We start from the raw sequence: 252,487 nt of genomic DNA, 5'->3' as shown, positions 1-252,487 counted from the left end.
AACGTGCTTATTTATTGAACGCCAACCATCCTCCAGGCTCTATATTGTGTTCTGAGGAAACACTTTGGAGTGGTTAATATTTAGCTTTGCGACATTCAGCAAGTTATTTAACTGACTGGAGTCAGAGCAGGAACCCTAGTCAGGACATGAAGCTAAAACCTTGAAAGAATGCGGCTTCTGGACCTTCTCTTCTGCTTATGCCCACCTTCTTGCACAACACAAGCACATCTGCCCAGGAATGATGCCCACCTCCGGTGACCTGAGCCCTCCACACCAGTCCATTTCAAAATCCAATTTCTCACAGACCAGGCAATTGTTCGACTGAGGTTTCCTCTTCTCAGATGACCGACCCTAGGTTGTGTAAATTTGACAAAAACAACCAAAACAACTATTCTAGTAAATACTGTGTGATGATTCACTTCTTTTTCTCAATTCCTCTTGGTAGTGTGAAATCCCTCCAGGTGGAAGAGTTTACATCTTTGAAATCAGCAAACACCACAAATCAGGGGGTTGAAGAGGCCCGTTGATAAGCATTAACGGCATACCTCTTCATTAGTTAATGTATGAAAAGTGCTAAGGTGAGTGCTTAAAGATTAGCTATAATAATTAATTATACAGGAGATTTTGGAACCATGAAGAAAACAGAACAGTGCATCAATAGTATAACTGTGATTAACAAAAATTAGAGCATACAGGCTTTTGACTGTTCCTAAGTAATGTCTGAAGTCATATGCCAGTTAACATATATGATTATTATACATTGTATACATGTATTGGATTATCCTGCTGTATCTCATAAATATGTAAACTGTTTCTATTAAAGATTATAAAACAATTTTAAAGACAAAGTGCACGAGAATAATCATGGGAGAAGGGATGGTGGTAACATGACAAGCTGGTCAGGGAAGACTGGGAGAAGCTGACACTGGGTGGGTCCTACAGGAAGAGAAACTAATCAAAGCTAGCACAGGGAACAGACTCAGAGTCAGGAAACAACAAATCGATATGAGCATCAAAAAAGGGGGCTGGAGCGATGGCTCAGCCATTAGAGGCAGAGACCTCTTGGCTGTAGTTAACAAGCTGGGGTTATTCAAATACAAACTATGTGCCAATGAAAAGTTTTATTTACTTTTTTTTTTTTTCAGTTATTTTGGTTTTCAGGGACTGGGACTTGGATAGCCCAAGAAGGCCTTGAATTTACTGTGTATCTGAAGATGTCCTTGAACATCTGATTCTCCTGTCTTTGACTCTCGACTGCTGAAATTATAGGCTTGGCCACTGCCCCTGCCTTTTTAAAAATTATTTATTTTTATTTTATTTTATTTGCATGGTGTTTTGTGTGCATGTATGTCTGTGTGAGGGTGCCAAGATCTTGGAGTTACAGTTGTGAGCTGCCATGTGTGAGCTGGGACTTGAACCTGGATCCTCTGGAAGATCAGTCAGTGCTCTCAACCACTAAGCCTGTCTCCCCAGCCCTTTCTGGCCTTTTTTATATTTTTGTGTTTTGAGATGGGGTCTTGCCGTACTCCCTGGCTGGCCTGGCAATCTTATATGATTTAAAGTGGCCTCAAATTCATGGCAATCCTTGTTTTAAAGATTTTTATTTTATTTTTGTTGGGAAGGCTTCATAGGGAAGGCTATGAAGTATCTGTGGTCAGAGGCCTTCTACCTCTACCTCCCAGGGGCTGGGACCAGAGCATAACCCCACTACACCCAAAGCATGCTCCATTATGCCCAGCTTCCACAGGAGAACTTTAAATAGAGTGGTACCAAATGTATTTGTGGACCTTTTGAGGGATCGGGGGAGGTATTTCCTTTGATGCTAGGGATAAAACTCAAGGCCCTGGTGCATGCTGAATACTTACATTGCAACTCACTATCCAGGTGTACATTCCTAAAAGATCACTATGTTCCCAAGCCTATTTGTGTGTTAGAGAATAATGGGATGACAAAAAGTATACCCTCTACCTTTATGGGACTGGAAGAGTTGGTTGAGGAGATATAAAGCTTGGGAATGACATAAGTCAGGCTGGAGAGTTGACTCAGTAGTTAAGAGCACATTCCACTCTTCCAGAAGATCTGAGTTCAACTCCCAACACCAAGTGGCTCACACTATCTGAACTCCAGCTCTCCAGGGGATCTGATGCCCTCTGTGTACATACCCACACAGAGATTATTAACACAAACCAATCATTAAAAATTTAAAAATAAAACAAATCTCATTTTGTTTTTACAAGACAGGATTTCTCTCTGTAATCCTAGCTATCCTGGAATTAGCTCTGTAGCCCAGGCTGGCCTCAAATTCAGAGAGGTCTCCCTGCCTCTGCCTCCTGAGTGCTGGAATTAAAGGCATGCTCCACCAGCTCTGGCAAAACAAATCTTTCAAAAACTAACATGAAGTCATAAACAATGATTGGAGGGAGATCAGGATGTCAGGAGCATGTAAAAATCAGCTCCAGGGGTCATATCTAGGAAGCAGGGGATAATGAGGTCACAAAGGAACAGAAGAGGACACTCATCTTTGGGGTCAAGCACTATAGCATACTCTTTATATGAGTTTATTTAGTCTGTACATTTTTCTTCCTGAAAATATAGATATTGGTATATACATACTGCATTATGAAAACTGGAAGTGAAGTAGCATCAACTGCATAGGGAAGACTGAAAAGACTATGCACAGTAAAATGCTTAGCCCATATGTATCTCCAGTGTCTGACACACACCAGACACCTTTTGTGTTAGTTACACCCTTTTAAAAAATATTTTAAATTTGTATTATTTCACACATATGGGCATCTTGTCTGTGCATCATGTATATGTAGAACCTGCAGAGGGCATAACATAGTATTGGATCCCTTGGAAATGGAGTTACTCAAAGTTATGAATGGCCATGTGGATACTGGGAATTGAACCTGGGTCCCCTGGAAGAGCAGCTAGTGCTCATAACTGCTGAGACATCTCTAAGGTTCCTAGTTACACCGTTGTAAAAGATAAAAGTTCTTGCTGGACTTTGGTGGCCCACGCCGTTATTCCCAGAATTTGGGAGTCAGAGGCAGGTGGATCTCTGTGAGTTCGAGGCTAGCCTGGTCTAGAATTCCAGGACAGGCTCCAAAGCAATACAGAGAAACCCTGTCTCAAAAAATAAACAAACAAAAAAGTCTCCGGGGAGAATTATAACTATAATGAATGGAAGTGAGATCCAAACCAATAGTTCTGAAGCATGGTTATCTCAATATGTCCCTTTGTGAAGGTGTGCAAGACTAAAACTCAGAAGGAAACCACCTATAGTTAAACAATGGTTTCTTTACTATATCACTAGATACATGGGCAACAAAATAAGAAATAATTTGGCTCTTGCATTAACTTTTCGTGGGGAGATGAGAACAAATGTCTATTTACCCATGAAAGGGCACCTACGATGACAGAACAAAGGGCACCTACGACGATGAACCAGTGAGTTTAAAGGCATATGTGTGACCCCAAACAGCTGAATCACTGTAGAGCCTCACTCAGCATAGGTACCGACTTCCCAAGAGCTGCATAGTTAGAGTGCTCCCTTCAGTTAATCTTTCAACGTCTATATGATGGGGGATGTACTTCTGTATATATGTTTCTCTTATTGGTTGATGAATAAAACACTGATTGCCAATAGGCAGGCAGAGAGTATAGGGGGTAGGTGAGGCTACAAGAAAAATGAGAGAGAGAGGAAAGCCAAGAGAAGACGCCACATAGAGACTGGGGAAAATCAGACACACCAGGTGTTTTCTGGTAAGATAAGACCATGTAGAAATACATAGATTAGTAGTTAAGGGATAATAAGAGAGAGCTAGCCAGTAAGAGGCCCTAGCCATCAGCCAACAGTTTATAAATTAATATAAGTCTTTGTGTGTTTATTTGGAGCTAATTGGCTGCGGAACCAGGCTGGAAAAGAAACTCCAGCTACACCTATGTCGGTTAGCACCTACTGAAATGAGTATGCATACAGCTGGGAGAGTGGGCAGGGGAAGCAAGCGACTAGAATCTCAGGTGAGAGTCTTTATGAGGGATGCCCACACATGTGATCTTGAGCGAATAACACTGCTGCTCAGATTAACAGCTAGCTTATGCTCTGTGAACATCATCAAAACTAAAAACTTTTTCTTAATCTGCCCCAATAGACACCAACAAAAAATAAAGATAGCCTACAGAAGGTAAAAATATCTGCAAATCATGCCTCAAATTTATCAAAAATAAAAAGTAAAACGTATTTTGTTTTTATTTTTTATTTGTGTGAATGTGTTTGTGTGAATGAAGCTACATATGAGTGCAGAACCTACAGAAGCAAGAAGATGGCATCGAATCACCTGGAACTAGAGTGACAGGCAATTGTGAGCTGAACAATATAGGTGCTAGGAACTGAATTTGGGTTCTTAGGAAGAGTAGCAAGTGCTATAAACTGATGAACCATTTCTCCAGCCCCTTAATTTGTCCTTACACTTATTTTTATTTATCTAGGGGAGGGTCAGTCATACACCACAAATTTATATAGAGGTCAATGGAATTGTGGGAGTCAGTTCTCCTCTCCCACCAATGTGAACTCTAGGGATTGAATCCAGGAGCCTCCTTGCATGGCAGTAGACGCCTTTACCTGCTGAGCCGTCTCATTGGCCTGAGAATATATAAAGAGCTCTTAAAGCTCAATTATAAAAATGCATCAGACAAATACTTAAATGAACCAAGGATTTCAACAGACACAGCAGCAAAGAAGATACACCGTGGCCAATGACCCTCTGAAAAGATACTCAGCCTCACTAGTCAGTAGGAGAAGGCAAATCAAAGTCACTTCACACTCAATGGAATGGCTGAAAGAAAAAACAAACAAAATAACACATTCTGCCAAAACAAATGCCTGTATGTATTGCAAGTGGGAACATAAAATGTAGCCACTTTGGAAAACAGTTTGGCAATTCTACAAAATGTTAAGAATGGGCTGGGCATGTACCCCAATGGTAAAGCTCTTGCTATGTATCTGGGAAAAGTGAAAACATATGTCCTCACAGTGTGGACAGCTTATTCATAAAGGCAAAACAGAAATACTCAGAAATGGGTCAGACATGATTGCTCATGCCTTTAATCTCAGCACTTAGGAGGCAGAGGCAGGCAGATCTCTGTGAGTTGGAGGCCAGTTTGGTCATAACGCAAGTTCCACTACAGCCAAGGTTGTTGTCATACAGAGAGCCCTGTCTCAAAAAGCCAAAAAAGATTAAGTACTTAGAAATGGATAAACAAAAAGGTTCTGTATCTATAAAATAGAACATAGGTAGGCAATAAGAAATAATGAAGTATTGATATATGCCACAACATGCAAGAGCCTTGAAAATATTATGCTAAGTGAAATAAACTAGATTACAAAATTTGTTATTTATTTATTTGTTTGGTTTTGCGAGACAGGGTTTCTCTGTATTGTTTTTGGAGCTTGTCTGGGAACTGGCTCTGTAGACCAAGCTGGCCTCGATCTCACAGAGATTCACCTGCCTACCGAGTGCTGGGATTAAAGGCATGCACCACCAACACCCAGCAAAACTTGTTATTTAATTCCATTTATATGAAATGTTCTGAATAGGCAAGTGTACAGAAGAAAGACTTAAGACTTGGGGTGGCTAAGAGAGTAAGAAAAGGTGCAATTTCTTCTGCTTCTTTTCCTTTTGTGGGATTAAACCTACAGCATTTCCTTTCTCATGCTGAGCAAGCACTCTGCCACTAAGCTGTCTGCCAGCATTATTTTTTCTTCTCTTTTCCCTCTTCTTGTTCTCCTCCCTCTCCTCCCACCCCTTTCTTTTCCTCCCTTCACTCTTCCTTCTTTTAGGCTGCTTTGGCCTCAAACATCACTATTTAGCCAAAGACAGCCTTGAACGTTGAATCCTTCTGCCTACACAACCTAAGTGCTGGAAGTATGGGTGTGAGCTACTGTGCCCAATTTATGTTGTGCTGTCCTCAGACCCAGGACTTCAGCATGCTAAACACAGTCTATCAACTGATCTACATTCCTAGTCTCCTTGCCTTCTTTGACATGGAGAGAGAGAGAGAGAGAGAGAGAGAGAGAGAGAGAGAGAGAGAGAGAGAGAGAAACAGCATTTTGCTTTGTGCCCCTGATGACTGGGTACTCACTACTATGTAGTCTGGACTAGCCTAGAATTTGCAACAATCCTGCTTCAGCCTCCTGAGTGTAAGAATGTAACCATGTGCCACCATGACAGCTACTTTTTATTTTAATACACGTCTCTCAGGTTGGCCTTGAACTTTCAATTATCCTGTCTCAGTCTTTCCAGGAGCTGGGATTACAGACCTATACTACCAGGTAAGGTGGTAACACAGTTTCTTTGTGAAGTAATCAAATGTTCTAAAACTATATTGTAGTGATGGTTATACTAGTCTGTGAATATACTAAAAACCACTCCACGGAATCTGTTCTCTCCCTCTACTGTGTGGGCCAGGGATTGATCTCAGGTGGTCAGGCATGGCATCAGGCCCATACCTTTTGAACCATCTCACTGGCCCAAGAATGTGCTTTTTAAAATGTAAACTCCACCAGTCTGCCATTAAAACTGTGATGCACCATGGTAAACTGCATTCCTTATTACTTCAGGAAATTCTGATATTGCTGACTCAGACTCTATACCTTGAAAAACGGCATACACGCCCAGTAGCCTTGTGTAACAAAAGGATAAAAAGAGGAATGAGTTAGCAAATAGTGCTTACGATGGGCCATGGACTATAAGTGTTCCATATGTATATACACTACTATAGCTGCTGTGGTGTCCCCATCACTATCTGAGGAAACTGAGGCATAAAGGGACTTAGTCATTTGCCCAAAGTCATAGGGCAGATGGGACAACCAGGATGTTTATGTAAGCTCTAAATATTGTGGCTAGTTGCTCTGCCTGAGAAAATGAGAGGAATTTGGTTTGGGTTGGGTTGAGGTGGGTTGGGTTGTTTTGTAGCTGTAGCTGAATAGGAAGGGTATTTAACAGAAAAGGAAGTTGTAAACAAGATGATTCCTTGTGGGTGGGGTTTTTTGTCCCACCAGCCTGCTCCCAAATTAACCACACAGAGACTTATTAATTATAAAAGCTCAGGCAATATAGAGGGATACTCCCTCAGTTTAGAGACATGAGGGAGGGTCTGGGCCCTGCTCCAATTGATATGACAGACTTTGAAGACTCCCCATGGAAGGCCTCACCCTCTCTGGGGAGCAGAAAGGGGGTAGGATGGGAGTTGGTGGGGGGAACAGGGGAGGACGGGAGTATGTGGGAACTGGGATTGACTTGTAAAACAAGCTTGTTTCAAATTAAAAAAAAAAAAAAAAAAAAAAAGCTCGGGCAATAGCTTAGTCTTGTTACTATGAGTTTGCAAGGAGGGAGGCTGATGGGTGATGGGAGCAAGAAGAGGAATTGGGGAAGCAGATAAGAGTCAGATAGCCTTTGGGGACCATGATGTTAAGTTGAATTCTTACTCTAAAAAGAACGGGAAATCCGCTGAAGAGGAAGAGTTTCCAGTTAGAACACCATCATAAATAAGGTTTTTTGGGAGAGGGGGTGAGCAGGTTCTCATGCAGTCATGGGTGCCTTAAACTCAATATGCAGCTGAGGGTTACAGGCAAAGCACTAGGGTTACAGACAAAGCACTAGGGTTACAGACAAAGGTATCTCATGCCTTGTTTACACAGTGCTGGGGACCTAGCTCAGTGCTTCTTGCATGATAAGAAAGCACACTACCCAAATTTAAGGGGGTTTGTTTGTTTGTTTGTTTGAGATGGGGTTTCTCCCTGTGTAGAGCCATGGCTGTCCTGGAACTCACTCTACAGACCAGACTGGCCTCGGAATTACAGAAATCAGCCTGCCTCTGCCTCCTGAATGCTGGGATTAAAGGCATGTGTCATCACCACTTAGCCTCAAATTTAGATTTTTTTTTAAACATTTAGATTTTTAAAAAACATTCTTCTGCTACCTTCATCCTCTCTAATCCATGGAGACCCTTTAATTCTAGGCTCAGGAGGAAGAGGTAGGTATATCTCTTTGAGTTCCAGGCCAACTGAGAGTACCCATTGAGACTCTGTCTTAAAAAACAAAACAACAAAGCCAGGTGGTGGTGGCTCACACCTTTAATCCCAGCACTCAGAAGCAGCAGAAATGAATCTTTGAGTTTGAGGCTAGCATGTTCTATAGAGTGAGTCTCAGGTCAGCCAGGGCTACACAGAGAAACCCTGTCTCAAAAAATCAAAAATAAACAAATCATTAAATTAAAATTTTAAAGGTGGAGGTCAATTAAGAAAGAAACCTGGTGTTCACCTTTGCACTTCACACAGTTACACACACACACTGAGACAAGGTAAATCAGAGAAACAATTTCAAATTGAGTGCATTTTAAAAAGTGTGTGTGTGCTGCCTGCATGTATGTTTGTGCACCAGGGTGTGCCTGGTGCCCTTGGAGGCCAGAAGAATGTATCAGATATGCTGGGACTGGAGTTACAGAGATTTGTGAGCTGATGCTAGGAATCAAGCCTGGGTCCACTGGAATAACAGCCAGGGCTCTTAAAAAGAGCCATCACTCCAGTCCCTATATGAAAATTTTAAGCACAACTAGAAACTTCTGTGGAGCAACCTTTATATGATGTAAATGTGTATTATTCTCACTAGTTAATAAGGCGCTGACTAGTCTATAGCTGGGCAAGAAGTGATTGGGCAGGGAAACCAGAGTCGGAGAATGCTGGAAAGAAGGGGGTGGGGGCTGGTGAAAGATGCAGAAGATGCAGAGAGAAGCAAGATGGACATGCTGTACTGAGAAAAGGTGCCAAGCCACAAGGCAAAGCATGAATAAAAAATACGGGTTAATTGTTAGCTAGAAACAAGCCTGAGCTATTGGCTGAACATTTATAATAAATATCAAGCCTCTGTGTGGTTACTTGGGAGCAGCTTGTGGAACAGAAACCTCTGCCTACAAGAAACTATTTTTTCCAACTACCTGGTAACCAGCCACCATTATAAATGGCAGCATAACAGCTAGGAGAGGATGTTCATGACATTCCAACCATTGACAATTTTACTAGGAAAACAAGATCAAGATGTAAATGAAGTCTAAAATCCACATATTACACACATACCCTTGGAAAGCAATAGTACCTAGCCAGAAGTTTCATAAAGGTAAATCAAAATTTACAAGAACACGTCATATTTGAAGACCACTTTACTAAGCACAAAAGAAACTTTAACAAATTAACTTGCAAGGTGGCAAATGCCTGTAATCCCAGCATTTGGGAGGTAGAGGCAGATGAATTTAGAGCCATCCTGAACCACATATAGATCCTGTCTCAAACAGAAAATTAACAACTCCTTGAATTTATGCAAAGAAATCAACCCAAACATAGACTGTCCAGATACACCTGAATGGAAAAGAAAGAGCTCAAAAAAAAAAAAAAATCACCAAAAGAAACACTAATCACAAGCTATCGACCCAGGTACTCTGGAGGCTAAGGCAGGAGGAATGCTAGAGGCTGTAGATAGATTTTTCTTTGGGCCACCAGCTCACAATAAACAACATGGATGCTTGATTATTAATTGTGAAAGCATAGTACTGGCAGCTGGCTCCAACCAGCAGGTAACAGCTGGTAGCCACACATCTATATAGCACCCAGCACCAGCCCACCTGAGAGACTGCAGGACTAGGAAGCTACATCTGGCTTCTTCTCGTCCATATGTAGACAGATTTTTAATTAGGCCAACATTCACAAAACACAACCCATTTCCATCACTCTAAGTTCTGCCTCGTGGCTTTTACCTCTCTTCCATCTTTCACCTCCTGTCTCCTCTCTGCTCTGGCATCTCTCCCTTGCCTAGATTCCTCTCCTCACCTCTCTGCCCAAAGTCCCGCCCAACATTTTCCTGCTCAGCTATCGCCTATTCAGCTCTTTATTAAGCCAATGAGAAGGCACCTTGGCAAAGACACATCTTCACAGTGTACAAAAAGATTATTCCACAAGAGGCCAGATAGGCAACATGAGGTCAAGCACATCATGACGGAAGTTAGGCTTGCTATGAAGGAAGCCGTGGCTTGACCTATGGTGACCATGATGTTTTACCAGGAAGCAATGAACTACAACAACTTGAAAATAAACAGAACAAACAATAGCAACAGTGGGAGAAGGGAACTGGAAAGTAGCACTGTGTGGAGAAGACAATCAAAGGGACCCTGGAGATGGAATAAAGAGGAAGGGCCTGACCTAGTCCTATGCATGGATTAGAAAACTGGAGCGCAGAGAGAGGCAGTGCCAAGTGCGGGAACACAGAGCCAATCAGCGGCGGCACCAGACCCAGACCCCAGAGTCTCACCACCAACCTCCTATAATACAGCCGCCTGTTCCTGGGTCCGGGTCTCTGTGGGGCTTACTAGAACACACACAACTAGTTCCTCCTCAATCCTCCACCCAAATGTTGTAAGCCCCCCTTCTCCCCCCTCCACACCCCCAAAAAGAACAGAGGATCTGGACTTACAGCCTTATGTAATTCTTCAGGGCAGATTTCAGAGATCCAGTGTCCATAGCTCTACCAATTTCCTTCCTGTGTTGTACCCACAAATGCCACAATTACAAAAGTCATCCTGTTAGGAAAACAATACCAAGATATCACTATGACTAAAACCCAAAGCTGTGGCTTCACTCCTTTACCCCTAGCCTCCTCTATTGGAACTTCTGTCCTCTTCCTAGGAGGCTATGAATTCAGGCTGTTTGTGTCCTTGCCCCAAACACACACACACACACCTTCTCTGCTCTGGGAAAGGAGGTACATATTCATTGACTTTGTTGTGCGATGATATCTATCCTCCCTCTCTCCTCCCTCTCTCCCTCCTCTCTCCCTAGCAAGACCTTGAATTCCTCAGCCCTTATTCCAGGAAAAGTATTACATGATTTAAACTAAGAGATGCATGCTTGTTATGGAACAATCTTTGTACACTGTAAATATGTATTATTCTCATCGGTTAATAAAGAGCTGATTGGCCTATAGCTGGGCAGGAAGAGACTGGATGGGAGAGCCAGATTAGGAGGGTGCTGGGAAGAAGGGAGGAGCCTGAGGAGTAAAGAGCCAGGTGTGTAGAAAATTATATAACAAGTAGAAATATGTGCTAATTTAAGTTGTAAGAGCTAGTTAGTAATGAGCCTAAGGTATCAGCTGATCATTTATAATTAATATAAAGTCTCTGTGGGGTTATTGGGGAGATGGCTGGTGGTCCAGACCAAAAATTCCACCTATATATGCTAATCATCATATCACTGCATCATTGTGACTGGCTGAAGGATGAGTATGTAACTCAGTTCTGAGATTTTTGATGAGCCATTTGGGAAAATGAATTTACTTTTTTCCTTTGGGTTTAAGTTTAGATGGAACCTACCCCTAAAGAGCAACTAGCAACTTCTTGCCAATCTTATCCATGCATAGAAGACAAGGCCAAAGCCTGAATGGTTTTACTAAGAAATAGTGAGGAATCGTCTATTTAAACAACTTGTGATTTGCACAGACAACAAGAACATGGCAAGTCCTTACAATCCTGTTCTACACACCCAAAAGGATGACACTGACACACAGTTAAATAATTGCACTGTGAGTTAGGGGGTGGGTACTCTGTTACTAGGAGCCAATTCCACATGGCAGCTAAGTTACATATTCTCAGCTGCATCCTGAAAAGATGGGTAGAAACCGCTACTGCCTGAGGCTAGAAAGATGAAACCAGCTATGAACACTCTCTGCTCTTCCAGAGGACTTGACTTTGGTTCCAAGCACCTGTCAGGCAGCTCACAACTGCAACTCTGACTTCAGGGGATCTAACACTAACACACACACACACACACACACACACACACACACACACACACATTTTAAAAGGAAAATCTAAAAAAAGAAAATCCTATACCACATCAGATTCTAGGAAGCCACAGAAGGGCCTCCTGTTGGCCTCCCAGGAGAGACAAGGGCCCAGGGGAGAAGGATTTTCCTGTCTGACAAGCCTCCTCATGCTCTGGGACAGCCACAAGGCATTCTGCCAAAAGCCAGATGAACTATTCATGCCTTGGGCCTTCAAACTTACCAGATTTATCTGGGGTTCTAGCCAACGTTCAACTTTTCTTAAGTTCAATTGCCTGTTAAAAGCCCAAGTTGTTTGTTAAGGGGTCAGTTGTGTGTCCAAAAGAATATTTGGTTTTTGTTCCCAGCATTTCCGTGTGTTATGTAGCAAGGAGTTCCAGATATTGTCTGTAGAGGAAGTCTAGCTCGATGCTGAGTAAACTCTGTATCATCACTGTCTGTTTACTTTTTCTCCGTGAGTATCAAGCACTGGGAGAGCAGGGACTCAGCTGACTCATCTCTGAGGACACCAGCCCAAGACCTGGGACAGGGTAAATATTGATACTAAACTTCCACTTGGATACCTCTAGTGATGGGAGCTCATGGTCAATGAGGGACAGCTTGCCCCTCACCCATATGCATTTTCTCCTACTCAAGTAAGTGTCTGCCCTGATTCTGCAGAAGGGACAGGAGTCAAGTAACAACTGAGTATTGGCTGAGAAGGAAGTTCACAGGCAGGGTCTGGATGTAAACCCAACTCATCACTGGCAGCAGTCTAAAATGGCATGCCTTTAATTCCAACACTTGGAGGCAGAGGCAGGCAGATCTCTAAGTGCAAGGATAGCCTGGTATAGAGAGGGACTTCCAGGACAGTCTGGATTATAGAAACCCTGTCTTGAAAAACAACAAAATACTAAAAATTGTTGAAATATGTATATCAGTCAATCTTATATATCTGAAGACGTGTCTCTGAATCTTTTTTGTTTGTTTGTTTTGTTTTTTGAGACAGGGTTTCTCTGCATTGCTTTGGAGCCTATCCTGGAACTAGCTCTGTAGACCAGGCTGGCCTCAAACTCACAGAAATCTGCCTGCCTCTGCCTCCTGAGTACTGGGATTAAAGATGTGCACCACCACCATCTGACAGAATTCCAGTGTTTTTAATAAACTATTGAGAACCACCTTCCTTTCCATTGAAAACTATTTGTAGTACATTGATATAATTGGATATTACACATGTGTGAAATAAAATGAAACTTCCTTGCACACAGTCAATGAACAGTCTTCAAGATACAGTATAAAGGCTGGAGAGATGGCTCAGAGGTTAAGAGCACTGACTGCTCTTCCAGAGGTCCTGAGTTCAATTCCCACCAACCCCATGATGGCTCACAACCATCTGTAATGAGGTCTTCTAGTGGTCAGGCACACATGCTAGAAGAACACTGGATACATAATAAAATCTTTAAAAAAAAGATACAGAATAAATAACAAAGAGGACATAAGGCAGTTTTATTTGTATGAAAACCACACACATGCATGAGGACTTAGGGATGCCTACAATGCATAACACCCTGGGTGGGATCCTCAGCACTGAATAAAATGACTGTGGTGTCAGAGGCCTCTAATCCCAGCTCTCAAGAAGGGGAAACAAGAACAGAAATGTAAGGTCATCCTTGCTACACAGCTGAAGATCAGGGCTGGAGAGATGGTGCGCTGATTAAGAGTATTCATTGCTCTGGTGGTTGCCAGTATCCACATCTGGCAGCTCACAATTGCTTGTTGCAGCCTGACTTTCTTTGTTGGGACTGTCAGTTCCCCAATAATGACATGAAGACTTATTATTAGTTATGAAAACTTAGCCAATAGCTTAGGTTTATTTCTAACTAGTTCTTACACTCAAATCAATTCGTTTCTATTAATCTACATCCTGCCATGTGGCTCTTGGCTGCTGCCTCTCCTCTAGCACCTCCTGCTTCCTCAACATCTGGCTGGTGACTCTTCTTCCTAGTGTTCCTCTGCCCCAAAATCTTGCCTAGCTATTGGCTGTTCCGATCTCAGTGACACATCTTCACAGTGTACTGCAACATTATTCCACAACAGCCTGTAACTTCAACTCCAGGGGAATCCAGCGCCCTCTACTGGTCTCCTTGTGCACCTTCACTGATGTGCACAGACACATAGACACATAATTAAAAATAAAATTAAAACCAGGCGGTGGTGGAAAACACCTTTGATCCCAGCGCTCAGGAGGCAGAGGCAGGCGGATCTGTGTGAGCTCGAGACCAGCAAGGTCTACAAGAGCTAGTTCCAGGATAGCCTCCGAAGCCACAGAGAAACTCTGTCTCGAAAATCCAAAAAAATAAAATTAAATTTAAAAAGGTTAAAGTAAAAAATCTCTAAAAAGCAAAAAAGTAACCTTGACTCTTAGCTGAATTTACATTTATACTTTAAAATTATACACTACTTTATATATAATATTAAACTGTTGCATTGTTTAAGATCTATTTTAATCAATAATACCGATGTCAGGTGGCAACAGAGTGAAGCCAACTCTCCTTCACAGGAAGGGTTAATGTTTCACTTAGCTCCTCCAGCCCTCCCAAGGACACTGGGTTTAGAGATAGGCACCTGGCTATAGGACATCATTCCCAGCAGTTTCTCCTATCACCTCTCACCCACTTGGCTTCCTGTTACCACTCAGCTGAAGACCAGAGCCAACTGATTATAGGGGTTGTATTGCCAGAGGTCCTGTCAATAAAAGGAAGGCTGAGGGAGCCAATGCAGGAAAAATGTGTCTGACTTCTTTTTCTCCCAGCCACCACCTCCAATGTATGTTTCTGTCTGAGTCCTTTCAGTGGAGGCATCTGAAAACCCCATTGGGCTAGATATGAAGGGAGTAGCATTCCACTGTTCCAACTAGTATTGTAGGAGGCATCTAAAAGGGGCAATGGTTTACTAAGGGAACTACAACAACACTGGACTTCGTTGTGTTAAGAAGTAAAAAAGACTTTACTTTTATCCTGGAGTCAGATTAATAGGTAACAATGAATAATGCTTAAGATAGAGCTAGATGGGTAGAGTCATTCATCCCCCACCCAGTCTGTCACTCAGCAGCTGCCAAACCTTAGACAAACCTTGTGCCTCAGTTTCCCAGTTTGTAAGGTAGAGATAAAAGTAGCTTCAACATAGGGTTATTGTGAAGCTATACTGGAATGTTACATCAAGTGTTTGTGTCTGTGTAGGTGTATATATATGAGTGGCTGTACCTGTGTGTGGGTACACATGCACATGTGTGGACATGTGTATGTATCACTATGTGTGGTCCTCACCTCCTTTTGTAATCACCCTACATTCTGTCAGTGTATATGACTTTTGTCTGTTCTATAATTTTGTATACATGCAGTTGTACAATATGTCATTTTTCATGTTCTTTTTAGATTCATCTTGATTTGTGGCAAGCATTAGAAGGCTCTTCTTTTTTCCTGATGAGCAGGGGTCTAATGCACAAACACATCACAGTTATGGCTAGATATTGAGAGCATAAAAGTTGATGGAGTGTAAATTCTAGGGAGAGTTGGTAGAAAGGCACAAACTGAAGGTTGAACCCCCCATTCCTGCTTCCCTCTCCTTTCCTGTACATAAGGGACCAGAAGACTTCTAAATAACTTTCTCATGCATTCTCAGTGTTTTAGGCTTCTCTTCTAAACGAAGGCTCACAGGATAGGGCTGGAGAGGTGGTTCAGCAGTCAGGAGCACTGGCTGCTCTTATAGAATGTCTCATATTCAGTCCCCAGCATCCACATAGTGTTCACAGCCTGTATGTAAATCTTGTCAACTCCACAGGCACCAGGCACACACATGGTGCATAGACATTCAAGCAAAATACTCATAGACATAAATAAAACTTAAAAAAATAATTTAGCAGGGTGGTGGTGGCGCATGCCTTTAATCCCAGCCCTTGGGAAGCAGAGGCAGGTGGATCTCTGTAAGTTCAAGGCCAGCCTGGTCTATAGAGCAAGTTCCAGGACAGCCATGACTACACAGAGAAACCCTGTGAAGGAAATTTAAAGGCTCACAGGTCAAAGCCAGCCTCTATGAATTTAGAATAGACTAGGTTCCTCTAGTGGGAAGAAATGACAGAATTCAGAGAACCAGACAAGCTGGAAGACAATAAGCAAGGTCCAGGGTGGATTGGTCAATATTTGCACAGTATTCAGAACCTGTGTCCCTGACTTTTCTCCCCAAAGTTCTGGTGGTTGATTCTCAGCTGGAATCAGACCAGGAGGATTATAGTGGATTAGAGGGGTTCCAAGAGCTTCAGAAAGCAGGCTGTGGTGAAAGGCTAAAGCTGGACTCAGATAAAGATGACTGCAAACAGAGGGGGTATGAATTAAATGGACCTAGAAAGTCTCGAAAAGTACCACTGAAATACTCACTCAACCCAAATGAATTCCATAATGGGCATTATGACTTACACCTGTAACTCCAGCACTCAGAAGGCACAAGTGTTCAAGGCCAACCTCAAACTAGAACTAACAGAACAGATGTGGTGATGCGTACCTTTAATCCTGGCAGAGGTGGAGGGAGGTGGGTCTCTGTGAGTTCAAGGTCAGTCTGGTATACTTAGCAAATTCCAGGATAGCATGGCACTACATAACAGAGAAAGACCCTGTCTTTGAAACAAAACAAAATGATAAATAGCCTAGGTCTTCATACAGAGATCTGTCTAGTCACAGTCAAGAACTGCTGTCTACAGGACAAGTTGCTGAGAACAAACTAAATGTTTACCTGCAGGGGCAGATGGAAAAGCATTAATCTATGTCCACCAGGACACAATGAAATGCAATGAAACTGTTAAAGAACAAAGCAGAAGAACTGTATGTATAATTAGTTACTTGTCTCATTATTAAACTTGTTTATGTGTATGGGTGTTTTGCCTGCACATGTGTCTTTGCATCACATGTGTGCCTGGTGCCTGCCCACAGAGGCCAGAAGAGGGCGTTGGAGTCCCTGAAACTGGAGTTTCAGTCGTGAGCCACCATGTAGGTGCTGAAAATCGAACCCAGGTCCTCATGAGGAGCATTCAGTGTTCTTAACCACTGAGCTATAGCTCCAGGCCCCTTACTGAGTTAAAAAAAGGTCAAGGCATACCTGGTGGTGTCCTGTGCAATATTCCTTTATACTATGAAGACGTGTCACTGTGATTGGATTACTTAAGAGCTGAATGGCCATTATCTAGGCAGGAAAAGATTGCAGGACTTCTAGGGACAGAGAGGTCTCAGAGAGGAAGGCAGGCAGACATGGCGGAAGCAGGGTGAGCAATAACCAAGCCACGTAAAAGAACATAAATTTAAGAACATAGGTTAATTTAGGTTATAAAAACTAGTTAGGAACAAGCCTCTACACTAAGGCCAAGCTTTTATAATTAATCAGTCTCTGAGTTATTATTTGTGAGCTGGTGGTCCCAACAAGACAACTTGTCTATAGTGGGACAAGACTGTGATCCTAGCTACTCAGGAAACTGAGGCAAAAGGCATGAAAGTTCAAGACCAGCCTAGGCAACTTAGAAACACTGTCTTCTAAAAATAAAAATTCATGGGGCTGGAGAGATGGCTGAGCAGCTAAGTTCTTCCAGAGGACCTGAGTTCAATTCTCACCATCTATCTACATCAGATGGTTTACAACTGCCTGTAACTCCAGCTCCAAGGGATCCAACAGGCCTCCATGAACATCAGGCATGCATGTGGCATATATTTACACACACACACACACACACACACACACACACATGAACCTTAAAAACTACATTTCAAAATGTGTAGTACACTACCACTTGTGTTTAAAGGGAAGTGATAATCTTTCTTTTTTTCTTTTTTATCTTTCTTTTTTTTTTGGAGACAGTTTCCCTGTGTATCTCTGGCTGTCCTGGAACTCACTTTGTAGACCAGGCTGGCCTCAAACTCACAGATCCGCCTGCCTCTGCCTCCTGAGTGCTGGGATTAAAGGCATGCACCACCACCTCACATCATTTACACATGTACATGTTTTCATATGAGGAGGATATTTTTTTACGTGGTCTCACCAGGGACTGGTAAGGGCAGTCTCTGATGAGTGGGAGTACATTGTAAAGCAGGTGGTAGAGGGAAATAACCCTATCCCTTTTGTTCTTTGACCCTTTGAATCACTGGTAGCCTATTTGTTTATTTTAGAGGCAGTGTCTCATAGAGCCCAGGCTGACCTCAAACACATGTAGCTGAGGATAACCTTAAATTACAGATCCTTCTGCCAGACCCATCTCCCAAATGCTGGAAACACGTCTGAGCCACCACAGCCTGTCTCAAAACCATTTTTGTTCAACTCAAGGAGTGAACATTCTCTGAATATAAGGATAGTGCTCACTGTCCCACCCTGTTATCTAACACTTCATTTCTGTCACCTCCGAAGCACTGGCTTTTTGGGGTTGGGAGATAGGTTCTTGGGTAACCCAGAATGCAAACATCCTACCACTGTGCAAGCGGAGGAATGTGCAAGCGGAGGAAGCCATGGGGAGCAAGCCAGTAAGCAGCACTCCTCCACGGCCTCTGCAGCAGCTCCTGCCTCCCTGTTCCTGCTTGAATTCCTGTCCTGACTCACTTTAGTGATGAACAGCCATGCTGAAGTGTAAGCTGAATAAACTCCTTCCTCCCCAGCTTGCTTTGGAGACATTTGCTTGTTTGTTTGTTGTTTTGGTCACAGTGTTTTTGGTCATGTTGCAGCAATGGAAATTCAAACAGACCCTCTCTGAAACCCTTCCATCTAGAAGTTGTATTAGTTTGCCGGGCATTGGTGGTGCACGCCTTTAGTCCCAACATTCAGGACGCAGAGGCAGGCAGATCTCTGTGAATTTGAGGCCAGCCTGGTCTACAAGAATTAGTTCCAGGACAGGCTCCAAAGCAATGCAGAGAAATCCTGTCTCAAAATACCAAAAATAAATAAATAAATAAAAGTTGTTTTGATTCATGGGGTTTTATCAAAAGGACAAAAAGATGTTTTCTTTTTTTCTTTTTTTTCTTTCTTTTTTTTTTTTTTTTGGCTTTTGACTTTTGGTTTTTTGAGACAGGGTTTCTCTGTGGCTTTGGAGGCTGTCCTGGAACTAGCTCTTGTAGACCAGGCTGGCCTCAAATTCACAGAGATCTGCCTGCCTCTGCCTCCCGAGTATTGGAATCAAAGGTGTATGCCACCACAGCCTGGAAAAAAAGGTGCTTTTCACACTTAGGCTTGGTAATCCTGAGTTTTATCTCTAAAACACACTTAAAAGTGGAAGGACAGGAGCTAGAGAGATGGCTCAGAGGTTAAGAGCACTGGCTATTCTTCCAGAGGTCCTGAGTTCAATTCCCACCATCCACATGATGTCTCATAACCATCTATAATGAGTCCTGGATCCCTGTTCTGGAATTCAGAGAGCACTGTAATGAATATTTTTTTTTTTAAAAGTGGAAGGACAGAACCAACTCTGCAACTCTGTCCTGTGACCTTTACACATGTATCATGGCACACATATCCCCATAAGTAAATACAGAAACCCTCATGTTCTGAGTCTCTCCCTAAAGGATAAGTGTTTACTGCTCAAAGTTGATGTTGATAAAGCCTCAGTGGCTAGATTTAGGAAAAGATTTCCTCCCTCTCAGTCTTAGTTTCTTGAACAGTAAAAATAGAACAACTATATTATTTGCCAGGTCCATGGCATAATCATGTAATATCAGCAGCTTGGTAGGCTGAGGCAGGATGATTGTACACTCAAGGCCTGCTTGGGCTAGAGAATGAGTTCAAGCCCACCCTGGGCAGCTTTGGAAGCTGCTGTCTCAAAAGAAAAGCGGGGTGGGGAGAGGATGTGACTCAGAGGTAAAGTGCTGCCTAGCATGCACGAGGCCCTGGATTCTATCCCCCCATATTGCCAACAAAATAAAAAAGAATCTGTCTCTACACTTGAGGGTTTCCTCTATCTGCCTCAGTCTCTATCTTAAGCAAGCATTAGGGAGAAAGAAGTGGGGAGTGGCCAGCATGCTGTCACCACAGACTGGCTCATACCTGCTGTGCACATTCAAGGTCCAAGGAGGGACACACCCAGGCTGATACATCTCAGCCCTTTAAAGTTGAAGCCCAAGCTAGTCCCAAGTTCTCAGGGCATGGTAAGTACAAGCCCAAGGCCTAGACACAAACACAAGGGTGGCCTCTTGACCTCCAATCTTAGTGCCCATAAAATGAGGCAGATGCTCATACTTGGGAATGAGTGGGAATGAGTTAGATAGGTTAGATGGGCATGGGAAGCTGTAGTCCCATGGGTGTGAACTCATATACACATGTGTGTTTGTACATAGATATCATGTACACACATGGATGTCCATAGGAATGGTACTTTGATTGGGTGTAAAACATCAGGGCGGACTCCAGCATTATAGTTGCTATTTTTTTCTTTAGAGAGACATTTTACAAGTATAGGTGTTTTATCTGCGTGTATACCTGTATACCACATGCATGCCTGGTGCCCACAGCAGTCAGAAGAGGGCATCATATACCCTGGAACTAGAGTTGCAGATGGTTGTGAAGCACTGTTCTGGTGCTGGGAGTCAAACCTGGGTCCTCTGGAAAGGCAATAGTACTTTGAAGCACTGAGCCATCTCTCCTGCTCCATTTTGTTTACATGTTTATTTTGGCAGTACTGGGGATTGAAACTAGGGCATCAAGCATAGGGGCAACCACTCTCCCACTAAACCACAGCCACAGCCCCCTTCTGATAGTTGCCAGGCCCAGGCTAGAGTCCCAAATAGACTGGAATTTGGCCTAGTAGTTTGAACACTGGGTACAGCCAATATTGGGAACAGAATCCAGGTCAATTAGGGTACCAGAGTGTATGCCAAGAGCTGTATTCTCTAGACTTGGGGAACCAGAACTTCATGCTCCTACCAAGGTAGAGGGTCCATGGAGAGACTCCTATGCCAGACACTGAGGGCTTCAGGTTACAGCTACTAAGCCTTTGATTAGAACCTCTATACATCAGATCTGTCATATAGGTTGACTGGGAAAATATATGGACAAGACTCTTTCCTTGGGATGTCAATCTTATGCTTGCTTAGACACATACACACAGGCATCAATACTTGCTTGTTAGTTTTTAAAAAATATTTAAGATGGATGTTTTACCATGTTTACAATGCCACAGGAGGCTAGAAGAGGGTGTTGCATCCTCTGAAAATAGTTAACAGACACTTGTGAGCTGCCATGTAGGTACTAGGAATCAAACTCAGTCCTCTGGAAGAGCATCCAGTGCTCTTAACCACTGAGCTGTCTCTCCAGGCCAACTTGTTATTTAATTAATAGAGAACTAGAGAAATGGTTCAGTGATGAAGAGACTTTGCAGATCTTTTAAAAATATTTTTAATTTTGTGTGTATGTGTGTTTTTCTTGCATGCCCAGCTGTGTACCACATGCATGCCTGGTGCCCAGAGAAGTCAAAAAGGTCATCAGATCCCCTGGAACTGGAGTTAAGATGGTTGTGAACTGTCATGTGGGTTCTGGGAGTCAAATATGGGTCTACCAGAAGACCAGTTATTGCTCTCAACTGCTGAGCCAGATCTCCAGCCAGATTAAAAAACAAACAAACAAACATGTATTTAATGTATATGGGTACTTTGCGTGCCTGTCTGCAAACCAGAGGAGTGTATTATAGATCACCATGGGATTGCTGGGAATTGTACTCAGGACCCCTAAAAGAGCAGCCAGTACTCTTAAATCTCTGAGCCATCTCTCCAGCCCACCCAGCCAGAATTATTTTTAATTCAGTTTCTCTGAGTATGGTTACACATGTCTTTAATCTTATGGGGCAGAGGCAGGTGGATATCTGTAAGACCAGGCCAGACTGATCCACACAGTGAGTTCCAGGCCAGCCAGAGTTACATGGTGAGACCCTGTCCTCAAAATACTGAGAGAGAGAGAGAGAGAGAGAGAGAGAGAGAGAGAGAGAGAGAGAGAGAGCATTGTATACTGACTCACACTGTCACCCAGGCTGCCCCTAGGCACCGAGTAGATAGAGCCACAGGTGCAAGCTGTACACTCAGCTACTTACCATTTACTGAGCAAACACATGACTGTCCATCTAAGCAATCTCCGACACATGAATAGGGCAAGAGTGGATTCCTCTGAGAAGCCATGGAAGCATTTTGAATACAGGAAATAATTTTAGAAAGGCATGAAAGAGGCAACCCAAGAAGAGGGGAGCACTTAACCATGGAGGTGAGAGAGTTTTGAAAATACAAAGGCGTTTTACTAGTACATGGTACACTGAGGAGGAGGAAGACAGTGCTGGAGAGAACACTGTCTGGGCTATGAAGAGCTGCTATGAATGCTGTTGGGATTGGGGAGCTTTGTGAGAATATGAGGTTTCAGTGCAAACAAGTGGTGTGACAGGAAGGCCATGTCAGGGATTAGTTTGTCAGCAAGGAGGTCAAGGGAGGGTGTGGGTTAGTGGCAAGTGGCTATGCTAGGCAGAGGCTCAGGTTTGCACAAATGAGGGCATGTTGGAAACCCTGGTGTAAGGGACACAGTGCCTATTGCCTCCCCTTGAGCCTCTGGGTATTGTTTTCTGGCTGTCCTCTGCCAGGCAGGGCTCAGTCCTCTTTTAGAGCTTTCTGGCCAGGCTGGGGCAGGGTTCTTGAACTCATCAGAGCATGGAGCTCTGAACTAGCTCCTGCTGGCCAAATGGGCAACTCTCAGAGCCTCATCTACCAGATCTGTTCTACTTAGAGATTCAGAAGCTCTAGCCTGGAAATCCCCAGAACCGGTGTTTGCAGTTTCTTCCCAAGTGTCTCGCAGGCCATTGCAAGAACTTGGGCCCCAGAATTTTGGGGATGAAGAGTCTGAAGAACTCTCTCTAGTGGCCCTAAGTTTGAATACGTGTGTGTGTGTGTGTGTGTGTGTGTGTGTGTGTGTGTGTATCAGCAGGACAGACAGACTCACGGCCCAGAGTGGTAAGGATTTACTTGGCATCACACAGTTGGGACACAGAACTGGAGAGACTTCGGAATCCTGGAGTTCAGACCCTCTGGTGCAGATGGAGTGATCCTGCTAGTTAAACTCCTGCCTCTGCCATTGACTACAGCTTAATTATTTTGGGAAGTTACTTAGAATCCCCTGGTCTGCTTCTTCAACTGTAAGAGGATACTACCTACCTCTTTAACGTGAAGATTAGAAAGCAGCAGAGTGCTTGGCATATGGTAAGTGTTCATTGTCTCCCCTCCCCGTTTCCTGAGTCTCCTGCAGTAGGCCAGGCTGCCTTTCATCTCTTGAACCACAAGTCTACCTACCAATCGCTGGGATTACAAGCGTGTGCCTGCCTGTATTGTTTTTCCATATGTAAATCAGGACCAACAATCCCTGTTGTCACTCCTCTGTCCCGTTCCGGTAGCAACGTGGACTAAATAAGGTGTGTAAACGTCCAAGGGCCAAGCTGTCTCCAGGCCAATGTTTATTCAGCTTAGAGCAATTTCTTTCCAAGGCCCACTCTGATCAAATTTCCCGTCAGCCCCATCAACTCCCCCACACTCGCAGGTGCTCCTTTGTAACTGCGGAAGGGGAAAGGTCCGCTCAAGCCCAGGGGGAAAAAAAGGAGATCTGGGAAAATAGAAAACGTGTGGGGATGAGACGAGACAGAGGAGGGATAGCAGACAAGAAGGGCAGTGTGAGGAAGACCCGTAAAGGACAGATGGAGTGTAGTGGGGGTGGAGGGGTCCTCCCGTACTAAGATGCAGATTAGTAAGGGATGTGCGGAGCACTGGGGCAAGTGAAAGATCAAGGTTATGTGCAAAAAGAGCAGCGAGATCGAATCCTTGCAGAATGAGGGGGTCGGCATCAGTGCGAGGTGACTGGGGGGCAGGGAATCTGGGCCGTCACCTCCACTCAGTCGGAGGTTCGGAGCGCAGATCGCGGACTGCAGCCACCGGCTGGCGAACCGCGGAGGGGCGGGGAAAGACCATTCGACGCCCGCGATTGGCCCCCGCTCCGACGGCCGCTGACGCGAGCGGGCGGGCCCCTTTGTGACGTCACAATCAGCTGTTGGAGCGTTCGGATTTGTGCCGTGAGCCCCGGCGCAGCGGCCGCAGCAGCTCCGGGCGTCCGATTGCGAGCCCCGCTGTCTCCCGGCCAGTCCCCGGTATGCGGCCCCGGCTGTGAGCACCGACGCCCCGGGGACGCCCGGCCGCACAACTACCTCAGCGCACCGGTTGCCGCAGCCGCCCCAGGTGAGTCCCGACTGCGGGGCTGGGGGCTCAGGGCGCCCCAGGACACGCCCTGCGCCCCCCTCTCCGGTTCTTTGTCTGTCTCCGCCGGCGGCCGCTGGAGCTGCATTCTCGGCTCTCTATTGGCTGCCCCAAGCCGGTGGGCCATGACGTCGCCTATTTGCATATGACATTGAGACGTCACCAAGGCCAGCCCCGCCTTCCAGGCTTGCTTGGGTGCTTGTCCTCTGGTGACCCGGTGGGCGCTGTGTCGAGTCCGGCCCAGGGTTGAGAGGCGTTGAAAGGCGAGCGGGACCCGAGAGGACTCGGCGGTTTCCCGGACTGATCTAGAGACTGGGGTCGGGCCTCTCATCTGCTTTTTCCTTGAGACCTGAGGAAGGGTCAGACGTCACAGCTCGATCTAAGTTGAGAGGGTGGTCGGTGGATAAAAAGGCTTCAGTCTCCGGGTCCCTGAGACAACACCAGATGGCAGCGGATGCCCAGTCTTCAGGCTCCGCCTCCCCAACATAATAACATCCTTCTAATCCCTGACATGTGTGCAAAGATTTAGTTGATGTCATTTTCAGCCTACAAATATTGAGGGTCTTAAACCCCATTTTATGGAAAGGGAAACTGAGACCCAGAGAGACAGCTTACTGGAGGTCTCAGCCAATTAGAGTCACACTTAATGAGTGACAGGTTCCTTAGCTGTGGGCAAATGCATAGTACAAGCCCAGTTCAATTAACCAGCTATATTATCTATCTACTGGGGGGGACCCTACCTTGTGCTTAGCACCACCCCAGTTTGTTATGGTTTTTCAGTCTTGCCTATTCTGGCATTTTTCCAGGAGGTCTCTGAAGATTGGGTCTGTTTCAAGGCGACCTTCTCTGCCTTCTCTCTTAGAACCCAATAAATTGCTGTCTCCCAGCTGTTTTGACCACAGAAAGGTGAGTCACTAGTTGCCAGCCTCCGGTGTCTCCAGGGCAGATGTTATTGAGAATGAGTTGGGAGTTCCCTTTATTGGCCTCTCATCACCTTGTCAGATCCCAAGCTGTCAGCTGGAGGAACCAGACCTTCCCTAGCTGTCTAGAGAGTCTGCTTCCAGAGGAGCAGAATGTTTTGTTCTTTCCAAGTGAGTAGATATGGAGGCTGGACCTGGATCCTCTTCCCAGGCTGGGGTTTGTTCTAGAATGGCCTGGGTTAGGGGTGGCTTAGGGCTCAAGTGCTATTCTGGGCACAGCTGCTGTAGTATTAAGGGAAGGTTCTTCTTGGAGTGGAGCCAGGAAACTGAGAACCAGGAAGCCAGCAGGCTAAGGAAGAAAACCCAGGAGGCTCTCCTTGTGGTCAAGGGGGAGAAGAGTGGGCTGTCATAGCTGGCTGGTTGTTGCCATCTCTCCTGGCTGTCACTGACTCTTGTATGATCTCCACCAGAGTTTCTCTGCGGAGCCTCTTACCTCCCTCAACATGTCACTAGTTGAGGTTCCTTACAGGGTCTGATACAGTAGGAACCCTAGGAAATACACATTAAATCTTGACACCAGGATCTCCACATCTTTCTGTGGATAGGCAGAAGGGTGATGCCTGGATCAAGGCACTAGTCAGATCTCCCTGATCTCCTGCACACCCTTATATTCTTGGACATTATCTCTAAGGCTTTTCTGATTGTGTACGCTCTGCACTGCCCCACCACTACTAAGCTGTAGCTTTTTGGATAGTTATTGCTTTGAGGTCTCCATTCCTAGAACAGGGTGCTTCTTCCTTGTCTTGGTCCAGGGAAGGACTGTCTGAAGGCTTGGGTCTTGGTCCAACCCTTGTGTTTGTCCTTAATGGCTCTTTGGATCTGATTGCTTCCTTCTTCCATCATCCTCTGCCACTGACACATTGTTTTCCTAAGGTCAGGCAACCCAATATTCTTTGTCTTAGCCAGAGATGCTGTCCTTGAACAAGAGTCTGGGGAAAGGGGCTTAGAGTGTGGTGGACCTGTGGGCATAGGATCTTACACTTCATCTGGAAGACACATCTAAGGGTTGTCCAATTCCATGGCAAGATTGTAGCAAGAACCATGAGGTTTCTATTAGCTAGCACTTTTCAAGCCACACAAGGTCCTATGACTATTCTTTATCTCTGGGTCAAAGATTGCCTGTCAGAAAACCTTCATGAAATCCAATATCTTTTCCCCCCTAGAAACACACCTAGACGGCCATAGTTACCAAGCTAAAAATGTCTAGATAGATACCCAGAAAAGACAGGAGTAGACTCTAGGGATTATGGAGCCACTAGTTACCTGGATTCAAATCTACCTGTATCTTTTACTAGCTGTGAGACTTTGGACTAGTTGCCTCACCCTTTGAGCCTTGTTTTATTTCTCTTTTTACCAGAAAAAAGAGTAGTTATTCTCTGTCCCTTTCTGATCCTTTTGGCAGGAACTCATATAGCCAAGAACTGTTTTTTTTTTTTTTTGTTTGTTTGTTTTTGTTTTTTAGGTAGGGTCCATGCAGCTCAGACTGGCCTTAAACACACTATGTTGCCTAAGCAGGACTTGAACTACTGATCCTCTTGCCTCCACCTTACTAGAATGACCGATGTGGTTTATCATGTCTGACTTTAAACTTTTTGATCCTCTTGTCTCTATCTCCCAAGTACAAAGATTACAGGCTTGCACTTCATACCTTGCTCTGTTTTGTTGTGATGACTGTATAAGGTGAACTAAGTTGCTTGGGATGGTACCTGACATATGAATGTTAATTTTATGATGATGATAGTAGGGGCAGTTTCTTTCCTCAATGGAAATTTCCTATTTACTTTTCAGAGCTGTTTCATCCTCCAGAGACCTTCCATGGCAAAGCCTGGTCATATATATCACCTCTTCCGAATTCCCAAAGCAACTTGTAGCAATAGCAGATTTATTAGCTTATTGGACACTTCCTGTGTGCTCAGGCACTGTTTTAAACATAAGTGTTTAGCTCATTTGATTCTTATTAGGGTGTTATTATTGTTGTTTGACAAATAAAACAAAGACACAACAGTTTCCTAAATTCACACAGGAAAGCCTACTGACTGCAGAAAAGCACACACAAGGGGCTGCCCATGCATTATTTCTACTGAGAGTGCCGGAACCCTCTGTCCCCGAGCCACCATCAATGGTAGACTTCAGCCTGTGGTTCTAATGGCTTTCTATGCTTCCCAGGGTTTTGCACTGCCATAGGGCGCCCCCTTGAGGTCGCTTCACCCGCTGACCATGTTCCAGCGCTTTACCAGCCTTTTCTTCAGCACTCCTTCGCCTCCTGAAGACTCCAACTGTCCCGGGGCCTTCGTCTCAGAGGAGGATGAAGTGGATGGCTGGCTCATCATTGACCTGCAGGGTGAGGTCTGAGTCAGGGGGCCAGCATTCTGATTCCCGAGCCTATGAAGGCATCATACGGACAGGGAGGCATAGAAGGGGAAGGTGGCTATTTGGGAATTAGAGCCCCCCCCCCCCCAGGCCTACTGGGCAAAGTGAAGTTGAGGCAGTGAGCTTAGATGTGAGGTTACACAGACCCTTCTCCTGAAAGCCCTGTTTGTCTCCTGGTTTGTTGGGGGCATATACCTGGGACCCCCCAGGGCGGCAGGGTAAAGACCCTGGCCCTCAGGTGCTCTCTGGGCACGATGCACAGGGGCTGTAGGTCTGACTAACGATGACCTTTCTCTCCCCATCCCCTGTGTCCGGTGTGTGTGTGTGTGTGTGTGTGTCCCACCAACCCCCCCCCCCTTCTCCACTTGGCTCCCCACTCCCACATCCTATAGACAGCTACACAGCTCCCCCAGATCCTGGGGCCTCTCCTGCTCCCGCAGGCCGCCCTCCACCCGCGCCTTCCTTGATGGACGAGAGCTGGTTTGTTACCCCTCCCGCCTGTTTTACTGCAGAGGGGCCCGGTCTTGGGCCCGCACGCCTCCAGAGCAACCCCCTGGAGGACCTCCTCATTGAGCATCCCAGCATGTCTGTTTATGTCACCGGCAGCACCATAGTGCTGGAGACTGGGCCACCTTCCCCTCACCCTGATGCTGCCTTGCCTGATCAGGACCTCAGTGATGGGTGAGTGGGCAGGCTAGGGCCTAGGAGCCTAGCAGGGGGAGTGCCCTTGAAACAAAGGGCGGGCCAAGTGGGTAGTCAAAAGGGATCGCTGATGGAAGAGAGGCGTGGTCTTGTGGCTAAGATGGGGCTTGGGAGAGTCTTGGCTCAGAGGACTGGGACCAACCTGCTTGAATTGATAAGCCAGAGCACAGATTGGGGCTTATATTAATTGGGGGGGGGGATAGGAGTGGAGCCCCCTCCCTATCCAGTCTAGTTCAGTGCCTCAGGGGTAGACTCTAAGAAACATCTGTAACTGAGACTGAGGTAAGAGTTGGTACCCTTCAGTTAGGGCATCATGTGCTCTGTCAGGAAGTGACAGGGTAGGAGACTCAGTCCCCAGTCTCACTCTGACATTTGTACTCTGTCCCTGCAGAGAGTTGGCGCCTGCCCGCCGGGAGCCTAGGGCCCTGCACCACGCAGCTGCTGCTGCTATGCCTGCACGAGCTGTGCTGCTGGAGAAGGCCGGCCAGGTGCGGAGGCTCCAGAGGGCCCGGCAGCGGGCAGAGCGCCACGCCTCGAGTGCTAAAGTGCTGCAACGGCAGAATCGCACCCGGGAAAGTCGTTCGCGTCGGCCCAAGCACCAGGGCAGCTTCATTTACCAGCCGTGCCAGCGCCAGTCCAACTACTGAGCGCCCTTGCTGCACCTTGAATCCCGCGCAGTCTCCTGGTCCCATCTGCCTCCTCTGCAGCAGCCAGTGTGCTGCTCGAGGGGCATCTAGGGTCTGCCTGCTTCCATCTGGACACCACAGCCTCCCTCCTTCCTAAGTGTTTGAGGTGGGATGATGGCCCTCTACTCCCCTGTTTTCTCAGTTCCTGGACTTCTAATTCATCTGCTAACCTCTTTCACCCAGGGTCATCCTCCTCATCTCTGTTTCTGATTCCTCACCATCACACTCCCCACTTCTACTCTCCCATGCTCCCTTTTCAGACCCCTATTCTAGTCTCCTGCTTTTTCACGTTTGTCCTTCTAGCCCATCAATTTCTAAGACCCTCCTCTCCCACCATGACCTGGCACACTCTCCACTTTGGGCTCTTACTCTTTTCCGTTAGGTATTGCTCCCGCCCCTGTTCCCTTTTTCATTCCTGGCAATTCCCTCCCAATCCTGACCAGGTACAACCTGCCAGGCCTGGGCCATTGTTTTTACCCTGTAGGTAGGTGTCAGGCTCAGTGTTTTGATTTTAGTTGTCCCCTCTCCACCTGCCCTGGGGGCTGAGCTCCTTAGAGCTGCTTAGGCCTGGAAAGTTTAAGTATGTGGAGGACAGTGAGATGTAAGTTAGATAAGATGAAGGGAATGGAGGGAAAACAGGCAGCCTATTGGGAGACGCAGACAGTGACAGATGGGTTGAGAAACAGTAGGGAGCAGGGCATCGTGGGAGCTGGCACTGTGCTGGATCAGAGGAGCTAAGCCCTGGTCTTAGGCCTGAGCCTGGAGTCTGCCCCCATTTCCTTTCCCTATAATCCTGCCTTCCAGGATTTCCTGGAATCTGTCCCCCTTCAGGAGTACCACCCCCTTCCTGGTGAGTCTTGAGGTAGAAGGGCTTGAACCTTGCCACCTCCTTGACATGCCACCCCAGGAGTAGAAGCTGGGTAAGGCCCCATCATCCTGGCCATCTTTGTCCATATGCCCAAGGTGCTAGAATTAGCTTAGGAGAGATGCAGGCCAGAGGGCTTCCATGCAGGGAAAAGGGTTCATACTCTAAGGCAAGAATGCAGAGGGTTGATGCTAAGGAGGATACCTTTGGGGTAAAGTGTCCCCAGACTGACAGCTCTGTCTTCATCTTGCCTCTGGCCTTGTATTTCATATTTTGCTCAATGGCTGGTTAATAAATACTCCTGGGTAGGAGGCCAGGAGTTTCACTGTTCCAATTCCCAAATTTTTCTTACAGAAGTCCAGGACCTTCAAGGGGCTTCTTAATGTTTTCTCACACACTCTTCCGGAGTTCCCTGTGGTCTTTCCTCCCTTTCTAGTCAAATAGCTGGAGTAAGGGATTCTTGGGTAGAGCACAGGAATGGGGTAGCCAGCTTCTTCCTTCTTGTGGTGGGGCTCAGACACCAGCAACAGCCTCTTGGGATGCCCCGAGTCCTTTCATATTCTTTGTAGCTGTCCTTTTTTTAAGTGTGTGCTCTTCCTTCCTCAAAACTGTTAGATTTCCTGTTACATAGTAATACACGTCTTCCCTTTCATTTCAACTCCAGGGTTTCCAGGCCTCAGAGCCAAGCCAGGGTTGGAGAAAACTGCATTCCTCTGAGGGTAACAGTAACCACTCTCTCTGATCCTTTCTCACCAGGCTTCATGTGGGGGTGGGAGAAGGGAGTTCCCAGGATGGGAACAGAGGAAGCCCTGCTAGGGTCCCCTAGCCCAAGGATAAGCCAAACTATACGCAGATCAAAACCTCATACCAGCTTATTAGGGCCCTAGTAGTTGATACCCTTGTTCCTGTCCCAAGTTCTTCAGTGACAACCTAGTACACTTACTCTTCCTGCTATCCTAAGGTCACTTCCCAGCCAGCTTAGGATCTTTAGCACTTCCAAGAGCTAAAACTCCCTCCAGCACTTCTTGTCTATTCCTCACTGCCAGATGGGGCCTAGGCTCAGTCCTGGGCAAGTGCCCATGATCCTGCTGCTGTGGGAAATTTGATAGGGCATTTGGCTCAAATTTCAAAAGACCTCGCTCCTGACCTGTATTTCTAGAAGCTCCTGTTGTTCTAGAACCCTCCAATCTCTCATCTGACTGGTTGCAAGGCTTATTTTTCTTTTGTACTTTCCTATAGATTCTGTAGCATTTGAGTGTGGCAATATTTTAATTGTGTATAGATTTCTTAAGAACCAACACTACTAAGTCTCCTGCTAGCCTGCCTCCTGAAGCATCAGACCTTGTCATACTGTATTGACTGTGTATGTGCCTTTCACCTTGAGCGTGCTTCAGGATTTTTTTTTTCCTTAAACCACAGAACTTGAATACACAAGGGAACCAGAATTCACAAAGTCCTATGCAACCTAGACAGGAGGAGGTTAGAGAGTCTGTCTTGACTGATTTCAGAGACCCTAGAGAAATTTGTACCAGTTTGTATTAATGTCAATATTACCAGCACTTTGCCAAAACTAAGGATGTCAGAGGGACCTGTTTTTAGAGTGAGTCCCAATTACATCAAAGGGCAACTTCCAGCTTTCTCCAATAAGTCTGAGTGGTTCTCTTGAGCTGGTGTTACTTTCTAACCTTTGCCAGTCTAGCCCCAGCAGGGCACTATGTGTGTATGAGTGCTGTTTGGTGCTGTATTGGAGTATGTCTGCTCCCCAGCCTGGAACCCTCTGATCAACTTGCTGTGACCTATAATGTCTTAGGTGCAACAAGGACCCTACCAGAGCTCCTGGGTGGCTTTCAAGATCCATGTAGCTTTGTGTGAGGGGACTGAATGCAGACAAACCACAGCCTGCTCTAATACCTTCTTACCCTACCACCTAGTTCCAAATGGAACCAACAAGTTGAGTGCAAATCTGTTGGGTGTTTTGTGTTGAGACTGGCTGAAATGAAAAAATCTTTGACCGACCATGTTGTGATGTGTCGACAGACTCAAGGACACAACCACCTCGACCTGGTCATGTGGCATGCCTGTGTATGTGTGTAACAGGATTCTGAATGTTAGATTGTAATGCTATTCCTGTATGGGAGAAAAAAATAATATAAACAAATAAAAATCTATTTAAAGCACATTATGCTTTCTGCCTGAGTTGAGCTAAAGTCTGAGAAACACTATAATCTCAAGTATATTCAAGACAGAGGGTGTTATTATTAGGTTGGCTTTGGCTCCAGTTTGTCATACAAGAGAGGAAGAGGGTAAGTTCGTTCTCTGGAGAGAGACAATATAGGGTTTGACTCATAAAATATTTTTAGAAAATCCTTGTAAGACCTATGAAGACACCTGAGGTACAGGCATGGAAATGGAGACATTGGCCATTCCTTTAGTTCCAAGCACTGGATTAGGTGACAAGTGCCATCTGTGTTGCTGATGGTGTCTTGCCCCTAAAAATCCTGGGTGCCTTTGATGCAGGGCTGGTTCTACTTTCTGAGACCATGTCTTAGGTAGCCCAACTTGGTCTCAAACTCTCTATGTAGCTGAAGATGATGACCTTGAACTTATGATTCTTTTTGGTTCTCAATTTATAGACCAGGCTGGCCTCAAACTCAAATCTGCCTGCCTCCACCTTCCGAATGCTGGGATTTACAGCATGTGATACACTGCTTGGTTAACTTGTGATTCTTATACCTCTGATTCCCAAGCACTGTGATTACTAGTGTGTGCCACCATACCTGGTGATTATTTGCAAACAAATGAAATCAGACACACACACACACACACACAAACATACACATAGACACACACCTTCAGTATGTTGCTAGTTTTGGTTTGTTCAAAGCCAAAAATGACTTGGGTGAGCAAATGGATACATTTTCTTCATCTTGCTGGGTGGGCATTTCAGGTGGCAAGTGTCTTAAGTTACAAAGAAGGCTGTATCTATTCAATTATGATTTAAAAAAAAAAAAAAGAAAAAAGGTTTGCTTGCCCCTTTCCAATAACATACTTTAAAGTTCTATGACAAAGACATTTATTTAACACGTTCAATATTTCACATTGTACAAACCCTTAGATTCTCTTTATTCACTGGTCCATTTCTACAACAAATACATCCGAAACACTATATAATAAAATTATTTACAACATTTCCAAATGACAAGATTGCTTTTTGCCCCACTACGGCTATTCACACACAGTACTTCCACAGCACAATACATCATTAGAAGATCTACAAATGCTCACCCTGTACTCTAGGCTGCTTAAGAAATTTGAAACTAATAACATTTATAATGGCATTAGCTCCTTTCAATACATGGCAACATTTTAGAAGCCTTGAACTTCATTTTGCAACACCCAAAGGGCTGCTCCCCGTTACACTTTATGAGACAACAGGTTTCAGGGACTAGGAAAAGGATGGTTATTAAAATGACTAACTGTACAGAAATAGATTAAAAAGTCACAGCTGAAAATTGCTCTTTGTAAAATTCACACACATTTACAAGTATCAAGTCATCTTCCAGCTTGCTCACTTGGATTTTCTTCGCTTGGATTGCACTGCACCGGTTATATCTGTTGGAGAAAAGCAAGGGTATGTTCAGCGAAGGTAGCGGTGCCCTTTACATGTCCACAATGTCTAGAACTGACACAGTGGAGCCCTATTAGGCTCCAAATCAGTTTAAGGGACACATGATTTGAAAACAGCCACAGGCTTTGCCTGCTGACTTATGTGTATATCAGGACCTGCCAATCGGGGAAAAGGGATGAAGACCAGGGAGGTAGTTCAGTGGGTAAAAGCATTTGCTACCAAACCCAAATTCAATCTCTGGGTCCCACATGGTAGGAAGAGAACCAATTGTGTGCGTCTCTCTCTCTCTCTCTCTCTCTCTCTCTCTCTCTCTCTCTCTCTCTCTCTCTCTCTCTCTCTCTCTCTCTCTCTCACACACACACACACACACACACACACACACACTGTGAGATGTACTTGGCCAGAAAAATTGGCAGTGTTGGGGTAGGGAAAGCCTTTGTTTATGTGTATATGCCTAGGCATGTGGAGGTCAGAGAACAACTTGGGAATCAGTTCTTTTCTCCTGCTGGTTCAAGGGTTCTGTGGCAAGCACTGCCCCCCCCCCCCCAACAGGGTTTCTTTGTGTAGCTTTGGAGTCTTTCCTGGAACTTGCTCCATAGATCAGGCTGGCCTTGAACTCACAGAGATCCATCTGCCTCCCAAGTGCTGGGATTAAAGGCATGTGCCACCACCCAGGATGGCAAGCACCTTTACCTGCTTTATCTCTACCCCACCCCCACCAACATGATCCCTTACAAGCTGTACAATCAACAGTCTCCCTCACCAATTCCCATCACTCAATGAAGTTACAGTCACACAAACAGTGCTTTTGGTGAGAGGCTAGAGTGAATTGCCCCAGAAACTAGCCTTTGCCTGTCTTTTGAGGCCAACCCATTACTCTGCAGTAAGGAAAATTTCTGGTATGCCACAGTTAAGTCTCTAAACTACACCACGGATCTCAGACAGGGTCTTCTGTGGCCCACAGTAACAGTGACATAAAAGGGGAAGACTGCTTTGATTCCTTTAACTTCCCTTATACATATCAATGTCTCAAGTCAAGCTACTCTTATCTCAGATTTAAACGTTTATTTAAAACTTTTTCAGTCTTCTATGGCAGAGTACAGTAGTACCCTGAGGCTCTGCAGATGTAAACATTTCTTTAGAATCTAACTGTGGCACATACCTTGTATATTACACCTGTCATCTCAGCACCTGGAGTCATCTTTGGTATATACAGGGTCTTGAGGACAGCCTTGGGGCTATGTGACATGTTACAAATAATAAAAGCAAACTCCAAACATAATGTTTTAAGTACCTCTCACCGAGGTAAAACAATTACTTCTCATACATTAATTCAAAAGATGGATCAGATTTAACTATTTTGGATGGGATGAATTTTCTGTCTGATGCTACATTACCAGATTCTGTATTCTAAGCAAAACTACGCTCTTAAAAAAATTTTTTTATCATAATATTTTGAGAACCCATGTCACCAGAAACAGATGAGAAAAGCTGAAATGTTACTGCTGTTAACTCTGGTTAACACAGGCCTATGTGATTTTCTAAGAGGGAATGCAATAATCCCAGGCTTCTGTTAGTGACAACTCCAGTATGTTTTCTATTGGGTGGTCATATTGCTTGTGCCATGTGGGAGAGTATATTCAAATATTTATAGCTAGGAAGGACATTAATAATGGTGTTCTTTATTTTAATTTATAAAAACCGAGTTTTACCCAGTACACACAACTTCCCATAATCAACTATTTATAATTTATACAAGGTCACTCTGCAGTTCAAGCTGCCTGGAACTCTCTACTAGTGCAGGCTAGCCTCAAAACTTGTGGTTAATTCTCTTCCCTCAGCCCCTTACATGCTGGGATTGATTATAGGCATGGCTCACCATCCTGTCCCTATTCTCAAGTTTGATTTTCACTGCAGCAAATTTACTTAAGTGAAAATATACAGGGTTTTATCTTGACAGTGTTATTCCTGAGAGAACTGTAAGGGCTGAGAAGATGGCTCACTTGGTGAAGTGCTGGCTGGGCAAACATGGGAAGCTGAGTTTGGATCCCCAGCACCCACATAAAAAGCCAGGGTATCAGTGCATGCTTGTAATCCCAGTGCTTGGAAAGAAATACCAGGCAGCTCCCTGGAGCTTGCTGGCCAGCTAGCCTGGAGCAATTAGCAAGGTCAGTTCATTGCTAGATCACTGTCTCAAAGGGGGGAAAAAAAAAATTGGAGGTTCTGGAGAGATGATTCAGTGGTTAAGAGCAGCTGTTCTTCTAGAGGACACTGGTTCAATCCCCAGCACCCACATACCTGTAACTCCAGTTTCAGGGGATCCAGCACTTTCAGACAGACATACACAAATGTGCATGAAATAAAAATAAATTATTAAAAAATAAGGTGGAGAGTGGCTGATACCCATATTCACATTTGGCTTCCATGTGTAGCTACATATCTGAAAGAATGTATGTATGTATGTATGTATGTATGTATGTATGTGCATATACATATATATATGTGTGTGTGTGTGCGTGTATGAGAAAATGTGAGAAAATGAAAAAAATTAAAAAGCTATCAGGTTAACTATAGAAACATCTCCCTTGTGTGTGAAGAGAGTCAAATAATTGATGGGTGAGGCAGTGCACACCTTTAATCCCAGCACTGAAGAAGCAAAGGCAGGAGGATTTCTTTGAGTTTGAGGGCTCTATGGTTTATGTAGAAAATTACAGAAAAGCCAGGACTATATAGAAAGACCGTTTAAAAAAAAAAAAAAAAAAAAAAAAAAACCAACTGGTGTATCTGAGACTTGGACAGATGCGGCTGGGAAATGAGGTGGGGAGAGAAGGATGAACAATGTCAGGCTCTGCCTACTTTTATTCCCAAGTCAATGAATTGGAATATTGCTTTTGCACAGTCAACATATAAGACCCTCAGTAAAGGTGGTGATATATATATATATATATATATATATATATATATTTTATATAAAAATGTCTTTTAACCCTTCACAAAGACTGAACTCTTGGCAGACCTTACAGCAAAATTAATAATACCCCTTGAAGTCATTTAAGACACTCAGGCAAGACCATTTATTTAACTTGGTAACTTACTGTGTACTCTGTAAATTTAACTTGCCTTTAAGAAAACAATGTAACCAGCCAGTCAGTGGTGGTACATGCCTTTAATTCAGCACTGAGGAGACAGAGGCTGATGGATCTCTTAGTTCCAGGCCAGCCTGGTCTACAGAGCAACAGAGCAAGTAAGTTTCAGGACAGGTAGGGCTGCACAGAGAAACTCTGTCTTGGAAAAGCAAATGAAAAAAGAAAGAAAACAAAACAAAAACAAAAAAGGAGAAAAAGAAAACAATGTAACCAACTTTACTATGCCTTGGATTTCCCATGCAATCAGCTTTTACAACCTAAAATAAATGCATAGCTTTAAACTATGTTCTCTTCTGTGCCCCTGGCACAGATATGTGTGTATGTTCACGGTGTGATAATCATTGGCTGAAAACAACCTTAAAACAAATACCCATTATAAACACTGCAAACGTGGCTATCAGTTGGTAATGTCTGCATGCTGTGTGGAGAGCTATGTAGTCAAGTGTGATCAGAAAGTGATTTCTTCTCTGGTGAAACCCTGTGAAATATTTCTGTAAAGAATCCCCTTGTTCCTTTCCCATGCCATGTTTCCTGTAGTAGTCAATAAATGCAGAGCAAAGTCCTTTGTCAGAGACAAGGACAACTACTTGAGGCACAGATGCAGACTCCCACAACAGACTGATTACAGACACGCCAGAGACTACAGACAAAAGACCCAGGGAGAGAGAGGAAAATTCAAAATTGGGTTCACTCTTGATCAAATTAATTCAAGAGGAATGGGCTTCATTTTCATACTATAATAAGACACTAACACATTCTAGTGTTCTTTGAGGGTTATCTTTAATGCAATAACTGTGCGAGTAAACAAGTGACTTGGGTTAGAAACTGAAAGCAAAAATTTTTTGAAGACTGATGGGAATGGTAAATGGTATATTTTATACTATTACAAGACAGAAAATGTTTGTTTTTGGAAACAGGGTCTTTCTACGTAGTCCAGTTTGACCTGGAATGTGCCCTATAATCCAGTCAGGCCTTGAATGTATGATCTTTCTACCTCAGTCTTCTAAATGTTGGGATTACAAGCATGTACCAAAATGCCTGGCTAAAATTTTCTTTTTCTTCCTGGTGTTGTGACAAATGCCTTTAATCCTAGCACTTGGGAGGCAGAGGGAGGTGAGTAGATCTCTGTGAGTTTGTCTATCTTGGTCTATATAGCAAGTTTCAGGCCACCTAGAGATAGATACATAGTGAGGCTCTGTCTCAAACAACAAACAAAAAAACCCAAATATAAAATTTCCCTTTTCTTTCACCAGATTTTGATGTCTCTATCACCTCCCCTGGAGGGGTTGGGGAACAACTACTCTGAACCATGAAGAAAAGTCATTTTCCATGTTTTTAAATGTGTCTGAAAAGATCAGGTCATTTTTATCTTTCGTGATTCAATTTGTACTTGTTACAGAGCTGAAATGTTGATGCTGGGAATCAAACCTGGGTCCTCTGGAAGTCTTAACTGCTGAACCATTTCTCCAGGTCCCCATTCAAAACTTCTAAGACACATTGATTCTGCAGTAAGATATTTCTGTGATTCAGGTACCAACATTATACATGCCTCCATGGCAACTGGTGTTACCTTTAGGGCCTCTGTCTTATCTATATACGACTGGCAGGCCCGTAGCTTACTTCTAAGGGCGTCTTTGTGAGGCATTATGACATTCCTTACCAACAATCAATGTCCTCCTGCCAGTGTCTGATGTCAGTGCACCACAATCTGCTGTTCCACTGGGATGGTTTTTGTTTGTTTTTTGAGAAAGAGTGTCTGTAGCCCAGACTGGTCTCAAGCTTGCTATGTAGATGAGGATGAACTTAAACTACTGATCATCTTGCCCCTGCCTCCTAAGAGCTGGGATTATAGACATGTGCCACTACACCTACCTTTCAAGACTGAAATGCAAGACCAGTATCTATGAAAACTAAGGAGTTGCCAGAGAGGAATCAGAAAATGACTTAAGAGTTCTGGATCACAGAAGTCAAGTACAACTAACTAAAAAAAAAAAAAAAAAAAAAAAAAAGGTAGGGTTGGGGGATTTAGCTGAGTTGACAGAGAACTTGCCTTGATCCATTAGGCCATGGATTCAGTCCCCAACATAGGGGGGAAAAAAAGAAAGAAAGGAAAAGAGAAAGAAAGAAAGAAAGAAAGAAAGAAAGAAAGAAAGAAAGGAAGGAAGGAAGAAAGAAAGGAAGAAAGAAAGAAAGAACAGTAGCTTAGACAGGTTCATGCCCAGAATCTCAGGACCTGGGAGGCTAAGGTAGGATTGCTACAAATTCATGGACAACCTAGGCTACAGAGTGAGGTTCTGTCTCAAAACAATCTCCCCTTTCCAAACTAAAGACAGTTTTCTTTCTTTTTTAAAGATTTATTATATATATAGTGCTCTGCCTACATGTATGCCTGTAGGCCAGAGGAGAGCATCAGATCTAATTATAGATGGTTGTGAGCCACCACCTGGTTGTTGGGAATTGAACTCAGGACCCTTGTAAGAGCAGTCAGTGCTCTGAACATCTGAGCCATGTCTCCAGCCCCAATAGAGACAGTGTTAAACAAAGAACCCTGGCAATGTAAAGCTGAGGTCCTAAAAGAAATCACTGGAGGCACAGATGGAGGCGCTAGGCTTTCGGTTGAAGATGGACACTCCTGTCATAGCAGTCTACTTAGATTAAGATCTTGGCAGTGTCAATGGAGAGTTCTAAATTTTCTATGAAGATGTGAGAGCCCCTACCAAGATAGAGCATAGAATGTTGGGTAGAGGTTTAATGAGTATGGAGAGGTCAAGTCTAATGGTGAATGCCTCTAACCCCAGCACTCAAGAGGCTGAGGCACAGGTTTGAGAGTTGAGGGCAACATGGATACATAAGAAGATCTTGTTACAAAAAGGGGATAAAGGAGTATACAATATGTAGAAAAAGGTACTTGACTTTAGAAAAGAAGCTGGGCCATATTCAGGATTTAATTGGAGTGATTATGAGCTTTCTAGAGTGTGGATGTATATTTTTGACACAGGTCCTCATGTAACTACCTTGAACTCCCTATGTAGCTAAGGACCCTTAAACTCTTCCCTCTAGCTCTCTAGTGCTGCCACATTTAGGTGAAAGGTGAATTTAGAATGAGAACACCCTAAGTTCTTTACTCTTGTAGCAGTGTTTATTGGTCTTGTGCACACAAACAGAAAACACATACACTAATGAACTGACAATAAACAAAGCACAAAACCAGGGAGAGAAAGCAAAATGACCCCAAAAGAAGTGATGGAGGGTGAAGTCCTCTGCGGCTGTGACAAGGACCCTTTTACTCTACCCTCCACCCTCCACCCCACCCCACCCCACCCCAAAGCATCCAAGGCCCACTGCTAACCTTTAGTAGAGCTGGAGGCTGAAGCAGGCCGAGAGGATCGTTTTCGATGTCCGTTTTCTACGCTCTCAGAAGCCACAGTTGGCTCCTCAGTTCGAGAGTTTCTTCGGCTCGGGGTTTTGGACTTCTCAACTATCTCTTTTGGCTCACTGCTGACAGAGGGAAATACCAAGTTTCCAAGAAGGTTAAGGGCATCAAGACAAACAAAAAGGGACTCTTGAAAGTATAGTTTCATCTATAAAGTAGAAGATAATTAGCAGCTAGTCGGCCAGGAATACAGCCCAGTCTATTTAGCATGTACAAGTCCTGGGTTTAATCCCCAGCACTGAAAACAACAAAAATAAAACAAATCAAGTCATTATAGAGAGAAATGGGACAATGTTATTGAGATCTTAAAAGTGAGTCTAGCTTGTTACATTAGAAAAATAAAATAGGCTGGATGGTGGTGGCGCACGCCTTTAATCCCAGCACTGGGGAGGCAGAGGCAGGCAGATCTCTGTGAGTTGGAGACCAGTCTGGTCTACATAGTGAGTTCCAGGACATACAAGACTCAGCTACACAGAGAAACCTTGTCTCCCAAAACAAAAACAACATCAGCAAGCACAGTGCTGGAGGGACTATGGAAAAGTAGGTGTATCTAAAATCTAGGTACAGCAGTGCACACCTTTAATTCCAATATTTGAGGGGTAGAGGCAGGCTGATATCTGTGAGTTTGAGGCCAGTCTGACCTACATAGTGAGTTCTAGTCCAGCCAGAGCTACATAGAGAGACCCTGTCTCAAAAGAAATTATTATTGGGGGGTTACTAGGAAAATCTGAGCATATACTGGTATTAGATAATGGCATAGTACATTATCTAAGTAATAGGAATACATTCATCATCCACTGCAGATCCACTCCAACTCCAACCCTGGCTTTTTAGCAGGCAAATATTAAAACTTGGTAATACTGTTGTTAAAGACACAGGGACAAAAACATTTTCATATATTTCTGATGAAGTATAAATTGTGGGCTGGAGAGATGGCTTTAGTGGTTAAGAGCACTGACTATTCTTCTAGAGGACTTGGGTTCCATTCCCAGCACCCATATGGCAGCTTACAATTGTCTATAACTCCAGTTCCAGGGGATCTGGCATCTACATATATGCAGACAAAACACCAATGCTCATAAAACAAAAATAAAGTTAAAAAAAGACACATGGACAAGTTTACAGAAGACATAAAGATGCCTAATAATAATAACAATTAGTTACTTAACTTTGGCACATCTATACAAGTCAAAGATATTTTATGAAAGATTACTCTGACAAATTATTCATGCTACATGAGTGAATGAGTTTGACATGCACACACATATCTGGAACAGCACCTCTCTATATATTCCGTAAAGATTACAAGATGACTGCAATTTTCTGATGTTTCCTTTCTTTCCTTTCTTAAGGGCAAGGAAATCAGGAAAAATTAGTAAAGTGGTTCAAAGCCCTTACAATTCTGTACAAAAGGCAGAATTGTATGCCGTTCTCATGGTACTTATGGATTTTACAGAACCCCTCAATATAGTTACTGACTCTCAATACACAGAGAGAGTCGCCTTACACATTGAGACTGCAGAATTTATTCCTGACAATACAGAATTAACTTCATTGTTTATACAGTTACAATATACTATCAGAAAGAGGACTCATCATATATATATATATATATATATATATATATATATATATATATATATATCTCACACATCAGATCCCTTACGGGTCTGCCAGGTCCCCTAGCACAAGGCAATGATGAAATTGATCGGTTATTGATAGGAAGTGTGCTAGAAGCCTCAGAGTTTCATAAGAAACACCACATGAACAGCAAAGATTTAAAAAAGGATTTTTTTTTTATCACTTGGCAACAAGCCAAGGAAATAGCAAAGAAATGTCCCACTTGCTCATTCTATAACCAAACTCCTTTACCACCAGGCAGTAACCCTAAAGGTATAAATAGGAATGAAATATGGCAAATGGATGTGCTTCATTTTGCAGAATCTGGAAAATTAATATATGTACATCATACTATAGATACATTTTCAGGGTTTCAATGGGCCACTGCTCTGAGCTCTGAAAAGGCTGATTCTGTTATCACACACCTATTAGAGGTAATGGATATAGGTAGATTAGCTTATCTTCTTGTGAATTATTTAGTAAGAGTGAGACATTAGTATTAGAGCTTACATTGTTATATATTATTATTTGTGGTAACCTAAGTAAAATTAAGTTTATATTCCCTTCCCGGAAGAATTGTATATTATATTTTGTCATATTGTGTGAAATCTTTCCATTTATGATGTTTTATGCACATTATTCTTACCATATTCTATGTATGTATACTTTTACTTATGTTCAAGACATTTTGTATATTGATACAATTTATGCACATTATCCTTACTGTATTCTATGTATGTATACTTTTGGTTGTGTTCAAGACATTTTGTATATTGATAAAATTTGGGATATTTACCATGCTGCCCTTTATAGTTCTACCTCTTGTCTAGACATTTTTACACTACCTCTATTTTAGGGATTTGTGTGTGTGTGTGTGTGTGTGTGTGTGTGTGTGTGTGTGTGTGTGTGTGTGTGTGTGTGTATAGTTTAGGTATTTATCCCTGCTTTACTCAAGGAAGTTTTAATCAGTTTTTTTTTTTTAAAGCTAAGTTCCTGAGTATTACAGATTATCTTCACCCATGTTTCCTTTACCTATGAGATTAGTCAGACATAGATGCTTAATCTTCAATCACTTCATAGACCTGCAGAACATGGCATTTAAATGTTTTAATATTAGTATTCTGTTGACATGAGATACTGTTGCTCCTGACTGGACGGTGCACTTTCCTGAAAATATGTTGGACACTGTTGTTGCTCCTTCTGGAGTTCATCCCCGCTTCAGCTAATGGCCTCTTGGGCAAAGAACTGCCCCCACCTTGACCACTGATTTGGACATGCGGTTGTTGTGGTCTGTCAAGTACTCTTGGCCTTAGCCAAAATTGGGTGTACCAACATTGCTGTGAGACCCTGGGTGACTGTCCAGGTAGCCTGCTGTTTCTGTCCTGGCTGCACCTTTTGGAAGTTGCCCATCCACATTTCCTGTCTACCCTAGTATCGTTATTTTCCTTCTCAGGTCTTGATGAGATTGAAGATTAAACTATCACAACTATTATTCTCTCTTCCTAGTTAGATATATTAGGTACTAGACTTAAGTTTTCCAGCTTAGGACAACTCTATTGTAAACTCCGTATGCCTTCACCCTAGGACTAGATATGTAGGTCGTTTTGTTCTCGATTTTCCTTTTCTTAGAGCACACTTGTTATTCACTGTTTTGTATATAGTTTTGTATATCAAGCCTAAATCTTTTCTTTAGACTAAAAGGGGAATTGTAGTGGGATATTCACTTTGTCTCCTTCTGTGGCACTGACCACGCCCACTGAGGGTGGAGCCAGGGGCTGAAGTGACCTGTGGAAGGAGGCCTGAGGAGGAGCTGGGGAACACCGCTCTCTTGCTCTTGCTGGCGGGACGCAGAGAGAAGAGCATCTGGTGGAACCTGCTGGTGTTCACCTGTATAGGTTCTAAGTTAATTCTCTCTGAATAAACATCTATTCAGCCTATCTGTTTATCCTGATCCTTATTAAACCGCAATATAGACTAGCTTCAAACTTACTACATAGCTGAGGATAACCTTGAACTCTTGATTCTCTGGCCTGCACCTCCGAAGTGCATGTGCTACCTGGATTTAATTCTGATGAATCTGAAAATTTATTTAACAAACTTTTTACTATAGCCACAGTTCAAAAATGCTTATTAATATCATTTTAAAAACTTATTAAATTTGATTGCAAGGCACAGAACTGAAATGTAATACAATAGAACAAGTAGACACCTACTTCTTCTGAGAAGATTTCCATGTCCCTCTCTCCCTGTGGACTTCGCCTTTTCTTCTCTTAGGTTCACAGTCTCTATATACAACCTTCTAAAGGCATCCACTGGGTGTTCTATTATGTGGGGTTTTTAAGGATTTATTTATTTATGTGTACGGGTATTTTGCCTGTCTTTGCACATGTGTGTGCATTGATCTTGGAGGCCAGAATAGGATGTTACTTACAGACAGTTGTGAGTCACCATATGGCTGCTGGGAATTGAACCTAGATCCTCTGGAAGAGCAGGCAGTTAGTGACCTTAGCTACTGAGCCATCTCTCCAGCTCTGGATGAGCTATTTTAATGTCTTGTGCCTTTCATGAGACTGTTTGCTCCTTGAAGGTACAAGTCATGGTGACTTGTCAATTATCCCTACCTCAGTGTTCGCTCCTGCCAGAGGACTCTGCCAGCAATGCTATGGTTGGGAACTGAGCTGTAATTGTTCATTCATTACCTTAGCTTTATATAAAACAGTTACCTCACATCACACCAAAAAACTAAGCAAAGCCAGAGAGGCCAAACTGGAGCTAGGGTGGAATTACAAGTAAAGAGGTTTACATCTCCTTCTAGAGGTTCTAAGGTTTTCTGTCTGAGCCCAGAAAATAGTGCAATTTTCTGAGGATAATCCCTAACATGGAACCCCTTTCTCTTAGCAAAACAAAACACCACTAGTAAAGAAGCTAGCACATATATACAGAACACTTATTTCTTCACTTATGTTTAGTGCCAAAAATGTTTTCAGTTTTGAAAACAATCAGAAGACAAAAACTTAGCCATTGAGTTTTATTAAGTGAAATGTTACTCTGAAGGAGGGAGGACTCACAGAAGCTCTTTCTGTGAACAGTAGAAACAGGAGAAGGACAAGGTGAGGAGACAGTTAAAGACAGAAGAAGCTCATGCCATGATCATGCTAAGTCTGCAGATATGGTCATCTTTCTTACCTTTGTCCAGAGACGATGGCCGCATTTGCCTCAAGTTCTGTAAAAATAAAAAGGAGAGAATGAGACATGGAAGCTGTTGTTATATATGTCCACAGGGAGTTTCTAGGAGTCTACCGAATGCTGTATTTAGACTAGCAAGTCTCCACATCCTGCAGGAGTCTCAGACACCCTATGTGGTATGGAGACAAAGTTGGCACTGACCCAACTTGGTTTGTTGGCAAAGTAAGATACTACTTGGTCTATTTTTATTTCTAGTTCACACTGTGAAATAATCCTGTTGGAATCAACAGAACTAAATTCACACTGCCTGGTTCATATTTCATCCAGCTAAAACTGGTTTAGTAAAAGAAGCCTCTTCCTTTCATGTTGAAGAGACTGTTTTCATTCTTAAAATATCACCACCTTTCTGCATTTTTCTTTCCAAAGGCAATTATCTTTAAATATAATAGTGTCTTTAAATATTCATTTTTTCCCCTCCTGAACAACATTCTTACTCAATTTTAGAGGTCAGAGAGCTGTGCTTTGAGATATTACCCAAAGACTATATTTGTTCCTCAGACATTTCATAGACTTCATCAGCTGCCAAGTGATGTCCTAGAATCAACTAAAGCAGCCTGTCTGGGAGGGCTGCATCCGTGAGCATTCTAGACACTTCTTTTCAGCACCAGCAACAAAACAAAACAAATCTCCCACTTCGATTATGTGTCTCTAGGTAGCAGCTCCATCTTGTACGAAGGCCTTTCCCTAATATACCAAACAGCCATGTCTCCTGCCACTGGCCTCCCCTTGGCCTTGTGCCTGTTTTCCCACGTAGAGAAACCAGTGCCTCATGCTCAGTATCTAAGCTGCCTGGGGAGTACATGTTAATCTCTCTGAAGGCAGAGTACCTAGATTAAATTTTTACGTCAGCTTTTTCTTTCTTTCTTCCTTCTTTTCTTCCCTTTCTCATTTTGTAGCCCACCCTGCTCTGGCCTAAAACACAAGGCAACCCTCCTGCCTTAGACTAAGTGCTGGGATTACAGGGAATGAGCTGCCATACCCATCATATGTCCCTTTTTATTATCCATGTGTTTATGTGCACATTCTTTGCCTTCTCAAGACTCAATGCCTCATAAGAAGCACAGTTGACTACATTATCTGCTTTAATGTTAAGATTAAATTGAAATAATACATGAGTTTTAGTATAATACCTGTTACTTAGTAGTGACTCAATATTAATTGTTGTTATTTGGTTACTTTGTACTTTTCCTGCCCAGGCAGGACTTTACTGTCTTCAACACAAAATTCTGGCAGGGGGAATCCTTGCTTCCTGTCTTTTGCTCAGCTCCCAGAATGTTTCCATAAGACCTGAAGTACTGCCTCAAGAAACAGACATTAACTCCTTCATGGGTCTCCATTTCCTTGATGGGTCAGCTGGAACACACAAATTCACCTAATATATGTTCAATAATAAAAATGGTTCAAACAAAAAGATGTGCTAACCTTAAAGAATTGCCACCCCCAAGCTGCCTGGAGCTTCATATGTAGCCTACTTTGGCTTCATATTAGTAATCCTTCTGCCCCAGGTCCTGAGTGCTGGGATTTTCTTTCTGTATGTGCTACATCTGGCTACTCTGCTTTTTTGTTTTGGTTTTTGGAGCCTGTCCTAGAACTAGCTCTTGTAGACCAGCTGGCCTCCAACTCACAGAGATCTGCCTGCCTCTGCCCAGAGTGATGGGCTCAAAGGTCTGCACCACCACTGCCTGGCTGGCTAGTCTGCTTTTTAAGTCTTAGTTTTTAATTAATTAATTCTGGTTTTTTTTTTGGGGGGGGGGCAAAGACTCTATATGTATCTGTGGCTGTTCTGGAACTTAATATTTGAGGATAGCCTCAAGCTCATAGAGATCTGCCTGCCTTATGAGCATGTGTGACCAGCTCAGCTCCTGTGCTCTTTTGAAAGACAACAAAGAAGTTGATCTTGAGAACTTTTAAACTAACTGATGTAAGTGGAAGGTTCAGAGGGTGTTACATTTTTATGTTTTTGAGGCAGAGTTCCATGAAGCCCAGGAGGCATCAACCTTATTTTGCAGCTAAGGATAATGTTTGAATTCCCAATCCTCCTATCTCTGCCTCTTGAGTGCTGGGATCAGAAGTGCATGCTACCATACTTGGCTTAAAGAGATTAATATACCTTAAACTTTAAAAAGGAACAGGGTTCCCCTAGCCAATTATTCTGATAAGAAAGAAAAACAGTAATAGCCCATTTTCTGGAGTAAAGAGCCTAGGCAGCATCAATATTACAGACATGGATTGGGGAGGGGGTCATGAGGCTCTACCTCTATCAGATTATGGCTACTGGTAGGGTGTGAGGGTCATGCTCCAATAACCACACACACATGCTCATAGCAAGCAACCCAAATTAAACCTAGTGGGTCATTAAAACAAATGCACAGGAGAGTAGGAAGAGGACCTGTTGGAAGAGGGAAGTGGGAGGAGATAAGGGAAGGTGATGGGAGGGTGTAAGTATGATCACAATACATTATAAATGTATATGAAGCTGTTAAAGGATAAATCTTAAAAAACATTTGTATCAGGAAATGGAATTCCTTTCCCATTTCTAGTTGGTCTTTTTGTTATGAAAAGAAAAAGAATATTAGTATAGCACCCCTTTTCTTAACAATTTCTCTGTTCCAAAGTGTGCAGCACAATGTTAGTTATCATGCAGGCAGTTAGAAGCAAGGGAAAATGTGATGGCTGATGTGTTTCTGCACATCCATTCTTTCCACAGTGTTCTGAAGCAAGTTTTAAAATACAAGTTATACCTTATTTTCATTGACTTGCATTCACAAAATCATTTTTTTTTTCTTAAAAATTTGGTCATGTGCATACTTTCAATAAAAGGTTTTGTGTGTGTGTGTGTGTGTGTGTGTGTGTGTGTGTGTGTGTGTGTATGTGTGTGTGCATGCTTTTGACATTTGCAATGTGCATGAGGGTGTCCAAAAAGGACATCAAGAAGACCCCAGATCCCTTGGAGCTGCAGTTGCAGGCATTTATGAACCACCAGATGTGGGTTCTGGGAACTGAACTCTGGTCTTCTGAAAGAGCATTAAGTGCTCACTTACTGAGCCATCAGTTCAAGTTTATATGTCAATGATATTTCAATTTCCTTTGGGAACCAGTCTCTTTCTTTTTTGTATTCTTCAACAACATTCTGTGAACCAAGAACCAAGTAAAATTAAATGTGTTCATGATACTCACCTGCTCTGGGTCTAATTGGCAAAGACAGAAGTGTTCCTACTGACATCAAATCACTTGTGTGTTCAGAGCTGACCCAGCATCTCACACCAGCTTTTAGATCACATACATTTGACTCCCCCTTCAAGAAACAACACCCCTAGTTCTATATACTAGGGATATTTACAATATCTTGGTTACAGGGAGCACCTTAAAGTCATCCAGAGATGACTGGGATGATTCCTTGTAAGCAGAGGGGCTCCAATATACGTCTACATCTGCTATGATGATCCAACTATATCTTAGTGCATTCATGCTTGACACACCAGTAACCAACCATATACCAGCCACGGGCAGCAGGGTCATGGAACAGGGGAAACAACTCAGAGTAGGATGGCAGATAGATAATGAACAAAGAGATGCCCTTCTTGAGCTTTCTGGCTAACACAACAAATGAGAAAATGGACAATCTGGTTGGGAAAAGCACTACACAAGTTCTCCCACCCAATTCAAACTGACTTGGAAATGAGTAGGTAAGACAGTCCCAAGTACTCACTGGCATGAGGACATGTGACACTGAGGACAGCACAGATTCCTTCACATGTAACCCACCCTACTCAAAGAAGATGCTCTACATAGTGCCTTACCTGGTCTGGCAACAGGCCCCTGCAGTGCTGTGGCTGGAGTCTCCTTTGGGACTAAAGTCTGTGAAGGGGCTGAGGCAAGAAACAAACAAGTAAGTCTTTTACTTTGTTTCCTAACCAAACCAGAAAGCATTAACAAAGTTACTAAGTCCCTGCTGAGCCATGTGTTCTGAAACGGCAGCACCTGAAGTTGACCTTCAATGTCCTTAAAGCCAAGGACTACCACTCCAGGGTTTGTTCCTCCTTTGTGCAGATATGGGAAGGGATGGCATGGCAACAATAGTAATCATGATTTTAGGGCCAATTTCAGGTCAGGACTCCTTTTTGTTTGTTTGTTTGTTTGGTTGGTTTTCAGACAGGGTTTTACTGAGTTTCCTCAGTCTGGTCTTAAACTCTTGATCCTTCTGTATCGACCTCCACAGTGCTGGGATTACAAGCTTGTGCCACCACACTAGGACTGACTGATATTTTCTTTAAAAAATTAAAAACTTTTAGTAAGCAACCTAGCCATGGGGTTCCAAAGCAAAAAAAAAAAAAAAAAAAAAAAAAATGTCCTAGGCTGAAAATGTAAAGGAACATTAAAGATAGAAATTACTCTTTGAAAGACAGAAAGAATTTAAGATCCCCGAGAGCTAGAATATACAATACACAACACACTGTAGAACAGAACCTTCCTGGATCACTCGGTAAAGATTTAAGACTCAGGTTTGCCAGAGCTGTCAAAGGTGTAGCCTCCCATTTTAACAATTCAGCCTAAAACTCATGACAAACTACAAGAATAAGTTTTACCCTTTGGTGGAAACTGAATTTTGTAGATTTCTCTCTTTGCTTAGTAGTCAAAATTTATTTTGGATGCTCCTCTGATGAGGCTTAAAACTATACCTTAACATCCATTTAACTTAAGGTTGGTTTCTCACATTGTCAAGATAAAAGCACAGAAGTCCCTGGGAAAAGGATAGAACTATAAACAAAGTAGGTGGTCTTAATTAAAACTAAACCCTTTCTATTTTCTAAGTCATCTCCCTAAAGGTTACATGTTTATTATTATTTGTGATCCAAATAAAAATATTTTCTAATTACTTCATCATTATTCTCTTAATATCAGAGGGACAAGTTTCCTGAAAGGTGACAGAAATGGAAATATTTAGTAGCAGAGAATATACTGATGCCACACTAATTTCTTCTGGTCTAGACAAGGTGTCGTGTAGCTTCGCTTAGCCTCAAACTCAGTGTGCAGCTGAGGGCCCTGCTGGTGATCTTCTAGTGCTATGATCATTTATGTGCACCACCATGCCCAGCTTTCTTTTAAATTCTTATCAACAAAATTCAAACCAGAAACACAGAGCCCTGCCCAGCAAAGTCCCTCTCTCCTGTAAGGACAATGAACTCTTTGCAGACCTTCACTCCTCCCTGTATTTCTAACACTGAGGTAAGCAGGAGAAAGAAGGCAAGGGACTCTTGCAGAGCTGTCGGAGGCAGTATGCTGGCACTTGACAGTCAAGTCTCCACTGAGGTAGAATTACAATTTCCACTTTACAGGTGAAGTACACGGAACTCACTAGGTTGTAACTGGCAACCAATGGTGCTAAAATTTGAACTCTGATCATAACCTCTATTTCTGTTCCTCCTCATAATTGGTAGGCACTCAAAGTATTTTAGCTGCATAAATAGAAGAGGTGTTAATAGCTGGCTTAGATACTACAGGGGCTCCCCAGCTATGGGCACCATTAAGACTGACTTTAAGAATGTGGAACTTCTGCATTATTTCAGCCTCAAAGAAGAAAAGAGCTGCAAGGACACCTGTGCTTCCAGAATTAACTCCCTCTGCAGGACACAAGAAATAACCTGAACTAGATGTCCATTAATGGTATTTACAAAGAGATCATGTCCAAAGGAAATGGGAGATAAGACATAAACCGTGTTTTCGGTGCTGTGCTAAGCACATCACATGCTTTACCTCACTGAGATCTTGTAACTGTTATTGTCTCCACATTACAAAGGAGGAAAGTGAAACTTGCCCAGGCCACTGAGCTGGCAAATGCTGGTACAGTTACCAACTCAAGCCTATCTGAGTCTTCACAACTTGGATCACGAAACCTGTTTTTTTGGTAAGTTTTTCCGGAGCGACCCAAAAAGAAAGGTCCCTGAGTTAATATACTATGAGCACAAGGCAAAGAGAACGAGTAAGTCTTTGTGATGGGAAAGGGTAGAGGAGTTGTTGTGTACACCCAAGGGACCATGCCAGCTGGAGACTTACAGTATAGGCTCAATAAATAATAATCATTTCTGAGCTTCAATCTTTTTACCCAGAGGAAGGAGTAAGTTTACATCACATGGTTGGTATAAAGATGATGTGAGATAGTATGTATGAAAATGCTTTTTAAAGTGAGAAACACACATATATATGAAAATGTAACATGTCATCAGTTCAGAAGCCAGGAAGGAACCATGTTAATGAATATAAACTGAATATGGGATTTAAAATCATATTTTTCAATGTACTTTCAGTAAGTAATCTACAACTACGGCCATTTTTTTCTTCCACTAAGCAGAAAAGGGCTTATGCTTTCTCTCTTGTGGGACAGGTCAGCAAAACCCTGACCTGAGGAACTGATGCCAAGCTTAAGTACATACCTATGCTGGGTAGAAGCTCTGGATGAGGTCCCACCTTCTCCTCCACTAGGCCACCTGCAAGTGGCTCAGATGCTACGCCACCATGATTGGCTTTTGTGGTTGGCGCTGTGGAGATGAGCTCAGAGGGTACCAGTGTGGTTACTATTGAGCGTACACTGGTTGGGAGAGCACCACCAGGTAAGATGGGTCCTGCTGAGGTGGGGCTTGGGCCCATGGGGCTAGAGGTCATTTTTAGAAGCGTGGGTGCTGAGGATGTTGGGGTTTTACTGTCCAGCTCTGTGGAGCACTGCTCTGTTCCCAATAGCCCAGAAGTTGTGGTCTCTAGCCCTGGGCCTTCAGTCTCTCCATCTGCACCATACTGTTCTTCCCCTTTTTCCAGAGAGCCTGTAACTTTCTTACAAGCTTTGGTCAGCAAAATCTGGCCAATTTTGTCCACTTTTCCTTTGCCCTTACTGGATGAGACTGGGCTTCGCCGATTGGCAGAGGAGCCTGGACTATTGGTCAAAAGGGGAGAAACTACTGTGGTTGACTGTGAAGAGAGCAGAGTGCTCTGATCTGCTGAGGTGTTCATCTGAGGACTAGCCTCATCTGGATTTAATTCTTTTACTTGCTGGATAGAAGGATTAGGAGCGACGACTGGAGAGGACGTACAAGGAGGGGAAGGCAGCTGAACAGGAGTGGCACGTGAGCTAAGGACCAACGGCCGGCCTGTCTGTATGTTTGGAGCAGGACTACTGGAGGGGACATTAGGTGCTACAGGAGCTGAAGAAAATTTTATGTTCTGAGGTATGTGTAAAGGTCCAACAACTGCGACGGAGGGAGGCATCAGGCCACTGTTGGTTGTCAATGGGGTTGCAGGAATTGTGCTTGGCTGTGATCCTTTCATAACCTGAATTATTGAAGATGAATTGATAAAGACAGGTGTAATGAACTGAGGCCGGGCGTTAGATTGAGCAGCGGACTGTCCCTCAGAAACCATAACTTTGTTACCCACGTTGGGCATTGTAACAACTGTTGACATCAAGGCAGAATGCAAGTTTGTTGGCAGGGCTGCTGATGTGTTAGATGAAGTGGTTATGGGATTGGAAGTAACAAATACAGTTATTTGGTTTGGGGGCAAAGGAGTAGAAATGGAGGAAGAGCTGACAGGCCTTGACATTACTGGAGGGATGCTTGGTGCAATATTAGAGCTGACCTCACTCAATTCTGGATGTGCAAGGGTTGAACACGGTTCATTACTGTGAGGTAAGTTTAAGGAATTAGAGGGCTCTTTAGAAGACGGATCCTGCAGCGTGGGAATGACAGATGCTTTTTTGAGGTCTTCCCCTGAAACTACTGGAGGTGCTACCTCCAGATCTGTAAGCCCAGGGGGTTTAATGGTCACATTAGGAGCTCCAGAGTTGTCAAGAAGTTGGCTTAATGATGTTGGTGCTTCTCTCATGGCAGGAGACATCAAATTTTTGTTCTCTTCAACACTGGGGAGTTTGTTAGTATCCAAAGGTTGCCCATCTTTTTTAGACTGATCTTCAGGGACAACCATTTTAGCTTCTTGGGTAGGGACTACTTTCAGCTCAACATTTACTGGCTCTTTCCTACCCTGGGAATTCGGGCAATCACTGTCCTGAGGAACGTTCAAGATCTCTTTGTTATCCTCAAGAACAGCCCCCACTGCAGGCACAGGCATGCTGGGATTCTGAGGATTAAGCCCACTATTGTTAGGAAAGCTTCCAGATAAAGAGGGATTAGCAATTGGAGTGGGGCTGACTAACACATTTCTAGGCAGCTCCATGTTCTGCAACAGGGTTGTGCTTGGTTGAGAAGCCAGAGTAAGTTTAGGGGCTTTTGAATTTTGCCTTCCAGGACTTGGGGTAGTTTTCCTACTGGACCCAGGACTAGATCTGCGACTGTTGCTTGGACTTGCCCGTTTTGTTGTTCCAGGATTGGACTGTTTTCCAGAATTCACCACCACAGAATCTAATTTATGAGTTTGTGGGGCAGCAAAGTTAGGAGGATTATTTATGGTAAGATTTGAAGGTGCTTGCCCAATGGCCTTCAAAGTTGTTGGATTTAAACCCTGTTGATCAAAGCCCCTATTTAAATTTGGCCTGGGAGGTAAAGGAATATTAATCTGTGGAGGGAAGAGTCCCGCAATGGAGGCATTGAGTCTTTCTGGTGACAGACTTATTTCTGAAGGTTCTGTACTGGGAGGGCGGTTGTTGGGTGTCTGAGGATAATAGGGTCTGGGGCTGGCTCTGTTTGGAGTTTTAGGCCTAGAAGTCTGGGTTGGAGCAGCAACATTTGGAAAGTGGTGGCCATGGGAGCTAGGCAAGGAATTTACAGGAGGTTGCTGGGGAGTTGCACCTTGAGTTGCTGAAAGGGGAGATGGCCCAGATTTGTGCCCTGCCATCATTAACTGATTCTGAGAAACAACTAAATGTGAGGGCATGTTATTTGGGCCTCCTGAAACAGATGGTACTTCATTGCCACTAGCTTCAGGAAGTGAGGACATCTCTCCTAGTGGTGAGCTAGAAGAATTCTGTGGGTTTTCCTGGTAAACCATTTTTCTTGAATTACTTCCCAATGGAGTATTCACAGACATTGGCATTCTTTGTTTATCAGGTGATGGTGGCACAGAGGCAGGTCCTTGCAAACTAACCATAACAGGTACATTGCCACTCTGCTGCATGGGCATTCTCTGGGAGTCTGGGTTCAGAGGACCCCGTGGAGGATGGACATTTTGGGAGACTGGAAGCCTAATGGATTTAGGATCTTGCTGCATCATGAGCATCATCATCATTTGTTGTTGTTGCTGCTGCTGAGACTGTGGCTGACTAGGTGGTGGTGGTGGCTGCTGCTGCTGCTGCTGCTGAGGCAGTTGTGGTGGTGGCTGCTGCTGTGGTGGCTGTGGTGGCTGTGGTGGGGGTGCCACATGCTGCATGAGTTGAGGAGGCATCTGCTGCAGTGGCCTCTGTTCAACTGGTTGAGTAGGATAACCTAAAACAAGCCCCCAAAATCAGGGAAGTTAGATTTTTCAGCAAGAAAACTTTGCTACCTTTAGAGTATAGCTAAGCAGTACTCATAGGTAGCAGACTGTGCACAAACAGCTCAGGCATGCTGCTCCCAGGACAGCCCCTCATTATCTGACACAAGCAAGGGGTCACACTGCTTAAGGAAGCAAAAAGCAAAGCATTAAGAACTTGAAGCCCCTTGGTGTTTAGCTGCGAATGAAGCATTACTGTATTAAGACTGTATTATGCACTATAAATGAGAAAAACTCTATCAACAGCAAATGGCTGGTTGCCCAGTATTTAGGTCTCATGTAGAAATAACCATTAATTCACTGTGTGTATGAAATAACATATTTAGAAATCACTTTTTCTCGTAGCAGAGGACTTGTTTTTCTCAAGATTTGGTTCTGATGAAAACAGCCTTTTCATCCTTCAATAAAAGAAAAAGAAATAATTCTAGGATTGAGATCTTTAAAATGGGATTTCAATTACTCTGGTCCATGGTCTCCATATACTATGCTGTATCCTTTGGGCTCCATTCTTTGGGGAAAACTGAATGTACTGTATTGCCCTTAGGTTGTAACAGTTTAATAGAGAGTAATAGGGGCTGATTATTATGCTGAAATAAAATGAAGTACTGAAGTTTTTATGCATATTCAACTCTATTTACTTTTATATACAGAAATCTTTATTTGGAAAAGTATTTTCTATGAATCCACAATTAGAGAATGAATAAGTCAGAAGCATAGACCTCAGGAATAAAAAATAACTTGGGGACAAGAACTTTGAGAACAATGCCTTCTAGATTCACAGAAGGCAATAGCTATATGATTCCTTCTTTTGTGATAGTTTACTTGAAATTTCTGAATAAAAACCTTATACAATCAGCATAAAGAGAAGGAAGATTCAATTAAACCAATAATAAAGATGGTTCAGCGTAGGAAAGTGGGCATATGTTGGGGATGTGATTCCATAATTATATTCATTCCATTTTTGCATGAAAAATAATTTGGAAGGTTTCCAGAAAGTACAAGAACATGAATAACTGGCTCTGGCAGCTGGAAGAAATTCTGGGTTAAGATTTTCTCAGAGTGGCTACCAAACGCTTTGGTCAGACTCTGTGCTCAACAAGAGTTACTGTCTTCTAGTCAAAGACTTCCATGGTACCAATGAGCAGAATCCAGTTCTGAAGTTGTTTTTTTATTTGTTTTGTTTTTGTTTTTTTGGTGACAGGGTCCCAAGTATCCCAGGATGGCCTTAAACTCATTATGTAGCTGAGGATGATCTTGAACTGCTAACCCTCCTGCCTCCACCCTGCAAATGCTGGGAATATAGACAGGCGTGTGCCACCACACCTGGCTCAATTTTGAAGATTTTCTTTAAAATTGTTTGTTTGTTTGTTTTGTTGTTGTTGCTGTTATGTTTTAGGCCCGTGTAACTTCTTGGCATTTATAAATCTGGCATTCCAACAGGTCAAACACAATGGGTTCTTATATAGTCTTGCGTTCCTACATTAAGATAATTGTAATTTCTGAAAAAGTTCATTTGTGTCAGGGCTATAACACAAATGCTTTTCATTTTTAAAATGAGTTTATTGGACAGCACAGTAAATATCAAACAGTAATATAGATGATATGGCAGCCTCTCAAAAGTCAGAGCTAAAGGCTTAGAGGGTCCAGAAGCTAGAAGGAAACAGCCCCCCAGGAGCTTAGTGATAGGAAGACAGATTTGGGTTCAGAGGGAAAGCCAGGTACACACAATGTCCCATAACACAATCAATAACTATATTTTGTTAGTCAAAGCATACAAAGCCTTGAAGCCTTTAGGGGCCAGGTGGCAACAGAGAAGAGAAGTTAGGCTGCATAAACCAGAAGCATCCTGGATACTGCCCAACTGCAGAGCAATCACTTATTTCTAAAGTCAATTAAATGAAGGTATTTGCTTAGACACCAATAGCAATTCAAGTCCATTAAAGACCAAATTCAGCCTGCAGGTTCCCAGTTTGCAGAAAGGAGGCAATGTTTGAAGGGATTTTGGAACCCACACAAGAGTTCAGATATGCTTGAGATAATTACGAGGGACCTACCTTTCTGCTCACAATGTCTTTTGAACATACTCACCAAGGGCTAGAGACTACCTAGTTTCAACAGTGCTTCTGTGGTTCACTAGTGACAACTATAGTATGCTAAGCAATTTGTAATAAGTAACATCAAGTCTTGACATCATGATGGATGTCCTTTGAATATGTAAATTAAAGGTAGGTTAAAGGTTAGCCTGAAAATATCACTTTTAATATGCCAAAAAGAAGGTGAAATTACTCAGTAGGAAAAAACAAAGCATTAACTCTTTCCCCCACTTTGGTTTTTTGAAATAGACCAGGCTGGCCAAATAAACTCTTTATATCCATAAGAGAAGGCTTGTGAAACTGACTGTTATTCTAGAATAAAGTTATGTTATTGTTTAGGCCAAGAAAAAGCAGGTATAGAGATATTGTGGTATCTGGTTTTGGTTCCATTATACCTGGGTTGGTAATAATGAATTTTAGTTTTTCCATAAACCCCCATCCTTTAACATTTAAAAGAAAACATTCTATAATCAAAAAAGGGACTTCAATACTACTGGCACTATTCATTACGAGCTATTAAGCTGACAATAGTCACATGGGCATGCATTTTGTTACTTTTCATATTCTGTTTTAAAGAATCACAATAAAAATCTTATTTAAAAAGTCAACTTGTTTTAAATCCTAGTAATAGCTCTCTGCTTTGAGAAAGTTGAAGTAAGAATTGCAGGCAAGCAGGATACAGTGAAAAGTTGTCTATTATTATTATAAATTATTCTGATGCCAACTGGAACTACAATGCTGAATAAAAAAGGCACTTTTCATTAGTTTGATTTGAGGACTTATAATGAAGCCAATTAAGGAGGTTTGCAAGTGTGAATTTACATGTATGCCTATAGAAGGTAGAATTGAATTATTTACTTAAACACCAATGCAGAGCTTACACATTAAATTTCAGAAGCAGACTAGTTAGTAGACAAAGCATTATTATTTCCTTGGTGAGAAAAAAAACCTTGTAGAGGTATAACAGGCAATGCAAAGTATATGATTTTAGCTAATATTTTATTACCTGGTGGCCGGTTTGAAAATTCTGGCAGTTTAACTGGGCCTGTGTTGTCCAAATTGATTCCTTGTTCTCCAGGTAATGACTGTTGATCAGCCTCCTCTAGACCAGCTGGACGATTATCTGGGGTGCTAAAAGTAGCACAAATCAAGTAAGTTGTATAAGGAATACAGCTCAACCTCTTCCTACCTGCAACTACAATGTGTTTACATAATCACTCTTATTATTTATACCTTTCTAGTTTGGATACTCAATACTGACAAAAGAATAAACTAGCCATTTCATTAACCCTTAAAATTCACTTAATCTTAGCATTGTTTAATCAGTGTTTCCCTCCAATTCCTGACACACCCTTGGGTGTTTTAATGACTCATTAAGATTTTGAGCTACCAATATCCTGCAAAACAGTATTCAGTGTGGCTATTAAAACCAGGTGCCAAAGACTCAACAGCTGCAAAGTAACTGGTAAAAATGGTATTCAGATGAAAGGTGTAGAATACCACAACAAAGTTACTTAGCTTTAATAAAACAAAGATTTATAGACATAACCTCTGGAATTAGGATTCTTTTTGTAACTTAGAATTTTAGTGGGAAAGGAAAAAAAAAAAATGAAAACTTTTTCTTGCTATCCAGATTTTTTTAGTTTGTTTTGTTTTTTGGAGACAGCGTTTCTCTGTGTAGCCGTGGCTGTCCTGGAACTTCCTCTGTAGACCAGGTTGGCCTTGAACTTACAGAGATCCATCTATCTCTGCCTCCTGAGAACTGGGATCAAAGGTGTGTGCCACCACTGCCTGGTTTAACATCCACGTTTTTGAGAAACCATAGTGCTTACATTCTTTATTTGGTTTGTTTCTTATGCCCAATTTCACCTTTCTTTCCTACCTTAGTTTCCCTTTAATCTGATTACAGTCATCCATTTTTAGATAGTATTTTGTCCCATTAAACTCATATAGTTTTATAAACCACATAAAAATGCCTTTAAAAAACAGTATCACCAGCAGCAGCACAGGGCTGGAGAGACGGCTCAGAGGCCATGAACACTAGCTGCTCTTCCAGAGGATCCAGGTTCAATTCCCAGCACACTCATGGTGGCTCACAACTGTCTGTCACTTCAGATTCAGGAGACCAGATACCCTTTTCTGACCTCTTGTGGCACCAGACACACATGCATTGATGCACAGACATATACACAGCTAAAATACCCATACACAAAGGGAAATCCCCAAATATCAGCACATAACAGGCCTAAGCACAAGCAAACTGCTGTGCTTTACTTGGTCATTTACTTCAAAGTACAAATAAGGAGTTTGTGGTATCCTTCACTTAAAAAAAAAAAAAACAAAATAAACAGACAAATAAAAACCTATAGCTCAAAGAAAGGAAGGAAGGAAGGAAAGAAGGAAGTCCACCCAAATCCAGTTATCTGATCCAGTTCCCCTTTTGTTATGGATAAGAAAACAAAAGCCCTAAGTGTATAAAGTAGGTTTCACAGTAAGCTAACAGTAGGACTGGAGGCAGGTTGCGTTCCTATTAAGCCTATTGCCTCTCTTTCCTAGGAACCCCACCCAATGCTGTACAAGGTCCTTTAATAAGTATGTCGAATGAACAGTTAAGATCTCTTAGGAGGAGGCTGGTGATAACAGCAAATGAGTAACTGCAATTTTACTCCCAGCCTATTAGAGAGAATAAAATACCTACCACCATAAAAAAAACATTAATCAGACAGGTTGATAATAGCAAGAATTTAACTGAGGACCAGGTATAAGAAAACGAGGTAGAGTATGTATGTAAGTCTAATTCATGAAAATATGTTAATACACAACTGGCTTTTAATATTTCGGATTCAAGAAGTAGCATGTTACTATAATAGGTTAAAACCAATAGGCTTGGCTAAAGGAGCTGGCTTTAGTTTGAACATTTAAGCTTATTTAAACAAAGCACCCTTGTTTGAGTTTTCTCTGTCTCTGGTCTTTACATTCCCAGCCCCCTTCTCTCTGAGGTCTTACTATGTAGCCTAAGCTAGCCTCCAGTCTTAGCATCCTCAGTGTTGAGATAACATGTGTGAGTTGCCATATTTGGCACAGCAATTTGTCTAAAACTGTTTCATGTTCATTAGTCACCAGTCCCTGCTGATAATGTCTCTGAACCCCAGTTTTATGATTAAAGGATGAAAATCCACTCCAAACTACATTCCTTCAGGAAATATTTAGTCAAAAGTCAGAAACATAACTCAATATGTAGTTTTAGGATATGAAATGTAATTGTTAGTTCCCCTTCCTTTTGTGTCTTATGAAAGAGCTCCTCTGAGGAACTTGTACTGAAAAGGAAACTGATTTAACAGGACCAACCATAGGTTTACGCTTTTAGAGACAATAAGGGACTTTCAGAGAAAAGGCACAGATGCAAGTGAATGAATAAATATTTTTTTTTTTCCATTTGTGAGATGGCAGGGCATCTCCAGGAACACATATTGTCTCTCAAATTCCCCAAGAGCCAAGATGATCTTGAAGCCTGACCCCTGTGGGATGGCAGTGGGTAGCACTGAGATGACCTTGAAGCCTGACCCCTGTGGGATGGCAGTGGGTAGCACTGGTCATTTTTCAGGTTGAGGGACACAACTCCCACTGAAACTACAGAATAAAGAGACTTATCCGCCAACTGGAAAGTACTGATCTTGTCTGAATCCTTAAACAAATAAACTATAAGAAAAAAGAAATAGAAAAATATAAACACTATTTGGAAACTATTAAGTAGCAATTTTTGAGTGGTGGTGGCATACACTTTTAATCCCAGCACTTGGGAGGGAAGCAGAGGCAGTTGGGTCTCTTGAGTTTGAGGCCAGCCTGGTCTACAGATCAAATTCTGGGCCAGGGCTACAAAAGAAAAATCCTGTCTCAAACAAAAATCTTTTTCTAGGCACGCTAATGTTACTCTGTGGTTGTAGAAAAGAACTACCTTTATCATTTAGAGTGGCACTGACATATTTTCAAAACAAATTTACCTTAAAATAAACAAAAAGACAATAGAAAGGAGTACAGATAAAGACAAGATAAACTATGAGCTGATAGTTGTTAGACAATCTCACTCTACTATTCTAAATTTAGAGAAAGGTTTCATGTAGTCCAGGCTGGCTTCAAATTTTTGGAGGATGACCTTGAACTCTTGATTCTCCTGCCAACATACCCTGTCACCACCATACCTTGTTGTGCATAGTAAACAGTCACTCTACTGAGCCACATTCCCCATCCCTAACTTTAAATATGATTAAAAATTTCTATTAACAAATGTCTAGACAGAAACAAGCAAGCAATATTCAAGGCTAACTGATTATAACCTACTTTAGATCTTGCTGACAATTTTTCTTCTTCCGAGGCGGTTTCTTCTTCTTCGGTTTATTTGCATTGGTATTATTTTGTTTATTGTTTACACCAAAATGGCCTGCAGAAATGTCACTTTGCAATAAGTTGACCAACAATGGACTTGTTAGTGTTACATCCTTATTGACTGGGAAGCCTGGATTTTGACCACAAGACATCTGATTTCCATTGGGTGCACCACTGAATGGTGCATTGAAAGACATCCCATGGCCTGAGAAGTGGTTTCCCGAAGCACTGTTTCCCTGCATGGTCTGCACATGTGGGGGTACCATGTTGGTTTGTTGCATGTTAACATCAGGCATCATCTGAGACAAGTTGACATCATTATTTGCTGTAGTAGCAGGATCACCATGCTGCTGGGCCATGTGTGGGCTGGGCCCTGGTGGCCGCAGGACCTGCCCCTGAATCCCCATAACCTGAGATGGACTGTTGTTTACAGGCCCTTGCTGGGATAGCATCTGTCCTGACATCTGTCCTGTAAATTGCACCATGTTTCCTTGCATGTTCGGAGTTGGTCCCCTCATTATCTGTGCTGGTCCCGGCATGGATTGGTTCTGAGTGTTAAATTGCTGCTTATTCCCCTGCATCTGATTGGTCATTATTTGTTCTATCATTGGGTTCTGCTGGAGCAAAACTTGCCCCTGAGGCCCCATCATTTGGTTATGTGGTGCCATCATTTGTTGGCCCTGCTGGGGAAGCATCTGCTTGGGTGGGGTCATCCTTTGGGGTGAAGGCCCAAGATTTTGGTTTTGAGGGTTCACCATCATCTGGCCCTGGGGCATAAGCTGGGCCCTTGAAAGGATCATAGGGTTCTGAGGATTCAAAGTTCCTTGTTGCTGGACCATTTGGCCCTGAGAGGGTACAATCTGTTGGTGCATGCCCATGAGCTGAGATGGTGGGCCCTGCTGAGGCTGGCCTTGCATGTTGCCCAGGGTCACCTGAGGAACCCCAGAGCTACCAGCCTGCTGGTTGTTTATGTTGCCATGAATTCCCATGAGGCTGGGTTGCATCATATTTGGTGGCCCGTGAGACACCTGCATCTGGTTTTGAGGAGGACCAGCTCCTTGACCACCTTAAGAAACAGAAAAAAAAGAGTGAAAAATTATATTTTTAAGATAATCAAATTACCTTACTGAGAAAGACACCCATCATCCACATCTATAATAACCAACATAAATATACTATTTATTCTGTGTATTTTAGACTCTGGAGGTGTGACATAGGATGGGGGTAGCTGCTTATATTTTCTATGATCGTATAGCAGGAGAAACGTATCTTTACACTTATATAGTAACTTAGAGATAACATTAGAAAGTAAAGTTTACTTTCAGATTAAATGAAGCATTACCACTGTTGTAACAACTTTATTCACAAGATGTAGTTATAAGCCTTAACAAAAAACATCATGGGTTAAAAATGAGCTTTATTATGAGTAAATGAGAGAAACAAAGAATGTACCATTGTCTTCTAGAAAAATCTCAGGAATACTCTAAAGACATTTTAAAAATGCTTCTTGGGAAAGTAATTATGCTTTTCAAAAACTATGTGTGAAATACAGATGTTGCACCTTAAAGAAGAGAATACACAATATTTCCTAAGAGGGTTCCTCTGCTGCAATGACCTAAAAATGACAAACATCTGATCTGGAAGTTGTGGACAGGAGGATGCTAAAAGTTTAGTGATCCTATTTACTGGACCACAGGGGACATGTTCTAAGTTCTCTTTAAACCAAGGATACTATCTTGGCCTACGTCATTGTTTGTTTGTTGGATCCTTGGAATTTTCCTATAGCTACCTGTTTTTTGTCCAAATCTCACTGTGGTGATGGAGACTGAACACGGGGCCTCAGATGCATTCAATTAGAGCTCACTCCCACAATCTACCTCACACTTCACCTGAGTAATTCCCCGACAGTGCCCCACTATATAGCAGGCTGCTCTGAAACAATGTGATTCAAGCTGCCTTTAACTATTATGTTTCAGCTGGGCACAGAGGAGCATGCCTGTAATCCTAGCATCTGGGTGGCTGAGGCAAAACAACTCTCGAAAGTTCAAGGCTAGCCTTGGCAACATCTTAAGATCCTATATCAAAACACCAAAAATAAAAACATGCTGGGCAATAACTCTACTACTGAACTATACATCAGTTGAGCTCGTGCTCTTAACCACCGAGCTACCTCTCTAGGCCCAAGAATTAGGAATTTTATAAACTTTTAAACCTCCTATAAAACATTAACTCACATTAACTCAGAAATGCAGTTTTATATTAGCAGATAGGAAAAAAAATCAAATAGTTTGTCCTACTCTTCACTCATCCTTCAAGAAACAGTATGAACTTTATATTAAGTCAAAATTTTTTTTCATTCTTTTTTCTTTTTTGCGACAGGTTCTCTCTATGTACTCCTGGCTGTCCTGGATCTATATTCGCCAGGCTGGCCTTGACCTCAGATGTCCTCCCACCTTTGTATCCCACATGCTAAGATTAAAGGCATGTGCCACCATGCCCAGCCTCATTATGCTAAGATTAAAGGCATGTGCCACCATGCCCAGCCTCATTATTTTAAAAAGTCTTTTTTAAAAAATATTTACGTGTATGTATCTGTGTGAATGCATGCCACATTGCCATGGAGCCAGAGGAAGGGTATCAGATCTCATGAAGCCAGAAATACAGGAGGCTATGAGCAACTGATACAGACAATGAAAATTAAATGCAGGTTTTCTGGGAGAGTAGAAAGCCTTTTTAAATACCAAGTCATCTCTCTAGTTCCTCATCCTTTTTTATTTCTCAGAAAATTAAATTTTATTTACTTATTTATTATTACTGTATGCGATGTGTGTGTAGGCATATATATATGCCAATTGGCAAGGAAGGCCAGAACAAGAACTTTAACCTGCTGAGACATCTTGCAGGCCCTATAATTTGTCTCATTCTTTCAGCAATTTACAATGAAAGTTGGAGTTCAGAAAAATTTAAGCTAATTTAGTCCAAACTACTTCAATGAGAAAGAGCAAAACATTAGTTACTTAGTTCCTAAGCAACCAAAAGAAACCCAGAAACATAAAATTTGGGCTTACAAAACTGCTTCAAGGAGTACTTATTAGCAATCCATGTATGTTATTTCCTCTCCAAACTTTCTTAAATATACTATACTATTGGTATAGTGGAAAGTGCCACATTGCATACCTGAAATTAGATACTCAGCATAAATGAAGTTAATATTACTATCCAGAGATTTTAAAAAATGGCAGATGTTTAAACATGCCATAAACCCATATAACTGTGAATTTATGGTTTCTTTTCCCACACATGCTTTTTGCCTAAGAAAGTTCTAATCCAAGGGTCAGCAAATCAGGCCTAGGATCGGTTTGAAAACAGGCAAGGATTTGGAACACTGTTGTCCTCACTAAGGAGAGTTGAACAACTGCAATACAGACTAAATGACCTAAGCTACTTACTATTTAGCTCTTTATAGAATGAAAAGGAAGTGTGTGTGTGTGTGTATGTTCGCGCATGCGCGCGCACGTGCATGTGAGCATGGACATACGTGTTCATGCACGTATATGACTCCTGTTCTTACTGAAGTTTCATTTCTTTCCTAAGGTGTTTCTTGATTCATGGGGAAAAAAAATCCTTATTTTTCCATATTTCCCAAAGATTATCTACGTATGAGAAATTAAAGGATTTGTTAATTTGTATACCTCTATTTTCTATCAAGGCATTTACCAGATAATCAATGCTCAATAATTTGGCTAATTAAATCAAAGTAAACAAACCTCCATGCTGGACATTTTGATTTGATTGCAGTTGATGTGCTCCTGAATTCCCAGGGGTGGTTGCTGTGGTGGAAGGCACCTGACCTTGCATAAAGTTCGGATTGGCCTGTCCTGCTGAGAAGCCAGGTGGGAGGCGTTTAGGCATTCCTTAATAGAAAACAATGAGTAAGGCAGTTACCTAGCAAATTTATACTCTCGCTGAGATATGGAATGAATAAGGAAGGATGAGCTGCATGAAGTTTCCACTGGCTTAGCTCTCTCTGTCACACTGGTAGGATCTTTAATAATAAGGTTGGGAAAGATGGTTAAAAAAATCAATACAATCCCTTACATGAGCATTATCAAAATGAAAAAGAAATACTAAAAAGTTACCCTCAGAACATGCCAAGGAAAAGATGGCAATTTGCTCCCTACATGTGATCTGAGGCCATACCATAGTAAGGTTTAAGGGCTCACTTTTCTCTGTAATACAATGACTCCCAATATTTATATATTGCAACACAGGCACCAAAGGAATATGCTAAATTCTCTCATGTTCAAACAAACTTGGGTCCTGATTAAGGATAGATGGGTGATGTTTCTTTACCCCGTTGAGGAAAATGGATGACAATCTTTGCAGAACAGTCTCCCTCCCCCACCAGTGTTGTGTTTATCTCTTTGGAAGAGACAAGAGTTCACAGGAGCTTCAAAGTGAGGCTGCATTAAACTTATGCCTTTCTCTTGTAAGATTTGCTGTGATTCTGATAGCTATGGTACCAAAATGTAATCTAATGTAATCTTACTCAAGTTTACATCCTTTTGGAAAGCCTAATTTCAGAAAACAAGTTTGCAGTAAAAAGAATCTCAGATCCACTCATGTGCATACCGCAGGTTTTGATGTGGCCAGACCACCTAGGCGAGCATATCAACTGCTCTGTAAAAGCAACAATACCTAAAGCTTTCTCAAATTTGTTCATTAGGGCCAGATTTTCAATACCCTGAAAAACTCTTTGTAGACAAATATGCACTTGTCCTTCCATTACAGCAACAAGTCCCCATTTATATGCTTTCATTGTAATTAAGTCAGCAATCATATCTGCAGAAGGGACTACCCAGATTTCACTGATCTAGGGCTAGATGCCCGGAATAGTGAAGTTTGGAGCAGAAACATTCTTACATTTTCTAAAAATGTCTTAGAATTGAAATTTTAGAGCCTGTATTTCAGCAAAATCAATTATAAGAGAGTGAAAGGACTGATGAGCAACTTTACCAGAAACCATGGGAGCATGCCTTTGCTATGTTGCACTGAGATGCAAGGGTTTTTTCTGGGTAGGCAATGGTTGTCTTTTGGGAATACATTCTTATCAGATGAGTTTTACTGACACTCTCTATGCCTTACTGAAAAGCTCCAAGCACAGTCATGTGCACTAGGTCAATGATTAATAAGAATAAATAATAAACATGGAGATGGATAAGTTTTACTGTAATCGTTTTACCTCTCACACATTAAGCTCCATTGCTTTTTCTTCATACAAGAGGCACCTTACAAAATAAATAAATAAATCTCCTTTAGGTATAACTAGTGGAATTCCCTCTCTAAGGAGCAGGCAATGGCATTATAAAACTATAAAAGTAATGATTTTTGAACTTAGTCCCCTTTAATACTTTAATCAAACTTAACAAATACCATGCTTACGATTTTACTAACTAGGATTATCAAAATTGGTAATTAGAAGGGTATTTATCCCATAAAACCCTATACTTTAATCCTTCAACAAATGAGAAGTTTAAATTATTAATAAAATACATGTTTGGTCTGGACATTTTAATTTACTAGTACATGATTAAGCAAAAATAGTTTGAAACAAATGAATATCTCTATTTTGAATTTTACCTGAACGTTTATCCAGAGAGTTAGCTTATATTTAACCAATAAGATGTTACATAATAATCAAGATAAAAATACATTAAGTTAACCAAGTTATATCAAGTGTCATCATCAAATTACAAAACCAAACAATTACATCTTTATTTCAGTCCCACCATTAACACTAAAACCTGACATTCTACTCAAATCTAGCTGCAGTAAATTTACCAACACAAGTAGCTTCAGTATTCCTCACCTCCTAGGCCTGGGTGTAAACTCTGTGGCCCTTGGTTTGGTGGTTGCTGCTGCATAACCATGAAGTTAGGTGGCACATTTCCCTGTTGAATCATAGGATTCCGACCTGGAGAGTTGACAGGCTGCTGAAATCCCTGGGGAATTGGGTTATTTTGAGGTGGCCTTGGTCCCATCTGCTGTTGAGTTTGGTTAACCGTTGGGGAGGATGCAGGGGATCCCTGCTGGAAGGAGGAGGGTGAGGAGGCAGGAGACTTGTTGGTGAGGTGGGGTTGTTGCAGGGGGGTTGGGACCCTGGAGGGCCCTCCCTGCAAGCTCTTCATCTGAGGAGCTGTGAACTGGCCTGGGTTGCTCATTTGAGGAAAGTTTGTATGGGCTTGTGAGGCTTGCTGGCTGCCAAAGGGATAAGGAGGGGGAGGGTGAGAAGGTGTCTGTACCGTGGCTAAGGAAGGTCTTGCCTGAAGTTGTTGTTGCATTGGGCTAGGCAAAGGAGCCTTCTTCCACCCTTGATTTGCAGTCATTGTGCCCAGAGAACCCTGGGCTGGTGGAGGCTGTAGGGCTCCAGAAGGCAGCTGGTTCCAGCCTGGAGGAACAGGCACCTGAGTTGGAGCAGTAAACTGTGGACGAATCCCCTGTGGCTGTTGCTGCTGATGTTGCTGTGGAGGTCTTGTCTGCAACTGTTGCTGCTGCTGTTGCTGCTGCTGCTGCTGTTGTTGTTGTTGTTGTTGCTGCTGCTGCTGTTGCTGCAGCTGGGGAAAATTAGCTGGGTTCATTTGTCTGTTCACAGGAACAGGCTGCATTGGGTGATGTGCTGGAGGTAAAGATCCTGAGGGATGACTCTGTTGTTGTATATGAAGTCCAGAGAGAAGTGGATCCATTGCATCTGTTTAAAGACAGTGGACAATAATTAACCTTTGCAACTCACATCATGGCACCCTGGCTTGAATCTGCTGGTACCATTGATATCACAATATTCTTGAGTATCTCCTAAGAACTTACAGAATACCAACAGATTATAAAGATGAATCCTGCCTCAGAGACAGCTTATGGTTCATTGGTAGTGAGGCACACCAAACGTAAAATGTAGGAAATAAGATTTTCAAAATTGTATTCTGGGCAATTACTGTTAAAGGAAAACAAAATAAGTCAACGAGGTTTGGGAAATGCTAGACCTAATGATTTCAGACAAGTTTATTTCTTCCTTCCTTCATTTCCTTTTCTTTCTTTCTTTCTTCTTCTTTTTTTTTTTTTTTTTTTTGATTTATTTATTTATTATGTATAGTGTTCTACCTGCAAGTATGCATGCAGGCCAGAAGAGGGCATAAGATCTTATTACTGACAGTTGTGAGCCACCATGTGGTTGCTGGGAATTTAACTCAGGACCCCAGTAAGAGCAAGTAGCCACTGCTCTTAACCGCTGAGCCATCTCTCCAGCCCCTAACAAGTTTCTTTACTGTATGAAGCTTTATGAAACATTTACTAAATTCATATGGCTTCAAAGTTCTGTCATGATGTATCTCGTAAAACTAAGTATGCCAAGGTATATGCGGTGGTTTGAATGAAAATGGCCCCCAAGGCTCAAACGGAGGTGTGGCCTTGTTGGAGGAAGGGGGGTCATTGGGAGTGAGCTTTGAGGTTTCAAGTGCTCAAGCCAGGCCCAGTATCACTCTTTCTTCCTGCTGCCTGATGACTCAGATGTAGAACTCTGAGCTACTTCTCTAGCACCATGTCTACCTGCCATGATGACAATGGACCTCTGAACTTGTAAGCAAGTCCCAATTAAATGCCTTCCTTTATACGAGTTGCTGTGGACACGGTGTCTCTTCAGAGCAATAGAAACCCTAAAACAGCATACTTCTTGGGAATACTGAGGAATAGCTGATAAGAAAATAAGAAATTCTGAGAAGAAATGTTGACATTTTGCTTTGAAAATTCATAGTAGATTTTGTAAAGAAGGCAAGCACTAGAACTAAGCAGTTAGAAATTCAGCATCAGTGACTAAATCTCAATGACATCTGTAAGTAGCTCCAGTCTCTCTAACTCCAATGAGTGGAGGTAACTACCTGAATGAGAAGCAGGGCGAGGAGTCCTGGGCTGCAGTTCTGGACTGGGGCCTGGTGCCATCATGGAAGATGACATGTTCCCACCCTGGGGCATCATAACAGTGGCAGGGCTTGCCATCCTTATTAGTCCTAGAAGAAAAAAAGGTACTAGAATAACATACTGAAGTTGGCACATTTGTGTGTGTCTATGTGTGTGTGTGTGTGTAGGGGGGTTGTTTTTGAAATGAGATCTTACTTTAATGACCAGACTAGTCTGCACCCCATGGTAACTGCTTCTGGAATGGCTGAGATTATAGGTGAGTCTTACAATTTTTAATGACATATTTTAGAAATTCTAATTCTTTTAATAACTTTTAAGATTTAAAAATTATATGTCTATGAATGTTTTACCTGCATATACATGTGTGTGCACTACACACAAGCCTGTTGTTGGTGGAGAAGAGGTGTTGGATCTCCTGGAACCATAGATGGTTGTGAGACTCGGTCTCATTATATAGCTTTGGCTGGCCCAATTGCTATATACACCAGGTTGACCTTAAACTCATAGAGATCCACCTGCTTGCCTTCTGAGTGCTAGGTTAAGGCATGCACCACCATACCTAGTCCTTTTTCTCAATTCTTAAATCAAACTCTTAGCTCATTAATTTTCCATTGATGTTCACCACTGATAACCTAGAGCCTTCCTTCCAATTTCTATAATAGACATATTTCACAAAATTTGACTAATACATAATATCCCCAAGTCTAAAGTTCCAAACACTTTTCAATTTCCATCTAATTACCCTTTCTTCCAATCATAAGCCATTTAGAATATTTTTCTAAATTTTCAAAAATATGGGTATTTTGGTTATGTATTATTTATTTTGCCAAACACTTAAGTCGACTATGGCTAGACATAGAATCTATAGGATATTGGGCCATGGTATTTACTAAAACTTGCTTTTGAAAACATTTATAAACATCTCATATAAATACTCCACTTATGCTTGAAAAGATTAAAAACTTTGGAATTAGGGTTACACATTTTCTTTACATATTCATTCATATGAAGCTCTTTTTGGAGATAATATAGCCATGACTGACTAGCTTTGAATTCACACAGATCCACCTACTTCCTGAGCACTGAAATTAAAGGTGTATGCCACCAGGCCTGGCTCATTATATAAAACTTTTCATCATGTCACTCAAGCTTTCTTCATTTATATTGACTTTTATAAGTTTGATTCATCAATTACTAACAGATGTTAAAGTATCCAAGACTGGACATTTCAGTGTTATTTTTATATATTCAGAGGCTAGATTATTAGGTATATAAAACTTAGCTAGTTTTTGATGAATTTTTCCTGTTATACTGAGTAGCCTTTTTCATTTATGATTTTATCTTTTATTGTTATTATTTGTGGTGTTAGGGATAGAACTGAAGTCTTTGCATATGTTAGACAAGCACTCTAGCACCAAGTTAAATGTGTGTGACTCTTTTTACATTTGGGACAGAGTATAAATCCCTCTAGCAGGCTTTCAATTTGGTGTGTGGTTTACCCAGGCCTTGAGCTTAAGGTTGTCCTAAGCAGGTAGAATTACAGGCAAATACCACCATGCCCAGATTATATCCTTGTTTGTTGTCCTTTCTTTTTTGAGACAGGGTCTCACTATGCATCCCTTGCTGTCCTGGAACTTGTTTTATAAACCAGGCTAACTTCAAACTCAGTGAGACTCACCTGCCAGCCTCAGACTCCCCAGGGCTACAATTAAGGTATGTACTCCCATGCACAGCTTTATCCTTTTCACCTTAGCATTTGTCTTGTCTGATTAAAAAAAAGTATACTTCTTCCTGTTAATATTTACCTGACTTAATATTATTTTGAATGTTGAACTTTATGCATATCTGCAGTTCTCCAAATAGTAAAGAGCTAAATCTGATATTATTCTAAGTAATCACTTCCATATTATTAGTGTCCCCAATCCATTTACCTTTACTGTCAGTTCCTGGTATATTGTGATTTATCATTCATTCAATTACTTCTATTTATATTATTTTTCCCTATGCTATACTGTCTTATTTTCCCTAAATTTTATTGGATTTTTTTTCATTATACCTTTCCTTTCTACCATTCTATTACTTGCTTCAAGTTGTACATTCTATTATTTTACTAATGTCTTTAAAGTGTTAACAGACAAACTTGACCTAGAATGTAACAACAATATCTGATTGTCATTACTAAGTTAGTCTTACAACCAACTACCTTGAGCAGTTCAATTAGCAAAGGTGTGTTAATTTTTTTTTTTTTTTTTTTTGCCAAAGTACAACCTTTATTGGGCTTATAAGCCAAACTTTCTCCTGAACAGTTTTGGTTCCATGCAGCCACCCAGTCCAGCAGGCAGCAATCAGACCCACTTTGCACCCAGCAGGGGCATCTCTTCAGATAGTGGAGGGTTTGCCAACATGCTGGTAGTTACACCCTTCAAAGGAATACTCCAAAGGACTTATGGACATACCCCATATACATGACCAGCAGTTCTTTGCCTTTTACTTGTGGTATGCACAGTCTGCCTTTAAGATGGGTTTGACAGCTGGGAGTTTGAGGCACAGGCCTTTAGACCCAGCACTTGGGAGGCAAAGGCAGGTGGATCTCTTGAGTTTGAGGCCCGCCTCTTCTATAGAGCGAGTCCCAGGACAGTCTCCAAAGCTACAGAGACACCCTGTCTCAGACAAAAGAAAAAAGAAAAGAAAGAAAGAAAAGATAAGTTTGTCAATTCTATCCAACTGACCACCATATCAACAACAGCTTTGTTGGTCTGGAAAATGACCTTCTTGGACCCTGAAGGCAAATTCACTTGGGTTTTGGTCTCTGGGTTGTGGGAAATGACTGTTACATAGTTCCCAGAGGCTAGCATCAGCTTGTCCCTGTTCCCAGGCTTCTCCTTCAGAAAACACACAATAATACCCACAGGCATGGCTCCCATAGGCAAAACATTGTCGATATTGAGCTGGACTTGTCACAGTACACAAGATGTCTGGTGTGGATTCCCTCTGCAGCAATGCTTCTTAAATTGGTAGGGATCACAAACGACAACCTTCATAAGAGGAGTGCCGTGGACAAGGTCATCTTTCAGATGCCCTCAATATAGCCATATTGCTCAGCAAAATCCACAATATGCAAGTGTGAGGCACATAGTTTCTTCTGCCCTCTATCAGCCCACTGCGGCAGGTCTGCTAGCTCTTAAGTTTCTGAAAATTTTCTTCTGCTCTACTTCTTTTGATAGCACAACTAGATTTAGAGTTCTAGGCTCCCAATGATTTCCTTAGTATCTGGAAATAGTATTCGAAGATTCTGCCTTCCAATATTTCAGCTGAGAAATCAGTTGTGAATCAGATAGTCTTTCCTTTGTAAGGAATGGCTCTTCTGGGATGCGTGTGAGGTCCTTTAACATTCTGTTCTCTGTATGTTTACAGTACAGTTTAGATGTGCATTTATCTATGATGCTCAGTATTTCTGATCTTCTGATATGGAAGAATTATGTCATTTCAAAAACTATTCTAGAAATTTTCCAGGTATTTTTTAACACTTGTCCTTCGGTTTCTTCATCTTCTGGAGCTCTTTTAAAACACTTTCTTGTTTTATCCTTCAAGTCTCTTGACTGCTTTCATATTTTCACTATTTCTCCTGTATTCTGGTTGATTTCTTCAAATTCTCCATCAAGTACAGCTATTTCTAATTTGCTACTAAATTATTCATTTGCTTTACTTTTTTTTTTTTTTTTTTTTTTTAAACAAATTCTGTTCCCCCTCCAAACATATTTGAGACAGGATCTCTCTGTGTAACACTCCTGGAACTTGCTTTGTAGACCAGGCAAATCACAGAGATTTGCCTGCTTCTGCCTACCAAGAGCTGGGATTAAAGGTGTGTACTACAACCACCTGGCCTGTTAATATCTTTTTTTTTATGATTTTTATAATTTTAAACATGCTGTCACTATTACCTAAAATTCCAAAAACTGGAAGTTTAACCCTAAAATCATTAACTTAGCTGAAACGTGTTTGTTACAGTAAGTTTTAACTGAAGTCCACATAGCCTGGTTGAGAATGTGCCCCTTCGGAGCATCAGTGGTTTCACCAGTTCAGAACCACTTAATGTTAATGACAGGTTAGCTGTTCCACATATGTTCAACATGCAAATGGTTAGAGAAGACATTCCCCAAATCACTAGTCTCCAAGCAGAGCCCCTATCAAGAAAGGCAAATACCCAGGTATCTCCCTGTGTTGTGTCAAAGGTAACTAACATTTTTAGAATCTACCCTTCCCTAGAAAATCTGGCTTCATGAAGGATTTTGAATTCTAACTTCATTCTTCATGTAGCCTTCCTGGCAACCCAAATCACTTGGCTCTTCAGATTCTCCATTTTTGTATGTTTTGTCCCTTCCTCCTCCCCCCACTTCAACGACATAGTCTTAATATGTAGATTAGCTGATCAGTAGTCAGAACCATGTCAAGACCAGTCTGCATTAAAAAAAAAAAAAAAAAAAGATATTATACTTTATGTGTGAATGTACCAAGTATGTGCCTGGTGCTTACAATTTCAGGTTCCTACTCTTCTTCAACCATGCATGTAGTGATTGTTTATGATCGAATAAAGCTTGCCTGAAGATCAGAGTGCAAAGCTAGCCACAGCCATAGAAGTAAGACAGTGGTGGTACACACCTTTATTCCCAGCACTTGAAAGACAGAGGCAGATGGATCTCTGTGAGTTCAAGACCACTCTGGGCTACATGAGGGCGAATCGGTCTAAAAGAGAAAAATAGAGCTCATAGCTTTGATCCCAGCATTTGGGATGACAGGCCTTTAATCCCAGCAACAGGGAGGTGGGGACGGGAGTGATATGGATGGGTGGAGAGAGGAATACAAGGCAGGAGATGACAGGAACTCATTGCAGTCTAAGGTTTGGTGGAAACAGATGCAGTCTAGAGATGTGATCTGAGGACAGAATCGTCCCTTTGGTCTGAGGTAGAGGTAAGAGCTATCGGCTGGCTGCTTTGATTTTCTGATCTTTTGGCTTTACCCCACTAATATCTGACTCTGGGTTTTTATTATTAAGGCCAATTATAATTCATGTAACACACGCAACAGTGACTTTCTGTTTTATCTGAATAGACTCCTCAAGCTTCAAAGGTTTCAAAGGCACCATGCAGTAAAAAGACCACTGATCTGAGTGAGGATATTTGGAACATTATCCCACTCCTACCTAACCTGGGGCAAATCATTACCTTCCCATGAATCCCACAACTTCTCAGCTTTACAAGTGAGAGCCAACTGAATTCTAATGTCTTGTGAATCATAAAATACTGGGTTTCATCTCTGAAGGAGAAATTTTGGGATTATTAGAAAAGGAAGTAAACTACTTGTGTCTCTTTTAAGTTCTCCCCCCCCCCCCTTGAGACATGTAATCATTCACCTTAGTCTCTTGAGCAAGGAGAGAGAACAGGCATGCACACTACTTTCAGCCAACTTCCTCAAGTTCTAATTGTCTCACATACATGAAAATTCCACATAAGACATAGAACACTACTTATAGAACTTCAGACTCAGAGAAAGTAAAAGTGGAAAGCCACATTCTCTACTATGCTATAAACATTTGAAGGCAGAAAATGTTTTACTTGTTTCTATTTCCAAGACTTAGCATAGTTCTTGTTATACACTAGGTACTTAATAAATGTTTACTCCATGACTCAAGTTCAGTTTATCAGATTTTAAACCAAATACTGTAAAGACCATAGCCTTACACTTTGTTATTGTAATCTGAGAGTAATTCCTGTCTCACTTTTCCTGACTGAGTAAATAAAAGTAGATATGTTATACACCCCATTTAGATGGCCAGACTTACACCTTAAGAAAACCAAGACTATGCCTGGTGGTGATACACACCTTTAATCCCTGCACTTCAGAGGCAGAGGCAGGCAGATCTCCAGTGAATTCAAGGCCAGCCTGGTCTACAGAGTGAGTCCCAGGACAACCAGAGCTACAGAGAAACCTTGTCTCGAGAAACAAAACAAAAAAATAAAACAAACAGGGGGGGGGAGAGAGAGAGAGAGAGAGAGAGAGAGAGAGAGAGAGAGAGAGAGAGAGAGAGAGAGAGAGAGAGAGAGATCAAGTCCAAAGGAGGAAACTAGTAAATGTCACACAAGTGAGTAGGAAGTCTCACCTGGACCACTTGCCATGGGAAATCCTGCCTCCATCCTAACGGAATTTCCAGATGCCATGGGTCCATTCATTCTCACATCTTGGCTTCGGTTCTGGCCCAAAGCCAGGTTGATAGCACCTTCCCCTAAAAATTAAAGTTATAAAATGAAAAAAAGAGTAAAATACTAATTTTGTTTGAAGATAGTTACATAAGAACCACTTTTTTTTTCTGTTTTTGAAGAATTAATGTTAAGTTTACCACTATAAAAAGGGGTAGCTCAATGTTATAACCCTGACCCTAACCACTCATCATATGGCCCAGACGGGCTCTAAACTCAGATTTTCCAGCCTCTACCTCCAGATTGCTGGGATTACAGGAAACTAAAATCCTAGCCTATGCAGATTGTTCCATCTGAGTAAGCACAGTTCTTACATCATTAAGGAAGCTGCTCTCTGACACTAAGCCTATTACCACAGCACCCCAGAGGTGGAGGGAGAAAGATGGAAAGCTCATGGTGGTACTTTTACATAACATGTTGGAGGCCTATGGCTAGACAAGATCCTATTTAAAACAAAACATCAAAAAACAAAACGATCCCTACAGGTTTGTGGTAGAGATGTTATATCTCTTCTAACTACCTCTGTGACATAAGGTAAGACCAGCATGTGAATAGGTTTTTAATGGACAACCCTGGGGACTGAATTCAGGGCCTTCTGCATGGTAAGCACGTGTCATATCAATGCATTAAATCTTCTGTACTCTGTGTGTGTGAACTGGGTGGTAGCCTTTAGTTCCAGCACCTGGGAGACAGGGCAGGAGGATCTCTGTGAGTTCAAGGCCAGGCTGGTCTACAGAGTGAGTTCCAGGACAGCTAAGGCCACACAGAGAAACCATGTTTCAAAAAAAAAAAAAAAAGAAAAGAAAGAAAGAAAAAGAAAAAAAAATTGTGAGTCTTTTGTCTACATATATGTATGTGTACCACATTTATACAGTACCCAAAGAAATCAAAAGAGGGTGTTGGATCCCCTGGAACTGGAGTTAGAGGTGGTTGTGAGCCACTATGTGGGTTCTGGGAACTAAACCTACTAGGTCTTCTGCAAGAGCAGCAAGTATCCTTAACTGCTGAGCCAGCTCAATATTCTATCTCATTTGCATTTCACCTGGTAGGTAACATCAGTAGGATTATTTCAATTAAACAGACTCTAACGAAACTTAAATCTTAACTAGGCCTAATGAAAACATCTGCTGAGGCAAGTTTCAGAGCGCTCCTTGCACTTAACCCACAGCAGACAATGTCTCCTTGTGGACAGTTAAGATACAGCTAGCTAGCCTGTCACTGGGGAGTTGAAGGACTATATTCCCGACTCTTTTCAATCATAGGATCTTGGCTTCCAGTCTGAAGATAAAGCAGTAAGCTAAGAAGGAGATATTTTCCTCTGTTCTGTCATTGAGCTTTCTGTGTGGAATTTAATCAGGGGACTGACTGGCTGGTCCTAGGGAACAACATCCTCCCAATAAAGGAGCAGTCTTTAAAGACTATAAAATACTCTGACTTGCCTGTAGGAATCAAGACTGAAAGCCAAAGAAAATAGGAGTTTTGGAAGTCTCACCATTGGGAAGGAACTATTAATACACTAAACTTATTAAGACATTTTAAGTAGAAGCACTTTTTTTTGGGGGGGGGGTGTATTTATTTATTTATTTAAAGACAGGATATTATCTTGTAGCCTAGCTGTCTTTATATTTGTAGCAATCCTCCTGCCTCAGCCTCTTGAGTGCTGGTATTATAGGTGTGAGCTACTTCATTCAGCTTCCCAAGCAGAAGAGTTCTTGAAATGACATCAAGTAATATCACTCCTTGTTTATTGACAGTTCTCCACTGCCAATAGCTTAGTTGGTAAAGTGATTGCTTAGGAACATTAAAAAAAAAAAAAACAAAAAACAAAACAAAACAAAAAAAAACCCAAAGCCTGGCACAGCATACTGGACCATACCTGTAATCTCAGCACAGGGGAGGCAGAGACAGGAGGATCACTGGAGTTTGGTGGCCAGTTAACCTGGCCTAATAGGCAAGTCCGAGTGAAAGACTTTGTCTCAAAATACAAGCTAGAGCCAATGAGATGGTTCAAAGAGTAAAGGCATTTGTTTTCAAGCTTGATGACTTGAATTTGATTCCCAGGACCCACATGGAGGAGCAAGATAACTGGCTCCCATGGGTCGTCTACATGTACATACACATACACACACGCGCGCGCAGTAAAATAATTTATAAAAAGAAGGAACTTGTATACTTGCCCATGGTTGATGCTTACATCAACTATAGATATAATTCACATCAATCATAGAGTTGTCCTTCTTATTAAGATCATGGGCTCATTTGAGTTCCTAACAGTAGTATAATTATATACCAGGTGCTAGAGCAAAGTAATGTTATTATAGCCTCCCTTGCCTTCACTCAGCATATTTACTAAAGAGACTAAAGTATACCAGGCAATTCAGAAATACGACAGTGAATAAAACCAGACAAGATCCCTTTCCTATTAGAGCTTACAGTACACGGAAGAATAAACAACAACCAAATATCTGCCTTAAGGAAAGTGTGAGGTAAATGATTTGGGAGAAAGGGACTTTTGTTAGAGCATAGTATCAGACTCCAGTCAGCCAGAGACTTAAGGCTACAAAAATTAACTAGAAGAACAGGAATGAGACAGTACTCCACATACAGAAGGCAACAGTGCAAAAGATCCATGGCAGAAGGGAGAACTGTGTTCAAAGAACCAAATGAAAACTGGAGAGACTGGAAAGCAGAGAGATGTTGGGGGTGGGGGGTATGGAATTAACTAGCATAAGTCTATATGAGGAAGACAGACGTTAAACTATGTAAGCCCCAAGGCCATGGTAGAGATTTTGGCCTATATTCTATGAACAGCAGCAAGCAGGAGAAGGGCAAGCTGGTTATTATGTATGTATTAGGTTGAGCATATTTTTACATCCAAGAGGGACACCCCAGTGATAACACTTACAAAAGAACTGTTCAGAACTCCCTAATCTGCTAGATAAACAAAGGAAATAGTAAAGTTATTCAGTAAAGGGTAGCAATTTAGATATTCTTCAAAAAGACAAATCAGTTTCTTGTAGGGTACAAGTAAAACCAAAGCCTGAGACTGAAGGCCAAAGAGCCAAAGGAATAATGGTTCAGGCTGCAGCAATACCTCCATGCCTCTTTATTCTGAGGTACTACAGCAAGAAGCACAGGACACAGGTGCTTGAGCATCTCAAACATAAGAGCAGAGGAACAGACAAAGCAGCATCAGTAACTATGCTGGACACCACTGTTACTGTGTTTTGTTCAGATGGGCACATGGCAGAGTAAAGACCTTCAATCTGAACGGAGAGAATTCCCAGATCCCGGAGCTGCTGGTTGTTGCTCTGAGCCAGGATCCGTAACCGCTCCGCTGCTTCCCGGGGAATGTTGAATGTGACGCGCACACTGTTCCAGGGTTCCACTTTCTGTACCTTTAGTTTGCTGGATTCTTGGTCATGAAGGAAAGAGAATAACATTATTAATTTTGTAGGAACTAGAAGAAGTGCAACTAAAAAAAAAAAACCTCCTACTTTAGGTAAGAGTAGAGATCCCACTAAAGCACAAGAAACTGAGGGAGGAAAACACATTCAACAGGTAAGATCCATTGAGAACAGAAAAACATGTCATTCTGCGATTCTGAAAATGACACAAACTTTGGGACATATTCTTAATACACAAAAGCTAACTAATTTCTGGGGAAAGTATGATTACACATACTAAGGAACGAAGTTAACCTAATATCATATACAAAAATTAACTGAAAATGGAACAAACCCTTAAGTGTACACCTAAAAAAAAAATCTTTGAAGAAAATATGTAACAAACCTTTCACCACCTTGAATTTGGCAGTGATTTCTTGGATACAGCAGCAAAGAGTCAAGCAACAAAAGAAAAATAAAACAAAACAAAACAAAACAAAAAAAGAAATACTGGACTTCTTAAGGACTTTATGTATCAAAAATCACTATCAAGTGGCTAAATACCATATCACATAAGGAAGGCTATTATAAAAATAGTATATAGTGCTGGGCAGTGGTGAAACATGCCTTTAGTCCCAGCACTCAGGAGGCAGAGGTGGGTGGATCTCTGAGTTCAAGGGCAGCATGGTCTACAGAGAGAACTGCAGGACAGCCAGGACTACACAGAGAATCCCTGTCTTGAAAAAAAGAAAGAAAAAAAAAAAAAAAAAAGGATATGGCAAATGAAAAATTGGGGACCCCTATCCACTAATGAGGGGAATACACAAATGGCACAATCTGCTAAGAGAATTATACAGTAAGAATTTTTTTTTTTAAAAAAGAATTATATGATATAGCACTTTTAATTCTGGGTATCAGACTCAAAAAAAAAAAAAAAAAAAAGCAGTGTATGGAAGAGTATATCCATGTTTATGGCAGCATTATTCACAACAGCTAAACTATGGAAGTAATCCAAGTGCCCAGCAACAGATAAACATTAGTAAGTAAAATGTGGTATATTAAGCCTGAAATGGGAAGCCAATCATGTGCTACAACATAAGAGAAACCCTGAGGATACTACACTAAATGAAATAAAGCAGTCAAGAAGAGACAAATACTACCTGATTCTGCTTGTATTACATAGGTAATAGTCAAAATCATGTAAAGAGGGCTGGAGAGATGGCTCACTGGCTTAGAGAACAGGATGCTCTTCCAGAGGACTGAGATTCAATTCCCAGCATACACAGCAACTCACAACTAGCTATAGCTCTAGTTCCAGCATATGTGATACCCTCTTCTGGGCATCATGGGAACTGCAGGCATATGGAACATTTACATACATGCAGGCAATAACCCATGTGCATAAATAAATAAATAAATAAATAAATAAATCTAATTTTTAAGAATTAAAAATATCATAGAAAATACAATGGTGATTATTGAGGGCTAGAGTAGAGAAGGAATGGGGAGTTATATGATAGGTATAGATTTTAATTTTATGAGAGTTATAGAAATGGCTGCTAGTGAGGGTTATAAATATTATAATTGTATTTAAGTACCATTGAACCATATATAAAAATGGTTAAGAAGGCAAATTCTGCTGTATGTATTTTACAATCAAAGATTTAAAAAATTAACTGAGGCAATAACATTGTTTATAATTACATTTTACAGACAAGGAAGCAAATAAAAGCTTCCCAGCATCTCCGGACTAAATAATTGCCCTTTTGTTATTAACTCAGATCAACTAAATGGTTTATATGCTTTATTCAATTAGATCTTTCAATATTAATAAAATGGCCATACAGGAATATGCTTTCTCAAATCCAGACACCTATGAAAGAGTTCTACATGTCACTTAAGCCTCTTCCAGCTCTTAAACCATTAGGTACTAAATAGTAACACAGAATTCATTTGCTCTAAATGTATAATAACAACACAACAGATCACTTGCTAAGCGCAACGGGATTAATATATTCACAAAATTTAAAAATGGTTAGCCAACCTTTAGCCAACATTCATTTACAGGTAAGGGACTGGAGCTCAGAGAGAGGCTAAGTGATCCAGAAAGCTGCAGCTACCTAATGAACTTAGAGAAGTCATTAAAATCCAGCTCTAAGGTTTAAACCTATTGACTTCCTGTGATATTTGGATACATGTCTCCAACCACTGAAACCTTTGGATCCTGGTTCCACAGGATAGAAACATGAAGTTTCTTTCCAATCTAATGAATACTGGAAACTTAATCATTTTCAACATATACGTCAGATGTGTTTAAACTAATAATATAGTTAGAAAATGTTTAGTTTCAATAGTTAAACTCTACTAGCAACTTCTAAAACTAGGCAAGATGATCTACACTTATAATCCTAGAATCAGGGTTTTAGGAAGATCACCACGCCAAAGGCAGCCTGGGCTACATTCCTGTTTTAGGGAGAAAATAAAAGCCTTTAAAATTTCCATCATACCAGAGAATATCTGACAAAATGTTTTTGAGTCAAGAATACAATCTGGGCCACTGAAATGGCTCAGTGGGTAGTTACCTACCACAAAATCTGATGACCTGAATTTGATCCTTTTCCTGTATGGTGGAAGGACACACATATTGCAGCACATACCCACCCTACATATACAAAATAAATAGGTATGATGTAATAAAGACTATAACCTCAGTCTTCAGCAATAAGAACTGCCTTCTTTCTAAAACACAAACTAAAAAATAAATAAACAATGATGGTGACAAGACATGCTAACACGGAAGGGGAAGGGGGTGATAACTCTTTAAGTTCTACCTTTGCACTTAAAATCAACCTTCCAATATACTTTGCAGAACTGATAGTATCTGTGAAAGGGCAAACATTCAAAAAGAATAACCAGAAGGGAGCAAAAATTAAAGCAATTACCCATGTGTAACAAGTTGGGCACATTCTTTAATATTGCATCCAGTTTCCATTTGAAGTCTTTATCATCTATATTTCCTTTGAAGGCTACAAAAATTGTGGAATCCTCCAAAATATTATCACTTTTTGTGTCATCATCTTCTAGTCCAGAGTCAAAATCCACCTCCGAGTCTTCCATTGTTGATGAACACAGTGAAGTATAGATGTCTTCAAAGTTTGGAAGGTCATCCAAAACCATGGTGCTTTATTCCAGAAGTATTTGCAAAGTGAACAATAGGAAAACCTTAAAAAGGGGGGGGGGCAGAGTATTATATCATATATTCAACATATTATTATTTAACATATCAGGCATTCTTATATAAAAGGTATAATTTATTTACTAAGTAAAATTTCCTTTCATAGTACTATATGCTACTTTTTTTTGTTTTAAGACTAGGATATTGGAAGAAATATATAAAGGGTACAGGGAAATAAAAGAAGAGGACTGTGACAGTGTATACCTGTAATCTCATCAGGGACAACACAAGTTTGAGACCACTCTAGGCTGCAGAGTTAAGATCCTGTCTCAAACTAACAAAACAACAGTATCCAGAAAAACCTTTGTAAAACAGCTATCTTTACTTTCCAGCTACATTTTAAAAATTCTAATTTAACAATGGGCAATGGAGGTACACATCATTGATCCCAGCACTCAAGAGTCAGAGGCAGACAGATTTCTGAGTTTGAGGACAGCCTGGTATACAGAGCTACTTCCAGGACAGCCAGGACTACACAGAGATACCTTGTCTTGAAAAACAAAAACAAAACAAAATTCTAATAAACACTGCAAGTAAATAAATAAAACTATTAAAGATTTTTAAGGCTTAAAAACTTCTGCTTAGCTAGAGAAAAGACTGAGTCTTAAAACTGCCCAAAACCTGTTGTTATTTAGGAGGTTTTTCAAGTAGTAACTGCAAGAAAAATAACCTAATGATGTATGTCAAGGTCTTAGTAAAACAAGAACAAGCCAAACCAAAATTAGTAGCTAGAAAGCAATAACATGGGCTGGTGAGATGGCTAAACAAGTAAATACATTGCTCCTAAGCCTAGGAACCTTAGACTATCAAAAAAGAGTGGCTCTGGTGAGCTGACTTAGCAGGTAACTGCCAAGCACACCACCTCTAACCCCAGCACTCAGGAGGCAGAGGCAGGCAGATCTCCGTGAGTTCAAGACCAACCTGGTCTACAAGAGCTAGTTTCAGGACAGCCTCTAAAGCCACAGAGAAACCCTGTCTCAAAACATAGACACCCACCCCACCCCCCAACCCCGCACCCCCCCACACAACCAAAAGCCATCTACACCGACAAACAGTAAATAAAGATGTTTAAACATTTTTTTTTCTTAAAAGGAAAAACAAAATAAATGCCAGGGCAGGTGTTAACATAACGAATTAAAAAACAAATATATAAGATTAATGAAACAAAAGGTTAGTTCTTTGATAAGATAACCAAACTAACCAAAATAAGTAGACATGAATGAAGAAAATTAAGAGGCTGTAGATATGGGTCAGTTGGCAAGCGCTTACCTAACATGCACAGAACCCTGGATTTGGTTCCCAGCATCATATTAACTGGGTACAGTGATACACATCTATGATTCCAGTACATGGAAGGTGGAAGCAGGAGGATCTGGCCACAAAGGGAGTTCAAGGCCAGCCTGGGGGACAAGAGACTTCCTCTCAAAAAGGATAAGTATGTATACATGAATTACCTAAATTGAACCAAGAGGATATAATCTACAAATGGCTAAACACAGTGAGGTCTGGTGAGATGGCTCTGTGTAAAAGCACTTGCAGCCAAACCTAAGCTTAATGCCCAGAAACTACATGCAGGAAGAACTGCCTCTTGCATGATATTTGCTAACTTCTACACCTCTTGGTGACACATATACCACAAATAGAAGTAAGATATAGAGGCTGGAGAGATAGCTCAGTATTTAAGAAGACATACTGATCTTAACAGAGGCCTAGATGGTTTTCAGCAACCATGTGGGTGTTGGGAGCTGAATCTGGCTTCTTTGCAAGAATAGCAAATACTCTTAACCCCTAAGCTAACTCTCCAGCCCTCCAGTCCTACTCCACCTCTCCACCCCATCACTCTTATTGAATTAAATATAGTGTTTAAACTCTCTATTGTAATTTTTTTTTTTTTTTTTTTTTAAGGCAAGGTCTCTATGTAGCTCTGGCTGTCCTGGAACTCACTATGTAGATCAGGAAAGCCTCAAAATATAAAATAAATATAAAGCGTGCAGTATCATTCCTAGCTAGTGGTTGAATTCTCTTTCAGGAGGTAAATAAAAAGTATGGAAATAAAAAAGAAGAAGTCAAATCACTCCTGTTTACAGATATGATCATATACTTAAAAGACCCTAAAGACTTCACCAGAAAATCTTAGAGCTGGTAAATATTTTCAACAAGATGTTAAATACACAAAATTAACATAGAAAAACCAGTAGCAGGGCTAGTGAGATGGCCCAGCAGTTAAGTGTTCTTGCAGAGGATTGGAGCTTGGTTCTCATGTCAGGTGGCTCACAACCTTGCCTGTAACTCCAGCTCTAAGGGCTCTGATGTCCTCTTCTGGGCACCCACAAACACACATGCAAATAAAAATAAATCAGTAGGTTCTCTATATACTGATAATATGTTGTGAAAGAAATCAAAGAGGTGGCTCAGCAGTTAAGAGCACTGAATCAAATCCAGGTTCAATTCCTAGAACCTACATGGAGGCTCAACTGTCTGTAACTTCAGTTCCAGAGTATCCGTCCTTCTTCTGGCCTCCATGGGAACTGCATGAATATGGTACACAGACATACATAAAGGCAAAACACACAATATATATATAAAATAAGATGGACCCTTTTAAAAATTCTCTTACATAAAGTCTCACTTACCAAAATGTCTTAATTTTTATCACTTTTCCAAGTCATCCTCTAAGTCCAAACAAGGTAGCATCTTTGGGGCTTGTATTTCAAAATAGCAGCCAAATCAGAACTCTTTAGAAAGGAAAGAAGAAGAAGAACAGAGAGAGAGAGAGAGGCAAGTAAAAACACAGGATTAAAAAGAAAGTAGGGTAAAAATACAAACATGTAAGTTTTAAGGTCAATATGGAAACTCTAGAAATTGTTAAATAAGAATTTTCATTAGAAATCTTAAAACATGCCCTACCACTCATATAGAATGTTAGAAGCAAAACTCAGGAACCTAAACCAGCTTCATATAAGAATCACAGAACTGGAACGCTGGCTTTCCAGAACTCTTCAGACTTTCATTCCTAAATCTGCCAAATTAAACAGGGAAATTGCCCACAGATATTTGGAGTCAAATATTTTCCTCTGTATAAGTTTTTAAAGATTTGTTTGTGTGTGTGAGTGTTTTGCTTGCATTTATATATGTGCACCATGAGTGCCTGGTGCCTATGGAGGCCAGAAGAGGGTGTCGGGTCCCTTGGACCTGAAGATCCGGATGGGTGCTGGGAACCAACCCAGGTGCTCTGGAAGAGCAGCCAGAGCTCGTAACTGGCAAGCATCTGCCCAGTCCCACAGAATAATTTCTATTCATATTGAATACAATGTGGTGATATTTGGTTTATGGTCTAACAAAAAAAAAAAAAAAAAAAAAAAAAAAGCTTGCCTGAAGATCAGAGTGTAGAGCTAGCCACACTAGTTTAGCCACAGAGGCCAGGCAGTGGTGGCACACACCTTTAATCCCAGCAGAGACAGAGCTCTGTTAGTTCAAGACTATCCCAGTCTAAACAAACAAACAAACAAACAAACAAACAAAAAAACCCAGCTCACACAAAGTTGATCCCAGCATGTGAAGTGATACACCTTTAATCCCATCATAAGGAGGTGGAGACAGAAGGCATATGGCTGGGTGGAGAGAGGGCTATAATAAGGCAGGAGGAGCTGAGCTCAGTCTGAGTATGCTACATGAGGGAATCATACACAGGGATGCAGGCTAGGAAGTCAGTTGGAGGTGGCAGTCTGAGGCTGGGCAGGATTGCTCCTTTGGTCTGAGCTGGTAGAGGTAAGAACTCTCTAGTGCTGCTTTGCTTCTCTGATCTTTTAGCCTTTACCCCCAATAGCTGACTCTGACTTTTTATTACTAATATCAATTAGAAATAGTGCTACAAGACTCATGTCTAACAGAATATCAAATTTATTTTTAAACTCCAAAAAGAACAAATGCTTTTTCCTATTTTACTTACAATATCAGTCTTAATTATAAAATTTTAGTTTAAATTCTAAAGCATTCTTTATGGCAAACATACAAATTATACGTGGAAAACTAATTATTTTGGCATGATTTTTAAAAATGAACTATCTTAACAAGATAATATTAGACTACAACATTTAACTTGGGTGCTATAATTTTGTTATTGCCACATTTTGATTAAAATCTCTAAAACATCTATTTAGTATATATGTATCACAGTGTGCAGAGCTCAGAAGATAACTTGTGAGAATTAGCTCTTCTCTTCTACCATCCTGGGGACTGAACTTAGGTCAACAGGTATGGTGGCCAAGTGTCCCTATCCTCAGAAACCATCTTGCCAGCTCAATATTGATTTTATAATCTTGAAATTTTAGATGGATATGTACTAGTAATTAATACATAATAAAAAACTATTGTTTAATTGCTTTTTTTTACTTTAATTTTATGTACACTGGTATTTTTGCCATGGGTGTTAGATCCCCTGGAGCTGGAATTACAGTTATGTGCTGTCATGTGGGTGCTGGGAATTGAACCCAGGTCCTTTGGAAAAGCTTTGGAAAAGCACTGCTCTTAACCACACTGAGCCATCTCTCTCATCCCCACATTTAATTGCTTAATTAAAGAAAAAGGTACTTTTTAAAGTTAGGCCATAAGGAAATATCTCAATATATCGAGGCAACAACAAAGTAGTCAAATACCCAAGTAACAGTGCACTAAAATGACTAACTCAAAATAAAACCAACAAACACAAGGCTTTCCATCTTAAAAGAACAGCAAAACCTATGGGCTCAGGTTAATTAAAAAAAAAAAATCAAGCAGAAATTAAAACTTTCTAGAAAATTATAAATCAATACTACCTACCTATAGGAACCAAAGAATACAGGCAAGTTAGTGAGGAAGAAAATTCATAGTCATAAAATATCTACATGAGGGGTAAAGGGAAGTAAATAAATGACTTAAATAGCTGACTCAAAGTTAGAAAAAAAAAATCATTAAAATTAAAAATCAACAAAAGGGAGCAAAATGAATACATCACTAAGACGGATCTCAATTAGAGAACAAAAAAGAACAGACATTGATGGGGCACTCGGCCAGGAGGCAGAGAGGCAAGAGCAGCACAATTAAAGGCCATTCTGGGCTATACATCAAGACCCCTTCCCACAAAACTCAGAAGGGAAACTGGGAGGAATTGGTGGCACACACCTTTCATTCCAGCACTTGGGAGGCAGAGGCAAGAGGATCTCTGTGAATTCGAGCCCAGCCTGGTCTACAAATGGAATTCTACAACAGACAGGACTGTTACAGAGAAACTCTTGTCTCAAAAAACATAACAAACAAACCAACCAACCTCAGGAAGAAAACAGACCCAGATGCTCAATCTGATCATCTCAGTACTAGGGAGGGGAAGGGGGCACTCAAGGCAGGAGGATCAGAGGGGACACTCGGGGCAGGTGGATCAAGAGTTCAAAGTGAGCCTTGAACAAAGATAGTATGAGGCCTGCATTGCATGAGATTCTATCTCAACCAAATAAAATAAAACAAAAATAGACAGGTAAATTAATAATTTTTTTTAAAAATGTGAGTCAGGTAGTTACTCTGCAGTCAAATCTGACCCTAAACTCTTAGCAATCCTCTGGTCTCACATTCTCATGTGCTGAGATTACAGGCAGGTGCTATCATGCCCAGCTCAAATATTTTTATATTGGGGGAATATTTTTTTAAGTAGTTATATAATTAGTTAATTTAAGAAAGTAAAGAAAGAAAAAAAAAAACAAGCTGGGTGGTGGTGGTGGTGCAGTACTTTAATCCTAGCACTTGGGAGGCTGAGGCAGGAGGATCTCTGTGAGTTTAAGCCCAGCCTGATCTATAGATAGAGTTCCAGGACAGCCAGGACTACCAGAGAAACCATGTCTTGAAAAACCAAAACAAAAAAGGAAAACAACAAAGAAAATGAAAAAGACTGAAGACTATTTTGGGAAAATGTTGCATTAAGTGTCATGTGACAAAATAGCTTCCACATACAACTAAGATATTCCTGTTGGGTAACAGTGTCAGTTTCTGTGTAGCTCTGGATGACCCGGAACTCACTATGCAGACCAGACTGGTCTGTACAGCTACAAGATGAATATTATAATACTTCCATGTTGAGAGCTCAGCATGAAGGCCCTTGCACCCAAAGATCTCCAGGGAGACCAGGTGTGTTAAGTACACAATATTGCCTTTCCAACAGGAAAGATGTAAAACCCATTTTTCTACCCAGAAAGCTGGGAACTGGGAAGTGCTTAACAGCCTGGATCTGTGTCCTGTGTTGGACCAGGACATATCAAGCTTCTACAACCAGGACTGGAGTTGTCTAGTAATCTAAATAACCTTCACAGCCAGGGTCTCCCCAAGTCCCCACAACCAGGATGAGATATCCAGTAGTCTAAATGACCCTTATATTATGTGTATGGCTAAGGGCCCCCCAAGCTCCCACAACCAGGACCAAGGTGGCTAATAGCCTAAAAGATCTCTGTGCTATTTGAATGACTAAAACCAGGCCAGATCATTAGCTTTTAACCTATATCTAGAACCCATCTTTTTCAAAGAAACGACAGTTTCGATGTAATTATGCTCCTTTGTGCACCAGGGATCATATTACACCAGGAAACCTTTCCCCAAATTATACTGTGTTTAAATTTGTTGGGAAGAGACCACCTGGCACCAAACTCCCCAAAGTCTGATCCAGGTGGATGAAGTCAATCTGAACCAATTTTTCATTCTCACCTTTTCACAGTTCTTTGTCCCACCATGACCACCTGCAGGGCCCCATTCACCCAAGCACCATAAACAAACGTAATGAAAAACAAAACAGTCCTTTAAAGAGCACAGAAGTCTAATGGCCCTGAAGTTGTCCCAGAGCACACAGTATACCGGAAAACTTTTCAAGTGTTTTTTAAAAATTACATTTATTTTCTTTTGTATGTATGTAGGCATACTCATGCCACAGTACTCACATGGAGATCAAGAGGACAACTTTGGAGAGTAAATTCTCCTTCCACTTCTTTGTGGGTCCCAGTGACTAAAAACATGCAGGTAATTGGGCTTCATAGTAAACACCTTTATGGAATAAGTAATCATGCCAGCCCTCAATTCACTTTATGAAGTAAATACAAATACTCAATTTGTAGGCAGAAAGCTACAGATCAATCGTTTTTACATTGACTCTGAATTAAACTTTAAATCGACTCTGGTGGTACATCATGACCACATGAAGTTTGTTGTTGGAATTCAAAGCAAACTTGGTATCAGGAAACTGGGGGAAGATGTTATGTGGTTCTCTCCACTGATATAACTAACCTGTCCCTGTCCTCAGAACTGGGGACTGAATCTATAGTTTTATAGAAGCATTTTAATTTTGCCACTTAGCTATTTCCCTAGTGCCCACCTCTGCCTGCTCTCCTTCCTTCCTTTCTTCCTTCCTTCCTTCCTTCCTTCCTTCCTTCCTTCCTTCCTTCCTTCCTTCCTCCCTCCCTTCCTTTTCTCTTTTTTTTAAGATAGGCACTAACTATTAGGGTGGCAATTTACTTACTTATTTAGAGATAGGGTGTCACTATCTAGCCCTAGCTGTTCTGGAACTATGTACACCCCAGCCTGGTCTACCTCTACCTCCTGAATGCTGGGATTAAAGATGTGTGACACCATGCCACCCTGGGCTGGACTGGTAATATGTAATTCAGGCTGGCCTTGAATTCTTGATCCTGTTGCCTTAGTCTCCAGTATATCTGGATGATATGCCTACCTCATCTAACTGACACAGCCATTCATTCTTGATGATAATTTCTCTAAATTTCAAGAAAATATAGAAATAGCCCAGTTTTGGTGGCACATGCCTTTAATCCCAGCAGTGGGGAGGCAGAAGCAGGTGGATCTCTATGAGGTCAAGGCCATCATGGTCTACAGAGCAAGTTCCAGAAGAGTCAGGGCTACACAGAGAAACCCTGTCTCAAAAACAAAACAAAACACTAAATGCTTTCTTAACATGACAAAATTTATTTCCTAAGCACAAAAGCTAGTGTGTAACTGGGGGGGGGGGGGGTGTACTTGCATATGTGAAGCACCACACTCAGAAAACAGCAAATACAACTCAGCAGCCGCTTCACAGAGGAGAATAGGGTATATCAATGAAGTCAGAAGCACAGATGTATAAAAATCAGTAAAACGAAATGAGAAACAAAGGTTAAAAGAATATAAAACTAACAAAAATGACAGACTTGTATTCTTGAAAGCCAAGCAAAGGACAGATAACCAAATTTAGCAAAGCAGCATGGTGCAAAATTAATATTCAGGAAAAAAAACCCAGCATTTACTACTTAGTCATCAACACATGGGGTAAGATCTCATTTTTAATAGTGACAAGAAAGTTAGAATCTTTAATTAAAGAGAAAGGCCAAGATATAAAAAGAAAACCTAAAAATACTTATGAAGGGGGCTGGAGATTGGTAAGAGCACCTGTTGCCCTTGCAGGGAGGGACTTGGGTTCGATTCCAAGCATTCACATGGTGGCTTGCAGCCATCCGTAACCCTAGTTCCAGGGGATCTGAAGACCTCTTCTGACTTCTTTGGACACCAGATATATCCATGGTACACATCCATACCATCCATACATGCAGACAATTGTTTGTATACATAAAAAATTTTAAATGCTAATAAAGAACAATTTTTTTAAAGACATGGATAAAATAATACCCTCATGTGTAAAGATTCACATGTATCAGTTCTCCCTAATTTATAATTTAACAAGTCAACCTGACTCTAAGTTTTGTTGGAAAACTGAAAAATCATATTAGAAAATGGCTTAAGCCCTGTCAGATTAAAACATATTATTAGGGGCAGGAGAAATGGCTCAGTGGGTGACAGTGGTTGCCATGCAAGCATGAGATTGGAGCCCAAATCCCTAGCACCCATATAAAGAGCTGGGAATGGCATGTGTGTACCTGTAACTCTAGCACTGCGGGGAGGACGCTGGAGGATCACTGGCTTGTTGGCTACCTTCTAGCTCCAGGTTTTGAGACTTTTTCTCAAAGAAATAAGGTGGAGTGACACAGCAGGACATCCAGAGTCCTCTCTGACTTCCAGGAGAGAACGGGTCTGTGCTCCACCTTCCACATGCATATACAACACACAAGCAATACATACATTAACAAACATTGACACACACACTATATTCTCAATGGTTAAGACTACTATGAAAACTTATGTAAATGGATGGGAGATTAATTGAATTTTGGAATTTTAGTATCTCATAAAGGCAAAGAAAAAATGATTTCCTGTCTTTATGTAATGGAAGAAGGTAGCCATATAAAAGAACACAATAACTCCAAACAGATCAAAAACTTCCAGTCTTACATTTTAATATTACAGAAGCACAGAACAAATATTTGCAATCTTTAAGTGGAAAGGTTTTTATAATGACTTGAAATCTAAAGCCCTGTAAGTCTGATCAAATACAAACAAATAGCTGGTCATGATGGCAGACACCTTTAATTCCAGCACTTAAGAGTTAAAGGCAAGTCGATCTCTGTGAGTTCAAGGCCAGCCTGGTCTACAGAGAAAATTCCAGGGCAGCCAAGGCTCCATTAATAAGATCTTGTCTCAAAAAACAAAATTCAGCAAGAAAAAATAAAGGTGGGGGGGGGACATTGAAGCAAATGACAATATAAGGGGGAGGAGGGGGAAACCCCTGCTAGCATTATCAACAATAGAAAAGCAAATCTCGGGCCTGAGTGAGTTCTCTTACTTAGCTACCATAAGCAAGGTCCAGCACCACAACAAAAGAAAAAGCAAATGTCAGGGATAGGGTGGGGCTGGGGGAGTTACGTGTAGACACATACATATGTTTACATATAAAAAAAAAGATCAACAATTTGAGCCAATTATTGTGTCTAAAATTGGGCACAAGTGATGATCAAAAATTCAAGAATACCAGTGATTCCAGTGAAAAGACAAGTTTAGGAATTCCCTGAGCCAGAGTTTGTATCTGCACAATGATCAAGCTGATTGGTGATGACACAGACATTAGACCCTCTGAGATCTGTAAGGCAGCTTGTTGGGAATTCTAACATCAGAAAGGGTCAAGTAAATAACTTACTTTGGAGGTTTTATCTATGCTTCTACTCTCTTTCACAACCACAGACAACTGAGAAATTAAACTCTTCATCTATTCTTGGTTTCTCCTATGAAACCAATTAAAAATTCATCCACTATCTGACACAACTGAAAAAGACAATTTTTGAGTTATGTCTTTATCAGTTGTTGGTGGCAACTTTTTGAGACAGGGTCTGTCTACAGACTGGTTCTGAACTCAATATGTGCCCAGGATCATCATACTCCTGACTCAGCTAAGTGCTGGGATTACAGCTGACCCCCATATGGCCAAACGCTTTGCTTGCCTGCCTGCCTGCCCGCTTGCCTGTCTTCCTTCCTTCCTTCCTTCCTTCCTTCCTTCCTTCCTTCCTTCCTTCCTTCCTTCCTTCCTTCCTTCCCTTTTCTTCCAGGCCAAGTAGAGCTTGCCAAAGTATTTTGTCATAAACTGAGCTTGTCAAAATAACTTCTTTTTAAAAGGTCAAGTTTAGCCAGTGAGATGACATAGCAGGTAAAGGCACTTGCTGCCAAGCCTGATGGCCACTTCAATATTCCCAAAACTCAGATGGTAGAGAGTACTACCTTCTCTCCAGCCTCCATATATACACCAAGGCACTCAAACATCCACATACATACACATACCATAAATGTTTTAAAATTTTTAAGTAAAGTTTATGGACTCAGGGATAGCTCAGTGGTTTAGTGCTTGCCTAACACATATGAAGGACTAGGTTCAATTCCAGCACTGCCAAAAAAAAAAAAAAAAAAAAAAAAAAAAAATTAAAAGTTTATTTCTAATTAGAAATTAAGTCTTTCAAAACATCCGACTTTTATTTGTATTCCATAGAATTGACAGACCTGTTTAAGAACTCTCTGACCACTTTCAGAGAAGGTAGTCAATAGGACCCCTCTCCATTCCTCCCAGGACCTAGACAAAAGGGGAAAAGAACAAAGAAGAGGAGAAACATCAGAAAAGACTAAATAAACCCAATAAACAGAGTCTAAGTAAATGTTGATGACTGGCCAAATTCCACCTATTATTATTTCTGTTAACTTATTCTGAAGAGTTGTAAAAGAAATGACATATAGTCTCTTAGCATAGTGGTTTTAGCAAGTAAACTTTATTATTGCCAAGAATGCTCAACAGCTATATAAGCTACTTAACAGGTCTGTTCATTTTTAAAATCATGATCTTTACAGTTTGTGCTTTTGTTTTGTTTTGTTTTTGGTTTCTTGAGACAGGGTTTCTCTGTGTAGCTCTGTGGAGTCTGTCCTGGCACTTGCTCCGTAGAGCTGGCCTTGAACTCAGAGAGATCTGCCTGCCTCTGCCTCCAGAGTGCTCGGATTACAGGTGTGTGCCACCACTTAATGAATACTATATTTCAAGTAACATACGTAAAACACAGATACATCTAGGAAAGCCTGGGTACACAATGTATTATTCTAAGCTAGTCTGTGAACTGCTTTGAGATTGTCTCAAAAGAAAGAGAGGAAAAGAGGAAGGGCATAGGAGAAGGAAAAGAAAGAGAAGGGGAAAGGAAAGAAGGGAGATATGTATTTGTCCAATGTAGAAACCCTCCTAAGAGATTTATATTATGCACTGGTGTCTCAGAGGTTAGCTGATTTGTCCCAGTTTACCCTGTTTAAAGTCCTTATCAGTGTTATTCTGATTATTTAAACTATAAGTATGTTGATAACATCATACATTTTAATTTAGCTTTTACTTTATATTCTGAAATATTTTCTAAATGATGACTGTAAAAACTAACAAAGAAATAAATACAAACACACATGTCCCAAACCCACAATTGTGACATAGTGCATCTACTGTACCATCCATCCATGGAAATGAAAAAAAGCCTAGAACCCATACAAACATGTCCTAACCTTAGTGTTCATTTTTCAAATACTAAGATCAGCTGGTACACATATTCAGAATAATATATCGTTAATTACTGTTTATTTATTTAGACGGAACCTAGTTTTGTAGCTCAGGCTAGCCCAAATCTCTTAATCTTCTCACCTCAGCCTTACAGGTGTGCCACATCTGACTTTGACTAGCTGTTTTGAGACAGGGTTTCTCTGTGTTGCTTTGGAGCCTATCCTGGAACTTGCTTTGTAGACCAGCTGGTTTTGAACTCAAAGAGTCTGCCTGCCTCTGCCTCCTGAGTGCTGGGATAAAAGGTGTGTGCCACCAATGCCCAGATTAAAACTCTATTTTTAAAAACATACATAGATAATATGTAAGATTGTTTATAATGGAAAGACTCAGAAATATCCATTGAAGTACATAAACAGAATATGCAGTTATAAAAATTATAGTGTTTTATGAACTAGAAAGAAGTTATGATATACTAAAAGGCAAAAATTAGAAAAATAAATAAAAGTTTCAGGCTAGGTGGTTGTGGTGTAATAAAAATAGAATTTGCAGGTCAGGCAGTGGTGGCACACACCTTTAGTGCCAGTACTCAGGAAGCAGAGTCAGGCAGACTCTTTGAGTTCAAAGCCAGCCTGGTCTACAGAAAGTTCCAGGATACACCTTTAGTGCCAGTACTCAGGACATAGAGGCAGACAGATCTCTAAGCTTGAGGCCAGCCTGGGCTACAGAGCAAGTTCCAAGACAGCCAAGTCTAAAGTCTACACAGAGAAACCCTGTATCCAAGAGAGAGAGAGAGAGAGAGAAGTTTTTTTAACTTGAGCTTTATGCTTTAGAGATTTGTCTACTTAAGAGATTATTTTAACTATTTGTTTGTATTTACACAGATACATAGATCCAGAGCTGGAGAAATGGCTCAGATGTTGGGTGCTTGCTATTTTTCTAGCAGGCTGGAGTCCAGTTCCCATCACCCATGTCAGGCAGCTCATAACCTCCTATAAATAATTCCAGTTTCAGGGATCCAGTGCCCTCTTCTGATATCTGCAGACAGATAGACAGGAAGATATACAGAAGCACACACACGAAAAAAGCAGGCACACACTATCATAAAATCCTACGAAAGAAATGCCTCCAATTATATTATCAGGTGCTTGTGTGTAACCTCCTCACAACAGCTCTGCTTTTAGTTATCTCCTGACACTGAAGTTCATCTGTAATAACAGTCTATCAGTTTTGGTTACACTGAATACAATTTTATGTGCATAATATAAATATATATAGTATCAAATCATACTGAACACATGGTCAAATAAGATGAAAAGTACAGCAAGATGAGCTAATTAGTTCAATATATTTTCTCAGATACACATTTCTAAGAAATCACAAAAAAAAAAAAAAAAAAATGCAACTTTACAACAGAAAGACCTAGCAATTACCCCTGTAGTCCTTTGATCACTCAAATAATAACAATGTGGCAAACAGGAAGGTATCATGGGAGTAAAGCATTGCAGGACCAAGTATAACATTTTTTTATGTTTTTGGTTGTGAGCCTAGCCTTTAAGGGCTGAGCCATCTCTCCAGCCCGAAGTATAACATTTTTTTAAAGATATGGATGAGGGGATACAGAGAGATGGCTCAGCAATTAAGAGCACTTGCAAGCATTTAGGTTCAGTTTCCAGCACCTACATAGTGGCTCACAACCATCTGTAAGTCCGGTTCCAGAGAATTCCATTCTCTTTTCTGGCCTCCATGTGATATACATGCATGCATGTAGGCAAACACTCATACACATAAAATAAAAATAAACACTTTTTAAAAAATATGAAGAACTGTCGGGTGTTGGTGGTGCACACCTTTAATCCCAGCACTCAAGAAGCAGAGGCAGGCAGATCTCTGTGAGTTCCAGGCCAGCCTGGTCTACAGAGCTAGTTCCAGGAAAGGCCCACAGCAATACAGAGAAATCCTGTCTCTAAACACAAAAACCAAAAATAAAAAATAAAAATGTGAAAGAAGTGATGAAAAGATTATAAAAGAACAGGGGGAATTCTTTTTTTTCCCTTCGGACAGGCTCTCTCTATGTAGCCCTGTCTTGCCTGGAACTCACTATGCAGATCAGGCTGGTTTTGAAATTAGAGATCCACCTGCCTGCCTCTGCCTCTGCCTCACAAGTGCCAGGATTAAAAGTGTGTGCCAAAATGACTGGCTGGGAAATTCTTAAAAGGTGAATTAAGCTCACTTAATTTTACAACAGAAGATGTTCTCTTCAAGGCAAGGAGGAAACTTAGAATGATGTGCTGCCTTTTTGTTGTAGTAAATGAATCCCAAGATACTGTTCTTGAACATAGATGACACCTATTAAAAACATGCTAACACATTATGGTTGTCCTTCTCCTTAAGGTTTAAATGTTCTATTATTGGTATAGGATTTCCTCAATACATTGCTTCTTTGTCTGACCAAATTGCAAAACTCCTTTCCAGCCTGACACATTAGATAACAGTACTGAGTCCAGTCTTTGTTTCTCCCCTCAAAATTAAGCACTGTGAGCTTCCTGTCGAATATAATTATGTAGCCTTACTTTAGTGCCTATACCTCATTTGGCACATTTGCTGTTACTTATTCCCTTTGGATGCTTTTCAAGAAATTCCCCTAGTTGAATATAAAGGATAACATTTTATTATGGTTGTCTGGGAATTGAAAGATAAGCAACAGTAACATGTATGTCCATGCTTACATAATCTGCCAGAATCTTTTCTATGTGAATGCTGTTTTTTGATCATTACTCTTCCCAGTGTTGTCCTCACTGTATTAGTAAGATTCTAATTTATTTAGTTAGGCATTTGACTCTAGCATGTAATGTACAATGTATGTATTAAAAAAGAGATTTACAAACTAGACATGGTAATGTGCACCTTTAATTCCAGCACTTGGGAGGCAAAGACAGGCTCAAGGCCAGCCTGTTCTACAAAGTAAGTTCCAGGACACACCCCCTCAAAAGACAAAACACAAAAACCAATCCAAACCAAACCAAACCAAACCAAACCAAACCAAAAAAAAAAAAAAAAAACTTACAACTGTAACTAATTTTAAAAATTTTATTTGTTACATTTGTGGTGTATACACATGCACACAATGTACACATACAGAGGTCAGAAAATAAATGTTGGGAGTAAGTTCTCTCCTTCTATCATGTGGGTCTTGGGGTTCAAACTCTGGTTATCAGGCTTGGTAGCAAGCATCTTCCCTGATAAACCATCTTGCCAGTCCTAAAATGATCATTTAAATAATCCAATACTCTAATCAAAACAGAGCAATTATTTAAGAGAAAAAAAGGATATTGTGATTTGTAGGCAGCAATGTAGATTCACATAAAACCAGGATAGGTTTGATACTAGCAGCAAAACAGGTGCAGCTCTTTTAAGAGGCCCTGCTACAGGCTTGGACCCAAAAACTTCCCAGAGTTGGGGCAGTAATAGATAGCTGGTACCTTGCTTTGAGGCTAAGCTCTCAGGAAACTGAGGGAGGAGGAGCTAGTGCCATTCACTAAGCTGAGTGCACCCCCCCCCACACACACACACACTGACATAGCAGTTCAAGATTCATCTTATTCCATCATAAAACAATACAGATTCTCAATAAAAACAGATCCAGATTTTAAAAAGATAATTCTAAGTGGGTTACAGTGTATTTAAAAATACACATAGGCTTGTGAGAGAAAAGAAAAAGGGTATATACAGTCACAGGTTAAAAAAATAGTTTAAAAATAATACAGTCCTTTAAAAAGGAGTAAACTAAAACAAAATTCCATGTAAAGATGGAAAATACACAGAGAGTCTGAATCCTGTATGTTATTGTATTGTCTTTAAACTTTGTGATTGTTCATGCAAGACCTGCTAAGAAACATTGTATTTTGAAAGCTAGATATATTTTGTTTTTCAAGACAGGATTTCTCTGTCTCCAGAACAGCTTTGGAGCCTGTTCTGGAACTAGCTCTACAGACCAGGATGGCCTCAAATTCACATCGGCCTGCCTCTGCCTCCCAAGTTCTGGGATTAAAGGCGTGCACCACCAACACCTGGCCCAACTTATATATTTGACTTCAAGATGGAAGTCAAAAGGTGTGTTGCTTTGGGGGATAGGTTGTTTTTATTTCTACAAGAAATGAGAGGCTATGGAATAATTCCAGGTTGATATAGATCAGGATTGATCAGAGAAGACCCCCCCCCAAAAATCCTGGCTACAGAAATAAAAAAATAATCCTAGGAAAAATACAAAACACATAACATGTATTTTACCATAAAACCATTTTAACCATAAAAACATTTTAATTAATACAGTCTATACTTGTATTAATGCAGATGTGTTACCTTAAAAGTTTATTATTTTCAGAGCAATGGAACCAGACACCAATAAAAACAAATGGCCCAGGTGACTCAGCATCTCAGAACACCTCTGTTAGTTTCCTCAATGTTCTACATCCAGAACAACTTCAAGGCTGCTGGCTGAGATGGTCCAGGCTTCACAGACTACTCCAATCAATACTTAACCATAATCCTAAATTTTCTCAGGGTCCCCCAAAGATGCCAGTGTCCCCAGACAGCAGGAAATAGTCTAGAGAAAGCAACATCTGTATTCCCAAAAGATGAATAATGGATGTTTATCTTTGTTTAGGAGGTTTGGTTACAAATTATTATTGGTCATGGTATAAAAAAAACACTACAACTAAAAAACAAAACAAAAAGGAATTAGATTCAAAGATCTCTTACTGAAGGAAAACAGGGGCATACAATATAGAAATGATGACATAAAAGGATAGATTATTGAATCTACTTTAATCCAACAAACAACCAATGATCTCAAAATATTTTACACTGGCATGGATTTTGATTTACTGGCACAAATTTAAATTTGCTATGTATGTTTCTACTCCTTTGTATTTATACACCTCACTTAAAAATGTAATGTATAATTAAGAAATACAGATTCATTATAGTCACCCATAATAATCAAACTTTCTACTACAGTCAAACTTAAAGTCCTGTTAGGTATGTTTTCAAGGTCATATACAGATTTACTTAGATAGATAGTCTTCAAACACTTCAAAAATCTGTAGAATATGGCATTTAATGTTTAATAATCAAAGGCTTTTCATGACGGTGAGACATGTTTGCTCTTGACAGCAATAATCTACTTCAAAAAAAGGATGATGGGCATCAAAGAACCCCCATATGGAGTTTGCTTTCTTTATGGCAAAAGCTAGCCATTTGGGCAAAGAAACTGTCCCTGCCTCAACTGCTGACAGTACTGTCTAAACTGGACTAGCAGTACACACACACACAAAAAAGTGACTGTTAAACTTTGCCAAGACAAGGTAGGTCAGTCCTTCAAAATCCCCTGCTTCTTACAAAATGTCTGTCAGATATACTAGGCCTGTAGGCCAAAGATAGATGCCCCACCCTTACAGAAGAACTTTGGGTGACTGTCCAGGCAGCCAGATGTCCTTGCCATTAGGTAATATTACACCCTTCTGGGTATAAATAATTAGACTTAAAAGTTTTTCTTAGTTATGATAAAAAGGTAAATTAGCTATAAAACTTTAGACTCACAAAGATAATATTTTCTCTAAATTTGCTAAATATAAAATGGATTAGATATTGGGGTTTTTTTGTTGCTCCCCCCCTCCGGAGAGTGCAAATGCAGCCCCCCCCCCACTACCACAAATTATGCAGTTGAATTTCCTGCATTTGAGGAAATCATAAGGATTAACACATCTGGAGTGCAATGAATAAGCCTCGCCCTAGGAAAACCACCTTCATGATCATGGTATCTCCCCTGCCAGATAAGTACTGGATATTATAATTGTAATTCTTACTTGATAACCGTTTTTGTTGTATATAATTGTATTATGTTAGGTTAAAACCTTCCTTTTTTATTTAGACAAAAGGGGGAAATGTGGAATATGTCACTGTGATTGAATTAATGAAGAAGCTGACTGGCCTATAGCTAGACAAGATAAGGTTAGGCAGGAGAACCAAACTAAGAGAATGCTGGGAAGAAGGAGGAGAGGACTTGGAAGTCTTGAGCAGATGCAGAGAGAAGCAAAACGAACATGCTATGTTCAAAGAAGGTACCACCATGTAGCAGAGGGTAGATTTAAAAAAAATGGTCAATTTAAAATGTAAGAGTAAGCTAGTAACAAGCCTGAATCAGCCAAGCATTTATAATTAATATTAAGTCTCCATGTGGTTATTTGGGAACTGGCTGGTGGGACATAAAAGTCCACCTACAGTGATTATATCTATATTTGTAAAAGATGCATGCCATAGTATGGTATCAAGACACCTTTATTTGTTTTTAGTTTGTCAAGATAGGGCTTCTCTGTGTACCCTTGGCTGTCCTAGAACTCACTCTGTAGATAAGGCTGGCCCCAAATTCACAGTTATCTGTTTGATTCTGCTGGGTTTAAAGGCGCAAGCTACCACTGCCCAGCAAGATGTCTTTATTTTTATATGGTTTAACCCATTAAAAATATAGCAACAAGTTAAACAGAGATTACAGGCACTATGACAGGAAGAAGTTAGTATGTATGAAAATTTGTATGATTAAGCCAAAATTTCTATGGTAAAGCCTTAAATAAGCTTCCAAATTGCAATTGTGCTACAAGAAAATAATATATAAAAATCTAGTTTAACTAGTAACTAGTTGCAACAGAAACTGGTAATCATTCTAAAAAATAATATGACGATGTAGCCAAAAATAATATCCTTAGTCCTAATTTTAAATCACTTTAGGGAATACAGTCTAACAGAAAAATAGGAAAGGCTTAAAAACAGATGTTACAAAGGTACAACTGAGAATTGCCAAGACTGAAACAAACAAACTAAAAAAAAAAAAAAAAAAAAAAACCAAATAATCAAGTTTTGTTATTTTGTGTCCAGTAAAAATGGCAAATACATAGACATGACTAAAAGTGCATCAATATTGTTACCAAATAATAAAAAAAAAATGTATATGGTATAGAAGGCTGTGGTGATATCTTGTTTATACTCTAACAAAGCTTGCCTGAGGTTCAGAGAGTGAATCATAGAGATCTAGAGGTCTGTACAGATAGACAGGAAGTGAGATGGTTGGGTGGAGAGAGGAATATAGGCAAGAGGAGACAGGAACACAGTCTCTTCTCAATCGGAGGATTTCAGAGCCTTAAGCACTCTAGTGGCTGGCTCCTCTGCTTCTCTGACCTTTTAGCTTTCATCCCCTAATATCTGACTCCAAGCTGTTATTGTTAAGACCTTTACTCTGAACCCAGAGCCAGTGAAAAAAACATACTCAGGATTCAAAACCTGAGCCAGTGAAAGAAACACTCTATCCCTGAACTCAGAGCCAAAAAAAAAAAAAAAAAAAAAAAAAAAAAATCCTGAGTTTGAAACCAGTGCCAAAAACACATACTTTGTCCCTAGAATCAGTGCCAGTGGAAGAAATATGCCCTGGCCTTAAAATTAGAGCCAAAAGGCTAAAAAGGTCCAGTGAAAGAAACACAGTTGGCCCTAAAATCAGAGCCATCTCTGCCCTAACCCACTAAACTAATCAATCCCTGAGCAGGAAAACTAACCAATCTCTGAGCGGAAAAACCTCTCCATGGGAAAACTCCTCCCCTAAGAAGTCCTATGTAAGCCCCTCTGCCTGTTCAGTTGGTGGCTTCCTTTCCCACCCTGGCAGAGGCAGGAATCCTCTTCCCCAAGGGTCTTGGGTGAAGATCTTCATTCTTGGCGCAGAATAGAACAATTTGCTGAGACATTTCCTAGCAGGACTGAGAAAGGCTGAAAAGAACAGAAGAAACTTGCAGGGATGTACCCTTAGGGGGCTGAATAAGCCTGCAGCAGAAAAAGTAACAACTTTTCACCAGAGCCGGAGGAGATTGCTACATTTCTGCAGAGGCTTCCCTTTTAGCAGACTGTAGCCAAACAGCAGAAGCAGCAGCAGTTAACTCAATTAGGACTTTCCCTTAGCAGAGTTTGCTGTAAAAGCTCTCTCTAGGAGAGGAGCAGGATTGCTATATCCTGCTGAGAGACTATTCTCCCCACCCCAGCTTCAGGTAGCCTGGCTTTCCAACAAGTCAGGACACCTTTCTCTCCAAGGCTGAGCTGTCCAACAGGGGCTCCAGCTTCCAGAGCTGCCCTAGGTAACCTGGCTTCCCATTTGGAGACCTTTCTTTCCAGGGTTGAGCTGTTCTATTGCAGCTCCAGCCTCCAGAGCTGTCCTATTGTGGCTCTAGGTACCCTGGCTTCCCAATAAGTCAGGGCCCTTTTGTAGTTCCAGAGCTGAACATTCACGCTTGCTTACATTTTGGTGCCAAAATCCTATACTCCAACTGGCTTACATAGACAGGACGTGAGATGGCTGCATGGAGAGAGGAATATAGGCAGAAGGAGACAGGAACTTGGTTTCTTTTTAGTCTGAGGACCCTGTAGAGGTAAGAACTCTAGCAGCTGGCTGTTCTGCTTCTCTGATCTTTTAGCTTTCACCCCCTAACATCTAACTCCAAGCTGTTATTATTAAGATCTATTAGAACTTGTGTTACAGAAGGCTCTGGGTTAGATTCCCAAAACTTAAAAAAAAAAGAGAGAGAGAGAGACTACAAAAACCTTCATGAATTAAGCTTATAAAGACTATACAAATAAGAATCAAGCTTATAATGACTATACAAATAATGTTTGCAATAAACACAATTTTTAAAAAATTCATGGGGATACTTGTTCTTAAATACAAAATCAAGAAGAATTGCCTTGACACAGCTAAGGAAAAGCACCTGAAGATCACCATTGATCATAATTTGAATGAGTATGCACAGTTTGAATACAGTCCTATTGTGAACACAACCAACAAGCTCTCATTAGGAGAAAAAGAAGCTTGTAGACGACTCAGTCAGTAAAGTGCTTTCTGCTCCAGTTAAGGATTAAATTTGGATCTCTTGGACCCTTGTAAAAAGTTGGGCATGAGGGATGGAGAGATGGCTTTATTGGTTATTTATGTGCAGGACCTGTGTACCCAATGCCCATGGACACAGAAAGGCTGTAAGAGTCCCTGAAACTGGAGTTATGAACATTGTGAGCTGTCATATGGGTGCTAAGTCCTCCGAAAGAGCATCATCTTAAAACATGCCATTGTTCCAGACCACATAACTCAGATCATTTAAAGACTACAAAGAAGCTGAACAGGTTTAGAGAAAAAAACAAGAAGGACAGCAAAGAGAAGTTTGAAGAAAAGTCTGCAAGAAAATGCAAGCAATATGATTATCAATGCCTAACCCTCAGACAGGCTTTTGAATAGAGATCCTGAAAAGCTATTTCCCAGTGCCCACAGATTGACAAGAAGAGAAGTTTCATAAAATTCCCAAGATTACTGGGCTATTGTTCTTCATAAGGGCTTTTTCTTGACTGTCCTAATGAAGAATTACTGGCATAAGCAAATAAATGGCAGATGTGTTAAATCATTGACCCTCTGTTTTAATTCAGGGTTTTACTTATCCAGGGTCGCCTGACAACTGTCCCTAAATCTTGAATCAGTTACCCAAAACTTGAGTCATTGATCACAATTTAAAAATTCTACAGTGATATCCTGCTCCCAAACACTGTCTAGCCACCAAAGCCACCAACATAGAAGTGTTCTAGATCTGGCATCCATGCCACCAACTAACTGCTCTGGCTTCATCTCTCCACAATTCAACACACCAGCAACCATTCAATTACCTAGATATGCTTTTTATTACAACCAGCATTCTCTTGATTCATTTCCCCACTTGGCACAATCTTACCCTTTATTAGTAATTTATTTAGTAAACGTCTTGATTGTGTATATGTATTCATGATGTGCCATGGTGTGAATGTGGAGGTCAGAGGACAACTTTGTGGGAAGAGCAAGCACCTTTATCTACTGAGCTGTCGTTCTGGCTTATTTAGTAAATTCTAATTTACTAGCTCTGTGCCATCTCAAGTGCCACCTATTAAGAGATGAATTGTGTCTTCAGATCCATTTAAGCCTTTATTCTCTGAGTGGGACTTCATTTGAAATAGGAAACTCGTTAAGATGAGGTGGTATCTGAGGAGGATCTTAATCCAATGATCTTATCTTTCTAAGAAGGACATTTGGACATAGAGATACTATGATAACTTCACGTGACGAAGAGACTAGAGTGGTGTGGTGGCAAACAAGCATCAAAACCCAATGCAAGCTGGGCAGGGTGGCACAAGTCTCTCACCCTGGCATTCAGAGGCTAAAGCAGAATTCTAGGCAGAAGGGTTTACCAAAGTCTGAGGAAGCATGACCTTGTTGGCACCCTAAGTTCACAGTCTAGACTAGGTTTCGGTCTTCAAAACTATAAGAGAATAAACTTTAGCTGTTTTAAGTCATTGAGTTTGTGTCTCTGTAATTGAAGTTCAAGAAAACTAAACGCCACCTTTTCTATAATGCCTTCTCTTAAATTTTCCAAGAAGTGATCTATTTTCCGAATTCCCACAGCACTGTGTTGTTTTGTATACAGAAATGGTCTCGAGTCTAGCTGAACTGGAACTTACTATGTGGCCTAGAATAGCTTCAAACTTGTAGTACTTCCTTCTCCTACCTTAGTCTACCAAGTACTGCAACTCTCTTCCCCCTCCTTCTATGTTTGCAGGACCCTTCTAGATGAACTTTTTTCTGGAAAGCAGAAACTATTGATGGCCCTCTGTATCTAAGGTTACCACATTAAAAAGTAGAAAATTATATTTGTACTAATTTTTTCTTTTTATAACTCTCTAAACAATATAATGTAATTAATTGTATAGTATTCATACTATATTAAGATTACAAATAAGCTCGAGATAATCCCAAGCATATAGGAGGATACACAGAGGTTAAATGCAAATAGGACAGCATTTTCTATAGCGGGCTTGAGCATCTGTGAGTTTTGATACCCAAGAGGGTCTGAAATAAATTTTCCATGGATACTGAAGCTCAAACACACTCATACCCTGTACCTGGCTCAACACGTGGCATGCATTCAATGTACACTGACGACCAGTCACATTCCCCACCCAACACACTTATTTTCATCTGAATGGTACTGAGTATATCATCTCCACATATGCTGACAAGTTAAACATGACACAAAAATTTTCTACTGAAAATTCTTAATTCTTGTTTTCTTGGTGCCCTTGAACATTCACAATAACCACTCTACCACTTAGCTGCATATCCAGTCCAAAGACGCTATTTCTTGGGAAACATTCCTAGATCCATAGCTACCTATTACATCAATACACAAAATACTGATATGTACATATACTGCTCTTAACTAATGTCCACAATGGAAAAAGATGTTTAAAAATACCTTATTGGGGAACTACTTCATTTGACTTATTCTCCTCTCACTATCTGGCCAGGTTGGGTAGGAAACAAAAATCCTCCTGCCTCAGGCTCCTGAGTGTTGAGATTATAGCCATGTGCCATGGCACCTAGGTATTGATTTTCTCTTAGTCTTTCATAAAACACGTTTACCTAAAATCTTTCCAGCTTTGCTAGCATTTGGTGGGTAATGATGGTACTTTTGAATTTCTCCAACTGTTTAAATTCTTTAAGTTAAATTCCTAAGTTCTATGAGTTACTTCCATATAACATTAAATAAATATAGCAATGGAGATGGTAAGGTGCTCAGCAGGTAAAGGCACTTGTTGCCAAGCCCAGCAACTTAAATTTAATCCCTGGGGGCCTCATGGTAGGAGAAAACAGACTTCCACAAGTTGTCCTCTGACTTCCACATGCTCACCTACATACAACAAAAATTAATAGAATTTAAAAAATAATAATATAGGAATGGACTTAACCTAATGAATAATTTCCCAAATAGTAATCTGATTCACAAATTCACCACTATTTCTTCCCATGAGTCCTCTTTTTGAGCTTTAGAAAAATGTAAATAAATGAGCAGTGTGAAATAAATATTCAACAGGTTTAATATTAGGTAAAGGAGATGGCTAATGATAACTTCTGTTGCCTCTTCTTGTGCATACTGGGGATGCTGAAGTTAGACACTGATATATACAGAATATAAACACTTATTTATAGTGTAAGTATCCTTCAAATTTGATGATCATTAGTATTAATACACACACACACACATATATGTATAATTTATTTACTATGCATACAGTATTCTGGCTTCAGGCCAGAAGAGGCATCCAATCTCATTATAGATGGTTGTGAGCCACCATATGGTTGCTGGAAATTGAACTCAGGACCTCTGAAAGAACAGCCAGTGCTCTTAACCACTGAGCCATCTCTCCGGCCCTGATTACTAGTATTATTAACTGACATATGTTAATATTATTAGCTGATCACTATTTTAAATGATACAGAATAGGAAATCCCTCACAATTATGTGTTCTGGTTTGTGTATAAAATACAGCATATCACACTGTATGGCTGCCATTTACCCCGTCCACTAGTAGGGTTTATTCCCTTTATGTACTTACTCATTATGGCTGTAGACATTTATTAAATATTTACTAGTTATTATCTGTTGGGGGGGCACTCAAAGGGCTGTCAGATCTCCTGAAAATGGAATTACAGGTAGTTGTGAGCTACCTGATGTGGGTGCTGGAAATCAAACTCAGGTTCTTTGCAAGAACAACATACACTCTTCCTTGCTGAGCCTTTGCTCCAGGCCTAGAAATTTATTAACTCAGCAAATATTTCTTGAGCTCCTAGTCACCCACCACATGTATTTTAGAATAAACCAAAGTAGAAAAAGATCCAATATTTTAAAGTAAATAAATATGATAGATTACAAAGTAGACAGATAATGGAGGAAGTAGATAGACAATGGCAAGGAAAGGGAGAATGTAGGAGCAACCCTTGGCTGAGCCCCCAAGAATCACCCAATCTCCCATGCTGATCCAGTACTTCAAAAAGGGCTTCTTTTCCTAACAGACAGTTTTCATTACAACACTAAAAACTCTTACTTGTTTTTTGTTGTTGTTTTGTTTTTGATTTTTCAAGACAGGGTTTCTCTGTGTAGCTTTGTAGACCAGGCTGGCCTCCAACTCACAGAGATCCACCTGCCTCTGTCTCCTGAGTGCTGGGATTAAAGGTGTGCACCACCACCACCTGGCCACCAAAGACTTTTGATGGCTTCCTACTGTTAAGTCAATCAAGTCAACTCTCCAGGCCAAAACAAGAATATTCAAAGTCGTCCACAAACCAGGTGTGTGGCATAAACCTATAATCCCACAACTCTGAAGAGAAGGCAGGAAAATCTCAAAATTCAACACTAACTTGGGCTCCATAAAGAGAAGCTGTCTTAAAACAACAACAAACACAATTAAAAAACTTCCATATGATCCACTAGCAAATGTACAAATTAGGAAGACAGGGTTTGCAACTAGACTGCCAGAATGCAAATTTATTATCAATTGTTACCTATATTTTTTGCTTAGTCTATAAAAAGGGGTTAAAAAAAAAGAGACTTCTTCACTAAGTTATTATGAGGATCAAATAAAATACAACTTGTGAAATGCTCAGCACCTACTTAGCAAATAGTAACCATGCTAAAATATGAATCCTACCACTCCTTTTCAAAGTTTTACCTATTATTGTTGCTGCCATTCAATCATTTCAAGCCTTATTTCCAAAAACACTGTGTAATAACTTGCTTTCCAGGCAAATTCAACTCTTATTTGTTGGTGTGTATATGTGTAAGTCAGAGGACAACTTTTTTTTAGGTCAGTTCTCTCCTACTTTAAGGTGGGCTCTCAGGCAAACGCCTTTACCTGGTAAGCTATCTCACAAGGCCCAAACTAGACCCTTACCATCCCCCTAAGCACATACCACTATACTCATTAATCAGTCTGCAAGAGTGTATCATCTTCATGCACTAAGATTCTCACCATTCTTGAGGCTCTATGTCAGCTCCACAATTCATTATAGACACTCATCACACAAATTCTGCTATATTCATCCTGGTGTCCTATAGACTCATCAAGTATAGAGTTCTAGCCAGTTTGTGGCATTCACAGTAACTTAATAAAATGTTCAAAGAATGAAGTCCTGCTTCCTCTCTCTTGTGGAACTGTTAAGACAAACACTCCATATCACAAATACAGAGACCTCTTTTGCAAAGCTGGCTAGTAAGTTCTCTATCATAAGTATGGTCATTTCTAATATAGCACAGTACCCAAAGCACAATAGATACCTAAATATCACAGAATTGAACTGAATTTCACCTCATCTTATAAATTAAATTCTCATTTTAATCACTGTGTTCAAGTACAGCTCAGCTTTTTAAATATATTTTAGTATTTAACCTGCCCATAAACCCTTGTCTATTTTCAGTCATTCTGACCTAATATCATTTGCTACTTCTTGGTTAGGAGAGACAATATCCAAAATTCAAAAAAAAAAAAAAAAAAGAAAAGAAAAGAAAAAAAAATCAGAAAATTAATTAAATGTCTATAGAACCATAAAATGAAGCAAGAGTACTGCAGAGCACAAAGAACTAGAAAATACACCTGCCTACAAGTTTTGCTGAATTTTTCTAAGAAAGAATATGAGCTTTGTGTCGACAGATCTTCCAAATTTTCAAGACAAGTCAGAAATTCAGAAGTTTGTATAAAATTTTAAAGACATTACCAAGAAATTCCTTCCAATCATCTCCACCTAGCTCTCAATCATTTTGAACTAACCTGAGAACCAAATATATATGACAATTTATTTAACTATAGTGAGTCCCTACTCTGTGCCAGGTGCTGGAGAACGAGACATGAAAAGCAGCTATAAATAGCAGCTAACATTTATTGAACATTTTGTAGATGACAGGCACTGTTCTGTGTGTTACAGGAATTAATTTAATCCTTTTAACAACTCTACTAAGTAAGTACTACTATCTTTATTTTAAAGATGAGGAAGCTAAGGCACAAAAGTTACATAAATCTGTTCCAGTAAATTAGTAAACAGCAAAGCTGAAATTAGGACCTTAAATTACACCCAAAAACTTACCATTTGAAAGCAAGTGCTATTCAGTATTTGGTATTGAGATCACTGATTATACATGGATAAAGTAATGAAACTGCACCTCACCTCATCCCACACACAAAGTGGATCAGAGATCTAAACATTAAAAGTAAAACAGTTGAGATTCTAGGAGATAATGTACACAGTAAATTAAAAATCTTGGAAGAGGAAAAGATTGATAAAATTGACAGTAAAATTCCAAACTTTTAGCAACCTTAAACGGATTTAATTTACTTATTTAAATATTTTTATTTTATGTGTATGATTGCCTTGCCTAAATGAATGTATGTGTACCACATGTATGCAGTGCCCATGGAGACCAGAAGAGGGCATTGGATCCCCTGAAATTACACTGTTATAAAGTAAGTGTGGGAAACTGAACCTGGGTCATGTGCAAGAGCATTGAGTGCTTTTAACCACTGAGCCATCTCTCCAGCACTCCCCCTCCCCCTTTCCCAATGCTAAGGATCAAGCTCAGGGCGCAGAGCTTGCCAGGTAAATTTTGTCATTCAGCTATGTATTCTCGACTTTCAGAGTTTTAAAATATATTACAAACTGGGAAATGACATCTATAATACCTATATATACAAGGTTTAATAATTAGAATATGTAAAGGAACACTTTCAAAAAATAATAAAATAGTAAAATATATAATCTAACAGAACAAGCCCCAGCTAGGTATAAATTGTATAAACCTAACACTGTCACAATTAACCCAACACTACCAGAGTTAACCCAGCAGACTCTGGAACAGTCAATTTGCTATCACTAAACAATAAAAAATATTGGGGGGGGTTGAGAGATGGCTCAGCGGTTAAGGGCATTGACTGCTCTTCCAGAGGTTCTGAGTTCAGTTCCCAGCAACCACATAGTGGCTCACAGCCATCTATAATTCAGTCTCGTGCCCTCTTCTAGTGTGCAGGCAAAATACTGTATACATAATAAGTAAATCTTAAAAAAAATATTCAAGGGTCTATGTCATGTTGCAGGTACTATAGAGTGGGAAGGAAATCCAGCCAGAAGAGCAGAAGCAATTCTCCACAGTAGAGAAACTGGATAGCAAAGTAGAGGTTGAATAGCTAATGCATCAAAAGTAGATCAAGGGTTGACAAACATTTTTTAAAAAGGTATTTTCAACTTTGTGAGCTGATATAAATTCTCTGCCACAAGTGCTCAATTCTGTCACTGGAAATACTTAACAGCCATAGATGCTATGTAAATGAGTGTGGTTGTATTCCAATGAAACATTATTTACAAAAACAGGTGGTTGACAAGATTTGGCCTATGAGCTAGTTTGCAACTCTTAATGTAGGAAGCTATAATTCCTACACTCTAGGAACACTTTCTGCATCTTACTCTACCTTTTATGTCCGCTGACACCTAATTTTTCTAAGCAAAAACTATACTACATTTAACAGCCTTTGAATGGTAAAAAACAAAACAATAACAAAAAACCCTGTAAGTTATTATCTGTGACAATTTTCCGTTCATCTTTACTTCATTGGGAAAAAATGTTTTTGACAATCATCCAAACTAGAGTTTTAAAATGCTCCCTTATTTATCACTCACAGTATCAGTTATCAATACCTAGAATGTCTAACTCTACTCAATGTCCACTCTGAACCTTAATTTAAGACTTTATTATTTCTCTCCTTTCTCTTCAGTCTACCGTTAATATCTCAAAAGAACATCCATTGTGCTGGGAAGCTAGCTCAGTCCTTAAAGTTCTTGTTGTCTGGGCATTAGGACCTGAGTTCCATTCCAGGAACCAATTAAAACAAAACAGACAACAACAATAACAAAACAGGCATAGAGGCAACATGCCTGCAATCTCAGTGCTGAAGAGGCAGAGACAGGCATAATCCTGGGGTGTGCTGGGCAGCTAGCCAACCCTACTTAGCAAATTCCAGGCCATCAAGAGACTCAGATGGATGGATGGATGGATGGATGGATGGATGGATGGATGGATGGATGGATGGATGGATGGCAGATATGGATGCAAATAAAGTTAAACAGTGCCTGGCCTGAGAAATGACAACAGAGATTGAACTCTGGGTTCTACATGTATGAGCACACATCTACACACACATTCACACAAAGAGCATCCATTCACCTTTTAAAAATTGAATCCTCCTGAGGAGGATTCAAGCTAAACACCTTAATCAAGTCTTTAATATCTTCCTCATCTTGTCTCTCACCATATTTGCACATATACTGTGCTCCACCTTATTCAAGGTACATGTCTTCGAAACTGAAGTTATCAGATCCATCACTACATGTTATTTTTTAATGTGCTGGTAACAGAGTAAATATAGGGTTTAGAAGATGGCTTGTCCTACAAGGACGTAAGAACCTGAGTTCAGAACTCTAGTCCTTACATAAAGGCAGGATGCTACAGTGCACATCTGTAACCCCACTGCTGGAGGGTAAAGACTGGCAGATCCCTGAAGCTCCTTGGCTAGTCAGCCTAGCTCAATCAATAAGCTCCAGGTTTAGTGAGAGACCCTGTCTCAAAAAATAAAATGATTGGGACTGTGAAATGGCTCAGAGGGTAAAGGCACTAGCTGTCAGGACTGATGACCTGAGTTCAATCTGGCAGACCAACATAAATGGAAAAAGAGAAGTGATCCCCACAAGCTGCCCTCAGATTCTACACACATGGCCCCACACAAACACAAATAACTACAGAGAATAAAATGTCAAGGTAAAAAAAACAGTAAGGTAGAGAAACAATCAAGGAAGATACCCAAAGTCAACCTTTGTTCTCCACATGCAAATGCACATACTCAATAAGTACTACACACACACACACACACACACACACTCTCTCTCTCTCTCTCTCTCTCTCTCTCTCTCTCTCTCTCTCGCTCTCTCTCACTCACTCACTCTGCAAGGGGGGATAGTTTAACATTACAGGCTTACCTAGATTGAGCAAGGCCCTAAGTTTGATCCCTACCACCACATTCACAAAAAGGTATGCCTACAGATACATCAGTATAAACAAATTTATACTTAGTAACTATTTGAATGTAACTGGTTTTCTTTGTAGTCAATGTCATTTACTTTATACAATTAAATTATTATTTTGAGAGATCCATGCTACAGGGACCATGGCACACATAAGATGAGATCTCTCTGCATTAGAAAAACTCTGAAAAGTTGTTACTGAATGTACATGTGGTTTTGAAAATCCTTAAGAATTCTTTTGATTAAAAGTCCCTTCCCACCCTTTTTGTACTGGGAATAAAACGGAGTCCCTTATGCTGTAATTAAACTACAATGCTAATGTCTGAAAATCTGTTTTCTTCCCCCAGAGACAGGGTCTTTACTCTAGTCCAGACCAGCTTCAAATTTCAAGCTCTCCTGCCTCAGCCTCCTATTATATTATACATTATAGATGTGAACCACTATGCCCGGCTTCTAAGGTTTGTTTTGTTTTTTTAATTACATGGAGTCCTGTTTTGCCATTTCTTGGCATATCCATGGATAATGGATTCTAGGACCTCCTAGGATATCAAAACCATTATATAAAGTGGTATGGCATTTGTGTATCCCTTATACCTGTAATACCCCCAAAAATGTAAATGTCATGTAAACAGTTGTTAAGCTGCCTAGTTTAGGAAATAATAATAACAAGAAAAATAAGTGACAATTAAAAAAAAAACCAGTATGTTTAGCACAGATCCTTTTTTTTTTTTTTTTTTTTTTTTTTTTTTTGGTGACTGTTTCCAATTCGTGATTGGTTGAAGCTATAGATGCAAAACTCAGGGACATTAAAAGTCATCTATATATCAATGGCTGATTTATCTCATAGTCCATTTGAACTCTTAACTCCCTATTACAACAGAACTTCAATTAAAAGGAATATGATGGGGACCTTAGGTCTCTATTATCGTTCTTCTTTTCTTTTTTTCCTTTTAGGCTTTTTGTGGTCTTCTGCTGTGCAATAAACATCTAGGAGGAGCATTTTTTAAAACTCTAGAAAGATGTTCTTTCTTGATGCTTTTTTATTTTTATTTATTTTTTTGTACCAATGGGGATTTAGGAAATATCCAATAATTGATTATCTATACATTTCTGTATCCCATTCAGCCTTTGCACCGACAAACCTGTTAAAAAAAAAAAATGACTCTCTAATAGCTTAAAGGAGTTTAACTTAGCAACTGAATAGGAAGCCTTAGGCCAAATCCAGGATCTCCTGTCACCAACTCAACTATCTTAGGAAATCTACTACCTTTCTGTCTTAGGCTAAAATCACTACTTGATCTGAAACCATAGCATGATCTATAAGGCCACCGTAGTTATTACATACTCGTTCTTCACCATTCTAACTAGTTTCAGCAAGACCTTTAAGATGACCTCCCCAGGTGACCCTGCTCTTTAAGTAGCGGCTGTCCCCTTCCAGGAAACACACTTTGGGTCACCGCCCCCAAACAGCCGGGGCCCTCCTTTTAAAGACAACTCCTTAAGTTGATGGAGGTTTTCTCCTTTCCTACCACTTCCACTTTGTACCTTTTGCTGTCCTGCTCCTACATCCAACCCATGCCTGCCACCCTTTCTTTCCTCGTCAAGATCTTCCCTTTTCCTGTTGCTGCCTCCGACGGGACTAGAGGCTCCTCAGGGCTCACAGGTCCCGAGACCCTTGGGAGTCATAAAGACAGGCCATTCCGCGCCAGGACCCTTCCAGTCTGATACCCGCGTTCGCAACCCCCATTTCTAAGCAATCACCTCTTGTGCACGCAAAGAACTACTCCAGCCCTGACAGCCAGGACTTGGCCCCCGAGCTGCCTCCCCTACCCCTGGGTGTTACTCCGGGGTTTGGAACACTGCGCACGGCCTAACCCAACTCCACGGCCCGCCACCCCCTCAGCCCACCAACCCCAAAGCGGGTCCCGTCCGCTCCTGGGGTCTTTACTCCGCGGCCCCAGCCCCGACCTCACGCCCCGCGGTAGCCGGCTCCTGGGCCGCAGCGCCACCCCGCGCAACCCCCGGCCGCCTTGCACTCCCGCAGAGACCCGACCCCGCACCCTCCCCACCGCCGCCCCGCCGCTCCCGCCCGCGCCCCGCCCGCAGGCCCCGGGCCCGCTCCCCAACATGGCGACGGGGACACGAGAGCGGCGGCGGGTGGGGCGGCTGCGGGCCCGGGCCGCACTCGGGCCGAGCTGCACGGCCGCCCGGCGCCATCTTCGCGCGCCAGGCCCGGGCGGCGCCTCCTCCCCACGAAGCCAGCCGGGCCGGGCCCGGGACGCTCGGCAGGCCCACCCCTTACGGGCCAGCGTCGCCGTCGCCTCACCTGAGCGCGGCCCCGGCCCTCCCGGGCGGGCCTCGCAGCGCCGGCCCGGGCCGTGCGTGCCCGGCGCCCTCGGCGCGTCCGTCCGCCGGTCCTCGCGTGCGCCCGTCCGTCCGGCCGTCGGCGCCCGGCCGCCCGCAGCCCGACCCGGCAGGGCCTCAGGGAGCCGGTGGGGAGGGGGGGGATGGGCCGGACCGGGCCGGGGAGGGAGGGGGAGGGAAGGAGAGAGGGAGGGAGCGCGGCGGGGACGGGGCGGGCCCGAGGGGCGGGGCCCTGTCCACGTGACCAGGCGTCCCCTGGCGCGCAAGGTGGAGCGCGCGAGCTAGCGAGCCAGCGAGCGAGCAAGTGAGCTGCGGAGCTGGGTCCGGTCTTAGTCCGGTTTCATGTTCGGCGCTGCCCCAGCGGTTGGATATGTATGCTGCGTGACGCTCCATGCCTCAGTTTGCTCATCCCAACTATTGGGATGAGAGTATTTCCTTACGCAGAGGAAATGAGGGAAAGAAAGGCTTGGGAAGCGTCTATAACTGACGGTAAAGATAACCTTTATTCTCCTATCACTTTTTCCCTACTCCGGTCCCACCACCCTAGCAAACTCAGTAGGCGCTCACAAAATAAAATTGTTGAGTGAACAAGTGTAGGCGGGCCTCTGGCTTCCTCTCTTCCCAAAGCAGGGAAGCGTTCTTAGCACTGGGCTGAGCCCAGATTCACTTAAATCAGTTCTCACCCCTTAGCTTCATGATTTTCTTTACCTTTCTGCATCTCAGCTTCTTCTTCTGTAAGGGACGGCTGGGGCAGGTGGATTCTTAACGACTCAGTTATATTGTCTCATCTAAGAGAGGAGTCTGGAACTCTTTCCACAGATAGTTGTTGAGTACACACTGTGAACTTAGACTGGTGTGGGAACCACCCTTACTACCACAGTCAGCGTGCCCCACTAATATTTTTCTTGCTAGTAATATCCCTCAGTCAGAATTCTGAGCGTGCCACTCTCTTTCTAGGGGTGTGTGTGTGTGTGTGTGTGTGTGTGTGATAAAAACGGCAGAGTAAGAACTATTTAAGGGGAGAAGGAATGGAGGAGTAAGGGTAATGTGAAGTGAATATAAACGTGGTATGCATGTACGAAAATCTCATGATGAAACCTATTAATAATTATTTTAAAGATCTACTTATTTTTATGTGGGAGAGTGTTGCCTGTATGTAGCATATATGTCCGTATGTTCACCACATGTGTATGTATGTGTGCCACACACATGTGCCTGGTGCCGGTGGAGGTCAGAAGAGGTGTTGGGTCCCCTGGAACTGGAATTACAGAGAGCTGTCATGTGGGTGCTGGGAATCCTTGGGTCCTCTGGAAGGGTGGTGAGTGCTCTTAACTACTGAGTCATCTCTTCAGTCCCTAAAATCATTTCCTTTCATTAAAATCCCAGGCAGGCAAGATGGATTAATGGATAAATGCACTTGTTTACCAAGCCTGACAACCTGAGTTCCCTCAGAAGCCATCATGATGGAAGGAAAGAAATAACCCCCACAAGTTGTCTTCTGGTCTCTGAGCCTACACACTTGTGTACATGCATTCACACACATTAAATTTTTAGAAATATTTTATTTAGTATATGAGTGTTTTGCCAGCATGTATGTTTGTGTGTACCATGTGCATACCTGGTGCCTGCCTGTGGAGGCTGTAAGAGGGCATTGGATCCCTTGGAACAGCAGTTATAGATGTTTGTAAGCCACCGTGTGGGTGCTGAGAACTTAGCCACTGAACTATCTAATGCCATACAGCCATTTTTTATTGTTCTATGTAATTTATTTTATGTATTTCTTTCTTATTTAACCTTTTTCATTTTATATACCAACCCCAGTTCCCTCTCCCTCCTCTTCCCCCACTCCCCCCCCCTTCCCCCTTCCCACTCCCACTGCCCACCCATCCCTCAGATGGGGATAAGGCCTCCTTTGGGAAAGTCAGCAAAGTCTGGCATACCGAATTGAGGCAGGACCTAGCCCCTTGCCACTGCATCAAGGTTGAGCAAGGTATCCTACAATAGGGAATGGGTTCCAAAAAGCCTGTTCATCGTCCTGGGATAAGTCCTAGCCCCACTGCCAGGGGTCTCACAAATAGATGAAGCCACACAACAGTCACCCATATTCAGAGGACCCAGTTTGGTCCCATGCAGGTTCCCCAGTCAGTCCAGAGTCTGTGAGTTCCCACTAGCTCAGGTCAGCTGTCTCTGTGATTTTCCCCATCATGATCTTGAAAACCGTTCCCCTCCCCTTGCTCATATGATTCCTCCTTCTCTTCAACTAAGCTCCAGAAGCTCAGACCAATGCTTGGCTCATATAGCCATTTTTTTAATGTAATTAAAATTTTTAAACCCATTCAATGTCTCTTCATTTCTCTTAAGCTAAAGGACAAACAAACCTCTCCCTGATAGTCATTGCATCACCAGATTTATTTTGGGGTCCTCTTTCCTTCTCTCTGGCTCCCTGCTGAACCCACTGCCTAAGATTCTCTCCCACATAGAGAACTTTCAGGCCCCAAGTCAAACATGGCTACCTCACAGACGTGATCTCTCCTTGCAAAGATTCTCTTGGCAGCATGGACTTATCAACTGACTGCACTACATTGTTTATTACATTTGCCACTAGGCTGCTGTTTCCTCTGTAAATAGCACAATGTCTGGTATAGAGTAGGTACCGAGTGAGTATTTATGTGGATCCTGTGTCATTCCATGTACTTTCTCAAGACTTTAAAAAGATGGAGAGCCACAGAAGCCACAAGGGTCTCACTTATGTAGTCCTGTCTGGCCTTGAACTCACAAGTACACGTGCCTCTGCCGCCTCAATGCTGGGATTAAAAAGCATGTACAATGACTCCTCAAGCCTTTTTTTTTTAATAGCTTTTTATTATGGTATATTAACCATACAACATAATGAAAATGTCATATTCGTGTATATTATACTTGGGTCCTATTTACTCTATGTTATTCTCTCTTGTACATCCTCCTTCCTCTCCCTGGCCTCCTTTGTCTTCTCAGATAGTCCAGTTTCTACTTTTGTGTCCATTTTTTAACATCTAAATTCTACATGTGAGAGAAAACTTCCAATATTTGTCTTTTCTGAGTCTGGCTTATTTTACTTAACAAAATGATCTCTAGTTGCAATCATTTTCCACCAAATGACATGGTTTCATCCTCTCATTTTTATCTTTGAATTCATTTTAACTTTACATGCATGAATCTAGGGAGAGGATGCATGTGTGTCTGTGTGTGTGTGTGTGTCTGTGTGTGTGTGTGTGTTACAGGGAGGGTGCCCAAAGAATCTAGAAGAGGGCTTCAAGTTCCCTAGGAGCAGTTGAGCTCAGGTTTTCTGAAAGAGAAGCTAGTACTTTTAACTGCTGTGTCATGTCTCCATCCCCTATTTTTACTTTTACTTTTTGAAACAGGACATTTATATATCCCTGGCTAGCCTAGAACTTAGTGCCCCCAAATTCACAGAGATCTGGCTGCTTCTGCCTCTCAAGGACTGGGATTAAAAGTACATTTCTGTATTCAGTTGATTTCATTCTTTTTATGACTAAATAATACTTAATCATGTATGTGCAAGAACTTGGGGTTCTAGGCTGGTTACATAGCTTGGCCATTGTGAATAACACCACAGTGAACACGAGTGTGTGGGCATCTCTGTTGTATATTAACTTCTACTCTTTTTTCTTAACTTATTAATTTATTTTTCACTTTCCAATCCCAGTTCTTCCTCCCTCTTCTCCTCCCACTTTCCCACTCTCCCCCACCTCCCATCTGCTTCTCAGAGAGGGTAAGTTCTCCCCTAGGAAGTCTACTTAGTCTGTCCCTTCATCTCCTTGAGACAGGATCAAGCTGTGCCTAGGCTGAGAAATGTAATGGACTCCACAAAGTCAGTTTGTGCATTAGAGTTAGATCTTGGACCCACTGCCAGTGGCCTCATCTATTGTCCCAATTGTCAGCTATATTAAGGGAGTCTAGTTCGGTCTTGTGCAGGTTCCCCATTTGTCAGACCAGAGTCAATGGTCTCTCACTATCTTAGGCCAGCTAATTTTGTGGGTTTCCCCATCATGGTCTTGACTCATTTGTTCATATTTTTGTTCTTCCCTCACTTCGATTGTACTCCAGGAGCTTGGCCCATTGTTTAGTTGTGGATTTCTGCATCTGCTTCCATCTGTTTCTGCGAAAGGTTCCAGCTTATCTGGGGTTGTGGATTGTAGGCTGGGTATCTTTTGCTTTATGTCTGGTATCTACTTGGGAGTGAACATACTGTATGTCTTTCTGAGTCTGGGTTACCTCACTCAGGGTGTTTTTGTTTGTTTGTTTTTTCTAGTTCTGTCCATTTACCTACAAATTTCAGAATGTCATTGTTTCTTACTGCTGAGTAGTACTCCATTATGTAAATATGCCACATTTTCTTTATCCATTCTTCTATTGAGGGGCATCCAGGTTATTGGCAATTTCTGGCTATTATGAATAATGTTGCTGTGAATATAGTTGAGGAAATGTCCTTGTGGTGTAAATGTGCCTCCTTTGGGTATATGCCCCAAAGTGGTATTGCATGGTCTTGAAATGGGTTGGTCCCTAATTTTCTGAGAAATTGCCATACTGATTTCCATAGTGGCTGTACAAGTTTGCACCCCCACCAGCAATAGAGGAGTGTTCCCCTTACTCCACATACTCTCCAGCATAAACTGTCATCAGTGTTTTTGATGTTAACCATTCTGGTAGATATAAGATGGTATCTCAAAGTTGTTTTGATTTGCATTTCCCTGATGACTAAGAATGTTAAGCATTTCCTTAAGTGTCTTTCCGCTATTTGAGATTGTTCTGTTGAGAATTATGTTTAGATCTGTACCCCATTTTTTAATTAAATTATTTGGTAGTTTGATGTCCTTTCTTAAGTTTTTTGTATATTTTAGTGATCAGCCTTCTATCAGATGTGGGGTTGGTGAAGATCTTTTCCCATTCTGTAAGCAGCCAAATTGTCTTGTTGACCATGTACTTTTTAACAGAAGCTTCTCAGTTTCAAGATGTTCCATTTATTAATTGTTGCTCTCAGTGTCTATGCTATTGGTGTTCTATTTAGGAAGTGGTCTCCTGTGCCTATCTGTTCAAGTGTATTTCCCACTCTCTCTTCTATGAGGTTTAGTGTGGGTGGATTTATATTGAGGTCTCTGATCTATTTGGACTTGAGTTTTGTGCATGGTGATACATGTGGATGTGTTTGCATTTTTCTACATGTTGACATCTAGTTATACCAGAACCATCTGTTGAATATACTTTTTTTCATTTTATATTTTTAGTTTCTTTGTCAAAAATTATGTGTTCATAGGTGTGTGGGTTGATATCAGGGTCTTCGATTCCATTCCATTGATCCATCTGTCTGTTTTTATGCTAATACCAAGCTGTTTTCATTACTATAGCTCTATGGTCGAGCTTGAAGAAAGGGATGGTGATCCTCCAGATTATCCTTTATTGTACAGGGTTGTTTTGGCTGTCCTGGGTTTTTTGGTTTTCCATATGAAGTTGAGTATTGTTCTTTCCTGGTCTGTGAAGAACTTCTGGGATTTTGATGGGGATTGCATTGAATCTGTAGTTAACGTCAACTCTTTTAGGTAGGTTTACACAAGAATCGTATAGCTGGATCATATAGCAGACCTTATGTTACTTGTTTGAGGAACATTTACACTAATTTCCCTGGTGGCTGGATTGATTTATGTTTTCATTATATAAAAAGTTATAATTTATATACAGTGAAATGAAAAACAACTTATACATGTACCTTTTTTGTTTTTGTTTTTTGTTTTGTTTTGTTTTTCTAGACAGGGTTTCTGTTTCTCTGTGGCTTTGGAACCTGTCCTGGAATTAGCTCTTGTAGACCAGACTGGTCTCGAACTCACAGCGATCCTCCTGCCTCTGCCTCTGGAGTGCTGGGATTAAAGGCATGTGCCACCACCACCTGGGATACCTAACCTTTTTGTAGTGCTGGAAACTTGAATTCAGGACCTTGCACATGCTAGACAAATGATCTCCCACTAAGCTATATCCCTGCTGCACCTAGTAAGTCTTTTACTTATATTCCTGTGGTATCACCCCTCAAATCAAGTTGTAGATCAGTTAACCCAGGAAATTCCCTTTTGTTTCATTTCAGTGAATATCCTAATTACCCTAATATCTAGCATCATAAACTTATTTTGTCAAATTTTGAATTTCTTATAAACAGACTATATGATATTTATTCTTTTGTATTGACCTAGAAATTTGGTCCAGCAAAAGAATCACTTTTGTGTATGCTACAATGAATGAATGCTTGGTTAATCAATCTGCAGAGTGAAATGAAAATGACTGATTACTTCATCCTGCAGAGATGGGGTTCTGACAACAACCAGCCACCAGCAGTTAGAAATGGCATCATCCACACATCTACCAGTTCCACAAAAACTTTCAGAGGTGTGAAAACTCTAAAAGATTCCAGAAACTCAGTAATATCAAGAATCACATTTTTCAAGCTGAAAAATGGGTAAAAGACTTGAGCATAGACATGCCTCCAAAGAAAATGTACAAATGGCTAGTAAGCACATGAAAACGATTAACTTCAGGTATGACCAGTAAAATACAAATCAAAATCACAATGATGGATCTAGGTAAACAACTCATGGGAAATGCAAACATAGGACTTAAGTTAACTTCCCAGCACCCATGTAAAAAGCCCAGAGTGATGGTCTGTTCTGTAAGCCTAGGGCTGGGGAGGCAGAAAGACAGTTCTCTGGGGCTTCATGTCTAGGTAGTTTTGCAGAGTAGGATCCAGGTTCAGCATGAAACTGTCTTTTAAAGAAAGAAAAAAGAAAAGATAGAGAATGATAGAGGAAGAAACCCAACTTCTACGCTACACACACCACCCACACTACCCCCAGATGCGCGAACACACATGCACAAACGAGTGCACAAGTGCACAGCCACAATCTCAGTGAGAAACTGGCTGGGGATGCAGCTCACTTGGGAGAGTGCTTGCCTAGTATTCATGAAGGAAGATCTGGGACTGATTCCAGCACAGCAAACAGCTGTAATCCCAGCCCTCAGGAGTCTGGAGTCAGCCTGTGCTATGTGAGACACTATCTCAAAAGGGCAGGGGGTGGGGGCAGAAAACAAGGACAGGGACAATTCTTATGTATTACTAGTGGGACTCTAACTATGGGAAACAGCCTGATCATTCCTCAAGTTAAACTTGGGATTATTACGTGAGCCAGCACTTCCATGCAATTTAAGATATTTATCCAAAAGAAGTAAATAAGCAGACTTGTAAAAATCTCTGTATACCCCTGCTCGCAGTTGTTCAGACAAGCAGTGGAAGCATTTCACTTGCCCATCAACAGATGGAGGATGAGCAGAGTGTGGTCTATAGTTTGAATATTATTCAGCCTTGAAAAGTAAGAGACTAGGAGGATAATATGTGCTTGACATGAACAAAGCCCTCAATTCAGTTTCCAGGACCAAAAAGAAGAGAAAAAAGACATTTGGGTACATCCTACAGTGTACCTGAACCTTGACATTATACAAAGTAAAATAAGCATAAAAGAACAACTATTGTATGGTTCCTCTTATGTGAGTTACTCAGTCAATTCATAAACACAGAAAGCAGAATAATGGTTTCAAGAAGCTAGAGGAAGGGGGAATCTAGGAGCCTTTTGTGAGTACAGGGCTTCAGATACTGAAGAATGATGATGTGGATGATTTAACAACATTGGATGTACTTAATGCCATTAAGCGGTACACTTAGAGTGGTTTCAATGGTATATTTCACACACACACACACACACACACACACACACACACACACACACAGAGGGAGAGAGAGAGAGAGAGAGAGAGAGAGAGAATCTGAGCTATCATCAACACTTTTAAGTTAGGATCTCGTGGGTGGTAGTGGCACATACCTTTAATCCCAGCACTCAGGAGGCAGAGGTAGGTTGGATCTCTGTGAATTCAAGGCCTGCTTGGTCTACAGAGTGAGTTCCAGGACAGCCAGGGTTGTAACATAGAGAAACCCTGTCTTAAAAAACAAACAAGAAGACAGGGTGGCACTGTGTAGCCCTAGCTGTCCTGGAACTCACAGAACACAGAACATTTGTCTGTCTCTGCCTCCCAAGTGCTGGGATAAAAGGTGTTCTGTAAACAAAGGACATTCCTTAATATTGATTACAAATGCTTGGTCGATAGCTTAGGCTTGCTACTAACTAGCGCTTACATTTTAAGTTAACCCATATTCCTTATTTATGCTTTGCCATATGGCAGTACCTTTATTAGCATGGCACCTTCATCTCCTGTTTCTTCTGCTTCTGCTGATGAACCCTCTGACTCCTCCCTCCCTCATCCCATCATTATTAATTTGGCTCTCCCACCTAACTGTATCCTGTTCAGCTATTGGCCAGTCAGCTCGTTTATTAAACCAATCACATCGACATATATTCACACAGTGTAAAGGGATATTCCACAGCAGTGTTCACCACCATGCCTGGCACCAACACACTCTTTAATGTTGTATTGTTATTATTACAATTATATGTATATTGTGTGGTGCAGGGAGTGCAGTGCTCATGGAGGCCAAAAGAAGGCATCAAAGTTGCAGCTACAGGTGGTTATGTGGGTGCTAGGAATCTAATTCTGGCCTCTGAAGAATAATGTACATTCCTAACTGCTGAGCCATCTTTCATACCTTCCATAAAAACAAACAAACAAAACAACAAAAAGCCTACTAATTACATTTTAAAACTTCACTTTGAAATTTTTATTTTGTGTGGCTGGAGACATGACTCAGCAGTTAAGAACACTGCTCTTCCAGAGGACCCTGGTTGAATTCCTAGCACCCATATGATGGATCACAACTGACTGTAACTACAGTTTCAGGGGACCCAACATCCTTAAACAGGCAAAGCAGCAGTGCACATAAAAATAAATAAATATTTAAAAATTATTTTGTATGTATGCTTGTATGTGTGTGGTCATGCTTGTGCAAAAGTATGTTTGAGGCCAGGTGTTGGCACATGCCTTTAATCCCAGCACTTGGGAGGCAGAGGCAGGCGGATCTCTGTAAATTTGAGGCCAGCATGGTCCACAGAGCTAGTTCGAAAACAGCTAGGGCTGTTACACAGAGAAACCCTGTCTCAAAAAAACAAACAAAAGTGTGTGAGTGGAGATCAGTTTGTGGAGTTAAGTTCTCTGCTTCCACCATGTAGGTCCAGAGAACAAACTCAGGTTGCCAGGCTTGGTGGCAGGTGCCTGTATACCAGTCCTGAGAGGTCTTAATAATAAAAGCCTGGAGTCAGATATAGGGGTAAAAGCTGAACGATAAGAGAAATGAAGGAACATGCCACAGCCACACCTTACCTCACCAACTTTCCAACTGAAAAGAGGGTTCGTGTTTCTTCCCGACTATAATCCTTTCTCCTCTCAGTCATCTCACTTCCTGTCTCCACCCAGCAATCTCAATTCCTGTCTGTCTGTTAGCTAGTGGTGAGCTCCACCTTCTGATATTTAGACGCATTTTATTTGCAAACAAGATATCACTCTCACCAGCCCCTAGTTTTTTGTTTTTGTTTTCAGAGTCTCATGTAGCTCAGGCTGGCCTCAAAGTTGCTATGTAACTGAGGATGACCTTGAGATTCTGAACCTCCTGCATCTACCTAGTGAGTACTGGGATCACAGGCACGAGCCACCATGCCTGGTTTTGATCATCTCATTTTTATTTTGTTGTTCATCTCCTTAAACTAAAGTTCATGGGTTTTCAAGGATGTCCAAGGATGCAGGGAGTAGAGGAGATAGGGAGCCACTTCATCATCTGTGTAGGCAGCAGGATTATAAGCCAAATAAATACTTCTTGCCCATGGGAAGGCAGCATAGAACAAAGAAGGCCATGAGCTGGCTGGTGATTATCCAGGAGGATGGTTACAGGGTCAGAACTAAAGCCAAAGCACCCAAGGCAGATTCTAGCTATGCTACTTACTAGCTGTGTGGTATCAGGCAGATCTTCCTCCTGTACAGGTGAGGAAACTAGAACCAAAAGGGATAAGTGATGTGTCTTTCAGGGTCTAGAGCATTTTCTCTTTTATCCTGTTTGTATGTGGTGTATGTGTGTGTACATGTATGCGAAGGCTAGAGATTAAGGAAGGGTGTTCTCTCAAGTGCTGTCTACCTTGTGTGTTACATATGAGAGTGCGGATGCGGAAGCCAGAGGGACAACTTTCCAAAGTCATCATCTCCTTACCCTTTCAGTTCCAGGTACCTAACTCAGGTTGTCGGCCCTGAGACAAGTGCTTTTACCCATCTTACCAGCCCTGTTGGCCTTATTTATGGGAGGCCTCTCACTGAACCTGCAACTCACTGATTTAACCAGAGATCCATTTGTTTCTGCCTCCATTGTGCCAGAATTACAAATGCTTGCCACCTGGCTCAGTTTTTAAAGTGGATGCTAGTATCCATACTCAGTTCTTCATGCTTGCGTCACAAGACATGGCTCTTGTTTTATGTCCCTAATAGACTGTAAGCTTCCTGAGGAAGCTAATTAACCTTAAAAAAAAAAAAGATTTATTTATTTATTATGTATACAACATTCTGCCTGCATGTGTCCCTGCAGGCCAGAAGAAGACACCAAATCTCACTATAAACGGTTGTGAGCCACTATGTGGTTGCTGGGAATCGAACTCAGGACCTCTGGAAGAATAGTCAGTGCTCTTAACCTCTGAGCCCCGCTAATTAATCTTTTAATATTTCAGTTGCTTCATCGGTAAGATGCAGATATCAAGGGTTCCTACAGTTGTTGAGAGATTTAAATTGTTCAACCTGTTTAAATGTTCTGAAGCATGTTTAGCACAAATGCTATCACTAACTAGCAACAGATTTGGTGAGGCTTTGAGAGAAGCTGTTTCACAGAACATTTTAAACAAGAATTATCCTATACCACCCAGGATTATTCTGTATTATGACTCAGGACAAAGAAAAAGCAAATCAAGGAACTGGAGATGTGGACCAATGGTTAAGAGTGTGACTGTCACTGGGTGGTGGTGGTGGCACTTGCCTTTAATCCCAGCAGATGCAGGTGGATCTTTGAGTCAATGCTAGTCTGGTCTATAGAGCAAGTTCCAGCCAGCATTACACAAAGAAACCCTGTCTTGAAAAACAAACAAACAAATGAGCATGACTATTCTTGCACAGGACTCATGTTCATTTCCTAGGACTCTGTCAGGTGGCTTACACGGTCTGTAACAATACTTCTGGCTTTCACAGGCTCATGGGCCCACCCTCACACCTGTAAACACATACTTAAAATAAAAATAAAAGCCTGAAAAAAGAAAAAGCAAATCAGTTGCTATTTGACATAAATAATTTCACTAGCATGTACTGAATTCCTACTTTCCTGTATGTATCAAATGGACTTAAGATTTGAAGTGATGAGATTGTTAGTGAATATCAAACATGGAGATGTTGAACTGGTGCCTGATTAGAAGCTTCACCTCTGCTGAGTAGCATTTATGGTGCTGGAAGTTACTCTGCAGGATGCAGGGAAGAAAGAAAATCACCAATCCAGCTATAAACCTACAATGGTGATCTCCCCAAGAGATTTGCTGCTACAATAGAGTCACAAACAATGTGGGAGTAACCAACCACTCTCTGATTGGCTTTAAGGCCAATTCTATGAGACGGAAGCCATGCCTGACTCTGCTTGGATGGTCAAGAACTTGTCTGGATAGGCCACAGACCTAAGGGAAAACTGAATACTATTGTTGTGCTAAAGGAACATAGCAACAAAATGACTCCTAATGTGGGGCTGGAGAGATGGCTCAGCGGTTAAGAGCACTGGTTGCTCTCTCTTCCAGAGGTCCTGAGCTCAATTCCCAGCAACCACATGGAGGCTCACAACCATCAATAGTGGGTCTGATCTCCTCTCTGATACCCTCTTCTGTCATGCAGGCATACATGCAAATTACATAAAACCCATGAATAAATAAGTCTTTTAAACTATGACTCCTATGACATTCTTATATATCCATAGATCAGTGCTTCACTCAGTCATCATCAGAGAAACTTGCAGTAGATGGGAACTTACACAGACCTACAACTTGACAATTTACAGAGAGTGGGAGATATTGGAGCACTCAGTACTAAATGACATGTCTTCATCAAACCCTCACCTTAAGGATGAGAGACCTATTCAGAAGAGGAGAGGGAAAGATTGTAAGAGCCAGAGGTGATAGAGGACGCTAAAGAAGCAGTGTCTCCCTCCCCTCCACCAGATAAAATGGGACTAATGCATATATAAACTCACAGAAACTGGCAGCACACACAGAGCTAGCAAAGATTCAAGCTAGATGGGATCTCAGGATGACATGGGGAAGTAGACACAGGCTCCTATCCCTGACCAAGGAGCTATCTGCAATTGGTACCAGCTTGCAAAGGAAAATTTAGTCTTCTAAAATGGAATCTCACCGGTTATAGTGGCGTATGCCTTTTTAATCCCAGCACTTTGGAGGGAAAGGCAAGTGGATATCTGTGAGTCCAAGGTCAGCCAGAGCTACATAGTGAGACCCTGTTTTAAAACCAAGCAAGCAAATAGACAAAAAAAAAAAAAAAAAAAAAAAAAAAAAATTGAATTTAGGATTTAATTGGGAACTGGTGATGACTGCCACAATAAATCTATACCATGAGTGAAAAAAATAACAAATGGGGTTGGAGCAGCAACATCTCACTGTTTTCAGGGCCCAATATGTTTAGTTGGGTGGGTAGGGACAATCACGTCTAAGTGGTCGCCATTCACGGGACAAACATCGTACTGTGTTAATTCACTGATAGTTGACCAGTAAGTGGCAGTAAGGAGCACCTCCTTAAGGGAAGCTTTACCATGTATAAAATTTATACTATAAATGCTTAACTGGGGCAGGTGGAAGAAAGGGTTAAAAATGGGAGAAACAGAGTGATAACTACATGATTGAAAAAAAAGGAAACTGACCAGGGTCAAGAAGTGACCACCCCTGAAGATAGGTAATCTTAGAATTCAAATATCTGCTTTTTAAATATCCTGAAATTTTAAAATTAAAAAGACTTTGTTTTTATTTCGCATATATGAGTGTTTTCCCTGCATGTATGTATTTGGACTCCACGCGTGCAGTGTCTGTGGAGGCCAAAAGAAGACATCAGATTCCTGGGATTGGAATTACAGATAGTTACAAGACTTAGGGTGGGTGCTGGGAACCAAACCCAGGCCCTGTGCAAGAGCAGTCGGTGATCTAAACCCATGAACAACTCTTCAGTTCCCTGAAAAATTTAAGCTTCAAATAGCAAATGACACAAAGGCATAAACAAGTGTACAAATCATAAATCTGATGAGTTTTCACGAAGTACAACACAGGTCCAATCAGCACCCATATGGAGAAATAAGAAATGGGCCAGGGAGATGGCACAGCAGTAAAGGTGCTTGATACCAAGCCTGGTGACTGAGCTCCGTCTCGGGACCGCATGGTAGAAGGAAAGAACCAACTTCTGCATAGCCCTGGAGCAGGCAGGCATGCACTCATGAGCACACCTGCACGCGCGCACACACGCACGCACGCACGCACGTGCACACACACACTTAGAAAAAGGAGAGGAGAGGACAGGGAGAAAGGGGAGGGGGAAAGGTAGAAAAGGTGTGAGGGGAGAGAGAACATGTATTATGAGTACCTTAAAAGCTCTTTCAAGTTACCTTCTAAAATTACTAGGACTCCCCTTAGAGTAAACAGAATTCTAACTTCTTACTCCACAGATTAGGCTTGACAGGCATTCAGCTTTATATGCTGTAAATGGACTCACACAAAATGTAGTCTTTGCATCTTTGGTTCAGTATATTTTTGAGATTCATCTATATTCTTTCAATATAGCTGTAATTTATTCCATTTTGTTGCAGGGTAGCCTTTCACTATGTAAATATGTTATGGTTTACTGGTTCTGCTGCTGCTGACTGCATTTGAGTTTCTCACTTTAAGGGTAGTTTTGGTTTTGTTGTGTTTTGTTTTTGTTTGAGACAGTGTCTCACTATGTAGTGCTGGCTGGCCTTAAACTCACAGAGATCCACCTGCCTCTGCTTCCTAAGAGCTGGAAGGAATACCTATCCTGCCATTTTGAGGGTAGAATAGCCTAACTGGTATGCATTTTTGAAAAAGTTTTTTGCTCATTTTGTTTTGAAACATCTATGTTGCCCTGGCTGTCCTGGAACTTGCTATGAAGACCAGACTGGCCTCAAATTTACAGAAACCCACCTGCCTCTGCCTCCCGAGTGATGAATTCTGTTTTGTTTTGTTTGGGTCTGTTTTTATTTTATACGTTCTGGTGTTCTGCCTCTGTGTAATGCCCATGTGCATGCAATATCTGTGGAGACCAGAACAGAGCCAAAACTGGAGTTAGAGAAAGGCTGGGAACAAAATTCTGGTCCTTTGCTAGAGCAGCAAGTTCGGGTGATCACTGAGTCATCTCTTCACCTGTTTTGTTAAAGCTTGCTGTTAAAGTGGTTGTTCTAGCCACGGCTGACAACTCAGAACTGAAGTACTTGCTAGTGCTGAATTGTCCATTTCTCCCTTTATTTCTGTATATTTCTGCCTCGTATTTTTAAAACCTTATTCCTTATGTTTGACAGTTTTATAAGTGTATATAATGAATTCTAGTCTTCTTACCCTGTTACCCATTCTCATGCTACATCTTTCTCCCCCTGAAAGCTGTCTTCTTTCCCACAAACCCCCCCCCCACTTGTGTGTCTTTTGTGTGTGACCCGCTGAGTTTAATTAGGGTTGCCTGCATGAGTGTAGGTGGGAGGTTGCTTCATATCTTTAATTTTTTATTTATTATTGTTGTGTGGAAGGCGAGTGTGATACAGGCATATGAGTGTGTAGGTTGTGTGCCCATGCACATGTGCACATAGAGACCAGGGGAAGACGTCGGGGGTCTTCCTCCATGGTTCTTCATTGTCTTTCTCTTTCTCTTCCTCTCTTTCTCTTCCTTCCTTCCTTTTTTCTTTCTTCTTTCTTCCTTCCTTCCTTTCCTCCCTCCCTCTCTTCCTTTCTTCCTTCCCTCCTTCCTTCTTTACTTTCTCCTTCCCTCCCTCTCTTCCTCCTTCCCTGTCTTTCTTTCTTTATGTTTGTTTTTGATACAAGTTCTCACTATGTAGCCCTAGCTGGCCCAGAACTCAGTATGTAGACCAATCTGGCCTCAAACTCACAGAGATCCACTTGCTTCTGCCTGGGATTAAAGGTGTGCACTACCACACCAGGCCTCTACATTTTTTTATATTATATTTACACAAGATACTTTTCCTCATTCTTTATTTTAGACCTGCTTGTGTTTTTGAGTCTGAAGTATGTCTTTTTATAGACATTGAACTGCTGGATCTTATTTTTCTACCCAGTCTGATAAGGTTCCTTTATCAGTTTGTTTACCCATCCACATTTAATGTTACTGTTTTGCAGTGCTGGAGCCCAAACCCAGAACTTCATGCATACTAGACAACAGCCTTACTACAGAACCATATCCTTGGTCTCATTCTCATTTATTTACTGACTTCCTGCATCTTTGAATGATGTAACTGGCCCAGATTATTTTCTTCTTGTTGTGGAAATATCTCTGAATTAATAGAAGAATTTGTAAGAATCAGGCCTATAAAATATATTTAGTGCAATAATGATCATTTAAACCCTCCCTAATATTAAACAAAGGGCTAGAGATTCTCAAATAGCTGACCTCAGTTGATGAGTGCTTCCTAGCATGTATGAAATCCTAAATTTCGTCTCCAGTACCACATAAACAAGGTGGGATGGCACATGACTGTAATCTAAGCACTTGGGGGCCAGAGGCAAGAGGACAGACGTTCAAGATTGTCCTAAACTTCACAGTAAATTTGAGGCCAGCCTGGAACCCTGTCTCAAAAAAAAAAAAAAAAAACAAAAAAAAACCAAAACCAAAACCAAAAAACCAAATTAATAAGCAAGTACTTTTAACTTTGTTATTTGAGGCCTCAGAGAATATTGTAACATTCTTCAAAGTTCCAAGTTTCTTATCTCATTTCATAGTTAGCCAGTTATAGTCTTTAAATATTTATTTATTTATTTATTTATAATTATGCAGTAATCTGCCTGCATGTACCCCTGAACGCCAGAAGGGGGCACCAGATCTCATTATTGATGGTTGTAAACCACCATGTGGTTGCTGGGAGTCCAACTCAGGACCCCTGGAAGAGCAACCAGTGCTCTTAATCAATGAACCATCTGTCCAGGTCCCGTTTTTACTTTTTAAATATAATCTATAAATGTGCAGGAAAAAAGGAATAACATGTGCTAAGTTATTGGCGGTTATTGGTGGAAAGTGAGTTCTTTAAAGGGGTAGATATATATTTCTAAAATGTTTGATGTTTGAGTAATTGTTACATCTGTAACATATGAGGCATACTATAGAGATTATTGTGACAATATTGTATCTTAAGTGTATCATTAGTTCCTTTTGCTTGTTTTGTATTTGGTGGTAGAGGGGATTGAACCCAGGGCATTGTGCCTGCTGGGGAAATACTCTACCACTAAGCCACTGGTGGAAGATGTCATTCTGTAAATATGTTTCTCTTATTTGTTAATGAATAAAGCACTGTTGGTCAATAGCAAAGGAAGATAGGAGGGACCAGAAGACAAGAAGGAAATAGGAAGTAGTAGGGAGTCAACATGGAGAGACTGGGGAGAGTGGACGCCAGCCCGACTCTCGGGTAAGATGAGACCACGTGGAAATACTTAGATTAATAGAAATGGGTTAATAATTAAGATAGAGCTAGCTGATAAGAAACTAGTAACTGGCCAACAGTATTAATATCAAAACAGCATCTCTGTGCCTTATTTGGGGCTGGCGCGGCAGCAGGACAAGACCAGTGGCGGGCGGGAAAACCTTACTCCTTACATATGGCGCCGCAACATGGCTAATAACAACTTCCACTTAAAATTTAACAGAAGCTTAAAAAAAGGTTTTAAACAAAAACAAACAAACAAACAAAAAAACAAAGCCAAAAAAGGCTTCTTGGTAACAGCATTTTTCTCGGTTGGGTTCTGTTTTGCGCGGCTCCTTTAAGGGAGGTTTCCTGACTCAGCATAAGCGGCAAAAAACTGCACGGCTTTAAAAAAGCACTGCTAACAATTTATTGGTGTGTACGAGAGCTGGCAATGGCAATGACCACATCTCCAAGCCAGCAACATGCTGCTGGATGGCAGTGTAGACCAAGACAGTAACCACAGCTCTCAGTGCTGGCGGTTAAATAGCTGCTGCCATCTTGGATAGACCGTGCAGCTAAAACAACTGTGATTTCATTTTAGCAATGAATTTAGCCAGAAAAAGATAAACATTTACAGTAAAGACAGATTCACATTAAGAAACAGCACTAAAGGTTTACTGTGTGTTCTAAAATATATGTAGGCTTGGGAGAGAAAAGGAATTACATGATTTTAAAAATACAGCGAGGAGCTGGGTGTGATGGCACACGCCTTTAATCCCAGCACTTGGGAGACAGAGGCAAGCAGATCTCTGTGATTTCAAAGTAAACCTGGTATGCAGAGTAAATTCCAGGACAGATAAGAGTTACACAGAGAAACCCTGTCTCAAAAAATAAAAAAAATAAAAGTAAAAGAAGCAGAGTAATATAAAAGCCACATAAAAATGTAAAAATCTGGATACTGTATGGTATATTGTCTTTGTATCATTTAACTGCTGAGGAAATAACAACAACTGTTGAAGGAAATGCTGCTGGACCAATCCAATTTATATATTTTAAAAATGCTTTGACTCCAAAATTTAAGTCTAAGGACAAGTTACTGGGAAAAAGGATTTCTATTTTTGTTTCCACAGAAAATTAAAAGCTCTAGATTCCTTCCAGACTAATGTGGTTTGAGCAAGCCAGACCCCCCTGAAACAGAGTACCAGGTGATCCTACATTCAAAACAGCTGGGACATACCAGCCTTGCAGACTACAGCTAGGATTTCTTCATCTTCTTAGGATCCCCATGACAGCACTTCCTACCAGCAGAAATTGTTTGGAAAGAACAACGCCCAAATTCCAAATATTGTTTATAAATGTTTGTTTTCATTTAAATGGGGTTGGTTATGAATGGTTAATGATCACAACCAATATTTTTAAAGGTAAAAAGGGAATTATGGTATAGATATGAATACTTTGTGTTGGAATGGATTTTCATTTATTGATACAATTTAAGGTCAATTTTGTGATATGTATATTTCTCCTCTTGTTTAGGTATTGTGTAGAAATGTAATGTATAATGTAGTACAGATTATAGATAATTACATTTGATAGTCAAAGCTTAGAGTTAAGTTAGTTAGGTTTTTCAAGATACACAGAGATGTATTTGAGATAAATAGGCATTCTTCAAACCTTACAAAGACCTACAAAATATGGCATTTAAAATGGTTTAGGGTTTTTCTTGACAGTGAGACATAAATGCTCCTGGCAACACCACCTACGTCAGAAAGGAATATGGACATTGAAGAAACACATTATGAAGTTTACTTCCAATATGGCAAGACTAGCCATTTGGACAAGATACTGCTCTTGTCTGGACTGTTTGACTTTGTGCTGTATAAACTGGACATGAAGGACCCACAAAAAGTGACTGCTGATTCAAGATGTACATTGCTACAGAGTTCCTGCTTCATAGAAGAGTCTGCCAGACAGTCTTCAGGACACAGAAAAATGACAAACTGCCAATACAAGAAGACAATTTAAAGTTTCCTGCTTTGCTAAGGAATCTTCAATACACACTATGGCCTATGGGTTGAAGATGGAAGATTACAGAAGAACTTCTGGTGACTGACCAGGCAATGAGTTGTCTCTGTCATTTCTAGAGTTTATATTTTATCCTTCTGTGGTCTTTGATGGAGTTGAAGACAAATAGTTATGGTTATAGTTTTCCTTAGTTAGGATTAAAGATAAGTTACATATAGGACTTTAAACTCACAAAGATAGAATAGATAATGAAATATTTTCTTAAATCTTAATGGACTAAATATTGTTAACTGTGATTCTTATTTGATAACTGTTGTGTGATATATTTTGCTTTGTTAAGGTTAAAACCCTTCTTTTTATTTAGACAGAAAAGAGATGATGGGAGATGTCATTCTGTAAATATGTTTCTCTTATTTGTTAATGAATATGTTGGCCAATAGGAAAGCAAGATAGGAGGGACCAGGAGACAAGGAGGAAAGAGGAAGTAGTAGGGGAGTCAACATGGAGAGACTGGGGAGAGCGGACGCCAGCCCTACTCTCGGGTAAGATGAGACCATGTGGAAATACTTAGATTAATAGAAATGGGTTAATTAAGACAGCTAGCTGATAAGAAACTAGTAATTGGCCAACAGCATTAATATCAGAGTCTCAGTGTGTTATTTGGGGCTGGTGCAACGGCGGGACCAGACTGGCGGCGGAAAAACCTTACTTGTAACATACACCTTATTGTTTGTGTTGTTTAGGACTGAAGTATAGGGCTGGAGAGATTGCTCAGCCTTTGAAGGCTAGGAAACACAACCAGGTTGTCCAGGCTTCTGAGATGGGGTGAGCCAAGGTTTCCTTTCTCACTCCCACTTCCAGCCCCACATGTCTGAGCAATTGGTCCCTAGCTGAGCATACTTTGACATCTTTGGAGATTATAGAACCCCTGGGGAGGACCTAGCTGGAGGAAGGTCTCTGGTGTTATCTCGACTTCTTGACCTACCCAGGTGTGAGCAAGCTCCTCTGCCATAGCTCAGAGCTGTTCTGTGGCCACAGTCTCTCTGCTTGAGGGACCAGATCCCTTCAAACTGCAAGCCAAGTTAAATCTTTTCTCCCTTGAGTTGCATCTTGTCAGCTATTGTATCAAAGCATTGAAAAGGCAATTATATTAGTTAGACAGAGATCAAACCAGAGTCATGGTTAAGCAATGTTCTTTCTTTAATTCCCCTTTGCAAATGGAAGCCCCTGAGCTGATACCCACCCACACCCCTACCCGACTGCCTGGGGACCTTCAAATGCAAGGCCCCTGCCTCAACCTGGTGGAAGGGGAGGATTACCTCTCCCTATGATGGCCTATTTAAAAAAATCCTAGTCACTTAAGAAATGGGGCCAGGTACAGGGAAAGGGAGCTGGAAGACAAGGCCTAGGTCAGACCAGTCTAAAGGTGTTGGAGTTGTGAGACCCTTGAGAAGGGTTTGCAAGCACATCCCTAAGCTCAAGGACAGCATGGCTGAAATAGGAGAAGAGACAGACAGACAATCTGACTCCTCAAGGTCCTGCCTGCCTGTCATGGACACTAACGTCACCATTACCACCAAAGGCCTCCAGTTGGAGAATTTTCCAGTTACTCTGGGATAGGGTTTGCTAAGCATCCCCTCCTGCCCCTGATCTGAGGCATCTATGGGGTCCCCCTGAGACCAAACCTGGGAGAAAGAGGGACTCTGGGAACATGCAAAGGCGGGGAGCAGAGATCCCGCCCACCCCAATGCTCTACAGGATGGAGGCTCCAGCTGCATCTGGGCTCCGAGGGTCCTTCACACCGATGATGAAGTTGTTGGTTCTTCGACTGCCGTGGACCCAGGATAAGACATCTACCTTCTCCACATGGTGACCTCTGGCTTCCAGGAACTCAATCTCTTCCTCCGTGAACTCACCTGAAAATCATCCCCATAGCAACATACACTTAGAGCATTGACTCAGGAACCTCACCATCAGATTTGACTTCTGGTTGTGATTACTTCAAAAGCAGGAACTGTGTGAATTTGCATCCTCACAACAAAATGGGGGATTGTAGAGAACCTACTACATAAAGTTGTTGCAGGGATTTAAGGAGATAATGCTTAGAAAGGACTGAGCTCCAAGCCTTGCATACAGCCAGGGATCAGTGATAAGCAGTGCTTCTTTTGTTTGTTTTGGATTTTTTTTTTTCCCCAGACAGGGTCTCTCTGTTATGTAGTTCTGGCTCTCTGGAATTTGCTATGTAGACCAGGTTGGCCTCAAATCACAGTGATCCCCCTGCCTCTGCCTCCTGAATGCTGGGATTAAAGGAGTGTGCCACTACTCCCAGCCTCAGCATTCTATTTTTGTTTGCTTTTCAAGACAGGGTTTGTCTTCAAGACTTGATTTGTAGACTAGGCTGGCCTCGAACTCACAGAGATCTGCCTGCCTCTGCCTCCTGAGTGCTGGGACTAAAGGCGTGAGCCACCACTGTGCAGCTTCAGCAGTCATTCTTAATAATGGCTAAAGACCTGAACTGCATCTCCAGGTGCCACCACTGCTTGTGAGGGTTACTGCACAGTCAACTTAATGTTCGCTGGTTCGTCCGTTCACCCAGTCCTACCTTCTTTACAGCTTCACACACTAGCCAAAGCTGTCCTTCTCCTACTCAAACCCTCCAACAGCTCTGACGACAGGTCCTAAAATAAGATTCAAAGTCCACCTCTAGGGCCCACTGTCAGCTGGGATCCCTGTCCCTCTCTGAAGTCTTCTCCCAAGTTACTTCTATTCTCTACTTTGCTTAACTCTGTTCCAGCCATACGGGCACCCTTGCTGACTCTAAGTGCAAGGCCTGTTACCTGCTACTGCTTCATCTTGGAATGCTTACCCTGGAGACTCACAAAGTTGGCTCCTTTACTTCATTCCTGTCTTTGGTTAAAAGGCACCTCTTCAAGAATTTCCCTGTTATCTAGAATATCAGTGTCTGCCAGGTTTATTCTGCTTCCTTCCTTCCTTTTTCTCCCCCTCTTTCGAAACAGGTGTCTCACATAGCCCTGGTTGACCTCAGACTCCCGATGTCCCTACTAGCCGAGATGACCTTGAACTTCTGATCCTTCTGCCTCTACTGCTTGAGTGCTGGAATTCAGGGCAAGCACCGAAAGTTCCAGTTTAATATGGTACTGGACTAGAACCTAGAGCCTCATGTACTTTGGGCAAGCACTTTACCAATGGTGCTACATCCCTGGTCATATCCTGCTATTTTGTTTTGTTTTAGACAGTCTCACTGTGTATCCTTTGCTGATCTGGAAGTTACAATAACAGACCAGGCTGGCCTTGAACTCACAGAGAGTTGCCTGCTTCTGTCTCTCCTGTGCTGGGATTAAAGGCATGTACCGCCACACTTAGCACTCCCTGCTTTTCCCTGCTTCAACTGTATCTCCTTAATTTAAAGTTTTTAAAAGGCAGGTTGTCTTGTTTGTGACTGCTTCCTAATGCTTAGAGAAGCTCAGCACATTGTAAAACTTAAGTCGATATTTGCAAGATTGTAGTTGCTTAACCTCTGGTTTGAGTTCAGGTTTTCATCATCTCCTGCCCTGAGTCATATCCCCTGTGCTTCTCTAGACTTTTGTTCTTTCTTCAATCCACATCCCCTACCTAAAGCAAATCAGGCCATGAGTCTTCTTAACATAGACCTCAGTGGAAGCCTAGTTTATGTCACTTCCTTTGCTCCTTTATAAAGATTTGGTCTTATGTTTCCAAACAGGATGATTTTAGGTGGTTCTTAAGAAAAAGAACTATTGTTTTTATTTGTTTGTTTGTTATTTTGAGACAGAATCTGTCTATTGTATAGTTCTAGCTGTCCTGGAACTCACTCTGTAAATCAGGCTGGCCTCAAACACAAAGATCCACCAACTTATGCTTCCTGAGTGCTAGCATTAAAGGTGTGGACCACCATGCACTAAAAACTCCATATTACTGAATAACATTAAATCATCACATCAGAAACCTGTTTCCTTTGTGGTTCACTTTTCATCCTTTTGATTATGGCAAGTATCAAGTTTCAAGCTGGTCTCTAACATTTTCTGAACTCATACAGTGAGAGTGATTCTCCGGCTATCTGTAGACAACACCACCTAATGATGACCTCAACATATTTTTATAACTTTTAAATAACTATTCATCATCTGTTTGTTGGAAATGATGCCATTTTCCTATTTGTGATTCATGTTTATGTTCAAACTATACTTTGTAAATAGAAAACAGGGAAGGTAGGGGATGGAGAAATGCCTCAGTGGTTAAGAGCACTGGCTGCTCTTTCCAAGGACCCATGTTCAATCCCCGCACCCACAACTCACAACTGTCTATAACTCCAAATCCAAATCCAGGGGATCTGACACCCTCATACAGACAAAACATGCACAGAAAATAAACAATAAATGCATCAGTGAGATTACCCAGCATTTGCGAAGTAACAAAGGTGCTAGGTAAACTCAGAAGCCTGGGAAACAGCTGCTCTTACTGATGTTTTCCCATACCATTCTTTCTGGGTTTTTCATAGATTGTTCCTCCTGTCCAAAAAGTCATCTGTCACTTCATGCCCAATTCCCACTTCTAACCCAGTCAGTCACCACCTCCTCTGTGAAGCCTCCCAAAGCCACCTGCTGGTAGATTTCTAACTAGTTTATAACCACCATTAGCTTCTTTATCTGCAAAATAGTGATGGTACTGACTAAGCAAGGGCTGTCTCAGTCACTTCTGAATCTTCTTTGAACTAGCAGATTGATTATAATAAGAACTACTCAAAAGTGCAATGTTTTCCTATTATTTATAAAACTAAACTGTGCCCAAAATTAAGCTTTTGTTGTTAGGGGCAACTCTATCTCCTTACCATAAACCGCTGAGGTTCATGATCTGGTCCCTGCTCTCCTCTCTGATCTTAGTATATATCCCCATTCACCTTGGTCTCTTTTATTTCTTTAAAAAAAAAAAAAAACATGAAGCCCAACTTTGCTGTGAGTTTTCCTCATTTGTTCTTAGTCTACAAAGCTCTGCCCCAGTTTTGGCATGGTAGGGACTTTCTCACTCTTCAGATCTCAGCTTAGATGTCACCAAAGAGAAGCCTTCTCCCATCCCTGTAGGTCCAATTACATCATCCTGCTCTGACTCTGTGCTCAAGCTTTTCTCTTGCTAGCTCATATTTCTCTTATTATGTTTTTGTCTGCCTGTAAATGCAGTGTTCCTGAAGCTGGGATGATGCTTGGCACATATTAAGTCTTCATCATACACCATGGAGGTTATGGAGATTTGCATAAAAACTATTATCTTATTTTATAAGGGAGAAAAGGAAGTGTCAAGAGTTGAGACATAGTTTTCCTAATGTCAGAAAGTCAGGAAATGCCAAGATGGTTCCAGTGTTCAGACCTTACATTAGCCCTACAGGAATTTGTCAGGGGAACCCCCAAACCCTGCACAAAAAGGAAGTTAGTGCTGGCCAAAGCAGGAGAAACCTTGGGAGAGCCCTTCTCCACCAGTCCCTGTGCCCATCCTTAGAAATTTGCTCTGCACTCACTGTCCACCTGCAGGAGATTGGACTGCAGGTCTGGGTGGAGGCGTCCTCGGGCTAGGCTGTCACTCAGGTTCCGGTTCAGTGTCAGGACATTCAGTAGAACCTGTGGGAAAACAGGAGCAAAAACAACAGCTGTTCTGGGGACAATGATTCAAGACTTCATGGCGCTCATCCTTGGTCCAAACTCTTTAGTCCTTAGAAAGCTCACATTTGGCATGTCATCTAAGTCTTGCAATGGTCCTGGAAACCTATGATAACTGTCCCCATTTTACAGAAGAGGCACCTGAGAGCCATGTGACCCATTTTTAGAGTTGAAGGAAGAGGCACTATTAGTCTTCTATAACCTAGCCAAGGGCTTCCTTCTCTCTGGAGAAGGCAGGGTTAGCAGGGTGATTTAGTGGTCAATATAGGTAGTTTGAGCTTAATGGTTAGAGGTTGGATAGACTCTAGAACTGAACTTCCTACACAATGCTACTAGCCAAGTGAACTTGAGCCAAATTTTTAACCTGAGCTTCAGTTTCCTTACCTGTAAAATCAAAACAGTCATTCCTCCCAGAGTTGGTGAAGTTAAAAGGGTCAACACATATATCAGAGTGCCTAACACCTACTAAGGAGTCTATGATGTTAGCTATTATTAGCTCTACTTCACAGGTGAGGGTACTAATGTTCAGGAGAAGTTAAGCGACTTCCCCAGCATCACATAGCTAAACATTGGCAGCACTTGGGTTGGAACTCAGGGGAGTCTAATTCCAGAGTTAGTGTATCACCTGTCAAAAATACAAGCCAGTTATGTGCCAGTTGCTCAAGGCACTCATGGAACTGTCTTGAGGTATTCTGGAGAGTAGTAGGACCTTCCTTCCAAAATAAGACCCCACAGAATGGTCTATTCAGATAAGAGCAGGGGGTGATGGGACCTGAGGCTTACAGAACACAGGCAGCCCAGATGTTAAATTACTTCTGGATTCTACTTGCCCTGAAATTTCTCCCTGAAACTTGTGGAGACAGAGATCTTCAGGTTCCCACCATCCCAGCACATTGTGCCCCAAACAGGCCTGGTACAATGCAACACAGCTCATGATTGCTGGGGAAAAGGTGGAAAAACATCCCAGAGATAATGTGGAGCATCTGTAGACCGGGTCACAGCATGGTTCCCGACTACAGAATACTCCTAATGGAGTAACTCACCTGGGTCAGGCCACTGAGGCCTCGGGCAGCTCCATTGGCCCCCAGAGCGAGGTAGGTCCCGCAGAGCCCCTCTGCTGGTCGGACTACAGTGGGCAGCAGGAAAGAGAGGGGCCGTTTCCCTGGCTGTACTGAGTTCTCCTGTTGCAGGAGAGCAGAGATGGAAAGAGAGATGTAGAGTGGACCAATTTACCACTGCTTTTCTTATACATGGTCCACAAGTTCAGCTCCTGGGAGATGGGTCCCTTCCTAGCAACAGCGTGCTGTCTGTGAAAGAGGAAGTGTTCCTGGAAGACTAGTGTGGTAGGAGCAAGAGACTTGGAACCATTGAGCTATGAGGTATGGATGGAAGGGGAAAAGACTGAGTGGAGAAAACTAGTAATGAGGACAGTAGGATTCACAATGGACCACCTCTGTGTCTTTGCCCTATAGGAAGCTTGCCAGAGTAGAAGTTCTGGTCTCCAAGTGGACGAATATGCCTAAATTCCTCCTCTTGGCCCCTCTTTGGTGTGCAGTCACAGATTTGAGCACCATTAGCCTAGCATATATCTCCAGTGCTAGAAAGAGCCCAAACATTAAATAGGGGTCAATGGTCTCATTGCCCAGAGAGAAGGCAAGACTTTCTGTAGTCACACTAAGATCATGACAGAAGAACATAAGGATTCCTTAGACGCACCAGCCTCCATACTCCAGATTTAGCAGGGACGGGGATGAAGTGAACATTTTGTTTCCTTAAAATATTAGTTCTTATAGGAAATAGCAGGGAAAAAGAAAGACCCATGGTGCTGCGTGTCCTACCAAGCCTCAAGGTCCCTGGGAGATTAGAGAAACAAGAGCCTACCAGGCTGGGTGCAGAATGGTTAGCAGTCCTGTTGGGCCAGGAGAAGTCCAGCATCTGGCTGTTGAGTAGGATCCCAGAGGGAGTGACGAGGCCACTACCAAACGGCCGGTTCAGGGAGCTGGGTGGGCAGAAGTAGGATGAGTGAGCCCTGTGGCTGCCATCGAGTTCACCCATCCTGCTTGGAATGATTTCTTGTCGCTGGTTCTAAGCCTGAACTGACATACCTGACCATGGCCACGATGAAGTCATCAGGGCCCATGATCAGCACCTGGGCAGCTGTGGGAGCCCCATCTAGCTCATAGACAGGCAGGAGTGGGGCGGGGGCTGCCTGAGAGTCACTGATGTGGCCCCGGAAGTTGGCGGCCTCCACCTTGCTGCAAAGGGGGTAGTAGAGGAATGAGCACATGACAGCTTTTATTACACCCCACCTGTCTGTGATGTTTGTGTAAATACTTAGTCAAATCTGCCCCCTTTACTGGATTATTAAGACTACAACAGTAGACCACACTGCTAACACATAGGAAACTCCCAGAAAATAACTATGGAGCTGAACCAACTTATTTAGGTTTTATTCAGAATCTAGAGCCAGCTTTTTATTTTACTTACTTTTTCAATCAAGAGGTAGTTTTTTGGTTCTATTCCTTTCTATGAAAATGTCTGGGGTCCAGTGGATATGTTGAGATATTTGTTTGGAATGAACAAGCTTGATTGATTTGGTCTAATGTTTGTAGTTTGGGACTAAAGTTCATTAAGAACTTAGTTAGATGGGGCCCATAAGATGGCTCAGTGGGTTAAGGTGCTTTCTGTACAAGCCTGACAACCCCAGTTCAATCCCCAGGACTCACATTAAGGTAGATGGGGAGAACTGGCTCCATAAAGTTGTCCTCTGACCTCTCCACACACACAATGGCAAGTATATGGCCCCACATGCATACACATACCACACATCGTCATCATCATTAGATAAATAAAGTTTTAAAAAATGTTTAGTTAAGTCAGGTGGTAGTGGGGGCACACATCTTTGACTCAGCACTTGGGAGGCAGAGGCAGGTGGCTCTCTGTGAGTTTGAGGCTAGCCTGGTCTACAAAGTGAGTTCCAGGACAGCCAGGGCTGTTACACAGAAAAACCCTGTCTTGAAAAACCAAAACAAACAAAGAAACAAAAACACCAAAAAACAAAACAAAAAAACCTTGTTTGGTTATCCGGCTGGATAGATGGCCCAGAAGTTAAGAGCACTGGCTGCTCTTCTAGAGGGCCTGGGTTCAATTCCTAGCACCCACATGGCAGCTCACAGCTATCTGTAACTTCAGTTCCAGGGGATCTGACACCTTCACATGGATATACACGTAGGCCAAACACCAATGCACATAAAATTTTTAAAAAATTAATAAAGCAAAACAAATGAAACATTTAATTAAAGCCTGAAGTGTTGGTGAATAATTGTAATCTCAGCACTTCGGGGGTAGAAGTGGAAAATTTTGAACTTCTAGGTCAGAACTAGACTATATAGAATTCTAGGCCAAGGGGCTGGAGAGATGGCTCAGTGGTTAAGAGCACTGACTGCTCTTCCAGAGGTCCTGAGTTCAATCCCCAGCAACCACATGGCAGCTCAAAACTGTCGGTAACTCCAGTTCCAGAGGATCCTACACCCTCACACAGACATATACGAAGGCAGAACACCATTGCACATAAAATAAAATATAAAAAAGAAAAGAAAAGAAAAAGAGTTCTAGGCCAGGATTGACTATATAACAAGATTCTGTCCTAAGAGGAGGAGGAGGGGATCTTTATTTGTTATTAGGTTTTCTATTTTCAAGGCAAAGAAAACACAATAAGCCCCCAGTAACTATTTACTAGCAGAAACAGTTGAGTGTTTTATGTAAATGCAAGCAAGTTTTAGAGCTGTAGTTTTCATGCTTAAAGACCAACCAAGGAGTTCTCCATTATTACTACTAATAACTGTGTGTTGGGTCATTTGAAGTGATTAGGGAATGATAAGTTAGCAAGGACTACCAAAGACCAAAGACATTCATTCGGGTTTTCAACCCAAACAGCTGATGACCACACAGACTGAGCTACAGGGCTTTGGGAGGGCAGGAAAGACTTAGTTTTCACACTTTGTCCTTACTGCTTTGATGTTCACTAGTTTTCATTGCTCTTATTTTTGCCTTGTTTGGATAAATGTTACTAACTTTTGTTTTTGTCTTTGACACAGGATCTTTCTAGCCCTGGCTGGTAGACTAGGTTGGCCTTACATTCAGAGATCTGTCTGCCTCTACCTCCAGAGTACTGGAGCACGATAATACCCAGCACGATACTAACTTTTGATATAGTGTGTGCATTTGTGTGTATGAGGGCACAAGTCTGCCATGGTGCACACATGACATGATGAACATGTGGAGATCAGAGAACAATCATGGGCATCTGTCCTCGCTGTTCACTTCTAAGCAGGCTTGCTGCTGTTTTTTTTCCACTGTGTATGCCAGGCCGGCTTCTTGGAATTCTATTCCCACCTCAAGAGGTTACTAGAATTACAGACACCCACGTTGGGTTTTTATATGGTTCTGGGGATTCAAACTCAGGTCTCCACGTTTGTGCTGAAAGTGATTTTACCCACTGAGCTATCTCCCCTATCTCCGTAGTTTTAAACTGACAGGTATAATTAGATGTATTTCCTACAAAGCAGCTCACATTGTAGCTCAGGTTAACCCATGACCTAGCTCAGTGACTTACTATGTAGACCCAGCTGACCTTGAATTTATGGCAGTCCTCCTGCCTCGTTGTCCAGAATGCTGGAGTTGTAGACACAAGCCACCACCAGCATGGTGTTTTGAAGAGGAGGTACATACACATGGAGGAATGGTCAGATCTCACTAATGACTGTGAGAGTCCACAGTTATCATTTTTTTTTGTAGTGAAAATACCAAACATTTTATATTCTTCAAAATACAGTAGTTTGTCATTAACTATAATCACCATGCTATCTATGCAAGAGACCTCTTGAACTTGTTCCTGCTATTTGCAAATATGCATCCCTTTCTCTGATTCTGGATTCCCATCTTTTTATTTTAAATTATAAGTTGCTCACAATTTAACATATAGAGTTGTGTTTGAGTAACAGTACAAATTTACATTAACATATTTTTGGCTTCTGATTTTCCTGGAGCCTGGCTGTAAGTCAGATACAGTAGCAGTCAAACAACTCATTCTTACCTCTATGGCCAATTAGAAATAATAAATTGCATTTATTGCACATTTACTATGTTCCAGTTAATGTGCTAAATGCTTTATATGTTATTCTTTTATTTATTTACAGGTTGTTGTCATCAAAACCTTACAGAGTGGATACAGTATTGCCAGGCTCCTTGCAGAAACAGACTTAGTGAGTTTAAATTACTCTCCCAGAGTGACAGCTAGCAAATGTCGATGTGTAGGTCTAACAGAGTCTAGTCCTACCTCTGTGCCGCTGGCAAAGATATAACCACACAAAAGCCCCATCAACTCCAGCATTTGCAGGGAAACTATTTTGTTGCTCTCTGACTTTCCTTTCCTACTCAAAGTGAACAGCTGTGCCCATACAGATTAGGTACATGCAGAGGTCAAAAAGGATTCATAAGCAGTTGACCAACTCACTGTGCAGACAGAGAAGGTGATACAGTCAGAGGCACCTAGTGTCACACTGAGTTAGGGTTCGGCTGAAAGAGCCTTGAGACTTCCCTGGCTTTTTCACCTGATACCTTCTCCCATATCTACCCCGATTTCTACAGCACCCAGGGTCATGTCCCGGGACAAACCTGAGCATGTCATCCATGCTCTCAGTGATGGTAGAATCGTAGACAGGATCTCCCAGTCTGCTAGCCAGGGCCAATGCAATCTTCAGGCTCTGAAAACATAGCGGGGATGTGGGAAAGGCTGCCAGACCCTCCCAGCACCCCCACTCATGTGTGGGGATCCTCATGTGTATGAAAACTCAAAGGTGTCTTCGCCCTCTCCAAGGAGGTATTCCACTTTCCCATTCCTACTTCCCCAATCCAGGAGAGGTGGAAGAGCGGGCCTTACCTCTGCTACCCAGTGAAGCGCCTGTTCACGGGACACCAGGCTAGTAATGTTGAATCCCTCTAGGATGTTGAGAGCACTGATGAGGGCAGGGCCTGTGTGTGGGGGTGGGGGACTGAGAACCAGGTGGCCTGAAAGGATAGGAAATGACCAGATGGCAGGAGAGGAGTCAAGTCATCCTCATATAGCACATCTTATATGCACATCCCACCATTATACACACAGCGATAAGCCTTTATCAGACGAGGAAAGGAAACCACTGAGAGGCAAAGGGACCCATTGAAATTCCCATGCTGGCTAGAGGTGGGGCTGAGCTCGAAATCAGGTACTGGTCTTTGGCTTTCTCTGTCATAGTAGGAAACTAAGACTTAAGAACATACTAAGCCTGTCTTGCTCAGAGTCACATTACAGGTCACTGGCAAAGCAGGGATAGGTGAGCAATGTCTACAGAATCCTGGTTTGCCATGAACTTCCTTCAGTCCCTCCCACAGGTCAGGAACTGCTCAAGGGCCCTGATGGCTTCTCTCAACCTGAAATGTCTTGGGAGCAGCAGCCTGCCCTCCCTACTCTATTATTCAATGGTTAGACATTAAAAGAATAATCACAACACTGGCGGCATAGAACACTGACAGTAACTACCTGATTCATCGAATCAGGGGCAGAAACTGAGGCATAAGAAGCAACTGGGCCAGGAATAGAGATCAGGTGAACCTACAGCACTCAAGGCCTTGGACTGCTGAGACAACCCAGCCTGGGGAGGAAAAACAGAAAACCCCATGTGTATTCAGTGTCCACTGTGGTCAAGGAAACTTCCTATATTATCTCATCAGGTCCTCATAGGCACCCTGAGATGTGGACACCATTATTGTCTCCATTTTAAGGAGGGGACCAAGGCTCAGAGTAGGAAGTTCAAGGCAAATGGTACAGCTGACGCTCACCTAGGCCCTCCTGACTCCACAGCCATAATCTTTCCTCTTCATCATACACTACTAACTCTGGTTGAGGAATAAGAAAGACAGGAACCTGGAAATAGGAACTCAGAGGAAGCCTCACCTGGGGCTTGGGGTGACCTGTCCTTCCTAGAGAGAAAAAAACCTAAGAACTCTCGAGGGACCTAGAACCCAACATCTTGGGGTCAAGAAACGTAAACTGCATTAATGCACAGGCTTGACTTTCTGAGTTTTTGATTTGTTTCTTGAGTCAGGCATGTTGTTCCATTCCCTTCTTAGGCCCCAGTTGTCTGTTACTGTCAATCAGGGGCAAGTCTGTGATTATCTTTAAAGGGTTTAATCTGCCTTTAGGTGGACTTTGATCTGACAAATTCTTAGGAAGCATGGGTCAGTGAGAAGGGACTGAGTTGACGAAATACAGAACCCAAACCAAGAAAGCATCTTGGGATGTAACTCAGTAATGAGAAATTTGTCCTCTGTGAAAGGCCCAATTCCCAGCACTATAAAAAGGCTTATAAATAACAAATCCCCACAAAACAAAAGGAAAAGCCATGTTCAGAAGAACCCCCAACTTCCAGGCCTTAGCCCCCCACCACATCCTAATCACTTAGGGTAACTGACCCCATGGCTGGCTCTGGCTTGTTTCAACAGTTGGCTGCCTAGGGAGCTGAGCTCATTGCCTCCTTTTATATCCTGTGACATGGAGAGGAGTTTCCAGGCCAAAAAGATATGGCCATGGTCTGGAAAGCTCCTCCTGAGTGGGGACCCTTGGGAGCTGGGGGAGAGGTCACCTCTGTACACTCCACACACGGGCTTCTCCATGAGGGCACTATAGTTGCTAAAGTCCTCTTCGGTCATGACACCGCCTGCATGCTGAGCCTGGAAAGGAGAAAATGTCCGTCCATCACTGTGCGCATGTGGGCATGGCCCATGATATATGTCTTAGTCATAGACAGAGAAGATGTTTACAACTTTAGTCCCTTCCATAGCCACCAACATGTCTTTTAGGGATGCCATCAGCCCAAGAAAAAAGGAGGCAGAGGAAATAACATGTGTGTAAGAATTATCAAACCTGAATTTGACATTTCACTGTAACCAATTAAATATACTCCAGGGCTGGGGTTTTGCTCAGTGGTAGAGTGCTTGTTTAGTATGCTCAAGGTCCTAGGTTTGAGACTTAGCATGGCCCCCTACAAACAGTAAGGCTACTACAAAACTATGAACTTTGAATGATCCTGGTAGGACCGACCCACTCAACATAATTACATAACTGAGCACTCTTTCCTGACCAATGCACCAATCTCATACAAATCAATGTTCTCATTCCATTCTAGCAGCACATTCATTGCCAATATTTTAAAAATAATTTAAAATTGTTTTATGTGTTTAGTTAGATGTTTTGTCTGCATGGTTGTCTGTGCACCACATACATGCAGTGCCCATGGAGGCCAGAAGAGGGCATCAGATTCCCCCTGGAATTACATGGAGGCCAGAAGAGGGCATCACATTCCCCCTGGAATTGGAGTTACAGATGGTTGCAAGCTCCTGCAGATGCTGAGAAGCAAACCTGGTCCTCTGGAAGAGCAGCCAGTGCTCTGAACTACTGAGCCATTTCTCCAGCTCCATGCCAATTTTAAATTAGTATTACCACTATCAATCTTTTTTGCACTTTCTAATATGTAAAACTTTTGATTTACCTGCCCTTAGTGAACTACTCATTGAATTTCTTGGCTAATATATAGTCAAGTGTCTGGCAGATTAATAAAACACACTGTCTGGTGTAGAGAATGTACTTCATGACTGAGTGACACGCCTATGTCATCCCCACAGTATATAACAGAGGCTTAGACAAATGTCCCCAATGCATAATCCCACTCTATTTGCCTCTGCTCCCTGTTCTTTGACAATGCTCTCAGAATCCACGATTACCCTAGACAAAGCCTCTTTGGAGTTGGGGGTATCCTCCTGTGTCAATCTCCTCAGTCCCAATGAGTTCCCAGGGAAGAAAATATTAGCATTGGTTCTTGGAAAATCCCAGAGAGAGCAGGGACGATTTGGGCCCTGGGGTACTGAGACTAATGCTTAGTTTTCACCAGGCCTGGGAAGAAATAGGCTGGACTGTGGTAGAGCTGGCACCAGCCCTGAGAAGCCCAGCTTCCCTCTCAAGACAGAGCATCTCTGTCCCGTATTTTTCATATCGCATAGTAGGTGGTGTTTTTTGCCCTAAATAACCACTGGTCTCATGTCTATCACCAGAGGTCAACTTTGTTTATGAAGCGCACACAGTCAGAAACTATGTAGAGGAGAAAGCGGGGAGGAAGCACCCTCCACCTCCCACTGTCACACTCACCTCCGCCACCATCTCCAATGTGAGGTTGCCACCACTGTAGAAGGCGGCAGGGCCAGAGATGCCAAGTATGTCCAGTACCTCAGCTAGATCGGGCCGTCGCATCAGGGCTCCAGGCAAAGGTGGGTGGCCCGCTGGCAGGAAAGTCTCCAGGAAGCGTTCAGATGTGTTGGGAGGCAGCTGCTCAGCCAAGGCATGGGCTGGGGGAAGGTTAAGAGGCTGGGTGGGCAAGGCCAAGACTGGACTTGATGCGTAATAGGTGGGGTGGATGAGGGCTAAGTGACTGGCCCTGAGAACTCTGGCTCCCCAGAAGCCTGTCACAGCGGGGCAGGGGCAGGGGTACATATAGGTTCTTCCCAGATTCTCTCACTGGAGGCTGTCTCCAGGTGAGATGGGAAGAAGTCTGAGGAGCAAACTGGAGAAAAGAACCCCTTTGTTTGGGGCCCAAATCTCGAAGGCCTCCCATTAACCTTGCACCTTCCCCCCTACCTCCAGGTCCCACTGACCTAGATCATGGGTCACGTTGAAGCCATCTTGGGCCACAGCTGCTGCGAAGGCCAGGACTTGGGACCAGGGCAGCCTGAGGGGGCCGGAGAGCAGGGGGTGGAGGAGGTCCTGGGGGAAGGAGGAGGGGTCCTGGGGGGAGGGGGGTTCCTGGGAAGGAGAATCCTGGCAAGGGAAGGGGATGTTAGGAAGGGGAGTTGGGAAGGGAAGAATCCAGGAGGACAGGAGAAGGCCACCCAAGGAGGGATGTAGGCAGAGGCCCCTGGTCCCCAGGGCGGGGGTCTTTACCTGCCATAGAGCTGGTGAGCTTCATGTAGCCCTTTCACCATTCCAGGGACCCCCACCAAGAGCCCAGGCTGGGCGAGGCGGGCAGGCGAGGGAGAGAGGAGACCAGGTCACTGGAAGGGGGGTGCTGGGCTGAACTCCGCAGAGCCCCAAGCCAGGAATGGCTGGCACAGGGGAGAGACATAGGCCAAGTATCCCAGGAAAGGGTCAAGCTTTCCCCAAGGGGAACCTCTCCCTCTTCCCTGACTTCTTATATGCAAATGTAGAATGGTCTTTATCTCCCATAGTTGAGGGATTTAATAAATTAAGCAAACCCTTTCAAGAGGCAGGACACAAACAATCTGGGTAAAATTCTGTTCACATTGGGTAATGGGTACCCTTGTCTTTTTAAAATGGTTAACAAAGGACCTCAGTTTAGCCAATTCATTGTCATGACACCATCACTTGAGCTGTGGTAACTCAGGGGTGTGTTTGATTTTTGCCATGGCACTAAATACCTACTTTCCCAAGTTACTATGTTTCCTCCTTTGCTCTCAATAAATAGTGAGTTTGCCTCTAGTTTCTTTCTCCCAATATGACACAGCCTGGGAAAGTCATAGTCATTAGGCTTAGAGAGAGAGAGACAAGGTTTTTTGTTTGTTTGTTTTTGTTTTTTAAGATAGTTTCTCTGTGTAGCCCTGACTATCTTGGAACTCACTCTGTAGACCAGGTTGGCCTCGAACTCAGGGATCTGCCTGCCTCTGCCTCCCAAGTGCTGGAATCAAAGGCATGAACCACCACCACCAGGCTGAGATAGGTGAGTTTTAAGGCATCAACTGAGTGATATCTCAGAGTACTCAAAGGTGGCCTTATACTTTCTTCCAGACAAGTAAAACTACCAGAGAAGTAAGATGTTGTTCAAGTGTTATCTGTTATTAGTCATCCAATTTTTTTGTCCATTTTATTTTGATTTTAAAATTACATTATTTCATTAGTGTGTGTGTGTGTGTGTGTGTGTGTGTGAAGATAAGAGGACATCTTGTAGGACTAGGTCCTCTCCTTTTACTATGTGTGTCCTGGAGATCAAATTTAGGTTGTCAGGCTTAGTGACAAATGCCATTACCAGCTGAGCCGTTCGTTAGTTTAGAAGGGGGGAGGGCAAGTGGCCTGTTGTTATATAGCTTAAGAGCATTTTGCTCAACTATTTTGCCACCCCCATAGTAAATATGCAGCAAATCAATGCTCAGGTTAGCAAAAGGGAATGTAGGGAGGCCCCTCTTTTCACCAGGGAACTCACCTTGGTATCCCAGGACCTCTGCAGGGCCTCTTCCCTGAGGGCCCCTGGTGCAGACTCCCGGAAATCAATCAGGTGGCTCTCATTTCTTCGGATATCATGTACCAGCATCACACCCCCGCTGGGAAACACACAGAAAGTGGAAAGCAAAGAGAACATGTCAACCTTCTGAAAGATTAAGCTACCACTCCCTTAATCCCCTGCAGTGAGGCTGTAGGCTGTTTGCCATGCTGGGTCAGATGTTGGAGCCCCCTCCCCAGGAGGAATTCAGAAACTCAGCTATCCTACAAAGGGTAAAATCAAGGGGGTAGGGGACCCAGGTTACTGGAGACTTTAATCCCTGATTAAGAAAAATGCAGAGACTGGGGAAACAGGCTGTTCTGTCCCCACCCTGGACCAGAGCTGGACCCCTGCCAGCTTCCTGCACCTGCCTACATGGTATACCCCCCCCTTTCCCTTAGGAGTGGATTATGTAAGGGTAAACCATTCGAAGCCAAAAGGGGAATGTCGTTGGTAGAGCACAGAGGATTGGTCCTACGAAGAGAATGATATTTGTCAGCTCGTTCTTTTTCTGAGGCATATTTACATCTGAGATGGGGGTGGCAAAGTTAAATATGTGCAGCCACGTGGCAAAATAAGGAAGGCAGGGGGACAACTAAAGTGGCTGGAATGACAGCAAAGTGGCCAGCACCCTGGCCCATCACGGGAAGCTCTCTGCTCAGCTCCAGATAACTGTAGCCACATGGGACTCTGGGCTTCATGCTACCGATCTCCTGACTGTTCTGGAGAGGTTAGCAATCTGAATTTTTACGAAAACTATTGACATTTTAACAACCGCAAACATTTAAAAAAAAAAATGTAAATGGGCAAACCAAACCAGTCTAGGTGCTGGGTCTGGCTTTTGAGTGCCCAATTTGTAGGCTTGGTTTTAAGAACCCCAAGCCTGGGGTGTATTTTCTGTGGACAAAGTCCACAGCTTTCATCAGAGTCACCGGGATTTGTGAACCTAAAGTTGGAGCATCACTGCTTTAATCGATGCCCCCCCCCTGCTCCCTGAGCTCCTCTTTTTTATACATCACATTTCTCTCCTAGTGGAGAACTGAAAGCTCCTGAACATGCCTCCGTCTCTGCCTTATGGTACTGCGATTCTGACTCCATCCAGGGAGAAAAAGAGTAAAACTGGGTATTGACAGAGAAAGTTCGAGGAGTATGGGCCTACCTTAAACTCAAACCAAGAGAAACCTGCAACCAGGCCCACAGACCAGGAGATAAGAAGTGGCCCTGAGGCACCCAGGCTTCCACCGGGTTCTTACCCAGCTCCTTACCCGCCCAGGCCAGAACTGTGTGGAGCCACGATCCCCAAACACAAGGCTGCTGCCACAGCTGCATCCACGGAAGAGCCTTGCTTACTGAGCACCTCCATGCCCAGTGCTGTGCAACGGGAGGCATCCGTCACCACAGCACCCTGCTGGAAGATCTAGGATGCAAGAGAAGAGTGGGCTAGTAGGACCCCCCCACCACCCTCAAGTACCGCCATTTCCTACAACCTCGGCATTCATGTCTTCTTGATTCTCACGACCATTTCTTTTGGGAACCTTCCTCTCTCACCTCACCTCTTCCCTTTCCATTTCCTAGCAGGCTCCCATCACCTAGCCATTCAATTCCCATCATCCTCTCAAGGTCCTCCTCACCCCCTTCTCCCAAGTTCCCTTCTGCCCATCTGCTCCCCTCACCTGGGGGTCCCCGAAGTAGATCTGCATGACCAGCGCCACGGTCACACCCGTGGCAAAAGTGAGGCAGGCAGTGACGATGACCGTGAGCCCATCCTGGCGGCAGGAGCACTCGGCTGCTGCGGCTGAGAATGGGTCCTTGCGTGTCTCCCGTAGTGGTGACCCGTCTTGGCTGCCCATCTCAGATGAGGACGAAGGCAGCCGCTGTAGCCTGGCGGACTTCAGGAAGGAGTCCGGGTCTGTGGGGTGTCTGAGTGTTGGTCTGGCAGCCTCCTACCTGGACTTGCAGTCCTCAGGGCGGGGCATTCCACGTGCCCCCCCAGCCCCGCCCATTACACAAACCCTACTGCCCTGCACTGCTCAGTTTTCCTCCATTCCAACACACCTAACCACCCGCCCCTCGTGGGAAGCCAATCCCCATATGGGAAAAGACCTCAAACTGCCCAGCTAAAAGATGGGATTCCTGCTTTTGGCAAATACCCATGAAACTGGTGCCCGGGGATGAGAATATCCAGGAGTCTGAGGGTGTTCAGCCTCTCCTGGAAACCTTATCCTGCCCAAGTCGGATATAAAAGCCTCCAGGACAAGGAGGCCACTAAGCTAGCCAACTACCTTGGCTTCCCGCCTTGCTCCACTCACCCATTCATTGAATAGATACAAGCGCCTGCTGTATATCTGGCCCTGTACTAGAGCAGATAATGGAGGAAAAGAAAACAAGTTGTGGCGAAGATTACATAAAGCATGTGGGGCTGGGGAGTTGGCTCAATGGTAACAGCGCTGTGAGAGCACTCAGTGATAAGTCTCTGCAAGCATGGGGACCCGAATTCAACTCTTCAGCTCCCACATAAAAAGCCCCTGACACCATTGTGAGGCAGAGACAGAAAAGACCGAAAAGGCTAGCTTCCGGTTCAGTGAGAGATTGCTCAAGGTAATACGGCCAAGGACAATAAGGGGCAATATCCAAGGTTCTACTCTGTCCTCTGAACAAGATCCCATGAATCAGTGCGTGTGTGTGCGCGCGCACGCGCGCGCACACACACACACGAGTGTGAAATAAAATATTAAGAGGGATATTAAGAGGGAAGGAGGGCTGCTTACCAGGGAAATCAGTGAAGAGCCACCTGATGAAATGACTTTTGAACAGAGAATGAAGGGATAAGAAAAAGCTGCCACTGGTAGATGAGAACAAGGAATTTATGTATAGAATGTTCTAGGAAGAGAGCAGCAGGCTCAAAGGTCCTAATGTAGGGATGAGCTTGACACTTGAAAGAAATAGCTGAGGTCTGGTGGCTCTGGAGTGGAAGCAAAGGGTGGGGATGGGAGTGGAGTGGAGGGGTGGGCACCAATCAGGGCGGAGGCTAGTCCTGTATACTATGGACACTGAGAACTTGGACCTGACCTGTGATGAGAGGCCACTAGAGAGCTGTCAGACTGGTTGGTAAGTCATCCATGGTGATCTGAATAAGAATGGCCCCCACAGGCTCATATATTTGAATGTTTAGTCATCAGGGAAAGGCCCTATTTGAAAGGATTAGGAGGAGTGGCCTTATTGGAAATGTGCCACTGAGGTTCCAAAAAGTCATGTCAGGCCTACTGCCTCTCTCTTTCTGCTGCCTGTGGATCCAGATGTAGAACTCTCAGCTACATCACCAGCACCACATCTGCCTGCGTGACGACATACTTTCTGCCAGGATGATAATGAACAACTGACCCTTTCAAACTGTAAGCAAGCCCCAATTAATTGCTTTCTTTTGTAAGAGTAGCCATGGTCCAAGCTGATCTCTGCAAGTTTGGGGCCAGTCTGGTCTACAAGACGAGTTCCAGGACACCCAGAGCTGTTACACAGAGAAACCCTGGTTTAGGGGGAGGGTGGGGAGGGTGTTGTCATGATCATGTTGTCTCTTCACAGCACTAGAACACTGACTAAGACGCCATCTGTTTTGTGTTTTCAAATGATCCCTCTGGCTGCTGTGTGAAGAACAGATTGGAGGAAAATAAGAAAGGAGGCAAGGGAAAGTTGAAAGCCGCTTCAGACAAGTCACTTCAAGTCATGAGCCTCACCTTCTCCATTATAATAATGCAGCTCATCCCTAACAGATGGGCCAGGTACAGGAATCCATGAAATGACGTGTGAAGAAAGTAATTTCCTTTTCTACCCATGTAAAATGCTAGGCAGGGCCACACATACCTGTAAGTCCAGCATTGTGAGACAGAGCCAGGAGGATTCTCAGAGCTAGCTCCCTAGACAGACTAGCAGGAAAGGCCAGCCACTGGTTCAGTGCTAGACCTTCTCTTATCCCATGGTCCTCTCTCTCCTCTAGGTGCTATTACCCTTGAACCCATACCCCAACAGCCAGAAAGGTCTAGATATTTTTGAACAAGGAAACAGGATGGCTTTAACACCTTATTGCTGTACTCACAATAAGTTCTTTGTGATTTTAAATGTTTGAGTGATAACATTAAAATTTGTCATATTTTTTCATGTTTACTTGATAAAAATCCAAGATCTTTGACTTGGTGTTTAAGGACCTTCATAACTCACACCTCCATCTTTTATATAAATAAGAAATCACATACATAGATAAAATAATATGTGCAGAATTATTAGAATGCATTTAAGATGGGCACTTTTAGGAAAAGACACTCATTTACATTCTTATTTACTCTGTGTGTGTGTGTGTGTGTGTGTGTGTGTTGTGAGACAGGCAGCTCTAGCCAACTTTGAACTTTTTAAGTAGTCCAGGCTGGATTCCAACTTGAGGCAATTTGCCTGTCTTTGCCTCCTGAGTACTGTGAGTACAGGTGTGAGTCGCTATGTCTGACATATTCCTAATAAAAGTCTAAAACTTTATTATCATTGTTATGATTATTATTAGTGTGCATGCATGAAAGAGAGAGACAGAGGATTGGAGACAGGCATAGAAAGAGAGCACAAAAGAGTGCGTGCACCACAGCAGGTGTGACGTCAGAGGACAACTCTTCTAGGTTCGTGTCTCTCCTTTCAACTTGCTGAGGCAGAGCCTCTCTTCTTGTTACTGCTGCTTTTCACACCCCAAGCTAGAAGGCCAGTAAGCTTCCAGACAATTCTCCTGTCTCTGTCTCCTATTCTACTGAAGGAGTTTAGGGACTAAGTATGCAAACTGCCACATCTGGCTCTTTCTGGGTTTGGTGGATCAAGTTCAAGTCATCAGGCTTTCGTGGCAAGTGCCTCCACCCACCGAACCATCTCACCAGCCCTATTCTTTTTATTTTTATTTTTCTGTGTGCATGCACATGTGTAAGAGTATTATGAGAATGCACATGTATGCAAATGTGTGGGGAAGCCAGAGGACAACCTCAGGTGTCATCATCAGAAACATTCACTTCCTTTTGAGACAAGATGTCTCATTGGTCTGGAGCTTTTCAATTAGGCTAGTCTAGCTGTCTATCAAACCCAGGGACCCTTCTGTACCTGCATCCCTAGCACTGGGCTTATGTGTGCATGTCATCATATATGGCTTTAAAAAAAAGATTTTATTACATTTAGGAGACAGTGATGGCGCATGCCTTTAATCCCAGTACTCAGGAGGCAGAGGCAGGAAGATCTCTGTGAGTTTGAGGCCAGCCTGGTCTACAGAGGGAGTTCTAGGACAGCCAGAGCTGTTACACAAAGTAACCCTGTCTCAAAAAATCAAAGACAGACAGAGGAGGGTGAGGATGGAGAGAACTGGAGGGTAGTGGGTGTGGTAGTGCACACCATTAGTCCTAGCACTCAGGAAGCAGGTGATCTGTGAGTTGGAGGCTAACCTGATCTACATACTGAGTTCTAGGACAGCCAGAGCTTCTTAATAGAAAGACCCTGTCTCCAAAAACAACAAAAAGAATTGGAGGGTGAGACTAGATAACTGGCTCTGTAACTAAGAGTGTGTGCTTTCTTGCTGAGCATTGAAGTTCAGTCCCCAGTACCTATGCTAGGTGATTTATAACTATCTGTAACTCCAATTTCAGAGGATCAGACACCTCTGGCTTCTGTAAGCACTATACCCACATACAGATACCAACACATACACATAATTAAAGGTAAAAATAAAATCATTAAAAAAAAAAAAGAATAGGCCAGGCATAGTGGCACACACCTTTAACCCTAGCACTTGGGAAGCAGAGGCAGGTGTTTGTCGGTGAGTTTGAGGCCAGCCTGGTTTACAGAGCAAGTTCTAGGACAGCCAGGGCTACACAGAGAAACCCTGTATTAGAGGGAAAAAAGGGGGGGGAATAGAGAAAGGGACTTTTATTTTCCTCACTATTTTATTTTATTTTTATTATTTTTTTTTTACAATAAGGGAATAACTTTTATTTGCCTTTAACTCTTTTGCTTTCAAATTATTTTATTGTAATTTTATGTTTTGTCTGCTTGTAACATCTGTTTACCACATGTGTGCCTGATGCCCTGTTTTTAACTTTTATTTTTTTAAAAAAGCCTGTCAGGCTGAAGAGGTGGCCCAGAGATTAAGAGCACTAACTGCTCTTCCAGAGGGCCTGGGTTTCTTTTCTAGCACCCACATAGAGACTCAGAAGAATCTTTAACTTCAGTTCCAGGGAATCTGATGCCCTCTTCTGGCTCCCTCAGGCACTCCATACTTGTGGTACACAGATAAGCAGGCAAAACACCCCCATACATAAAATAACAAAATACTTGAAAAAGTTTGTCTTCTTGGGGTCTCCCTTAGTTAATCATGCTTGTGTCTAAACCACAACACCGTCACTAGAAGTCTGTAAATCAGAGATCATTAAATAAACAGTTGGTAAATATCCTCTGTGGATACAAAGCCCTTTTAGCCCCATAGAAATACCAAATGAAGGGGCTTTGAACTTTAATTTCCTATTGTATGAGGTATGTATTTGTGTGTGTGTGTGTGATGTGTGCGTATCTGATGGTGTGCACATACATACATTTTCTTGTATGTAACATGTATGAGCATGTGTGGAAGTTAGAGGACAGTCTTGGCCATTGGTCCTAGTCTTCCATCTTGCTTGAGAAAAAGTCCCTTGTGTACAGCCATGTACACAGGCTAGCTGGCCCATCTGCTTCCAGGTTCCTGTCTCCATCTCCCATCTCACTGTAGAAGCACTGGAATTACAAATGTGCCATGTCATGCTTAGCTTTTTAGATGGGTTCTGGAGATCTGAACTAAGGTCCACACAGGTGAACAGCAAGGGCTTCACCCACTGAGCCATCCCCCCCAGCAAGAGCTTGTATTTCTTGATGCTGATGATCACTAGTTTTTGTTTGTTTGTTTGTTTTTGGTTTTTTTGCATATAGTTCCTTATTCAAGTATTTTCATGACTTCACAAGCTAGGCTCAACTTTGCTCAATTTACAGATGAAGAAACCAAGGCTAAGTGGGACCATCTGTCTAAGGCCATAACACAAATAAGTAGGAGAATGGAGATTGTGTCATCTGATAGCCTCCTTTCTATTGCTCTGTGTGGCACTGACAGCTATTTCCAGGGCTTAAAACCAATCTAATGAATTAGGTGAGTGTGATGACACGCATGTGTGATCCCTACACTTGGGAAGTGGAGGCAGAAAGATCCAGGAGATCAAAACTTGACTGGGATACATGAGACCTTGTCTAAAAAAAATGCAAATAAGCAAAAATCCAAACTTCTCCAATGAGATAAAATGACTTAAGATGAAGATAATATGGCCTCACCACAACTAGACTTATTTAAGATTATCCAACCAGCACATCGAGTTACTCATTTATTCAGCAAAATTATATACTGAGGAAAAAAAATAACAAAAATAGGGAAAAAAACTTTCTTGAGTACATGATATGTGCCCTATATACATGATAGGGCAATAATCCCACTAATAAAAGCAAGAGTGACATACTGGGAAAAGATTGGTTTGGGGCCAAGAGAAAAAGAAGTTTATTAGAGACAGGCACTGTGGTTCAAACTTGCGATCCCAGCACTCAGGAAGCTGAAGCATCAGAATTGCCACAAGTTTAGGGCTAGTGTGGATTACAATCCCAGGACAGCCTCATCTACATAGTGCGTTCCAATCCAACCTGAGCTACAGAGTAAGACTCAGTCTCAAAACAAAAAAATAAAGCACCAAACAAACGAACAACAACAACAACAAAAAAGCAAAACAACCAATTAAACAAACAATACCCCAGTATGTTTTAGGAGAAAGGTGGGTTTAATTTTGATTATCCTGACTTTGTGAGGCACAAGGAGCTGCTGTCTGAAGGTAACTGATCAAAATATTTAATGTTCTTTCTCCCCCCATGTTTAAGAAAAACAGGTTATAATAGAAACCATGTTGGACTTGAATTCCCTAGGTAGCCTATCCTGGCCCTGAACTCTCTCAAGGGGAGATTTCTGAACTTGGGAGTGACCTGACTGGAAGTGCGGAGTGGTGAGTGTATTTGGTGTGAGTGCAGCAGAGAGAAGAACAACTAGGAACTTGGGGGTCACACAGGTATAACAGGTTAGTAGCTTAGTCTAGAGTGGTGATGACATGGTGGACCTTCTTGGGAGGGAGGACATAGAAAACCAGGTCACATTTTGAAAGTGAGAAGAAAAGAGGGAAATATTTGAAAGTGGCTTCTGGGTTTCTACTTTGGACACTGACTGAAAGGCAGTGTCACTTACTGACAATGGCCCTGGACAAAAAGGAAGCATGTGGTGAAGATGTGCTGATTTTAGCATAGAACGTTGACATGTAGAGGCTAATGCCTAGGAGAAGAAGGTTCACGTGGCTTCCATTTGGAAGAAAGGGAACAAAGGCATTTTCTAACCTTGAAGTAGTCACTGTCTAGCTCTTTTCTCTGAGGCCTGCTTGGGATGCCTGGCACTTGATTTTGGAGAGTGCCAGGCTACAGGCTAGCCAAGCACAACAAAGGTCTTGCTAAGAAGATGGGGCAGTGCCACTAGGTGGCACTACTAGGTTGAGAATATAGAAGGTCATATCAGCCAACAAACTGGTCTAGCTGGACCAAAAGACTCTTGGGACTTGGAAACAGGCCTAAGTGACACGGCATCTAAATGCTTATATTTTTATGATGGCAAGGCACTCCAATGCAAGGCCCTGGGAACTTTGGTGTACACCCTCGTGATAGGGTATAAGTTCCCAGGAGCTCAATTAACCAGGGTCTAGGCTGAATTTCTAGACAAGTGTTCTACCACTGAGTTAAACTCCCAGCCCCTCTTGGTTGAATTGTCATGCACATCAGGACACAGCCTACACTGAAATCCCATAAGGCATTCTTGAGGTTTGGGAACTCCATTCCCTGTCATTATTTCATCCTGAAATCTTCCCTCTTTCATCTATTCATTCAACAATTATTTATTAAGTGCCCAAAGCTTTGCTGAATGCTGGAGACAGGATAATGAATTTTAAAAAAGGCCATGATTCTTGCCCTTAGAGGTCTCATAGGTACACAGTAATCACATCACTGCCCAAATAAATAACCTCAGGCTTTTTATAAAGCAATGACTTTAACAAGGGATCAGGAGACAGATCAAAGAGTCCAATCTGTTATTTAGGACATATGGGTATTCTTTGTTAGAAAAGAAAACTAAGGAACAATACAGGGCACACCTACTTAATATAGTGAGTCAGGAGTACACTACTCAATCTCTGAATAGAAAACCTGGGTTGACCAAATGGCTGGTTCCATCACCACATACTTTCCCACATTCTTCTTTCTACCCCTAAGGCTAATTCCCCAAGAAAATTAGTTTTGATGAGCAGCTCTGACATTTGAGGATTCAAAGTCTCCATACCCCATCACAGGTACAATGTGATCCAGTTAGGTTGGTGGGACCTGCTGATCAGAACCATATGACTAAAAAGTGGCCAGTTGCCAGGAGTGACAATGGAAGAGTCAGTCTAGAAAGAGCTGGGTCAGAGAAGCAGCATCTCTCAGTACAGAAAGGGATAATGCTCAAGTATAGGCACCGGAGGAAGACAGAGAGGGAGGCAGAAGGATGCTCTAATGCCAGGAAGTGACGTTGAGGGAAAGAGGTCAGAGGGGATGCAGGATAAAGAATGGAGGAGAGTATAGAGCTGGGCCACATGGATAGGAGAGAAAGCACTAGGGGAGAGATGCTAAGAGAGCTCTTGGTCCCCAGGTCTCTCTCAAGTCCTGCTTCCTCCCCACACCCCATTTGCTTCAGTTTCTGCAGAGGTTGAGAACACAGTAAAATGTGGAGACTGATTCCTGGGGAACAAATCTTGTTACTGACCAGAAGCTCCTACCAACCCGGCTAACATCTGTGCCAGACCCACACCTCTGAAAGCAGTAGAGTAATCCACAGAACATCAAAGGCACTGTAGTCCCCAAGGACTTTGAGAGGTCATGCAGTCCATCCCCTTGTCTCCCAATATCCAGAATTCTCAGATAGAAGGGAATCATATTTTCTTTACTCTCTGGACATAAAGAGAAAGATTCTCAGCTCTTCTCCAGACGCTCTACTTCCCATAATTCCTGGGTGTGGTGAAGTTCTCCTTAAGATCTAGACTACATCCCTCCTGCTGCAGCCTCTGACTTGGTTTCTTCTACCCTGTCCTCTGTAACTAAAGAGAAGCCTTTACTAGGTGATCACAGCCGTTCTTAAGGCTCTCCCCCTTGAGCATTCCTTCCTTCTCAATAGGTTTTTCCTAAAAGGTAATCACAATCCCTCCTACTGCAGTCCTTGCATCCTCTCCTGCGTCGCATCCTACGCCTCTATGGGAAAAAATATCCCCTTTCCCACCACACAGTTAACAGAGCTGAGGGAGAAGGGAAGAGGTCCGGGATGAAAGGATGAATGAAGGAGATGGGAGACTGGAAGTGTATGCCCAGAACAGATGAAGGGGGACCGGGACCCCCCAAGGCGGGGCAGGGATGGGGACAGAGGGCCTCACCAGTATCCGGGTCTCCCAGGAAGGCGTCCTCATCCTTGCGGCCCCTCAGCGGGGCCGCAGGCGCTGGTTCATCCTCAGGCAGCCGCGGGAAGCTGGTGATGCTCATATAGTCCACTGGCGAGTAGGCGCCTAGGGCACTCTCCTGGCTAGCCTCGTTCTCTGCCGCCATCCTCGCCCTAACCCCCAGCAGCGCAGCGCCTGCCGGAAGTGGCAGTGGAGGGGGGTGCGAGGGCGGAGGGCGGGGTCTGAGCTCCTGGACAGCCGGGAGGGGGCGCCCCCACCCTCAGCAGTGTCCTGGTCTGACTCGCCCCCGCCTGTTTAAAGTCTACTGCTAGCTGCCGGCACACTGGTGCAGGAGAATGGAAGCCTGGAGGGCAGTGGAAGGTTGCCTGCAAGAGGACGCTACTCTGAGCTCATGCAGTCCTTGGTCCTTCCTCCTTCCAGTCTGAATCCTGCTCAGATCCCATACACTCCTAGGACCAGAGACTGACTTCTGATCGCAAACTCCACTTTGACTCCAGATCTTTTTTTCCGGAGCCACTCTCTTCTTGGATCCAAACCTCTCTGTGGGAATCAAGATTTTCCTCCGATCTCAGACTACCCCTCGGATCCTTCTCAGAATACTCACCCCAGACTCACAACGCTGACTTCACCTCACCCCAGTTCCTTTAAGTCTCCGATCCTACTTCATCCAGACTGCTTTTTCATCTTCAGACCTACCTCTCTTGAGCCCCTCTTTCAACCTCACATCCTTTTCTGCACCCTAACACTTCTCACACTTCTCTTTAAACCCCAACTCTTCCTGGAACCACCCTGATGTGCCAGCAGCGGACAGTGTCCCTTACTGAATCCCACCCCAACTTCAGGATCTTTAGAAGCAAACCCTCAGATTCCACTCTAGGAAACTAATTCAGTAGGCCAGAACACGATCTTTGGATTCTTAATATTCTTCTGCATTATAAGAATTCTTGATGTGGCTCTGGAACTAAGGTAAAAGAGGTCACGATAGTGTGGTAGAAACAGGAGAGGGGTGGGAAGGATAAACGTGTAAGAACTGGAGCTTAGGAGGTAAATGTTTGATAGAATGCTTGACTGTGTGAAGGTTTGACCTCCAGCATGGAGGTGGGGAGAGAAAAAGGAAGAAAGGAAATGTAAGAATGAGAACACATCCCTGCAATCTAGATGCCTGTCAAGCCCGTCTCTGGAATTGCTACCCTAGCTCCAAGAATGAAAGTTATGAGCCAAAACTTCTGCCGTTCAGTACACAGGCAGAGATATAGGGCTGGCGATGCTGTGGATACACAGTGTCTCTTCCTTTCCCAATCCCTGGCTCCAGGCTCAATGTGACTTGAACTATTTAGCATTTACTTTGGACACAAGGAGCTGCAGTGTCACGAGTATACAGCAGGGGGCAGTAGTAGATAGCGAACATCTCAGGAAGGAGAGCGAGTCAGAGCTGTGCAGTGGAGGTGAGATTAAGGGATGACGATGGTCTTCGTATCTATAAGCAAAATTGTATGTGCCTTCTTACCCACAGAGAGATTCTCATGTTATTAGTGAGGTCTGTAGGGACCATTGTTTCCATCATCTCCTACCCCCACCAGTGAGTTTCGTCCCCACTAAATGAGATCTGTGTCTCCCGAGTGTTGTCCACACCTTCAGTGTATGTGAATGCTCCTCAGTGGGAATTGAGCCCTTTCGTCGGGGTTAATGAAGTCTGTATCTCCTAGAGGGATATCTATTTCCTAACCCGTCAATGCCATCCATGTCCTATAAGCAGACCTCCAGAAAAATGTGTACCTCCTAAAACAGTTCATGCAATGAGTGTGTATCTACTCAGAGGAGTGTATGTCTCCTTGACGAAGTATCTGTTCCCTCTCTGAGACCTCTGTCTATTCTACAAGGTCTGTATGTGCTTAGTGGGCCCCAAGCTCCTCCTCCTCAGGATCGGGTAGGCTCTGGGTCATATATCTGAGCAAGAGGAGATTCTTTTTTCAGCTTAGGGTGTGCTAAGCTTATGGTCAGTTGGATAAAGATCGGGGTAGCAGGTGGGTAGCAGGTGCCCTCCAAGTAGAGGGCAAAAGGCAGGACAGCTGCCTGCTTCAGACCTCAGACTCACTCTTGTAGTTAGATATTTAAAGATCCTTGTCTCAATGGCCAGTCTGTGAATTGTTAGGTGAGATAATCCCTTCTTGGTGATAACTGTAGACAGGAGATGGAGGGTGTCCTACTAGGCTTCCCTTTGGGTTAAGAAGATGGGGAAAGCCAGGGGTAAGTAATCTCCATTTGTGGCAGATGGGAGTATACTTAGGTGAATTAAAGTGTGCAAATGATTGCTTTTTATACTTTTATTTTGCATAGACCTTGGTACTTTACAAGATCTAGCTTCTGTTTGCTCCTTGGCTTTATGAAATTTCCCTTCCCCCTTTTCTTTTCTCCTTCCTTTCTCCCTCCCTCCCTCTCTCTTCCTCTCTTTTTTGTGTTTTTTCTTGACAGGGTTTCTCTGTGTAGCCTTAGCTGTCCTGGAACTCACTCTGTAGACCGGGCTGGCCTCGAATTCAGAGATTCCCTCCTGCCTCTGCCTCAGGCATGCACCACCATGGGCAGCTCCTTTCTTTTCCTGAATTTACCTTTTTGTGCAAAGAGAACTTGTGCTTTTTGGCAAAGATCTGGAGGATCCTCCCAGTCTTCACTTAGAGGCTTGTACTTTAGATCAGGGTGGAGATTTATGGAAGCAAAGAAAATGGCAAAATGCCCTTAGAGGTGGGAGAGAATCAGAAGGCTCCCAGTTGACAGGAAGGGTCATATCCGGGAACTGTGCCCTCAAGGTCGCGGAGGAATTTTTCCATGAGACCGGAATAGGGGTGTTGCTTGGCGGGAGTGTCACCCAGAAGGAACTGTACTCCACCTGGCTGTCCAACTTGCTGGAGTGACAGAATTGTGCAATCAGACCACGGTGCGTGCACAACGGATGACCCAACGCTTCTCATTAGTCAGCCATTTCAGTCTCGAGCTGCGCAGCGCCATAACCCAACCCCCATCTGTCACTCCAAGACCCTAACTTGGTCACTCCACAGCCCTGCCTCCTCTCCTGTCACTTCCAGCCCGGCTACACCCCATCACTCCACGACCCGCCTCCTCGCCTGTCACTTCTGGCCCCGCCCCTCATCTGTCATTCCAAAGCTCCACCCCTCTCCTGTCATTCTTAGACCATTCCTTCGACTTTCACTCTACGGCTACACCTCTTCCGGCAGTCAGCTCCGCCTCTACCCTGACTTCGCCTCAGCGGTTTTTGTTGACCCCGCCCCCTCACGCACGGCCCTACCCACTATTGGGTGCTTAAAGCACGGCCTCTAGCCTCAGGCTCCGCCCTCGCCCGAGGCCCCGCCTCCAGGACCGACCTGGCTTTCCCCGCCCCGGCACCCGCAGCAACCGCAACGGCGGTCAAAGTGCTCAGAACTTGACACGATGGGGCTTCCCGAGGAGCAGCGCAAGAGCGACAGTGGGAGCCGGGCTCGGGAGGAGACCGGCGCCGAGGGCCGGGTGCGGGGTTGGTCCCCGCCGCCGGAGGTCAGACGCTCGGCACACGTCTCCTCTCTGCAGCGCTACCGCGAGCTGCACCGGCATTCTGTGGAGGAGCCAGGGGGTGAGGCTGGGCCCGGGCGACTCTTGGGGGCGCCAGTGAGCGGAGGAGCAGGGCTCCGAGGGGGATCTACGCGCTTGCTTAGGGAGGAGATGGAGGGTCACGGAGGGAGATGGAAAAGGGATTCGAAAGAGATGGCATTCCATGAGAAGAAGGAGGGACCTATGAAGTGAAGGTTCCTAGAGGTTGGGGACTCTCTGGCGATTTGGCAGTTTTGTGAGATGTGTGCTTTCACAAGGAGATGCGGGTTCTGTGAGGGAAGAACCCCTTGGGGAGAATGGAAAAGAGATTTCCGCGAAGACAGAGTTGCATGAGAGAGAGAGGAGAGCGAGAGAGAAAGAGCGAGAGAGAGGGGGGAAGAGAGAGAGAGGAGAGGGGGGGGAAGAGAGAGAGAGAGAGGAGAGAGAGAGAGAGAGAGAGAGAGAGAGAGAGAGAGAGAGAGAGAGAGAGAGAGAGAGAGAGAGAGAGAGGATCCCTGAGGCAAAAGAAAAGCTCCAAGGTGCAAGGGTGTGCCTTGAGGGAAGGAGAGCCCAGAAGCGACAAAACCTTCTTTGCCTCCGTTTCAACAGTTGCCTCCCTCATTTTGCTCAGCGGCAGTTCCAAGCCTGGTTCCCAACTTGGGGTCCTGCATCCTGTTTATTATAGCAGCAATCTCAATATACGACTGAACAAGTTCTTAATGCGTCAATGCGTCAAGTTTTTTGTTTGTTTTGTTTTGTTTTATTTTTTGGTTTTTCGAGATAGGATTTCTCTGTATTGCTTTGGAGCCTGTCCTGGAACTACCTCTGTTGTAGACCTGGCTGGCCTCAAACTCACAGAGATCCACCTGTCTCTGCCTCCCGAGTGCTGGGATTAAAGGCATGCGCCACCAACGCCTGGCTAATATTTTAAGTCTTTTTTAAAAAAATTAAATTTGGACCTAAGTTGTAGTGACTCAGATTCTAAGAGATAATTCTATGCCTTTAAAAACGTGTCAGGACAGTTTAGGGGGCAAAACCACGTCCTGGTCAGGCCTGATGGCACACACCTTTAATCAAAAGCACTAGAGAGGAAGGGGCAGGTCTTTGTAAATTCAAGACCAACCTGGTATACATAGGTAGGTAGTTTCAGAACAACCAGGGCAATATAGCAAGACCCTACCAAAAAATGAAAACAACAATAAAACCTCATTGCCACATCCGGATTGAGAGGCAGCATGATATTTGGTAGTAAGATAAACACAAGCCACAAACCACACTCAGAAAAATGCATAAAAAGCTTTTCTTATAGTCTTAGGCAGATTTTAAAACCTACCTAAAATTCACTCATCTCCAAGACAGAAATAATAGTACTAGCTTCATAGGTTATGAGGACTAAAGTGGGCAATAAAGGATCCATTATCAAAGGTTTGATGCCCAAGCAGCCATTAAATAAGTAATGATTTGTTTAACAGCAACAATGTGTATGAGGCAGAAACTAAGCAATACAAAATAGTATTGAATGAATCAAGTGTGAAGTTGTTCCTTGCTACATACAAGTAGTATCCAAGTTTGATTCCTCTGGTGTCTTTTCCTTCTTTTTCTGTATTTTCTCCCATTACGAATTACATCTGTCTCCCTTGTACCATAGTAATTCCTATTCTGTGTATTTGGCCTCCTACCTTGTAATTCACTTATAGTTGGTCCCCAAGTTTAATTGAACTATAGACCACTTGTATGTCACACACCCTGATGATGTTACACGGAATGAAACAAGACTGTGAGTGAGGTTTATCAGTTTTCTTCCACAATTATCGTGGTCTTTCTTTCTCTTTTGCCCTAATCGTCTATTTTCTGCTGGTGTCAAATGGCAGTACCCCAACTATAAAGCTCTTCCATCATTGTCTCTGATATATTTTCTATACCTTATGAATTTATAGACACTTACTGTTTACTAAGCAGTATTTCAGTTTGATCCGAATACCACCCACATTTTATAGAGGAAGAAACTGGAGCTTAGAGACTAACTCACTTACACAAGGTCATAAAGCAAAGCATTGACAGAGTTGGGATTTAAACCAACATGATCTCTACTAGAGAACCCATACTCTGAATATTATGCTATTCTTTTCTAACTCTGCGGTTTGCTTTTCACCAAATTCTGTCAAATACTACTTTAAAATACCTCTTAGACTGACCCTTCCTTCCATTTCCACAGACACTATAAGTCAGGACAACAGGAAGCAGTTTCCTAATTTGTTCCCTCCTCCCTAGTCTTACCACCCTCAGCTGCTCCAGCAGACGTATCAAAACACTATTAGGCTGATAGTCTCTGAATACCTTGTTCATATGCCTTTGTTTAAAAAAAAAAAAAAAAAACAACTTTCTTTCTTTTTCCTCCCCCCCTCCTTTCTCTATGATAGGATGTAGATATATGCTCTTGGTTGGCCTGCAATTCACTACGTAGATATGGACAATTGCAGCCTCCTGAGTGCTGCAATTATAGGCAGGTGCTAATACCTGCCTTTTAAAAAACATTTCCCCTAAATGAACATTCTGCTTTTCTTTAGGAGCCTCTGGGTAACCTAGCCTGACCTCTTCAATCTTATCTCACTATTTTCTATTACATTCTTCATTCCAGATAGATCTTCTTGATATCCTGGATACCCAAAAGTCCCTTCCATGTTTGCTTTTGCCCAGTCCCTTCTGTGTCTATTCCCTTCCCTAAACACCACCTGAGCCTCGGTTTTCTCACCTATAACATTAGGGTTCTATATGTACTTCATAAGCTTATGCCATAAAGACTAAATTATCTCAGTCCTAATTAGTTTTGCAGTTTTCATCTTTGCAGTTTTGCATGTTCATTAAATGTCAGTCTCCATTTGATTTTTGAAAAACATGGCCATTTAGTATTTTATTATAATTTATATTGCTAGCTTCACCAGTTTTTTTGAGACTCGGTTTCTCTGTAGCTTTGGAGCCTGTCCTGGAACTCGCTCTGTAGACCAGGCTGGCCTAGAACTCACAAGAGATTGGCCTGCTTCTGCCTCCCAAGTGTTGGGATTAAAGGCGTGTGCCACCAACGACTGGCTAGTTTTCACTAGCTTTTAATTGTTGGGTTTTTGAGTTTGTTTTAAGGTGTGTGTGTGTGTGTGTGTGTGTGTGTGTGTGTGTGTGTGTGTGTACTAGAGGAAAACATTAGGAGTCACAGCAAGTCCCAGAAATCCACCTGTCTCTGTCCTCAAAGCACTAGAATGACAAATGAGTGACACTATGCCAGATGCCCTTGCTTATGCCCAAGCACTTTATGAATTGAGCTATTTCTCCAGCCTTGGTTTTATTATTTATGATTTTTTTAAATAGAGTTTCAAGTACCTCAGACTGGCCTCAAATTTCTTGTTAGCTGAGGCTGGCCTTGAACTCCTGATTCTCTGCCTCTACCTTCCAAGTGCTAGGATTACAGGTCCATATCATTGTACACTTCTCTAGTTTCACTTTTGTAGTATTGCTATAAAAATCTTTTTAGTAATTCCTTATTTCATTCTTTTTGAATTATTTTCTTAGAATATATTTCCAAAATTGAGTTAGCAAATACAGGTCCTAAAAAGTTTTATAACTCTTGCCAAATATTTCTTACAGTGCTGTTACTGTATAAAAAGTATCTGATTGTTCTAGACAGATCTCATGTAGTGAAAGCATAGAATTAAACTTTAAAAATCTTTGCTGTTTTATAGGCTTACAGTAGCACCTTGCGTTGATTTCATTTTTGTTTCCTTAATAGATTGAAAGGCAATATATCAATTATATTGTCTTGTCCCAATATGCCAAATTATGAATTAGTTCCTGCTGATAGTTTGTTTTCATTATCAAATAGTTTCTCTAAACGTAAACCCTTGGTTTTCTCTCATACCATAATAGTCATTTTCTTTTGGTCTAAGAGTAAAATATATACCTATCTTTTGAAAATTAACAAACATGTCTTCTCAAGGAAATTAAAATCTTGACTTACTAACCTGTGAAGTCTTAGGCAAATTATTTAATGTCTCCAAGCCTTGATTTTCAAATCTATACAATAATAAACAAAATAATACATACCTCTTAGGGATGTAGTAAGGACTAAATTAAATAATACATATAAATAGCTTTAAGTAACATCTGACACACAGGAGAACTTGTTCAAGTAGTTGTAGAGAAAATGTTCAATAAATAATAGCTAAGAGAATGAACAAACTTAGAGATGAGTTGTGGAAGACTATATGGGTAAATAATTTCTTATTTATTGATTACTAGTTCTGGTCATTGTGCTACTTTTTGGTGCGTGCATGTGTGTGTGTGCATGCCTCTCTCTCTCTCTCTTTCTCTCTCTCTGTGTGTGTGTGTGTGTGTACTAGAGACAAGGTCTTAATATCGAAGGCTGGTTTTGAACTCCCTGCGTAAAGGCTGGTCTTGAACTCCTGATAATTCTGCTTCTACCTCCCAAGTACCTGGATCATTATAAATGTGTGCCACTACACTCAGACAGCTTTGTGTACAGAAATATCAGCCTGAATTGAGATTCAGGAATAGACTGTAGGAGTAACAAGTGATTAGACTAGACAGATATTGAGTCCTGGGACAGTGATTTTAACTTGGTCCTGTGCATATGCTACTAATCCATCTGATGTTTGAGATACTTAGTGATATGTGGCCATCTCTTTTTGTTGCAGAGTTTTGGGGAAACATTGCCAAGGAATTTTATTGGAAAACCCCGTGCCCTGGCCCATTCCTCCAGTACAACTTTGATGTGACTAAAGGGAAAATATTCACTGAGTGGATGAAAGGAGCAACTACAAACATCTGCTACAATGTGCTGGATCGCAATGTTCATGAGAAAAAACTCGGCGATAAAGTTGCTTTTTACTGGTAAAAATATTTATAGTCTGTGACAGATAAAAATCTCATACCTATATTGAAAAATATTAAAATTAATCAATTGATTAATTAATTGTGTGTGGGTGGCATGTGAGTGTGAAGGTCAGAGGACAAATTCAGGAGTCAATTCTCTCATATAGCCTGGGGGTCCTAGGCTGAACTCAGATCATTATGCTTGGGGACAAATGCCTTTTACCTGCTAATTCATCTTGCTACCCTCCAGATATTTTGAGACAGAGTCTAACTGTGAGTTCCTGGTTGGTCTGGTATTTGCTAAGTAATAAAGACTGGTTTTGAACTTGTCACAACCCTCCTGCCTCAGCCTCCTAACAAGTAGAATTATAGTCGTATGCCATTCACACTAGACAAAGTACTTCAAATTTCACAAATTTACTTGATCCTTACACCAACCAAGATGAGTAAGCAAAGTATTGTTAATTTGATATTTCACTAAGGAAAATAATCAAGGAAGCTAAATTAATTCTTCAGATTTCAGGTAACAGAGTCGAAGAGAATGGGTATATAGAAGAGAACAGGACTAGTTTTTTGTTGTTTTGTTTTTTTCATTCTTACTCTGGGACAAAAAAAATGAGTGTTAGGTTTTTCACCAGCTCTATCATTGTTATCATTAATTTTATTGAGTTTAAAACGTTGGCTACTATGTTTAGTTTAAGAAATATCTTATTTGATGCTAACAGTAACCACAAAAGCCACTATACCTTGAAATATTTTTCTTCCTCCCTCCCTCCCTCTTCCTCTTTCTTTCTTTTTCTTGTTTTTTCAAGAGAGTTTCTTTGCATAGCTCTGGCTGTCCTAGAACTCACTATGTAGACCAGGTTGGCTTTGAACTCAGAGATCTGCTTACCTCTGCTTCCTGAGTGCAGGGATCAAAGATGTGTGCCACCACCACTTGGCAACCTGGAAAGCTTCCTTTTTAAAGTTATATATTTTATTAATTCTTTGAGCATTTCTTAAACTATATTTGATCTTAATCAGTTCCAACTCCTCCTCCCAATTCATCTCAGATCTACCCTTACATGCCTACCCCCTCAAACTTGTCTGTGTTGGATCCCCAATGCATGTTAAGACTCTTTCTAAGAAACAGTGTTCAATGGAACACCAATTTGGGAAGTACTGCATTAAGTAATCCAAAAGGTTACTTCCAATGCTAAATTCTGGAACTCTGTGGTAAGACATTATTTCTTAACTTTTACATAATCACCTACCTGTTCAACAAGAATTTTTAAAGATACTGAGTACCAGAGAGAGATGGATCAGGGTTAAGAAAACATACTGCTCTTGCAGAAGACCCAAGTTCAGTTCCCGAAACCTACACTGGGCAGCTTAAATTTGCTTATAATTCTAGTTTGGGAATCTGATGCCTTCTTCTAGATACCACAGGCACCTGAACACATACGCAGTCCCATCACACACACACACACCCCAGAAAGAGAGACACAACAATAATTAAAAAAAAACTGTAGAAAGATATTGGATACTCAGCCTTGTATTAGGTATTATAAATACAGGGGTAGAAAAATGAGACAAAGTATCAAATGGACAATTAATTTTCAATTCTTTTTATGTTTATAGTAAACTATGGATGATCTTCATTTGTAAATGTACTCAAACTGCCTCCTCTTCTTTCTTTTTTTTACCTCCTCTCCCTCTACTGTTGCTGATGCTTTTTGTGATACTGGGGATTAAACCTAGGACTTTTGCACATGATAAGCAACTGTTTTACCACTGAGCTACACTCCCAGCCCCCTCTTAATTATCGTTAAAGAAGAGACCACCGGCTTCCTGTTATCATAGATGAGAATTTAAATCTGAAACACCTCTAACTTCTCCTTTCACTAAACATACTTTTTAAATTAACTTCAAGTCACATTCTCTAGAAGAGTGTAGTAAGTGTGTTAAAATGGCTTTTCCCTCTTTTGTTGTTGTTTTGTTTTGTTTTTGAGTTAGGGTCTCACATACCTCAGGCTAGCTGAGAATGACCATGGAATTCTGATCCTCTGCCTCTACTTTCCTCTACTGGGTACTAGGATTATAGACCTGTACTGCCATGCCCAGTTTATGCTAGGGACTTGTGCATGGCAGGAAAGCATGCTACCAATGGAGCTATATCCCAGTCTTTGCATTTCCTTTCATGTACAAATTTTTTGTTTTCTCTGGAGTCATCAATTACCTACTATTTTTTTTTCTTGTACTATTTGCCTTTATCATATACTCAGAATTTCTGAGACTTTCTTACATGTATATTCTAAGATCTCCTGTCTCTCCCCCCAAGTCTTCTCTGTTAGGGTTCACCTTTATGTTTTTTATTGATGCTTTAAAAAATAAAAGTTTTAGTGATATTTTTCTGGAAGTGCTAGGATTTGAACCCAGGGCCTTGTAATATATATATATATATATATATATATATATATATATATATATATATATATTTTTTTTTTTTTTTTTTTTTTTTTTTTTTTGGCAAGAGGGTCTTTACTATATAACCCAGGCTATTGTGGAACTCATTATGTAACCCAGTTTGGTCTCAAACTCATGGCAATTCTCCTGCTTCAGCCCAGATACTGAGATTATTGGCATGAGTCATCATATCTGGCAAGCTTTCTTTTCTTATTGCTTTCTTCTCAGCTTAAATAGTGTCATTTAGATGAATGCAGTATTATTAACATACCGAAAGGAAAATAGCACTCTTAAGAGCATACTCTGGTTAGCTGAAACAAAACCACCACAAGGAAGAATTTGGCCTTTTACTTTGGCTTGGCACATAACACATGTTTATGGAATTATATTATTTTTAGAACTCTATGTGACTGTTAGAGTCCACATAGGTCAACTTTCTTTATAGATTAGCGGATCTAAGATAAGCTAGAGAGGGAAAGTGATTTGTATCAGGGTTATTTACTTGTTTGAAGATAAAATGGAGACTAATCTCCCAAGAGTTTTACTCCTAGTCAACTATTCTTTTCTTTAATAAGATACTGCCATGTTCAAGGAGTCTAACACTAGGCTTGACAAGTAAAAACATAAATTAACCATTTTAGTCAAATTAATTTATTTTCAAATTGAAATTTAATAACCAAATAAAGTTTGTTAAATCCAGTATTATTGGGTTTACATTCTATTTGGGAAGATCAAATGGTATTTAAAACTGCTGTCACCAAAAAGCAAATAAAAAAATTAAACAGCAGCAACTGAGGAGGTAGAGGCAGAAAGATCAGGAGTTCAAGGTCATACATAGCTACATATAGAGTTTGAAGCCAGTCTGCATGAGACCCTATCCCCACAAATCCAGAGCAAAAAATAAAATATACATAAAATAGCTTTTATATTATGGATTTGACAACTGAATAAAATTAAATAGGATAACAAACTCATGTGTCCAATATCCTGGAATAGTGAAAGGGCTTCATAGATATTAATCACTATTATTATAATTTTGGACAGTAAAAACACCAGGTCTCGCCAAATGATCAACACTGAAACCATATACATACAAGCAACACAAAACAGACTAAGCAAGTTGTATTTATGTATTTATTCACACACATAAAGTAATAATCGTCTTTTAAAAGAGACTGAATTTGAGAGGGAGTAAAGAGGTAATATGGGAGGAGTTGGAGGAAGGAATGACATAATTATTACTTTAATTTTTAAAAACTGCAAAAACTAAAAATAATTTGGATGTGAAACAAAACAAAACCCACCGGGTCTCTTTAGAACAAAAGTTTTATGCAAGGAACAATTTATTTATTCAACAAATATTTGCTGAGAACTTACCATACGCTGGGCACTGTTCTGAACAAGACACACAAAAAAATTTTTTTAATGCAGTATAAAGAGACAGACAATAAGCAAACAAAATAAAGCAGATAGGGGTTGAGGAGATAGCTCAGTTAGTAAAGGGCTTTCCTTACAAGGGCTTGAGTCCAATCCTTATAACACACACACAAAAACATGCAGACACATGAACAAATATAATAGACAGTGATAAGTGTTATATAAAAATGCAGATCACCGAGAAAGGAAGTGACAGTACAGAGTGGGATTGATAAGGGAAGATCCATCCTTTGATAGGGTGACATCGTTTGGGCAGAGATTGGAAAGAAATGATGCAGTATGCCATGCAGATTATTGGGGTAGGGAAGAGCAAGCATGTGCTGATGCTTGGTGTGTTTGAAGATGGGTAAGTTAGGATAGCTCAAGTCCTTTAAGACGAGGGGCAGGGAGAAGTACTGGAGTTGGCGGGCTGCTAGATCATTTAGATCCATGAAAGCCAATGTAGATTGTGGCTTTTTGTGCATGGTGAAATGGGAATGCACTAGACAGTCTCGAGCAATGACATGACAATGACTTGGATTATACTTAGGACCTATATTTTAAATTGAAAATAAAAAGTAGAAGCTATGAGACCAATTCCAAGGTAGAAATACAGGTGGGCCATGATGATTTAGATAATAGTGGCAGTTGTGAAGGTGGTTAAAAGTGCTCAAAATCTGGACCTTTTTTGAATCAAGAGTCCATGGCACTTGCCATCATGGAAGGTTCTAAATGATTTTGCAGTCTGCTGACCTCAACACTTCTTTGATAGCAGATAAAGTCCAGGAATGGGAGTTCACTATTCTTGAGATGTGTTAAGTGATTCTTATAAAGAAGAATGGTGTGACCACAGCTAGATTTAAAGTTAAATCTGGAGTTGGGCAAGGTGGCACATACCCTCACATTTGAGAAGCAGAAGAAGGAGCATCAAAAGTTCAAGGCCAGCCTCAGCTACACTGCAAGTTTGAGCCAAGCCTAGCTATTTAAGGATCTTTCTCAAAAGCACCAAAAAAAAAAAAAAAAAAAAAAAAAAACCCAAACAAACAAACAAACCCCCCCACAAAAAAACAACAAAAAACCCTCCAAAACAAACAAAAAACAAAACCAAAACAAACAGACAAACCAACCAAAATGAATCCAGTGAACTGAGTTTGTTATTCAAGGTAGAGATACCTATACTGGGTGCTGTTGATGGATAGACAACACCAAAATTGTTGGGCTTTGATGACTGGGGACCTTTCTAGAGTCACCTAGAGATGGAATTCTAGTACAAATAATGAAAATAACAGCCATCATCCATTCTTCACACTTTCATCTCATAAACCTTATTTAGCCATTGCTGCTCTCTAACTTGCTATGTATCCAAGAATGATCTTGAACCATTAAGTAGGCTGCATAAACCAAATCACTTACTATCTCTCAGTGTCCTTTCAACCTACCAGTTCTCACTCGTTCAACTGCCTATAAAATCTTTCACTCATTATCTCCCCCTGAATAACTATCCTAATATTTTGTGACCAATTATAATATTATCATACTATAATTATACATATGACACCATGCTTGGCTTCTTGGAGATATTTTTAATGTATTTTTTACATTTGCTTATTTACTCAGTGTGTATGTGTACATTTACACATGTCACAGCATATGTGTGGCATATGGAAATATTGATGATGTCAATTATTAACCTTCCTACCTACTGTACTAAGACTACTATAGTGACAGAGCGGTTATAGGCAAAGTCTTATTTTGGAGAACAAATTTAACACTTGCTAAGATGAGCATGTTTCTTTGAAAAATGTTTATTAAACAATAGAATTCTTGGTTCTTTCCTCATTCTTCCCTACTTCTATTCCATTCATACTTACCTATAATAGTTCCTTCCTCTAAATAACTAAAATATTATCTTCCCATTCCACTCCCATCAGCCGTCTGTTCTCTCCTACCATGTGGGTTCTGGAGATCAAACTCAAGTTGTCAGGCTTGGTGGCAAGTGTTCTTTCTGGCACAAGATGGCCCTTTTAAAAAGAACTAATGATTAATCTAGTAATACTAGTTTTTATTTGGATTTCTTTTATTGCCATTTGAATTACAAACATACTGATTACAACTTCAAAATTCTACATTTAGGGTTTTTGAATTCTAATTTCTTTGAACATTTTACTTTAGGGTCACTTTGAGAGTCCATAGATCTCCTTGATTCTCAAATTCTAACACTGTCCCTAAACATTAATGAGTTCAAATCAGATTCATTCCTTAAGTTATCATATTCAAGAAACATAGAGCTCTGGAGGATATACTATATGGAAGGTTAAAAAAATTATTAGGTCTTTTATACTTTTGTTAACTGCCTTGTAGTTTCTTCTTACAAGCCTAGAAATAATTCTGTAAATAAATTAAAACCACAGAGTTATGCTGTCAGGTGTTTCTAATATTTGGCTACTGGAGACCCATCAGCAGAGACATGAACATATCCTAGCTCTTTAAGTGTTAGTTTTCCTATTTGTGGAATGGAAATAACAGTTCCTATCACAGGTTGTTGTGAGAAGTCACTGGGATAATTTTTGTAGGAGCACAGCTAGGAGCCCAGAGCCACATTACATTGTTTCCTTTCCTTTGTGCCTGTGGACACTGATATATGTGTGTGGGAACTTGCTGAGCTCATGTGAAACCTCTGATTTATTGAAATATTCTTGTTGTTTTATGGATGAGGTAATACTGAGTCCTCATTCTCTGGTTCCTCACATGATACAGTTTCCTAAATAACCTTTTTGTCATTAGCTCATCAACTCCAGACATCATAGTTGTCTCAGTTTCTCATATTCCAGCTATGGACTTCCTCACACACCACAGTTTCCATGCTTTGACTTTTCATGTCTATGATGATATTAGCTGCAAGGTGGCTGTGCTTAACCACTTAGCTTCTTACAGCTTTCTATACTATCTAAGATTGACTGGTTGCTTCCTTGTTTCTTTTCCTTATAAGTAGGGTCTTTGTTGTGTAGTCTGAGTAGAAATCCTCCTGTCTCAGTCACCTAAGTGCCAAGAGTACAGATATGTGCTACCATGCCTGGCTATAAATCTCTTTATTTTTTATAATAATAAACCAAGTCTTCCCTTTGCTGCACTTGTGTATTTGTTCCTTTTTTTTTTAACCTGGGTATGGTTCATAACATTTGACAGATGAGGAACTTGTGGCTCAGTCAGTACAAATGACTTGGCCAGGATCTTAAAGTAATTATAACTTACTTCAGCTAGGAGGACAATTTACATTCCTTCTTCCAGACACCATATTTCTACTTTCACAGCCTTTGCTTTTTTTGACACTTGGTCATGTGTCTAGTCAGTAGTTTATTAGGAGGGTATAGGGCTGTTTTTGGAAATGTCAACTATTTATAAAGCTAAAGATATTAAAATGAAAGCTTAATTAAGTAATATCTTTTCCTTAACTGAGATATGTTCACTCTTTAAATAATTTTCTACTGAATCTGTGCAACATATAGTCTACATATTAACTTGAGAACAATCATCAGAGAGGCACTTTTGTAGTTCAGGAAAGAGTTGACAATAGTGATAATGGCAGAAATCAGGGGAATGGTCAGATTTTGTGTGTTATGATGGCAAAGTCACAGACTTTGCAGATGGGCTTGATATATGATCTAAGAGAATGAAGTAAAAAAAGTATCATCTCCAAAAGGGCCAACCATATGACTCATCAGGTAGTGGTGCATGCTACCAAGTCTGATTACCTGAACTTGACCCCTAGAACCTATAACTTGTCTTCTGACTTCCACAATATGTTGTGGCATGCATACATGTACCCACATTGAATAAAGAAGTAAATATAAAAGCGTTAAAAAACAGTATCTCCAAGGAGCCAAGTGTGGTGTCATATATATAATCCAAGCATTCAGTAGGCTGACTCAGGAGTATGAGGCTAGGCTACATAGAGCAACTATGTTTCAATAAAAATAAACAACAAAAAAATACAAGTTTTTCCCCACCTGCCTTATCAACTGGAAAAATGGAATTTCCATTATTCTAGCTGGATAAGATACTTGAGGGAGAAGTTCTGAGAAAAAGACCAGGGCTTTTTTGTTTCATACACAAACACTGAAAGTTGTAATTGTGACAAGTGCTAGCAAGTCATTGATGGGTTCAAGTATGGATATGACTTGTCAGATTTATATTTTGAAATATAAATTCTTTTGGTCATTAGTACATTTAAAAAGTGCACTAAAAATCCCAGCCTGAGGATTTATAGGTAGAGGCCTTAGTTGCTTTGGGACATCCCTTTTGAAGTTTAGTGTTCTCACCTTTCAAAAGGGATAGCAAATCTTGTTTGTCTTAGAAGATTATGAAAGAGCCAAGTCTAGTCACACAAATCAGCAGTCTAACTACTCAAGAGATTTAAGCAGTAGGATTGAGAGTTCAAGGCCTGCTTGTGCTATAGAATTAAGTTTCAGTACAAGCTGTGTGATTTAATGAGATACAGTCTCAAAATTAAAAAAAAAAATAAGTAAGATGGTTAGGGCTACAGCTTAGTGGTAATGTGCTTTTATGTGGACCCTAGGTTCAGTCTCCAGTACCATCAACCAAACCAAACCAAACCAGACCAGACCAGACCAAACCAAAAGAACTGCCACAAGAGTTAGCTGAAGTTTAAAATGAATAAATATACTTTGACAATTAGAAAATTATCAAATTTATAGAAAAGTTGAAAATACAATACAAATAACCTTTCCACGAACAATTTGAGGGTAAGATAAACAAGAACTTTCTCCTCTATAACTGTAATACTACTCTCAAAACAAGGCAAACAATATTCATCTATCACCTGCCATCTAACCCTTGGACTTCATTGCTGCTTTGTTGAAATTGTTCCAGTAATGTCCTTTATTGCAAGAGGGCTGAACTAAATAAAATTAACCTGTAACATAAAATTAATATGTTATATATGGCTACTATGTCTTTTTAGTCTCCTTCAATCTAGACTAGTCCTTTAGTCTTGAGTCTCACTTTTTTTTGTTGTTGTTGTTTTGTTTGTTTGTTTGTTTTTCAAGACAGGGTTTCTCTGTATTGCTTTGGAACCTGTCCTGGAACTTGCTCTGTAGACCAGGGTGGCCTCCAACTCATAGAGATCCGAGTGCTGGGATCAAAGGCGTGCACCACTAATGCCCAGCTGACTCTCACAGTTTTAAAAGGCTATCTTTTCAGTCTTAAAAGCCACCAAAATGTAACCTAGATACTAAACTAAATTGGTTGCTATTTATTTTATACCAGTGTATATTAAGTTAGAGAATCTTAAATATGATATTCAGATTTAGTGAACATGTATCTATAAATGCTCTACTAGCCTCTAGCAGCAGGTTTTAAACTTTTTGCTATTTATAAGTAGGTTTCAGATACTTCAGTACTTAGGTGATAAACGAGACAAATCTGGTCTTTGTCCTCATGGAGCTCACATGATTGTCAGCTTCAATCTTCTTTAGGAATGAATTGTTAGGATCAATGTGAAATAAGGAAACAAATGTAAAAAAGGAAATTATTTCAAGGGAGAGTGTGGAGTTATAGAGGGTGTGTCTCTAGGAGCAAATGGCTATACATGTGTTCCCATGACTCTTGACAATTCTTTTCTTTTACAATTTTTTACTTATTTGTTTGGTGTGTGTGTGTGTGTGTGTGTGTGTGTGTGTGTGTGTGTGTGTGCGCGTGCACGCGCACGCGCAGGCTAAAAGACAATTTGTCAAAGGCAGTTCTTTATTTTCCACCATGTGGGTTCTGAGAATTGAATTCAGGTTGGCAGCCTTGGTAGCAAGCACTCTTACCCATTGAGCTATCTCACCAGCCACCAAGGACTATTAAAGTTGACATGTGAGATCTTCCTTGTTTGACTGAGGTTGTGGGTCTTTCAAGAAATTGTCAAGTGGTTGAAAAAGATCATGGTAACTGTGGTCTTGGCCACAGTTTGAAAGTTCAAAGTAGATGGGAGTGTCCTGAACTTCCTACAGTGCTTCAAGAGGTTTTCAGGAGAGTGATTTTTCCATGTTTCTTTGCCACAGTGGAGTAAATAGTCTGGAATTCAAAACCTGACCATAGTTACAGGTTTATATTTAATCCCCTGTGTGACCTTGGCAAGTCTCTTCCTCTGGACTTGTAACTTTAAAATGAGAATAGTAATCCTTGATCTACCCACTACTGGGGTAGTTGTGAAGATCAGGTTAAGGATGACCTTTAAAGAGGTTATATTCTATAATCATGTGAGGAATAATCTGCATCTGTATTGATTTACTAAACATGTGATCAGGTATGACATTACTTTTCTTTGATATTTATATCAGCTAAGTTTTCCCTCTACCCCATGTAGACAAGTATTTAATTTCTGTATAAGTTTTATACTCTGAATTTTTCATGAATGAGTCTACTGATCCACTGTAGAAACTCAGGAACATTTGTTGACATGACTCCAAATTCTGCTAGTTTCCATCCTCTTCCTTTCTGGGGCTACATATTTTTGTTGAAACTGATTTAGAGCATTGCCCCCCTACCTCTGGGAAGGAAAAAGGAATCAACAAATTTAAGATACACTAGAGATTATCCTAACACCAGCCTTTCCCCTCTTCCAACTCTCTTTTCCCATCTTATATTTCACAGAGGAAAAAATAGTCTGAGTTTGTGTAAATGCATATATTAAATTAGGAATAAACAGTAAATATATGTCCAGTAACTCCATATTTAGAACTAAGGGATCCTGTATTTTTGCATGCAAAAGTAAGCACTTGAAAATCTTGTTAGAAGTCTAGGACCCCATCCAAGCCTTTCTGCTTGTTTCTTATTTTATATGTATGGGTGTTTTGCCTGCATGTATGTATGTGAACCTCATGAGTGCAGTAGCTGTGGAGGCCAGAAGAGGGTTCAGATACCCTGGAACTAGACTTACAGATGGTTGTGAGCTGCCATGTAAATACTGTGAACAGAACTGGGGTCCTCAGGAAGAGCAGAGAGTGCTCTTAACTGCTTAGCCATCTCTCCAGCCCAGCCTATTTAACAAGAATCTCTAGAAAATAAAACCTCTGAATATATTTTATAAGCTTCTCAAATAGTTGTGATGTAGGAATAGAGTACCCTGAAAACCCTTTCAGCACGGGGTTATAGATCAGTTGAAAGCACATACCTAGGATATGTGAGGGTTCAACTACCTCCATAAATTAGGATAGGAAACTCTGACATTTTTTAAAACATAGGAAAAAGGTAATTGTGAAAGAGTGGGAAAAGAAAATCCTCTCCAGATTTCCTAATAGGTCAGTGCTAGGAAAGATTACATACAGAAATTGAGGAACTAGATTTTTAGTCTTTTAAAATTTCTTGGCTGGCCATTGGTGTTGCACCAAGGAGGCAGAAGCAGGCAGATCTCTTAAGTTAGAATTTCTTTAACCATACCGTTCTCAGAGCTTTAACACATTGATTTTCCTCCTTACCCTTTTCCCCCTGGTTTTAGAAACATTCCCCTTTGGGAATGTTTCTGATATTTAGGAGGAAAAATGTTTTGATTAGACACTTAGAATATCAAGCTACAGGGTCCAAGGTGATGGCTACTAACCACATGTTATTTTGTATTTAAAGTAAGATTAAGTAAAAGAACACTCTCTGTTTTTCACTCACATTTTAAGTGTTTATTAATCATATCTGGCTACTGGCTACTATGTTGGACAGCACCACTTTAGAACAAAGTAATGTGCTAGGGAACCCCAAGGCAATCACTTACTATTCCTGTGCTTTAGAGCAAGTAAGAATGGTAGATCTCAAAAACTCTGTTCTTCTTTAACCTTCCTGGTGATTTGTGATTCGGTTTTGGAGGTATGCCCCCCTCCACCTTTCTTTCAGCTTCTGCTACAGCGAGAGAAGAAGTACCCAAGGGGAGCATTTGGTTGCTCATTTGTCAAATTATGTTGTTTCCACTTCCTACTCCCTTGATGGAAGGAGAAAATTACCTGAGGGTATGCTTACATCAGAGTTCCTTACATTTGTGCAACACTTTATGGGTCATAGAACTCTTTCATATTATTTCTTCATTTTTATAGTTTCAAAGTTTTCTTTTTCTGTTTCTGTTTTGTTTTTCGAGACAGGATTTATCTGTATAACAGCCCTGGCTGTCCTGGAACTCACTTTGTAGCCCGGGCTGAACTCAAACTCAGAGATCAGCCTGCCTCTGTGCTGGGATTAAAGGTGTGCACCACCACACCTGGCTCAAAGTATTCTTATTCTGCCAGGCATGTAATGTTTTGTCCAAGAGGTTGAGGCTAGCTTGAGTTAGTGAAACTTGGTTTCAAAAGAACAAAGTTTGGAGATATAACTCAGTTCTAGAGTGTATGTATGTATATGTATGTACAAGGTCCTGAATTTGATCACCAATACTACTAAAATAAAATAAAAAAGAAGTTGGAGGTCCTTACAGTTAATTTTAATAATATTCATGAACATAAATTATATGGGGGGAAATTTGTAAAATGAGAGTCCAAGATTGGTGTGATAGCACACATCTGTAATCCCAGCATTCATTGGAGGGTTACCAAAAGTTTGAGGCCAAATGAGCTACATAGCAAGATTCTGTCTCAAATACCAAAACCCTAACAAAAAAAACACCAATGCCACATTCTCTGGAGAAACATCTAGTACAAATAGGTACTAGAGTTTTCCAGGACAAACTGAACGATCCTACTCTTCAACTCTATGGTGTATGACAGAGGGTGTCTTAGCATCTGCATTATTAGCATTATTTGAGCATACTTTGAAAAAGACTGATTTTGCTTGGTTCTCATGACAGAATTTGAGTTTTAATATCTCTGAAAATCTCAGATCCTACTCGTGACCTCCAGAGTCAGAGAGTTCCCAAAGGAGTGCATCCTCTTTGGATACCTCTGACAGTTAGAAAGGCTTTCTGTATATCCAGCTCTCCAAAGAAATCTAACTACTCCACTTATAGTTATAATGCTTACCATCTTCATTCCTATAATAATCTTTCAGAATTATTAGTTAATTCAGAAAAATGTATTAAGTACCTACTATAAATAAGGTTCTGTGAAAAACATTGGGAATTCAGCAGTGAACAGACCATGTTGGCCTCTGCCTTCAGGAGCTAGGGGAAACAGCCAATTATCTTTCATTGATTTGTTATTAGTTTGGTGCACATGTTTCTATGGTGTGTACATATGTACATGTTCATAAATGTGCAGGTATATAATGAGGCAGGAAGTTGACATTGGGTGTCTTTTTTCTCTGTTGCTGTCTTATTTTTTGAGACAGAGTCACTCACTGAATCTGGAGCTCACCAACTCAGTTAAACTAGCTGGCCTGTAAGCCACAGAGATCTGCATTTCTTTGACTCACCAGTACTGGTATTTCAGGCACATGCTGCTGTACCCAAACATCTTAGTGGGGGCTGGGGATCCCAACTCAGATCCTCATGCTTGTGCAACAAACACTTTACTGACTGAGCCAGATCCCTAGCCCCAAAACAGACAATTTTAAAAGTAAATCACATAAGGATAGCTTGAGAAAAATACAAAGAAAATAAGTGAATGTGTTGAAGAAAAACAAGAAGGGATAATGATATTTAAGATTAGCAAAAATATCACTAGGTAGTTGATATTTAAATTGAGATCTGAAGTACAAGATAGAACCATTCAAAGAACTAAGGAAAGATAGTAAATGAACATGGGGTATTCTGTTTATAAGAAGGCTAGTATGTTGAAGCCTTAGAAAGCAGAATAGGAAAATGGTACAAAATGAAGCAGAGGAAGATATAAGGCATAGGAGTTTGGCTTTTCTTCCTTATGCAATGGAATTGATGGATGAGTTTTAGGCAGGAGGCTATGTGGTTTGATTTATGTTTTTAATTGAGCATTCTGGATCATGTGTAGATAAGAAGTGGCAAGAGTGAAATGGAAAACTGATTGGAGGCCACTGTGTCATCCAAGCAACAAATGAAAAATGACTATAACTAGGTGAAAGCAACAGAGATAGAGCTATGTGAAAATGGCTAGAGCACCCCTCAATAGCTTCTGGTTAATGTTCCTCTCATAACAGATTTGACTTCTTATTGGAGTGTTTGTTCTTTGCACAGCCTGGCCCACTAGAGTAAAGCTTCCCCCAAATGGTTCTATGAATAAACCAGTTTTCCCATTTATCTTTTATTGGAAGGCAGGGTATCCTACCACCCATCTTTCTCCCAGTCCTTTGGTCCTATTTTATGCTTTACTTGTAGTTGCAAGGAATTAAAATCTCCAAACTGATGCCTCTCTTCTCATTGAGAGGATCTCTAGTCTTCTCTGTTGTTAATCACCTAACAGCCTTCTGATGATTTGACCATGACCTTGAGTACCCTGTTGTGCTGGCCTTAGTTGGAAGAGGCAGAGAAAAAACACGACCCTTGCCCTCTGGGTGTAACAGGAAAAATAAGAACCATATAAATGCAGTACAAGATTGTGTGTGTCAGGGTGCCACAGGAAAACGACATGAAAAGGCACTGGAAAGGTAAAAGAATTTGCAGTTTTGGGGGTAGATGGGGGAAAAAGAAACTAGGAACGATTTCAGGGAGGATGTTCATTTTAAAGGATAGGGGTGTTCTTCTATAGGATAGTCAAGGATAGCCTCATTGAAAAAGCAGCCTTTCCTGTAATTCCAGCACTTGGAAAGCTGAGGCAGGAGGATTGCTGTGTGTTTGAGACCAGCCCAAGCTACACAGTGGTTCCACCCCAGCTTGAGTGACGCCCAGTCTCAAAATAAAACAAGCCAACATTTGAGCAGCGATTTGAAAATAAAGACCAAGCTATGTGCTCATCTGGGGGAACAGTGCTCCAAATAGGGGACACGGAATCTGGGGTCCAGTGTGTTTGCCAAGCACTAAGGCAGTCAAGTGTATGGAGCAGAGGGAGCAGGAAAGGAAGGCAGAATAAAAACATGAGAGAATAGAAAGGGACTAGATCATGTAAGAATTAGGAGACTATTGGAAGAACTTGGACTTTGACTAAAAACAGTATGAAAAGCAACCTGAGTGTTTTGAGAAAAAGAATAACACCCTGACTTACCCTGTAAATGGAGTTCTAATTGGTCTAAATAATAAAAACCCAGAGTCAGATATAGAGAAAAATGCTGAGAGATCAGAGAAGAAGGAGCAAGCCAGAGCCTTCTTTACCTTATTAGCTTCCCAGTGGGAAGGAGAGTGAGCTCCTGTCTTTTCCTGTTTATATCCTCTTTCTGTTCAGCCATTTCATTTCCTGTCTCTGCCCAGCCATCTCACTTCCTGTCTGTCTGTACATACCTCCAGACCTCTGTGGTTAGCTAGTGGCAAGCTCCACCCTCTGATCTTCAGATAAGATTTATTTGTACAAAAAAGATACCACCACATTACCCAGTGGTGATTTTGACAAGGACAACAGAAATAATTGTGAAACCACACATGCGAAGATATATATATATATATATATATATATATATATATTTAAATGTATATATATATATATATTTAAATGTATATATATATGTTTAAAATTCTAGAATATATGTGTAACTGTGCATGTGCCCTAAGAGGTCAGAGAGGTTTTGTCTCCCTGAAGCTGACGGTCCAGGCAGTTGTGAGCCACTTGATGAGGTGTTGAGAATCAAACTCAGTTCCTTTGCAAGAACAATATATGCTCTTAACTACTGAGCCATTTCTCCAGCCCCTAACTGTATTTTAAACTAACAGTGGATTAGAGGAAAGTTGGAAGCTATACAGAAGGGCTAGTTTGAAAAGACTCTCTGTAGAAGATTCCCCAAAGGGGGAACATGAGAAGGGCCTAGTAATGGTGTATCCTGTAACCACATGGCCTCCAAGTGAAGGGCAAGTAGGTTTATGGCAGAAGTTCTCAATCAGAAATCTATCACTTAATCTCTCATTAATAATTCTGTTTGGTTTATGGTGTTTTAAACTTTTGAAGATTGGTTGTCAGTATTTAAAATTTTGACAGAAATATATCCCAGACCTTTAAAAGGGGCAACATTGAGTCACTGAATGAAATTTAACAGGAGCTAAGTTAGGCACTGGATGCCTCCTTTAGTCGAAGCATGTATTGTGTTTTCTAGTTGATTCCTCTATTGTTGCCCCCAAACTGAGGCTAAATATAGTTCTACATATATTGTTACTCTCATATAGAAAAGCTAAGAGAAAGGAAAACAATTTCCCATCTCTGTCAAACTTTAGTTATGTGATCTACTTCACTCATTTACCTGAACTTGGTAATTTTTTCCCATTGTGCTGAAAATTGAACCCTTGCAGGCGTGCTTGGAAAGTGCTCTGCTACCAAACTACATGTCCAGCCCAGTCCCTGTTAATTTTTGATCTTTCAGTTATCCTTGTAGAATAAAGAGGACTGGACTCTGATTCCTTGTACCTGTTCTTCTAAATCACCCTTTTATCCAACCACAGCTAACAGTCTCTTTGAATTTCAGAGTTAGACAAAATTAATTGTTCTGTTAAAAGTTCAAGGACCCCAGGAGGCTTTGGATCTTGAAAAGGTCAATTTTTGTTCCCTTCTCCCTTCTAGCCAGCCAGGGTCCCCAGCCTGGTGTCTGTGACAGAGAAAGAAGACACTGGACTGAGTAATGTACCTATATCAATAATGTATAGCTTGCGCACATAGCTAAAGAGAGGAACACACACTGTGGGGGGGCGGTCAAGTAAGCTGTGCATATATGAGCTTTGCACATCTGCTCCCCATTCATCATCCATCCATCAAACTTTATTTTCAGTGCTAGAGATCTAGCAGTGAACAAAACAGGCCAGGTCTCTGCTATAATGGAGCTTATATTCCTGTAAAGGATGTGAATAATAAGCAGGTAAAATAAATGAGATTATTTTAAATAATGGAAAGTTTTGTGAAAAAAATAAAAGCAGAATGATTTGATCAACAGTTTCTAAAAAGGCAAGCTGTGCATGTAGGTGGGTATGTAAATGTACTTTCAGGCAGACTTATGTTTGAATTCTGGGTACCTATATTTATGCTTATTGGTGTTTGTGTGTGTAAGTCAGCAGCTTTAGTAGTAGAATGTTTCTTTATTAGTATATATGGTCTTATCCAAGTGTATATACAGAAGTGAGCGGGCACAGGGTATACATTGGGGGGTGCATGCATGCGGACACACATGCCAGCATTCAGCTGTAGCTGGAGACGTTTTGAAATTTCTGTAGCATTTGTCAGTGGGCAGCTCTTCTGCTTCTGGCACTCAGGGACGTTTGCCAGCCCCCTCTCTCCTTGCTCTGTCCTGTTTTAGTGAGCTTGCTATGCTTGGCTTCTCTCAGCCAAGGAGAAGATAGTAACTGACTCATCAAGCCAGAAGCTGGAAAGAAGCTGATCATTTCTGTGTAACTTCTTTCAGTAAGAAAAGGCCTGACATCTTTGCCAATTCCAGTCCCTTATGCTGTGAGGAAATAGTCCTGACTTGAAATCAAAAGATCTGAGGATCTATTCCTGGCTCTGTCACTTATTATTGTGTGACCTTGGCTGGCTAGTTCTCTCTAGGTTTCAGTTTCCTCCTTCATAAGTACTCTGGATAGAAAGGAAGGGGAGGGAGCACAGACAGCTTGTTGGGGGATAGTATATAGTAGTGCATCTAGAAAAGGAGGGCAGAAGCAATGGCATGCTAAAAAGTGTGGAAGAGGCTGGGCAGATGACACCACCAAGCCCGATGACCTGGAACCCACATGGACGAGGTGTGAAACCAATTCCTCCTGGTTGTCCTCTTCTAACCTCTACACATATGCCATAGTATGCACTCTTCAAAACAAACAAGCAAAGAATATAAAATAGAATTTTAAATGTGGAGGTAGGCATGAACTTTGTGTATAAAGAAGCCAGAAAGAAGACACTTGAAATAAAATTTAAACTTGCCAATCCTACAAGGGCCTACCTGATTTAACTGATGCCTACCTCTTGTTTTCATCTAATCTCTTGCTCACTGTACTCCAACCACATTGAGTTCCTTTCTGTTCTTTGAATAGGCCTCAATGCCTTTCCGTTTGATGCTTTCTCTACCTAGAATATCCTTCCCAAGAATTGATATGGTTACCTATTTCTTACCAAGTTCTTAGTTGAAATAGCACTTCCCCAGGCTTTCCCTGACACTCTTACCTAAAGTGGTCCTCTCTAAATAGTTATCAGCATGTAAATACACATATCTTTGGTCCCAAAGTTGTATTTCTATTAACTCACACTATGGATCTATTTACAAATGACATATGAATAAGGACGACCATTAAATTATTACTTGTTAAATTAGTTATGACATACAAATAGTAGATAAAGAGAATGTAATCATTCTTGATAGGGAATGGTACCAAGGCATATGTTTAAATTTTTAAAAAAGCAAGCTGATTGAGTTATACATGTAAAATTTGTTCAGTTTATTACTTGTATATAGTACCTAAGGCTAAAACTGTACCTCAGTGGTAGAACACTTGCCTGGCATGCCTAAGGCTCTGGTTTATATCCCTATCACCACACACACACACACACACACACACACACACACAACTATATAACTACTTGGGTATGGTGGTATATGCCTATAGTATGAGCCCTTGGGGAAGCTCAGACAGGATCGTGATCCTGAGGCTACATAGCTACACTTGTGCTCATAAAGAAGCAATAATTAAAATGTCATCATTTGTGTAGAAAATTAGAATATGTAAGGATACATGCACATAGACAACTTTGTCTGACAAGTGTGTTCCCTGAGTACAGCACCTTTTCCTAAATTTTACTATCCCATGCTGGGCTAGACTGTAAGGACTTTATCCCTTAAAACATGTCTAATATTTTAAGTTCAGTTTTTAAATTTCTGCATCCATTTGTATCCAAAGTATCTTATGAATAATGCTAAAAGTATATACTTCTTTCAAAACCATTATTTTGGTCACCACAAAAGCCCTCCATACTACTACAGCCTCGTCTGAAAATTGTCTCTAGAAAGTTATTCAAAATATCAGTAACAGTGGTTATCAGCAGGCAAGGTGATTAGGACATATGATTAAGAGGTACAATTATCAGTACATATCTTTTTTATGTAGCATCACCTATATTACTTATTAAAACTCATGAAACAGCAGTAGAGGGGAATGAGGAAAACATTCTTATATGTACATTTTTATATGCAATCAAAGTACTTCCTTTGTATGTGTTTGTTATTGTTGAAACAGCATCTCACTCTTTTAGCCCAGGCCGGTCTGGAACTCACTGTGTAGTCTAGGCTGACCTCAAACTTTTGGTAATCCTCCTACCTCAACCTTCTGAGTTCTAGGATTACAGGAATATGCCACCATACCCAACTAAAATTGTAGATTTTTTAAAAGGTATTTTTCCCAGTCACTCAGTTTTATATCACTGTATTTATTCATAGTGTCTATCATAACTTACAATTATCTTGGTTTAATTGTTGCTTATATATTTCTTACAATATTGTTAGTATACAAGCTCTGTGATGCCAGGTATCTTGTGCATCAGTGTCTTGTTCTACACATGCATAAAGCATGTGGTAGCTGTTAAATAAGCAAAGGAAGAAGAACTGGGCCAAACTGGTCAAGAGATAGAAATTATGCTATAGTAAGTAGGTGACATTTTCATTGCTGTTGTTATTGAGTTGAAAATTACGTACTCGACTTTAATCCCAGCACTTGAGAGGCAGAGTCAGGTGGATCTATGTGAGTTCAACACCAGCCTGGTCTACATAGTGAGTCTAGGCCAGTTAAGGCTACATGGTGAGAACTTGTCTCAAAAAAGAAAAGAAAATTATTTTATTAATTACTTTACTTATTTATTCACTCATAGGTAAGGTCTCATTTAGCCCAGGCTGTCCTGAAACCCAAGGATGCCAAGGATGATGATGATCTAGAACTTTTGATCCTTATGTTTTTACCTCTTGAATACTAAAATTATAAGCATATGCAGTCATGCCAATTTTATACAGTGCTGGAGACTGAACCCAGGGCTTGATGCATATTAGGCAAGCATGTTACCAACTGATGGTAATTCCTAACCCCCCAAATGTTTTATTTTTAAAGATGTTCCCTCTATAATTAAAAATAAGTACATTCATTTTAGAAAGCATCTTATTTTTATAGAAAAGGTAATTTAAAAACCTTTGGCTAAAGGGATTTTAGCAAGGTGGCTTATCATCTAAAAGTGCCTGTCACTAAGCTTCATAACCTGAGCTTGGTCCCAGAACCTACATGGGGTAGAGAGAGATCTCTGCTTAACACTTTTTGTTCAGTCATCAGAAAATAAAGATTTATAAAAATCAATCATGTTCTGTGAAAAAAAAAAATGCCTGAAAGTATTTCCTCCTAGGGTTGTCCTGTCCAAGAAAAAGAAAGGTTGGGGAAAAAAACCCAGCAGGTGAGTCAGGTATGGAGGTTTATACCTGTGATCCCATTACTCTGGAGTCAGAGGCAGACAGAATTGGATGTTTTAAGCCAGCCTGGTCTGCTTAGTGAGACCCTGCGCCGAAAGACAAATGAAGGGAAGAGGGAGGGAGGGGAGGACGTCAAAGGAAAGAACCAGTGAGCTAGCTGAGTGGCTAAAAGTGCTAGCAGTGCTAGCCTGAAGACCTGGGTTCAATCCCTGGTCTCACATAAAAAGCCAGATATGGTAGTGGACTGGTAATCCCAGAACTCCTTCAGTGAGATAGGAGGCAGAGACAGGAGAATTGCCTGGAAGCTTCTGAACCAGCTAGCTGAGAGTACAAGGCACAGCAGAAAATAAATTCTGATTCAACAAGATGAAAAGTGAGAACCAACTTTGACCTCTGCATGGGCACCATGGCATGTGCATCCACCCACACTCAAGTAAATATGTGTTTTTAAAAAAGAAAAGAAAAAAACAGCATTGAAAAACAGGGCAAAAAGCTCTTTCTATCTTCCTGGTGCATGTTGAAGCCTGCTGGAAACAGGATTTCTTCTTCCTCCTCTTTTTTTTTTTTTTTTTTTTTTTTTTTTTTGTGGTGGTGGGGTGCAGTTCAAAGCAGGGTTTCTCTGTGTAACAGCCCTGGCTATCCTGAAACTCTGCAGATCAGGCTGGCCCTCGAACTTGGAGATCCACCTGCCTTTGCCTGCTGAGTGTTGGGATTAAAGGTATACACCACCACTGCCCATCTTACAGAAACAGAACTTCTAAAAAGCAAATATGTCTGGAAGATTTTGGGGCAAGGGCATTTTTGCTAGCTGTAATCAAGGTCTCTGGAACCAAAGAACGCACATAGCTCTCCTTAAAATCAAAGATATTTATGCTTGAGAAGAAACTGAATTGTAGCTAGGCAAGATTTGTACTTAAGTGTAAAAGCAAAACACAATAGAGTGATCCTTGTAGATAAACTGAATAAAACCAGAATAATCTGGAGAAATGTAACTCTGGCCCATGGAAACAATGGCATGGTTTGTCCCAAATTCTGAAGCAACTGTCCTACAAAGGCCACTGGACACAGACTCTGTGTGATACTGTACCCCTCACAGATTAAAACATATAAAAATGGGTTTGTGCTTTTGTTTCTTTTAAAGGGGAAAATAATCAAACTGTATTCATAAGGACTTATGGGTAGCCCATGAGTAGTCTTGACTTTAACGTCTTGCCTTATCTCCTGAGTACTGGTTACAGTTGTTGTCTTTTTTTTAATCACTATCTTTGTTCCCTACTGCCCCAGTCCCCCATCCCACATTTCCAGATGCTTGGATAGTTGAGGGCCTCTCACATGCCAGGCCTGTGTTGTACCAGTAAGCCATATCCTCAAGTCCAAAGATAGTGATTTTCAAATTTTACATGTATGTCATAATTACCTAATGTTCTCTGTACCAGCTTTAATAAAGAAGCAGATTTATAGTGCTAAGCTTCAGTGGGTAACTTCACACCCAAGCTCATGCAGATGACCCTAGTTAAACTCAGTGGGTCACAAAAAAAAAAAAAAAAAAAATGACACACAAGTGGGAAGGGAATTGATAAGGAAGTAAGACAGTGGGGGGAGGGAAGTCAGAATATATTTGTACCTGTATCAATCAAATTGTGTGTGTGTGTGTGTGTGTGTGTGTGCGCACGCGCGCGCGTGTTTAAAGTAGAGGCTAAGGCTGGTGACATGGCTCAGTGGTTAAGAGCAATAGCTGCTCTTCCACAGAACCAGGGTTCAACTCCTAGCACTCACGTGGCTGCTCAAAGTTCTCCATACCCCATTTCCAGGGATCAAATGCCCTCTTCTGACCACAGGCCACCAGACACTCACATAGTTTACATACATACATGAGGGAAAACACTCACACACATACAGTTCTCAAAGCTGACAAGATGGCTCAATAGGTAAAGGTGTTTTCTTCCTGGCCTGATCTATTGAGCTCAATCCCCTATACCACACATAGGGAAAGGAGAGAACTCTTACCACCATATATATGTGCTGGTTTACAAATGTGCTGTGTACAAATAAATAAGTGTAAAACAATAAAAAGAATGAAAAGATTACTCTTGGATTTTGTATTCTGACTCCACAGATCTGAGCTGAAGTCCAGAAATCTATATTCAAACAAATTCCTTAGATAGCTGGGACACACACAATGTAAAGGCCCTATTCTAAATAACAATATAATTTCTTCCTCCACCCCCACTTTTTTTTCCTTATAGTAGCTCGATCTGGTGTTAAGTTTGTGATCCTGCTTTAGCCTACTTAGTGCTGGGATTACAGCCATGCATCACCATACCCAGATGCATATTTCTTCATGTATTTTTTTTTTTTGAGAAAGGTCTCATGTAGCCTACCTAAACTGTTCCCCAACACTCTAACTAGCTAGAGATGACTTTGAATCCTTGATCCTTCTGCCTTTACCTCCCCAAGTGCTATGATTGCAGATGGCTGGATTTTTAAAAATGGTTTTTGTTGTTGTTTGTTTTTGTTTTAGACAGAGACTCATAGCCATGGCTGGCCTGGAACTTACTATGAAACCCATGTTGGCCCCCAACTTGACACAGTTCAACTTGAGAACTTCCTATCATCATCTCCTGGGTAGTGCTGTTACAGGAGTGGGTCACTACATTAGGCTTTAATTCAGTCTTATACTTTATAAAAGCCATACATTGCTGGTGGCACACATCTTTAATCCCAGTATTCTGGATTCAGAGATAGGCAGTGATTTCCGGCTATCTTGGTCTACATAATGAGTTATAGGCATGAGACCCTGTCTCAACATTGGCAATAACAACTACAGGGCACATCTGTTATGTCATTTCTCCTTAATACAACCTTAGGATAAAAGAGAAGAGCTTACCACTCCATTTTGTCAACATAAAATTAAAAATCAGAGGTAGACAGTACACTTTCCAATCTCATAAAACATGCATACTAAGTACCTTGAGAGGCCAAAGTATTTCTCCAGTCAGCTAAAACTGTGGTATCAGGGTACTGGAGTGATGGCTCAGCAGTTAGGAGCAATGGCTACTTTTCTAGAGGATCTGGGTTCGATTCCTAGCATCTACATGGTGACTTATAGCTATCTATAACTCCAGTTCTAGGAGATCCAATGCATTCTTCTGGCCTCTGGTGCAATAGGCTTGCAAGTGACACACAGACATACATTAAGGGAAAATACTCATACACATAAAATTTTTAATTTAATTAAAATATTTTTTAGAAAAAATGTATCATGAGAGTGTCATGCATTGATATGAGCAGATGGAATCTTGTGACTGCTCCTATCTTGTTTATAAGAGAACAGAGCTGTGTCCCTAATTACTGATTCTTTCTGATGTATCTCAGGGAGGGCAATGAGCCAGGGGAGACCACCAAGATCACATACCGTGAACTTCTGGTCCAAGTGTGTCAGTTCAGCAATGTTCTCCATAAACAGGGTGAGTACTGGTGCAAAAGAGGAACTCCAGGACCTAACCCCGAGTTCTCTGAGGGGGCTGGAGAGAAAGAGGACAAGAAATGGAAGGGCCAGGTGGTGGTGGTACACACCTTTAATCCCAGCACTTGGGAGGCAGAGGCAGGCGGATTTCTGTGAGTTTGAGGCCTGCCTGGTCTACAGAGTGAGTTTCAGGACAGGCTCCAAAGCCACAGAGAAACCGTGTCTCAAAAAAACAAAAAACAAAAAATAAAAATAAATAAAAATAGAAAGAAAGAAAAAGAAATGGAAGGAAACTGGAACAGAAAAGTTAGCTGGGAGGGGGCCATCTAAGTGGGAGGGAGCAAGGAATAACAAGAAAGGCCCATCATAGTTCCTGTTCTGTGTTCTGTTTTGTTTTGTTTTCCTATAGGCATTCGCAAGGGTGACCGAGTGGCCATCTATATGCCTATGATCTTGGAACTTGTGGTGGCTATGCTGGCATGTGCTCGCCTTGGAGCTTTGCACTCCATTGTGGTAGGAGCTTGGGCTGGTGACAGGAACCAAGGGTGAGGGACAGGGTTGTGGAGAAGGAAATTGGACCTGGATGATGAGGGAACATAAATATAGGTCCAAATCAGATATTCAGTATCTTCTGGAACCCTGTTTTGGAGATGATGAACTTCACGAGCACCTCCCTTCCTTTATCACTCAATCCCCAGCCCTCGCCTTCACCTCAGGTTTGCCCCCCCCCCCCCCCCAGTTCGCAGGTTTTTCCGCAGAGTCTCTCTGTGAAAGAATCTTGGATTCCAGTTGCAGCCTTCTCATCACCACAGGTGACTAATTCTTCCATCCTTCTCCAGATTCTCCTACACCTCAAGCTTAGTCTCTCGTCTGCTTGTTGATTTGGGGCTACTTGGGACAGAGGGTAGGGACTGCATGCCTGCCTTCTTTTCATCCTACCTTAGCTGACTCTGTCAGCCCAAATCATCTGGAAGAATCAGTCAAGAAGCCTATTCAGGAAGGGCCCTGTGGACATTAGGCCCACCAAGAGCATGGTGTGTACTAAGGCCTGGAATGTTTATTGCTCCCCAAAGATGCCTTCTACAGGGGGGAAAAACTTGTGAACCTGAAGGAGCTGGCTGATGAGTCCTTGGAGAAATGTCGAGAGAAGTAAGTGTGCTGACCTAATGGTCAACTTGGGTTGACAGGATTTTTCTCCATTGCTAGCTTCCCTTTGTCCTTGCTATATACTTCTAGAGGGGCATGGGTGCATCTTGTCAGCTTCTTTTAGACAACTGGACCAATACTTCAGCCTTTTCTTTTCTCTAGGGGTTTCCCAGTGAGATGCTGCATTGTGGTCAAACATCTGGGACGGGCAGAGCTGGGCATGAATGACTCTCCCAGACAGTCTCCCCCAGTTAAGAGGCAGTGTCCAGATGTCCAGGTGAGTCTGACACTACTGTACTCTTTTTTGGGCTCTAATCCTCTCTCTCTTCCTGCCCAAGGATTTCTTATTTTTCCCCCCTTGGCTTCTTCATCATAATACTGAGATCTGGGAACAATTCCAGGAAAGCTTCCTCTAATAGATCTGGAAGGAGAGAAGGGTTTTGACCTTGGATATAAGTAGAGAAGGAACTTAGCATGAGAAACTGTGCAGGTTGATCAGCAGAGGAGACCCTTAGACTCAGGCTTGGGTTTGGGTTGGAAATGTGCTGACTTGGGTAACTATATATACTTATTTTGATTGGACTGAGACTTGAATGAGCTGCATTTGTGGCTTTGGATTCATTCCTTCTTTCTGCTGAAAGCCCTAGGAAAGTTCCATTAACGGCCTATAGTTTGGTGGGGCATTGGTATGTAAATTCTGGGGCCCAAAAGGATAGAAGATTACTTAGATTCTTTGATTTGAAGTACCCTGGGACTAGAGAGGCTAGTATGGGACTAGGGAGATTGGGAGGCCAATCGATATTAGAAATTCTGTACACAGTAGGGTTAGGAAAATAGAGGCTGAGGGGACTAGTGAGAGGGCAGCCTGGGGAGAAAGAAGGCATCTAGGGGTTGAGGAAATGCTCACCTTTCCCTCTCTCACCCCTGTCTTTGGACCCTGCTCATCAGCCTTTCCATTCCATGGGCTCTTAACAGGGTAACCTGAAAGAGAAATCCAAGTGCATCCGACCCCAGGTATCCACTTCTTCACTGCCCTTGATCACTGCTTCCCTGTGTGCTTGTCTGTATGTCCATCTGCTCTCTGTCTGTTTGCTCCAGTGAGGCTACTGACGGAGCTGCGTCTGTTCCCTTTGTTCCTGGGCCCCTGACATCCATGTCACTCAGAAGGGTTCTAAAATCAAATATCCGTTTCTGCCTGTCAACACACATATAACAAGGACATCAGAGTTAGCAACAGACATCCCAGTTCATTCCTGCTGCACAGATCCTTTGTGAAGGAGGGGCCTGGGTAACCTGTCAGAAAGCATATGCTGTGCTTTTAGCTGGCGAGTAGAGCCAGGAAAGACAGGAAGCACATGGAGGAGGTACAAACTCTTGATCTTGGTATTTTACCATCAAGTTAGGAAGTCAGACCTATACTGTAAAAGGAAAAAAAAGTTTTTTTATGGGACAGCAGAGAAGAAATTCCTAAATATATTTATATGCAACTTAGAATAGTGGCTTGGAGTCCAGAAGCCAATGTTTAGTTGTATGACTTCAAATAAGTCATGTCTCCTCTCTGTACTTCACTTTTAAAAAATTCAACAATAAAGACATGATATATGAGTAAACAAAAGTTGTTTCCATCCCTAAAACAAATGTAAAGCTCCTATGAGCTTCACATCTTCACAGGTTACATTGAAGAGGCTGACCTCTTGTGCTAGTGGTACATGATAAGTCCTTATCTCATGAGTATGTGGACACAGACCTGATTTCTGGGAAACTGTTTTCCTTATAAAACAGTCAGCACTGGGTATGGGAATGAACACCTTTTATCCCTACACTGGGGAGGTAGAGTTAAAGATCCATGTCAAAGATCCATGTGAGTTCAAGACCAGCCTAATCTACATAGTGATTTCCAGACCAGCCAGGACTGCATAGTGAGACCCCCCCCCCAAAAAAAAGGAACGAAAGGAAATAAAAACTAAAGGAAACTTCTTTTAAAAGACATAACAAACTTGGTGGTTTGGAATGTAGGCTCTAGAACTAGACTACCTGGGTTCAAACCCTGTCTTATCTGCTTGGGTAACTTAGCTTTCTTGCTTCAGTTTCTTTCTATATGAGGTAAAGATAGTAACTGCACTTATAGGATTTTATCTCTATATATGGTATTTGGCATGTAGTATCTATTCAAAATATATTAGGTGTTGTCACTGCCCTTAAAACATCAGACAGACTGGCAATTTCCAGTAGGAAGACTAGGAATAATCAATCAATCAATCAATGAAATAACATTTCTTGTAATTCAGCCTCAAGCAGCAAACTCCTGGGTTTTTTTTTTTGGAGATGAAAGTAAAGTACAAAAACAAAAACAAAACAAACAAACAAAAAAACAAAACCAAAAACAAGCAAGCAAGAAGCAAACAAAGAATTTAAATTAGTCTCACAAAGTTGAGGTTTGTTTGTGTGAAAACTGTATAAAAGCTGTAGAAGCCATGGCAGGCCTCCAGGGTCTTCAAAGCAGGGCCTGGTATGTTTGCAGGTGTCCTTCTCAACCACACCACTTAACATACTCCATATTCCCTTACACACCTGGTAATCTCTAAGATTGTTCTGGCCCAAGGACAAGGGCCAACTCCTTAGTTTTTATTTTAGAAGACACACCCTTTTCCTGTTTCAAGGCCATGGGCCTCACAAGCAGTGTTTGCTCCACTAACAGCTCATTCTGCTTCCTAGTGCTCACTATCAGCCCCACAGCTGGAGTACCACACCTCCTCTACCCCTCCCTACACACACAACACCTACAAAGGAAACAGTGTTTAAGGTTATAAAAATCCCCTCATTGCCAAACCACAGTTTAACTGTGCCTTACCATGACAATTCAACGTTCCACAGACCAGCACCATTCATAAAGAATACTGTCATAGTTTCACTTAAAAGCATTAATGCCCTCAGCTCAAGTAATAATTTGCCAGGAAAAAAGTATCCATGTGACAGTGTACACATAAACTCATGTAGATCTTCCACTAAAAGAGAGGGTTCTTTATGTTTTCTTGCCAGGACAACTTGTCTGTTTTCCTCCCCCTGACCCCTAAGAAAGGGTTTCATTTATAGCCTCCACTGACCTACAACTCCCTATGAAGACCAGGTTGGCCTTGAATTCAATATGCCTCTGGCTCCTGGGTGTTGAGTTTCAAGGCATATGCCACCCCTACCTAGCCTCTTATTTTTAATGACACCCAAACTTAGATCACTTTTATAATGTTCATGTTCTCTTAAGTAAAGGGTAGGTAATACAAAATAGTAAGAGTGGTTAGAGAGTCATTTTCCAAATATACATACATATATATATATATATATATATATGTCTATCTATATCTATATATCTGACACAGGATTTTTTAAAAAATTCATATAACAAATTAGTATATGTCTACATATTAGAGAAATGAATTTGTTTAACAATGCTCTGTTTACCAGTCAACCATGGCCACTGAACATTCAAGAACCTAATGAAAGCAGATGTAATGGTATATACTTGCCATATGGAAGCTGAGACTGCAGAATTATACTTGGAGGCAAGACTAAAATCTTGTCTCAAAAATAAAACAAAAATAATTTACTGACTATGAAAGGGCGTTTAGATAGCCAAAGCAAACCCCAAACATTCCTCACCATCTTAACTTTTCCCCAGTGGCCATTAAACTTACCTCTTAACTTTTCTGATATTAGTTAGTCTCTTTCTACCTGCAAGGAAGGCCTGATGTTATTAGACAACATCTTTCTCTATTGGCATTTATAAAATCCTGTCAGACCTTTCTGGCAAAAGGCACTTCCCTTGTTTAAAACTCCTTACGGGGCTAGAGAAATGGCTTAGCATTAGGAGCATTTGCCCCTCTTGAGGGGAAGGAACTCCCATCACTCACATCAAGTGGCTTACAAGCACCTATAACTCCACTTCCAGGCGAACCAAAACCCTTCTCTGGCCTCCACAGGCACCTGCATTTACATGGCACACAAACACACACTCACATCTACACACATACACATAAATAAGAAAAAAAGAAAAAAATGAAGTAACTTCCTATGGTCATATAGCAAGAAGATAGAACCCCAGCATAGTTTTTGAGACATCCAGAGAATCCAACTTCACCCAACAGAACTTAGAATGGAAAAACTAGTTTTCAAAGAGGTGACAGCCACGAAAAGAAAATAGTTTCAAAGGAGAGGTGAGAGAAACTTCAGAGTAGCAGACCCTGAAGACATTATCAAGGGCAACCAAACATAGTAGAACACCCCTTCCCTGAGAGGCATTCACATTTGTGCTTCTCTGCCAACTTGAGACAAGCCTTCCTGATGAATGGAACCTGTTTCCTGAAGTAGGGGCTGCCGAGGGAAACCTTATTGCTTTACTTCTATAAAGATACCAGAAAGGACCTCCAGAATGGAATGGGATCCAAACACGTAGGAAAAAATTCCTGAACCCAAATCTGTTGGGTTCTCTTGCTATTAATTAACAGTGTTAAGTGCTCTCCTGTAGGCAGTAACTAATTTTGTTTTTCTGAGTTGTGTGGCTGTCTACATCCCTGCTGATGTGTCACCGGTCATGTATTACATATGTGTGTATTCAGGCTGTGTATGCATAGCTAGTCTTTTGAATGTTAGGTATATTAATAAGTGCTAAGGCTATGGGAGAAAATAGAAATATGCCACTGCCCTCCTGGAGGTCCCCTTCTAGTTGGGGGAGATAATAATCAAGAAAGCAAAGTAACTGCAAATAGTGAATAGTAACAGGTGGGATGGGAGTCTGTCAGATACTGCTCAGGGGAAGTCTTTCTAAGAAGGTGGTATTTCAGTTGAGTACTGCAAAATTGAAGGAGCAGGTACAGTAGTAGCATTCCCCAAAATAATGCCCGGTAAGGGGAGTTCTGGAGAAGGTTGAGCAGGAGTGACAGAGTAAGTCTCCATTGTACCCTTGAAGGGCCTCCTTTTCCTCTTGCTCCTCCAGGTGCCAGGTAGGGGTGTCTCCTGCCTCTGTCTTGAACTTTATTACAGCTCTTCCCTGCCTATTCCTGTTTTCCTCTTCAGATATCCTGGAATGAAGGGGTTGACTTGTGGTGGCATGAACTCATGCAAGAGGCAGGGGATGAGTTTGAGCCTGAATGGTGTGATGCTGAGGATCCACTCTTCATCTTGTATACCAGTGGCTCCACAGGCAAACCCAAGGCAAGTGTGTGTGTGTGTTGTGTAAGGGTAAGTAGTGAGTTTCTGAGGAAGCTTGGAATGACCAATAGAAACTATTAGATGCAGTATTAGGAATGTGAGTGGTGATGCATGTGACTCAGATTCCTGAGCATGTAAGTGGTCAATGTATTTATGTGACATCAGGGTGTGATGAAGGAGATGGAAGAGAGGCAAATGCTATGAAAGATCATCTTCTAGCTCTGTGCAGGCTCCACCTGTTGGTCAGTAGAGGTGGACAGAAAACCCCAACCTGAGGACCCATTCTTCCCACAGGGTGTGGTGCACACAATTGGAGGCTACATGCTCTATGTGGCTACAACTTTCAAGTATGTGTTTGATTTCCACCCGGAGGATGTGTTCTGGTGTACAGCAGACATTGGCTGGATCACTGGTCATTCCTATGTCACCTATGGGCCACTGGCCAATGGTGCCACCAGTGTTTTGGTGAGATGGGAGCTGGGATATGGACAAGATTCTTCTGGGTGACTACCTCCCAAGGCTTCTTAGTGTAAAGAAGAGAGACTTATACAGGGACCTACTTCCTGGAGAAAGAGGAATCCTGAGGGGTTGTATATCCTACTAGAAAGTTTCTTGGCTTGTGTGATCAGAGGGTAAAGACATAACTGGTCAGAAAGGGCGAATACTGAACCCAAGGAAATGGTGGGGGAATGGAAGGACTATTGGGAAGGGCCAAAAATAACTAAATTTTATTGGGGTCAGTTTGAAGGTATCCCTACATACCCAGATGAGAGCCGCTTGTGGAGCATTGTGGACAAATACAAGGTGACCAAGTTCTACACGGCACCAACAGCAATCCGGATGCTCATGAAGTTTGGAGATGAGCCTATCACCAAGTGAGACCCCTCCCCATCTGCTCTCCCATAGGTATCCTTCAAAGCTGAGCACAGTCCTTTGTGCAGTTTCTTTCTGTTGTCTCAACTCCCTGATCTGGAATAGGGGAGGGGGCAAGGGAATGCTGAATGCATGTGTACTTTGGCTCCTAGTGGTACTCAGAACTTTCCTCTCTTCCACTCTCCTGCCCAAGGCATAGCCGGGCATCCTTGCAGGTGCTGGGCACAGTAGGTGAACCCATCAACCCTGAAGCCTGGCTATGGTACCACCGGGTAGTAGGTTCTCAGCGTTGCCCCATTGTAGACACCTTCTGGCAAACAGAAACAGTGAGTACGGGAATCAGGAGGCTACGGCTTAGGGACAGTATAGGAAAACAGATTCAAACCCTTGATCTCTGACTTCCACAGGGTGGCCATATGCTGACCCCTCTCCCTGGTGCCACACCCATGAAACCTGGTTCCGCTGTGAGTAAAGGGCTTCTGCTGGTCCTAGGCTTGGCAAGGGATGAAGTTTGGGGCTATAGGCCTATTAGAAAGTAAGGTGCTGGGCTGAGAGCTATGAGGGACTTAGTTGTCTCATTCCTCTTCTTAGATTATGTCTCTCATTTGTTTTTAGTCTTTCCCATTCTTTGGTGTAGCACCTGCAATCCTGAATGAGTCTGGGGAAGAGCTGGAAGGTGAAGCTGAAGGTTATCTGGTGAGAATCTGGGATTTTGGGGAAAGGAAAGTTTGTCCTCTCCTGAAAGACAGCTGTGGCAATCCTTCCAAATACTTTGCCTGCATCCTTACTCTTTGGTACATAGGTTTTTAAAGCCTTTTTAGAATATGTTCCCAGGCTCATGATGATGCTTTGGAGTCAGGAAGGTTTAGTCCCAGCTCTTCCTTAGATATCCATTTCTAGAGGAGGAGTCTTAGTAGCATAAAGAACAAACATGCAGGCTCTGGAGTCAGCCTCTTCTGTTTTCAACTCTGCCTCTTCTGTGACCTCAGACAAATTGTTACCTAATGCCTTTGAATGTAATTTTCTCACTTGAAAAATTGGGTTATAATATGTATAAATAATGGTACATCATATCCTATGTTTTATTGAATTAGATAACCTACACAAATGGGTTAGCCAGCCAGTGCTCACAGATGTTAGTGGATGCAGATTTTGTGGAGTACCTGTCAGATCCCATTCCATCCCATTTCATTTTTCCAAGATCAAGTGAGGAACAGAGACAGGACTTGAATCTCAGCTTTCTTACTCAATTTAGAATTCTGCTGACACAGAATACTATTGATTAGAAATTACTTACTCACTCATATAGGCTCCATTTTTTCATGACTTTTTTGCCTTTAATCGGACCTGCTTTCCTGATGAATTAGCCAAAAGAAACCCCAATTTTCCAGATGTACACACAGAACACTGTGCTAGGCAATTTTCATATACTATTAATTAACCTTTATAATAGCTTTAGAATTTATTTACTTTTATTTACAGTTGAGGGTCCTGAAGTTCAGAGAAGCAAAGTTACTTTCCTGAGGCCATATTGGGATTCCAAGCCAAGCTCATCTCTCCCCAAACCCTATGCTTTGCACTACTTCTCGGGGATGGCATTTAGGGTATTTTCCTTCAGGTTTAGCAATGCTATGGTTGTCTTCCTGTGAGACAGCCTAGAGGATGTGAACACTGTACCTTCTGCACCCCTCAGGTGTTCAAGCAGCCCTGGCCAGGGATCATGCGCACAGTATATGGGAACCACACACGTTTTGAGACCACCTACTTTAAGAAGTTCCCTGGCTACTATGTGACAGGAGATGGTGAGCCTTGGCTGTCCTGCCCCCACTCCTCTCTCCAAAACATGTACCTTCATTTTCCATTTTCAGAAATGATGACCAGTGGTGAAGAGTAGAGAAAGCGATATGGCCTGTTGTCCATCCCTGGCATCCAGGAGAGCTGTAGTAAGGCTGTAAGAGCAGGAAAGAGGGCTCAGAGCTTGCGTCGAGTGGTTAGGAGCACTTGCTGCTCTTCCAGAGGACCTAAGTTTGGTTTCCAGCAGCCATGACAGGTGGCTTAAAATCACCTGAACTCCAGCTCCAAAGGATCCAATGCCTTCTTCTGTCCTTGGTAGATACCCACACACAAGTGGACACACTCAAACACACACACATATATAAATAATATAGACACACACATATATAAAGAATAATTTTTTTCAAAAGTGTAAGAATGAGTGCTGCAGGAAGTCTCAGCATGGTGTCATCTGAGATTAGATTCTTGGGAAAACAGGCTCTTGTTGACAGAGTGGGGCATGTAGAAATGGGTATTACTATGTCATGTTTGGCCTCACGTCTGGAGCCTATTTGTCCATTGTCTGTCTACCAGTTCATCCATCCATTCATCAGTATTTATTGAGTGCCTGCTATGACCAGGCACTAATCTAATGCACTGATCTAATGAGTATATGGTATATTACTGTGAATACCATTGTCAAATTCTCTTAATCTTATGGGCTCACATTTTAGTAAGGGCAGGATAGACAATAAACCAATTTTATTGGTTACAGGTTAGTCATAGGTAGAGATAAATGCTATGAAGAAAACAATGAGATAGTGCCTCCAAGGGTGATCAGAGAAGGCTTGTCCTAGTTATACTTGAGCAGAGGCCTGAAGGTTGAAAGGTGATCTAGCATGAAGAAATCTACAGTAAGAGTGCTGTAAAGAGTGAATATTAGGTGGGCGGTGGCAGAGCACGCCTTTAATCCCAGCACTCAGGAGGCAGAGGCAGGTGGATCTCTGTGAACTCAAGGCTAGCCTGGTCTACACAGTGCAACACAGAGAAACCCTGTGTTGAAAAACCAAAAGAGTGGATACAAGCTTGAAATTCACAAGGAATGGATCGAAGCCTGTGGAGCTGGAGTGAAATAACCTCGGGAAGAATGTCTCATTAAGTTGAAGATAGGTTAAGTAATAGATAATACAGAGTCATATAGACAGGGTAAGCAGCCTAGATTTAATTCAAAGTACAGTGGTAGGGCTGGGATATGGCTCAGTTGATAGAGTGCTTGCCTAAGCAGCACACAATTTTGGTTTCTGTTCCCAGCACCACATTAAACTGGGCACAATGCAATCTCAGCACTTTGGAGGCAGAAGCAGAATTAGGAATTCAGGGCCAACTTTGATACATAATAAATTTGAGGCCTGCCTGGGATACATAAGACCCTGTCTGAATAGGGGTTGGAGGATGGAGATATGGCTCAGTAGTAGCATGTTTGCCTAGCATACCTGAAGTCTTAGACTTAATCCTTAGTCTCTCTCTCTGTCTCTCTCTCTCTGTCTCTCTCTCTCTGGCACACACACACACACACACACACACACACACACACACACAAATGAAGGCAACTGATTAGTATCTGGAAAATAATTTTGAATGTTCTAAAAATATACTTAAGTATATTATTTATTGCCATGAACAAATTATGCCCAAAGTTGGCAGCTTCAAATAACACATTTCACATACTTTATTGAGGAACAGGATCAGGGAGTGTCTTGGATGGGTGGTTCTCAGTCAGGGTGTCTCATGGGTTAGGATCAAGCTGTTAGTGGGGGCTGTAGTCATTGAAAAAGCTTGACTAAGCCTAGAGAGTCTGTTTACATGCAGGCTCACATGGATTTAGGCAGGAATCCTTAGGCAGTTGTAAGCCACTTAACATGGGTGCTGGGAACATGGGTGCATGGGTCCTTAGTTCTCTGGAAGAGAGCAAGTTTAGGCAGTATCTCTGCATAGGGTTATTCACATGGCAACTGGATACACCCACAAATGATCTGAGAGTATATGATCAAGATGGAAGCTAAAATGTCTTGCTAGTCTCAGATGTGACATCTATCATTTCTGCCAAACTCTGCCGATCACATAGACTAATGAATGCTATATAATGAGAAAGAAGGTTGTAGGGTTATAAATACCAGGAGATGGAAATCAGTGGGGCCATCTTGGAGGCTGGTTGCCAAGGTGAACAAAAGTGGAAGCAGGAGAACTCATTAAAAGATTACCACAAGCTACTGTAGTAGGTGTGGCAGTTTTTATAATATAAATCATGTATCCTGCTGTAGGGTCTGTACTATGTTGAATATTCCTTCCCAGGCTGCCGGCGGGACCAGGATGGCTATTACTGGATTACTGGCAGAATTGATGACATGCTCAATGTATCTGGTGAGAGTCCTGTACCCCTCTCATGTCATTAGCTCTTTCCCTCTTGCAAACCCTAGAAAAACTTCAAAGAGAAAGCAAGGACTCTCTTATTTTGAGACTGTGGTGTAGAGTATGGCATTCAGTCCTGGGTCCAGGTTTTGGAGGAAATGTATAATACACGCTAGGATATGCCAGGTGAGGTTCTAGGATGGCTAAGACATGCTTCGAGGTGTGCATGTGAAGAGTGAATGAAAACCTTCTCTATTTGACCGGATTAGGTCAGCCCTGTGCAGATGGAGCAAGAGGGGTGAGGAAGGGCTGAGATCCCTCTCATGCATTTGCCTTCTCTTGACAAGGACATCTTCTGAGTACAGCAGAGGTGGAGTCAGCACTTGTAGAACACGAAGCTGTTGCAGAGGCAGCTGTGGTGGGCCACCCTCATCCTGTGAAGGGAGAATGCCTCTACTGCTTTGTCACTCTGTGTGATGGCCACACCTTCAGCCCCACCCTCACTGAGGAACTCAAGAAGCAGAGTAAGGAGCTTCCTGGGGCAGGAACTGAAGGGTCTGCAAGTTCCTGGGGAGAGGCTTCAGCAAACTACAGACTCCAGTGGGGTGACTGGTGTCTTCCTTAGTCTTTGCTAGTCTCCACCCTGGGATGCTGATAGCCAAGAGCTTTAGAAAACCTCGGTGTCACCATTGGGATCAGTGTTTTAAATGCTTTATCCCATTTAATTCCTATAATTACCTTCACGAAATAGATCCTGTTGTTACTCTAGTTCTAAAGATGAAGAAACTTCAGGTGCAGAGAAGTTAAACGGCTTGCTCAAGGCTATGCTGCCAGAGGTCTGATTTAAACTCTAGCAGGCTGATTCTAGAGACAGAGTTCCATGGACATGGATTAAAATAAAACAAAGGAGCAAAAAAGAACAGTAAACTTCAGAATGACCCTAGGCAGAACTTTAACCAGGTTGGGAATGGCTTTAGGAAGTCTGGCTAAAGGTACTGCAGACATGTTTGATAATTTGTTGATTACAGTTAGAGAAAAGATTGGCCCCATTGCCACACCAGACTACATCCAGAATGCACCTGGCTTGCCTAAAACACGCTCAGGTAAGTTCAGAGTCTTCCAGGGATTGGGATGGGCTAAAGCCCAGTGGTGGCAGGTGTGTAGATGGAAGTCCTTAAAAGAATGTGGATCAGTCAGCATTGTTACCAAGTAATAAGAGGTTTGTGGGTTACCAGGAAAAATCATGAGGCGAGTACTCCGGAAGATTGCTCAGAATGACCATGACCTGGGGGACACGTCTACAGTAGCTGACCCATCTGTCATCAATCATCTCTTCAGTCACCGCTGCCTGACCACTCAGTGATCATGACTCTTGTCCAGGATTTCCCTGTGCTTGGCTCTCCAAACTTCTGTCCACCTACCCTGCACGCTGCCCAGAAGTACAAGGGCCAACACTGGTCTACACTTTGTTTGAAACTAGGGAGACAGTTTCCTAGACTGCCAGGTAGAAGAGGCAGAGCACAGGTCAACCTCAGACCGATAAGCTCCTAGACTACAGAGAGGTCTCCAAGCCCAGAATAGATACTTAACACCATGTCCTCAACCACAGTTAGCTAGTCAGAATGTAAGTGAGGGCCTCGAGAGAAGCAGGGCAGTAGCTCTGATCCTTTCAGCTTTCTGGAGAGCACCAGTTCTTATCTTGGGCAAGCCCAAGCCTTTAGAAATGACAGATTGTGAGGCTACGAATAATTATTTTTTTAAAAATTCTTTATTGTTTCTGTTCTGCGTCTGAATTCCTTGCCAGATGGTAGCACTGTCTGTCCATTTGCTCTAGAGACTGTGTGGGTGGGTTCAGTCTCCAGAGGGTTCACATAGCATCTGTTTCATTGAAAGAATAAGATATGCTCTGTTCTTAGAACCAAGGGAGTTAACGTTCCTTGTCCTGACCCATGAACAGAACCTTGCCCACAGGGGCACTTGAGTGAAACTTTCTTTCCTTGTACTTTTTGTGCTCAAGACTCACTGGTGTAGGAATAAAGTTCATGAGCTCAAGAAGAGAATCGGCTTTTTAAGGTATCTGTGTGTTCATTGGCTGCTCTGATGTGTGTAGCAGATGGGAAGAGGACCACTATTCCCCAGACTGCCCAGGAAACCTTCATTTGGGCAGAACCAGGCAAAGGCTGGCTTTCAAGACCTTTGACAAGCCCTTAAGCAAGAGCGATTGAAGCCAATACAACTATGATGTCACATCAGGGGTATTCCTTCCTAGGACCCTGTCTTGACTTTATAATCCTCTGGAAACATTAGCAAGTAACTACGGATTAGGACTTCAGGGTCTGAAACCAGTGGGAGCCCCAGAGCAACCAAGTCACCTTTCCTGCATACCCACCTCCCATGGGCTGCCCTCCTCCCCTTGATACATGAAACAATGAATGGTTGAATCAGCATTGTTGTTTTATTTAGGGCAGAGCTGGGGAAAGTCTATGCCCTTCTACCCCCTTCTTCCTGTCACTCAGTCCTACCCCAAGTCAGGCACTGGAACCCGCTGCAAAGGCTCATGAGAGGTAATGAAGATCTGCAGGGCTTATGGCCTTTACCTCAAAACAGTTTCCTTCCCCACACTCTAAGGTCTGGGGATCTCCAGAACTCGTCTAATGGAAGCATAGCTCTTCTGGTCCTCAGATGGAAGGCTGAAGGGTACTCAGGATTTTCCCTTCTCTGAAGACCCTGAAGGTCTACGGAAAATACAAGTTCCCCTAAATGGGGACAGGGGTGGCCCCTCAGGAATTAGGAGAGGAATGCCAAGTACAGGGGATAGAAGGTCTCTTGAGTGAAGTTCAGGATGTGCCTTCACACAGGGTAGGGGTTGTCCAGGACGGCTACTCCTGCTGCCACACCTCCGTCTGCATGCTCAATGGCTTTGGTTCGAAGCAGATGCCCCACATGCTTGTTCATCACAAGTGTTGTTCCCTGTCTGTAAAAATGGGGTCAGGAGACATACATTAGGAAACTAGGCCCTTCTCTGGTTCCTGCTGACTGGCAGATTGGAAGGGGCCACATTAAGAAATGCTAGGACTTTAGAATCAGATTGGAGTTGCATTCTAGCTTGGAAATTATTAGCCCTAAAGCTTCCTAAAAATGTCCTTAATTTAAAATTGAGGAATACCTCTTATATTACAAGATGATCATATGGATTAAATAAAGCAAGAAAAAAACTATAGCATGATTATGATTCAGGTATACATTTATGTCCTGGGCTATACACGTCTATAACTCAAGTCGCCTGATGACAGAAGGAATAGCAGCAGTAAGGAGAACAGCAGGCAAAATGCTGCAAGTGGTTAGTTAGATAGGACGCTTGTTATAAGGGGAAGGCCGATGTCTGTCTTTACCTTGCCCTGACCTTGAAGTATTTTGCAGGAAGTTGCATTAGGGCCTTGTTCCTTACCAATCCCAAAGTCCTCTTTTCTTTTTTTCCTTTCTCTCTTCATCTTTTCTTTATTTGAAATAGGGTCTTACTATGTAGCCTTGGTGGTTCAGGATCGCACTGGCCTCTAACTCATAGATAACTGCCTGTCTCTGCCTCTTGAGTTCTGAGACAAAAGGTGTACACTACTATACCTGCTTTCTTCTTGATTCTTAGTATTCAAATCCAAATTCAGAAACCCCTCAGTATTTCAAAGCCACTGAATACCCTCCTCTCTCTCATCTTTCCCTGGAATCCACACTAGTTTTAGAGCCGGACCCAAACTTTCAAACTCCCTGGAGTCTCCTATTCATTCCTTCTTGCCAATCATCTTTTCTCTGTCCTCTTGGTATAACATGGAATGTCCTTTACGGTTATAAATCTCTTCCAGTATTTACTTGTTAGCTCTGTGGGGATGGGTAAGTCTTGAGTCTTTGGCCTTACTTAACAGTCAAAAGAAACAGGTATAAAACTAGGAACTAGCAGAGCTGAAATTGAAGTCCAGGACTCATAGCTCTATTCAAGATTCATTCTGTGCTTTCTTGACTGGCATGCTTTTAGGGAAGTAGTAGAAGGAGCTGCTCCTAACTGACTTACCTGACATAGACTCCAAAAATACCCAGTTCTGAGATGCACTGGACCACTCGGGCAGGGCTGCCAGGCCGTATCAGGCAATTCTCAAAAGGCTCAGGTTCAATCTTCTCCATGAGGATATAGGAGGCCCTCTCCTCACTGTCCTTCAGCTGCTCCAGAGCTTGCACCATTTCCTCCCCATACAGATTATTACCTACAATTAAAAGGGCCAGTCACACAGAGCATATCTGGCTTCTGAGAAGGAAAGGTCATCTTAACACATGAACACACCTGTCACCCCACTGTTCTGCCTGGTTTGCCTCATCTACGGACATTTCTTCTCAGCCGCCATTACTGATCCCTTCTCTTCTTAAATGTTGGGGTTCTCTGGGCCTGGGAAGATGGCTTAGTCTGTAAAGTGTTAAATTGTGCAAGCACAAAGATCTGAGTTCTGATCCCCAGCACCCACATAAAGCTAGGTATGGGCGTGTGCATCTGTAGCACTCTCCTATGCCAGGGAAGTAGAAGGCGGAGTCAGAGCTTGCTGGCTAGCTGCTAGTTTAGTTAGTTGATGAGTTCCAAGTTCAGTGACAGACTACCAAAAAAAAAAAAAAAAAAAAAAAACCGGTGGCGAGCAATAGAGTTACGATAGCAACCTCTGGCATCCACATGTATTGTATGCACCTATGTGAACGAACACACACACACAAAGATGCTGAGGTTGTCTAGGAATTCTCTAGCCTTGCTCTACCCTCTATGTACTTCTATTCCTAAGGTATCATCTACACTGTATCACTCTCAAATCTTTTAATTCATGCTCTTTGTTCTAGAAATTAGAAGCATATATCACAGGTCTCTACTGCAAAGTCAGCACATCTAAATGGAAATCTGCTTCTGCTAGAACTTGCTTCTCCTGAATCTTCCTACTCCTAATAAAACAAAAGGCATCCCTGAGTCCGATTTAAGTTCACTCTCCCTGTTACCTTTGTTACCGACTCAGAAATGTCTCCATCTAAGCTCTTTATTGTCATAGCTCTAGCTATCCTGGGCCTCCCCATAGATCTTCTTGACAATGGTATGAAGGTTCTTCCATGGTCTCAGACACAAATATCTACTCTCATTCCAATGAATCTATAAAAGGCTGATGCACTAAGCTTTACAAGTTTTCATCACTGCTAAACCTACTTGGATCCTGGATAGTTCATGTGTCCATTTAAAACTTTAATGGCTTCCTACCTTAGTTATGATAAAATACAGTTTATAGCACATATTTGTGTCTATGTGTGTGTTCACACATGCACATACACGTGGAGGTAGATACCAATATCGTCTTCAATTGCTCTCAGCTTTACTTTCTGAGACAGGGCCTCTCACTGAGCCCAGTTTCAGCTAAACTGGCTAGCTAGTGGGCCTCCAGGATTTGCTTTCCTCTGCCCTCTACCCCCAAGACCTAGAGGGAGAGATGCCTGACATCATGCTTGACTTTAATGCGGAGTCGGGGTGGGGATGGTGGTAGGGATCCAGTGCTTGAATAGTAAACACTTTTATTGACTGAGCCATCTCCCCTACCCCAAATTTCCTGAAATATTATCAGTGCTCTTTATAATCAAGTCCCCAACAGTCACTCCCAGCCCATATTCCTGCCATCTCCAACTCTAGCTTTATCAACCTCTACCCCAGCCCATGTTTTCATGGTCCACTGTTTTTGCTTAAATAGTCTTCAGTTTGGAATGATCTCCCCCCTTTTCTATCTGGAAAACTCCTATCTTGGGTCCCTTAAGACCCAAGTAGAAAATCAAGTCTGTAGGGTAAACATGATCCCTGTGCTCAAGGAGTTTCACAGTAAACAGGAATACAGCCAGGTGTCCCCTTAGACCTTCCAGTGTGCACCCATTCTGTTTTTCTTTAATCTTACAAACTAAGGCTGTCCATCTAATCCCTTTGTATCCACAGGGCTTGCTTCCAAGGTGCTGGGAGATATGCTCCATGCTGGGATGTGTTCTCTTGTAACCTCTTGTAACCTCTAGGCCTGAGACTGTATCCACATCAAATGCTAATAAGCACTGGCAACAGAGCCTTCACTGGGCAGCTCTACAAAGGAGATTCACCTACCTCCGCCCTCTCTCTGGGGCTTCAGCACAAAGTGGCTAGGAGCAGCAAGGGCTTCAGCAATGGCCTGGTCCCCTTCTTCACCCTGACAGGAGACAGAAAGTAGTCTCTAGAATTCAGGCTAATGAGGCAGCTGAGGACCTGCTGGTCATGCAGAGTGGCATCAGGGACAGTGGGGAAAATGACTGTTCCTTTAGGCTAGACACTCCAATCTGGATGTGACCATTAACTCCCTTAAAGCACTAAACATAAAACAGTCTCTAAGACCCTGCAAAGAGCCTGGAGAGTGGGTACTGATGTTCCCTAACTCTCCTGCTCTCCTTAGCCGTTTCTCTGGGTTTCCACCATTATCACAAGCATTGCTGAGGGAATAGATTTTAGCTCCCAAATTCTGACCTCAAGGCTCACAGGCATCAGAGCACCAAGATGTGAATCATAATGCCAACTTGAAAGCTGGCTGTACTGCACCCTTCCCAACACATTTAGGTCCAGGTCTCTGCTATGGGGCCTATGGTAGGGGAAAAAAAAAAAACAAAAACAAAAAACAAAAACCCCACTACATACCATGTCCAATGAATAGAGGCCAGCAAAGGTGGCACGGAGGCGGGCCACAGCCTCAGGCTGGCCTGGGAGCAGCACTTCCAGGAGGCCCACCCTGCTCAGTTCCTGCTGCACCTTCTTAGTCCCAGCCAGCTGTGTGGCAATGTCTGGACACTTGGCAGCGCATGATCTCTCTAGCAGAAGGCGCGCTTCCCAGTTCTGCAGAGGTAATAAAACCAAAGTGCCTTTACTGAACAGGTGCCAAGCACTGTGCCTTTTAATCTTCACGCTATCATTACAACACCCTTGTGAGGCAGGCATGACCCTGCAGTCTGCAGGATTCTTGCCTTTAGGGAGTTTGTAAAGGCAAACTAATACAAGTTCACAATTAAATGGGAAATGCTAACAAAGAAATGGCTTTGGGGAGGAGGGACTAAGTCTCTGTGTAGCCTTGTCTGGCCTGAAACTTCTTGCTATATAGAACAGGCTGGCCTCAGATTCACAGAGATCCATTTGCCTCTGTCTGAGTCTTGGGTTTAAAGGTGCCAGCCACCACATACAGCAGACATTTTGTAAGAGCATAGGAAAATTGGTGAGTTTTTCTTCCCACATCCCTCTCTCTTTCACCCATCCTATCTCTTGAGAGAGTCTTACTTGGTAGCCAGGCTGGCCTGTAACTCCCTAGAGAGCCTGAGCTGTCCTCCTATCTCAGCCTTCAGAGTGCTAGATTTGTCACTTTTTAAACAGGATCTGGTTATGGAACCCAGGCTGGCCTGGAACTTCCTGAGTGCTGGGATTATAAACACGTGCCACCACACCTGGCTGGATAAGGTTTGAAGGGCATGGGACACTTGATTCTAAGCTTAGCTTCTTATTGTGTTCCAAATAAAAACAAACACTTAATAATCGGGTTAACCATATAATCTGTGGCCTTTTATCAAATAAAGTCCATTCCTTACCATGACCTACAAGATCCCTGTGAGACTGAGTTCCCCGTGGTTTTTCATCTCATGCTGCTGCTTCCAGCTACCCCACCCCAACTACTGACTCCCACATTCTAGCCAAACAAGTCTGCAATTATCAAATTTCATTCCTTCTCCAGGGCCTTTTATGTACCCTTTTCTTTTGCCCAAAATTCTCTGCCTTTCACCTTTTTCCATAGATAGTTACACCCTTCACATCCTCAAGCCTCGGTTTAGTTACTTTCCCCCTGGCCATTATACTTAATGTGGGGTTCTCCACATTATCTTTTCATCCTGTTCTGTCAAAGGCAATTACATCTCAACTAGGGAACCCCCCCCCAAGCTGGGTACAGTATTACATATTTGATTTGTAATGCTAACATTCAGTGTATAGTATTACATATTTGTAATGCTAACACTCAAGTGGTTCAGTAAGGTCTTGAGCACAACGTGGGTCAGTTACAATAATGAGTTCCAGGGCAGCCTGGGCTATAGAATATGAGTCTGTCTCAATAAACAGCAAAACCAAAACTCAAAGAATCATTTGTCTGTTGTTTTTCTTTCTGGTGCCCATCTCTGTGACCAAGCTGTGTATTTACCAGAGACCCTTAGTGTCTACCTTGTTTTCTGTTGTTCCCACAGCAAGGTAGTTTCTGACACTTTACAGTACTCAGTATGTGTTATTGTTACTCAGTGAGGTGCAATTTGAGAAATTCCCTGACAATAGGCAGTCTGACAGGTGAAACCCACTGGAGAATGGGTCCTCAGGCAAACAGGATTATGTGAACAAAGGGCTGCAGCTGGCTAATCACAGGTTGAGTAGTCTTGTTGTAGTAGAAGCTTAGAATACAAGACACAGGGAAACTCTGGTCCCCATCTTCAGGCACTGGGTAGAAAATTGCCCTTGTCCAAATTATAGACACCTGTCCACTGCTGGATCAAGGTTGTTCCATCCACCCACCCACAGCTGTCCATGGGAGTAGACAGCCTGATCCTAATTCCTGGCCTGCTGTTCTGGGCAGAGTCATAGAAGCCCACAATATAAGATAAGACTCAAAAACACCTCATAGAAGCAGAGAAAGCAAAAGTCAAACCCAAGTGCCATCTAAGAAGTCATAAAACCTTGTACCTCTATGTCCACGTTAAAGCACAGACAAGCTTCTCTACACAAGGGACTTCCTTTCCTGCGTTAGTGCACCACCTGCTCCTCTGCCTCCCTGTTCTGAATCTTGAATCCATTTCTCTTCTCTAGTCAGCAAGTTTTCAGTACTCTAACCACTTCTCTGGTCAAAAGGACTTTCCCTAAATCTGTCCTTCCGTAGAGCTGTCTCCCATAGAGCTCAGTCCCCAGGAACCCTAAGTGAACTATAAATCTCACAGGGGTCCCTTCATTTTCTAGTGTAGCTTGAGATGTGGCTTTCAGAAGCTGAGAGCCAGGAGGGGATGGGAAAGTTACTCACAGTCTTGACTCTGGATTACCACCCAGAGTATTTCATAGCTTCTTTTATTAAGTCTTTTTAAAAAGATTTATTTTTACCTTATGTATGTGAGTGTTTTCTGTATGCATGTATGTGTACTGTGTGTGCCTGGTACCTGTGGAGGCCAGAAAAGGGCACTGGATCTCCTGGAACTGGAGTTATAAATGGTAATAAACTGCCATGTGGTTGAGAACCAAACCTGAGTCCTCTACAAGAGCAGGCAGTGCTCCTGACTGCTGAATCTCTCCCCAGCCCTTGTTTCTTTTTTTAAATCCAGGAAAGCAGGGCTATTCAGCCTTTCCTCCATGATACAGATGCTAACAGTGGGAGAGAAGAATAGCACATTCAGAATGCAATGGTCTGAGTCAGAAATCCCAGGAAATTCTTGTGGCATGTTAAACAAGCCTCTGCATGGCTCCAAACCTTAGTTTCCTCATCTGTGTAATGGGGACAATTATAAGTCTCATAGGATGGATGTAAGAGTTAAAATGTATAGAAAGTAATTTTTTGAAACTATGTGGTAGTTAGCAGACGAGGATTGCCATGAACATAAACGAGACGATGAACATAAACGAGACCACGATAAAACAAACAACAAACAAATAGAAAAACCTTTCTGAGGGCTGGAGAGATAGTTCAGTGGTTAAGAGCACTGGCTGCTCTTCCAGAGGACCCAGGTTCAATTCCCAGCACCCACACGGCCATAACTCCAGTTCTAGAGGACATAGCACCTTCATACAGATTCACATGCAGGCAAAACACCAACACACATGAAATAAAAAAATTTTAAATCTACTTTTAAAAAGCTTTTTTGATTCAGATAAATGAGAGCTAAGGAAAATAAACATGGGTCAGGGGAGCTGGGCATGATGAGTTACACCTGTACTGTCAGCATCTAGGGGCTGAGGGAAGAGACTGCCAAGTATTTGAGGCTGCAGAGAGTTTCAGATCAGCCTGGGCTACAAAGGAAGGGCTTGCTCCTCCCTACTGGAAGAAAAAGCCACAGAAAAGAACGAATTAAGGTGGGTGGCCTGGAATTCAGCTAGTGAAGGCTGACTGTACACCTCTCTTCCCAGATCTTTATTCAGAGTTGTTAAATTGGGTAGCTCAAAATTACACTGTGGAAGTCAGCAGTTTGTTGACCAACATATCTCCAGAAAATGTGTGAATAGCTAAAACATTACAGATAGATTCCTGAGGATTCAGACTCTAAAGACCTTGTAGAGTGAAAGGTAATGCAAAGCCTGCAAGAAGAAAGGCGTTTCCAGCAGCGGTCCCCTGAGAAAGAGTCAAGCATGGTTGTGGTGCCTGAGCTGGGTTTCTGTGGAGCTCTGAAAGGTCCCTGGAGGGAGAGAATGGTCTAATAGAAAAATACCAACCTGTGGATTATACTGACTGGGCATGTAGCCATCTCGGAAGTAAACCACAGCAACTTCCTGGCCATCCCTGAAACACAGGGATGAAACAAAAACTTCTGTATGAAATTATTACTGATGTGTTTGGGGGTTCAGTCTATTTCAGGGTACATCAAAGTGAACGTGGCAGTCCATAAGGTAAGCCTGGGCAGGGAGGGGTTCACTAAAATTAGTGAGAGCAGAAACTGTACTTCTATTAAAAATAGGTATGTAGCATACGGTGCTTTATAATATTCTAGAGGGAAACAAGAAGGTTAGCATAGGTAAAATTAAAGACACACATATCTAAATTTTTGGGTGACAGAATCATATTGCCATGATTAGCAAAACATAACTAATTTTGTATTTCTGCTGCTTGAAGTAGCAGAAATCAGACAGTCTAATAAAATGGTGGTGGGGATGTACAAAAACTTTACTCAGTAAAATACGTTCTTCCCCTTTCCCTTCCCCTTGGCCTATTTCATATTATCTAGCTTATCTAAAAAGGAAACTAGCTACTTGTTTTGTTATGATAACAGCGCATGTTGAAATATCTGAAGTGGGATTGTGAAAGTCTATGGAGGCTCTTAACTTTTTTTTTTAACTGTGTTTTTTGAGACAGGGCCTCTTATATCCCACTTTACCTTGATCTCACTTTACACCTGAGAATGACCCAGAACCCTGAAGTTCCTGCTTCCACTTCTCAATTGTTAGAATTATAAATGTGTGCCATCACACCTGGCTACAGTCTTTGGTTTTTACACTGGCTCTCACTATGTAGTGTTCTATGTACCTGGAACTTTCTATGTAAACCAGGCAGGCCTAGAATTCAAAGATCTGCAGCCTCAGTGTTGAAACTAAAGGCATGTGTCGTCATGACAAGCCCTGGATAGGTCTAACTATGTGAGTTACAGTGCCAACCCAATATGTTGTACTAAATCTACAGTGTGGTGGCCCATGAGAAAACTATGGCCTGGCTTAGAAGACTACAAACCAAAGAGTGGTAACCAGATGGATTAGAATGAGCCTGGAACCCTACCCACCCAGCCCAACTGCTCAGGCCTGTCAACCAGCCACAAAGAGAACCAAGAAGACTTTTAATTCTCAGGGTTCTATATGGAAACCTAAGGTTATCTTGAAAAATGATGATGACCTTATACAGAAGGTCAACAGCTCTGATATATCCCGTTAGAAGCAGAGCGTGGCTAGGCATTTCTAAAATTTCCTGGAAAAAATGAGGTATTTCAGAAATTAGGAGAAAGAAAACAAGCTATCATATTTCCCAGAAGAAAAGCTCTTTAGTGACAGGAGGTATCAAGAGAGGTTTTTAACCCAGCTGTCTAGTGGCTTCTTGGGGATGCTTACATGAACAACCTTCGGTTTTGGTCTAGAGAACCCCTCTCAGAGACGTCTTCAAACCTTCGACGGATCACGTGGATGTTCCTGGGAAAGAGAGGTGAGAATCAGAGGTGCGGTGTTCTGAATGGCCCTCCCACTTGGGGCCACACCTGAAGGTCTCTTCCTCTACTTGCCTGTCCAGTAGCTCATTCTCTATGGCACGCTGGTCAAATATGTTCCTTTCTTTCTCTTGAGCGATCAGCAGCACCACAGCACTGGAGGAAGAGCACAAGTGAGCAGGGGCCGCTACAGAACTTGTCCTTCCTGCCACTCCCTTACAGTGAGGTAGGAGCACAGCTCCTCAGGAGTCCTGCTCATGCAGGCTGCAATCCCAGCACTTGGGGTGGGGTGGGGGCAAAAAGACCGTGAATTTGAGGCCAGTCTGGGCTACATAGCAAGATCCTGTGTCAAAAGGGAAAGGAGGGACTGAGGAGGTGACTCAGTAGGTAGTAAAAAATAAAGACCTGAGTTTGAGCTCCAGAACTCACTTTAAAAAAAAAAAAAAAAAAAAAAAAGGGTAGGTAGCATGTCTGTCATTCCATTGCTGGGGAAGCCCAGACGAGGATCCCTGGAACTTGCTGGCAAGCTAGCCTAGGCAAATTGGTGAGCTCCAAGTTTAATGAGACTATGCCTCAAAACTAAGATGGAGAAAGACTGAAGAACACACTAGGTGTTGACTTGGCCTCCATATGCATGTACACACAAGACAGCAGATAGAGAGACAGGCAGAGATAGAACATAGCTTCTCTGCAAAAACAGATGATGCCTCAATTAGGATCGCCTGAGGCAACAGCATATTTCTTTAAAACAGAAGATTTTTGGGGGGGGGGAGGAAGGAGGCCTCTCTTGTCTGGTGTTTATGGGAAGATGAAATATTGTAATTATGTCAAATAACTGTACAACTTAAAATTTAGATTTAAAACCATCTAACCTCACCCATTTTTCCCCCTAGAACACATTCTGAGCCATGTACGATGGCACATTCAGGCAGTGAAGGCAAGAGAATTAGGAGTTCAAGACTGGCCTGGGTCAGTGGCGGCCCATGACTTTAATCCCAGCACTTGGGAGGCAGAGGCAGGCAAGTCTCTTGAGTTCAAAGTGAGTTCCAGGACAGCTATGAAAACAGAAAAGAAAAAAGAAAAGAAAAAAAAAACCTATTCTGAAAAACAAGACTGGCCTGGGCTACACAAAATCTTATCTTAAACAACAGCAGCCCTAGCACAGTGATTAAAAAATCTGTCTGGGAGAATAAACACTGAAGAATGTTTTGTAAATCAACAACAGTGCTGGTGTCAGATGCTAATGACTGCACTATCAGCCAGTAAAGGATCTCATCCAAGAGAGGAGTTCTTACATGAAAAACCAGAAGAGCTAAATGGAACTCTCCAGAGTCAACTACAAACAAGCCATCATCTCTGGGGACCACTCAGCCGGGCTGTGATGTCCATAGGGCCACATTTGGTCTCACACTGTTAACGGCATCACTAAGGCTTACTGAGTGCTCCTCTCTGTTTACCACACATTCCTTAAAGAAGCAGGGGCTTGCACTCTGATTTAGTATTCTAAACATACATTCTGACCTGCATTGACCGGCCTCTTAATCTACCTGGGCTTTTTTTCAACCTTAGCCAAGCCTCTTACTCTAAACTGTGTTCACCTGACTTCTTTCTACTTGGCTAAATTCTCTTCCAGCCTGCCTCAAGTCAAGAGGACAGATGGGACATTTAAACTGAAAGCTGACTTTACGCTGGGGCCTGCAAGACAAAGTGGAAGAGGTTTTTCAGAAGCCATCTTGCCTTGAGAGGCCCAAGGGCTTGCTCTTCATTTTGTACCCTGAACCACTTGGCTCATGGGTGTTTGGGGTGGTTGGGAAGGATGGCATCTGGCCCAGGATGGCTCACATCCAAGAAGAGGCAAAGGAGGAAGCCTGGAGGATGGGGGTTAAAACGGAATTTTGTACTCTGGCTAATTAAGTCAGCCTTTGCACTTGCCAAACAATGGGGGCCAGACTCAGAAAACACATTCTAACTCCTATTGCCTTCAGCTCTGAGAAATCTGGACTTTGTAGGACTCTGAAAGTTGTCCGTTGAGGAAGGTGAACTAGAAATAGCATGCTGGCTGGGAGAAAGGACCCAACAATCTTAGTCATAGCTCTGCCAGTGACTTGTGGTGTCCTTGAGCAGGTCAGTCAGCTTCTTTCCCTGAGCCTTAACTGTCTCATCTATGAAGTAGATGTGTTAATCAGATTAAAGGATGTCCCAATCCTTTAATATCAATAATCATCCTTCTACTTAACTATAGGCCCTGTACTTTACTGTTGTTGTCTTCTTAAAGATTTAGTTTTATTTATGCATGCATGACTCTGTGGTTGTATGCCATGTACATGCCGGTGCCCTAAGAAGCCAGAAGAGCTAGAGATACAGATGGTTGTAAGTGACCCTATAAGGATGCTGGGAATTAAACTCATGTCTTCTGGAAGATCAAGAGTCACTCTTAGCCTCTGGGCATCTCTCCAGCCCTGGGCCCTATGTTTTGAAAGTATTTGTTTAACTGAAATCATAATGTTACAGATGGTTGTGAACCACACATATGGGAATAGAACCCAGGTCCTTTGCAAGAGCAACAAATGTTCTTAACTTCTGAACCTACTCCCCAGCCCCACTGAAATCAGAATTTTGTAATCAGGACTGTGGTGCACATAAATGTAGACTACGTAACAAGACCTGTCTCAAGACAGCAAACAAGGCTGGGGATGTAGCTGAGTGGTGGAGTGCCCTCCTGACACACACGGGCTCTAGATTTGATTCTCAGCATGACAAAAACAGTATTTTAAAAATCAAACAAAATTATAATTTAATTCTCAGATTTTTTTTTCCTAAAAACGTTTCTTTTTTGAGGCAGAGTCTTGGTGTATATGCCTGGTATGACACTGACTATATAATTTAGACTGGCTTTGAACTAAAAAGCCAGCCTCCTATCTCAGCTTCCTGAGTACTGGACTTACAGGTGTGTGGGGGTTGTTCTTTTGTTTTGTTTTTGTTTTTTTGATACAGGATCTTGATATATAGAGTTGGCTGGCCTGGGACTTTCTATATAGACCAAGCTGGCCTTGAAGCCAGAGACCCACCTGCCTTTGCCTTCTGAGTGCTGAGATTAAGGGAACATATCACCATGCCAAGCTCAAGAAAAAGAAAGAAAGAAAACCTCAGTGAAAAGAAAAGATGTGCCAAGGTCATGTGCTTGCTCAGCAGATGAGCCTCACCCACTCTCACAGGGTAAAGCCAGTACCTGCTCAGGGCCACAGCACCCTTACCCACCAGTGCCTAACTCTGGGCATATCAGTGTTTTCTCTCCACATCACTCCTGGCCTGGCAGGAGACTCCCTCTGCAGTGCTTGTCATTGACATCACTTTCTTAAAACGGAACCTGGTGGAGGATTCTACTGGGCATACTGTTTGTCCAACTTGTAAATGTCCGGGACTTGAGGCTTCTTGGAACTTAGTGAGGCTTAGCAAGCCTAGGAAGGCTCGCTTGGAGTGACAGTGCTATTACTCATGTAGGTTCCAGGGGCTTAGCACTGGGTTCAACTATCATCTGAACTCAAGCAAGTCGCTGCACCTCTCTGAACCTCGGTTTTTTGATCTGTGAGATGGAGGAGGAAAAGCACCACCTCAGAGCACTCATTCTGAGAGCTCAATGAGGCCTTGCGTGTGGACACCAGGCACAGGTGAACCGTGCTCACACTGAGCAGCTGCTAGCGGTGGCCTCTCAACCATCTAAAAGTCACTTACTTGGCATCTTCACACATCTGGAACATGGTTGAGAAATAGGAAGAAAGCAAAGAAAACACTTCTAAGCAGTTAAAATGGACACCATAAAACTCCCAGATCAAAACTGATATTACAAAGAGGTCCTCTTGATTTTTACACATGATTAGAAGAACCAGGATCCCTGTTTTCCCCCCAAACCACAGCAAGTTGGGAGGCAGAGGGAGAGCAGCAGAGGATTCCTACTGCAAGCACACTGACGGCGTTAAATGTAAAAGTGGATTTTGAAGAAGCCAACATTACAGATAATGGAAGGGAACTTAAAGCCAGAGGTGCAGGCACTTTCTAACCCTAGGTGGCACCAATGCCTTACAGCAAGATGTAATCACTGTCTGTCATCACGATGACCCTCATGCCACAAGGAAACAGTAAGTTACAGTTAGCATCTCTTCTTTAGAAGGAAACCCAGAACTCCACTAAAATATTTTTGGCACTTAAATGTGTGAGTTTCTATTCCTAGAAACACCCCTTTGTCCCCTACTGATGTCTAGCAAAGGAGAAGCTGCCCCACCCATGAATGCTAACACTAAAGTGGGATACTACTGCCACCTTTCCATGTTCTTACTTAGCTGAGCCATACAGCTCCCAGGCTTTGGCGATCCCCATGGCCAGTCCCTTGCTGGGATTATTGGAGAGGATCTTGGCAGCTTCTTTGGTCTTTTTCAGGATGTTGAGAACATGTCTGGTGGAAGAAAGGCTGCTCAGTAATTGGACGGATACCCTTCTGCCATGACTCACAGATACGTACATATAGGAACAGCCAAGTGCCTAAAGGCTCCTTACCTCCATTCTTGAAGCATCCATCATAGCTGGGATGCACTGAGATACCCTTACCTAGATGTGCATGCCCAGAGGAGTCCTGAGCCCCATGTGGCCACTCCACCCCAATTCAGTTTCTAAGGGAGCAGGAGCCCCTCAGGTGCTATATGGAACCCTGCTGCAGACCACATGGAATTGTAATAACCCGAGGCATCCTGATGGCTAGGAAACCACTACTGTGGCCCAGCTCTCAGACAGAAGCTTCTGAATGCCCTGTCCTTTGGGTTCAGGACTGCTCTCAGGACTCAGACATGTCAGGATCCTCCTATCACAGGCCCCTGGCAGGCATCACTCTGAGCCTGGAGTGTTACTCCGCCCAGCGAGGGGCGGGACCAACATGCCATGAGGCCTCTTCTTTCTCTGGCATAGAGAAGACCTGATTTCAAGTAGAAAACTGTCGTGGGGGGGGGGGGGGGAGATGGAGGCATGGAGAAACCCTGACTCAGGGCCCAGGAAGGTACAGTCACACAAGGAGACCCTTGTCCCCAAAATGTGCTCCATAGCTGCCCTGGGAACCCACCGGTGCACAGCAGGAGTCCGGGAGGCCAGGCCCCCAAAGCTGGCAGAGATAGTGTTGATTTCAATCTGTTTCAGGGCTTTGGAGCCATCTGCGCTGCACTGGAACATGTAATCTGAGCGATTCAGGCCCAGGAACACGGTCTGTGGAGACAACTGAAGGCTGAGGACACGAGCCCAGGAGCTGACTCTGGAAGTCTACCACACTGCACCCTGCAGAGCTAAGGAGGACCACCAAATACCCCCAAACCCAGAAGGACCCCTCTGTCAGCCTCGGACTGGTCTCTGGTATGGAGGCCCAGTAGAGACCAGTCGGGTAGAGTCCTATGAGAACGGACCGAGTCCCCTTCTAGTAAAAACAAAATACAGAGATAAGAGAGAGAAGGCCCAGACAAAGGAAGGGCTAGGGGTGGTTACCTGGGCAATGCCCTCTTTCAGCACTTGCTTGTAGATATCAAAGAGACGGGCAGTGTAGTCGTCCTTTTTGATGGTGCTAGAGAAAAAAGAACATTTTCCAGGCCAAAAGAGACCCTTGAGGCCCCGAGTCCCACCCCTGCCCACCTACTTCTAGATACTTTCTAGATTTTGAATACCCATTCCAATCAAGCAGGAAACAGTGCTTAATAATCTACTCTAGAGCCAGATGACCTGGGTTCAAATCCAAGCTCTACCAGCCACTGTGAGGCAAGCTCAGGGAATCCCATCCCCTTTCTGGTTCTTAGTTTGTTCACCTAGGAAGTGAAGAGGAAAAGAACTGCTTATAGAACAGGCTTGTGGGGAAAAGTAAATGACACAATATAGCTTTTAAAAATTCAACCTCTTGAATAACTGAAGGCTGATGAGTTTTCTGGCTGACATCTGACATCTGCCTCCATAGCTTCCTCTTCACTCTGGTCATCTCCCAGGAAAGTCTCTCCTCCTCCATGACAGTCCCCAGAGCATATGCTATGTGCCTGCAGGTTTTTCAGGCCCAAGGCACCTGCCCTGGTCTACTGCGTTGGTTAATCCTTCTGTGATGCCATTTCCTTGGAGAAGCCTCACTATCCATGTCAGATCCCTTTTCCAGGTGCTCCCACAGCACTGTGAATGTCTGCTTTACAGAGCTGACTAGAGATGCAATTTCCACTTTATTAAATGACAACTAATGTCATCTCTCCTGTTGGGATAGTGACCACATGAAGGTGGGGCTAGGTCTAAGTGGGCTCATCATCTCAACCCAGTGTGCTGCTGTGACAAGTGACGTGTGCTAGGGGCTCATCCAGTATGGATTTCTGGGGCCTTAGGAAGAAGCCCAGGAGTAGTCTGCAAGTCATTAACACCACATTGCTGCTCCTCAAGATTTAGGGCAAACTCTATCCCCAGCCAAGCCAGGCTGGTAGGCTGATCTAGTTATAGAAGTCTGTGGTGGAGCCGAATGGAGTAGGCAGGTGGCTGTCTTGAAGGCTCTCTAGAAGATGGCTTCTTTCTCTGGGACCTTTCTTATCCCTTAGTGAGGAAAAAAGTCCCTAGCTGGGCTTTAGCCCCCTAGAAAAATAGGATACATTTTCACTTTGCTGAAGAGGAGATACCTTTCAACCTCAGGCTCTAGGCTGTTGTTTTCCCTTAGTGCCTAGCTGTGATGGTGGTAGTGTGTGTGTGTGTGTGTGTGTGTGTGTGTGTGTGTGTGTGTGTATAGAAAGGAACAGGGAAGGTTAAGTTAAGTTACTGAAATGGAGCAAGTCTCCCACATAATCACATTGTCAAGTGTAAATGGGCTAAACCAGGTTGCTTGTAGTGAGCATAAACAAGCCCTTCCAGAGAAAGAAGGTGGTAGCAGGGTTCACATATTCATGACCCACTAGATTGTTGGCTACAAGGTAATGGTTTCCAAACTTAATATAATTATTATCCCTTCTCACATTTAACCTGTTACCAAAGAGCACATCTGAGAAAGAAAATAATCTAGTTTTCCATTGAAAACTTTAATCATAGATAACACACTTATACACATAAAGAACATATATAAAACATTATATATGTGTGTGTATATATATGTATATATGTGTATATATAGAAATATATACATACATTCATTTAATTCTAAAATAAGCTATTTATACTTAATTCCAAATTTAACCAAGTAATTTCACTTGCATCAGGACCTGAAGTGGGGAGAAAAGATCTATGGAGAAGAGACAAAGGAGTGGCTACCTACTTGTATCTTTAGTCTGCATTTTGTCCTACCCAAAGATATGAGACTATAGGTGACAAGAAAAGGTTATTAAAAACATTAAATGCACCCTTCTAATGGAGGGATAGAGGAAAGAAGAGCCTTTGCTTATAAGTGGACATCTGACTTTAAAAGCCCTAAACTCTTTTTCCCTCAACCAGGTCATTTCCCAAATTCCAAATGCAGACCTTTTTAAAACTTTATTTCATTTTATGTGTACAAATGTTTCACCCATGTGTGTATAACTACACGTCATCTAGTCCCAAGGAGGCCAGAAGTGGGTGCTGGATCCCTGGAACTAAACTTATGGAAGGCTGTGAGCCACCATGAGGGTGCTGGGAACTGAACCCTGGTCCTCTGCTGCAGCAACAAGTGCTCTTAACCACTGTGCCCACCATCTCCAGCCCTCCCTCCCCAATGGAGATTTTTGTCATGGGAAGCAGGGTTCACTGATCACAGAATCACAGTAACCTTGGGTCTCAGCCAACCTCATTTTGTAGACTAAGAAGCCGAGGCTTTGAGGACTTTCCTTTTGCCTGTCATACAAAGAGCACTGGAGCCAGGATTAGAAGGCAGCTCTCCTCACCCCTTTCCTACATTTTTTTCCATCTCGGGGGTACCTGCTCCCACTCCATCAAGTTAGCTAACACAGCAACAACTCATGGCTCCACAACCTTCCCATCCCAAGCTTTTAGTTTCCCTGACCCCAGCCAGAGGCCTTAGCACTTAGTACCTAGACAGAGTTTGTTCCAGGAAGGTCGGGTTCTGGCTGACAGCATCCACCAGCATGTTGAAATCCATTTGCACAGCATAAGCCTGCTCCAGCAGAGCACTAGGGACCAGTGAGGGGAAGAGCGTGAACGGGGCATAGGTCACCACCTGATCAATGAGAAAACGGGGCAGAGACAGAGCACTGTGAATGGACGATCTCCTTGTAAAGTCAGACCTACGCAGAACAGCACTCGAATTTCAGGAAGGGAAGAGGTGGGAAAACAGCAAGAGAGGGTACAATGACAGTTTTCAGGTTCTGTGACAATTCTACAGGATTTTCTTTAAATGGGAGGCAAACAACAAAATAAAAACTTACTACATGCAAATCATTGTGCTGAATACATACAATGCAGAACATACTTCTGTTATCCATACTTAGCAGATAAAGGACTTGAGATAGAAATTATAGAATAGGTCTAAAAAAAAAAAAATCAGCTGCTAGTGTTTGGATTTGAACCAGGATTGTTACTAACTCACTCTAACATACTCAAACTACATGCTCATCCATACCCGTTCTTCCGTCGTATGCTCCTGACTGATATTTAAGCCAAGTCTATCCCTACATCAGGAACTCACACCCCAGGCTCCTGGCCTTCTGGCTGGGGTAGAGGGAAAGAAAAGCCTACTGGTAAGGCTTCTGAGGTGAACTGTAGCTCCCTGAATAGAAGCTAGTAGTGCCATGTCCTTGTCCCAGAAATGACAACTCAGGTTAACAGGTTGGCCTTTAGTTACACTAGGGTTCTTTGGACTTTACATGGTCATGAAATCAAAAATGTCATTTAGGACAGTTACTCTAAAAGGGAGAAATGCCTTCTGAGATTCCTAACAACAAATGAACTGGAACTTGGGAGATAAGAAATAGATTCTGGGACTGGAATTATTTACCCTGAGTTAATATCAATTTGCCATTGTAGTAGAAAGGGTTTATGATGGCAGAAGTTTCATTAATATACTTACTTTAAAAACTGCCTTAAACTAGATAATACAAATAAATCACACACAATTTAAAAGAGCTCTAAATAGCTGGGCAGTGGTGGTGCACCCTTTTAATCCTAGAACTCAGGAGGCAGAAGCAGGCAGATCTCTGTGAGTTCAAGGCCAGCTTGGTCTGCACAGTGAGATCCAGGACAGTCAGGGATATGTAGACAGACCCTGTCTCAAACAAACAAAAAACAAACAAACTAATAATAAAAGAGCTGAGTATAAAAGTGATAAGTATGTCTCAGTCCCACTTTGGCCTGAGTCACCTTCTCAAGACATAATGTATACTGTGTCAGATATCTTTATGCTGATATATATGTTTCCAAATACATCATCTCCTTTTTATACAAGTAGAAAGATCTGGCCTCAAAAACACAGGAACAGGTTATTGCAGGTCATGTAAAGGGTAACCTAATACCCAAAGTTCATGTAAGATACCAACAGATTTTAAGACTCAGGACTCGGGAAACTGCCTATCTCAACAATCCCATCCAATCCAGAACTTTCCCAGAGGTTTTCTGCCAAGCCTTCTCTCTGTCCTAACTCATTGTACTTTCTTGAATTTAGGATGAACAGCCCATAGTTGTTCTCTGCTGTCCACAGGCCAAAGGCTGAAACACACAGTCTCTCACTTTTTAGAGGAAACAATAGCACACATATGACAATAGCACTCTGCTCTGTTGCCAGGGAAACAACAGGAATGGTGAGATGGTGAGGACAAGCAATTGCATCTTAGCCCACAGGCTGGCCTCACTACAGGCTAGGGTGAGCTTAAACCTTTTTTAAAATTATATTTCTATTTATTTGTGTGTGTGTGTGTGTGTGTGTGTGTGTGTGTGTGTGTGTGTGTGTGTGTTTCTATGGCATGCCATGTGGAGATCAGAAGACAATTTCTGGGAATTGAGTCTTTCCTTCTACCACTAGGTTATGGAATCAAATTCAGGTCCTACAAGCCTAGTGGCAAATGTCTTTACCCACTGAGCCATCTAGTGGCCCAGTCTTGAACTTCTATCCCTCCTGATTCCACTTCACCAGTGTTGGGATTACAGGCATGTACTACCACATCCTGCCAGTTTGATTTGGATAGTTAAGCTGGGTAACTTTCCATTATTATTATTATTATTAATTATTATGTTATTTACATGTATGTGTGGTGTATATACTTGTTAGTGTGGGTGAGTTCATGTGTCTTTTCCTTGACTGATCTCCACTTTTATTTTTAAAGATAAGGTCTCTCACTAAACTCACAACTCAGATTTGACAGAACTGGCTAGCCAGCAAGCTTCAGAGATCTGCCTGTCTTCCAGCTCTGGGGTTCCAGGTGCCTGCTACTGTTTCAGGTGTGGACTCTGGGATCTGAACTCAGGTTCTCATGCTTGCTCAGCAAGTATTTCACAAAACAACCCATCTCCCCAGCCCCTATGTTTTAATTTGGCTCTGAGTTAAAAAAAAAAAAAATGCTGGTGTGGAGCTGGAGAAATGGCTCAGTGGTCAAGAACACCAGTTGACCTCGCAGAGGACCTCAGTTCAACTCCCAACACCGGCATGCAGCTCACAACCATCTATCTGCCCTCTGTAGGTAGTGCACATGCATTCACTTGGGCACACACACATACACATAAAATTAAAATAAGTATTTTTAAATAAAAATGCTGGTAAATTAAAAAAAAAAAAAAAAAGGAAGGGAGGAAGACCACACTCACAAAAATTTAACGATGGTTTGCCTCTGAGGGAAACGGGCTGGAGAAGAGATCCTTTCTCTACACTGACTACTTTTGAACAGTACAGCTAGCGCATGTGTTACCTATTCAAAATTAACTCACTCTGGTACCTGCATGGGGCTGGTCTGCTATGCTGATCTATGGGGTAAAGGTCACAGTCCTCTTTGTCCAGTATCAAAAGCCTTTTGGCTTTCTGACTTTGCCTGACTTCACTCACTGACAAGCCCTGCCTGGAACATTTTGGCCTCTCCCTACTTTGGGCCCCTGTTATAATATAATATTACTTTCCCCATCTGTCTATTAAGCTCCAATTTAACTATCATTCTCCATTTTGCCTCTAATCAAAATGAATTAGTACTTCTGCCAGGCATCTTGAGAGAGACAGTGCAGCGGGGATATGCAGAGCATGGCCTCAGCAGCCAGACTCTGCCAGTCTTCCCACAATTCCAGGGACCTCAGTCAAGGTACTTAACTTCTCTGAGCTGTGACTTTCATCTCTGTCAGGTGCAGGGTGAATGAGTCAGCAATTCTGAAGAGTTGAGAAGGGTGCCTAACTCGGGAGTGGTCAATAAATGACAGTTGATGCTGCTCTGCACACTGGCCTCGTCCCCTCCTGCAATGACATTCCTTAATTTTATTCTCTGGTACATTCTCCAACTAAACCCTGCGCTCCAAAGGTGAGAGCTTCTGGCTGACTCACCTAGTCTTCCATGTCAAGACTGTCTGGCATAGAGCAGGGTAAGAGTTAGAACAGAATCATACATGCACACACGTGCAGAGAGAGGTGGGGAGAGGAGGAAGAGTTATCTTTCTCTCTCTTTAAAAAGACGTTATTTTATTTTAAATGGTTTGTTTTTATTTTGTGTGCATTGGTATTTTGCCTGCATGTGTGTCTGTGTGAGGGTGTCTAATCACCTGCACCTGGAGTTACAGAGCATTGTAAGCTGTCATGTGGGTGCTGGAAGCTGAACCCCAGTTGGTGATCTTAACTGCTGAGCTGTCTCTCCAGCCTGGCCTTTTTCTCTTGATCAGGAATCTCATTGAGGAGGGCCAGGGAGACAGCTTAGGGATAAAAACAAAACCAACAACAATAAAACTGGATTGAGTACTGCACATGTGTTATCCTAGCGCTCCTAGGACGAGATGGCAAGCAAAGACAGAACTATCTGGAACCCCAGGCCAGCCAGCCTGAACCATACAGTACAGCAGTAGACAGGCAGAAGGTAAAGACAGATTCCAAAAGCTGTCCTCTGACCCACACATGAATACTATGGCAATGCGTGCCTGCATTCACACATTCACACATACACAAGCTCATACACACAATAATAAATTTTTAAATAAAGAGAGCTGATGGAGGATGGCCTTCTGTATATATGTTTCTTTTATTGATTGATGAATAAAACAGACTGGCCAGTAGCCAGACAGGAAGTATAGGCCGGGCTATCAGACCAGGAGAATTCTGGGGAGAGGACAGAGAAAGGTTGCAAGGGAGAAGCCATGTAGCTGCTGAAGGACTAACATGCCGGATTACTGGCAAGCCACAGCCTCATGGCAACACACAGTTTAATAGAAATGAGTTAATAAGACATAGCTAGCCAATATGAAGTCTGAACCATTGGCCCAACAATTTATAATGAATATGTCTCTGTGTGCTTAGTTGGGGATAATTGGCTGTGGGACCAGGTGGGAAAGAAACTCAATCCACAAAGAGCAAAATCTCACTGAGAGTCAGAGAAGGTGATACACATCTAAATCTCAGGACTTGAAGACTGAGGCAGGTGCACAGCCATAATTTCCAGGCCCCATCTCAAAACTATCCCCATTTCCCCAAAGAAAGAAGCCTCACTGAGGACTGTGCCTTTTGTAGGCCCCATTAAATCCCAGAAAGATTAAATATTAAATGTTTATACAACACCCATTTATTAATGGAAGAAATAAAAAACTTGAACAAGAAAACGTTCCATCTTGGTTCTGACAATTCATAAACCTGAAGTTTCTAAACCAAGCAATACTATTTCCAAAGTCAGAGGTCAGCCTGGCGGTGGTGGTACACGCCTTTAATCCCAGCACTTGGGAGATAGAGGCAGGCAGATCTCTGTGAGTTTGAGGCCAGCATATTCTACAGAGTGAGTTCCAGGACAGCTAGGGCTGTTACACAGAGAAACCCTGTCTCTAAAAACAACAAAACCAAACCAGAGGGTGACCTTCCACAGTATCAGGGAGCCCTCAGTAATGGCCATTCTCATGAACTTGAGCTCCAGCAAGTACTTCCTGAGTCTGGACAATCTACCAGGCCCATATCTGAACCACACAGAGACAAAACAACCAAAGAATGTGGCTAGGTTAAAGAAAACAATGCTAGGCCCCTCTTTTGTAACCAGTGTGGATGGTGTTAAAGCAAATGGCAGGAAGAAAGAGAGAACGGAAGGAAGCAAGAAAAAAAGGAAAGGAAAGGAAAGAGGAGCTAAAGACAGAGAAGCTGATCTAGCACATGCCATTACATAGGAAGAGGGAGAGGAGGAAGAGGGAGAGAGGGTACGGTGGTATATGGCAGTAAGCACAGCCACTCAGAGGCTAAGGCGGGAGGATAGAGGCTTTGAGGCTGGCATAGACTATACAGTGAGACCTTGCCTCAAAACAAACAAAAATTTCCAGTAATAACAAGTGGTTATTCATGAACTACCTGAAAGGATAAGTAAGACACTAAGCCTTTAGGAGAGGGGAGTTGGGTAGACAGGGGATGTGGAACAGAGGGTTAACCAACTCTTTCAACTTTTGAATTTTGACACAGGAAAATGTTCTTGAATGTTAATTAGTTGCAAAATAAGCAGATTTCCTTTTTCTTTGTTTTTATTTTTTTTTATTTTATGTGCATTGGTGTTTTGCCTGTATGTGTTTCTGTAGGAGCTGCAAGTATAGACTGTGTTGAGCTGCTATGTGGGTGCTGGGAATTGAACCAGGGTCCTTTGGGAAGAGCAACCAGTGCTCTTAACCTCTGAGCTGCCCCAGCTTTGTTTTGTTTTAAGGATAGTGGTTTTTTTTTGTTTGATTGCTACTGTTTTGAGATAATATCAAAGTATGTAATCAAACTGCTTTCAAGTGATCCTTCTGCTTGTGACTGAGCCCAGCTGAAGGAGATGTTTTAAGTTTGGATACAGCGGGTCTGCATTTACAAATCAGTCCTAGGGAAACACACACAGCTGCCCAAGCACGCATGCATGATTCCTTGTTGTACTATCTGCAAACAGAAAGTTCCCTAATCGGTACCAGGAAGTTAAATGTGATTCATCACCGCTGGAGCACTACAGCAGAATGAAATTGTCCCTGAGTAGTTATCTTCATACATATAATGTGTCAGTGTGCAGCCAGACCTGATGACAAGCAGTAATGTTGGGAACATGGATGGAACTGTGTGGAGTTCTGTTCTGAACTGGAAGTGTCAGCAGTTTATAGTTGTAAGGCTAACTGCAAGTGTCACAGAAAAGTTGTATATTCAGGACAGACCCAAATCAGCATATCATTGCTTCAGAAACTGGGAAAGTGTGGAGTTAACCACAACCACAGTTGGCTAATATATAGGTAAGTGAACTGATAATTTGATTAATTTCTTTTGACCACATGTTAATAATAATAGGCAATTTGGCTACCTTCATAATTATGATACGTGTAATACCAGATGATAAGGTATGGACAACAGTAGGTATTTCTAACAAAGTATTTCTCAAAAAATGATACACTAAGCTGGGTGGTGGTGGTGCACCCACTACTCAGAGGCGGAGATGGGTGAATCTCTGAATTTCAGGCCAGCCTCATCTACAGAGCAAGTTCCAGGGCAGCCAGGGATATACAGAAAAACCCTATCTTAAACAAACAAACAAACAAAACAAAACAACAACAAAAAATCAGTAAATTTCTTTGAAAGTGTATTTGTAGAATGAAGGCTGTAAGGTAAGAGCCACCCCTGAATTTAAACAAAATTTTTGACTGCCTTCATCAATTTACTTAGTAGACTAATTTTAATTATAAAATAAAATATGCTAGAGCCAGCGGTGGTGGCACATGCCTTTAATCCCAGCACTCAGGGGGCAGAGGCAGGCAGATCCCTGAGGTTGAGGCCAGCCTGGTCTACAGAGAGAGTTCCAAGGCAGCCACAGCCACACAGAGAAACCCATCTCAAAAAAAGCCAAAAAAACAAAAACAAACAAACAAAAACCCAAATTGCTGCTTGACAAAATGACATATTTAATATACCAATGAGTATTTAATCTTTGTATCATAGAACAGATATATTTAAATACTATTGAGTGTTACTACATATTTATAAATGTCATAATTATGATGTTAGGGGAAAGTATGACTAAGAGCAAATAGAATAAGCAACTAAGTGAGAACTGAAATTTGGCCTATACTTTTAAACATTTAATTTCTTATAAATCTTGGCAATAAAAAATAAACCGAGGCTGTTTTATCAAAAACATGCAGATAACCCTCACAGAAGGCTAATTTCTTAGAGATTTAAGACAGATTGCTAAACAAAAATTAAAAATACATCATAGACTAATATATATGGTTCAACTTGGATTTTAAACTACATATATATCTACATTTTATATTTTAAATTACATATATAAATTACACTCACATATATATGCAAAAAAAGCTGAAAGAGCATATCAAAAACCCAGCTAGGTATGGTGATGCATACCTAGGATCTCAGCACTTAGCAGGGAGAAGCTGGAGGGCTGCCGTGAGTTCAAAGCCCTCCTGCTCTACACAGTGAGTTTTAGGCAACTTAGGGCTCCATGCTGAGATTCTGTTTCAAAGACAAAACAAAACAAAACAAAAAGCAATTGCGGCAGACAAGTGATTGGGGATGCTTGATGTATAGTAGTTTCCCTGACAAAGTGCTTCCTGGGAATTATCTCCTAATTATCTTAGGTGGTCAATTATATAATAATATTGTGTTCACCTATTGGAGGAAAGTACACCTTGCAGAAATGAAGTGGCTGCCTCAATCACACTTCAAACCCCAGATTTAAGTCTGATTACTCCAGCATGCTGCTTTTTACTTTACGTACTTTTAGAAATCAATTTTAGTTATTGAGTAAAAGAGAAGTGGTCTTTGGCTCAAAGGGGCCACCCCCACCCTGGGAAGGTGGGCTCTAAGGAGCATGATGAAGCTTACCTGTGAGGAGCTGGGAGTCTCTGCAGTCCTCAGCAACACTCCCTCAGCCAAGGCCTGGTCTATGGCCTGCTGTGCCAACTCCTGGAGCTGCTTCTCATCCTGCAAGATGCTCCCCCAGCTGGTGGCCATCCCAACCTGTGGAGACAAGAGAAGAGGGCTTGGTGACAGAAGGCCTAGGACCCAGCAGCCACTGAAATATAGCCACATCCACTGAAATGTGGCGACATCCAATATTGTGAGACTTGACGGGTTCCCATGGAGGGCGATTGTGGCGGGGAACAAACTGCTTCGTCTGTGTGCACAGGACAAGCTGACAACAGTATCTCCATGGCTATTCACTCTCTCTGGAGTCTCAGTAACAATGGCATTGCTCTCACAGTGAGGAGGCAAAGGTTCAGAGACGTGAAATGACTTGCTCTAGACAATGGCAGGTCTAGCTGGTGTTCAAGTCCAAGTCTCTGGACTTCCGGTCCAAAACCCTTCAATGGAGAAAGAGGCACTAATGCCATATGTGACTGGAACAAGTAACTACAGATTCCCTAGCTGTGAATAAGTGGGAGGGGGTAAATGAGTGGTTTCCAAACCTGGCTTAATATTCTGGGTTGTTTGGGGGGGAAAATACTTATTACTGAGCCAACCCCTGAGATTATGATTGAAGGGGCTCAGTGAGAAGAAGGGGTGGAAATTGCATTTTAAAATATTTTCCTAAAATGGAAACCGTTGCAGTAAATCATTAATTTCCCTTTTTAAATTTTTTATTACATTTATTTGTGTGTGTGTGTGTGTGTGTGTGTGTGTGTGTGTGTTGCCAGGGAATGCTTGGGGGAGGTCAGACAACAATCTGCAAGTCAGTTCTTGCTTTCCATCATGTGGGTCTCCAGGATCAAGCTGAGGTCATCAGTCTTGGTGGCAAACACCTTTACCTAATGAGTCATCTCTCTTGGCACTAATTTCCTTTATTATTCCAACAACCTGCATCAGTAGATCTCAAACAAATTACATAGCAGATAGAAAGGAAACAGGAATATCCTGAAATGCAGATAAGGTCAATTGCTGTAGCCTATTACTTTATACTGTGTGAAGATATATCACCGTGATTGGTTTAATAAAGAGCTGAATGACCAATAGCTGGGCAGGAAGTGGTTAGCTTAGCCGGGACTTCTGGGGACAGAGAGGTCTTGGGGGAAAAAGAAAGGCAGAGTGGCCAGCCAGCTGTGGGAGAACCAGGATGGGCAGTCCAGAGTAGTAAAGGTAACTGAGACACGTAAAAGAATGCAGATTTAAAATTATGGGTTAATTTAAGCTGTAAGAGCTACTGGGACATGCCTAAGCTAAGGCCAAGCTTTCATAATTAATAATAAGTCTCTGTATCATTATTTGTGAGCTGTCACCCAAAGAAAAATGCATCTACAGTCAATGTCTCCCTTATACCAACCAGGAGCCAATTTTTAAAATTAATATTTATTTAAATTAAAAACAATCTTATCTTACATACCAATCCCAGTTCCCTTTCATCCTCCCGTTTCCCCCACCAACCCTCCCATCTCACTCCCCATCCACTCTTCAGAGAGAGTGAGGCCTCCCACGGGGAATCATCAGCCTGGGGCAGGACCTAGGCCCTCTCCCATGTATTTGTCTGAGAGAGTAACCCTCCACAGGGAATGGGTTCCCAAAGCCCATTCATGCACTAGGGATAAATCCTGGTTCCACTACTAGAGGCCCCATAGACTGCCCAGGCATCCCAACTGACACCCACGTTCAGGGTGCCTGCTTCGGTCTTAAGCTGGTTCCCCAGCTGTCAGACTGGGGTCTGTGGGCTCCCACTTGCTCAGGTCAGCTGTTTCTGTGGATTTCCCCCAGTGCGGTCTTTGCAATGTTCTGCCTGCATGTGTGCCTGCAGGCCAGAAGAGGGCACCAGATCTCATTACAGATGGTTGTGAGCCACCATGTGGTTACCAGGAATTGAACTCAGAACCTCAGGATACTGTCAGTGCTCCATCTCTCCAGCCCCTAGCCAAGAGCCAATTTACTACAATTACATCTTTATGTGGGCATTTATCACCACACTATAAAAGGAATAGAAAATATTTTTAAGGAATCACATTATTGTTAATGCCAGCACTTGGGAGACAGAGGTAGGTGGGACTCAGTGAGTCCAAGGCCAGCTTGGTCTACAGAGAAACCCTGTCCTGAAAAACAAAAGCAAACAAAATGAAACAAGGAAGGATGAGAGGGAGAGAGGGAGGAAGGGAGAGAGGGGGAGGGAGGGAGAAAGGAAGAAAGGGGGGAGGAAGGGAAAGGAGAAGGGAAGGAAGAAAGAAAGAAATCACATTCTCAGGGTAGAAATACCCAAAACCCAGATGCCCAACCCAGTGAAGAAGAAGTCCTCTCTCTCTCTCTGACTGCCAGGGGTGCTCAGAGGTATACCAGCTCACTCATTCATTTTGCAGCAGGTATGGGGTTCAGAGGATCTGGTTAAAAATCTGGAAACATCTGGTCATTATTTTTGTTCTACCCTGCAGTCGTTTAATTCTAAAAAATAAACATGACTGCCCATCTCAGTGGTTATCAGGAAGAGAGTTAGGCAATGATAGATAACTTCCATCATTTTCAGCCTCTGTCTCCTTCTCAGGGATGAGATGATGTTAGATAATCCATCTAAATCTGCCAACCTCAGCACAATGATGTGACAGAAAGAGCATGTGATCTCAAGATGGTCCAAACAATGGGAGACAACAGTCACAGTAAAGAACAAGCCTGAGTCAGACAGATGGGGTGTGAGCCTATAACCTGGCTTCCCGCATGAGTGAGGACACTGTGGACTAAATGAGAAAAATTTGCGACGTTTCCAGCATGTTCAAGCCTTTAGTAGTTAGTCTTTGTTCCTATAGGGAAAGACCTGAATCTGGATAACTTTATAAAGAAGTTTATTATTTGAGCATGCTTGTACATTGTCTATGGTCCCAGAGGAAGCATGGGCATTTCTCAAAGTTTGAAGCTAGCCTGAGCTACATACTGAGTGCCAGGCCAGCCAGGGCTATATAGCAAGGTACTGCCTCAAAAAAAAAAAAAAAAAAAAATCTTTCTTCATGTTTTTTTCTTCTTTTTTTTAAGACTACAGACTAGGCTGGCCTGGCACTCAGTATGTAGCTCAGGCTAGCTTTTTCTAGAGTGCTGGGATTAAAGGTGTATACCATCACTGCCAAGTTTAAAAAAATATTTCAATTAAGTTTTATTACTTTTTTTTTTTTTTTCTGGTCAGGATTTTGCTATGTCACTCAGGCTGGCCTCCAACTCAGCAATCCTCTGCTCTCCCAAGCAATGGCATCTCAAGCATGAGCCACCACACCCAGCTGGAGTTCACTGAGTAAGCTCCCTGTTTCCAACGCTGCAGGGCATGGTGCTGGCTTTGGTAAGGACTGCCTGGCTGACAGCCTTTCAATGTTGGGCATGTGAGCAGGAAGGAACCAATAGTATGACCCAGGTTCACTCATAACAACTCATTCCTATCCCACTCCTTCCAGGGGCAGTGGCCGAGTGATCTAGGGACATACTACCAGGCCTCACCTCTTAAGGGTCCTACCACCTCCCAAAGTGTTGGGGACCAGGCCCAACACGAGAACCCATACAGGAACATGTCTCAGCTGTGCCCACTTCACAAGCAGTGGGAGACTTGTTAGAAGTCATACAGCAACCTAGTGACAGAATAGGAACTCATGGCTCCAACATTAGTCAACTGGACCTCCGTTAGTCCCCATCTCTACACACTCAGAACTCCAAAGCTGTCTGTTGCTGGACTTGCTTAGCTGACAACCCTGCTAATGCCAGGCTCTTGGCTAGCTGCTAGGGACATTAACAATACTTACTTTGGATGGGATGGTGGCATTGAAATATTTTAGTTTGCAGAGCAAGGATGTAAGAAAAGGGCAGAAGAATAATTCTTGCAAGCAGAATATAGAAAATCATAAGGCATGAACATTGGCATGGGAGGAGAGAACAGAAATTATGAAAACAAGAAAGTTAACTATGGTGAGGGGGCCAATGGTTATATGCTAGACTGATCTTGTTAAATAGGGCTAGTTATAGCCAAGAGAAAGCCAGAGTATGAAAAAAAAGTTTCTCACAGGTCTTGGCCCACAACAAGGAAATAGGCCCCCAACCCTGGAACAAATGATTCCAGATGAACAGCCCTGTTTGGCTCACTCCTGGCCAACGGACAGTCTGGGAACTTTCCAAGTCATTCTTTGGTTTATCCTTTGAATAAGAACAGGTCATACCTGGGTGATCTCTCAAGCATGAGATCATACTTTGTAATCAATCACCTTATGCCCCATGCATGTATGCGGAGTGTGGTCTTTCTCTATAAAAAGAGAGCCTGACCCTTTGGGGGGTGTGCAGCTTTCCCCGAGATTGCTGACACCCGAGTGCACTCGTTCAATAAACACCTCTTGCTTGTTGCATCTCCTGGTTTTGGTGTTTGTGACGTGGGTCTCTCCCATCGGCCCATCAGGACCCCAGAATTAGGGTCCAACAGCATGGGCCTGTATTTCCAGCACCCAGAAGGCAGAGGCAGGAGGACCATGAGTTTGAAGCCAGCCTAACCTACACAGCAAGCCCCTGTGTCAGTAATAACAGAGCTGAGGCAGTAAACAGAGCTCAGTTGGTAAAATGCTGGCCACACAAGAGGACTAGTTCCCCAGCAACTATAAAAGATGGCCACAGTAGCCTCCCATCACCAGGGAGGTTGTGAAAGCTGGACCTCTGGAGCTTATGGTCAGTGAATGTGAGCTTCAGGTTTTTAAAAAGTAAGGCAGAGGGCTAGGGAGGTGGCTCAGCAGGTAAAGAGCTTACCATGCAAGCAAGAGTCCAGATCCTGAGAACCCACATAAATGCCGGGCAGGTGGGTGTGGCCTATAATCCCAGAATTTGAGATAAAGTGGAGAGTGATTAAGGCAGACATCTGATGTTGGGGTTCCACGTGTACATGCACATACAAATGCACCCTCACATGCAAACACTGAGAGGCACACCTGTACACACACACACACACACACACACACACACACACACACACACACACACACCCTGATGAAAATAGTACTGACTTTGGGTATCTAAGCATATACGTGCACACAAACACTACAATAGTAACACCTAGAAAACTGCTAACTGGACCTCTTGTTTTTCTTCCTAGAGATTTAATCCTTCTGTGACTGGTTTGGCTGATGACACTGAAGTGTGTATTTTCACAGCAAGTACTTCCCTGATTTTCTAACAGACCATTCGGCTGCTCCCTGGGATGCTCCTTTTGAATCTCACCCTGGCACCCAAGCCTCCTATGCACTTTTCTCCTACATTCCATCCCTTCCAGTCCTGTGGATTCTGCTGACTAAATGCAGTGCTCTGAATTCCTCTTCGTCTGCCTCTACTGATCCAGCCCAGCACTGGCCAACCCCCTCCTCTTCCCTGGACACTATGTACTTCAGAGTAGTAAAAGCATCTTAAGTGACTGCGATTCACCATCCTCTCTCCCACTTCCAGGTCTTGGCTGATGCTGGTTTCCCTGCAGTTTAAAGGCTCTCCCATTGAGCTACATCCCCAGCCACTGTGTTCTTTCTGGAATACTCCCCCCCAACTCCCGATTTAGTTTCGGAAGCCATCCCTGAACTTCTCCAGCCAGGTTCGTACCTATAATAATAAAAAAAAAGGCATGTGCCTTGATATTTCTCTGCTAGTACTAGATCATAGCAGTCAGTGACGGTTAAATAAGCAGTGATGAATGAATCACCAAAAACTTTAAAACGCCCACATAGAAATCCAGCCGGACTTTAATCCCATGGGCGAGGCCAGTGCGGGCTCAGGGCCTCGAGCTACGATAGGGTCGCCGGCCTTGGCTTGTCCCCATGATGGGCCCCGTTCACTCCCCATCCCTGAACAAACTTTGGTCCTGCTCTCTCCCAGTTTTTGATGGTGGCTTTTTAAACTTTTCCTAGAACGCTGGCTCTAGCCTCGCTGACCGCGTCCGAACTGGAAGCAGGCGAGCTAGAAATCTAGGTGCGGCACGCGCCAGCCCAACCCCCTCACTGGACACAAGTTTCCCCGGTGCCGGCCGCCGTCCCAGCCACCGCGCCTGCCCGCCCGCCGCGTTCCAATCACTCCCAGACCCCTCCCTCACAGCTCTCCTCCCGAGGAAACTTGACCCTCGCCAGCCGCCGTCGCCGAGCCCCGACCTACTCGTTCGTTGTCCAGCTGCTCGCCAAGCTCAAACTCCTCACGCCGTTACCCAGGCTCAGGGGGCGGGGCCTTGGCACGACCCAGTGCGCCTGCGCAGACCGCCCCGCTGGGCTTAAAGAAGAGGGTTGGGAAGGAACCTCGCGTCTGTGAAGCTGGACGGCGGCCGGGAAGGGGCACTCCGTGAGAAGCGACCTGGGCTTTAGGGATACGTTGGGACCCTGGAGGACGGGATTTGGGAAGTAGGGAAGGGGTGTGACTACATCGGCAGGATGCTGCCTGTAGGCTTACATCCCGGAGAGTCAGAGCCAGGGCCTCCTGTGAAATGGGGACACTCAGTGAGGAATAGCGTGTCGGGTCTCCTGGATACCGAGCCGGGTCCCCTGCAAAAGCAACAAGTACCCTTAACCGTCCTCTCTCCAACCCCCCCCACCCCCCCGTGAGGCTGTTTTTTAAATATGTAACTTCACGATCCTCTTACCCCTACACAGACCACTCATCCTCTAGCAATCCGCAGTCATTTAACTTTATTATTCCTAGATTGTGAGAGGTTTGTTAAAATCTGAGGCACCTTTATTCCTAGATTGTGAGAGGTTTGTTAAAATCTGAGGCACCTGATAAAAATTTTACTTAAATGTATCTGATCAAACCCTATGAAATTAATAAGATACCAAACTACTAACTGGTTTGGTGTAAATAAAAGATGAGCTCTAGGGTGTGGGGCAGGCTGTGAAGAGCCCCCAAGGAAGAAACCTTGGGACTGGGGGTTTAGCAGAGAAAAGAGACATTTTTCTTTGTTAGGTTCGGGCAGGTGTGGGCCAGGTGTCAGGCCAGGGGCCCAACCCAGAGGCCAGAACCCTTCCAGCTTCCTAGACAGACAGCCCTCCAGACTTTTGTATAATCGGGAGAGAACAGCCAGATAGGTGGCCTGGTAATTGCCGAAACAGTGTTTGCTGTCTGAGACCTTTCCCTCATCACTGCTGTGCCTGACCAGGTAGGAAGCAGCAGCCTCAGTGACAGGCGAGGGAAACCGTTCCTAATGCATAGTGAAATTACAATAAGCAGGGAGTCTGGGGCTTGAGCCTTTATTCCCAGCTCTGGGGAGGCTGAGGCAGGAGAATCTCAATGAGTTCTAGCCCAACCTGCTTTACATAATAACAGGTCTAGGCCAGCTAGAGTCCGATGTTGTGCCCTTGTCTCAAACCAAAACAAACAAAAATGAAATTATAATAAATACAAAAGCCCCATGACCCCCAGCTCACTTTACAGGTGCCTCGCCTCTAAGATGGGCCAGCAATGATAAACCTGTAAATTATAGGTGAAATATGGGCAGGCTCCCAGATCTTAACAGCCCTTTGGTTGAGTCTCCTCACATTGTGGCTTTGTTTCCATTTTGTAGATGTGGCAGCTGAGCCTGAAACGTTACCTCACTGTTCAAAGTGACATGGTATATAGTGGGGGTGGGAATGAAGGGCCGAAGGTCGTCCCAGCAAGGCTCCTCTTATGGTTTACTTCTAAATCCTGGCGTGACTGGCACCTTGTCATTCAGATGTTTGCCCCTTAGATGCCACCCACTTTGTCAGTCTATCACAGAGCAGTTATTCGTACCCGAAATTACTTGTTTCTTTGTTGTTTCCATCTCGTGGGTGTGAATTCCATCAGCATGGCCATTGTCTGCCTTGTTCACTACTCCCTGAAAGGCCTAGGAAAGAGAAAGACAAAGAAGCAACTTCAACACTAAAGAGGGTTGCCCTGAGAAAATATCAAAACCTTCTAAAGGGAGATCTCTAGATCAAGAATCTCTTACAGCAGTGATTCTCAACCCGTGAGTCGAGATCTTTGGGGATGGAATGACTCTTTCACAGGGGTTGTCTAAGACCATCTGCATATCAGATTACAATTCATAACAGTAGCAAAAATTAGTTATGAAGTAGCAACAAAAATAATTTTAGGGTTGGGGGTCACCACAACATGAATTGTAGTGAAGGGTGGAAGCATTCGGAAGGTTGACAACTGCTGCCCTAGACCCCGGTACGGTGCCTTAAAGGATGATCTAATAGGATGGGAGAGAGGGAGGTGGATACAGAGATTAGTGAAATTAAGCTATCTCAGGTACTTCTCATAGGTTCCCCTGTTTAATCTTCCCACAGCCTTCCAAGGTAAACTTTATCTCCATTAATTGGTTTGTTTAGGTTTGAGGCTGTAGCTTAGCTGCTAAAATATTTGCTGAAGCCCTGGGTTTGATAACCAGCTCCACATAAACCAGACCTGGTAGACACCTGTAATGCTACCATTTGGAAAGTGGGGACAGGAGGATTGAAAGTTCAAGACTACCCTAGGCTACATGTCCGGAGACCCTATCTCAAAAAAAAAAAAAAGCAACAACAACAAAAACCCATTCATATTCATTGGACAAAGAAGTTTGTGTATACCATTTGGAGAAATTAAAAGATCTAAGATCAGTAAATCCAGTATGGAAGATTGGGATGTACTGTGGTGGTAGCGTGGTTGCTTAGCATATGTGGGGGTTTGATCCCCAGCATCCCCTCAAAAAGGATTTACAAGGCTCCCACTTTGCCCCTTCATGAACACATCTTTAAAAGCTAGCCACAGTGGTGTTTATAACTCCAGCAACTTGGGAGGCTGAAGCGGTAGATCATGAGTCCATCCTGGGCTGTACATAGATGGCATGCCCAAACAGAAACCCCGGATGAGGTGGTTTTCCCAGGGTCTTCCTGGCCCCATGCCTTTGCTATTGCATATAGTAGACACCAGAGAACCTAGCTGAAGATTCTGCAGAGGGCGATGACGATGCAATGAGCCTTGGTATCTAAGATCTGAGTTCAAATCCTAACTTCACAACCAAGCACCTCAACTACAGCAAGCCCTCTGGCCTCTAAATCCCACAGCCGGAATTCTAAAGTGGTATCATTTTTCCTTGTCTAACTGCTCTTTATCACACTGGTCACAAGTGCTAGGAACTTGGCTAGTTCATTCTTACCCCAGGCTTAGGAGTCCAGTAGTGCTATGGTCTCCATGTGTACAGCTGGGGAAGTATGAAGCATGAAGAAGTATGCTGGTTTGCCAGAGGTCACACAGCTCTGCACGCTTAGCCATGCTTTGGGATGAGGTCAGGCTTCCCAGAGCTGACTGTTGAGTCCAATGAAGTCTATGTTGAAGGGCTTGTGAGAACATTTGAATATGAATTAGAAGACAAGCAAGGCTGCCTTTAACTTTGTGCTCTGCACTTGCCCTGTGAGGGCCTTGCCAAGTCTCCATTGGCTTTATGGAGAATGAAATTGAGACAAGGTCTCGTGTACCTTGAACTTCTGAAACTCCTGCCTCTACTTCCCAAGTGTTGGGGTTACAGCCATCATCACACCACACTGAGCTTTGGCCTGGCCTTTGGATTGGGACACCTCCCACTGTCCCAGGGTTTGCATCACACATGGCTGATGTCTCTCTTTAACCATGACATCACCTCTATATTTTATGAGGCTATCTTTCTCTCCACCTGGCTGGGGGCCACTGCTTCAGCAATTCAGCGTGGAATTCCTTTGCCTTCCAGCCTCTAGCATGGGCCTGGCCCAGACTTGCTACTCAGGAAATGCCTGTGGAATCAAAGTGGGATTTACTATGTGCCGGGCCTGTCCTGACACTTTATATTGTGCTGTCTCATTTACACTCCTGCAGGAATCCTGGGAGAGAGACATTACTGTCCTTATTTTACTAAGATGAAATAGAGAAGCTGGACTCTGTTGTAGGCCCACTTGTCGTTGCTGTTAGGACCAAAACTGGCTCTAGACAATGGTTTTCAACCTGTGGGCTGTGACCCTTTTGGGGGTCAAATGACACTTTCACAAGAGCCACCTAAGACCATCAGAAAACACAGATATTTACATTACTATTTACAACAGTAGCAAAACAACAGTTAATGAATAACAATGAAAATCGTTTTATGGTTGGGGGGGTCACCACAGCATGAGGAACTGTGTCAAAGGGGTGCAGTATCAGGAAAGTTGAGACCCACTGCTCTAGGACATACTCTCTCCTTCATCATGAACTGGGGAGGCTGCTACTTCTAAGCCCCAGGATCCTCAGAGACCTATCACAAATTCTGGTCCAGCTCTAATTTCATTTACAAGCAAAGAAAAATCTCAGAAAAGAGAGAAGACTAGGCTAGTGAGAAGGCTACTCAGGATAAGACTGAAGATCTGAGTTCAATCCCCAGGATCCACAAGGTGCACAGAAGAACTGAATCGAACAAGTTCTTCTGCCTCCGTAAGTGAGCTGTGACTCATGCATGTGCACAAATACAATTAAATAAATGTAAAAGAATACGCTTTATGACTAATCTGTATATTTCATACGAATGGAATCATATCCCGTGACTTTCCCTTGGCCTGCATGATGTAATCTGGATCAGAGTTTTGTTCCTAGGACTGGAGAGATGACTCAAGGGTTAAGAGCACTGGCTGCTTTTGCAGAAGACCACTGTTCAGTTCCCAGAACTCCAAGGCAGCTAACTCCACTTCCAGAGAACCCCAAACCCTCTTCTGGTATTATCCAGCACCGGGTAAGTATACGGTACACACTCAGTATGTGCAGGCAACACGAAAAAGAAAAACTATCCGTTTAGGTTGAATACTCACATTTGTGAATATGCTATTTTGTTCATTGGCTTAAGGCATTTGAGATATCTTCCCTTTGTAAACATTTTATTCCCTCTTAAAGTCTCATTATGTAGCCTTGGCCAGCCTGGAATTCACTATGTAGACTAAGCTAGCCTCTGCCTCTGCCTCTGCCTCCCAGGTTCTGGGATTAAAGGCATGTGCCGCCACCCTGCCTGGTCTGTTTTCAGTGTTTGCTATTTTGAACATTGTTAACATCCATATACGTGTGTGTGTGTGTGTGTGTGTGTGTGTGTGTGTGTGTGTGTGTACATTACATCTTATAGTCCGCTTGAGACACCTAGGTGTGAAATTGCTAACTCATGTTACCTATAAGTTAAATTCTTTAAGGAATTGCCAACTATTTTCCAAAATGGCAGTAGCATATGAGTTCTGTTTTTCATTTTCATCTTTAGTGCTTGTCTGCCTGACTGTAGTCCTTAAGCAGGGTGGAGAATCTCATTGTAGGCCTTTTGTTTTGTTTTGTTTTTGGAGTCATGCAGCTCAGGCTGGCCTCCAACTCTGTGGTCTCTCTTTCTTTTCCTGCCTAGTCCCTTGATGGTAGGCTATGAGCCAGCTAGTCTTACATCAACTTGATGCAGGCCAGGATCATCTGAAAGGAGGGAACCACAATTAAGAAATTGCCTCCATAAGGTCAGGCTGTAGGCAAACCTGTGGGGCTTTTTCTCAATCAGTAATTGATGAAAGAGGGACCAGCTGTTTTGTGTGGTGCTGTCCCTGGGGTGGTTGTCTTAGGTACTATAAGAAACAGGAGGAGCAAGCCGTATGAAGCAAGCCATGGCCTCTGCATCAGTCCTGCCTCCAAGTTCCTACCCTGAGTTCCTGCCTTGGCTTCCTTCAATGCACTGTCAAGTATAAGTCAAGTCAACCCTTTCCTTCCAAGTTGGTCAGTGTTTACCCCAGCAATGGAGAAGCAAACCAGAACGCCAAGACTCAGAATGTCCATTGTTGATTATTATTATTTTTTCTAATCTACTGTTTGAGAAGTGACAGCTCGACCTGGCTTCCCAGATTAACAGGTAATTTTCCCATTATACCTGTGTGGTTAGATGGCTGTGCAGAGGGAAATTGTGGAATAGGGAATGTTAAGTAAGGTGATGACTAGGTGTTGCCACCTTGAAACCTGTGGTGGAAGAAAGCTAAAGTTCCATCTCCTTCTACCCAAAGGCATTAAAAAGTTAAACCCAAGGAATGAGTCACAGACTTGATCTGAAGACCTAAAACAATGAAACTATTAAAAGAAAACCCAGATGAGCTCATGGGGATTTTAGGTTCACTGATGCTTTCGTAGATACAATAGTCAAGTGGACCATGGAGACACTTCCAGTAATCACAACACCCAGGGTGGCACAGGAGGATTGTAACTGTGAGGTCAGTTTGGGCCACACAACAAAAACTACCCTCAAATTAGGCATGGTGACACCCCCAGCAATTGGGAGGCAGAGCCAGGTGGATCTCTGTGACCTTGCACTGAAAGAAGTGGCCACAGAGACCATGAAACGAAGGAGATGCCTACGGCACCCACAGTCGCCATCATGACCTCTGTGATGGTGAGTTGTGGACTTTCCTTGCCTGTTCTCCTGAAGTGGAGATGGTAGTAATAAGGAAAGTCATTCGTGGATACTTATTATAAGTGATGAGTTGGCGCTGTTGTTCTTTTTAAAGGTGTGTTATCTAACTCCTTGGGGAACAGCTGCTGTCTCAGAGACAGGGTAATTGGGGTTTACACACAGACAGCCGGACTCCAGTGCTGTATTGTTAGCCTGGCTCAAAAGAACAAAGGAAGATGAGCAAGCCTGGCAACAAGTGTAATACATTAAAGTTTTAGGTGCATGCCAGGTGTGGCAGTGTGCACCTTTAATTCCAGCATTAGAAGCAAGTTTGAATCCCAGGCCAGCCTAAGATTAATAGTGAGACCTTAAATAAACAAAAAGTCACTAGGAAAACCTAAATAAGTCTATCATATCTCATGCCAATATTGTTACAGGGTAATCCTTCCATGGTTTTATGGGTTGTTGGGGGGGGATTGTTACAGGGTAATCCTTCCATGGTTTTATGGGTTGTTGGGGGGGGATTGTTACAGGGTAATCCTTCCATGGTTTTATGGGTTGTTGGGGGGGGGATTGTTACAGGGTAATCCTTCCATGGTTTTATGGGTTGTTGGGGGGGATTGTTACAGGGTAATCCTTCCATGGTTTTATGTTTTTTTGGGAGGATTGTTAGTAATCTTTCCATGGTTTTATATTTTGGGGGGGGGGGATAGTTTGAGATAGGGTCTCACACTGCAGCCCAGGCTGGCCTGCATTTCACAATGTTGCACAGGATGGCCTCAAACTCTTGCCTTAGTTTCCTAAGTGCTAGGATAACAGGCATGAGCAACCACAATTAGAATTCTATATTTTTTAACAATTGAATATAAATATACAAAAATAAAATAAAAAATTAATTAAGAAATGTAATCTATCAGGGAGTGTAGTTCGGGGGTAAATGGCTACCAAACACACAGCCCTGGTTCAATCCTCAGCACTACAACATTTAAAAACAATAGAAAAAGGAGTTTGAGTAATAAAAACTCTGAAGGCTATGCTTGAGACCTCCTGTCCTAGAGTGGATGAACCCCAGCTTCAGAGATGTGGGGCTGAGGTAGGGTCACTCCCTGGGTACTCGGGATAGGGCCATGGCGCTGTCAGTAGCTTTCCTAGTTTAGTCTTCTGAGTTTCTGCTCTCAGCTCCCAAACCTGCTGACCATGACCACAGAGGAGGTGCAGAGCCAAGCCTGTCCACCTCTTCCACTGCTGCTTGGCCTTTTACTGCGGATGGTAAAGTGCTCTTCTTCCATCCTCACTCCACCAGATGGGGCTAAGTCTCCGTTCCTGGGAGGCCCCAGGTGGTTTGTTATTAACCCTCTATCTTGGGCGGGTCTCCCTTATCAGTCTGATGATCCTTAGGAGTGAGCCAAGTCCCAGGCTGCAGGTGTCAGCCGGTATCTGATGTCTTGAATTAAGTGGACAGTGACCCAGTCTGCACCCATCATCATGATCCCATGACAAAAGGCAGGGTCTGGACTCTGGCACAGGATTTGGACTGCTGTGGCCCTATAAGATCTGGAGACTTCTCTTTCATGTGTTGGGCCCCTTGGGACCCAACTGACTGACCTGGGCACCATCCTAAATTTCATTCCCAGAGTGGCAGACTCAAGATTTCCCTACCACAGAACACCAATTTATCCACAGCTGGAGTCACGGTCTCAGCCATTCCTGCCCCAGGTTAAGCACTGTGATTGGCCATTTCTCTCAACAACTTGGTTTCTCTGTGTAAATTTATTTTGCAGCGAAGGAAAATGAGGCTCAGAGGTGAAGCGACTTGCTTATAAGTGACAGAGCAAAGATTTGAAGGAGGGCTAACTTGTTGCAGAGTAACCTTTGCAGATTAAAAAGAAGTATTGATGCCAGGTGTTGGTGGTGCACACCTTTAATCCCAGCACTCGGGAGGCAGAGGCAGGCAGATCTCTGTGGGTTTGAGGTCAGCCTGGTCTACAGGGTGAGTTCCAGGCAGCATCACCTTCTCTGCAGGAGCTGAATCTGCTGTCGGTGTAGTGTGTACTATAGAACAGACACTGGCTCAGCCCTTTGCATAGATTATTTAATTACATACACAAAACAGCTCAGTGCATATAAAATTATGCCCCCTTCATAATGGAAATTGGGGCTCTAAGAAGAGACGTGTGCAAGGCCACATGGAAAGTTGGACAGTGACTCCCTTCTGCCATTTCTTCCCCAAACCTATCATTGGTTTCCTCCTTCCTCCCTACACTGTCTCCCCAGCCTCACCCTAATGCTGTTGCTGCGCTGGTCATCCTTCATCCCAGGTCCCCTGGATAACCCATGTCCATAGCCCTTCATTCATATTCTTACTGTGGTTTAGAGCCTGGTGTTGGGCCAAGCTGTGTGAATTAGTGAACCCTGGGGATAATTCCACCTTTGGGCATCCTTATCACTTCCTGCTGCTGGGCAAGAGGAATGACAGAGAGGCATATCACCCAGGCCCTCTGAGATGTCTGCATATTTGTAAGTAGAGCAGTGCAGAGGGTAGAGCCAGAAGGATGTCCATACCTGGCAGGGAGGTCAGATGCTCAAAGAGTGGGGTCAGGATTGTCCTCTCCAGGATGGGTGGTTCCCAGGATTGGCCTCTCAAGCTGGAAGCTGATATGAGCAGCAGCAACTGCTGGCATTATCTGGGCTCTAAGAATAGCTTGAGGTAAAGATCAGAGGCTGGGGCCAGGGAAATGGTCAGGGGCCTCTGTCTCCCCATCCATCCCTGCTGCTTGGCATGGAGGCTGGAGTCCTCCCTCTGGCTCACTCTTTTTTCTGGGGAGGTTTTGAATGGACATACCCATCCATCTCTGGGCTCCCAGATCTCAGACCCAGATTGTGGCTGGAGACAGTGAACACACAGTGCAGGGGCTGGCCCTCACCCAGCCAGCTTCCCACGTTGTAAGGCTTTATTCACTTAGCAAACACTTTAAAATAGGCTTTATATACATATGATTAAAAGTTCAAAGGGTAGTAAAAAGGAAATAAATCAGTTTCCCTGTCCCCACCCACTGCTTCCATCAGTGTCCTGAGGAATATCTATCCCCAGATAAACTCGTGGACACACAGCCCATTTCTGTGCACTCTCTTTTCCAGTACTGGGGATGGAACCTTGTGCATTCTAAGCAAGTGATCTACCAGTACCCACAGCTCCTCGTGTGCTTTTCCTAGTGAGTGTCTTAGACAGTACTATATTGAGCCTCCACCAGTACTAAGTCTTAGTGTTTCAGATGTTTCAACTTCACCGTCATGTTCAGGATCGGTGTCATAGCTATGCTGCTTATGTGACTTCTCAAGATGTCATGGCTGGTAATTGACAGAGACAGGATTCAAACCTACGGTGTTCCTCTTAAGTTTGAGTCATAACCCTCTGCTACAAGCCTTCTCTCTTTCCAAGGGCCAAGGTAAGAAATGTGTAATGAACATTTACCAGGCACCAGGCTAAACCGGATCCAATAGAGCATAAAAAGGGACTGGCACCCCAGCACTCACAAGTGCCTGTCAGCTAAGGCTGCAGAAGGGACCGCTCATGTCCAACATCATGTTCAAGTCTGCTGTTCAGACAGATCCTTGTTCCTTTACCCACGAGTCCTCCAGCTCTCCAGACTCAGACCCTTGGAGCTTAAGTGAAAGGTGAAAGATGGAAGATGGGTTCCAGACAGAGGTGGCTGCCTATGAGGTCACCATGGCCCTGGTGAGCCTCATCTCATTCCTCTGGGATCCACTTCAGCAGGCCTGGTGGTGGTGGTTCTATAATCCAGGGACCAGCCATTGTTTGAAGTTGGGGACAATTGAAGGGCAAGAGAGCTATAGATAGATCCACAGCTGCTGTCACCTGTCCCAGCCTGGGCCTAGGGCCCAGGCATTGTCTACATTGAGCCACTCTACCAGTGAGGGCCTCTGGGGGTGGGTGATGGAACAGGCCCAGCTGAGCCTTAGAGACACAGAGTCAAAGGCCAGGAGGGCAGAATGCTAAGTCTCAGAGGACAGAGAGGGACAGGTAACACGGAAAGACCAGACCTCTTGAAAGATTTTAAGGATTCCCACCCAGTGTCCAAAAAAGCTGGATTGGTGGTGTTGGGACCAGAGAGAGAGAGAGAGAGACAGAGACAGAGACAAAGATAGAGATAGACAGAGAGACAGAGGGCACTGTAGAGACACTACAGAGCCAAGGCAAAGGTTGAACTTATATGTGAGCAGATCAGAACCCAAACAGAGCTGGTGATGGGAGCTATAGACCCTTGGGACCACACAGGTCTTCCGGGATGCCTGTACATGCACTTTTAAAAAATTCTTTATCCCTTTTTTTCTTTTTTACTGGGGTGACCACATCCAAGAATTTTTTATGGGACAATTTGAAGGATCTTCATGAATGCTCTGAGAGTCCCCAGGGTCTTTAGAAGCTTGAGGTTGTACTGCTGGGTGATAGCTTCACAAAGACCTGCATACCCCTCTATGCCTCAGTTTCCCTGACTTCAGTGAGTTCATTTGTATAACCATTAGAAAATGGTCCCTTCATTCTCTGGTACTGGCAGGACATTATCCCCCATGTTGCAGATGAGGCCACAGTCCCTGTACTTAGTTCTTTATGGGGATGGGGGACAGCTGGTTGCCCACTTCCTCCCCCCAGGAACCTTTCAGACATAAATCTATGCTGAGGCATCTCTCTCTGGATAAACAGCCTTGATGCCTTTTGGCTGCCCTCATCCTATTTTCTGCTTGGAGCATCAGAGCTGGGGCCCACTCGAGCCCTCTGCACCTGCCCAGGGCCCCATGAGGAGGACAAACCTGGGACAAACAGGGGCCAACCACCCCCAGAGTGCCAGGGTGGCGGGTCCCTCTTGGGGCCTCACCACCTTGCCTGTGGACCATTATGGCAGCCTCCTCCTGAATGAGCCTTCCTGCCACCGGTGGGTCTCGCCCCTTCAATCCATCCTCCACACCAGCTGCCACGGGGATCTGATGAACACATAAATCTGGCTGCACTGTCAGATCTCCTTGCTCAGGGCTCTTTGATGAAGAAATAAATAAAAATGCCTTTGATGGTGCCTCAGCTCACACAGGGGAAAGCTCTAAATCCTGCTCTTGCTTTTGAAGTTCTCCACAGACCTATCCCAATGACCAGGTCCAGCCTTGCCCTGCCTTATGCCCTGGGGCCTAGCCTCAGCCATACAGTTGCTCGGGCCGGATCTTCATTCTCTTCCCCCGGCACTGTGGGCTCAGGACACCTGTCTCATAGCCGCTTCCCTGCCTTTAGCACAAACTCAACTGTTCCCTTGTAACAGTCTATTCTCAACATGGCAGCTGGAATGGCCACTCTTAAACTTTAGGCCATCCTTGCCCTAAAAGGTTCCTATTGTTCTTGCAATCAACTGTGTGTCCCAAGTGTTTTCAGATTCTGAACTATCTTGCCTATTTTCTAGCCCATGTTATTCCCTAGTAAAACTCTTCTCCAAAAAACATGTTTAAAAAAAAAAACCCACACTCAGTGTTACTCAGTGTTGTGGGGTATACTGGTGGCAGAGACAATTTGGAGCTGGGTTCTAAAACCCTGGAGTCCTGAAGCTGGACCAGACTTCAGCCATTGCCTACTTCAAAGCATTGAACCCTCTGTAGCTACTACTTTCTTCCAAGGTCTTCAGTCACAGGCTGGCACTGACTCTAAGATTTTTTATTTTATTTTATGCACATTGTTGTTTTGTCTTTATGTATTTCTATGTGAAGATGCCAGGTCCCTGGAACTGGAATTACAGAGTTGTGAGCTGCCATGTGGGTGGTGGGGAATTGAACCCCGGTTTTCTGGAAAGCAGCCAGTCCTCTTAACCACTGAGCCATTGCTTCAGCCCTGGGCTCTGAGCTTCAGAACCCACCTGTGTGTACAATGTTGCTTCCTTGTCATTGTCCTGCCCATAGGTCTACTTTTTCCATCCCACCCCAGATTTTCCAGAGAAATGTTCTACCATACAGTCATGTCTCCAAGTCACTGCATATTTGAGGTTATCCAAGCCCCCAAAACTTCCTTTGCTCCTGACAGCATAGGTATGTTGGAAATTATCACCTCAAGTCCTTGCAAACTGCAGGCTTCCTTGGATCTCTCAGAACATGGGTTCTTTATTGCTTTGCTATTCTGACCTGGGTACTCAACCTAGCAGGAAGATGTGCTCCAGGTGGTGGAAGCGATCCTAGCAGGACACTTCTAGGCCTGTATTCTGAGTTTGTTTCTAAGCACTTGGATGTACATTGGGCTAAGTCTAGAATTTTACCCACATGTATCTTTGGCATAGACTACAGTTATTGATTTTTTTTAGGTTAATTCTATCACTCCTGGGGCAAAAGGCCCTGTGTGCTAAGTACCTTTGAGCCGTGAAAAGTTGTGTTTACTCTCTATACTGTGTGTGTGTGTGTGTGTGTGTGTGTATGAGAAAGTGTGTGAGTATGTGTATGTGAGTGTGTGTAAGTGTGTGAGAGTATGTATGTTTGTGAGTATGTGTGTATGAGTGTGTGTAAGTGTGTGAGAGTATGTATGTTTGTGAGTATGTGTGTGTAAGTGTGTGAGAGTATGTATGTTTGTGAGTATGTGTGTGTGAGTGTGTGTAAGTGTGTGAGAGTATTATGTTTGTGAGTATGTGTGTATGAGTGTGTGTAAGTGTGTGAGAGTATGTATGTTTGTGAGTATGTGTGTGTGAGTGTGTGTAAGTGTGTGAGAGTATTATGTTTGTGAGTATGTGTGTGTGAGTGTGTAAGTGTGTGAGAGAGTATGTATGTTTGTGAGTATGTGTGTGTGAGTGTGTGTAAGTGTGTGAGAGAGTATGTATGTTTGTGAGTATGTGTGTGAGAGTGTGTGTAAGTGTGTGAGAGAGTATGTATGTTTGTGAGTATGTGTGTGTGACTGTATGTGAGTGTATGTGAGTATATGTGAGAATGTCAGTGTGTGTGTGAGTGTGTAAGAGTATGTGAGTGTTTGTGTAAGTGTGTGTATGTATCAGTGAGTGTGGGTGCACTCACCTGTGCATGTGCGGAGGCCCGAGGAGGACATCAGGTCTCCTACTCCATCACTCATGACCTTACTGTTTGAGGCAGGGTCTCTCACTGAACCTGCAGATAGCCAGCAAGCCCCAGCCATCTGTTTCCTCCCCACAGTGCCAGAGTGAGAGATGTGTACCAAACAGGCCATGCCCAGCTTTGGGCCCATCACAAACCCATCCCTTTCCAGGCGTGCTGGGACCTAAACTCAGATCCTCAGATTTGTGCAGCAAGTGCTCTTACCCACTGAGCTATCTGTCCGTTCCCGACTCTCCACACTTCTACAAACTGCTTCACCTCAGCTCCCAGCTCCTGACCTTGTGGAGATATGAAAACACTATCACCTAAACTATCACATTTGATTCATTCGCCTGGTAGCTGTCTACCGAATTCTGCCCTGGATGGGTGTTCTGAAAGGTGCTGGGAATGCAGACCAGACTCCTGTTCCCAGAGTGTTTAGTGGTGGGAGGCAACCTACCTCCACAAACAGTGAAAAAATGACGTTGTTCTCACAAACATGTCAAGAGGATAAAGGACTAGTGATACAATATCCCCAGCATAAAAATTCTGAAAACAGGCCCAGTGACAGTACATGCCTTTATTTCCAGCACTTAGGAGGCAGAGGCAGGTGGATGTCTGAGTTTGAGGCCAGCCTGGTCTTCAGAGTGAGTTTCAGGACAGCAGAGCTACACAAAGAAACCCTGTCTTGAAACCAAAACAAATCAAAACAAAAGACAAAAAAAAAAAAAATGCTGAAAACAGGTAACACTAAGCAGTGATATGAGAGTCAGGACTGTGTTACCTTTATACTTTTGTCAGGTTATTACCAAATGTGGCAGTAAAGCTTTTATTTTTAAGCCTTTCATGTTTTACAGGGTGGGCAGGAGCTTTCATGCCTTGTGTATGTGTGTGTGAGTGTGTATTCCATTATATGTGTGTATGCACACACATTCAAAATGTACAGCTTGATTTAATTCACAAGGGAGACACACCTGTGTGACTACCAC

The 252,487-nt window shown here is 42.4% G+C and overlaps 5 protein-coding genes and 1 non-coding gene across 13 annotated transcripts; 2 read left to right on the top strand and 4 right to left on the bottom strand.

Moving 5' to 3' along the window:
• Positions 1-23,989: 23,989 nt before the first annotated feature.
• Tp53inp2 (tumor protein p53 inducible nuclear protein 2) lies at positions 23,990-31,937 on the top strand. Of its 2 annotated transcripts, none has more exons than XM_051192530.1 (4): positions 23,990-24,139; positions 27,304-27,478; positions 28,020-28,188; positions 28,601-31,937. In XM_051192530.1, the coding sequence occupies exons 2-4, from the start codon at positions 27,355-27,357 to the stop codon at positions 28,854-28,856; spliced, it is 549 nt and encodes a 182-aa protein (XP_051048487.1). In that variant the 5' UTR covers positions 23,990-24,139; positions 27,304-27,354; the 3' UTR covers positions 28,857-31,937. The 2 variants fall into 2 exon arrangements, with proteins under 2 accessions (XP_051048487.1, XP_051048479.1); XM_051192522.1 differs by having other exon boundaries at positions 27,900-28,188.
• Positions 31,938-32,816: 879 nt separating this feature from the next.
• Ncoa6 (nuclear receptor coactivator 6) lies at positions 32,817-114,096 on the bottom strand. 6 transcript variants are annotated; one of them, XM_051192433.1, is made up of 16 exons: positions 113,913-114,095; positions 92,562-92,631; positions 84,257-84,358; positions 81,331-81,610; positions 78,262-78,417; positions 74,906-75,028; positions 68,709-68,837; positions 66,650-67,528; positions 64,548-64,694; positions 60,736-61,846; positions 57,404-57,528; positions 51,265-54,258; positions 48,634-48,702; positions 44,774-44,810; positions 39,884-40,032; positions 32,817-33,372 (listed from the first exon to the last, which is right to left on the bottom strand). In XM_051192433.1, the coding sequence occupies exons 4-16, from the start codon at positions 81,563-81,565 to the stop codon at positions 33,329-33,331; spliced, it is 6,198 nt and encodes a 2,065-aa protein (XP_051048390.1). In that variant the 5' UTR covers positions 81,566-81,610; positions 84,257-84,358; positions 92,562-92,631; positions 113,913-114,095; the 3' UTR covers positions 32,817-33,328. The 6 variants fall into 6 exon arrangements, with proteins under 6 accessions (XP_051048390.1, XP_051048409.1, XP_051048416.1 ...); XM_051192452.1 differs by having other exon boundaries at positions 39,884-40,029; XM_051192459.1 differs by having other exon boundaries at positions 64,548-64,661.
• On the bottom strand, positions 99,259-99,424 carry LOC127229248 (U1 spliceosomal RNA). Its single transcript, XR_007835122.1, has one exon. It is a non-coding gene; the product is annotated as a U1 spliceosomal RNA (small nuclear RNA).
• A 19,796-nt stretch (positions 114,097-133,892) lies between the features above and the next one.
• Ggt7 (gamma-glutamyltransferase 7) lies at positions 133,893-160,567 on the bottom strand. The gene is made up of 15 exons (XM_051192501.1): positions 160,329-160,567; positions 151,434-151,669; positions 151,026-151,177; positions 149,704-149,821; positions 148,431-148,498; positions 148,145-148,218; positions 147,642-147,838; positions 146,083-146,170; positions 144,345-144,472; positions 144,080-144,168; positions 140,509-140,658; positions 140,285-140,402; positions 139,447-139,584; positions 138,265-138,364; positions 133,893-134,632 (listed from the first exon to the last, which is right to left on the bottom strand). Exons 1-15 carry the CDS (start codon positions 160,495-160,497, stop codon positions 134,469-134,471), a joined length of 1,989 nt encoding a protein of 662 aa, XP_051048458.1. The 5' UTR covers positions 160,498-160,567; the 3' UTR covers positions 133,893-134,468.
• A 3,188-nt stretch (positions 160,568-163,755) lies between these two features.
• Positions 163,756-206,046, top strand: Acss2 (acyl-CoA synthetase short chain family member 2). Of its 2 annotated transcripts, XM_051192486.1 has the most exons (19): positions 163,756-163,974; positions 168,635-168,830; positions 192,498-192,589; positions 192,998-193,101; positions 193,328-193,400; positions 193,662-193,737; positions 193,897-194,011; positions 194,710-194,748; positions 198,802-198,939; positions 199,231-199,401; positions 199,678-199,811; positions 200,003-200,135; positions 200,217-200,273; positions 200,425-200,505; positions 201,503-201,611; positions 203,935-204,003; positions 204,339-204,515; positions 205,020-205,094; positions 205,227-206,046. In XM_051192486.1, the coding sequence occupies exons 1-19, from the start codon at positions 163,797-163,799 to the stop codon at positions 205,352-205,354; spliced, it is 2,145 nt and encodes a 714-aa protein (XP_051048443.1). In that variant the 5' UTR covers positions 163,756-163,796; the 3' UTR covers positions 205,355-206,046. The 2 variants fall into 2 exon arrangements, with proteins under 2 accessions (XP_051048443.1, XP_051048448.1); XM_051192491.1 differs by lacking the exon at positions 194,710-194,748 and having other exon boundaries at positions 163,757-163,974.
• A 380-nt stretch (positions 206,047-206,426) lies between these two features.
• Positions 206,427-238,289, bottom strand: Gss (glutathione synthetase). Its single transcript, XM_051192511.1, has 13 exons — positions 238,178-238,289; positions 231,944-232,078; positions 224,016-224,161; positions 221,491-221,566; positions 221,078-221,217; positions 220,304-220,420; positions 216,046-216,126; positions 215,879-215,956; positions 214,499-214,565; positions 210,704-210,898; positions 210,143-210,224; positions 208,055-208,244; positions 206,427-206,965 (listed from the first exon to the last, which is right to left on the bottom strand). The coding sequence occupies exons 2-13, from the start codon at positions 232,070-232,072 to the stop codon at positions 206,842-206,844; spliced, it is 1,425 nt and encodes a 474-aa protein (XP_051048468.1). The 5' UTR covers positions 232,073-232,078; positions 238,178-238,289; the 3' UTR covers positions 206,427-206,841.
• Positions 238,290-252,487: the final 14,198 nt, after the last annotated feature.

This window comes from Phodopus roborovskii, unplaced genomic scaffold, assembly GCF_943737965.1.
Source record: "Phodopus roborovskii unplaced genomic scaffold, PHOROB, whole genome shotgun sequence".
Taxonomy (NCBI): domain Eukaryota; kingdom Metazoa; phylum Chordata; class Mammalia; order Rodentia; family Cricetidae; genus Phodopus; species Phodopus roborovskii.
This window is presented reverse-complemented; position numbering and strand designations above follow the sequence as displayed.

Excerpts from the sequence above, each read along its gene's own strand:
- Tp53inp2 (XM_051192522.1), top strand. The coding sequence starts at position 27,355 with ATGTTCCAGCGCTTTACCAGCCTTTTCTTCAGCACTCCTTCGCCTCCT. Across the intron at positions 27,479-27,899 it reads GCTCATCATTGACCTGCAGG|ACAGCTACACAGCTCCCCCA; the intron begins GTGAGGTCTGAG and ends CACATCCTATAG. Across the intron at positions 28,189-28,600 it reads GATCAGGACCTCAGTGATGG|AGAGTTGGCGCCTGCCCGCC; the intron begins GTGAGTGGGCAG and ends CTGTCCCTGCAG.
- Ncoa6 (XM_051192433.1), bottom strand. The coding sequence starts at position 81,565 with ATGGTTTTGGATGACCTTCCAAACTTTGAAGACATCTATACTTCACTG. Across the intron at positions 68,838-74,905 it reads TCCCATGGCAAGTGGTCCAG|GACTAATAAGGATGGCAAGC; the intron begins GTGAGACTTCCT and ends TTTTTCTTCTAG. Across the intron at positions 40,033-44,773 it reads GCCATCGTCTCTGGACAAAG|CAGTGAGCCAAAAGAGATAG; the intron begins GTAAGAAAGATG and ends TCCCTCTGTCAG.
- Ggt7 (XM_051192501.1), bottom strand. The coding sequence starts at position 160,497 with ATGGCGGCAGAGAACGAGGCTAGCCAGGAGAGTGCCCTAGGCGCCTAC. Across the intron at positions 151,670-160,328 it reads CCTGGGAGACCCGGATACTG|ACCCGGACTCCTTCCTGAAG; the intron begins GTGAGGCCCTCT and ends GACACCCCACAG. Across the intron at positions 148,219-148,430 it reads GCTCACCAGCTCTATGGCAG|GCTGCCCTGGTCCCAAGTCC; the intron begins GTAAAGACCCCC and ends CGGCCCCCTCAG.
- Acss2 (XM_051192486.1), top strand. The coding sequence starts at position 163,797 with ATGGGGCTTCCCGAGGAGCAGCGCAAGAGCGACAGTGGGAGCCGGGCT. Across the intron at positions 168,831-192,497 it reads GATAAAGTTGCTTTTTACTG|GGAGGGCAATGAGCCAGGGG; the intron begins GTAAAAATATTT and ends GATGTATCTCAG. Across the intron at positions 204,516-205,019 it reads TGAGGAACTCAAGAAGCAGA|TTAGAGAAAAGATTGGCCCC; the intron begins GTAAGGAGCTTC and ends TGTTGATTACAG.
- Gss (XM_051192511.1), bottom strand. The coding sequence starts at position 232,072 with ATGGCCACCAGCTGGGGGAGCATCTTGCAGGATGAGAAGCAGCTCCAG. Across the intron at positions 221,567-224,015 it reads CTGGAACAAACTCTGTCTAG|CACCATCAAAAAGGACGACT; the intron begins GTACTAAGTGCT and ends TTTTTTCTCTAG. Across the intron at positions 221,218-221,490 it reads TGAAAGAGGGCATTGCCCAG|ACCGTGTTCCTGGGCCTGAA; the intron begins GTAACCACCCCT and ends TTGTCTCCACAG.